Below are 288,348 nucleotides of genomic sequence, written 5' to 3'. Positions count from 1 at the left end.
ATACAAATAAAAATATAAACACTAGCAAGTTTTACACTTCTATGAAAAATATTAAAATTGTGATTTTAGTCGCACTGAGAAAAGAAAATAAATCATTTTGAAAAAAGGAGTTAACATTTCAGATTTTTTAGCCAAAGTTTAATTTTAGTCCAAAATCTTTAAAACTGTTTTTACGCCAAATCTGAAAACATTATGTTGTTGTTGTAGTTGTGGGGTTTAACGCCATATTTCAGCACACGATAGGCCATGCATGGCGGCCAGTATTAATGGTGGAGGAAGAACCCAGGAAAACCCCGGGAAGAACCACCGACCCACGAGAAGAGCTACTGGCAAGCTTTCTCACATACCCACATTGGCTGAATCCTAGACGCGAACCCACGCAGACAGAGGTGAGATGGCAGTGATCCGTAACGGAGAGCGCTTTAGACCACTCGGCCACTCGGAGCCCCCTGAAAACATTAAACAAACAAGTAAAACGTCGGTTCCAAACTTATGTGACAGGTCCTAGGACTAGGGTTTAGTGTCAAAATATGGTGTCTAATACAGGATCTGTATGTAAATAAACACAGATAAACGAATGATATAAAATAGAAAAAAAAAGCAGTGCACACAAATGAATGCCAACTATCAAAATGCTTACGAGGAAGCAACAGCCAGGAATGTAAAAATATTCAGGACACCATCCAACAGACTTAGACATGTTAATATGTAACCATCCTGAAACAGTCTTTATTTCGTTGCCATCATGTTCATTTTCTACAGCTCCTCAGAGTGTCATGTCTAATGTTAAATTTCCATAGGCCCCGATAATGATATTTAATGTCAAATTATGACAGTGACGTCCGTGATGTAAATTACTTTTAGACTACATACGAATATTTCCGTAAAACTAAATTAGTCTCCATGATGATCCAATATACTGCTGGTATTATTAGTGAAGGGTCTCCCGGCAGATGCTGTTAATATACGTTTATTAAGGGTATATGGAAATTTGATACGCGTACTTTTATTACTGGGGATCATCAGGCAGATGCTGTGCATATGTATTTATCAAATGAGAGTGGTGGTCGGCGGGTATCAACTTGATAAGATCATTTTTGTTGGACTGTCTTTCTTACATTTGCAGATGGTGTCTGTGATTTTGGTTTTAGTTTGTGTATATTTTGTTAATGATATCAGTAACATCTATTAAATTTATAATATAGTCATTTGGGTTTATGACATTTATATTTCAATTCTATAATTCAGTGGCTGGCTAGCACTATAGTTAAGTACGTGTCCACCACGCTGTAGGAATCTCATGAACGAAGTCAGATCGCTAAGGTCAAGGCATTAACTAGTTAGGTCCAATACGCCACCCTATAATTTGATTGGATGTCAAGTCAACATAATGTAAAAGTTTGAGTGCATTTGCCCTGTTGCGCTATCATACACGCCCTGCTTATTGATTAGTTCAGTAGTTTCAGAAGGTCAGAATATGATTGAGTTATTCTGAAATAATACGATTTAAATATCCGGAATCTTTTTGTTAACCAGATAATGTTGATTTGATGCGTATATAGAGACTATATGGTGAGAATACGCAGCACGTATTCTATTTTGCAGTCGATGCCAATTTTTTTTAGAGTCGTAGGATTAAAAGAGTGGAAAATCTTTCATCTAAATAGTCAGTAACTGTTAGGTTAATTGAATTGATTGAAGTACTTGACTACTGAAATCAATCTGTCGGATTATGTGAAACATTCAAGGACTTCAGTGATATTCAACGTTCACAGGTGTGATTAAATATAGTCAGAATTTCGACTTTTTTACGGAGGTGATTTTAACTTTCTTGCTGGTTAAAAGTTACGTAAGGTTTATGACATGCAGTTAAAGGTGTGAAGCCAACAGCCGATGGCCGGCTTTGTGTTTATTCAGTAATTAGACGGCTGAGTCGGCTAGGCGCTTCAATGAGATTTAAGTTCTGTGTGTCGCTAAGAAGTCCAGATTTCTGCAGTTACTGCTACATGTGAAAGAATTTGGGTCCAAACCACGAACATTAAACGAGGCGTACCAGCCAATCGGAATATGAGAAATGTGAAACCCTACCAGTAGGAGGAGCTAATGTCTCATACAGACACAAAGACTATGAAACAGCTAGCCATACTTGTGTGAAATTAATCAGATGTTCGCTGACGTTTGAAAGGAGCGGAATATACAATAAATAGCAAAAACATTCTAGGGGAAAAGACTAATGTGAGCGAGAGACTCGTAAAAGGGTGAAAGAAGAATTGAAGTGGGAAAGAAATAAAAAGCTACTACAGGAAGGATATATCTCAGCCGAATATTTGTTTCGATTTGTGTAGATAGGAATTTAATACATTGTGTATTATAAAGCGTCACTATTTTATTAGGGCACGGAACATAACATATCCTAGAATTCTAAGAGAATATTACATTATAGTGTATAGTTGAATCTATTAGAAATTGAATCGGGATGTATATTTGCATTTTTTATAATGTAGACTACAATTATGCGAAGTAGACAGTGGATTTGTATGCATTTGTATTTACGTATTTTTGTGTATCATTCTAATATTCGCAGGACACATGCAATGTGAACGATTACCGTAGCAACGGAAGATTGCTGTGTCAGAATGTAACATTTAGACGGTGTGCGTGTATTAGGAAACTTTGTAAGTAATATTATTTTTATGTAGAGCAAGGCGTGTATGGAATGAGAGACGTTAGTGTTTGATAGGGCCTGGTAAAGTGTTCATCATTTGTCTGATGAGAAATCCGCGAGAGAGTGGCAGATTGCGAGGATATGCATAAGAAAAACGGGATTTTTAAGTTCCTTACATTTTCTCCAGAGAGCTCACAGGGTGCACGTATAGATGGCATTAAACTCTCAAGAGGGACAAGGTGAAAATACGAAAATAGTACAGAAGGAGTGCAGAATGGAGTAGCAGAAGGAGTAGTACAAGAATGGGTGCAGGAGGATGAGAATATTATCAAGAGCGGCACAGGAAGAAGATAGGACTGAAGGGAGAATAAGAGAAGAACGAATACAGATGAGCACAAGGGACTACTCACTGGAAAGAGACATTCTCATATTAGGATGTCAACATTCGTATGATGCAATAAAGAAGGCATTTGTTAACAGGCCAATTAATGTATTAATTTATGAGTGGAGTGTAATTGAAAGAGTTTTATCCAGGAATTGCTTGAATAATTTTATTCAGTATTGATATTGATTAAATTATTATATATTTTACCGTGACTTTTTCATGTATTTAGGCTGTCTGCATTGCTGACTTGGGACTTGTGAGTCATTCCAAATTTAAATGTCCACCTTTCTGCCGTATTAGTGCTAATACTGTAGAAGGGTTGCGACAACGGTAAGGAAAGGAATTGGATTTAGAGGCGTGAATCTTCAGCGATGCTAGCACGTTAGCACATAAACACATTATAACCTTCATTAGGAATACCTTTGGACAGTTTCCGGATTAGTGTCAAATCGATAGCGCAATTTAGGGTATTCTAGGAATTCATAAACTGTAAGTTATTTTTAATTCTTTCACTCTGTTTGATTTTAGATTTTATTTTGAACAAGTTTATATTTTAGAAAATTGAATCTTGTTGTGTTTACTTGTCTTGTTGTATTAGTTTAAATCCCTAGACGTAATAATTTATATAAGATACTCAGAGATATTTTTTTAGTTGCTTGATGAGTACTGGGGTAGATATTTTCCGGATATCTTCGATACAACAATTTTGATGCATTGTTTCATTATGAATATTTAAACTGTTTGCTATAAATTCTTTTTATTTACTACAAGTATTTATAATACCACTGTGCTGTTTATATAAGTATGCATTATGTATCATCGTCGCCAAATAAGCGCATCTTCTACCTGGTGATTTACTATCCGGTTTAGGATATTATTCCTACACCGGATATGATTGACGAACACCTAGTATGTTAAGAGTCGACCAAATTAGTTCCCAACACTTGCCCACTTTTCACTTTGTTTCTTGTGATGGCTTTCCAAGGTTAATCTAATATGTCTTAATTGTAATTTGAACTAAGGTTTATACTTTTAAAAATGTGTTTATTATGATTTCTTTTTAAAAGCTTTAAACGATGCATACGTTTTCGTTTGTGATTTAATGTCATCAGTTAATCGTAACGTATGAAGCTATTATGACGTAATGACAATGATGTCTTGCTTATCATGGAAAGGGCTGAGGATATTCCGACACACTCAAAAAGGATTCATACACTGGTCCCCTGTCCTAATTTGACACATATAGTTCGTAGCTATATAGGGATCGGGAACCATGCTTTATGTTCCCAGGGTTGATCTCGAAGTATCGAACGACGAGAATAATATAGTGGGCACTTTAGCGTCAGTGAAAATCTCATTCAAGAAGGTCTTGGGCACGTGTAGAGTCAGGACTTTTCAGACCACCATGGGCACGTTTAGCGTGAAGGGAAATTGAACATGGGGAATATTGGGCCTGTATAGCGTCAAGGGAAAGTGGGGGCTGTTGTATAGGGATAATAGGAATGGAACAGGTGAGGTGCCGTCACGGTACTGGACATAGGTAACAAAGTAGCAAGGGTTTGACCTGAATACGCGCTACTCTAGGGAGAGACAAATACAGTATATATATATATATATATATATATATATATATATATATATATATATATATATATATATATATATATATATAACGCATACAACACAGAAACACATACATAGATTGATGAACATCAGACTCATCAATGGCAAAGAGAATAAATAGTCTTTTCGAGGCATATGAGTTGCCCTGAAATGGGCCTTTGGGTTTCTTCTATTTTCTAATGACCTCTTTTTCTCCACCAGCATATCAATTTCTGCATCACATTTTTTCTCTTCTTCTCATTCTTCTCCTCCTCCTGTTTCTTCCACTTCTCATTCTCCTCTTCTTTTTCTATATTTTCGTTCCAGGCTCTCGATCTTTTTCTATCTTCTTCGTCCTCCTTCTTCTCCTTTTCTTGTTTCGTCAGCTCCCTTAGTCTTTCCCTCGACTTTCTCAAACTGTTTATTTCCATTTTTACACGATGTGGGCTATATGAATAGTACTCCCATCCAGTTTGACCAGCATATATTCTATCATCCCCAAATTGTCCACGACTTCCTGCAACGTCTTCATTTTATCCATTGTGTTAGAAGCCCTCTTCTTAGATTATTTAATGTTGAATGGCGCGAATGACAAACGCTCGACTTTATATTTGTAAGCACGGACGTGAATGAAAACATCCCTATCGCCACAGAAGGTTAAAAACCCACTATCTAGTATATAAAAAACAATATCTACTATAAAAAGCCAAATAATTACTATCCACACAAACGTACGCGCACGCATACAAGCACACACTCTACTATCCACACAGAAGGAAACGAAAAACACAATATCTACTATCCACACAAACGTACGCGCATGCATACAAACACACACTCTACTATCCACACAAAGGTACGCGCACGCATACAAATCCCAAATCTACCATCCACACAACGTACGCGAACGCACACACACACACACACACACACACACACACACACACACACACACAGACATCACATCATTAAAGGAGTGAGTTTTTATAATCACATTTACACAATTGGCAATTTGAATGTCTCTTTTCTGGAGATTTGGTTAGACCTGAGAAGGGCTGTTTTGTTTTTGAACTCATAATACACCCAGCTAATGCTTACATCTCCCAGGCCTGGCACCACAGACACATCTCCGGCTCCAGTTCTGTTCCGAATTTAAGGATGTGGCTAGTAACGCAGAGTGGGGTGGGGTGGTTGACTGGCTTCACTTTCCCAATCTTCACTTTCATTGATAGTGAAGACTTCCCTCTGTCGTCTCCTATCCCACACGCGTGGATGCTGTGGCCTCCTTATTTCCTCTTCCAAGTTTTCAGTCTGGCGAACCACTGGTCTTGGTACAGGTAGCAGAGGCTTTGTCTGTGGTGCTGGTCCTGGCTGTGGAGGCGTCCTCACCTTAGACTTGACCTCACACAGAGCTCTTAGTATGATGTGAGGCAATATCCCTATCTTCTTTTCCTCTCGTCTTTTCTTCCTCGTCCTCCTCCTCTATCCTGCCTTGTTCGGCTATGGCCTCCATAGCCAGCTCATCCAATAAACGTCTGGTATACTCCAGATGCATTTTGAGTTCAAGCAATTTAGCAATTCTGTTACTCATGTTGTCACGTTGACGATGGGTAGACAGACTAAGGCAAGCTTCCCTTTCTCTTTATATTTGTGAAGCACGGACGAGAAGGAAAACATCCCCTGACACTATAACTTACATTGTCCATATGATCACCCCCCGAAAAAAATGGAACGCACAGACCTAAAAGAAACACTCACTCACTTTTTCTTACTTACAATCACTAACTACAAACATAAACACATACAGATTATTTGACATGCTAAGGAAGCGAAGTGCTTATAGACACACTTCGATTTTTTGGACATAAAACAAAGAAACGAAGTGCTTATAGATACTTCTATTTTTTAACGTACAGGCAAACACAAATACACATATTTTTGGCTATTGAACTAGTATGTCTTTTCTACAGTATTGGGGTAGCCCTGAAAAGGGATGTTGTTTGTGGAGGGGAATTGTGGCAATCTTTTATCGTCTAAGATTACGTCCCCGTCTGGTGGAAGGTTTTCCCACAGGATATGGTCTGCTTCTTCGGAAAGAAAAGGAGAACTCTTTCGTATTCACATGGCAGTCGACAAATCCTCTATCTGGCTCATGCTGTTGTTGTTGCTGTTGCTGATGCTGTTCTCTCTGCTTCCGCTCTTTTTGCTCTTTCTTGATTTCCTCTCTGAAGAGCTCTTCTATCAGATCTTCGGTCATTTTCAACATTTTGACATTCTAAACTCTTCAGGCTTGGGTATCAGGCTTTGCCTAAAACGATGTAAATTCACGTAAGCTTCGTTCAGCTTGACTAGTCTTGAACACATCTTCATAAAATGATGAGTCAACAATGGATGGTCAGACTGGCTACTTCCTGTTCAAGCGCGGCCGCGATAGAAAACATCTATTTGATTTTTTTGTTGGGTCGGAACGCTATGATTGTTGATTTTAGGGTGAGGGATAAAGAGAAGTTAAAGAACATGCATAATGATAAAAATTGGAAACAAACGACATACACATTTTTACAAAACACATCATTTTTTATTCAAACAACCCACAATAAACAATTAACCATACAATATTTTTTCAAACAAAAAACATTTTTCAAATAATGTATTTTTGACAAGGTTGACAATGTTGTGAAGTGAAGTGGGACTTTCAGTGTTGGAAGTCATTGGGTCATTGATGTACACTACGTTTCCTAGCTAAACACAAAAGATAACCATAATGGTCTCAAAACCATCAATCTACTTTGTCATCGTTTCTAGAAGAGTGACGATCAAAATAAGTCCTTATATGTTCTAAATAATATCCATGAATGCGTTGATGAAGAAAATACACACAATATTTTCCACATACCATGGAATCTGTGCCTTGTAATTTCATATTATTCAATCGTGTCGTCTGGTTATTTCTTCTCATAAAGTCGATCATCCGTCTTTCAAAGTTGTCAATCCATACGAATTAAAATACTCCACACAACCATGACGAGGAAAGTAGACGGCTACCCAGATAGTTTCTGGGAGATTACTGTCGTCTGTTTTGATGACATAAGCTTGATGGTCTTGAGCCTTGCGATGAGGCAGTTCATCTTTAGCACACACCATATGATTCCAAGAAGTAGTGTATGAATTGTGGTTCAAAAGGTAATAAATTTCCCAGGTATCCATTTTTTCTTTTTTCTTCTTCTTGTTTTTTTTACAGGTAATGATAAGACATCATTTTAATCCTGACTTTTGCCTGAAAATCTGACAAGTAAACTTCTCTTAGCTCCGTCTTCTTACTCTATTCCAAGAGAGATTCGATGTGACGGATATCGAGAGCACTCAGTGAAAGGGAGAAATGATCACTCCAGTCTTTATACCACTGATGAAACACGGCTTCATCAGAGATGAGATCCCAAGCGTCGCCGAGATCCTCCTCCAATTTTTCTTCTTGACTCATCATCAGACATTTATCGTGTTGAATTTTACTGGGATGTTCGTTTCGACATACATGGCAACCTTTCTTGATCAATTGTTTCCGCCCGGTGTTTGACAAACAAGAGACTAAATGTTGTTCTTGTTCTGGCCATCTGGACATGATCACCACATCTGCTTCGTCTTTGTCTTGTGGTTCTCTTTCAACGGTATTTAAAGGGTGGAAATGTCCCTCGTCGCTACCTTGGTCTGGAGTGAAATCAAAAGCCCACAAAACACAGCCTCCTGCACAATCCTTGTACAAGAAGCCGTGACTGGTTTTGGTCCCTAACTGTCCGGTGGCTTCGTACAGTACGACCTCGAGTAATTCTTTTTGTCCATGTCAGGTTCGAAGGATCTGGTACACAGTGTCCTGCCATCGCGACTGACTTCAATCTTGAACACGTCGAAGTGCTTAAACTAGAAAGGATTTTCATCGTAGGCTCCTCTGAAGGCTGAATTCTCGACGATACCAATGATTAAACGCTTGGGTAACTGTCCTTGGAACAGATGATCTTCGATTATGGATCGCTGGTTAGCGGGAATGGTGAAGGTTTACTCTTCCACACGTCGTATCAGATACTTGGCGGGTGTTCTGCTGAAAGCGTGACTGATGTTGTTTCCCATAATAGGTAACACTTACACACGGAGTACGTAAAGTCGGGCTTCTTGGATGATGGTTTTGTAATTGGTAGCAACAGCTTCAGCCATCAATGGAAAGTAGCACTGCTTCTATTCAGTCTCAGGAGGATATCCACTTCGTTCAGCAAATACTTTTCTTGCAACTACATGTCCGAATGCAAACGATCCATCAGTTATAAAATACGGCAATTTTCTCTTTACGGTCTTTAAACCAAACATTGTGGCCATCTAGGAATGTGAACTTGCCTAGCGTGTCAGGTTTCCATATCACGCAAGCATCCAGATGAGTATTCTTGGCTTCTTTTCAGTACGTCAAGAGATTTTTCAGGTACGCTCGATAAGGATAAGTATCCATGCTGCTGATGACCAGTTTGTTATTCAAGTACAAGTCCACTTCGCTGAACAAGGAATGCATGAAATTGTTGACAGGAGCTACAGGCACATCGGCATCTAGATCGCTACCATCCGAATCGTTCACTTTGACTTTCAAATACAAGTAACTACTGTTCCGATCGATGTAATCTTCGGGCTGTCCTTTGATTTCCAAATCGATGGGAGGTATGCTCGATAAGGGTAAGTATCCATACTGCTACTGATCAATTTGTTATTCAAGTACAAATCCACTGAGCTGAACAAGGAATGTATGATACTGTTGACGGGAGTTACTTTGTCATCATGTTCTAGATTGTTAGTATCGATCACTTCGACTACTTTGACTTTCAAGTACAAGTAACTGCTATAATTCAGATCGATGTAATCTTCGGGTTGTCCTTCGATTTCAAACTCGATGGGGACTGATCCCGAGTCCTTGACAGAGGAAACGTGATAAAATGCGACCCTTTGGGATTCATGCATCGTCAGTATGGTGGGCAGCATGGCAAACAGATCCAATTCCGACTTGGAGCAGACGCAAGACTCTCGTTGCATCATTTTCTTTCTTTTTTCTCTGTGTTTTTATAATAATCAAAAACGTTTAAGTCTCGAACAGTTCTTCTTTTCTTAGTCTTTCTAGCTCTAGGGGTGTGAAGATCTCTGAAGAGGTGTTTTCGTCGTCTCTTTCTGCCTTGTCCTTGTTGTGACGTCAAGGAAGCAGGAATGCCCGACTCGGTACCGTTAAGGGTATTTATTGCAGTTTCTCGTCGGCCCGAAATCTCTTCGCTCGTTTGAAGCAAGACATTTTTGACTGCTCTCAAGAAAACTTCTTTGGGGTTTTGTTTGTCGATGATAACATTTTGGAAATATTCTTTGCCACGTGTCAATGCGGCATCTTTTAAGGCGTGCAATCATACCTGTCACCATCGGTTTCAACACGGGCGCCTCAGAACGAAAGGCCGATTTCAACATTTCTCCCAAACCATGTCCAGGCTGTCGAGCAACTCCTCGGTACTATGGACACATGACTTACGAGTCGTTAGAGAATCGGTTTCGAAAATGGAGTTTCACAGTGACTTTCCCTTTGGTGAATGTAATATTTTTCGCCAGATCTCCTTTTATAGCAATGTTGACGGTATAAAAATACGACTTACTGACTGGTAAATAGTGAGGATGTACAAGTTCCCAGTGAACGTGATAGAGGTTTCCACCTTCCTGGTCAGTGGTTGTGGCAGAATAAACTTTGAAAGGGTTGACACGCACGTTGTACTCCACCACATCGGAGTACACAAACATAAAATTGAGTCCTTCGTTCAGTTCTACAGGGGAACGAAAAAACTTGAAAAATTCCGTATTAATGGTGAAATATGGCTTGAAATTTGGAGCCATTTTTGTGTCCCCCACTAAAATTTCAAACAACTCAATTTCAAACTGATGGACAACGTATGGGTATCCTTAAATCCCATTATTAGGCGCCGAGTCACTTTATGGTACTCAAGGGTGACACTTTTTTGGCTTTCTCCAAGGCATAGCCAAACGTGTCCTGGAACCTGGAAGCAATTGTGTCAAATGTTGACCGCTAAAATAATAGCCTGCCGAAATTGTCAACGTGTAGATGATGAATGGTGGATTGTTTGCTGGATTTTTTATACCTGAAAACCCGATTTCATTCATTACTTGTTGCAATTGTTAGTTCAGGTATTAGAACTCAGATGTGTTTTGCTTTTCAGTGATGTTTTGGATTTGTGTAGGGTGAAACATTTCCACCAAAGCTACTTCCCAATGGGCTTCGTGATCTAATAGGATGGCCTGAAGTAATTTGCCGTGAAACAACAGCACAAATCGTCGTTGGGAAACACCTCCATGGAACTGTCACTGGGTAACGTTAAATAAAATTGGTTATTGTTGTTCATAATTCCCGAGTTCTGCTGCTGTCAGAGGGGTCACTCGAAGTCAAAGGAGTGTCTAAAAGAGGATTGTTGTTGGAGATGCGACTGTTTGGAGGATGACTGACGTTTGACGCAAGGCTCCTGTTGTTCACATTTGAGGAGTATTTCAGGGAAGGATTGGGGTGAAGGTAACCGATGCAACTGCTCACTAAAATGGTCCACAATTGCTTGTCTCCTTGTTGCAAACTCAAATTGGCAATGGCAGCACCGATGACACTAACCGATGCAACTGCTCACTAAAATGGTCCACAATTGGTTGTCTCCTTGTTACAAACTCAAACTGGCAATGGCAGCACCGATGACACTATACACTACAAAGATCTGACAGAAAAAGACGATTTGCTTTTAAGGCACATGTCTCCACACCACACCCACAATGGCTGTTTTTGTAGATCTTGCAGAGAAGAACTTGGTGAAGGAGTGGTCACTGCAGTGATAGTGGTAACTGCGGCAGTGTGGAAGGGCATGATGGTCATTTCTTTTTATAGTCGATAACTTGCGAAGCCTCTATCCAAGAATCAAAACTGGGAGGATATCCTTTCCAACGCACTTTGACTTCTTTGACACGTCGTTTTCCCACTTGACGGGTTCTGCGTTTGAGAATGCTTTCGATGTCGTACACTTCGTCTTCTCTTTTGGTTACGCGCTGTAACTCGGGTAAGTAAAACGTTCCTTTTAACACCTTCCCGTTCATGTTTTCAAATTTATAGACTGCAGTATGACCACTACGCACTCTTCCAATGACACGAAACAATTCGGTGGCCCAGCTAGGTATGTAACCTTTGTCGAAAGTACTTTTGGTTTTGCCAATGCTCACCGAAACTCCTATTGCCAACACTCAACCTTTCTTGGGGACATCCACCGTCGGGGACGTACCAAACAGGCGCTCATAAACAGCCACATAGTTGTCGGGAGTCAGTTCCTGTGGACATGTCCGATGCTTCGATGGTAAGATTGGTTGTGCGCTTGGACTAAGTACGGTAAGAATTCGATGTACTTGAGAGTGTGTTGGTGCGTAAAATATTTCCACATGCGTTCTTTCAAAGTGCGTTGAAAACGCTCTACGATGCTGGCTTTAGTTTCGGGGTTTTCGGTGGTGAAAAAATGAACGTTTCGTTTCTTCAATTCTTTTGGAAAGCTTGGTTCAGAAATTCGGTGCCTTTGTCGGTTTGCCATCGAAGAGGGTGATGCCTACATTGTTGCAACACCAGCTTTAGGGTTCACACTAACTGCTCCATTTGGAAGTCACTGACACGACCCAGAAAAATTTGGAAAAGACGTAGATGACACAAAACAAATATTTGTAGTCACGACTGAACCAAGACTTCAACTATTGTGTGAGGCGACAAATCACTTTTCTGCCTCTTACTTTCTTCTCCTTTCTCCACGAAATGATGCGATCGTTTCATCTTGACTGCAAAAAGTCAAATGACTACATTTTAAACGTCATGTTCCCCTATATCAGTCTCAGACCAGTGTCTTCCCTTTATAAAAGGTCAGTGTCTTCTCTTCCAGTATTCATTTCATTCTCAAACCGACCAGAACGATGGAAGAGCCCACACAGATCGAACTTCTGATCAGAGCTTTGCGAGATGTCATACGACGAAGGTTTTCTTCAGAGAAGCCGACGGATTACTCCCCCTCCTTTCGAGATAAAAGTCAAGATGCTTGCTATATCTGGAAGAAGAAATGGCACTGGGCTACAGAGTGTCCAGAACGTGAGAAAAGCAAGACATGTGTCAGAAGAGACAAAAGTCAAGATACCTGTTATCACTGTCATGAGAAAGCACATTGGTCTTCAGAATGCCATAAAAAAAAACAACTGGAGCAAGAGGAAGAGAGGGGTTCCGAACAGAAAGAAGAGATACCCTCCCAAAAGGAATAACCGAGACACATCCAGATAGAGAAAAAAGAGCAGAAAAGAAGACGAGGAGAAAGTGAGGAAGAAGAGGAGGAAAAACCTGTGGACGTGAAGGAATTAAAAAAAAAAACAAAAAAAAAAAAACAAAAACAGAGAGTGAACAATACATACAGAAGAAGTCTATTAACTTTTTTAAAGCATTGTGTTGTGAACTGGATTTTAAAAATTGTACCAGAATAGACCAGGCAGAAATGTAAGTGTCTCTTGGTTTTGGTTTTTATTATCATAATAAGAACCTACACTCCCGCACTCACTCACTCACACGCGTACATCATGGGCAACAAAGAGATTTTGATTTTTAATTGATTTTGGCAAAATGAATGCTGTCTCTTTTCGAGATAGGTGAGTGGCCCTGAAAAGGGCCGTTGGGGCGTTTGTTTGTTTATTTTTTATATTAAAAAATCAAAAACGGGAAGCAATCAGCTTTACCACGGCCAAGGCCTACTTTTGGATTTGGTCGTGTTGATGATGATTTAGTAGAAATCACTAGGGCTGTTATCTCAGGTGTAGTAATAGGGTTGGATTGTTTGGCTAAGGTAGGTCTTTTTTTCTCTCTTGGGTCGTAATAAAGAATTCTGATGCATTTGTTTCAGACTCATTAACTATGCCAAAATGTCCAAGAGTACCTTCACCGTTGACTTTCAATGTTCTCCTTCTCTCCTACTTGTTTCTTCTCTGCTGCTACTTCTTCTTCCTGTCGTTTCCTTCTTCTTGCCTCTTCTTGCTGTTGCTGTTGAAGGACAAAGCCTATTCTGCTTCTTTCTGCTGCTGGAAAAGAATCAAATTCTTCTTTCTGTCTCTATTTAAAATCCTCGACGTGTGGAAAAGAATGAGAAGGTATATATATATATATATATATATATATATATATATATATATATACACTGTATTTGTCTCTCCCTAGAGGAGCGCGTATTCAGGTCAAACCAATGCTACTTTGTTACCAATGTCCAGTACCATGACGGCACCTCACCTGTTCCATTCCTATTATCCCTATACAACAACCCCACTTCCCTTGGTGCTATACAAGCCCAATATTCCCCATGTTCGATTGCCCTTGACGCTAAACGTGCCCAAGGGTGGTCTGAAAAGTCTTGACGCTCAACGTGCCTACGACCTTTTTGACAGGGATTTCCACTGACGCTAAAGTGCCCAACTATACTACTAACGAGATAACTTTTTGCTTTTTGTCACGTAGAATTATCCAATGTGGTCCGCATGGTTCCTAAGTCGAAGTTATTCGTCTTGCATTGGAACGAGAAAAGAATAGTAATTTATATCACCTCTAATCGGAACACCGTTTTCTTTTCCACCGCATGCTAGAAGAAACATCGGATGTAGTAGTGATTATTGAATTGTCCCCAGATCCGTGTTTTTTTTTAAATGCCATGATAATTTCACAATGTCACAATGTTGCTTCATCCCTTTGCTGAAAACTGAAACCAAATGGTTTCTACCCTTTTTTTTATTACGAAGTGCAGGAATAAAATTCAAAATGAAACGTGCATGTATTTATATGATTGTTAAAACGTTTCTAAATGATAATTTCACAGCATAGCATGTTATAAGACCCTGTTTTTCTCACACCTTGCCGTATATTCGTCCGCCAAAAACTTTCAAATAGATGTGTAACCGAAGACCCAGGGTGCCAGGATAATGTATTGATACATCATTCGCAATGTTGCCTTTTACTCATTAAAGAGATCCAAAGGTCAGAGGTCATTCGGATTAAAACAGTCTCCATATAGAAATAATTTTGACGGCTAGATGTGAAAATAATGCAGATTTTAGTTCTGTTATATCAGTCTGCATATACTGTAAATTAACACCGAATAGATTCTTGCATTGTTTTCTTAGATAATTTTGTTGTGATAAATATAAATGAACACCTGCATAATAAAGACCTAATAATGTTTCCTACCTTAAATATTCTCAGCATGTTTTTTTTAATGTTTTCTAATTTCATGGTGTTTGTTTTTGTAATATCTTTATATGTTTTTTATCTTATAGGTGTTGTCTAATGTTGTAACGCGCTTAGAGCTTCTAAAGATTAGGCGCTGTACGAAGTCCTCATTATTATTATTATTATTATACTGTAGTTCTATCACATGAGTGTACGCAAAGGGACATCGGTCGTAGAAAGTGTTGAGCGATTGATTGATTAAATGATTGATTGATTGTGGTTTTATGGAGCACCATCGCTGTAAGGCCATTATGGTCATATGAAAGGTTATATGCTAGATTATTTACAGCTGATAAAAGGTTAATTATCGAGAAAAAAAAAAAATAAAATCAAACAATTAAAATAAAAACGATGAGACGGTGAGGATAGTATATTAAGATTCCCTACAAAATGGTAACAGGTCTATTTGGAAAATATTACTACGATGGTAAATGCTAAGGATTTGACCAAGAAGTTATGACTCGTCTAAGTATTTTTAATTCGTAACATCTCGGTCAGTCATACCGTCAATCTCAATGCAGAAACATCCTTGGTGGTCTCCACAGCATTGGGAATTTTGTTTAGCTGAGGTCTCACTGGACAGTTTCGTACTGTGACACCTCCCTAATTTTTAAGGTATAAGGCATGAACCTAATTATCATAAGCCTAGCATTTATAAATTCACACAGAAGCTAAATCTGTAATGTGGTTTAGATTAACTTTTAGTTAGTTTTGAAAATGGGTTGGCTTGTTTGGTGACTGCCTGTCACACTTAGACTAGCTGTGGAGATCAAATGCTTAACTTGGGCTGCAAATGAACACCCGACTTGGCACACCTATTTATGTATGCCTGCTGCCAGAGGTAAAATATTTAAAAATCGAGATGATTGAGGGGTAATGAAAAGTATGCTAATTTGTTATAGTACTAGTGAACTTTATTCATGCACAAGGCACATACTGATTCTTTTAGCTGCCTTGTCACATGAAAATATTCAAAATAGCTCCTTGCTGTAAAAAAATAATGAAAAAAAGAGGGGTTGGTGCCGGTATTGGTTGAATATAAAAGCCACCAGTTGTATAATGAATTAACCTGATTGCCGCAGTCAAAATCTGACATGCATGCTTTCTACAAAAATCATTAGTTTGTTTTTATTTGCATATTCAGTGTAAAGGTATTCTCATTTTTCTGCAATAGTTCATTGTCGGATAAATATTCACCAGATAAACTGTCTAGCGAGACCTTGATCATTGTGCTTCTTTAACTTACTGCTCCGACCTGCACGCGATACATAAATTTATACTGCAGAAATAGCCGATATTTTTCGGAATGCACCTCCTAGTCTCTTTATAGTCTGGTTATCAGACAGCCAAAGATAGGTTAAACCCATATATGTGGTTTTACGTGGAAGTACGACAGGGGATCAGTCTAATCTCTTTCGGTGGGTCGAGGTTCATTTCGAATGATAGCACTTCCTATGTTGGAAAGATTCCGGAATAAGACCTACTGTGTTGGATCATGTCCGAATTTTACCATGTACCCCATAGCTCTCGAGACTACTCGCACGTTTTCGTCCAATTGTTGAAAAAGATTATAAAGGTGTCATTATTGGGGACAGAGGCTTAAAAAATGATGAAGTTTTTGAAGAACTAATTTGTAGGTAATTAAAACCAACCCATGACACGCTTCATTTACAGTACCACGCACTGTCAATTTTGTATTCTTTTAAAAATCGATGAGGAGTTAGACGTTTCCAGGGTGATTGACCCAAATTAGTCTCGGTACCAAGCAATTTCTGGCCTTGGTAAATTTTTCAGGATGGCAAAAATCGTCACGAAGTGGTTGGAGATGGTTGGTGAATGTCAGAAAATAAAATTATTGCTCCTCTATCAACCCTGATATAGGGAGTAATTTTCTTTTATGGTGTAGATATTACTTTTTATGTCGGAGGTATTGTGGTATTTCCAATTTATCGGTATTTTTGTATGCATAGCGCTACCTATTGTGTACATATACACACTACATAACCACCCGTTACTAGTTCTGCATCACCAGTTGATTTCGTTAAAATCTCGGGATTGTTGACGAGTACGATATTTAAAAAACACGCCAATGAATATCACTGTTTCCAGATAGTGGCTGTACTCTAGTTCTAAAAAGGAATCTATATCTTCTTAAAAACGCTGTCAGTGTAACAAATTGATTAACCAGTTTGTCCAATGAAGTTGTGCAGGAGCATACCTATAAACTCTCACTCTGGGAGAAAAAAAATTATCTGACTTTTGGGGTCCTTCCACGCCTACCCCTTGATTTCATAATATCTCTAAATTTTTGCAGAGAATGTTATGTCTTGATTTTCATTTCTTCTAGATATAATTCTGCATGAATAGATAAATTGTATGCAATCCACAGAAGCCATGTTCTGTTTTATTTCCTGTGAATATTTTTATGACGAAATAATTACCACCAGAGATCTCAGAAACGCTTAATTACACGTATTTGGACACCAATTTTTTATCTGGGACGCAGAAAATCACTGAGGCAGGAGTCCTCTGTACGTATGTAATAGGTGTGCAGCAAAATTCAAAGACTTGCCAGTCCTGCTTCAGCCACCTGCTCTATGGGAAAATGTGTTGATCAGTTAGTTGTGCTGATATTTACAATGACAGAATTCAGTGACTGAAAGACCCCTTCATACATACATGTTTCCATTTTATAAGAGTACATAAAAAAGAACATGATGCAATAGCTGGGCAGCAAGTTCAAAGGCTTTGACTGATGGCCGGGTGGGAAAATGTAGATATTTAGAGTGATTGAATTCAGAGGCAGAAAGACCCAGAGATGTACATGTGGTCATATATAAAAGTACATCAAATAAACAACTTTAGCTTTCACTATTGTGTTCATTTCCGAATGTAGCGGAATAAGCAGTGCATGTGACCTCAGAATCAAGACATGTTGAGACTTGGACAAAATGCCATTCGTAAGTGGGTGACAAGTCGCCAAAAAATGTAAACTTTGCCTTCTTCTGTTAAGAAATCGAAAACGACTTCGCCCTGTGATTATTTAAGCGGTACATTGACTGACCATACCATATTTACTTTAATGCCCCTCACCTTAGCCCAGTTAGTTCTAGTGTTGTAGTGAAATGTATTCATCAAGACATCAGTAGCTAAGCCTAGTTTTGATATCAATTACGTTGACAAACAAACTCTTGCCCATTCACAAACATTATGTTTTGATAGCTGATTGACCATTAACCCTTTTCCGAGTAAGGTAGCAACCATCAATTTCCTGCATGCTATCCTTTGATGATAAAACATACAAACTTGCGTTTTAAGATCAGAATCGGTGATCGGGATATATATTAACTGCCTCTTATATACTATTTCGTCATAAACTGAGTTTGAAACTGTAAGTGGACCAGTAGGCCTAATGGGAAATAATGGCGGTCTTCGCTACGTCTGGGATGTACCAGTTTATTAGATTGTCTGTTTTTCTTAAATCATTGGGCAAATATATTCAGAAAAAATATACGAATCATTGAAACCAAAGCCTAGATATTATTTTATTAAAGATTTAACTTTAAAAGCAAATTATGTAGGTCAGAAACGTATGGGACAATGCTATGTTGTGGAATTTGCGAGATGAGCTTTAAGGTCTAATCTGTTTTCTGACTTGACATGTATTTGTGAAAATACAGGAAAAAACAGAAAATCAGATACTATTTATTTGCCTAAAATTACAACAATTACGTATACGAATAAATAAACCATAAATTTGTGATCCTGTCAATTGACTGTTGTGATGAAGCTATATTATAGTGAGTGATTACATTACAAAAACCTCTCCATCTAAAAACAGATGCAATCACATCTGTGTTGATTCTGTAGGAAAGAAGGGACTGCAACTTTTGCTGGTGGGACTCCTATTTTTACCAAAATTGGAGTCCTGGACTCCTAGTTTTAAAATCCTAGCGAGACCTCTGACATTACTACACAGAATCTTTTCTTCAGTGTATAGAATGTTGTGTTTAAACATTATTCAGATAAGTTTATGATCTTTTTTATCCTAACAACAATACTAAAATCAGAAACAAACTGCAACAAAAATAGACCACAGCAATAAAGTTGAGAAATTAATTTCAATCCCAAGAATGGTCACTGTGAATGCTGTAGCATATCCATTCTCATGAAAGAAACTAACGAGAGTAAATATCTGGCATTACTGTACTGTATAGACAAATGTTAATTACATCATTAAATTAAAAGAAGGAATAAAAGAAAAACATACCTTGCAGAATATGTGCCCTCAAAGTAATTCAGAATACCCATAAGCAAGTTATTTAGTAAACAATGTTAAATGCCTTACGAGTTGATATGGTGGGATATAAAATGTGGGAGAATAGTTACCTTATGTACAGTAGCTTGGGACTGTGTATTTATGCAGCATTAGTTTCAACAAAATAGGGCATCATTTATTTCCAAATCAATTGTTGGTATATACATTACACACTGTAGAACATGGTTTCTTTGACGCATATCGAAGGGCATGTCCTTTTCATGAGACAATTGCAATGATAAGTATTAACTATTAGTCACACAGGCTTTCTTCCTTGTTTACTTAAGACTAACCTTTATCTACTGTGTAGTTAGGCCACAGCTAAAAGAATATGAAAAGAGGGCATGTCCTGGGGGAAAATAATGCACATCACAGGGAGGACCAGCGCATCCTTTGAGAATTACATGCATATTGCACCTGAAAGATCGGTCAATATTTAGTGTAAACCGGCTTTAAAAAGGCAGGGAAAAACCCTAATTTTAGGTCCCGATCTCCCAATTTTCTTTATTTAATCTCCATACTTGGCTTTTGAAGTTGACAGGTATGCAAGAGTTTTATCACATGATTACAATTTTTGTCACGAACCAAGAGATTGAACCTATGGTCACTTTCACAGTTGACAGGTGTTTGTTGTACCTGTTTTATTTACTTTTCACTGGAACACTGGGAGTTTAAACAGTCTGAGCTGTATGTGTACTTTCATGCTTGGTGATCCATTCTTAGTTTTAATCCTGGGGCTACTCTCCCCATCACAGGTGCTTACAGATGTATTTCTTTAAATCTCTCTGACCAGTTTCTCTTGGATGACACAGGTAGCAGAATGAGTAACATAGAAGTAGCATCCATTCTTCAAGCTGATTAACACTTTGTGCAACATATACATGAAACTCCCACCATTAGGACAAGTATATGCAATCATAACAGTATTGTCTCGGAATTGCCATGATACTATAGTAACTTCTCTTGCATAACCTGGAATCTACACGGCATCTATTTATTGATTGTTTGCAGCAGTCATCTGATTTAAACTGGAAATTAAAATATTAATAATACTACTAATAATAATGACCTATTTAAAGAGGGTAACAGCTAAGAACTAATCTACCTTGAGGCCCTCATACAAAGGAATTTATTTATTTTAGCTGCATCTCTGAAGCTACTAGATATATTGGGTTTGGAAGAAGGAAATAGAGTGGGCATTTCTAATCTCAACTGGAATACTGTTCCAGAGCAGAGTTCCAGAGTATTGGAAACCTTTTTAAGACAACTCCTTATTTGGTTTGGGAATTTTATACTGTATGGTAGACATGGATCACAGGTGGGGAGTATTACCAGGTAGCCTATACTGGAATAGTGATTATAAATATTCAGGAGCACTATTATGGGATATCCTGTACGTTAATTTGGCTTTTCTCGAACAGATTCGGTCTGTAATAGGTAATATTTTTAACTTACCAGCTAAATTTTCCTTGCTTTCTTTCTGGATTGATATTAGCCCTAATGCTCTTTTTTGAAGATGTGCCAACTTTGCTATATTTTTATCATTTTACCCCATACTGTATTACAGTAGTCTAAATAGGGTTGTATGTAACTGTTATAAAATAGTTTTCTGTGCCTTTCAGGGAGAAAATGTCTTATCATACTGAGAAGCCATAAACTTGAATTGACTTTTTTTACTGATATGTTTGATATGTTCAGTCCATGATAGGTTATTATCTACCAGAACACCAAGTAGTCTATCGAGACAGACCATTTGCACATTTTTATCCTTCCATGTCAGACATAGTTCATCACTATCAAGATTTGTCCTTTTTAGCCATGTTGAGATAAGTAATATTTTAGTTTTACCAGTATTTACCACCATGCCATTACATGTGCTCCAGTTTTCCAGTTTGTTTAGGGCATTCTGTAAATAAATTTCAAGTTCATGATTTGTGTTTTGGCTGTCTGACAATGTTGTGTCATCTGCATAGAGATCTGTAGATGATATTGAGTCTCTTAGTAAAAGTGGTAGGTCATTAATAAATAAAATGAATAGTAATGGACCTAGAATTGAGCCTTGTGGTACTCCATATCTAATTGTTCCAGGTTCAGACAGAACGTTTTTTATGTAAACGTGTTCCCTCACTTAAGTATGAAGTAAACCATCTAATTGTTTGATCACATTGGTAGATTTTTAGTTTCTTCAAAAGGATTTCATGATCCACCATGTTAAAAGCTTTCCTGAAATCTACAAATACAGATCCTATTATTCTACCTTGGTCAAGTGCTTGAAGCCATTTTTCAGTTAGGGATATCAAGGCAGTCTCACATGAATGTTTATTTCTAAAGCCTGATTGATTAGGGTGTAACAGCAAGTGTTTGGTTAAATATGACATGAATGAGTCATGGACATTCAATCAGTTTTGACAAGTTTGGTAGTATTGAGATTGGTCGGCATCATCCTTAGAACCAGATTTGTGAATTGGAGTTACTTTTGGAGTTTTCCATATTTTGGGTACAGATGAGGTTGCAATACTTAAATTGATTATGAAATGTTATGTTATCTACAATAGCAGAGGCCGAAGGCTTAATGAGTCATGGACAGATCTGATCAAGTCCTGTACCTTTCTTGGTATCAAGTTCAGGGAGACATTTTTTAACAAAGTTTTTTGATACTGGTGGGATAGAGAAACATACCTCCTTAGAGATTTTGCTGCTGCAGAACATTTTCAGTTCATTAAAGTTGTTTTCTATCACTGGTTTCTATAATTTTGTGGTAATGATGGTGAAAAAATCATTGAAAACATTTGCAATGTCAGTATCATCAGTGACTATGGTGTTATTTACCAGAAGGGAGTGAATTTTATTTGTCTGATCTTTGTGTATTCTCCAGTGAGTTCATTGAAGACTTTCCAAATGGAGTTTGTGTTGCTCTTTATGTTTTCAAGCAATGATTGATAATAAGTTTTTTTAAAGCTTTTTTAATCATACTTGTTTTTTTTTCTCTCCATACTTTATATTGTGCATGTGGTTTTCCATAGCCTTGAATTGGTCTCATGTTTTCATAGCATCTAGGATTTCAGTAGTAAGCCAATTAGGTTGAATTTCAGTCTTTACTTGATGTACTTTCAGTGGTGCATGCTTAGAGACTACATCCATGAATAAGTCAGTCCATATGTTTCTTTCTCGTGTGCAAGAACATTTTCCATTTGTTTTAAAAAGTTATCATTCCAAATTGCTTTGGAGGAAGGTGGTCTATAAATGAAACCAATTAGGAATGGTTTTGCATTATTTTGAAAAATGTCCACCCAGATACTCTCAATTTCATGTGACTCCAAGTCAAGTCGTCTTTCTGCAATTACATCTTCTCTAATGTATACAAGACCCCGCCCCCCACTGTCTCTCTGTAGTTGTGTAATGGTTTATTGCAGCCTTGACAGTGAAATAGATCATCATTGTAGTTGGCCTTTAATTTGGTTTCAGTGAGTCTGAAGACATGTATATTATTTTCCTTGGAAGACATTGACTTATTCTGGTCTATTTTTCCCACTATTCCTTGTACATTTAAGTGACCTATGTTCAAACCTTTTGTATTTAGTTTCATATCAATTATATGTATGTCATCATGCACTGGGGCACTCAGTGAGATTGTGTCCATACTACTTTTATCATTCTGACATCCTATTTCTATATTTAAATGTTCATAAATATTAGCGTCTTCAGAGTCGCATACCCTGAAAATGCATTTTATTGTAGAGCAAGGAAGAACAAACCGACATAATATCTTTAAGGTCAGTGTTTTTTATTTACTTATTCGCCTGTCACAAACTTTAAGAATCGTGATCCATAGCCCTCAGGTATACGTCAGCGTGTTCATGCATTGATCATAAATGAGAAAGTATTTGTTGTTCCAAAATTTAATATTGATTTAGTATTATCAGTCTGTTCATTTCTAATTATTGAGTGGTCTGCACCTTGGTTGTCATCACAATACTTCCAGATGAAGTTATCGATCACTATTTACTTTCACAACAATGTTCTGCTACAGACTGCATCAAGAAAAGCAAAGACTCGGATTTTAAAATCATTATCATTGAACGGTGTAGTACAAACTTGTCCAGTATGTGGTGTTTTCATTGCAGGATCATAGTTTACACTATAATATTTGCAGTGCCTAGTTTTATAGGAGGAAGTCTTGTGTAAGTGTGTTCAAAGTGAACTACATCACATCTGTTGTTTGAAAACGTAGACTGGCTCATACAAATATGGTGAATGTGTTGCTAAGGAAACTCCCATTGATTCAAAATGCCAACAAGTTGACAGCATTTGGGACCCACTGGTGACAATCAGATTAGAACTTATAAATCAATGAATAAAATGAAAAGTGTATTTGCATTTTTTTAATATCCTTGGTACCTTCTGTTTTTAAAATCAGTAGGTGTACAAACAAATGGAATGGTATGAGAATACTGTTGATCATACATTGTAGTTCTTGTATAGTAAAATGCCCATGTCTTTTAATTGAATTTGTCATATATTTCTGGGATGGTTATATAAACCTAGAAATATTTCTGAATTGTCCTGGTACAATTTGACATGCATAGATTTAAAAAGATAGAAATATAGTGTCTTAAACCAGTTTAAAAGAACCGGTCTAGGAAATTTTGTCAGATATTTTTAAACTTGGAAATAGGGAAAAGATACATGTAGTAGAAGTCAAAAGGCATGTTAGATCACACCTCTGCATGACAAGTTAGAGAATTGGGCAAAATATGTGGGGATCATGTAAATTTGATAACTCTTTGACATTGAAGGGGAACAGATATAACGTTTGGAATGTTTCAAGTATTTTAAATGTGATTTAGATGCTAATTTTGTTGTAGTCTTCTGTAATGCTACCTTTCCTGACCAATGGTTTTTGTGGGCTTTAAAGGCATTTTTAGTAAGCATATTTGGTGGAAGAAGAACCACTGGCCCACTGGAAGCTACAGGCCAGCTTTCTCACGTATCCACATTGGTTAAGCCAAGAATCAAGTGCAGTTAGACAGAGGGGGTATTTTTGAGTGATCTATAAAGGCAAACTCCTTAGACCACTCAGCCACTTGGGGTCCCCCTATTAGATGTAGAAGAGATTTAATTATAGGCAATCTCTTAAATGTAAGTAATTACATAGGAAATAACTACTAGATGCTTGTTGGAAATTATTTGTATCAATTTTAAATAAAAAAAACATTGGCTCACAACTACGATAAGATACATGTAATACAGTTAAAAATGGATAATGTTTTATATTGCAAGCTTTAATACAGAAATATCTTTGGGGGAAAAAAATGAGATCCTTTTGCTTACTTGTTGATTTTAAAAGTCGTTAAATAGAGAGGGATTGTGGTATGCATTATTATAAAATTATATAATGCTCGCTGTTAAAACATTATATATTCAGATATTAAATCAGCTGTAAAGACTTTTCAGGTGAATATTTATAATAATAATAATATTAATAATAACAACTTATTCCTAGAGGGTGACACATACTCGAGGACTATTCTCCTTTGAGACCCTATTAAGAAAAAAGAACAATCAGCATCATATACATGATATTATTTATTTAATATTTATTTTAACATACTAAATTTTGTATGCTCTGTTACTAACAGATACATCTCAGTGATATCTCTTCATTAAACTACTGTGCCAGACTATGGGAAGCTTTTCTAAAATTGCTGTTTTTGGTGTAGGTGATTGAAGGTCTCATCTGATATTGATCTTGACTGGTAATGCATTGAATAAGGTCTGAATAAATCCAGATACATGTACTCTGTTGCAGTTCCATGTAGACATTTATATACAAGACCTGCCTAGTGAAAATCAATTCTTTAATACACTGTAAACCTTTTAGTTCTGTAAACAGTGCTAGTGATGAATAATCAATAGATGCATTTAAAATAATGTGTGCTGTTCTTTCCTGAGGTTTATAAATCCTGTCAAGTTGAAATTTTCATTTTGCCCATATATTTGAATAATAATCAATTGTTAGAAGAATACGGTTTTCCATAAGTCCATATTTCTTGACTGCTGAGTAATACAATTTGGGATGATGGTGCTGTATAAAGTTTGTCAATATGGTCATCCCATTGTAAATCATTATTGACAGACTATGTGCTTTTCATGTTTAACATTTTTTAACTAACTTTTTTTTTTATTTTATTATAAGAGATAATTTTGGGTTCTCTAATTTTTGTCATTCTTGTTATGTCCCAGAAGTCATTACCTTTGTTAATTACTATCTTATTTTGTTGTGCCCAACTTTGAACTTTATTGAGGTCTGAATCTAATCTTGGTAACTTCACTATCAGAACCAGAAGTAAACAATGATGCAAACAAATCTGTAATGTGAATTCATTATTTATTGGAAGATTGTTTACACAAAATAGCAGGGAGGGCCTAAAATAGAGCATTGATGGATCCATGTTTGATTAGTGCATTGTGCACTAATATTATTTCCATACCAATGGTTACTTGTTGAGACCTATGCTTTAAAGAATAATGTTCCAGCCTGTAATAGCTCAAGATTTTGCAGCAGAATTTCATGATCATCTAGAAAAAGAAAAAAAACTCTTTCTTGAAGTTAGGGAAAACAATCCTATTCAAAGAACCATTATCCAATATTTGTATCCAAGGAGCTTTTAATTTGTTGAGTTCAGTTTAGCGTGTGTGATAGTTCTAAATCCTGATTGTGCCTTATGAAATAGAAATTATGTTTTAAAAAAATTAATTGACCTGCATAGCTACTTTATTTTCAATTATTTTTCAGTAACATTGTTTGAATCGATATAGGTCTGTGGTTCCCTGGATCTTCCTTTTATTCTTTCTTAAAAATATATTAACCTTTTTGCAAATTGCAAGGTATCTGGAAAGTTACCACACTTATATTCAAGTTATAGTAAGCATTAATGACCTTTTTTAGTGGCACAGCAAGTTTAAGAATTGGTGGACCAGTAACATTGAGTCCAGAGGATTGATTAATACTCAGAAACCTCAGCTTCACTAATATTTGCTATTGAAAAATATTTATTGTCAGAAATTTTAGCTTCTGAAGGAATTATTAAACATTTCAACAATATCTTGTAGAGATGTTGCTATGTCATCATTTGCTAAAGTTGGGGTATGGGGAAATAACTGTTCTTGGATGGCTCTTAAGTCTTGGGGTAATAAGTTCTTCTTGGATGGATCTTAAGTCTTGGGGTAAAGAGTTGTTCTTGAATGGATCTTAAGTCTTAGGGTAAAGAGTTGTTCTTGGATGAATCTTAAGTCTTGGGGTAAAGAGTTGTTCTTGAATGGATCTTAAGTCTTGGGGTAAAGAGTTGTTCTTGAATGGATCTTAAGTCTTAGGGTAAACAGTTCTTGGATGGATCTCATATCTTAGGGTAAACAATTATTTTTCAATGGGCTCAGCTCTTTTAGCTACTTTCACAAGGCCTTGACAGTCTTATTTTCATCTATAACTTGTTTATAGTACTCTTCTTTTGCCGTATCTATTAGGTACATAGCTTAATTCCTCCATTTTCTATAGTTTTCAAGTCTATCTACAGACCTTCTATTGGTCACTCAGTGCAAGCACTGGCACATAAATTCACATGTTTTTGGGTTTATCAGTATAAATATGATAAATTACACTGGACAACAAATTTTTACAAAAGTCATGTTACTGAAATAAAATTAGTCAATTCTTATCAATTTTTATGTGCTGAACACGAATATGACAGTCAAATTGCAAAATTGGCTCTAGTTTTTTTGTAATCTGCAAGAAATTAATGTTTACATAACGAAATGCATTCCAATAGTAAAAGGTCAACTGTAATAGCCTACCTATAAAAAATCAAGTCATTGACTACATCTTAGATTTCTTCGCCTGTCTCTTGTACAGCTGTTCGGGAGCATCTCTGAGGAGTGTCCAGCAGTAGTCAGCCAGCATTGTAGTGGACCATTTTCCCTGGTATCTTTGTTCCATTGTTGCGATATCTTGATGAAAACGTTCGCCGTGTTCATCACTAACAATACCACAGTTGCTAGGAAAGAAATCCAAATGGGAATGAAGGAAGTGAATCTTTAGAGACATATTGCAGCCAAGTTTCTTATACTTCATCAACATGTCTTCTACTAGTTCCTTATAGTTTTCTGCCCTAACATTTCCGAGGAAGTTTGTAGAAACTAGGCGAAAAGCATTCCATGCTTGTTTCGCGTCACCTTCCAGCAAGTTGTTGAACCGGTCATCTTTGAAAAGCTCTCGAATCTGAGGACCCACAAAAACTCCCTCTTTAATCTTTGCTTCGCTGAGTCGAGGGAATTTTTCATGCAGGTATCGGAATGCTGGCAAAGTCCGGTCAATGGCTTTCACGAAGTTCTTCATCAAACCTAGTTTGATGTGAAGGGGTGGTAGCAAGATTTTCTGAGCCTCAACCAGAGCTGGGTGTTGGATATTCTTCTCTCCAATGGCTACATTCTGCCTGTGAGTCCATTCCTTCCTCATGTAGTGCATTTCCCTTGCTCGGCTATCCCACTCGCATAAGAAACATATGTATTTTGTATATCCTTGCTGCAGTCCCATTAAAAGGGCAACTACCTTCAAATCACCACAGAGGTGCCAGCTGTACTTGTTATACTCAATGGAATTCAGTAGCTGCCTTAAGTTATCGTATGTCTCTTTCATGTGGACAGCATACGCTACTGGAATAGATGGAAGAATGTTTCCATTGTGCAAAAGCACAGCCTTGAGACTCAGTTTCGAAGAGTCCACAAATAGTCTCCATTCTTGTGGGTCATGAGTGATTTTTAAAGCATTCATGAGGCCCTCAATATCGGAACAGAATATCAGATTACTTTCCTTTCTGAAGAAAGGCTCCAATTGCTGGTGGCGCTTTCGATATGCAGTAATTGTGACATCTTCTTCTAGAAGATTCCATTGTTGGAGTCTTGATCCTAGCAATTCTGCCTTGTTCTTTGATAAGTCCAAATCACGAATCAGGTCATTTAGTTCTTCCTGTGTTATTCTGTGTGGGGTTGATGATGCACCACAGTGAAAATCTGGATCACTGCATGCTGATGGACCAGGAGAAGAACAGGTCGACTCACCTTTGTCTTCGTCAGATGAATCAAGAGAATATTCTGCTGGAGGTTCTGGAATAGGAAGTCCCTCACCATGTGGAACTGGTCTCAATGCAGACGGAATGTTTGGGTAGACTATTCTCGACTTCTTTCGCTTCGTTATTCCGCCGGAAAGAGGAGGAACCAAGCAGAAGTAACAGTCATTTAGGTGGTTGCTTGGCTCTCTCCACACCATTGGGACTGCAAACGGCATTGATGACCTTTTGCAATTCAACCACTGTGAAAGCTGTGTTGTACATGTAGCACAGCATATATGCGGAGCCCAAGGCTTGTCTTGGTCACCAACCTTGCATCCGAAGTAAAGATGATATGCCTTCTTCACTTGAGAATTGATACTTTTCTTCTGGTTGGCAAATGTCACTTCCCCACAAATATAGCAAAAATTGTCCGCGGTATTAACACACTTTCGAGGCATTACTGTTCTTTATTGTACGTAAATGGATAAAATAATAAGTTTTATGTAACAGTAGCTTGAACTGTCTCGCACAACGTCTAAAATATTTTAAATGCTGAACCTATCTGATTGGGCTTTATATAGTACACTGCTTACGTCAGCTTCAGCAGCCGCCTGGCATTAGTATAATAGGCCTACACATGTATAGTACACTGCTGACGTCAACTTACTTCAGCAGCCGCATGGCATTAGTATTGCACTGCATCAGAAAATGATGCAATCAACTGTGGATGATGTGAGCATGATGGTATTATGCAATGTTACATCATTATTCCGGATGTTGCTGCAGTCCTACTGGAGAAATTTACACAGTGAAACATAGAAAATGAGGTATATGAATATCTTCAAAACGAGAGCCAATACAAATTTTTCACGGTTATATTCGTGTTCGGCACACCAAAATACTACAGATTAGGGCCTTTTCAAGTCAGTAATGATTTCACTGTTGACCAGTGTTATAGTTGCACTTTTATCTATTACTCTGGTTAGAGTGTTAATTATTTGGGTAACGCTGTAACTTTCAAAGTTTCTTATCCATTTTAATGGTGGAGTTTTTATCTTGTGAATATTAAGTCGCCTAATATAATAGTTTCTAAATCTTCCTTTAGTAGGGATTTCCAGATTTGCTCCTCAACATATCAATCTAAACAGCTGTAGGACTACCATATGTACTTGCTTATAAGTCGAGTCCAACTTCAAACTGCATAGACCTAGACCTGCTGTTGCAAACTGCACAGACCCAGATCTGCCTAGTTATAATGTCTTGTTTTATGGTATCTTGATGTTTTTATATGGGACTTGGTTCAGTTGAGTAAGTGTGCTGGGACATATATTTTTATAGCCAGTCTTTGAACTGGAATTTGTTTTGAAATAATTCGAATGTAAGCTTGGAGTGAGACAAGGTTATATATCCAGTCCTTTACTGTTTTTTATGTTTTTAAGTGGCTTCTTGCCAGTTGTGAATGAAAAAGTGAAACTGAAATATTTGTTGACAGTGAATTACAAAATATTTTACTTTATAATGATAATATATTTTTGCAGATACTGTTTTCAAATAAAAATGAAAGAAAATGGGGTCTTACTGTTAATATGGATAAAAACAAAAATTGATTTTTGAAATGGTGGTATATTTAAAAAGTATGAGAATATACATTTTTTAACTTGTTACAATTATTTGGGAGTAATATTTTCCATTAGATTGAACTGGTCAAAATTAATTGCAAGACTTTCTGTACAGTCGGATAAAGTTTAATCCCAGAAAAGAAATTAAGAAAAAAAACTTGCATCAACACCTAACAGTATCTATCTGACCTTGGTTCAACTGATAACAGTATCTGACTTTGCATCAACCATTAATAGTATAGGCCTGACTTTGCATGAACTGATAATAGTATAGGTCTGACTTTGCTTCAGCTGTTAACAGTATAGGTCTGACTTTGTATCGACTGATAACAGTATTGGTCTAACTTTGCATCCACTGATAACAGTATAGGTCTGACTTTGTATCGGCTTTTAACAGTATATGTCTGCTGTGCATCAACTGATAACAGTATTGGTCTGACTTTGCATCACCTGATAAGAGTATTAGTCTGATTTGCATCAACTGATAACAGCATAGGTCTGACTTTGTATCGACTGATAACAGTATTGGTCTGACTTTGCATTGACTAACAACAGTATAGGTCTGACTTTGTATCGACTGATGACAGTATAGGTCTGACTTTGCATCAGCTGATAACAGTATAGGTCTGACTTTGCTTCAGCTGTTAACAGTATAGGTCTGACTTTGTATAGACTAATAACAGTATAGGTCTGACATTGCATCAACTGTTAACAGTATAGGTCTGACTTTGTATCGACTGATAACAGTATTGGTCTGACTTTGTATCAACTGATAACAGTATAGGTCTGACTTTGCATGAACTGTTAACAGTATAGGTCTGACTTTGCATGAACTGATAACATTGTAGGTCTGACTTTGTATTGACTGATAACAGTATAGGTCTGACTTTGCTTCAACTGCTAACAGTATAGGTCTGACTTTGCATCGACTGATAACAGTATTGGTCTGACTCTGTATCGACTGCTAACAACATAGATCCAGATCTGACTTTGCATTTGCAAGTGCTAACAGTATATGTCTAGTTCTGATTTTGCATCAGCTGTCAATTTTTAACAGCTTCTGTCTAGTTCTCATTTTGCATCAACTGTCAATTTTTAGCAGCTTCTGTCAAAATCTGATTTTGCATCAGCTACTAAGAACATAGATCAAGCTCTGACTTTACATCAGCTGTGCCTAGCTTTGATCTAACTGTGAATGATCTGCTTAACAGTATTAATCTGGCTCTACATGGACTGCTAATAGCATAGATCTAACTACTGATGGCATATACCCAGATGTAACCTTGCAGCAACTATGGATTGCATACATTTAACCTTGCATCAGCTGCCTAATAAATGTGACTTTGCATCAGCTTTTATAAACATGAATCTAAACTAGCATCAACTATTGACAGAATAGATCCAGATCTGACTTTGCACCAATTGCTTACAACATAGATCTGACTTTGCACCAACTGCTGACGGCATTGACCCAAATCTGACTTTGCACCAGCTGCTGACAGCATAGATGCAAATCTGACTTTGCACCAACTGTTGACAGCATTGACCCATATCCAGGGATGGTCCTGGCTTTTAAAAAGCTGTCGCCAAAAAAATCGCTAACCTCAATATTTTGTCGCCAATTTTCAAAAAGTGTCGCCAGAACAAGTAGTATACATTTTTCCAAGTGTTAATTTAGTCTATTAATGTAACAGGCAATAAAAATTACAAAAGATGGGTTAGTTAATACTTTAATTACAACAAGCATTAACAAAATGTTACAACGTGTTACATGAAGATCCGTAGCGATTTTAGGGCTGCCCACTTGTTGAATGCAGTTTCAAAGTCTAATTTTTCACATCTGTACATGCTGATTCTCATTAAATTCTCGAGAGATGAGATGCAGAGTTTATTTCTGATGTCAGTTTTTATGAGGTTCATCTTACTGAATCCACGTTCACAGTCTACAGTGCTGACAGGTGACACCAGTAGTCTCTCAGCAGCCGCAGATGCGCAAGGGTATGTTGCCCTGGATCTCACTGCCAACTGAATCAAGTCCTTAACACCTCTATACACCTTACTATTCCTGAGAACTTGAACACTAGCATAAGCCACAAAGTCAGCCAACTCCTGACTAACCTCTGACTGATTACCAAACCCACAAGTAGACAAGTAATCTGAAACAATACCTGAAACCTCTGAAAGAATGGAACTGTTAGCCTATGAACCATACAAATAGGGATCAAACAACTTGGTTAGAGCACTCAAAACTATCGAATCACCATCCTCCGTGAACCTTGCTTTTAGATTGTCTATAACAATATCTATAAATTTGGCACAAGATGATGCAGCCTCCGACCTTTGCTTAGCACCGTCGCTAATTGTATGGCCTTTGTACTCAAAAGTATACAAACCTGATGAATCTAAACTTGGTTCTGCTGGAATCTCAGAAAGAAACCTAGAAATGTTACTACCAGACTCGAACCTCAGACTTTCAAGAAGCTCAACAGTGGAGTGGAGAAGGGGATTAACCTCGGTAAAGTCATTATCAGATCTCTGATAAGCTTGACACAGAACTGCCAAAGGCCTCAGAATGTCAGCCATATAGTGTGCTGTATAAACAAATTTGAAACAAGCAATGGGCTTATACAATACAAGAGCCTTTGCAGACTTGTCTTCCAAGAAGACACTAACTAGAGCTTGAAAATTATCAACAACTGCCTGTACACTACCTTCAAAACTCAGCCACCTTGTGTGGAATACCCGATGCAAGCGAGTGTGAGAAGACTCCAACACTGACTGAATTGCCACAAGCCTACACATATTACGGGGGGGAATATGCAAAATACTTGTACATATTATTCAGTATATCTTGAAACTTAACCATGTATCTAACCTCGTCAGCTGCAGCACCTGTACCCAGAGCTAACCTATCTGCAATGCAGTGAGTTGCAAGCAAACCTTTAGTAGCCTCCTTCAACCTGGTAACAACACCACTCTTGCAACCCAACATGACTGCAGCACCATCTGTTGATACACCAATCAGATTGTCCAGACTAAAACCAAATGACTTAATTAAACCTAACAACTCTGAATATATAGATTCTGCGTTTGTGGTTTGAAGCTGACGAATACCTAGAAATTGTGTCACTGGTTCAACACTGCCAACCAAACTAGTTAAGTACCTAACATAAACAATCAAATTCTGATGTACTGAAACATCTGTGCTCTCATCAAGCATGACACTGTAAACACGAGATTCCTTGACCTCGGTAACCATCTCATCAACTATTACATCGGCCAACGACTGCTGAAACTCACTGGTGCTTTTGTGACTGTCATGCGATGTGTGCTTATCTACTTTGAGGTCTGAGAGTTGGGTGGCGCCCTGAAATAGAAATAATCATTAATTTTGTATGCCATAAATATTTCATTTATAATTATACATGTTCTGATTGATATATATATGATTAACAAAAAATTGGCATTTATACAACAACCACGGTGTACTACAGTAACGTCACATTGAATATATTAAGGTTGTACATGTGTTTTTCCCTATGTTACTGTCATTTAAATCCATAGAATATTACTGTTAACAAGCTATAATATAATATTCTCAATACCTGTGTGATACACAACTGGTGCAGCTTTGGGACAATTGTATTAGCCAGGTTGTAGTAAGCCACAAAAAAAGTGTTCCGCATAGCACTAATAATAGCATTTTTGCTTTTACTAATGGCAGTGATCTTCGCTGCTTCCATGGTGTTGGCATCCCGCATCACCATTTGTGCACATGTATGACTGTTGTTACCTGAAAAAAAATGCATTATCAACTTTAGTTGACATTTTAATAATAATAAAACCCTATGATCGTACATTGCAATGTAAGATAAGTGACGTATAATGCGACCGTCGATTGCATGCATTCCATAATTAAATGACCCCCCCCTTTTATGGCTAGCTTCACAAAGCTTGTAGTGAATTGCTTCCTAAATCCCAAGAATTGATCACTGAATGCTCTATAAATTTTCTCGACAAGCAAAAATAGGATCTCCATTCCCATGAATGAAACTTACACGAATCAACACCTGGCAATATTGGACTATATATATAAGCATAAATTCACACCCAATTTAGGGATTCTTTCACTCCTGTATTTTGAGAAATAAATAATTATTTTTAATTATGCAAAACTTGTTTTTTTGCTATTTCTTGTTGCGGAGTTAAAGTCTCTGCAGCCGTAACACGGGATTGATGGCAAAAGGAAAAGATCAATGAGTAAAATGCACAAATATTACTTACCCCGCCTGGATTCATGTTTGGTGACACACTCCTTCAAAATATCACAGCCAGTTGTAAATGAATTGACGAACTTTGCCTTGATACATACATCACTTAAGACCTGTTTTAACTTTTCATCATATCTCAGCCACGGATGCTCAAGTTTCCAACTGTCTAGAAATTTTCGGGAATTTTTGCCCCATTCATCATAATGTGGTGTTGCACTTGAAGCACTACATGTAGATGATGTTGGATTGCAAGGTTTATCATCAGGTTCAGTGACTGTTGTCTGATGAATTTGCACTAAATCCAAACGCTGTTAATTTTTGTAACTTAGGATGAGATGATGAACATGCAATGTCTAACTTCCGTTTGCTCATGATAATGTTGCACTGGCAACAGATATATATTGTGATTGAGATTTTTTCCATTTGCTTTGTATTTATACACAGTAGTCGGTACTTCAAAGGTTATCAGTTTTCTATGAAGGTTCAGCAAAACTATTGTATTGGTATATGTAAAAAAAAAACAGAAGGATTAGCCATTCAGTTAATTGTATCTGTTTTTTTCGCGTCTTCAGAAGTTGGTCAGTTGTAGGTATAGTTCGGTAGCATGATTGACTGTATCACAGCATACAGTACTCAGCCCAGATGTCAGCATAAGCAGATTATGATGTAACAATGCACTGTAAAGATGGGGTTGTCAATACGAACAAAGGATCGTTTGTGTAACAGATTGATTCCAATGCATTGCTTAGTCAAGTTTGTGGCTTCCTTTCGTTCTCCCTTTTAATTTATCCAGTCCAAATTCATGATTGTATGTACAAATTAAATAACTAAAAAGTCTGTTGCCAAAAAAATCGCCAGGTGGGATAATTTTGTCACCAATAAGGAAAAAAAATCACAATTTGTGACACTGGCGAAACCCCAGGACAATCCCTGCATATCTGTCTTTGCATCAAGTGCATACAACATCGATATGATTTGCATCAGTCACTGACATCTGAGACACAGATCTGACTTTGCATAAGGTGCATACGACATCAATATGATTTGTATCAATCAGACAGCATTGACCCAGATCTGACTTTGCATCAGGTGCATACAACATCAATATCATTTGTATCAGTCACAGACAGCATTGACCCAGATCTGTCTTTACATCAAGTGCATTCAACATCGATATGATTTGCATCAGTCTCTGACAGCTTTGACCCAGATTAGACTTTGCCTCAGCTGCTTAGAACACATATATGATTTTGCATTGTCTGTTGACTACATAGACCCAAATCACACTTTGCATTTAGTGTTCCAACATGATGCTTCAAAGCTGAGTAGTATTACTCAACCAGACTCTTGCAGGACTCGATAAGAGCTTTGATGGTTTAGTAAAATGTTTAATTGAGTTTCTTTTTACTGAAAGAAGGTAGTCCAATGACATTTCTCCTTGTATCTGAATTTATCTATATATTCTGTAATCATTCACACCAAATTTATAATGTGAGTTAAAAAGGACATAATCAAACATCACTTTTTTAACAGATGCTGCAGCAGGAACATTGGCTATGTTTACTTGAGGTTGCTTGTTATCTTGTAACAAAAGCATATTATGTCACCTCATTGGCTAAATCAAATCACTTGTCCAGTTGTTGGGAGAGTCCCAATCTTGAATTACAAGAAAAACTGACTTTGTTACTAGACCACTATTTGGTTCAGATCTTACAGAAACACGGGCAATTCATTTTGAATCATATGTAGAAGAATACACACCTAGCTCTGCTGGCATATTTTTCAACCTCAGACCGGAGTGGGCATTGTTTTTAGTTTTGGTTGTGCTTTAACTTGACAAATAATGTATATTCATTCAACTACCATTTTCATTCCCTGGCCCAGTCTTGGATATTTTCAGTATTTAGTAAATCTGCACTTAGAAAAATTGATAATCTACATAAATTTCATGAAAAGTCTATAGAAGTCATAAGGCATGTTAGATCACAGCTCTGTATGACAAGTTAGAGAATTCATGTGACCAGGCAAAATATGTGGGGATCATGTAAATTTGATAACTCTTTGACATTGAAGGGGAAAAAATATAAATTTTGTAATGTTTGAAGTATTTTAAATGTGATTTAGATGCTAATTTTGTTGTAGTCTTCTGCAGTACTTGCTACCTTTCCTGACCGATGGTTTTTGTGGGCTTTATAGCCATTTTTGGTAAGCATATTGGTGGTGATGTCATAAACAGTGACCCACATCACATGTATATACATGCTATAGGAGTTAACTCCCTTTGTCCATGTTGAGCACTCTCCACTTTGCAGGTTCAGTGTCGTTTCCCCCTGTTCTCACCCAATGAAAAAACATGTAAGATCTGTTTTTCAGACTGATAACAAGATAACAATAATGATGTTCTTGGTAGATTTTAGTAGCTACAGGTGCATTTGGATTGAGACGCATGTAGAATTTAATTACAGTATTTTATATGAACTTGGACCCAGAGATAAATGTAGACTCATTAAGATGTGTGTGTCTATTACATCAGCAGTAGTAGTAATACTTTTTACTTGGCTTTAGCAGTATCACTTAACTTAAATTTCAATATTTTCTTTGCAGGACAAGGAATCATCATAAAATATCAAGTTAGCATACCAAAATGATGAAAACTTGTTAACCAGTGAAGACAAGGTTATGAAATGGCAAGCAAGGATGCAGCTGTCAGGCCAAAGACAGGCAGCCGAGAAAGGCCATATAGTGTGTCAAAAGATGAGGCTTATGCACGTCAGTTGAATAGAGAACTTAATGAGACCTCATTTGAGGAGGATGAAGAAATGGCACGACGTCTCCAAAAAGAACTGGAGGAAGAGCTGGCTCATGCTGATGAAGAACTTGCTCGAAAGCTTCATGAGGAGGAACACTCACCGGTTAGGTTCATAAAAGGGTGTTTTAGTAATATATGCCAATGACAGATAAATAATTTGTTTTTTTAGTCCATGTGGCTACCAGAAAGCAAGGTCAGGGCTGCCATAGATTGAATTCAGATAGCCTGTTCAGCTGATGTATGAATTTGTGATTTCTTCTCTGTCGATTTTGTTTAGAAAATGTAATTATCCAAATATTTTGCAAAAGAAAAATTATTAATGACTAAAAGTAACAAAAAACCTTAATGCCAAAAGATAACAGTTTATCTATAAATGTGTCATTTCAGGGTTACAAAATTTAATCTGGGCAGCTAGGTTTTTTTTTTTTTACAGATTGCTTTAGCTACAATCTGATTTAAGCTGGGCTGTTAGGTTCATTTCCTTACAGCCACCTGAACCTTCATTTGATTTTGACGTATGTCAGATACAGCATGCAATGAAATTGCCTTATTCTAACAAGCATGAATTTGTTTAGTTTTTGTGAAGGAAATACAGTTCACAAATTGATCATTCACTTACACTGGGCCATAAAAACTATCCTTTATTTTCCAGTCATTTGGAAAACTAAATTAGCAAAAGTAGTTTTATTGTAAAAATTTTATTTGCAAGTGGACTCAGTGTAATATCTTTCTTACAAAAGAACAAGAGTTAAAAAAATTCATGTCACAAAAGCTTGCCCCAGGGACATTACATACATTGTTATGCTCTCTTCTCTACCCTAAAACCAGGTAATTATTTCGTGTAACAATTTTTCCCTTTGGTCATTACATGGAAACTGTTAAGATCCCTACCCTATAACCATGCAATTATTTCATGTCACAAATCTTGTCCCTGGGTCATTAACTGTTAAGATCACTACCCTATAACCATGCAATTATTTCATGTCACAAAATCCTGTCCTTGGGTCATTAACTATTAAGATCCCTACCCTATTACTATGTAATTATTTCATGTCACAAAATCTTGTCCTTGGCTCATTAACTGTTAAGATCCCTACTCTATAACCATGCAATTATTTCATGTCACAAATCTTGTCCCTGGGTCATTAACTGTTAAGATCACTACCCTATAACCATGCAATTATTTCATGTCACAAATCTTGTCCCTGGGTCATTAACTGTTAAGATCACTACCCAATAACTATGTAATTATTTCATGTCACAAAATGTTGTCCTTGGGTCATTAACTGTTAAGATCCCTACCCTATAACCATGTAATTATTTCATGTCACAAAATCTTGTCCTTAAGTCATTAACGTTTTGTAACCATGTAATTATTTCATGTCACAAAATCTTGTCCTTAGGTCATTAATGTTTTAAGATATCTACCCTATAACCATGTAATTATTTCATGTCACAAAATCTTGTCCTTGGGTCATTAACTGTTAAGATCACTACCCTATAACCATGTAATTATTTCATGTCATAAAATCTTGTTCTTAGGTCATTAACGATATCTACCCTATAAACATGTAATTATTTCATGTCAAAAAATCTTGTCCTTGGGTCATTAACTGTTAAGATCCCTAAACTATAACCATATAATTACTTCATGTCACAAAATCTTGTCCTTGGGTCATTAACTATTAAGATCCCTACCCTATTACTATGTAATTATTTCATGTCACAAAATCTTGTCCTTGGGTCATTAACTGTTAAAATCCCTACCCTATAACAATGTAATTATTTCATGTCACAAAATCTTGTCCTTGGCTCATTAACTGTTAAGATTCCTATCATATAACCATGTAATTATTTCATGTCACAAAATCTTGTCCTTGGGTCATTAATTGTTAAGATCACTACCCTAAAGCTATGTAATTATTTCATGTCACAAAATCTTGTCATTTGGTCATTAACTGTTAAGATCCCTATCATATAACCATGTAATTATTACTTTATTATCCATTAAAGAAATTGTCCTTACATAAACTAATTTGATGGTAGCAGTAAATAACAAGGTAAAGTAATTACCTAAAACTATAATAGCACAAAGGTTATATTGTAATAATCTGCATAATTGAGTATAGTATTTGCACGCCCTCCCATTTGCTTGTACCTCTATACTGATTTTCAAAGCAAAGAAGCATCAAGGATATTAAAAAAATGCACAAAGCTTAGTCATTTCATTCATCAATTTATAATTTGTAACCTGATTGTCCGCAGGGGATATGTGACACTGTGAACTTGGTGATGTTAAACCTAAACAGAAGCTCGCAATGTAAACAAGCAGATGGACTGCTCACTGTTCTTTTCTGGTTTCTAGAATATTCCATTTCAGTAAAAAACAGTGTTGTTCGTGTCCAATATTGGTAACGTCTAGTTTTAATATGTCTAAAACAAATTGAAGAAATAAAAAGGAGGTTTAAAAAAAAAGTTTTTAATGAGGTGTAACTCCCAAATTTACAGAATTATTGAGATTATCTAAGTGAACTATATCACATCTGTTACTTGTAAACTTGGACTAGCCCCATTGCAGATATGGTGACCATAGTATTAAAGTAACTGCTGTTTGACTTGAAATGGCTATAAGTTGACTGTTTGGGGACCCCTGGCAATAATCAGGTCAGAAGTTATTAATCGTTGAATGAAATGTCTCAGTATTTTTACATTATTTATATGTTTGATGCCATTTGTTTTTTGTCAGTAGTAGGGAGGTACAAACAAACGGGAAAGTTTGTGAATACTATAATATCATAGGTATAAAACCTCCTTTGACTGATGGTTGCATTTATGTGATGAAATTTCATAAAATATTTTTTGTCTTGTTTGTTTGTTTGTTTAATCAATGGTCTCAAAACGCTTTAAATGTTGTTTATAATGTTTAACACTGTACTGGTTTTTTAGAAGTTTATAACCAATGATTGTTATTTCCAACTTTTTCAACATTTTTATGTACTGATCCATGTCAATTAGATTGGATATACATGTAGTAAACAATTTACTCTGGTATGATTCAAAAACATTCAAATTTTGATACATAAAAAAGTGATAAATCAGCAAGTTTTATCATCTGATCAAAGCGTCATCATACTTGTACATGTATCAACCAGTGAATTTAAAAAAATCACTTTTATGTGAAAATCTCTTTGTTGTAAATTAGTTCTGTCTTTATTTAGATGGAAGGAAATTATTAATAGGCATCTGTTTTCTGTTAATCTGAGAGATTTTGTTGGTATGTTTTTCAGTGACATGCAAATATGGACATAGTTTTTTTGTCAAAAGAGACATTTTTCAGCTGTTTAAACAACAGTCTGATTTAAAAATGAACATGAGAGAGATTTACAGAGATCTGTAGTCTGAATGAAGAAAGAAAAGAATGCTTACAATCTCACATCACATTCTTGGAGCTAATAAAATAAAAGCCGGGCTTCTAGATTTATTTCCAGGAAGGCCATTGGGCCACTGTTTGATTGTAGACTTTGTATGCATGGAACTCTGAGAAACCTTTCTTTCTATCCATATTTTGTTTACTAATTTTGAACATTTTTTTTCTTCTGGTAAAACATCTCATGTATGATACTTCTTATTTGTTTCCAGGCAACGGTCTATACACCAGGTGGAGAGAGTGGCACACCACTGGAAAACCTGTTCCACATGCTGATGACGCAGATGAGGGAAAACAATACTTTACAGGTCAGTTAAATTCCTAGTGATTTTAAATAATTGTGTAATTCAGACGTTTAGCTTATGGTAATTCAGCCAATGTCAGGAAAGCAAATGAAGACTTTTAAAGTCCTGATTTTTAAAAGTTCTTGAATCTATTAGGAGCAAATCTATTACGTTGCAATTCAGCCCTTCCAAGTTAAAAGATGTTTGCCACATTTTGGCTTGTTTTAGTAACAGAAATACAAAAATGTCATTTGTTGGCCAAGACCGAAGTCCAGAATATAATGATCTTCCCTAATGGATACAGGGATTTGCGCTAATGATCTTCTCTAATGGATACAGGGATTTGCACTAATGATCTTCCCTAATGGATACAGGGATTTGCGCTAATGATCTTCCCTAATGGATACAGGGATTTGCATTAATGATCTTCCCTAATGGATACAGGGATTTGCGCTAATGATCTTCCCTAATGGATACAGGGATTTGCGCTAATGATCTTCCCTAATGGATACAGGGATTTGCGTTAATGATCTTCCCTAATGGATACAGGGATTTGCATTAATGATCTTCCCTAATGGACACAGGGATTTGCATTAATGATCTTCCCTAATGGATACAGGGATTTGCGCTAATGATCTTCCCTAATGGATACAGGGATTTACATTAATGATCTTCCTTAATGGATACAGGGATTTGTGTTAATGATCTTCCCTAATGGATACAGGGATTTGTGCTAATGATCTTCCCAATGGATACAGGGATTTGCACTAATGATCATCCCTAATGGATACAGGGATTTGTATTAATGATCTTCCCTAATGGATACAGGGATTTATGCTGATGATCTTCCCTAATGGATACAGGGATTTGTGTTAATGATCTTCCCTAATGGATACAGGGATTTGCAATGCAAACCTCTCTGTTCATGCGTTTACCATAATGAAATGGCAAGTGGGCCTCAAGTGTTTGAAGTTGAAAAAGATAACCACTCTACCAGTACAGATTGCATGTGAATGTGCTGGTCTGAGGGTCGCCATCACTGTCAAAAAACAGACTTGAGCACATGGTTACTGATGTACCCACCATGCTGTAGTTTTTTTTAGCTGAATCTCTTATGACAGAAACCCCATCCATGTAAGAGAAAAAATTGACAGTCCCTGCCATTATGAGTGTGCCTACCTTGCCATCACCTTAGAAACCACAAACATTACAGATCTTCACAGCCTTGCTATCACCTTAGAAACCATAAACATTTCAGATCTTCACAGCTTTGCCATCACCTTAGAAACCACAAACATTACAGATCTTCACAGCCTTGCTATCACCTTAAAAACCATAAACATTACACATCTTCACAGCCTTGCCATTACCTTCAAAACCACAAACAGAACAAATCTTCACAACCTTGCCATCACCCAAGCTGCCACAAAAAGAACAGATCTTCACAGGTTTGCTATCACCCTACCTACCACAAATAGCTATCACCCTAGCTGTCACAAATAGAACAGATCTTCACAGCCATGCCCTCACTCTAGCTGCCACAAACAGAACAGATCTTCACATACCTGCCATCACCCTAGAAACCACAAACAGAACAGATCTTCATAGCCTTGCTATATCCCTTGCTTATGGTTGGCAACATGTTGCAATATCAACTGCCAGAAATCACAATCTGCAAAGATGCCAGCACAATGGACTAAAGGTGCTAACCTTCCTAGAAGTGAGGAGGGTTTTGCCTTAAAGGGAGTGATTATTACATATCATTCCCATATTGAATACATTTCATTTTTGATCAGAGACACTATGAAAAGAGCATATACATTCTCTCCAGCAACCCTTCTGTCATCAATTACATCTGAAAGCAAGGGGGAACCTGTGTTTAGACCTTTCCCTTTTGGGTTAGGGATTTCTCAGGTCTTGTCATCATCGACAAATCCATATCTATGTCTGCCACATACCAGGCAGGCCTAACATAGAGCTTCCAACCCTCAAGACATAGTCCCTGGTCATACCTTGAAACATTTGAGATCCCTACCCTGTAAACCTGTACAGGATTAAATAAAAAAATTCAAGGATGTGGAGTAAATAGAACCTTGATATTGTCAAAAAGAAGTCAGGTCAGATTTTTATTTCATAATATTTATCTTGATTCTTTTTTTGTTATTTGGTCATTCATAATATTAAATGTTAATGAATCAACATTGAAAATTCTTTCTTTATATCTTTATCATTTATCATCACCATTCTCTGATTGTTCAGTAAAAGGAACTGTCATTCACTTATTTGTTATTCATGGAAAAATTAATATATATTCTTCCTCCAAGATGAGTTCAACTGCAAGCTGCGCAGATTTAGATCTGCCATCACATAATGTGCTGTCAGATCTGGGTCTTTGCAGCTTGTTAGGAATAATCAGTAAAACAGATAAACATAGATCCTGATTTGTCAGCACATCATACAATGCCAGATCAGGCTCTATGATGTTTGCAGTTGGATTTGATTTTTATGCAAGTAAAGATGGTTGATGTTTGTAATGAATTTAATGGTGCATCAAGGGCACATTGTCCAGGGAGTGCCTTTTCTTTCACTTGAAGAAATTTGCATTTTCAGCTCACCCCCACACCCATCTGCAGTATTTGATATATCCTATCCATCTAGATCATGAAAAGCTTTTTAAATTTGAATCTGAATTGTTAAATAAGTTACTGTGAATGTTACGATAATTATGAAATGCATTTAATTTTAATTATGTATAGGGACAAAATTGTATACCTATGGTCTCAGTGTTTGTGTGTGTGTGTGCATACATGTGTGTATCAGAAACTATTTTAGATGCAATGACTTATCAGTTCTTCAGTTTTTCATCGGCTTGACTCAGTGTAATACATTGAATTTAGTGACATGATTATTTCTGTATGTAATTAGCATTAATGAACCTCCCTGATTGTCTGTCTGGATCATCTAAAAAGTTTTTCTAAATTAGTATTTTAATTATTGATAACTTTGTTGGGATGATGTTGATGATGATGAAATTTATTACTTAGACTGAACAAGAGGAGGCTGAGGAGGAAAGCCCTGAAACCCCAGCAGCTCCAGCTGATGCACTTCCAGAGGGGGCAACAGGGCTCAGACACCCACGGAAAGCAGCAGCTGCAGGCAGCAAGTCCCCAGAAAGGAAGAGGAGGGGTTTGAATGCAAGGTAGGTCATACCCTGAAGGCAAAGATATCTTTTCAACAGTTGTGTCAATAAGAACCAATAACTAGTACTTATTATTGGAAAATGTTGTTGAAATGTTAAGATGAATTGAAAATTGAGAATGTATTCTGCACTACAACACACACACACACACACACATGTGCACATGCGTACACAAGTGGTCGCTTGAGCCAGGTGGTTACAGAATGTGATCTGTGCAGGAGAGCCAGTTTTCAACAGGTTTATACCTCTAATTGATATATTTATAGTTTGTTCTTTATTCATGGTTCTTATTAAAATATTATGTACATTCATATTTATAAAAGCATTTTGTACAAAAAATACATAGACCCAAATCATTATCATTTTTATCATGCTGCCTGTTGGCATTATGGCAAATGAATTACAAAGTTAATTATAAGGTAAAACTTATTTATCCTGTCCATAAATTGAAATATGATAAATATTAATCAGAAATTTATTTCCAGCCAAAAGCCAAACATAACTGACAATGTAAATAATAATTGGATAACCTCAATAACCAAAATAATTAACATGTGCTGATAGATGATGAGATCTTTGATCATGGCATATTCACCGTATTTGTGGATTAGTATTAGTGGCATATTCACCATATTTGTGGATTAGTATTAGTGGCATATTCACCATATTTGTGGATTAGTATTAGTGGCATATTCACCGTATTTGTGAATTAGTATTGGTGGCATATTCACCGTATTTGTGGATTAGTATTAGTGGCATATTCACCGTATTTGTGAATTAGTATTAGTGGCATATTCACCATATTTGTGGATTAGTATTAGTGGCATATTCACCGTATTTGTGGATTAGTATTAGTGGCATATTCACCGTATTTGTGGATTAGTATTAGTGGCATATTCACCGTATTTGTGGATTAGTATTAGTGGCATATTCACCGTATTTGTGGATTAGTATTAGTGGCATATTCACCGTATTTGTGGATTAGTATTAGTGGCATATTCACCGTATTTGTGGATTAGTATTAGTGGCATATTCACCGTATTTGTGAATTAGTATTAGTGGCATATTCACCGTATTTGTGAATTAGTATTAGTGGCATATTCACCGTATTTGTGAATTAGTATTAGTGGCATATTCACCGTATTTGTGGATTAGTATTAGTGGCATATTCACCGTATTTGTGGATTAGTATTAGTGGCATATTCACCGTATTTATGGATTAGTATTAGTGGCATATTCACCGTATTTGTGAATTAGTATTAGTGGCATATTCACCGTATTTGTGAATTAGTATTAGTGGCATATTCACCGTATTTGTGAATTAGTATTAGTGGCATATTCACCGTATTTGTGAATTAGTATTAGTGGCATATTCACCGTATTTGTGGATTAGTATTAGTGGCATATTCACCGTATTTGCGGATTTTTTAAAAGTGTAGCATTAGTAAAGCAATAAAGAATACAGACCTTTATAAGAACTATAGAATTAAGTAATTATCAAAAAGCAAATGACTTCATAAGAGAGAAAGACAAGACCTTATACATCCCAGTCATTACATAATGTACATAGCTGCCAACCCTCACGAATTTGGTGTGAATTTCACGACTTTTTCAGCGATTCACGCCGTAAGCCAAAAATTCACGAATTTTCCAATCCTCAACTATTTTAAATCTTTAATAAAATAACTGATTTCCCGTTAAGCGCTAGTCGTGATATTCGCAGTTGCCGAAACGATTCGGTACTGCTGGTCACGATATTAGTAGATCTACAGCCGATTAGTACAGTTGGCCCAGTAGCAAGCATTTTAGCCTATTTTAGTCTATATGTATAAGAGTAGTTTTACAAATGCTTTTGAGAGAAACTGGGGCCTAACCGGAAATTTGCTCCGCACATGCGTCAAAACACTGATTTGAGTTATCATTCAGCATCGCATGTAAGATTTTGAAAATGTCTTCACCACCAAGGAAAAAGAAATGTATTACTCAAAAAGTGAAGTTTAATTTGGAATATATCAAACATTGGCCGTGCATTCTGCCATTAAACATTGATATTCATTCATGCTTTTTGCACTCAGTTTGCCATCGCAGAGACGATGTGAAGAAGAATGTCGGTTGCAAAAAACAGGTAGAAGTTGGGAAATTAAGAATTCGCAGATTTCAGCTCTGGAATATTTTAAACAATTGGCGGAAGACCTGCAGGCTACCAATGCTGAAGCATTATTTGTGAGTTTTCTTGTCGAACACAATCTACCTTTGTCAGCTGTAGACCATGCTAAACATTTGTTCTGACAAATGTTCCCGGACTTGAAAATCGCTTCCAGATTTTCCTGTGGAAGAACCAAAAATGCTGCAGCTCCTGTGCATTCCTCACAGCAACAGTGACAGCGAAAGAGTATTTTCTTTAGTGAGGAAAAATAAGACAGACTTTAGGGCTTCCTTAGCTGCATAAAATTTGTCAACAATTTTAGTCCCCAAGATCAACCAGCAGGCAAGAAGTCGGAACTGTTTAGAAAACAAATTTACGATCGAGCAGTTAAGGAAGTTCAGGTCTGCCACAGTATCATGTCTTGATAAATAAATATTTCTGCATGTATGTAGTGTTTTATTTTTATTTTGCAAACTTGATATAGTGTAGTATTGACGGTCAGAGTGGATGGAGTTATTGTCATGGTATTTTTCACTGATTCATGTTTAAGTTCACGACTTTTTATCCCTATTTTCACTAATTGTGAGCCTGGAAGGTTGGCAGCTATGAATGTAGCTCCAGATTAAGTCTGTACCCAGTGAAAGCAGGGTGAGAAAATCTCATTATGACATTATCAAGAACTCTTGTTAGCTTAGTGGTCTAAGGTGCTGACCTTTACAGATACATTACCATTTCATTGTGAAAGGCCAATGAGAGAAGAAATCAAGAAAATCATCCAAATGCTGGACAAGGGTAAAGCTGCAGGTCCAGTTAGAATACCTGCAGAACCACTAAAATCAGCCATCAACACATCTACAACATTGCTGTACCAACTGGTAGAAAGGATCTGGGAAACGAAGGAAATACCAGAGGAATAGAAAGAAAGCATTATTTTTAAAATACCAAAGAGAGGTGATCTTAGTGAATACAACAGTTACAGGGAGAGTTTTTGAAAGCTTTTGACTGCCTCGATCATGACTGCTTATGGCATATAGTAAAGAATTATGGGATACCAGGGAAAGTTATTGCATTAATCTGCAACACATACTAGGGGACCATGTGTGAAGTAATTCATAAAGGAGGACCACTGGATAGGTTTGACATCAGAACTGGAGTGAGACAGGGATGTTTGCAGTTACCATTTCTGTTTCTATTGGCAGTAGATTAGATTGTGAAAACCACCAGAGGACAGGAGAAATGGCATACAAGGGATGTTGTGGGAGCAACTGGATGACTTGGTCTTTGCTGTTCTCTCACATAGCCAAGATGAGATGCAAGAGAAGTCTACTATTTTAGAGGAAAGTGCAGAGGGAATATGTCTGCAGATTGATGTAGAGAGGGAATATGCCTGCAGATTGATGTAGAGAGGGAATATGCTTGTTTCAAGGTGAAACTTATAGAAGTTGGCAGATGAAAGAGTTAGTTTTAGAGTCATAAGTAAACTGTTATGTCGGTAGTGAAATTCTTGTATTGTCATTCTGTATAAAACAAACTAAAATCAGTGATTATTTCAAGTCAGTGATCATTTAATTTATGGATTACATTGAGTAGAATACAGTAATTTTTTGTGGAACATAAATTTGGGAGAAAACAGTAATATACATATTTTATGATTTTGCTGAATAGTGTACATAAACAATATTAATAATTTAAAAATAATAATAATAATAATAATAATAATAATAATAATAATAACAACAACAATATTGATATTTGGTGCATGGTATTTGTCCAAAACCAAATTTTAAAAGGTGAACCTGTGTACAGTGGTTGAGTTGATTTACCCATGTGTGGCTGCCATCTCTCTCTCAGATTGATTATCTGACAAGAAAACAATGTGTCAACCTAATCGCCTTTGAATGTTACTTCATTTTGTTTGAAAACTCCTTCAAATCCTAGAAGCAATTGTAATGATGTAAACATGTAGTGTTTCAATCTAAAAGAAAGTAAGATGGTGTGTTGTGGGCTCCGAATTTGTTAAGTTTGTGATTATCTATAGGTGGATTAATTTAACAAGGATACAAGTAAATGATGCACTGGTGAAAGTTAAGCAAACAAGCATGTGTGTCATTTGCTGAACAAGCATATCAAAATTTGTATAAACCATGAACAAAAAGAACGGTGTGTACAATTCAGAATGGGGCATAAAGTATGCAATAGATGGATTAAAGGGAGGTAAATGGAAGGTCATCTCCATTGTCATGATTGTGAAATGACATTTCATACATGGGGAATCTGTCATAAAGTTGCACATGAAAGGTGAAAAGTGTAAAATGTTGGTTTATAACTCTGAACTGGAGGTAAATATTGCCTCTTTGTTTATCAAGAAAAAGAATGAATTGTTCTAATATACTGGAGAAGGAACTTATTACTGAGAAGTGAGGTTGAATATGCCCCACCCACCCTTGAACTTACAAAGGCCTCATGAACACTATATTTCAAACGATGATGTCATAAATCTGTCACATGGTCAGGCAGCAGCGGGATGAGGTATTTTCACAAATAAGAAAGTGACAGTGTAAGAAAAAACAGTTTCCCCAAGATGTTTTGATAGTTGACCACGTCACAGATGTTGGAAGCATTCACAATGTGGACCTCAGTAAGGACTTGCTGCTTTCTGCAGGAATGTCTAGATAAAGTATGACTCTTACTTGGAACAAGAAAGGAAGAAAAGAAAAAACAGGAGAGAAATAAAAAAAGTGTTTCAGATGAAATTGATGAGATAAAAGAGAGACATGAATTGAACCAGACATTGAAGATCTGAACACTGTTGCCAATCAGTTGTGTGAAAAGGCAGCAGGGAAAAAAAGATCAGTATCTCAAGCAAACTCTTTTAAAGAGAACTTCTTGTGAAATGGCTAAGAAATGTTAGATGAGATTTTGAATAATAAACTGATAACTAAAGAAGCTTGTATGTTGGTATAGGACCACTAAGTTAATATAGAGACAAATTTATATAAATTTTTGAAAATGAAAATATGAATGAAAAGTTACTGATGTTGCCCATATTTAGATGAAAAGTGCATTTTTCTCTCATTTAGAACTGAAATATATGTACCGTTATGAAAACAAAATCTTGTACTTCAGTTCTGAAAAACTAAAATAATTCTGTGATGCATTTGAAGCTATGTCATGGTCCATACAGAACTAATGTAATTTCCAGAATCAAGACTTGTAACACAATTTAGTACTCAAAATGTTGCTGAATAAACTCCTTGAAAATTAGAAAAGATCCTTGAAAACTCATTGAATATTTGTACCCAGGGTCTGTATGAACCATGGTAAGGAAGAAGCCAATCATCGGGTGCTAAAGGTCAAATGTGAAGACCACTTTAATCAATAGAAGAAAAATAGTTCATCACAATAACTTTAGTTTTACATCACAAACTGTGACCATACATTGTTGATGGCTTGCACTCAGGGTAAGGAATAAGCCAGTTGATTTGTGGGTTAAAGGTTAAGGCCGCTGTGACTGAAAGAAGAAAGCTGGTTTCAGCACAGTAACATTGTTTCTACATCATAGGTGTAGGCCAAATTTAAGGATCTAAATGATTGATTTTAGGGTCACAAGATCAAGCTTACTGTGAGTGAAAGTAGGAAAATGGTCTCCACACAAACTTAAATTTACTCTTGTGGCTGGCTTGCATGTTGAGTATGCCTATTAATCTGGGGCTGAAACGGGTAAAGATCACAGTTACTGTAATTGAAAAATGAATAATGGTTTCTGAACAAAATTCAAATCGTGACCATTTACCGACACTTGACTTTGAATGGCTTAGACACTGGGTAAGAATGTAGCCAAGAATAATGAAGAAACCAATAGATTTGGGGCTCCAAAGGTCAAAGGTTATGGTGAGTCTATTAAGGTAATGGTTTCTGCACAGTAAGATGAACTGAAGACTGCATACCTCCAGCAGAAGTAAAGAGTGCTGAGATCCATTGGTCAGTAATCTCCAGTTTTTTTCATGTCCTATTAACATCTGTTAAACACAGTGTAGGTGTTTAACATTCCACTCATGGCAGTCTCATTTTATTAGTCGATCCCCAGAGAGGTCATTGCGAGGAAGAGGAAGGGGAAGAGCTGCTGCTGTAGGACGAGGGGAAACACCTATCACTGAGCAGGGTCCTGGAACTAATTCTCGACCTCGTTTGCCCAATATGCAGCAAGTTTCAGGAGGCAGAGGTCAAAGTTCAGAAGAGTCGGAGACTGTTTCAGAAAGACCAGTTTTTCGGCGGTTTAGAAGGCCCCTATTTGGAAGACCAGTGGGAGGTTTGTATCTTATTTAAAGTTCTCACTGCGATTGGATTGGATTCTTTTATTATTCCATGATAGTTTGTTTTTTTTGTGTCCAGAATTTGACCCAAATAAGCAATGGGAAAAAATCCAATTCATTTTAATATTGATACTGTAAATTCTTATATATTAACAAGGTTAGAATTTTAGCAAATTTTGCAAGGAAAGAAAACTTTACTGAGTTCTATTAATGTTAAATTATGTGTGATAAAAAGATAATTTATAGACTATGATAACAGTTGTTTTGAGTAATCTCAGCTTTATTTGCATTTAATTTGAAAACATTCTGCATTTTATTTGCATTCATTCTGCATTTTACTTGCATTCATTCATTCATTTTATTTACATTTTGTTTGCATTCCATTTTGCATGTTATTTTCATTCATTCTGCATTTTATTTGCATTCCATTCATGTTCACATTAGAGTTATCTAGTTTTTCATTTCTGGTTTTGGAAATGCATTCATATTTTTCATTTATCACTTCCACAGTTTGCTTCCTTTAGTTTTGTTCATTTGGAATTCATCTACCAAAATTTGCTTTCTTTTCTTGTCTTATTAAAAGTGTGCTTTAATAAAATGGAAAATATATACAATTCAAAGACTGCATTGAAAGTATGTTTAATAAATATACAGTAAACACTGCCTTTATAGTCACTTTTATTTCACGATCACCTGGTTTCAATGGCCATTCTCATTTCATGCTGTGAAGTAATGTATTAAATGGTCACTAGCTTTCTGTGGTCAATAGCCAGGTGTTTCCAAGCAAACAATGATTACTTACTGCTTAAAGCGGTCACTCAAGCATATTCACTGTGCAGATATGGAGTTTGTTTTTGCAGCAAGGCATTGTTTAGGTAAAGACATGTCGTGGGAATTGGTGTGTAATTAGGTTAAGACATGTCATGGGAATTGATGTATAATTTGGTATAAAGACATGTCATGGGAATTTATGTGCAATTCAGTAAAGACATGTCATGGGAATTGATGTGTAATTTGGTAAAGGCATATCATGGGAATTGATGTGTAATTTGGTAAAGATATGAGTATTGATGTGTAATTAGGTGAAGACATGTCTTGGAAATTGATGTGTAATTTAGTAAAGACATGTCATGGGAATTGATGTGTAATTTAGTAAAGACATATCATGGGAATTAATGTGTAATTAGATAAAGACATGTCAGGGTAACTGATGTGTAATTAGGTAAAGACATATGGGAATTGATGTGTAATTCGGCAAAGATATGTCATGAGTATTGATGTGTAATTAGATAAAGGCATGTCATTGGAACTAATGTGTAATTAGATAAAGACATGTCAGGGTAACTGATGTGTAATTAGGTAAAGACATATGGGAATTTATGTGTAATTAAGTAAAGACATATGGGAATTGATGTGTAATTAGGTAAAGACAAGTCATAAGAATTGATGTGGAATTAGGTAAATACAAGTCATGGGAATTGATGTGTAATAAGGTAAAGACATATAATGGGAATTGATGTGTAATTAGGTAAAGACATCATGGGAATTGCTGTGTAATTAGGTAAAGACATGTCATGGAAACTAATGTGTAATTAGATAAAGACATGTCAGGGTAACCGATGTGTAATTAGGTTAAGTCATGGGAATAATGTATAAGTATTATCTTGCTTCACTGTCAGACTAGTGCCTGGTGTCATTTGGGTAAGAATAAAGGTTATATGTCAGACTAGTACCATATTTCACTTGGGTCAGCATAATGGTAAGGTGTCAGACTAGTGCCTCTGGTCACTTGGGCCAGAATAAAGGTAGGGTGCGAGACTAGTGCCTGATGTCTCTTAGGTCAGAATAAAGGTAGAGTTACAGCCTAGTGCCAGATGTGAATTGGGTCACATGTATCATCATTCAGAACATCCTTGTCTCTTCCACAGTGAGTCAAATAGTGCCATATCTCGAAAAGCAGCTTGGAATTAATGATAGTGATCCTTCCCAATTGGTTTTTGGCATAGGAACATCTGGCTACATGTGCAAATTGGTATGTTTTTGGCATTGGAACATCTGGCTACATGTGCAGATTGGTATGTTTTTGGCATAGGAACATCTGGCTGCATGTGCAGATTGGTATGTTTCTGGCATAGGAACATCTGGCTACATTTGCAAATTGGTATGTTTTTGGCATTGGAATATCTGGCTACATATGCAGATTGGTATGTTTTTGGCATAGGAACATCTGGCTACATGTGCAGATTGGTATGTTTGTGGCATTGGAGCATCTGGCTACATGTGCAGATTGGTATGTTTTTAGCATAGGAACATCTGGCTACATGTGCAGATTGGTATGTTTTTGGCATAGAAACATCTGGCTACATTTGCAAATTGGTATGTTTTTGGCATTGGAATATCTGGCTACACATGCAGATTAGTATGTTTTTGGCATAGGAACATCTGGCTACATGTGCAGATTTGTATGTTTTTGGCATATAAACATCTGGCTACACATGCAGATTGGTGTTTTTGGCATAGGAACATCAGGCTACATATGCAGATTGTTATGTTTTTGGCATAGGAACATCTGGCTACATGTGGAGATGTTTTTGGCATTGGAATATCTGACTACATGTGCAGATTGGTATGTTTTTGGCATTGGAATATCTGACTACATGTGGAGATTGGTTTGGTTTTTTTTTGCATATAAACATCTGGATACATGTGCAGATTGGTATGTTTTTGGCATAGGAACATCTGGCTACACATGCAGATTGGTATGTTTGTGGTATTGGAGCATCTGGCTACATGTGTAAATTGGTATGTTTTTGGCATAGGAACATCTGGCTACACATGCAAATTGTTATGCTTTTGGCATTTGAACATCTGGCTACACATGCAAATTAGCGTGTTTTTGGCATTGGAACATCTGGCTACACATGCAGGTTGGTATGTTTGTGGCATTGGAACAGCTGGTTACATGTGCAAATTGGTATGTTTTTGGCATAGGAACATCTGGCTACATGTGCAAATTGGTATATTTGTGGCATTGGAACATCTGGCTACATGTACAGATTGGTTTGTTTTTGGCATATAAACATCTGGCTACATGTGCAGATTGGTTTGTTTTTGGCACAGAATATCTGGCTACACATGCAGATTGGTATGTTTGTGGCATTGGAACATCTGGCTACACATGCAGATTAGTATATTTTTGGCATAATAACATCTGGCTACAGTTGCAGATTGGTATGTTTTTGGCATTGGAACATCTGGTGACATGTGCAGATTGGTATGTTTTTTCTTTGGAACATTGGCTACACATGCAAATTGGTATGTTTTTGGCATTGTAACATCTGGCTACATGTGCAAATTGGCATATAAGCATCTGGCTACATGTGCGGATTGTTATGTTTTTGGGCATTGGAACATCTGGCTACATGTGCAAATCAATATGTTTTTGGCATAGTAACATCTGGCTACATGTGCAGATTGGTATGTTTTTGGCATATAAGCATCTGGCTACATGTGCAGATTGGTATGTTTTTTGCATTGCCACGTCTGGCTCAAGAACACATTCTTTTAAAAAAAATAGTAGTTGAAAATAACACACAAAATTTAAACAATAAATAAAATACTTGCACTTTTTAATGTTTTTAAAAAATGTTTTTTCCAGTAACATTGTAATGAAAGAATTTGAGAAATCATTCTATTTCTTACGTTGTTGTTTGTGATGACATGTCATCTAGTCAGGTTGAGACCAGTAAAGTCATTTTGTTCTGATAGCAAGCACAGGCTTGATGGCAGATCAAGATGGCTATTACAGCTAGCCCCAGGCTTATGTGATAGTTGTATTCCCAAACGTAGTCGTATAACTCGAAATAGCATAACTTGACATTTTAGGTTTCACTCTCTTTAACTTTCACTGAAACATATGTAGTTCATTTGACATCAGTACCAATCATTTTAGCCATACAAATCCTAAATTTTGTTAAGACAAATATTTCATTATTTTTTTAGTCTTCAATGAAAAATATTTAAATTAAAAAAGAAATATGAAATTGCATTAACATGATATTCATGTTAAGTCGAAATCGCATAAGTCGGTGGATACCTATATGTACATTTTGCTGTAATTAAAAGTACAGGCTTGAGGGGTAACTATGTCAAATCAGCATTTTTACAGGCTTGAGGGGTAATTATGTCAATTCAGCATTTTGTTAAAGCACATGATAGATATGACACAAACCATTCTAATTTAAACATAGTGTACACCTCAATGTATTTGTGAGTCGGTGATCCTCTGTTGGTAATTTAATATATCATGGTTGGTAAATTACTGTCTATAGAATGCTGGAGACCTTTAGAGTCTTTTCTCATCAGCTGGACAGAATTGTTCCATTTTTTTTTGTTTCCATGGGCTAGATAAATCTATCTTGCCCATGAGGTAGATAAGTTTACATCCTTCCTCTTGTCGTTATTCATCATCATTGCATATATTGTAATGTGCAGGGTGTACACAGACCTTTCGTATTCTGAAATATACTTTGCCAAAATTTGACTCATTTGTGGAGGATGAAAAAGAATTTTCCCATGTATAAATATCTTAGGAAAATGTAATCTTTGTAATGTAAGAGTTGTACGAGCAATCTTGATAAGTTTCATTCCTCGCATATCTTGTAACCTCATTACTCCTTAATCTTAACAAATCATATCCCTTCGGCCTGACAGATCTTAGTCCCTTGGAAATCCTCACCCCTGGCATATCATATCCCCATTGCAGGCCTCATCCCTGACATATCTGATTCTCTTGCCAAGCTTCATTCCTGACAGATCTTAATCCCTTGGCTAGAATCACTGATGGCATACCCTATCCACAAAGCAAGCCTTATCCCTTACAAATTCTATTCCCTCTGCAAGCTTTATCGCTGACAAATTCTATTACCTATGCAAGCCTCAACCCTGACAAATTCTATTCACTCTGCAAGCCTCATCCATGACAAATTCTATTCCCTCTGCAAGCCTCATCCATGACAAATTATATTCCCTCTGAAAACCTCATCCATGACAAATTATATTCCTTCTGCAAGCCTCATCCCTGACAAATTCTATTCCCTCTGCAAGCCGCATCCCTGACAAATTCTATTCCCTATGGAAGCCTCATCCATGACAAATTATATTCCCTATGGAAGCCTCATCCATGACAAATTATATTCCCTATGGAAGCCTCATTTCTGGCAGTCTTATTCCTCAGCAGACCTTATACCTGACAGATCTTATATTCTTTGACAAATCTTACCCCTTCAACATGTCTCATCCCTGACAGATCTTATCCTCTCAACAAGCCTCATCCCTGACAAATATTATCTGGTCTGGTTTGATTTCCCTATCCTGCATACACTTGTTGGGGGAATTTGTTAATCTGAATTCCATTCATCGATCTGTTGTTTAGTATGACACTATGATGAGAAACTTTCAGATTATTGTTTGACCTGTGCTTGATAAAACATAGTTACCAGTATGATGCTGTGATGAGAAATTTTCACGTTATTGTTTGACCTGTGCTTGATAAATATAGGTACCAGTATGACACTGTGATGAGAAACATTTGTACTGGGTTATTGTTTCAGCTGTGATTGGCAATTAATAGGTACCAGTCGTACACCATGATAAGAACAATTCTCACAGGTTATTATTTGACCTGTCTTTGGCAAGTCATTAGTACCAGTGTGACACCATAATGAGAACAGTTACACCAGCAATTGTTTGACTTTTGATTGGCAAGTCAAAGTTACCAGTGTGACACCATAATGAGAACAGTTACTCCAGCGATTGTTTGACTTTTGATTGGCAAGTCAAAGGTACCAGTGTGACACCATGATGAGAACATTTGTACCAGATTATTGTTTGACCTGTGATTGGCAGGACATAGGTACCAATGTGACACCATTTTAAGGAGATTTATATCAGGCTGTTGTTTTGATCGGTAAAAATAGGCACCTTTTTTGTCATCAATAATATTAAGGTCCTTGGTTGAAACTAGTACCGTAACATCTTTTACGTAAGTCGCTCAATACAGTTTAAACTTGGATGTAATACTGTGTGTCTGAAGTTTGTACTAAGCCATTTAGTTATTTCTTTCTTGTCTACTTCAGCAGAAGGTTATTATACCATTCACAGATCAGGCACAGTGTTCCATGGAATAGCGTTGCTCAAAAACTTATACAATATCATTCACAGTTCAGGCACAGTGTTCCATGGAATAGCATTGCTCAAAAACTTATACAATAACATTCACAGTTCAGGCACAGTGTTCCATGGAATAGCATTGCTCAAAAACTTATACAATACCATTCACAGTTCAGACACAGTGTTCCATGGAGCAGCTTTCCTCAAAAACTTATTTGGTTATCCAGTAGTCAGATAGGCGTTTTTAATTGCAAAATGCCCAGCAGCCTGATGCAAGCAATTTTTTTCTTCAGACTGAAACCACTAACTTGTAAAGGATTCTGCTTTTTGTTAAAGTAGTTGCTGGACTAACATCCTGCAGGTTTGCAAGTTGATTTTGAATATTATGGTTGGCATGTCTAATATTTTGTCTTGGCAAGTACACCTTGAATCAAGTTAAGGAAACTAAACTGCACACCTGCTTGATTTTGCCATTTTTTTTGTTGGTAGGAGGCCCAAGGTTGCGACTGCACGAACCCGATCTTCCTGATGGTGAGTTTGATCCAGACATGGTACAAGCAGAAAGAGCTGAGAGGGCAGAGGATTTTATCTCTATCATGGTAAAACAAATACTGTTGATTAGCTTTTATACCTAGAATGCCATGGAAAAATAATAATGTTACCTTTTAGTTCCAGGAGAGTTTTATAACAACTACTGTTTATTAACTTTTATGTCTGGAGTGCTATAACAAAAATACTATTGATTAACGTTTATGCCTAGAGAGCCATCACAGAAATACTGTTGATTAACTTTTATGCCTGGAGTGCCTTAACAAAAGTACTGTTAATTAACTTTTATGCCTGGAGTGCCATAACAAAAGTACTGTTGATAAACTTTTATGCCTGCAGTGTCATCACAAAAATACTGTTGATTAAATTTTGTCTCAAATGCCATAACAAAAATCTGTCAGTTGACTTTCATACCTGGAATGGCGTAACAAAAAGCTGCTGATTGACTTTCATACCTGGAATGGCATAACAAAAATCTGTTGATTGACTTTCATATCTGGAATGGCATAAGAAAGATCTGTTGATTGACTTTCATACCTGGAATGGCATAACAAAAATCTGTCGATTGACTTTCATACCTGGAATGGCATAACAAAAATCTGTTGATTAAGTTTTATACCCTGAGTGCCAGTATTTGTGAATTTTGATATTTTGGGATTTTAAAAAATTCATTCTTGAGATTCCAATATACTGACATTTTGGTTTTGAGAAGTTTTACTATGTAGTTTTACTGTTCAGCATATTTTACTATTTAGTGCATAGTTTTACAGTACAAAGTCTTGTTTTACTACAACATATGTTTTAATTTTTAGCTTATTTTTTTCTGTTCATCATGCTTTATTTTTAATCATTGTTTTACTGCACAAATTCTTATTTTACATCATGTTTGACTGTTCAGCATCATGGTTTACTTTACAATATATTGTTTTACTGTGCAGCATCAATCTTTACTGTACAGGATGGATGTTAAACTTACTGCCTGCCAGACTCATTAGTCCAGCCAGCTGACCAGGTCTCTTGTGTGTCAAATTTGTATGCTTATCATATTCATGATATGTATGGCCAAAGTGAGGTACATCTATATCAAATCTGGCAAATGAGTTTGACGCCACTGCTGTACATTATATTGTTTACTGTGCTACATCATGCTTGACTGTACATTATATTGTTTTACTGTGCTACATCATGCTTGGCTGTACATCATATTGTTTTACTGTGCTAAATCATGCTTGACAGTATAACATATTGTTTTACTGTGCTAAATCATGCATGACTGTACAACATATTGTTTTACTGTGCATCATCACACCTTACTGTACATTATATTGTTTTACTGTGCTAAGTCATGTTTTACTGTATAACATTGTTTTACTGTGCTAAATCATGCTTGGCTGTACAGTATATTGTTTTACTGTGCTAAATCATGCTTGATTGTACAACATATTGTTTTGCTGTGCTAAATCATGCTTGATTGTACAACATATTGTTTTGCTGCGCTAAATCACGCTTGACTGTATAACATATTGTTTTACTGTGCTAAATCATGTTTGACTGTACAGCATATTGTTTTACTGTGCTAAATCATGCTTGACTGTACAACATATTGTTTTGCTGCGCTAAATCATGCTTGACTGTATAACATATTGTTTAACTGTGCTAAATCATGCTTGACTGTACAACATTGTTTTACTGTTCTGAATCATGCTTGACTGTACAACATACTGTTTTGCTGCACAGTATCATGCTTTACTGTAGAGGATGTTGTTTTACATGTTGTTTTACTATGCTACATGATGTTTACTGTAAAACAGTGTTTTACTTGGTAATATCACGCCTTACTGTACATTATATTGTTTTACTGTGCTACATCATGCTTTAATGTTCAATATCTTACTTTACTGTACAGTTTAATGTAGTACCAGTGTGTAAAATTATGGTCATGAATCCCCCATGGGATCAGGTGGTCTGATCTTATGGGACAATAGAGATTGCAGGTTAATGTTAATGTTAATTCATTCCATTTTGTTGGGAAGATATAAAATGTGAAATGCAGTGTTTTTTATTATGAGTTTAGACTCGAATAAACAGTAACAAAAGAAAGAGTGAAAATAACAAGCTTTGAAATTTTTAACAAATAATTTATTTCCTGGGAAAAACAATGTAAAACCCCCAAAACGAACTTACGATTTTAAGAATCAAATCCAAAAATAATCCAAGAAAATTCCATGAATTGAATTTTAAAAGTCCTATTAATGAAATGTTCAAATGAATTCAAGTTTGAATCCTGATGAAAATCCAAGATGGAAGGTAATGATGTATGCTGTATCCTGTACAGTGCTGTTCCTTGCAGAAACACAAGAAATAACACTTCGGTGTTGGAAATCCGAATAAAATGTTTAAGAATTGTCTTTGTCCAAGAATTTTGTATGAGCACTCAAATATTTTCAGAGAAATGAATTAATCTTTTGGAATCCAAAATAATCTGACGAAGTACAGAAAACGACTTGACATCAAGTGTTTTTAAGCCCAGAGTGAGATATTTCTCTAAAACAGTATACAGTAATTTGAAACACAGAATGTTTACTTATATGAGGGTCATGTGATCATGTTTACATCACATACTCCTAACATGACCCTGACAAAAACCATTTTACTCTAAGAATAAAATTTTAAAAAGTTGTTTACTTTACTAAAACTATTTACAAGTCTAGGGTCACGTATCCAATGCAGCCTCGATCTCACTCTTATTTTTCCCACAATAAAAATAAATTAAAATAAGAACTTGTTTACGTGGCTATTACTAATTTTGAATTAAGGACAGTAACTAGGTCAGCCTTAGGTGTTTACAATTAGAGTCGGGTCAAACAGATTTTCTGAAATAATTTCCAAATCACGTAAACCAGATTATTATATTATAATAGCATGTAATAAAATTAAAACAAACAAAACAATTAAATTAAAATAAATAAGAATTAAATCAAGTATACGTAACAAATGTCTATGTAATAGTAAAGTCAGTACTAGTATTCTTTGTCTTTAAAGATTGTAGTGGTGAGTACAGCCCTAATAAATGTGTGTCTTGCTTCGCGTCATTTGCATGTACATATTTATTTCAGAGAGACCCCTTTTTGTTGATGATGATGCTAATGAACAGAGATCCCAGGATGTTGGTCCCAGAAGATATTGATTTTAGTGATTATGAGGTATTTTGTAATAACTGTAAATGGCAAACCTTGATATTGACATGTTATTTATTTTTTTACAGCAGTTGAGTAATGAGTTGTTATAGTTTAAATTCAGTATGGTCAGTAGTTTGAATATCAATACAGTGTGCTCTGTGCAATGGAGGAAACTGGAATACAAGGAGCAAACTATGGTGCTTTATTTTTATAACCCCTTACCAGACCTGTCAACCCTTATGATTTTGCCTTAAGTCTAACGAAAATGACCCTTAAAATATGTACTTACGGAATAAAAGCAAAAACTACAGACAAATTATTGTTGCCAAAATATCAGGATAATCATTTCATCCACCTTTGATTTGTATCCAGGTTTCATATTAGAATTAGTCAGGGAAACAGACTAACTTTACAGCAGTACCTCTGACGCTTTAAACTGCATATATTTTTTCATGCGAATAGTCTGTTTAATTGAACTGTTGATTATATAACTTTTTTAAATGGTGCTCAGTAAGTGATATATGTTGCAGACGAAACAGAATTTGAGCCTCTTAAAACTCAGCACAGAATAATAAAAGCATATTCATACTTTTGTGAATAAAAGAAGGAAGGGACACAATTGTGTCAATCTGAGTATCTTTCATGGTGGGAGACATGATTGCTATCGTCATGTGAAATGGAGAACAAAATCCAAGAATTGCATCAAATTGAGAGATAGCAACAAGCCATTGAGCTGCATAGGAATTGGAACTGAAGTTTGTGTTACTGTACTAATGGTAAATAAGATCTAAGTTAACTTTACAAACGTTTCAGTTGAACATAATGTTTGCCGTCTCTGCATGTTTCGAACACCAAACTGTTAAATACATTTTCCAGCTTTACAGTAGCAGTTTATGATATTTTGTTCCATCCTACTGAAAACTGGTCAATCTTACGGAGAAAAAAAAATCAACTGCCATACTGAGATGGTCTCGACAGGGTTGGCAGTTCTGCATTATCTTTTTACATGGTAAACTGCAGTCAAACCTGGGACCAGATAGTACAAAGTGAGTGTGTTATTGCTTGGCAAAACTTGAGTTGCATCACTTCACAAGTTAAAACCCCAAGTTTTTCTGCAGTATTAAGTTAAAGTGTATCAAAAAGTTTTATAGGTACATTTTGTATCTATTTGATATAATAATATCTGTAGAGTGAAAATCCACCCCTTTTGGTACAGTACGATAACTATTCACATTGTTGGTACACTTTGTCTATAGTGTGTGCAGTTTAATATTTTTGATATTATAACATGTGAACATATCACTTTATGTGATTCTGATTGGTCCAAAATAAGCCCATGAAATTATTGTGGAGCATTCTCTTTATTGATTGGCTGCGATTGTGGGGAAAACTTTTTTAACCTTGCCTTCTGGAACTTTTGTTCTCTATGAACATTTTGGTGGCCATTTTTCGATTCGAGTCACAAAAGGAATTGGGGGGTGGTGGAATGGTATTGCCTGTCTTAATATTGCCAATTTACCACCACAGAAGTTTGTTATGTCATGTATATCATAACATGAAAAATTTTTAAAACCTCAAACAAGAACAACAACAAGAAGAAGAAGTAAAACTAAGGGTATTGTTCAGTTGATAGTGGGTGTGTGGGTTTGGGGTGGAGGGGGGCAGTAAACATGTAGCATGGAATCCACCCTATATACAAGCATGTTTTAAGTGTTAACTTACAGAAGTAAACAATTCACCTCTGTTCACAGAAGAATGTGGATATAAACTGGTCTCCAAACTGACAGAAGTTTATCCAACCACTGTCATTTCTTTTGCAGTTAATATTGACTGTAGCATTAGTCACTACAACCTCCCAACTTTCCACAAGATACTTTTTGTTTCTTAGCCAATCATAAATCCAGTATGCTTTAATCTCTTACAATCCTCAAACATATATGGGGAGATAAATCTAACTCAAAATGTAGTTGTAAATTATGTAGCTGAATTTTACATAAACAATAAATTTGAGGTTGTCATTTAAGAAGAATTCAAAATATTTGTAAACAGAAAATCCTCATCATTGACCTTATTTTATCCTAAGCTTACAAGTTGATAGCAAGGTCACATCATCCCAGTGTTGTGTTCTTAAACCTAGGCCCATGTCTGCCTTTTGCATTATGCACTGTCAGCATTTATGTGAAGTTAGGTTTATAGGGGCTATAATGAAAACATGTTACTTAATCTTGAGGCTTATGTTTTATAATTTTAAGGGATATTAGTCCCTCACTATAATACTGTTCTTTACAGTCATGAAAGTTTACACTGATATAGGTGAAGTCACTTTATACTGGGTACATTATTTAGAAAAATATATATCAGCTACTTTGATGGATTCCATGAGGTTCCTTTTAAACATGGATGGTACCCAGGGAAAGCAGTTATAAAAAAAATATATGCTAGGTTATACTGATTTCACATAGTTCATATTAAAATGATAAGAAAATTCTAAATCATGCCTTTTGGTGAGTACCCTACATTAAAAGTGCCTTCCTTGGATCCTAGATATATTTTACTGGAACAGCCCTGATCATGTCAGTGTTATAGAGCCACGTTTGTAACATAGGACCATTGACATTGGTGATGCTGCCTTGTACTGTGTACATTATATGACAAAATATTGTTTTTAACCAATACAATTAGATCCATGATAGTATCAATGAGTTGCCAGTATACTTTGGAATCACATCATCTTCGTGGTCTTCACACAGATCACATATGAATTTTCAAAACTGTACTCTTGATATCGTGTACTTAAACCATGAGAACATGTGATTATCATAAATATGCTATTAGAGAGAGGGAAGCAATGTTATTAAAGTGAATTTACTAATTGAACTTTAAGATTTTGCATCGTGTACCTTTTGTCTTGCCACATTATTCGTTTATATATAAGGAATATATTGATTATACATTGTGTACCATTTGTCTTGCCTCATTGTCCAATTATGCATAATCCAATTATGTTTGATGAAAGAATTGATTATTTACCTTACTGATAAGATATTATGCATGTCACAGCAGTAATATGGTTAGAATATGTTTTCTGCTGGACTCCCTTAAGATATCATTAAGCCACATAATTGTGTGACATGTTATGTTATAGCCTTGATGGCTTGCCATAGGTGAATGTTGTATCCAAGCAAATAAAGCATCATTTTTATTTCCAGTCACTTTGGGAATTGGCAGAGAGACTTGGGGAGGTTAAAGGTCGTGGGCTGAAAGAAGAAGACATAGCCCAGCTTCCAGCACGTACACACCGATCTGCAGGTGGCAAGCAGGATGGTAAATCTGAGAAGCAATGCAGTATCTGTCTGACAGAATTCAAGTCAGGAGAGAAGATTTTATTACTGCCATGCCATCATGAGTATCATGCTGACTGTATACCAGAATGGTTGAAGGTATGGTATGCTAAATTTTATGCTGTAATTTATGCAGTAAAAGTAATCATTCTAATGTTGACTGTATACCAGAATGACTGAAGGTATGGTATGTTAAATTTTATGTTGTAATTTATGCAGTAAAAATAATGATTCTAATGCTGACTGTATACCAGAATGGTTGAAGGTATGGTATGCTAAATTTTATGCAAAAATTTATGCAGTAAAAGTAATCATTCTAATGCTGATTGTATACCAGAATGGTTGAAGGTATGGTATGCAAAAATTTATGCAGTAAAATTAATCATTCTAATGCTGACTGTATACCAGAATGGTTGAAGGTATGGTATGCTAAATTTTATGCCAACATTTATGCAGTAAAAATAATCATTCTAATGCTGACTGTATACCAGAATGGTTGAAGGTATGGTATGCTAAATTTTATGACAACATTTATGCAGTAAAAATAATCATTCTAATGCTGACTGTATACCAGAATGGTTGAAGGTATGGTATGCTAAATTTTATGACAACATTTATGCAGTAAAAAAAAATAATTCTAATGCTGACTGTATACCAGAATATTTTGTATTTTGCCTGCATGGTATTTAGTTTGTTTTGTAAGTGCTGTCATTTCTTATCATCATGGGAAATCCTTCTTTTTCAGAGAAATGCCACCTGCCCAATCTGCCGTCATGAAGTGAAGCCCAAGAACAGTTCTGGTTGACAGACTGTGATATATGCCAACCTCAACAAGAACATTCTTATAAATTTGTAACAGATCGACATATTGAATTATCTACAAAGTACATGCACACCATATATAAAATGTTAACTAAGCTTTTGCTTTGTTTACCAGATATTTATTATCAGTATTTATTTATTGCCTGAATTAGGTATAGAAAGTTTTTTCTTTCTTTTTCAGTTAGAATGATACTGTACAGGATAGCTTGGAATGATTAAACCTAGCTGAGGATATGACCTTGCGTATCAGACAGCAATTTACTTTTCCATAGGGATTTGCACTTTCAGACAGCAGTTCACTTTTTCATAGGGATTTGCTGTATGCTGTATATACTCTCAGACAGCAATTCACTTTTTCATAGGGATTTGCTGTATGCTGTATATACTCTCAGACAGCAATTTACTTTTCCCTAGGGATTTGCTGTGTACTGTATATACACTCAGACAGCAATTCACTTTTTCATAGGGATTTGCTGTATGCTGTATATACTCTCAGACAGCAATTCACTTTTTCATAGGGATTTGCTGTGTACTGTATATACACTCAGACAGCAATTCACTTTTTCATAGGGATTTGCTGTATGCTGTATATACTCTCAGACAGCAATTCACTTTTTCATAGGGATTTGCTGTATGCTGTATATACTCTCAGACAGCAATTCACTTTTTCATAGGGATTTGCTGTATGCTGTATATACTCTCAGACAGCAATTTACTTTTCCCTAGGGATTTGCTGTGTACTGTATATACACTCAGACAGCAATTCACTTTTTCATAGGGATTTGCTGTATGCTGTATATACTCTCAGACAGCAATTCACTTTTTCATAGGGATTTGCTGTATGCTGTATATACTCTCAGACAGCAATTTACTTTTCCCTAGGGATTTGCTGTGTACTGTATATACACTCTGACAGCAATTCACTTTTTCATAGGGATTTGCTGTGTGCTGTATATACTCTCAGACAGCAATTCACTTTTTCATAGGGATTTGCTGTATGCTGTATATACTCTCAGACAGCAATTCACTTTTCCCTAGGGATTTGCTGTGTACTGTATATACTCTCAGACAGCAATTCACTTTTTCATAGGGATTTGCTGTATGCTGTATATACTCTCAGACAGCCAATTCACTTTTCCCTAGGGATTTGCTGTGTACTGTATATACTCTCAGACAGCAGTTCACTTTTTCATAGGGATTTGCTGTGTACTGTATATACTCTCAGACAGCAGTTCACTTTTTCATAGGGATTTGATGTGTGCTGTATATACTCTCAGACAGCAGTTCACTTTTCATAGGGATTTGCTGTATGCTGTATATACTCTCAGACAGCAATTCACTTTTTCATAGGGATTTGCTGTATGCTGTATGTACTCTCAGACAGCAATTTACTTTTCCCTAGGGATTTGCTGTGTACTGTATATACACTCAGACAGCAATTCACTTTTTCATAGGGATTTGCTGTGTGCTGTATTTACTCTCAGAAGCAATTCACTTTTTCATAGGGATTTGCTGTATGCTGTATATACTCTCAGACAGCAATTCACTTTTTCATAGGGATTTGCTGTGTACTGTATTTACTCTCAGACTGCAATTTACTTTTACCTAGGGATTTGCTGTGTACTGTATATACTCTCAGACAGCAATTCACTTTTTCATAGGGATTTGCTGTATGCTGTATATACTCTCAGACAGCAATTCACTTTTCCCTAGGGATTTGCTGTGTACTGTATATACTCTCAGACAGCAATTCACTTTTTCATAGGGATTTGATGTGTGCTGTATATACTCTCAGACAGCAATTCACTTTTCCCTAGGGATTTACTGTGTACTGTATATACTCTCAGACAGCAATTCACTTTTCCCTAGGGATTTACTGTGTACTGTATATACTCTCAGACAGCAATTCACTTTTTCATAGGGATTTGATGTGTGCTGTATATACTCTCAGACAGCAATTCACTTTTCCCTAGGGATTTGCTGTGTACTGTATATACTCTCAGACAGCAATTCACTTTTCCCTAAGGATTTTCTGCATACTGTATATAATCACTGTTAAGTCAGATCCAACTGCAAGCTCCATAGATCCAGCTCTGACATCAAATAATGCACCAGAAAATCTAGGTCAGTGCAGTTTGCAAATACTGATTAATAGACTAAACAACATAGACTTTGATCTAGTGGACCAGGTGCATTTTGTGATGGCAGATCAGGGTTAATGTTGTTTGCTGTTGGAACCAATGTATAAGTGGGTATGTATGGTAATGTATTCTATGTAAATGTCATGAAATTTCAAAATGTGACATTTTTTATGTTAAACATATAACACCTTTGTTTTTGCATTCAGTATTAATTGTATTTCCTTCATATCAGTATTCTTCTATTATAATCTTCAGTGTCTTAGGCATTGTGCATTATGCCATTCTGATAATTTTAAGGAAATGTTAACTGGTAGGTAACTGCACTTATATTCCTTATGACCAATGAAACAGGAATTTAAAATTAGGTTAATGGCATTTGAGTATTGCTCACCTCTTTGGTACATTTCATCCTGATTTTATTTTCTTCTCCACCTTGTTGAATCTCTGATCGACTTCAGAAAGAATAGGATGGATTGAATCAGTCATTACTTAGCCAGGTCAGATTTTTAAACAGTTGTCACAACCAGATGGTTATTGTCCCAGTTTAATTTATGTACCTAAAGTAGGTGGCTGGTTTTAAACAGCTAAATTCTAACTTAAGAGTGATGTATTGACTGATATCAAATTTAACAGCAATTTATTGAAAGGCATCACACGGTACCGTATTCCACACTGCAGAAGGTATTATATGGCATTGTATACCACACGACAGAAGTTATTATATGGTATTGTATACCATACTGTAGAAGGTATTGCATGGTATTGTATACCACACTGCTTATGGTATCATATGGTATTGCATTCCACACTGCAGCTTAATATTTTGCAGCATTACCTACCAAGAAGAGTTAAGTTTGTCATGCCCATTTTGCTATGTGGCAAACAAAATTTAAAACTTTTATGAAATATAATGGAAATTATGAAAATTACATTAAAAACTAATCAACATGTGCTATTACCTGTCTTGTATAATATCATGTATAATGAACATTGACATGATGGTCTATTGCTAGATCAAGCTCAGTGTTGTAAACAAGGTTATTGCCTGGTTAATTAGACTTATGCACCTAAATAAGTCTGTATTTATCACATATTTAACTTCATGTTATACTGTGGTGGATGCATTCATTTCATTTTTAAACAGCAATGTTATTTGGAGTGTTGGTAAAAATGGGATTTTTTTGATGCATTCATTTCATTTATAAATGGTAAAGTTATTTGGAGTGTTGGTAAAAATGGGATTTTTTTTGATGCATTCATTTCATTTATAAATGGTAAAGTTATTTGGAGTGCTGGTAAAAATGGGATTTTTTTTGATGCATTCATTTCATTTATAAATGGTAAAGTTATCAGGAGGGCTTCATATCAACATTTAATCAAGAATCATAACATAATCATTGTCTTTGTATTTTTGTATGTCATTCTCAGATTTTTGTGTTGGTTTTGTGTGAGAGACTTAGGTTTATACATGCTGTATAGTGCCATTTAGGATTGGACATGGTGACAAGTTTAATGTGTTGTCAAACTATTAATAATATTCCCAGATACTGAGGTCTTTGCCCAATCACAGTTGCAGTGGGCAGGCCATGTAGCTTGCATGCCAGATCATCAGCTTCCAAAAAAACTCTTTTATGGTGAGCTTGTTTAAGGTAAATGCAACAAAGGAGGCCAGAGAAAATGATACAAGGACACCCTGAAGATGTCATTGAAGAACTTTGACATTAGCTATGACTTAAGGGAGCAGACTGTGCAAGCCAGGGACATGTGGCACTCTTCCATCGCTAAATTCACTGCAGCTTGCACGTCCATCAGGACAGCCACAGCAGAACAACAGAGGCAGGCCAGGAAATCCTGAGCCAGTAATCCCACGATCAGCATATCTACCATCCCATTTCCACAGTGCCATAGAACATCCAGGGCGCACATCAGCTTTATCGGCCATCTACGCACCCATTGACCATTTGTTCCCATTAAAACACTGGATGACGATGACTGAAGTGGTTCTCATCGACTTGATGAACAAACATCAATATTCCTATATTTTGCATTTACAGTTATGGGTTTGGAGAAAAATGATTGGTATACTTCTGTACTTTTGAATGTGTAGAGGACATCCAGAAATAAAGTAAAAAATAAATCATCACAAAATGTTACCCCTTCACTGCAATGCACCTCAGTGTAACACATGTACTGATATAGCACTGGTGTGACCATGTATCTCATTGTACTAGTTGAATTATTTTTTTGTTTTGTTCACACGTTTTGATTTCCCTATGAATAGCCTCATCCCCTTGGTAGCCTCAGCAAGCTGAAGATTTTCTCATGCAGACCAAATCTAGGCCAATTTAAGCATGTCAAAAAAAAGACTATACAGTCATGTGCTAGTTGTGAGAACAGTTAATTGTTTAGTGACATGTTTATTGACATCGGGATGTAGATTAAACAAGGACTAACTTTTTTGTTATTTTATTATATGGTGTGACTGATACATGATTTTTCTTACAGTGTGACCTATACTTGAATTCATAGATTTTTTTATACATGTACAGTACTTAACGCATTATGGATTGTACAACACAGATGTAAGTTGTCAATATACAGGTGTATTTCAGACAAATTTTGTCTTAATTTAACCAAAATTTACAGTATATATTTTCTCTCTGTGTGAATCCTACTTATTGATGATTGGTCACTTTGTGTAAATTTCACCTGCATGCTAAGTTTGATGCCCACCCCAATTATCTTGACATTCATTTATGTCGACAATATTACCTTGGTCCAGATGATGCAGATATAAATGGGTAGTACTACAGTTGATAAATATGCAGGAGATTCCATGCCGACACGTTGAGAATTAGTCTGCATTTTCGATATCATGGATTTTTTCATTAAGTTTTGTGTTGTGATAGTATATAGATTAATTTTGTTGGATTTGATTTGATTTGCCATTCTTGGGATCATCTTCTTATTTGTCTGTGTGAACCTCATAATATTGTGTAAAGAATGACTGGACTTAGTGTTTTTGTGGGAAGCAGCTGATGACTTTAAAGCCTGGATAGATTCTTCCATAATCAGGATAGAAACTTGTTGGCTGTGCAGAAAAGAATTTTGATATTTCCAACACGGGGCTTTCAACTGTTAATTGCTAATCATTGAAACGCAATGAAGCTTTATCAAGATGAAGGTCAGGTTCCAATATATCCATTATTTCAATGTTTGCTTTGAAAGTTTTTCTTTCTCGGTTGTCATCCCGAATACAGTCTATTAGGTCAGTAAACTTGTCACAATGTTAGGTCTGGAAATTGTTATTTTTTGGTCTGGAATCTTTTTAAAATTTGTGGCAGGAATCCTGCATATGTTAATGTAACCAAATCAGTAATAAAACCTAAGAAGGATATTAACTTGGTTTGATTTTTTTAATGCATCCAAGAATCTAATGTCGGCATTTTATTTTTTGAAGTCCAGATAGTTGCAGCTGGCATCCCCAACTTGCATTGGACAGCCCAGTCTTCACTGCTTTCTTCAGTTTCTGTTGAAAAACTTTGCGCAAGGGTTATCTATTCCGTTCTGTGAAGGAGTTTTGCAACCCCGTTGTGCCATTACATTAACCACTGACAAAATCAACCAAAATTCATCAATAACAGCAGACAGTCCCCTCTAGGCAAAACATGTTTATAAATAAAAAGTTAATTTGATCTACTTTCTGTTGTGTATTTTTCACAGCAGTAACATTTAACAGTTTTGGTTAAAAACAGGATTTTATACTTGGCTGTTTATATTGTATTGATGATAGATCTAGTTATGTTATAGTATTTTGAAGTAATATATTTTTAAGGGATGTTGTATTCTTGTAATTCCACCGCAAGATAGCTAAATTGTCAGAATTTATAGTGTTAATGATTTTGAATTGGACAGCTTATTGCATTTCTTCTGGCGTAACTTTTTCATTTCATTTTAGGGGCTGCTGTTCAACAGAATTGTGATCAGAAAGAACAATTTTGTCTTAGTTCTAGTATTTAGTTATGTGAACATTTTTACTGACACTTCATGAAATATTCACAAATTTTAGTTCAGTTTAAGTATGATACTTATTGAAATGACATAGATCAGGATTGTTTGCCATGTTCATTTCATTGTTGAGTATTTTAGTGTGATAAAACTTTCAGCTATAAACTGTGATAAAACTTTGGTCCAATAATTTCATTCTCAGTTGTATAATAATTTGAATTTAAAATACAGTAGTTTGTTTTGCATGTCTTTTAGTCTTATTGTTAGACATGTTGGCATTTGTTTCTGGCTGAGAAATATTTTATGCTGTTTATGTGATGATCATGTCAGTGTCAAATCATTAATATGCACTGTGATATGATGATCATGTCAGTGTCAAATCATTAATATGCACTGTGATATGATGATCATGTCAGTGTCAAATCATTAATATGCACTGTGATATGATGATCATGTCAGTGTCAAATCATTAATATCCACTGTGATATGATGATCATGTCAGTGTCAAATCATTAATATCCACTGTGTCTGGAAGAAGTCCAGTCCAGTTACTGGTATGTATATCTGTTTTCTTGACTGGCATTATAATGTTGTTTATGGAGGGTGTCTTTTGTATACACACTAGCCCCAGACAGGTAGTGTAACATTGTGTTTTGAGGTGTAGTTTGTATACACCCCCCCCCAAACAGATATGTTGTAAATTCACTATATTTTTTGTGCCTTACAAATTTAAATGGGTTTCTTGGTTGCTAGAAACCCTGTATTTAAAGGTCTAATTAATGTTGATCTTTTAATGAAAAAGAAAAAGGATCAGTACCTGGTCCTAGAATTAAAGAACAGACAAAAATGTCAGAACCATGAAAACTGGTACAGACAGAAAGATAAATACCATATATACTGCAGCACAAGCAAGATCCAACAGCAGGCTGAAAAGATCCAGATCTTTTGCCACATAACGTGCCATCAGGTCTGGTTCTGTGATGTTTGTTAGGGGTAATTAGTAGTTCAAATAGTAAATAACAAGTACTGTCCTAGCAGTTACCTCCCCTGATTAACAGGCATTCTAATATCCTCCTGGCACATTTCTGATATAATTGTCCAGTGCGTAATGGTAACCAGCCTTCAACAGTCAGCAGGTGTTTCTTGACCAACAGTGGATCATATTAAGTGTGATTTTCTAAGTATGCAAATTAATTTTTGTTTGATGAGCAGGGAATTATTTAGATGAAGCCATATCACGTGAACTAACATTTAAACATGTCATATCTCACTTGTACTCCAGTCACACTTTCATTCTAACTTAAAGGTGTCAATTTGTCAGGCTTGAAATCAAGACAGTTTTTGTCCTTACAGGATAGGGTCAAAGCAGTTTGTTTGCTGAATAGTGGAAAAAGTTGTCTTGAAGTCGCAGCAAAATTCAGAGTTGGGCAAACTCAAATCCAGGGGCTTATTAAGCGTAGGCAGGATATTATGGCCAATTTTGAGATTAAAGTTAATCTTTTAGAAGAGATACAAATTACATCCATTTTCGTAAAATTCAGTATTTAAAACTTGTCTGTAAAGGCAGGCAATGTTTTGGTTCATAGGTTAAAAAATATATATGACTTCTTTTGATCTACTATTCATCCCAGGCCTCTTAACTGTCTTTTGATCTCGTGGTAATCCAGATATTATTTATGAAGCATGAACTTCTGTTTCCAAGTCTAACTTTTACAGACATAAGAGTTTTATAGTCATATGTAAGCTGTCAATACTGAAATGAGTGTTTTGTCTTGGTACACAAAATTAAGATCAATGGTTATTCCATTTATTGGTGGATTAAAATGAGCAGGTTTCAGTAATCTTGTGTGGAACATAAATATGGAAGTGAACAAGATGTACACATTTTATGATTTTCTTGAATAGTGCATATAAAATAATCTTGATAAAATAATAATAATGATATTTGGTAAACATTAAGAGGTTAGTGGTAGGACTGGTTGGCCTGGTTTCAGGATAATGTGACTTGGTGGGACATGATGCTACATGTCTGCAGCATGATACCTCTGTGCTAGACATGACTGTAAACTGCCACACTCCAGACATTTTAGTGATACGGGTAAAATTAAGCTACATTAAAAATAAAAATGCACACATATTTAGTACATGGAATTTGTTCAAAGACCAATTTGAAAAGTTGAACCCATGTAAAGAGTCTACCTATGTGCAAAGATCAGTTTTGCCATTCCCATGGGTGGGCACTGTTGACGGGTTTGAATGTATATGGCATAAATCGATAATAATAATAATAATAATGAGGACTTTGTATAGCATCTAATCTTTAGAAGCTCTAAGCACTTTACAACATTAGAAAACACCTAAAACATAAAATAACATTTAAAATGATATGATTACCAAAAAAAAATAAAACAGAAAACATAAAACATGCTGAAAATATTTATGGTAGGAAACATTATTAGGTCTTTTAGTTTGTTCTTGCAGTCGAAATAAGTGAGTTTCAAGAGCACTCTTGAATGGAATCACTTTGTCTTTGTGTCCAACTTCAGTGAGCAATTCATTCCATGTTGCTGGGCCCAGGTATACTAAAGAATGTTGTCATAGTGGGAATAATGAGTATACGATTGTCAGAAGAGTGGCGTAAGTATTTTGCTGGTGTATACACATGGGTAAGGTCAGATAGATATGTTGGACTGGAGTCCATCAGTGAAACAGTACAGAGAACAAATTTTGTGTTTGATTCTGGATTGAATGGATAGCCAGTGTAGGGTAAAGAGCAGGGGTAGGTGTGCACTGATCGTGGTACTCTAAGGATGATCTTCAGCTGTGTTTTGAACATTTTGAAGTTTCTGGAGTAGATATTGAGATGAACCAAACAGAACTGAGTTACAACAGTCTAGTCTTAAAGTACTAATGAACACACAAGTGTTTTAGTGGCATCAACTGAAAGATATTTGCAAATGGAGCTGATGCGTCTCAGCTCAAGGTATGCAGCCTTGCATATGTTCATGATATGTTGGTGCAGTGTGAGAGTACTGTCAAGAGTAACACCTAGGGTTCGTACTGATTGTGTGAATTTAATGTTGGTGTTGCTGATATTTATTGTTTGAGGTAAAGGATGTGAATGAGAATAGACTGAATTGCATTAATTATTATTTTCATTAGTACAGAACCAGTAAATACCATATCAGATCTGTGTTGACCTGTTGTGAGGACTTCGTAATTGATGTCAAATGGCATTAAGGAAAGTAACAAATATTTATATTTGGTGGGAATGATGACACTATTAACAAGATGTTTTTCTGTGTATCACATTCTCATATAATATTTACTTAATGTTCATAAAAACACTTGTTTGGAGATAATATCATTGTTGGATTTTAAATCAATCAGATTGCAATTATTTCTTTCATTTGTAAAGAACCTGTATGTACCATATCAGATCTGTGTTGACATGCTGTGAGGACTTTGTAATTGTTGTGAGGACTTTGTAATTGATGTCAAATTAAGATTGTGCTGAAAACATGTCATTATTGTTTTGTTTCTATGGTATATTTCAGTAATATTTTTTTGCCAACTTACTTAAATTGACTCTTGCACATTTGTATTATCAAGACCTCATATTTCTTTAAATTTCTGCTGTCTACTTTGTGAAGTAATCATAAATGCAAATATCTTTGGACAGGCTTCTTTTTAAATTTTCAAGTTACATGAGGTCTGTATGTATGGCACTGAGTTTAAATTTAAGTTCTCTAAATTGTGTCAGTTAATACAGGAAGATTGTCATTTTAAAATTTAAATTCATTAATGTAGTCAATAACATTATTTAGTGGAACCTGGTTGGGAAATATGTGTACGTCTTCATCTGTTTTTAGCACTTAATAGTGAGGCCTCGGGTGATCGAGTGTTCTAAAACATTCACCTTTCTTGATCATTGCCATCTCACCTCTGTCCACATGGGTTCAAGTCTTGTGCTCAGCCAGTGTGGGTATGTGAGAAAGTTGCCGGTTGTTTCTACCATTGTTTGACCAGTTTCTTCCTCGTCCAATTATACTGGCCACCATATGCAGCCTATCTTAAGCCAAGAAATGGCATTAAACCTAACACAACAACAACATCTAATAGCAAAGAGATTCACACAGAAGCCTCACCCCAAAACAACTTTTTTTGTGGGGAGGGAGAGCCACAGTAGTTCAGTTGGTAGCACATTGGACTTGTTATGCAAGGGTTGCAGGTTTGATACAATTTATGACTAGTCCAGATTGACTGCACATGCCCTTGAAAAATGCATGTAGTTCAAATTACTTGGCATGAGATAACCAATGTGTTAAAAAAAAAAAAACTCGCCGTAACCTAGTCATTTCAATAAGTTGGCCACATGTTTAGGTCCTCTTTATACTCCCCACCTCCAGCATTATCCAGAATTGATGGTGGTTGTTGTTATAGTGTTTAACGCCATTTTTCAGCACACGATAGGCTATACATGGCAGCCAGTATTAATGGTGGGGGAAGAACCCAGGAAAACCCCAGAAAGAACCACCGACCCACGATTAGTTACCACCAAAATTGATGGTTGTACCTAGTTGTTTCACTGTATTTAGATTGTCTGTATAACAGTTTAAAAAATTCTTGAGCATGCCCTGGTAGAAGCTAGGCATTGCAGTAACTTTAGTGCCCATTTTTTGCAAGTCCACATCCATCCGTCCTTATATCTGCACACACCCTAAATTGACAAACATTTAAAATGTTGTAGATTAGGCTTCATGTTCAATTTTCTTTACTTTTTTAGATAGTGGTAGGCTTGAATAAATGGATCTCTCTTGTAAGGAATATTCAGCTCATTGTTTGTGTGTGTATGTGCATATATATATATATATATATATATATATATATATATATATATATATATATATAAAGGAAAAAGAAAGTCTAGTGGTTTAATAGTCTGAGAAGAAATAGTCTAGTCACCAAATGCTTGTATCAATAACAAGTTTTATTCAGTGATGATGTTGCTTTTTGAGTAATAAACTATCTCACAATGAGGTCACTGTGATATGCTTTTCATGCCCCTGTGGCTCTAATTTTTCAGTTTTGCAGAAACTGTTGCCAATGTAAAATAAAAAATATAAAAAATGGAAATAATATTTTCTGGCAGAAGAAATTTTATTGTTCTTGTGAACTTAGGGATGCATCTTGGATATGCAGTTCCTTAAAACTACTGTTGCAAAAGTGGTTTACTTGTACTCAGAATAAGATGGAAGATGGCATCATTTGTAAATTTAAATAAATTCTACAAGAGATTTTCTTGTTATGCATGGAACCTCATGCTTGATCTGTGTGAAAATATCAACACACCTGTCCATGACATAATTATTGGTTGTGAAGTTCTTACTCCTGTACATTCCTCAGACCTCAGATTGCCCATGCGACACATGAAGAAATAGTCCAAACTTGCTCTTTTTTATTTTCTGAGGTAACAGCAAAAAAAGAGCTGAAAATGTTGAGTATGAACAACAGAAAGAGTGTCAAAGGAGGAGTGATGGGAATAGTGAATGTAGTGAAAATCATCCAACCAGCACCAAAGAGTAAAATATTCCGTTACTGAGATGGGGGAAAAAATCCTGTCACTGGCTCAAAATAAGCGAGAATGGGAGTTTTTAATATACGGGTGTTTGACATTTTTCTACATGTCATGTAGAATTACCATTCAACAAACGGGCCAGTAGAGTGAAGGAATGTTAGTGTTACAGGTATCAGTTGATAAACTCTTAATCTCTAGCAGCATTTTCTTAATGCACATTTTGCACTTGTTTGGCCCCCATTTTGTAGAGGTATGGTGGCATTCAGTATAAATTTATAAACCTAGATGCAACCCTGCATACCATACCATTAAGAGGGATGGGGCAGGGATCTTCATCTTGAAGTAGAGAATAGATAGTAAGATGGCTACACAGTTAGAATAAAGGGGCAAATGAATGTTTTTTTATGTGAACGAGATGTCATATTTTGTTACCTTTTTTCTTCGATGTATTTTTTGAAAACACTGCTCAATGACACTAATGAAATACATGTACAAATGCAAATTTATGTTGTTTCTTCTATTCCCCACATCAATCTCAAGTCAATTAAAATAATTAGGTCAGCTCATTGACAGAAGAGTGCCATAAATGGTACATTATACACCTGCCATTTGGTAAATAGTACTGCTTTACTTCAGTAAAAAAAACCACTTTAATTAGTTGGATCCTTGACCCAGTCAATTTAAATTAGTAGGCATCCTCACTGTCTTAAATACAAGCCATCAACAAATTCTGGCTAAGGTAAAAGATATGGAACTTAAGTTATATGCTGAAACCAAAAATCAACAGCTTCCTTTCTTGTCTCATATTCAAGCCATCCATCAAATTTGGTCTTGATTTGTCACATAGGACTCTAGTTATTTTGTGACCTTTATTTTTCATCTTTAAAACCCCCAAATCAGCCGATGCCTCATCGCTAAAGCAAGCAATCCACAAGGTTCAAGTCAATGCACATGATACAGAACTGTTACCTAGACCTACCCAATAATGAAGAGTGTATTGTATAAAATCTATTCCATCCATATAGTTGGGTCAAGTAGATGACAAAGAACTCATCATGTGTAAACCATGTTTCCCCTTAACAGCCAGTGACCTTGACCTTTCACCACTAAGTATGTGTCTTTCTTATCTTGAACTCAAGCCATTTACAAAATTTGGTTATGGTATGTTGACCACAAGGGAAATGGTGCGAAAAGTGTACCTTCCAGCAGTCACTATCAATTTAATAATTTGAGACCAAAATAGTTTCTTCCTTCCTTGCCAATTCAAGCTACTTACAATAATTTTATAATGGCAGAGAACTCAAGTTGTGTAGAAATGAAAAATGGAACAGATGGGCACCATGATGTAGTAGTAGTAGTAGTACAATTATCAAGTGTCATGACTAAAAAACAGCACCCAATAAAGGAACTTTTAGCACAAAATGTTGATGACATTACTGAAGCATGAAATATAGGTCACAGATCTTTTTGAAACACGGATGCAGAAATGTAGAACTTATCAAGTTGCATTCTTGCCAGGTTTCATGAATCTAGGCATCATAGCAGGCATACAACATACCAGAAAGTTGCATTTACTTGCCAGGTTTCATGAATCTAGGCACCATAGCAGGCATACAACATACCAGAAAGTTGCATTTACTTGCCAGGTTTCATGAATCTAGGCAGGATAGCAGGAATACAACATACCAGAAAGTTGCATTTTCTTGCCAGGTCTGAAAGTTGCATTTACTTGCCAGGTTTCATGAATCTAGGCAGGATAGCAGGCATACAACATACCAGAAAGTTGCATTTACTTGCCAGGTTTCATGAATCTAGGCAGGATAGCAGGCATACAACATACCAGAAAGTTGCATTTACTTGCCAAGTTTCATGAATCTAGGGGCAGGTTAGCAGGAATACAACATACCAGAAAGTTGCATTTACTTGCCAGGTTTCATGAATCTAGGGGCAGGATAGCAGGCATACAGCATACCAGAAAGTTGCATTTACATGTCAGGTTTCATGAATCCAGGCAGGTTAGCAGGCATACAACATACCAGAAAGTTGCATTTACTTGCCAGGTTTCATGAATCTAGGCACCATAGCAGGCATACAACATACCAGAAAGTTGCATTTACTTGCCAGGTTTCATGAATCTAGGGGCAGGTTAGCAGGAATACAACATACCAGAAAGTTGCATTTTACATGCCAGGTTTCATGAATCCAGGCCGGATAGCAGGCATAGAACATACCAGAAAGTTGCATTTACTTGCCAGGTTTCATGAATCTAGGGGCAGGATGGCAGGCATACAACATACTAGAAAGTTGCATGATCATGAGCTTGATGTAAAAACAACTAAAGGCAGCAAAAAAGGAAATACAGGTCATGACGAGTCACTTGTTCTTGAAAAAAATGGTGTAGTAGTAATAGTAATGCGTATTATCATCAATTTAACAATCCCAGCCATGGAATGAACATCTAATACAAAATTTAACCCAAGTAAATGAAGCATCAAAATGGGACATACTAAAAAGTGATTGAAATTAACATTGGTCATCAATATATATCCCAAAATTTCACGATTCTGGATATGGTTGTATACACATAGTATGCCAAAAATCTAAATCGTGACCTAGATGCAAAACCTTAAAATAAGCCAGTAAAATGTGAAATAAAGGTCACAATGACCTTTTCTGGGTACTGGTATAGTACTAAGAATAATGTTTACATATTCTAATTTAATGATTAAAGCATGTTAACAGTGAAACTTAAACCCAAGTCCAAAACATGTCACAGTAACCTACTTTTAAGATGGATGTGTAGCACTCATCCAGATGCATCCTCTCACCAAGTTTCACAATTTCAGATACAGCAGTAGTATAGTCGATCATAAAGTTGTCGGTAGCTAAATACAAAAATGTAACATACCGAGTAAAATGTATGCCAATGAACCTTTTGCTGAATGGTGTGAAACTAACATATGCATAAAATCATCTAGAATAATGATTCTGGCATGAACTGTGCTCAAGACTGAACCCAAGCGTCAAAATATAGCAGCAGAGGAGCCGAACAGATCATTTTATAGAAGGTCCACTTTTTGAAAATAAGGCTTCCTACGAAAAATTAAAAGAATTCTGACCAGTTAGATAAATTATACCGCTTTTCCTCTAATTAAGTCGCTTTATTTTTATTAAACTTTAATGTGTTTTGTTTACATGTTTGGACATTTATTTGAGATCGCACCTCCTCTGTTGCTATAATTATGACCCAAATACTTTATCAAGACCTACACGATATCTTGTTCTGAGATCGTGTAAATTTATTGTTATAAATCCGTGTTGGGTAGTTTGTGCTTTTGAAAAGAAATTTTTAAATCTAATTATGTCCATATCTCCTGAACACCAAGTCTGATGAATATTTCTCAGAGTATGTGTATCATCTCCGTTAAATACAACTAAAATGTTACAGTTATCTCTGATCACTTTAGGTATTCGTATATCGTGTGATATAAATTACATGTTTTTTTACGTCTACCCCGAGAAAATATTCTAGCTGGATTTGACTGCCTGTCCGGCATTACATCATTGTATACAACTAAATTATTAATAAGTCCATCTAAATCATCAACAATCGGCGCTTCATCAATATCGGTTATAAAATCAATGATATCGTCGCCATCTTCATTTAACAATTTTGCATTTTCATTAAAATCTTTAAGTACATCATAGTATATCTGATCATCAACTGATGGTGCAACTAAATACAGTTTGTTCCATTTCAGCCATCTCATTATTAAATTAAGCAGTAATTGTGTCTTTCCACTTCTAGACGGGCCTATTATAATCATTCTAACAGAATTCGGTAGTGCTGGATGATGTTTTGCTGGCTTTTGTTTTCGTGTCGCTGAGAAATCAATTACATCCATAATATTATAAATATGTATAAATTTATATTGTTTACGTTGCAGAGTTAAAACTCCAACTACTGATTCATCTGCTGTTACAAAAACAAAAAAAGAAAAAAAAAAAGAATGGCATATGGTGGAAGATGCAATTTGTAACAGATTTTTTTTCTCTTCGTTTTTACCCAGAATTCAAATAAAGACGGTGTTGATATTGTTACATTAATGTAAAAATTTCCAGGAACTCCTCGGGCTAAATACCCTGGAGAAAAACATCTTCCGGGATATAATTATTGCGGTCCTGGTACCCAACTTGATATCTGACTTGGTAATCAGGATCAACCAAACCCTGGTGAATGATAAAGTTGCAAATGATATTGATAAAGCATGTCACGCTCGTGATATAGCTTTTAAAAGCAAAAACCTGCAAGATAGACGTATTGCAGATGTAAAGTTGATTCATTCATTAAATTCTATAACAAAAATAAAAATAGAGAATCTTTAGCTAATTGGTTAGTAAGATCTGCGATGAAAGGTAAACTAGCATTAGGGGCTGGTAATTAATTAATCAATTATTAAATAATGGAATCAATTTATTATAGTTCAAGGGGATACTGGAGAGGTAGAGCAGCGATTAGTAAACTCGCCGAAGCAGACTGAGTCAAACGTTCTGAGGCTGAAAATTGGTTAGCACGACAGGCAAAATGGCAAATTTAGCTACCACCGCCCAAACAAATTCAGCATGCACATTTTTATGTCAGCACTCCTAATGAAGTTCACCAGGCGGATATTTTATTTTTGCCACATGCTATTAGGAGACGTCAAATAACGCACAAATATGCGTTAACTCTCGTTGACGTTGCAAGTAGGTATAAAGAAGCAGAGCCACTATCAGCTAAAACAACTGGTGAAGTTGTATCTGCTTTTGAGCGAAGTTATCAACGAAGACCCTTACGATGGCAGTAGTGAAGGGGGGTAGTTTACGGACAATGGGAATTAGCATTAAAAACACCCTTGGGTCAGATTACGGACAATGGAAATTTAACATGGCGAAAAATCGTGGGTCAGATTACGGACAAGGGGAATTAACATGGCAAAAAATCGTGGGTCACTTTACGGACAAGGGGAATTTAACATGGCGATAAATCGTGGGTCACTCTACGGACAAGGGGAATTTAACATGGGATTTTTAAAAAAAATTTTTTTTTAAAAAAAGGGGTAGGCAATGGAAAGGCTATCTCTTTTCGAGAAATATGGCTGGCCCTGAAAAGGGCCTTTGGCTTTCTTCTTTTATTTCCTCCATCTTCTCATCCAGCCCCTAATCTTTCCCCAAATTCCTTTTTTCTTCTTCTTTTCATTTTCCGGTATCCAGTCCGGGTGACCCATGGCTCGGAACTTCTGTTGGATTTTTATCCAGTTATTGTTCAGTCTCTCATATTCTTCTTTTTTCTTTCTATTCTCTTGTTCTTTTCTATCTTTTGCCCACCTGTCCTTAATTTTCTGCACTTCTTCCTCTATTATCTTTTTCATCTTTTCTTCCGCTTTCTTTAGTTGTTCAATGCCCCTTTTCACGAACTTCCACTCTGACCATTTCTCTAGTTCTTCTAAATAGCATCTCACTGCTTTTACTTTGTCCATAGACTCTTTTATAGTCCCCACTCTTACATACTCTGGTTTAATCAATCCTCTCAATCTCTTAACTTCTTCCTCTATCATCTCCTCTATCATCTTCCTCGCTAATTGTAGTTCATTGACATAGTCAAGACTTTTTCTCAACCTCCATTCTCTTTCTATCCTTTCAATAGTGTACTCTCCATCCATCATCCAAAAATAAACATTTCTTAAGTCATTGAACAACGCCGACACTTCCATCTTGTATCTGTTATTCCGTAGAATGGTTTGAACGAAGAATACTGTGGGTTCTTATACGAAAAGCGCAGACGTGAAGGAAAACATCCCCCTAAAACATAAAATGGATCTTACCTAGATCATGACCCAACAACGCGCGTACGTAAAGGAAAACATCCCCACTTTTCTCATTTCATATAATCAAACCCTAACTATACTCTTCAGATACGCTAAGAAACCCATAATCTACTATTCACACAAACATACCTTAGCTCTTACAAACACAAACACACAAACACACAAACACATACCCTCACACTATCTTAAAAAAGAGTTAGTGTTTATATACACACTACTCTACCTACACACACTGGCAAATTGATCGTTATTTCTTTTCTAGAGTATTGGGTAGCCCTGAAAAGGGCTGTTTTTTGAACTCCTGATGCACCTATCTAATGGTTGCACCGTCCTGGCCTGGCGCCACACACGCATCTTCTTCCCCAGTCTTCTTTCACCTTTCTTCTGGGGAGCGCAGAGGGAGGATGATTCGCTTCAACACCCCAATCCTCTGTCTCGGGAATATTGAACGACATCCTCTCTTCTCTTTTCTTTTCCTCTTCTTCCCTCTCTCTTCTCTCCTCCTCTTCCTTCTTTACTCTTGCTTCTTCTACTATAGCCTCCGCTGATAGTTCGTTTACTATGCGCCTGGCATATTCCAGGTGCATCTGGAGTTCTAACAGTTTCACTATTCTGCTATTCATTCTTCTGGCTGTGTTGATCAATCAACAAGGGTAGCTGGACTGCCGAACGAGTTTCAATTTATAGTGAAAGCGCGGACGTGATGGAAAACATCCCCCTAATAACATAAAATTGATCTTACCTAGATCATGACCAAAAAACAACAACAACGCGCGGACCTAAAAGAAACACTCACTCACTTTTTTATGCTACCCATCACTATTGTAAAATTTTTTATAAATCACTTTAATGGACTATCCACATAAGCAAAGCAATCCAATCTAACCCCAAATATACACCTCAAACACCAAAAAAGACATAATTTTAATCTATTATCCTCACCAACTTACGTTAGCTCTTACAAACACAAACACACAAACACATACCCTCACTTTTTTAATAATAGCAAGAGTTAGTGTTTATTTTCACACTACTCTACTTACACACATTGGCAAATTAATAGTTATTTCTTTTCTAGAGTATTGGGTAGCCCTGAAAAGGGCTGTTTTTTTTGTTTGCTATGGCATTCTTTTTTAGTTTCTAAGAATGCGATGTCCTCTGAGGATAGACTTTCTGGCGATAGGTCTGCTTCTTCGGAAAGAGAAGAAGAACTCTTTGGTGTCGATACGGCAATCGACAAAGCCTCTGTCAGCTTCAGGTTGCTGCTGCTCTTGTTGTTGTTGCTGTTGTTGCTGCTGTTGCTGCTGTCTCTGAAGTCTGTACTTCTCTGTCCATTCTTCTTTTTCCCTGTTCACTTCTTCTCTGAAGAGCTCTTCTATCAGGTCTTCAGTGATTTTTAACATTTTCACATTCTCTATTTCTTCTGGTTTCGGTATCAGACTGTGTCTGACCCTATGCAGATTCACGTAGGCTTCGTTGAGCTTAGCTAGTTTGGAGCACATCTTCTTAGGAGGATGAGTCGACAATGGATGGCTAGACTGGGAACAACCCGGTTCTTAAAGTTAAAGCGCGGACGTGAAGGAAAACATCCCCCACACAGTTTTCGAGCCGCAACGTTCAGTGATTGTCATGAGAGGGATAGTAAGAAATGAAAGAGCATCAATTCAACATTCTTATAGCTAAACAAAAGACAAAAGCATTTTTTCAAAACACAACATTTTTTATTCAAAAATCACTTAACACTAAACAACAACTCTAACATTTTTAACAATAATCCAACACTATAACATCAAACCATTTTTTTTCTAATCACTAACTTTTTTTCTCAATCAACAATCTACTTTAAACAGGGCTGACAACGTTGTGAATGAAATTGTGATTTCCACTGTTGGAAATCATTAGGCCATTGATGGACACTACGTTTCCTAGCTTGAGACAAAAGATAAGCATAATGGTCACAAAACCATCGATCTACTTTCACATCATTTCTAGCAGAAGAACGAGGATCGAAATGAGTCACTAAATGTTCTAAGGAATAGCCCAGGCTGCGATGATGCAGAAAATACACACAGTACTGTCCACACACCAAGGAATCTGTGCCTTGTAATTTCACGTTATTGAATCGGGTGGTTTGAGCATTTCTTCTCATAAAGTCGATGATATCGTCTTCCAAAGGGGGCAATCCGTACGAATCGAAATATTCCACACATCCTTCTTGAGGAAAGTAGACGGCTACCCAGTGGGTTCCTGGGAGATGACTTTCGTCCGTGTTGATCACGTAAGCTTGATGGTCTTTAGGTTTGCGATGAGGGAGTTCATCTTTAGCACAGACGACAGGATTCCAAGAAGCCGTATACGAACTGTGGTTCAAAAGGTAATAAAGTTCCCAGGTATCCATTGATTTGTGTTTTTTTCTTCTTCACAGGTAATAATAAGTCGTCAATTCGATCCTGACTTTTTGCTTGAAAATGTCTGACGAATAAACGGTTATTCGTTCTGTTTCCTCACTCTGATTCAGGAGAGCTTCGATACGATGAATCTCTTGAGTGGTTAATGGTGGACAAGAATGTTCACGCAAGTCTTTATACCACTGGTGCAACACGTCTTTGTTTGAGATGAGACTCCAAGCTTCGTCCAGATACTCGTCCAATTTTTCTTCTTGACTCAACATCAGGCATTTATCGTGTTGAATTTGACTGGGATGATCGTTTTGACATCCATAACAATTTTTCTTGATCAATTCCGTCATTTTGTCGACCAAGTGTTTGGCAAAACAGGAGACTAAATGGGCTTCTTGTTCTGGCCATCTCGACTTCATCATGACAATTTCTTCGTCTTTGTCTTGGGATTCTCCTTCCACGGTCTCCTCACATTTCATGTCCAAAGTTTCTTCACTAGGTAAAGAGGGATAACAGTCTTCCATGGCTTCTAGTAATCTAGAATGACTTCTCTCAAACTGTTGATTTCTATCGTATTGTCAAATTCTGCATACAGGATCACGTTCAACGTTGGATCAGCAGGGTCTCGATTTGCAAACTGAATTTCCACACGAATCTGGCCAGATTTTATAGGGTGGAAATGTCCCTCGTCGCTGCCTTGGTCTGGAGTGAAATCAAAGGCCCACAAAGCATAGCCTCCTGCATAATCTTCGTACATAATACCGTGACTGGTATTGGTTCCTAACTGTCCGGTGGCTTCGTACAGGGACAAGTACGATCTCAAGTAATTGTTCTGGGCAAAGTTAGGCTCAAAGGGTCGTGTACACAAGGTCTTGCCGTCACGACTGACTTCGATTTTGGACACGCTAGAGTGTCGAAACTCAAAAGGATTTTCGTTATGAAGTCCATTGAAAGCTGAATTCCTGACGATACCAACGATCAAACGCTTGGGTAACTGTCCTTGGAACAGATGATCTTCGATCATGGATCGCTGTCCAACAGGAATGGTGAACGTTTTCACTTCCACTCTTCGTATGGGATACTTGGCGGTCGTTCTGCTCAACGTCTGACTGATGTCGTTTCCCACTTTAGGTAACACTTCCACACGGCGTACGTAAAGTCTGGCTTCTTGGATAACAGTTTTGTATTCGTTGGCATGGGCCATCAAATGGAAAGCGGCAGTGCTACGATTCAGTCTCAGGCGAATATCAACTCCGTTCAGTAAATACTTTTCTTGTAACCACATGTCCAAATGCAAACGATCCATCAGTTCTAAACTACGTCCTTGCATAATTTTAGTTCTACGTGTGTTAAACCCCACATTGTGAGGATTGTCATCTTCTGTCAGGGCTGTGTCGCTAAACGTGCCTGCACCTGCCGTGTCAGGTTTCCATACCACGCAAGCATCCAGATGAGTATTCTTGGCTTCTTTTCCGTACGTCAAGAGATTTTCCAAGTAGGCACGATATGGGTAAGTATCCATGCTGCTGCTGACCAGTTTGTTATTCAAGTACAAGTCCACTTCGCTGAACAAGGAATGCATGAAATTGTTGACGGGCGCTACCCTATCATTGGCTCCAGGATTGGTGTTGTCAGTTTTGATCACTTTGACTTTCAAATACAGGTAACTGCTATTCAGATCGATGTAATCTTCGGGTTGTCCTTTGATTTCGAACTCGATGGGAGCGGAATCCGTCAAAGAGGAGACGGGATGAAATTCCACCCACTGGGATTCTTGCATCGTCATCATGGTGGGGGGCATGGCAAACATATCCAGTTCCGTCTTGGAACAAGCACATGACTCTCGGTGCATCATTTTTTCTGTGTCTCAATAATCGAAAACGTCTAAGTCTCGAACGGTTCTTCTTTTCTTGGCTTTTCTGGCTTGAAGTCTGGTGAAAGGGTGTTTTCTTCGTCGTCTCTTTCTGCCTTGTCCTTGCTGAATGCCTGACTCGGTAGCGTGCAGGGCATTTATAGGTGTGTCTCGTCGGCCTAAAATGTCTTTACCCGTTTGCAGCAGGACATTTTTGCCTGCCCTCATGAAGGCTTCTTTAGGGTTTTGTTTGTCGATGATGACATTTTGGAGAAATTCTTTGCCTTGCGTCAGTGCCGCATCTTTCAAGGCGTGCAATCCGCGTGTCACCATCGGTTTCAACACCGGGGCCACCGAACGAAAGGCCGATTTTAACATATCTCCTAAACCGTGTCCTCGCTGTCGTGCAACCCCTTGGTACACTGGATACATGACTTGCTTACGAATCGTGAGAGAACCGTTTTCGAAAATGGAGTTTCACCGTGACTTTTCCTTTGGTGAATGGAATATTTTGTCCCAAATCTCCTTTTATAGTAATGTTGACCGTGTCCAAATACGACTTGCTGACCGGCAAATAATGAGGATGGACAAATTCGCGGTGAACGTGGTAAGTGTTTCCACCTTCCTCGTCAGCGTTTGCGGCAGAATCCACTTTGAAAGGAATGACACGCAGTAACGGTACGGAGGTGTGTCCCACCACGTTATACTCCACCACATCGGAGTACACGAACATCAAATTCAGTCCTTGGTTCAGTTCTACTGGGGTACGAAATAACTTGCTAAAAGACTCGTTGTCGTAAACGATGGGTAATTCGTTGTTCTTGAGTATGCTCATTCTCAGGTTCATGTCTCCGCCCAACATGTCAAACAATTCAGGACAAAATAAAATGGACATGATTTTACTCCGCTCAAATTTCATCAAGAAGCGACGAGCTACTTTGTGGTACTCCATGGTGACACTTATTTTGGCATGCTCCAAAGCTTTCCCAAACACGCCATTAAACTTGGCAGCTATCATGTTGACCAAATGTTGACCACTGAAATAATAACCTGGGGAAATGAAAAAGTGGTAGGTCCACTTTTGAGTTTTCTCATTATAGGTTTTATTGTCATATATGACTTTCTTATTCAACTCCTGTTGCAATGACTCGTCATGAACTTCCACATGAAAAAAATTTTGATTGGGAAGGACATTGAGGACTTGGGTCGGGTGAATGATTTCCACTAAAGCCACTTCCCAATGGGCTTCGTGATCTAAGGGGATGGCCTGAGGTAATTTGGCCGTGTAACAGCACAACGTGTTGTGGGGAAACACCTCCATGGAACTGTCACTGGGTAAGGTTAAGTAAAATTGGTTTTGGTGACTCATAATTCCAGAGTTCTGTGGCTGTCCGAGGGAATATTAGTGGATGTCAGAGGTGTGTCTCCGCCCAAAATGGGGTTCTGGTTGTGGTTGTTGGAGTGGTGACTGGCACTGGCACTGGACACAACGTTCCCGTTCGAGGAGAATTTCAGGGAGGGATTGGGAAGCAGGTAACCGATGCAACTGCTCAATAAAATGGTCCACAATTGTTTGTCTCCTTGTTGCAAACTCAAATTGGCGATGGCTGCCCCGATGACACAATACACCACGAAGATTTGGCAGAAAAAGACGATTTGCGTTTTAGGCACACGTTCTCCACACCACACCCACAAGGGTTGTTTTTGTAAATCTTGCACAGAAGAACTAGGGGAAGAAGGACTGGTCGACGTAGCTGCGTCTGCTGCTGTGTGAAAGGGCATGATGGTCACTTCTTCTTTTTATAGTCGATGACTTGCGAAGCGTCGATCCAAGAATCGAAACTGGGTGGATATCCTTTCCAACGTACTTTGACTTCTTTGACACGTCGTTTGCCCACTTTACGGGTTCTGCGTTCGAGAATGCTTTCGATGTCGTACACGTCGTCTTCTTTTTTGGTGACACGTTGTAACTCGGGCAAATAAAACGTTCCTTTGAGTACTTCTCCGTTCATGTCTTCCAATTTATAGACGGCAGGATGACGGCCATGTACTCGTTCAGTGACGCGAAACAGTTCGGTCGTCCAGTTAGGTAAGTAACCTTTGTCGAAAGTGCGTTTGGTTTTGCCAATGCGCACCCAATCTCCCACGGTCAACTCTCCACTTTTCTTGGGGACAGCCCTCGTCGGGGACGTACCGAACAGGCGCTCGAACACCAGCACTTCGTTGTCGGGAGTCACGTCTTGCGGGGCACGTCCGATGCTTCGATGGTAAGATTGGTTGTACGCTTGCACCAGGTGTGGTAAGATGTCGATGTACTTCAGAGTGTGGTGATGCGTAAAATATTTCCACATGCGTTCTTTCAAAGTGCGTTGAAAACGTTCCACGATGCTGGCTTTGGTTTCGGGATTCTCGGTGGTAAAAAAATGAATGTCACGTTTCTTTAATTCTTTTTGGAAAGCTTGGTTCAGAAATTCGGTGCCTTTGTCCGTTTGCCATCGAAGAGGGTGACGACCGCTTTGTTTCAGCACTCGTTGCAGGGCTCGCACTAACTCACTGCTGGATTTGGAAGTCAAGGGTACGACCCAGGCAAATTTGGAAAAGACGTCGATGACACAAAACAAATATTTGTAACCACGATTGTAGCTGGCCAAGTGAGAGACATCGGCTAAATCGGCTTGCCATTGATGATCGATGCCTTCCACTCGGGTGCGACTTCTGGCAAACTTGCGTCGAATGGGTTTGTGTAAAGTGTAGGTAGCTTGTTCTTGTAACCATCGTTGTACTTGAGGTAAACGGAGACTTTTCAGCCGCGTTTTGGCAGCACGATACAATTTTTGAACTCCTGCGTAACCTGCAGGATGCGAGGGATCGTAGTAAATGCTGGCTAAGACTTTTTCCATTTTTTATTTTGTGTGTTAATAAGTCACCCACTCTTCGGTGATGCTACTTTGGGTGGGACGAAAGGGTGGTTTGGAAACGGATTTACGTGTCCGATGGGCTACGGGAGTAGAAGTCGAAGGTGGAGGTGGAGGTGGCAATGGAATGACTTTGGTTTTCTTTTCTTTTTTCACTTCTGGTTTCCCTTCTTTCTTTTTCACTTCTGTCGAAGAAGGCGTGGACATCATCTTTTTAACCCAAGCTTTCATTTCTTCTCGTTGGGGTGTGGGGGACGGGGTCAACAAGGATCCTGCAATCTTACTCGAAATGGGAGCTGCTGACGGTGTTTGAAACACTTCGCGCATCTCTTCTTCCTCAGGTCTTTGTGGGGTAGCATCTCTGGTAACCCTTGGGGATGGTAGTGGTGGTGGTGGTGGTGGTAATGATGGTGCTGGACTTTTCATCAAGGTCTTAAAATCTTTTAGAGTGGGTAAAGCTGTTTCGTCTAAAGCTTTCTGGTGAAAGAGTTGCAGTCGTTGCAAGAGTTGACCATACTTTTGCGATTTTTCTGTTTCGGACAAATCTTGGCGATCCATCAAGGATTGCAATTCGTGTTGTAACTGGGACATCTCGCTCAAATTGGGATTGGGAGGTAAATGCGGGGTGCGTTGTTCTTGCCACCGATGGTATTCCATCCATCGTTTGTAAGGCACTAAAGCTAGTTTTCGTCCTTCCATGGGGTTGTCAGGGATGAATTCTGAGATCTTGGGACTTCCGAAGGCCTTTTTATCTTGCTCCCATCAGTCCTCCCAACATGGTTCCCAAGACTCCTTTTAGTATGGGGCCTAACAAGAGAGGTAAAATGCCTCCACGTTGGACCAACATCTTCTTTTTTTGACGAATGGGAATTTTCTTTTGAACCATTTTCCGAAGAACGTGACGATGTTTGCCTAAGCATTGTTTCTGGTGTTTGGACAAAGGGATCGTGCCTTTCAAAACGTTCAAACAACATTCGCACACGGTATCGATGACCTCTTTGGAAGCCGTTTGAATGAGTTTTTTTCGTAGGGGTGGAGAAGCTTTGGACAGGACAGATAACAGGTCCCCATGTTTGGCTAAACGTGGTGGCAGTCCTTTCCTTTTTTTTCCTTGGGGTTTTCTGGAGGGTGACATTTTTGCTTGTGGGTTCCGGGACATTCACCGAACAGACACTAACGTCGATGACTTAACGCACACCCTTTTATCTTTTTTTCTGGGACTATCGCTTTGTCATAAAGGTGACAATGTTTTTCCGAAAATCGCCAAGGAATCCTCCCCTTTGTTGACGCCTCTTTTTCTTGGAACGACTGTGTCTTTTTTTAGGGTAACGTCGATGCTTGGCTAAGCGCTTTGTCGGATGACGCGTCTGCCTTTGTCTCTTTCTTTTGTGGCTTCTTGGAGGTGACATCTTTTACAAGTTCACTGATACCCCGGACTTGGTCACAGGTCTTTTTATACTGGAACTCGTCGCCACTGATTGTCTTTACGTTTTATCAGTTTGAGGACAGGCATGACACGTCGTGCAGGGGTACGTAACGGACTAAATCGAGCCAGTTCTTGCTTGGACAAATCCAGTAAACTTTGTAACATGCCTGATCTTTCATGGACTTTGATTTTGGGAGAAGGTACTTTGTGAGCAGCAGCCACTGCCGCTAAATTGGAGGGTCCTGCCACTGGGGAAGTTCTTTTGGGGGTCATCAACGGAGAAGTTCTTGGTGTAATCAACGTCTCCAAGTACTCTTCAGTTCCTGGTGACATCAACGGAGAAGTGGACAAACGTGAGGCTGCCGGAGACGTTGTGGCAGGTCGTGGCTTGCGAGTGTAAGGTTGCGTCCTGGCCGAAGTGCCTCTCTTGCGACTAGTTTTCTTCTGTGGACTTTTCTTTTTCTGTGGACTTTTCTTTTTCTGTGGACTTTTTCTCTGTTTCTTTTTCTGGGGGCTTCTTTTCTTTTTCCGGGGTGATGGTGGTGGTGTCTGGTAAGAGGAGGGTCCTGCCACTGGAGAAGTTATTCTTCTTGGGGACTTGGTCTTTTTCTTTTTCTTCTTGGGGCTTCGTTGAACTTTTGTCTTGGGGATAACTTTGGGGGCATTAGGATCCCATCTTAAGAGTGAGCGAATGATGACCCCTCCTAGAGTACCGCTCCCTCCAGGTTTCAAAATGATTTGTTTTTTGGTTTGAGTGTCGATGCGGGGATCGGCCAGTTGGACCAAAGCGACTTTGTTTCGATCGAAAAAGCGTTGGGTTTGATGAGGAATCTGAATGATTCCTTGGAGTAATTGACGTGCCGTCACCGTGAACCATCGTAAGACTTCTTTGAGACTAGCTTCTAAGACACGGGCTCGTGTTTGTGGATCTTTTTCTCGACTGATGCCATACAAGGCACGAATCAATTTGACGGGAAGATGCGACTGAAGGGACGTCATGTTCACACTGTGTGAGACAGACGAAAAAGGGTCTGAGGTTTTTATAGATTTTTTTCATGGGGAGTGAAATGAAGTCGAGGACGGAGACGTGTACAGGACAGGCCCTCCGTCTTGGCACCAGTGGTGAAACAAGTGGGTACGAAATCGCAAATCCTCGGGGGTCGTAGGTTTCAAATCGACGAGTAAATAGGCGTGTGGCGTTTGAGTGGCATCGTCGTACGCCTGAGTCAGCCAAGGCGTTCCTAACTGTTTGGCTAAGACTTGTACTTGCGATTTATCTCGAGGGCTTTTAAACAAGACCACGTAATGCGCATTGAGACTGATGGTGCGATGGGCTTTACTTTGTTGAAACAAATTTTGGGTGATGTAAATGACACTGGCATTACGGTGATGCCCTTTGCGCGTGAACCACAATTTAATTTCTTCTTCGTCTTCACCTAACATGTCGTCGAAAATGACCAAATGGGCTTGACGGGAGTCAGAGACGATGCCGTCGTCTTCTTTAGGAATGCCTTCCACAAACACGATGGAATCGCCTTGACTTTCTCGCAAGAGGCTGTACGCCGATTGCCACTCTTTGTAACACCACACGATCCGTTGAGGGGGTCGATCGATCAAATGATGTTTATGTTCGATCAAACGTTTGACGAATTCGGTTTTGCCTGAACCGCTAGGTCCAGCAATGAGCATGTTAAAGGGATGACGAAGATACAAAGCCTCCCAACTGGCACGATCTAAGTGTTCGTCGATGACTTTGACAGTAGAGGAAGAGGGAGCAGAGACAGCAGAGGTAGCCATAGTGTGAGAAATGTCACTTGTGACACAAAAACAAACAAGACAAGAGTTTATATACTTTTTCAGAACACGTTTATTGAATGTTTCAAATATGAACACGAAAGACAAAAATACATACAACCCAAATAGTGATGTACAGGAATATAAAACACAGCAAAGCGATCAAAGTGGAATATAAACAAGTGTCTGTACAACATGTTTTGGGTAACCAAGATGTCCTAGGGACAGTGTGTAATGTTCTTACAGTCTCTACATGAGGTATTGTCACACAAGTGTCCTCCCGGAATGACCTTTCAGGCATGTCCATGACAGTCCTGTCCTGAAGCGAGTGGTTGTTCTCGGTGACAGGTTCTTCTGGCACCGTCACTAACACGGGTTGAAAAGTAACTTTTTTCCTTGAACAACTCTTGTGCATACTGGGCCACTTCTTGGGTCCAAGCCTCAAAACCCCCCTTTTTCCAATCACGAACATCTGTCCAATGAGGGTGTAAGTCACAAGCTACACACACATCGTCATACACGTCTTGGGTTGCTAAAAGTTGACGAATCTTTTTTTCCTGTTGAGGTCGAGAAGTATCCAGATGAAAACGCAAGGCTTTGAGCAAAAGGAGTTTTTCGTGACCATTTAAGGCCATGGAGGTGGTAAGTACTGATCGTAAAGAGTCCACAAAGAATCGGCTGGTAAACGAAATCCCAGAAAACAAGTCACTAAGACACACACCACTTGTCGTCCAAAATTGAATGGATACAGTTCTTGTAATAATTGATGGTAATGATCCACGGTTTGAATATGGTCATTGAGTTCCTTCCACGGAATCTGTTGGATGACATGTGACATAAGTCGTGGCATGGCAGCCTGTTTTTATAGTCTCTTTGTTTCGGAAACAATAGACGTACTTTCTAGCCAGAGATCTTCGTTCTCCAGTAGGGAATCTAAATCTTGCATACTGTAACCGAAACTTCAGAGTTCGTTTAGAAGTTTCCTCTTCCTCTAAGTAGATTCCACGTAAAATATGTTGATAATCCTTTAACTTGTCTTCCTCAATGTATTGCTGTAGGTGAATCTCGAAGTAACCAAAATCATGAACGTTTCGATCATTCACTAACTCAAAGTGTTGAACAAGGTCTGACCATTGAAAGAATTTCTGACGAATCAGTTCTCTTATACCATTCAGGTACCAGTGGTTAAAGATCTGGTGACGTAACGGATGCAATTGTTCTTTACGTTTGACTTGTATTTTGACCAGCTCTCGGTAAATGCGTTCTCTCAACTCCACAGGCAAAGCACGAATGTTCTCTTGTAAAGTATTCATGAATAGGTCAGTCCGTACAATTCACAAAAGTAATCCACATAGTGAGTAATTTCTGACCACTGCCATTCAGGGTAACGTCCAAGAATGTCACTGAACTCTTTTGATGTAAACGGTCTAAAGCGATACAATAGGAGGAATGCACCCTTGACCCAAAGAAATCTAACACACTGGTTGACTTTTTTCACTTTCCTCTTATGAATTTCTCGACACAAAAGTTCTACAGTGACCCATTGAGATTTCACTCTGGCAAACCCCTGCCAAACTTCCTTGTAAATCTTCTCTTGTAGTTCTTTAGGTAATGATTCAATATCGTTTTTGAAATGAAGTTTAAATACTGGTCTCGGTGATGTCCAACATTTGACTCCTAACCAATCTGGTTTCTTCTTCGTCAACGACATGGTAAGTTACTTCAATGTCTCGGTCCCACTAAGGGTAAGTAATGACAATTCGGTGACCATCGAGCGTGTTCTACGTAGGCCGAATCTTGCGGTTCCCAATGGTGAAGTGACACACCGCAACTGAAGCACTTGACTTTATCTCCTTCGCCCAAGTAGAAAAATCCGGCTCTGGCTAATTCTTCGGGGGTCGGTCCTCCCAGATACTTTGGCCATTTTCCTTTGAACGATTGAAGACGATTTTCAAAGTCGCAGTATTCCGACAAACGCACAGGGAACGAATATTCGTCTTTCACAGGTTCGTTTCGATGAGGGTTGAGTGACATGGGCAGGAGTTTGCTCAGGGCTGGATGACATCCGTAAGGGGGTAGACGTGAAGGTGAACATTCCCCTTTAAAACGAAACCCAGTAAAATGTCCAAGAGGACGAGCGGCATCACTTTCGCACCCCACAGGTTTGACACGCACAGCATCACTTTCCATGATAGGGGTAGGGGCACTAAAGTTCCCATGATGCTTTACGGCATCGCTCAGGTCACAAGGTACAGCATCGGTCCCATCGCAAGGTTCACAATCGCACTCGTCTGCAAACTCCGTTACGCAATTACAATGGTAACCACATGGACAATCGCAGTTTCCTTCCGGACATTTTCCGTCGCAATGCCTGGGTCTTATCCATCCAGTATTAGTCACACTAGAGGAAGATACAACTTTTTTACAATCCCCAAACTGAAACGATGTCTTTTTCAAAGTATTCATCTTGTTCGCTCGGTCTTGGTAGTCACAATGAACTTTCGATCTTGACCATAGCCCCCTTTTTATACTAGTCGCAATGCAGTCTCCAGCTTGTACATCTTTCCTTTTTTACGTTTTTTATGTCTTGTTTCGGAAGGTACCGTCTCTAAGGTACCGTCAACATTGTACCGTAGTGTGATGGGTGGAAAGGCCATAGAAAGGTAAGGGCAGTGCGGAGACCATCGAGTATGTTCCAGAATAGCTGAATCTTTATAGATACATAGATCCATTCGTAACTTCAGTCCGCAAGCAAAACACTGTACCTCGTATCCCAATCCTGACTCAGGTCCCAAGTAGACAAATCCTGTTCTAGCTAAAACATGCGAAGAAGGTAATCCTTCCCTATCCGTAGGCCATTTCTGAAACGTGTCCAATCGACGGGCACAATCACAATAGTCAGGTAAAAAGACTGGAAAATGGTAGGGTTTGAACTTGGAGTTCTTATCGGGTTTCTCACTCGATTCTTGCTGTGGCGAAGTCATCTTTCTGGTGAGGTAACTATCCTCTTACAACCAATGTTTAATACCAACGTGTCCATACGGTAAGGTGAAATGATTGGGAAGTCGAACTCGCTTCTGGTACACGATTTGATAAACTTTTTCCAAAGGTCGACTGACGATGTGGTGAGTGGGTAAACGTACAATCTTGTTCGGTTGATAGGTGGTCACTTGAAAGTTTCCATCCTCTCCCGATTGCAAGGCTTCTTTCAATACCCCAAAGTTGACCACACGACTGGTACGATAATTCAGAGTCAGTCCTTTCACTTTGCACGTCGTGTGCACTTCTCCTTGTTTGTCCCGGTATTCGTAGTCGTAATTTTTGGGACCGCCACTGACAAAACTTAGAATCTTGTCGTCGGGATGCTCGTCTGTCCAGGCTCCTAAACGGTCTCCTTCGATGTTAGGGTGATGTTGAATCGGGTGATGGACGTAAATGCAACTGTCCGTGTCAAAGTACAGGACGCGTTCTTCTAACAGTTCTAAAGCTTCGTACAATTTTAAGCGAGCATGGGCTGTCACGTAAGCCGCAATGATGACATTTCCAAAAGGGTCGTCTTGTACAAAGTCCAGATCTTCTTCGTAATTGACCAAGATCAAATTCTCTCGAACGACGTCCACGTGTTTCATGTATTTGGTTTTGTCGTGAATCATCTGGAAGTAGCGGGAAGGTTCTGTCAAATATTCCGTCTTGGGTAAACACGGTCGTTGTGCCATTTTACCCCACAAGCAATTTAACATCACTTTGGCAAACGATCGCCTGCCTTCGTTTTTCTCGATGTGGTCTAAAGTGATGCCTTCTTGTTCGTAATATTTCTCTTTGAATTTTATTTGGTCTTCGGGAGTGTGACACCAGGAAGGATAGCCGCTGGCTTCTTGTTTCAGTTTTAAAAAGGCATCCACGTAGTCGGCGAAAATGCCTTTCTGAGTAGGGTCACCCTTGTGGTATTGTTGTGTCTTGGGAAAGTGGCAAATCTCGTACACTTCTAACAGTTCGTATCCCATGTCCAGAGCTTTGAACAATTCTACGCTGACCCAGGTTCCCGTCAAGGCCCGTTCTTCCTGGCTGTGATGACAAGGCTGGTCTTGGTTGCACGTTTCGGCACAAGTACGGCACAAGGGAAACATCAGTTTGCCTTGACAATGGTGAGGTAAGACGGGATGGTATAGGTTCGTGGGAGGCAAAACTTTACACTTGATCAAGCCTTCGTATTGTCGAATGTTTTTCAGGTCGATGTGTTCCGTCAACAATTGCGGGTGCCCTACGGGAAAGCGACAATATTTGCACACGTAGGGATACAACGAACACACGTCCAAGTATTTGATTTCTTCTCCTTTCTTTTCGTCGGCTTGGTACAGCAAACAGGTGGCATTGGTCCTTCCTCCGTACAAACTATCCCTCGGGTTCAGCGGGTCCATGAACTTGTAACTTTCCACGAGGCGTTTAAACTCGGGATCGGTTTTCATACGGTGATCGTACTCGTGTTCCCACATTTCCACCACTTGGTATCCTTGCTGTTCTAACTTTAGGCGTCGCTGACAAGTGTCCTGGTACAAGTCTTCCATGGTTCGTTGCAAAAACTGATTTTTAGTGCCACGGTCAGGGTAACAGACGGGACATCCGTGAAATAAGCAACCGTTAAACTCGTACACGATCTTGGGGTTTTCTAAGTCCCAGCCATCGACCGAATACGTTCCGATGGTCTTTTCGCCTCCTCCGTTGCGGGCATGCTGAATCCATTTGTCTTCCTTGTCGCACAAGTAATGTAACCAACGTAGGGCTTTGACCGAGTATTGACGCTTGACATAGTGGGTCGATTGGGGACTGATGACAGCCACGGTGTTTTCAGGCATGAATCGTTGGCGGTACACTAAGGAACACGCTTTGGCAATGGTGCAAGCTTCTTTCAAAGGATCGACCCCTCCGTGTTCCATGAACAGTTCTCGAAATTTTCCACAGCAACGCCGTAAAATGTCCACGTCGGAACGACAATACTTTAGCATTTCTTCCTGAAAGTCGAAAGGGTCCGAGGCGTGAGCCTGGTACCAAGCGTAGAAAGCTTCTCGTTGTTCGGTACGCATGTTGTCGGGGTCGTAATAGTGAGCCTCAGGTAAATGGGGTAGAACGGCGTGCTGATTGGCTTCCGTATTGAAAAAGTGTGGAAAGTACCCTTTAGCCATTTCTGTCATTCCAAACGTTTTAGGCATTCGACTCAAAGGCATGGCCAAATAGCTCATCGAATCTTTAAACTGTACTTGTCCCACTTGCATGAAAATGATTTTGGCTCCGTTCAAAGTCACTTTAGGACGATCGGTGCCTTGTTCCGTATAGTACCTCAAAAGAAACTGTCCATCGTATCCGGAGAAATTGTGAGCCATCACCGTGGCATGACGATGACAATCTCCGTAACGTTCGATGTCCTCTTGGCTCCACGTCTTGTCGACGGGGTCTAAGACCCATTGGGCAAAATCGGCTAACGTGTTTGGTCCCCGAAAGATTTTTTCACGCCCTCCGGGTATCTTGCTGCAGTGAGGGCAATGACTGAAGATAGGTTCTTGAATGCACTTCTCGCACGCTCGATGAGCCACGCAGAAATTAGGAATGTGAATGCCGGTCTCTTGCATGCATTCGAAATCGAAAAAGATGAAATTGCCTTTCTTCTTGTGACCGTCCTCTTTCTCTGGTGGGGGTTGGTATTTTTGCACGTAACATTGGTGTTCCAAGTCCACGATGTGGTGACAAATGTGACATTTTTTCTTTCCTGAACATACGTGTGCCTTGGTATTATTGGTACGTATGACTTGTTCACACGTAGAGCACAATCTCAGCAGTTGACAAGCGCATTTCTTCTGTGAACCTTGCGTCTTCAAATGTTGTTGGTAACAGGTAGGGCTGACAAACGTGCGCAGACAAGTTGAACAAGGCACTGGTTCTTCGCTCAGACAGGGCGAAGAGGCCAAACATCCTGTGCATTTCGATCCGCAATGCTTGCGTTGCTCTCGATTGTTATAACCATGGTCACATTTCTCACAGTAATAACTGTATCCCAGGAATCCAGTGATAGTGGTAATCGTATCGAAATGGTCATCGTGATAATAGACATGAATGTATTTTCCATCCTTAAAGTCTTGCCCTCGAAACAATAGAGGTCCGCGCACTTCTTGAGGGTGCACTTTCAAGGTGTATCGTGGAGCTAGGACATCTTGCAATTTTTGCATCTCAGGAATGCCACAGGGTGTGTCTTTGGACAGTCCGGCTTGTTGTAACAGGAGTTCTGCTTCATTTCGTTGTTTGGCTCGGTCGGAACGTTGAATAGTGTCCCAGGTTCTTTTCCATTCTACCGTGTCGTTCTTGTTGGCATAGGTTCGTCCCACCACGATGGCACGGGCTAAGCACATCTGGTCATGAGGGTTGTCAATTCGGACGAGACTCTTTTTGGTGTTGCGAAGGTCGTCCACCAATAACATCTTTTTGTGTCCTGTCCCTTGAGGAGGAGAGACGTGGGTCATGTCCAGTGTGGCTTTACCATCGGTGATGTCAAACTGATCATTAGATTGTTGTACGTGTTGAATCTTGTCCATGACTTTGGAAGCAGTCAATTCTGCAGGGGTGCTAAACTCGATCCAAACAGGGGATTTCAAACCGTCGTGTTGTATGGAAAGTCTCAAGCGATCGTCTTCTTTGGGTTGACATTGTCGCTTGAGTGAGGTGAGCAAAGAATCCCACACCTCGGTGATGAACACTTCTGCTTTCTCTAACGGTACTTCAGCCTTGAAATCTTTAAACTTCACCGTGTATTTGTAAGCCGTGGTTCTAAATTTTCTAGAGGAGCGCTTTTCCGTCTCTCGAATGGAATAGTACTTTTCAGGGTTGACTAAGGGTGGTGAACTTGGTTTAGAGGTTTCAAATTCTGGTTCACTCATGTCCTCTTCAAAATCACTGGCATGAATTTGTGCCAAGATCTCAGCCCTGGTACGAGGCGATAGATCACGTTTCTGCCTCTTACTTTCTTCTTTCTTCTCGAATGAATGGGATCGTTTCATCTTGAAAGCAAAAAGTCAAATGACTCAAGTTCAAACACCATAAACTACTTTATAGTCATAGCAGACCAGCGTATATAAAAGGGTGTGTGTCTTGTCCTTTCACTATTCATTTCACTCTCGAGCCGAGCACAACAATGGAAGAGACTGACCAGATGGAACGTTTCGTCAGAGCTTTGCGAGGGGTCATTAGAAAATTCTCTTCAGACCAGCCTACGGACTACTCTCCTTCCTTTAGAGATAAAAGTCAAGATACTTGCTATATCTGTCAGAAGAAAGGGCATTGGTCTTCAGAGTGTCCAGACCGTCAAAAAAGAAAAAAAGGGGTTAGAAGAGACAAAAGTCAAGATACCTGTTATCATTGTCAAGAAAAAGGACATTGGTCTCCAGATTGCCCAAAAAAGAAACAAGAGGAGTCAGAAGAAAAGAGGAATTCTTCAGAAGAAGAGAGGGATTCTTCAGAGGAAGAGAGGAATTCTTATGAGGAAGAGAGGGATTCTTCTGAGGAAGAAAGAAGACAGGTGAAGAAAAAGAAACAGGAGAAAAAAAGAAGAAGGGAAGAAAGCGAGGAGGAAGAAGAGGAAAAGAGTGTGAAGGTGAAGAAATTCAAAAAACAGAGAGACTAAACAAGGAGAAAAGAAGAAATTAATGAACTTTTCATTAAAGTGTTGTGTTATAAATTGTGAATTGGATTGTAAAAAATGGAGAAAAGAATAAATGAATGATATAAGGTAAGTGTCTTTGAGTTGTGATTTTAAAATAAGAAGCTACACTCACGCACTCATACACAGACACGTATTAAAAGGGTAACATGGGTGAGGTTTTTTTTTTTTTTTTTGAGTTATTGGCAAATTGAAATTGTATTTCTTTTCGAGAAATGTGGGTGGCCCTGAAAAGGGCCTTTTTTTCTTCATGGTGTAGGGGTGAGTTTAAGCAATCAATTTTAACTGCCTTAAGCCTTTGCCACGGCCAAGGCCTACTTCTGGACTGCGTAATGTTGATGATGATTGGGTTGAAATCACTAAGGGTGGTACGGTAGGCTTAGTCACAGGGTTGACATGTTTGGCTCGGGAAGGTCGTATTCTCTTCGGTCGTGATAAAGAAGTCTGATACATTTGTTTCAGACTTCTTAACTCCGCTAAAATGTCTAACAGTATCGTGACCGTTTGATTTTCACCCTCTTGTTTCTTTGCTGCTACTCCTTCTTGCTGTTGTTGCTGTTGTTTTTTTCTTACCTCTTCTTCTTGTTGCTGTTGCTGTAGGAGAAAAGTCTGTTCCGCTTCCTTTTGTCGTTGTATAAATTTCTCCAATTCTTCTTTCTGTCTCTGTCTAAAATTCTCCACTTGCGGTAATGAAGAAAGTAACGAAGGTTCCGGAACAAATTCTTGCGAGGAGAGAAAATCCACAAAATCCCAATTCACCTCTTCTGAAAGTAAGTCCGGGTTCCCTTGGGCAGTCTCCCCTGCTGGTGCACCCCACTGGATCGTTTTCTGAGTTTCCGTCATGTTGAATCACTGTCGCATAGATTGACTGCACACAAGCGCTAGCGAATCTATATTGACTACGTGACGTCACAGACTACTCTCTTCGGATTGGATGCGAGCTGACTGAATTCTGTAACGCGTGTTCGGATTGGTAAATGAACTCAATCCGTTTCAATCCTTCCTCCGCCTATAAATAAGCGCCGTTCAATGCATTGATTCACCTGTTCTCGTCGCTTCAAGATGTGGACTACAGTTGAGTCATCCACCCTTGTGTCTTCCATGATGTTTCGGACAGACTTGCTCATGTATGTCCGATCGAAGTGGACCGTTGTCCACAGGACAAACACAAGCCTGTGGATACGTAGGATCTACGTCGAAAGACAAGGATGCCTGAAAAGAGTGCTGATGTACGGACCAACAGTAAGACGCAGCCTAAGGACAAGAAGAAGACCAATGCGGTGCCATTTATGTTAATGAATACATTAACATAAAACCCAAAGGCCCTTTTCAGGGCCAGCCATATTTCTCGAAAAGAGATAGTCTTTGAATTGCCTACCCCTTTTTTAAAAAAAATTTTTTTAAAAAAATCCCATGTTAAATTCCCCTTGTCCGTAGAGTGACCCACGATTTATCGCCATGTTAAATTCCCCTTGTCCGTAAAGTGACCCACGATTTTTTGCCATGTTAATTCCCCTTGTCCGTAATCTGACCCACGATTTTTCGCCATGTTAAATTTCCATTGTCCGTAATCTGACCCAAGGGTGTTTTTAATGCTAATTCCCATTGTCCGTAAACTACCCCCCTTCACTACTGATGGCCACAACTATTACAAGTTGATACTGGCAAGGAATTTCTTGGTGCAGTATCATCTCTGATGAAAAAAATATAATGTCGAAATCAGACGAGGATATGCTGCAATTCATCGTGATCAGGCAATTGTTGAAAGATTTAATCGAACACTTGCTGAGCGGTTATTTGGATATCAGTATCCGAAGGAAATAATTCAGGATACGAGATCTCGCGAATGGGTTACAAGTGTGACAGCCGCGTTAAATAATGAAATTACTCGTGCAACTTCCATGAAACCTATTAATGCAATTACAAAAATACACATACAAATAAAACGAAAAGTTTTTTCAAAACAACCGGTGCTGGGTAATGTTACAGTAAGATATTTATATGAGCCCGGTGAACTTAAAGGCTGTAAAATAAGAGCGACTGCTCCTATTTGGAGTGTGACGACACATAAAAAATATCTAGCGTGGTAAGATCCACGGGTAGACTTGCAGTATACCGATTATATTCCACTGCTTCTCAGCGTGGATTTGTACGCGAGCAATTACAAGTAATTCCTGAAGACACACAATTACTACCGAATTCACTTAACTAGCGCCTGTACGTCGATTACATTCAAGACAGGTCAGCGTCACATTTTCGCATGTATGATCAAACTTACTATTAATTCTGTCTACAGTAAATTGTCTTGGATCATGGATCATTACTTGTGTATCGCCACAACATTAAAATATTACAGCTCACACAATGATTATTCTGTTGTTTTTTTTTCAGCATCATTATAAACTCAGCATCAATGTCAAAGTCATTTTTTGGGTCACATTGTTTATAACCGGCTAATTTTTTTCTTATTATATCATTGCCAATAACATCGCCAGTGGTTTCTGTAACTTCTATAATAAACCTCTTCAACTTAGATATTTTTCTAACTCTAGACACTGCGATATAAACTAAATTTGACCATTCGATACGATCATCGACAATCCAAACTCGCGTATCAGAAATAGTTAATCCCTGAGATGAATTAATCGTCATCGCGTATACTAGCGTCCACGGAGATTTGTTTTTTTTAGTGCATCTTAAACAACATTGATAGGAACCAAAATAATATCATTTAACACGAGATTCTGTTTTTCTGACGATCCTGGTATATCAACGTCGATATTCTGCCGTCGCGTATCTGCTGGTCGATAACACAGTGACACTGATAATTCTGGAAACTTTTCTTTATGTAAAAATAATTGTTGCTGAAGTGTATCACGAACTATGTTTCTACTTGCAACTATTAAATCATTTGGTCTACACAAATTCCAAAAATTGTTAAATGGGGTTTCTGAAATTACTTCACGCTATATTTCACATTGATCTTTATTCGGTTGTAGTCTGATTAACTTTTTAACTTCTCTTAATTCTTGATCAAGTGCTCTATAATCATCCGTTATTTCTTTATAATAATCAACAAAATTCCTTAGCCATTCGTGTGGAGACAATCCAACAAAAGGCGGTGGTTGACCATGATCGCCGCACATTATTACAGCAGTATTTTTTGTTAATAGCCAATCAAGAAATGTTTTTAATGATTCTAATGACACTGTACATATTTCATCCCAAACGATAATCTTTGAAATGTATTTCTCGCCAATTCGATCAGGAGTCCATTTATCTCCCTTCCATCGAAAAAGACCCGAATAAGTACATGATTTAGTCCTTCTTTCTCTCATTTCTCTTGCTAGCCTGTGTGTAGATGTTAAAACGATCATATCTGCAGAAATAGTTCAATCACACGAGTTGTTTTACCGGACCCATCCTGGTCCATTAAGATAAACCGTCTTATGTCTAGTCACGGGATCATATACTAATGGTGTACATGATAACTTTAATGTCTAATATTTTTTGCAATAAATAATCTGATTTCAACGTCAGCGGATTCAGAATAATCGAGTATATTCTCCTATTTTATTCTCAGCGATTATAAAATCTAACTCAGCATCATCTAAAATCAATCTTGTACAATGTCGTTCATGATCATATGATCCTCCTTGGGTGAATTTACCGATTATTTTACTGCCGAGATCCTTTGCAATTTTATTTTTATAATCGGTGGTATCAGGATTTTCATCATCAGAATATTTCTTTTGTTGTGGCAACCAAACTTCTTTTTGCGGACGATATGATATAATTGCTTCACTTATTGTCAGAAATATCAGTATTTTTTCATCGAGCATATATCGTAATAATACTGTTGGTGCCCACATTTTTTCTGAAAAATGTTTGCCAAACCAAGCATAACACATTGGATGAAGACCTTTAGCAAACTCGAATGACCTCGATACAAACGAATCCAGTGAGGTGAAAGTCTGGTAATGGTCCATTTATTGATACTCTGGTCGTTTCGTGTGTGGGATGACCAACTCTTTTAAAATTTACATAACATTCTCCCACGCCAAGAAAACTTCCCGGATAACATGCAACCATATCAATCGAAATAACATCTCTGTGATCGTATTTAGTATTCCACAATCCACCGTGTCCGTATTCGACACAACTAGATAATAATAATAATAATAATAATAATAATGAGGACTATTACAAAAACAAACAATATGAAATTAGAAAAACATTTTAAAAAAGTAAAAAAAAATGCTGAGAATATTTCAGGTAGGAAACATTATTAGGTCTTTACGTTTGTTCTTGCAGTCGAAATAAGTGAGTTTTGAGAGCCTTCTTGAATGTGATCACTGTGTCTTTGTGTCTGTGTTCATCTGGGCAATTCGTTCCACGTTGCTGGGCCCTGGTATGCAAAAGAACGCTGTCCATATGACTTTGTTTTCATAGTGGGAATAATGAGTATACGATTCTGTTTGATTCTGGATCGAATGGATAGCCATTGTAGGGTACAGAGCAGCGGGGAGGTGTGCTCTGATCGTGGTACTGTAAATATGATCCGAGCAGCTGTGTTTTGAACTTTTTGAAGTTTCTGGAGTAGATATTGAGATGAACCAGACAGAACTGAGTTACAATAGTCCAGTCTTGAAAGTACTAATGAACACACAAGTGTTTTAGTGGCATCAACTGAAAGATATTTGCGAATTGAGCTGATGCGTCTCAGCTCAAGATATGCAGCCTTGCATATGTTCATGACATGTTGGTGCAATGTGAGAGTACTGTCCAGAGTAACACCTAGGTTTCGTACTGATTGTGTGAATTTAATGTTTGCGTTGTTGATATTCATTGTTTGAGGTAAAGGATGTGAATGAGAAAGTCTTTGTGTTGTGATCAGAATGGCCTCAATTTTATCATCATTCATCTGCAGCTTGTTACATGGCATCCATGATTTCACATCAGAAATGCACCTCTCTACACCTTGGATGGTAGCATCAACTTCAGTTGGGTGGCTATATTTGTATATTTGCGTGTCATCAGCGTACAATTGGTGAGACACTGGATGATGATCTATGACACTTGAGAGCGACTGAGTGTACATAATGAAGAGAACAGGTCCAAGAACAGACCCCTTTGGAACACCACAACATAGATCAAATGGGATGGAGTGTGTTCCATTTGCAGATAGAATTTGTGTCCTGTTGACCAAGTAGGACTTGAACCACAGTAAGGCTGTATCATGAATGCCAAATACATGCTGGAGACGGTGAAGTAATATATCATGGTTTATTGTGGCAAATGCTGCAGACAAATCAAGGAGGGTGAGAGAGAATGTCATTAACTACTTTTAGAAGAGTAGTTTCCGTACTGTGGCAAGGGCGATATGCAGATTGTACATTGCTAAAAAGACTATTTGAATTTAGATGAGATACAAGCTGGGATAGAACAACCTTTTCTAAGATTTTTTAAATGAATGGGATATTAGAAACTGGGCGGTAGTTCTTTAAATCGTTTTGGTCTAGTGTTGGTTTCTTCAGCAGAGTCTTTACAATGGCAGTTTTGAAAAATGATGGAAATTCCCCAGATGAGAGAGAGGTATTAATAACATCAGTTAGTGATGGCAATACTGGATCTAAGCACTCAAGCAGCAGTGATGTTGGAATTGGGTCAAGTTCACATGACTTTGGTGCACTCTTCATCACGATTGTACGTACGAAATCCATAGAGACAGGTTCAAATGCTGCTAATGGTTGCCGCTCAAATTCTGTATCCAAACTGTATGGTGACGACAAGTCAATTGAAATTGTGGTGTCAAGCTTATCTCTAATGGTTTGTACTTTGTCACGGAAGAAATCTGCAAACATGTCCGGAAGGTTGACTGGAGAGAAGTTAGTTGGAAGTGGTGTAGATTTGTTCCTTGACATTAGCTTGTTAGTAATCTCGAAGAGCTCTTTGTAGCTGGAACTTTAAATGATCTTAGTAGTGTAGTGAGCTGATTTCGCTGCATGAACTGTATTTGTGACATTCTTCTTAGCGACTTCATAGATTTGCTTAGGAATAGTGAGTCTGGTGGAAAGACAGAGCCTCTCAGCTCTCTTTTAGCAGTGCTATACCATGCAGAACACTTTTGAATTGATACTCTGCACTTGGGAGCTGGGGCGTGTTTGTCAAGCAATGAACGCAGACAGTTATCGAGTTGTTCTGCGGTAGGAGGTAAGCAAATTGTTAGGTTAGCTTGGATGTCGTGCATTAATTTGGTTCTATTTATCATACGGAGGTTTCTCTTAGTAGCAGATAAAGGTGGAGGAAAGGGACTGATACGTCAAGATGGCATATAATGCAGAGGTGATCTGATGCAAGGTCATGGGATACCAGGGAGGACCGTAGAATGTTATCATCAGGTCTATGAAGAATCCAGTCTAAAATGTGACCATGTTTATGGTGGGTTGGTTAACTGACTGTTTGAGGTTGAAAACATTAATGGAATCTATGAGTTCTGATGTATTTGAGTTTCCGGGACAGTCAAAGTGAAAGTTGAAATCTCCAAGAATAATCAGGTTGCCATCTATCGAATTTCCATAGTCCAGGAGATTCGGAAACTGCTCCAAAAAGAGAGAGTCAGCCAGCTTGTTTTTTCTACTAGGAGGAGGGCGGTATATGCAGAAAAATGGACTGATCTTTGCTCCAGTGTGAGTGTGGTTTGGACTAGTTCAAACGATGTGTGGTCGAAATTAAATGTTGTGGTATAGTTAAGATGTTTTATCATGGAGTTCTTTGTGATGACAGCAATTCCACCTCCGCGAGAATTACGGGGAAACGACTTGATGGAGTAACCAATGGGTGTCAGATCCGCACACTTGGGCTCATCGCCTGATGTTTTTAGCCATGTTTCTGTCACGAAAAATATGTCAACATTTTGGTCGTTGATAAAATTAACTATTTCTGTGCGCTTTTCCGGTGGTCCTACTGACTGGGCATTGAAAAATACAATGCGCAGAGGTATTTCTTGGATAGTTGACACAAAGGTTGACGAATTAATTGGGATTTGAATTAGTTTATCTAAATTAACGGTCGAAAATTTTTTAATGGTTGTGCCGAACAAAGGGAGATAACTGGAATTCTTCTCCCTGTTCTACGCCGGCCTGCTTTGAAACAACGTTTCTTTTCTCGCTTCTGTTTACATTTTGGTAATGATGAATGTAGTCCCAGTTCATTTAGTCTAGAGCACAATGTAGTGTGGAGAGCCAAGAAGTGAACATTTAAAGCAATTAATATCATTAATAAAATCAAACCGAGTTGGTTTCCACGAATTTTTCTCTCTAGCAAAATGATCCGTAACTGACGGAACAGTAAAACAGTTGCTCAGCAAGTCGTCAGTATCATCAGTATATCGCCGTGCAAGATTTTTTATTTTTGTGTGAAGAAAATCTGTTCGATAAATAACGTCATTAGGTCGTACAAACTGATCAAACTTACTTTTTTCTTCGATACAAATATTTCCATCTGATCTAATCAATTCATCGTCGTTTTCAGAACTCTGAAATAACCATAATCACACAGGATCGTCTTTACTTATTTCGTTAATAAAATCAAAAATATCTCGATTTCGTGGAAATGTTATTACTGTATTAGTCCACCCATGCGCATTGTGATCAATACTTTCAATCGAAGCTCCTTTTGATTTATATTTTGATTCGTGCAAAATCTCTCCGGTTATCGTTTTTATGGTTATTGGGAATTTTAGTTTTCTCCTAATTCAGCGACATCTTTGATAGACGCCCCGGTGTCTTTAACTATTTCTCCCCACTCGTGTATTATTCCACGTCTTTTGTCCGTTAGACCATTTCCACCAGTCGAAACAGTAAAATGTTCTGTTACTCGTTCGGCTACACAATTCGGGGGGGGGGGGGGGGGGGGCGAGTGGCCGAGTGGTCTAAAGCGCTCTCCGTTACGGATCACTGCCATCTCACCTCTGTCTGCGTAGGTTCGAGTCTCGGATTCGGCCAATGTGGGTATGTGAGAAAGCTTGCCAGTAGCTTCTCGAGGATCGGTGGTTCTTTCTGGGGTTTTCCCTGGTTCTTCCTCCACCATTAATACTGGCCGCCATGTATAGCCTATCGTGTGCTGAAAAATGGTGTTAAACCCTACAACAACAACAACAACAACACAATTCAGACTTGAAAATTTCATTGGTTTCAGATTATCAACGCTGGGCTTTTCATTTATCGGATAATTTCCATAAATAACTGCTGTTACAGGATACGCTCTTTCATAATACGGTTTGTCAATACCAGTCAACATTCCTGGTTTGGAATTTTTACGCAGTGTGGCAATTTTTTCGTTATGAAGGACAGGATCATATTTGTCACGGATAATCCAATTATCTGTTTCTGCTAATACAACAAATTTTTACTTTAAAAAGATATTTTCGATTGTTGAGATATTTAATGATAGTTGCCGCTCGTTTTGTCGTTCATCGTAGCATCGACACCATCGGTGAATTTGAACGTTGACCAGATATGAGATACGCCATTTTTGCTAAATTCCTTCTTGGCGTCGTGAATTTTATTAATCAAACTTTTATTCTTCGGATCAACCAGAGTTTTATTTTGGTAAGCCAGGGGATATTCTATCAAGATTAAATTTATCTTTAGAAGGCTTGATCTTGGATAATCTCTCAAATTCGTTCATATTATAATCAATACAAACATTTAAATTGAAAATATTATATATATATATATAATGACTCAAGCAAAGGATAAATGCCGGTGACTGATGATAGGTTCTTTGACTCCTTGTAACAAAGCCTGCGGAAACGAATTCTGCGGACATCATTTGCAAAGTGTTCGTAATGGAAGTTTAGGACCTAAACCATGTTTGAAATGTGGTGTTGGAGTTTGAGAAAAACACAGTTGTGTGCACAATGTGGTGGTAAAGAATATAGAGAACTAAAAATATATTATGATAAAAAGATAATGACGCCAATAAGGTTAGAAGAGTACCTGATAAGATATATTTACTAAACTATTTTATTTAATTTCTTTTGTTGTTGTTATTGTTCAGTAATTATAAATTGTCAATTTATTCCCTATTACTCTAAGGGTATAACAGGAGTACTCCTTGGCAGAGTAATTCAACGGTTATCTTCCTTTCTTAAGGTCAATGACATGAAGGAAGGTAAATAACTCTGTTGTTATATAATTCTGCGTAGCGTTATTAATTTTGTTCTGAAATGATTAATTATCTGTATCAGTGAAGTAACATAATTGTATAATAGTTCAAATTAGTAAAGGATATTTCTGGTGCTTAACTTAAAAGCGAAATCAGGGTAAAACACGTTGCATGTACAGAAAGAACACGCTGTACAGTACAACAGATCTGTTGCGTAGAAATAAACATGATTTTATCAAGACAGAATATATATTTCAAATCTAACTTTGTCAAGAAATATACACAGCCAGTTTCTAAACAGAAATAAATCCACACTCTGCTGTGTGTAGCAACTTAGCATATGTAACTTTATAATAATTTCTGAAACGTATATCCGTAGCTCATTGCTAAAGCATATAATTTTGATAATCGAGGTCTGGCGATCGATTCCCATGACTCACAACTGTCGATGGTTGCGCATATTTCGCGATTTTTATATAAATCGGGGCTCCACCCCAAAGCTCGAAACTCAATAGAAAAGAGAAGGAAAAAGAAACACATCCTCACCACATCGGGCAACGTGGCGAGTGCCGTTTGTGCACTCTTCCCGGGGTTTGATATTGGGGAGTGTGTGTGTGTGTGCAGAAATCTGTTGAGAGTAGAGAATGGCTCCCTTACATGTTTGTGCCGTCACTAGAATTAAGTATATACAATGCGGTAAATTCGCTTCTATATGCATTTGTGCCGTCCTTAGATAGCTTACTGGACAAATCTCAGTTTGGTTATTCTCCTTATCAAAAGTCACTTTGACTATTCTCATCTGACAAACCTGACTTATTCTCATCTGACAAATTTAACTAAACAAACGTTAATTTGACAAACTGGAAAAAACGCCCTCCGAATATCCTACGGTGTCATTTGCCATCATAAGAGGTTCATATGGGGGGGGGAGTTTCGTCCTCAGAAACGGTCAATGACCAAATATTTTTATTTTATTTTAAATATACAAGATGTATATAATAAAATGAATTTTGAAACTATTAATATTGTTATTTCTGCAATAAAAAATTAAAAAAGATGGTATAAATATCCAACTTGATCCTAAAAAGATCATTTCTGATTTTGAATCATTACAAAATCGTAAATTTCAGGGTGGATATATTCTATCATCTGAGTACAGATTAATGAAAAATATACATGAAATGATGTTACATTCTTCATCAACAGTGAAAGATACAGAAGTAGAAAATTGTGTACCTCTTTTTGTCGCGATTGATAATATTAGATCAAAATTATCTGACGAATACGAGACAAAATGATTATAAACACACGCATGAGACAACTGAAAAAAATTATATCAGATATTGAAAATGAAAACACTCTCGTTCATGAAAATGATTCAAGTAACAACGTCACTAGTGAGAGTGATCAATGCGAAACAGAAAAAAATATACTAACTAGAAATCATGATGATCTTTTTTGTTTGTTAATAAAACATCAGAATGATGAAATGATTATTCTATCTTTGGTAGTGAAAATATGTAACCTAATGTAGATAAACTTTTACACGTTCCATGTCTAGCACCACAGACACATCGATAACTCCAATCCCAATTAAACACTTTCATGGTTGGAAATGCAGAATGAGGATGATTTGTTTCACTATCCCAATCCTCCGTTTGAGGGATATTGAATACTTGCTGCTGTCTTACGTGTTTCATGATTTTCTATATTGATATGTAAGATGTGTGTAATATGATGAGTTATTTTGTTAACAAAGGTTCAGAATGACAAAATGATCATTCTATCTTTATAGTGAAAAATCTTGATAGTGAAAATATACTAACTAGACAATATTTTTAATTTTTAAAATTCAGAACCGAACAGCATTTTTTTAAAACGTTGATCGAGTTTAATGCAGGAATGTGCATAATTCAGAATCTGATCTCTATTACACGTGATCATATAAATATGTTCTCGCCGCAGTTGATCTAGTTGTTCCTGCGTCAATAAAAAGTCTTCGTTACCGTATTCGTCAATAACTACGTCAATACTAAATTGTTCTGTGTTTACTGGAGACTGTATCATTATTGTTTTGATGGCTTTTTGAAATGCCTCTCTGTCGTGTATGTGTTATGTGATGTGATGTGATTTGGATTTTTAACGTAGCTTTAACAATTTTTCACATATCGCTACGATGTCTGCAATGTGGCAGTTTATAGTGATGTCTAGCACTGGGGCATCATGCCGCAGACAAGTAGCATGATGTCCCACCCAGTCACATTATCCTGACACCAGGCCGACCAGTCCTAAGACTAACCTCTTAATGCTGACCGCAAAGCGAGGAAGCTGTTAGTACATTTTTGTAAGTCTTTGGTATGGCTTGACCGGGGATCGAACTCACGACCTCCCGCATCCGAGGCCTGTCGCGTTTGAAAACCCACACATGTTGGTACATTAATTATTACCTCTTGATTAATTGTAAAATATGTTATTTGTTCTGAAATATTTTATGTTTTATGATTTTTATTTTTTCTGAAATATTCCGATTTTTTTTCTCATGATAATTAGTCAAAATTCATCAGTTTTTTTAATTACTTATTTTAGTCGTTTTTTTTTATCAAGAAAAATCGCAAAATTTCCAAAATCATGAGGGTCAAACCCCCAGCGTTTCTCTAATTGATTTTGGGTATTTTTGTGACTTTTGTCTTAATTTTGCTGAAAAATTGCTAAAATTAAATCATGTTGTATTATATTTCAACCAAAAATTCTAAAATTAATTAGAGAAAAAGGTGCTGGGGTTATTGCCCTCAAAATTTAAGAAATCTGACAGATTTTATATGATAAAATTAACAAAATTAGCCGCCTCAAAATGATTAAATTAACAATTTTTCACTAAAATAACAAACATTCTTTCTAAATCAATATTCTGAAATATTTAATTTTCTCTGAAATGTTTTATTTTCTCTGAATTTTTGTCATCAAAATAAAATAAATCTGATTTCACTCTGAGGTTGAACTTTGTTAAGATCAAAGATCTATGATCCTAATAAAGTTAGGAATCTACGATCTTACATACAGATTTAAATTCAGAAATTCTCCGCGTAGGTCAATCAAGTTGCCGGACTGGTCAGTTAGTCCGATATTTTTCTTGATAATAGCGGATTATGACATCGAAGATAAACAGGATTTATCGCTTCTTGCACAATTAAATATCCAGGAGGAACTTGCGGAGTGAATGTGTATAAAATATATCCTTTGCTGAGCCTGATTTGATTTTTCAAGATCTATTTGAAAGCTGCCATCAATTACGTCACAAACAAGACTGACTGTGATTGTTGAAGTTATATCAACGGTTCCCGGTGAAATATGACGACCTTCACCGTATGGATTATTATTGTGTTTGAAAGATATGATGGTGGGACTATTTTTCTCCATGACTCGAGTATTTTGGGAAAGTTTTCGTTGATACGATCGTTAAGTGATTGTTTTTTTTTTTATAGCTCGTCGGTTTCAAATCCTGGTATCACAAATGTTTGTAATTCAGCTTCAGTTAATCTATAATAATCGAGAAATATTTCCTTAAATGTTACTTGTTCTCTATCTCCATGTGTAATAGTCGATTTATTTATAATCTCAAGACTTTTTTGATTAATATAATCAAGGTCTGATATGACATGATTTAAATGTATTGTTTCAATGATTTTCTTTTTTAGATTGTCATTAGGATGCTTCAGAATATAATCTCTAAATAAATTTACTAATGATGTATATGTAATTTTATATTCATTTTTAATTTTATCTGATAATGAAATGAATATTTCTTCATTAACGCCATACTATCCTTGTACTTCTTTGAGCATGGAACGATAGTGAAAAGACTGGCGACCAATGTCTTGTTGTAATGGAGATATGTCTTCATGGCATTCTGGAATCGTTATAAATATTTTCTCATTTGTGAGGAATTCGTTCAGATTTGGTTCTGGCGGTTTTTGATATCCTGGTGGAACATCGGGCAAACCTAAAACATTTCTGATTGATGACTGATAAATTCTACAGCGTAATCTGGAGAATTTATTTCAATCGTGGAAGATAACGTTGGTTCGTGAACTGAAATAGTTATTTTCGTTTCTCTTCCGGTTACTGATTTAATTCTACGTGCAAATTCATCATTGATCTGTTCGATTTGATAACTTCAGGTTGGTATTCCAACAACCACCCAGTCAGATGTTCCATCTGGTTTATTTTTATTTGCAAATACAGGCGAATTATTCGCCTGTAATCCACCAAATGAGTTTTATCTGATATTTAGCCAACTATAATATACTCTTAATTGTGCTAGTGCGATTTCTCTCACTGAGATTGCAGTTGGAAAATTAACACTAAATTCTAGATTACTTGAATTTACTGAAATCATTGTTTTTATTGGAGCTGTAATTGTCACAGTTTGTTGTAGTAGCTCTTGCGATGTCGTTATTATTTAAATCCTGATTTTCTAAATCAATTACTGTCATTGCTTCATTGTAGATTTTAATCATCTCATTGAACTCAAAATCTGATTTATTTTTTTTTTATCATTAAGGCTCGTTGATAATAACGAGGATAATTTGGAGTATGCTGATGTCGCTGTATGCAATTTTATTATATAATCATGCAATTTTTCATTGGTGCAAGTACATATGTTTTTTGCAATGATATTGAGAACACCGGCAATTGTTGTTGTAGTTGAAATACAGATTGTTACAACTACTGGTGCCATCATTGTTATTACTGATAATAACACACCGGTTCCAGCAACTACAGCAGACATTGAGTAAACAGTTACATCAGCAATAACAACAGGTCTGCGATATTTATTTTGAAAGTGTATTGTTCGAAAGTATCTTTTAATTTTGTTTGCAATTCATGTGCTTGTTTGTACCTAAATTTTTGAACTTCGATTGAAGTGCCCATTACATTTTATACAGTAGCTAATTGAGATGTTTCAGCCACAAATTCCAGACATCACCAGTAAGATGTTGCGGTTAATTTATTTTCAGCTGCTTCCAGAATAAATATCTCTTTGTTTCCTTGATTCAATTCGATAGACACAACTCCAGAAAACTTATCGGTTGAATGCCGCCAGGGATTCAATATTTCTTCCATCAATCATGTATATGGCACTATCAAACAACGCCACAATACCATTGTTGACAAAACCAGTTCTAACATCAGATGCGTATCGTCTGTTTTTATAATTTCACCTTCTGCTTCAATAAATGCTTCAGCGGGTAAGAAATATCTACTTGTGTCCTGAACTTGTAATTCGATTCTTCCATGTTGATTGGTTGTCGTGCGTCGTAGGGATAAAATTGATAATCGTGTATTGATTCATCTTTGAGAACCGGTGCGTGTATATCGAACGCCGGATTGGATACATGTTTGAACACCATTATTATAATTGCCATGATCTAAATCATGACCGTCTAACACGAAGACCACTTCGAGAAATTCCACTTCCTGAAATAAAACTTGTATTTGTCGGTATAATTTCATTAGCTTTTTGGAAACAACTTCATTAGCAGCAAATTCCGCTACTTTTTGATTTGTGGCTTGATTTATTATTTTACTGACATTTGCAGGCATAACTTCAGTACTGGCCAATTTCACTGATTGCTGCGGTTTTCGTCTAATTAACCGTGCTAGTCTATCCTTGATTGTTGAGAACGCTTTACCAGCAAGATTATCAATAGTGCCGATGCCTTTATCACAAACAGCCTCAATAGCCTTCATCCCTAATTGTTTTACAATTGGTATTGCTTTTGGAGCCATCCTTCTGAGAGAAAAAAAACCACAACAGTATCACCAAGTCCATCTCCGTAAATTGCTTTGTAAGTTGGCGGTCGTGAATTTACTACCCTGACAATTACAGGCCCACGTTGAGCAGTGTGTATATTCATGTTTTATATACTTATTAATTGTTTAGTCGCTGTGATAATCATCAGCAATTTCATCGATGAGAGAACGATAAATGTTGCGATCCATAATACCGCCAGTAAATAATCTTCGACAAATATCAGATATATCATTAATAATTTCCAGCGTTTTTCTCCTATGAGAACGTCTAATCTATCTACGTCGGTAAGAACACCGTTAGGACAGGCAATAAGACCATTTCCTTGAGAAGTTGAATAAAAAAACCACTTCCAGTAGCGCCTGAAGATGTGTCATCGCCAGGTTTTTTCTGACTTAATGAAGGATGATAAAAACTTTTTCGTTTTGCTGATATTTTATGTCTAGCTTTAGCGTTTTCCAAATTTTTTCTACCTTTTTTAATATAATCAACTATATCTTTTTTTAAATCAGGAGATTCCGACTGTAAGAACCTGGAATGAAACCGTAACGTATGGAATATAAATCCTCATACCATTTTTCGTAATTATTAAGATAATCAAGAGAATACTCACTTTTTACATATTCTGGTATACAACCAACATATGCAGCTGTTTCTACTAATTTTTCACCAGAGTTCATTTAATTATTTTTTTTGATAGCTTCAGGTCTGAATTTACTTTTAATATTAGTTTGTTCTTCTTCTTCCTGCTGTGGAAACTCTTGCTGGAGAGCAACTGAAGGAGAAGATATTGTGGGCTGAGGAAGTCGTCGACGAGGAGATATTTGTTTTTCCTGTTGTTGTTCTATTTGCTGCTGCGGTGGAGGAAGTTGATAAGAAGGCTCTAGCAGAGAAGGTTGTCCTGATTGTCTATCAATCTTTTTATTTCTTCAACAAATTTTACATATCTTGTATCATCAGATCTGGCCTGATTTTCTTTATAATATACACGATATATCCATTTGGCCAATTTATCATGGCTCAGTTTTATATTCAGATATTAAAAAGCCAGATTTATTAAAAAGAGCACTATATACCAAACGAGGTAAATCTTCCTAGTCAGTATTTAAAATTCCTTTAACACCTTCCTTAAATTTTCTGATTAATTCAGTATTTTCTTTCCTTATTTTAGGCTTAGGCTCAAGGCGGCCAGTATTAATGGTGGAGGAAGAACCCGGGAAAACCCCAGAAAGAACCACCGACCCACAAGAAGCTACTGGCAAGCTTTCTCACATACCCACATTATCCGAATCCGAGACTTGAACCCACACAGACAGAGGTGAGATGGCAATGATCCGTAATGGAGAGTGCTTTAGACTGTAATAATGCACACTAGCTGCTGAGATAGACACTAGCTGCTGAGATCGACATGTAATAATGCACACTAGCTGCTGAGACAGACATGTAATAACACACACTAGCTGCTGAGATAGACATGTAATAATGCATGCTAGCTGCTGATAGACATGTAATAATGCACACTAGCTGCTGAGACAGACATGTAATAACGCACACTAGCTGCTGAGATAGACATGTAATAATGCATGCTAGCTGCTGATAGACATGTAATAATGCACACTAGCTGCTGAGATAGACATGTAATAATGCACACTAGCTGCAGAGATAGACACTAGCTGCTGAGATCGACATGTAATAATACACACTAGCTGCTGAGATAGACATGTAATAATGCACACTAGCTGCTGAGATAGACATTTAATATTGCACACTAGCTGCTGAGATAGATGTGTAATAATACACACTCACTGCTATGATAGACATGTAATAGTCCCAGCTGCCAACCCTCACGAATTTGGTGTGAATTTCACGACTTTTTCAGCGATTCACGGATTCACGCTGCAAGCCAAAAATTCACAAATTCTCCAATCCTCAATTATTTTAAATCTTTAATAAAATAACCGATTTCCCGTTAAGCGCTAGTCGTGATATTCACAGTTGTCGAAACGATCCGGTACTACTGGTCACGATATTAGTAGATCTACAGCCGATTAGTACAGTTGGCCCGGTAGCAAGCATTTTAGCCTATTTTAATCTATATGTATAATAGTTTTACAAATGCTTTTGAGAGAAACTGGGGCCTGACCGGAAATTTACTCCGTGCATGCATCAAACACTGATTTGAGTTACCATTCAGCATCGCATGTAAGATTTTGAAAATGTCTTCACCACCAAAGAAAATGAAATGTATTACTCAAAAAGTGAAGTTTAATTTGGAATATATCAAAAATCGGCCGTATTCATTCATGCTTTGTGCACTCAGTGTGCCATCGCTGAGACGATGTGAGGAAGAATGTCGGTTGCAAAAAACATGTAGAAGCTGGGAAAATTAAGAATTTGCAGATTTCAGCTCTGGAATAATATAAACCATTGGTGGAAGACCTGCAGGCTGCCAACGCTGAAGCATTATTTTGTGAGTTTTCTTGTCGAACACAATCTACCTTTATCAGCTGGAGACCATGCTAAACATTTGTTCTGACAAATGTTCCCGGACTTGAAAATCGCTTCCAAATTTTCCTGTGGAAGAACCAAAAATGCTGCAGCTCCTGTGCATTCATCACAGCAACAGTGACAGCGAAAGAGTATTTTCTTTAGTTAGGAAAAATAAGACAGACTTTAGAGCCTCCTTAGCTGCAGAAAATTTGTCAGCAATTTTAGTCCCCAAGATCAACCAGCAGGCAAAAAGTCGGAACTGTTTAGAAAACAAATTTACGATCAAGCAGTTGAAGTTCAAGTATCATGTACTGATAAATAAATATTTCTGCATATATGTAGTGTTTTATTTTTATTTTGCGAACTTGATATAGTGTAGTATTGACGGTCGGAGTGGATGGAGTGGTCAGAGTGGATGGAGTTATTGTCATGGTATTTTTCACGGATTCATGTCCGAATTCATGACTTTTTATCCCTATTTTCACTAATTGTGAGCCTGGAAGGTTGGCAGCTATGAATAATGCTGAGATAGACGTGTAATAATGAGTATAAGCTGGTGAGATAGACGTGTAAGAAAACCATTGTGACCTGTTGAGATAAAAAAAATCAACAATATATTTTACAAATATTATTTAATATTCACCATAAAAATTTCATGTCCCATGTTTAACAACATTCATGCCAACTAGAAACACTAATACATCTGATAATGACACCTGATCTGTACATGTATACATCCAAAAAGGGCTAACTGGTTCCTGTACATGTATGCATCCAACTGGACTAATTGGATACACTAAAAATTTTGAAAAACCCATTGCCATTCCATTTGCCAACTTGACAAAGCAAAGACTAACAATTGTTCTATCAAGTCCCTGCATATACAGCAAATTCCACGTCGTATAGTAAAAGAAATGCTACAATCTCACAACTGTAGTGAAAACTGAACGATGGATGCAGTAATATCATTACATTTGTGTTGCTGCATGAATAAATACACTCCATATATAATGGTCCGACCCATCCAAATGGATGAAACTACAAGTACTGATAACTAAATTCACAGATTTTATTGTTGAATTTTGAACCTTCTAAGTTAGCAGTCTAAAATGTGTTTATATTTAATTATCATGCAGTGAAATTATGTTGTTATTTATTTACCTGAAGTCACTGAAACCTTTTTTCAAGAAAATCAAAGTAAATGTTTGGGTTTAGTTATTAGGGCTGATCCATTTAAACATACATGGTACCCAGGGAAGGCAGTTTAAAAAAAATAGATGCCATGTTAGTTCGATTTCACAGAGTTCAAATTAAAATGAAAAGAAAATTCTTAATTGCTTTGACTGGTGAGTACCCCATATTAAAAGTGCCTTCCCTGGGTCCCAAGTATGTTTTAATGGAACAGCCTTTTCAATGTAGATAATATTTATTAATGCACTGTTTCTACAGGCATAATATCAAAATCCGACCACACTACAAAACAGATTCTTAAAATTTGTTTTAATACAAAGATCAACAAAAATGTAAAGTTTACAAAATGAAAAGGAATAGACTATTTGTGGTTAATTACAAATCTGAATATGGTATTTACAACTACAAGTAGAAATAAGTTCCAAACACCAAACTATTATTTACTAAGATGACAATATTATTTGACTGGATATTAAAAACAACTTGTTCAACTCGTATAAGAGGCCATTTTTCATCCAATATATACATTTTAGTGGTAAAACCCATGACCAGTAGGCTAGAATAGGTAAAACCTATGACCAGTAGGCTTGAATAGGTAAAACAATGTCTCTGAAAACAAGCTGTTCTCAAAAACAAATTGGCAAAAAAAATTATTTTAAACCCCAAAATACATGTTAATTCAGAAATTTGGTAAATATATAACTTGTGAAATATATCGAAAATCAGATGAATCTAGTTCTGTTTTAATTGATTCATAGCAAAAAAATCCTTGCCCGAGTGTCAGTAATATAAAAGTAGGTAAGCACTCTCAACTACAAAGGATTGAAATGTTTTATACATCTCCTAAAAAAAATCAAAAAAGTCTTTATATGAAGTTTACTATAATTTAGGTCCAGCCATTACTTCAACAAGCATTTAAAGAAGCTATGAAGATAAATTTTCAAAAATTTATTAAAATTCTAACTCCAAAGGGATAAAAAAATAATCTATAAATGAGCAAGAAAAAAAAAAATACAAAAGTGATTGACATATGACTCTAAGGGCATTCTATGAGAAAGTAAGCTCATTCACATGTACAATTAATCAAGTGTTTCAAAGTGAGAAACTGATTTACTAATTCTTGAAAACTTAATTCCAAAATGTACCTTTTTTTTTTTAAAGCTTCCATCAGAGCTCCTGATAAGCAATATATTTGGATTTTGCAAAATTATTAAAAATGTTAAGAGAAATTGTAAATGTCATAAAAGTTTGATTTGAATGATTTAGTCCAAAATTTTGTCAGTACATTCTCCGGGTGTAAGCAATGTTTTGTTACGTGCATTTGACCAATATAAATTATCTGACTGCAACAAAAATTTAGGATGTTCCGTACATAATTGAAATAAAGTTGCTGAATCTGGGTATGAACACACCCTTGTTCAGCGTTATAAAATATACTGCAGTTTGATTTGATCATGAAGCAACCTTAGCCACTAAACTTAGATTCATTCATCATAAATTTGTGCATTATGGTGTTCACTACATACACTAATGAAAACAAAAAACAAAAACCCTTTTCATCATAGCTTTGCTTTTGCGGTGATTAATGCCGTTTTTCAGCACAAGAAAGGATGTACATGGCAGCCAGTTTATTTGGTGGAGGAACAACCCCAGCAAAACCACAAGAAGAAACATGGGAAGCTACTGGCAAGCTTTCTCACATACCCACATTGGCTGATCCTTGACTAAAACTTGGGTGATCAATGTGCGAGTGATCTGTAAAGATAAATGTCTTAGACCACTAACATTACAAACCGGGGAGTCAATTACCTATTTAATTTAATGTTATCTAGAGCCCTATTTTTAAATTACAGTACAACTTTGATAACTCCAATTAGTGTTAATACCCGATCTCAATAAATAACTAAGCAAACCTAGTCTTGCAAAAGTAATCCTCATGCCTATATCCTAATTCCAACAATGAAATACTTTTTCATCAACAGCCAATAAACATCTAGTCTGTACTTTACATCATTATATATATATATATCTCACATTATGACAATTTAACATCATGAACATTACATACATATTAATAATTTTATGGTGACCCTCACAGGTTCAAAAATTGTTCTATCAATTTGATTCCTTCAATGGACATACTCTGAACAGAACTGTGCTGAATTCAAAATGTTGAGTACTCTTAGCAAATTCTGTACATTTTTAAAGGAGGCATTGAAACAAATTTATCACGTGTTATTTAATTTAATAAACCCTCACCATAATTTTTCTACATTCAACAAGTAGACCTCATAACAGGACATATTACATCATGTACAGGTGCATTAACCAAGGTATCCAAAAGTTTTCATTACACTATTCTATGGTAACATCAAATCAAATATTCAGCATCCTTTTGCAATAAATACAATTTTGCATTAATGTCTCATAACTGTGTCACAAATTTAATTTCAAATGATCATATATATATAAAAACTATAGCAACCAGAATTAATTTTCATAATTACTTAAGTCTAAATTCAAGAAGTGGAGAAGGCAGTGATCACATAGCTCTCTGAGACTGCCAGACACACAATCATTAACATAATTTTCAAACCATTTTAAGAACACCTTCATATAGCACCCACTGAAAATATAAAATATGAAGGGATAAATATTAAATCATTATTACAATTGATTCCTATTTAGCAGGTTATGTTTCACTTAATAATACATTCTCCAATTAATATGAAACCGTATGTACCAAAATATAAGATATTATAACGCACACTTCAAAATTCTTTTTGGTGTTTTATATATTTTCCCTTGGTTTTAACTGAATTCAGATTAACATAATTGAAAAGAAAGGGGAGCATATAGCATTTATTGTACTTCCCAGAATCAGTATTGCGAACAGTTTTGTACATGGTGTCTAATACTGAATCAAGTTCATATCCTTAACGTATGGCCACTTACTTGGGCACTGCACTTACAGGTGAATAAACATACCATTAATTGCACACAGTGAAGATCTAGGTCCAATGACACAAAAAACATTTTCAGTATTTTGCAAAACAAGATCTAGATCAAAGCAATTTGTGGACTTGGATCAGGACTGGTGGTTAAGTGGTTAAAGCATCCACTCTGGATGCGAAAGGTCATGGGTTCGAACCCAGGCCAAGTCAAACATACATTTTATCATTAAAAAATGATGAAATGGGATCAACTTTACTCATTATGCTTCATCAATCTAACTATATTACATTTCTCTCCACACAAAGCCTTTAGAATAAAAATCCCCCAAACTTACAAAATACTATCAAAATGTTTTTCTCTTGGAACATTACAAATATGACAGTCATGTGCATTTTATGCATGCATGTCCTGTATTTCTTGTTTACAACAATTTTATAAAATTGAATCAAACTCATCTGCAAACCATCAGTAACAGAACATGTCAGTATTAACAATTCAGTCACTGTCCTCTCTTCCATGAATAATATCCAGTGGCAAGACCATCCCGTAATAACTTTTAGGATTATCTCTAAAGAATTGTGTGTGTGTGGGGGGGGGCATACACTATAGACAGGTAATTAAGCTACGAGTAGACATAAAACAGTCCCTTCTACCCTCCAATGAGCCATAGTATATGATCAAAACAACTGTGTAAATATCCCTGTAGATCAACAATGCCCCAGAGATAACCAAATTTAAGATCAACAAGATTTATACACTGAAACTGCTGATTTTGCATAATCAATTTTTAAAAAAGGACAGGAATTCTGCAGAATGCTAGAGCTTGCCTGTTCTACTGTGATATAATCCACCAACTGTGCAGTCACCAGAGCAACAAATATAGATCACTAAAATCAACTACTGCACATGGTGAGAATTATCCTTAAAAATAAATGCAGCCATCAAGTTTTATGACTGTTCATGAAACAGTGACAGAGAAACTTGGCTAAATGCAAAACATTACACACTGAGGCCTAAAAATTAGGTCATTGAGGCCTAAAAATTAGGTCCTGTGGCCGTTTGCTTCTGGGTTCTCCTCCACTACATCAAATTTCATAACTGTACATGCAATAATGCAATAGTGTCAGAGAAACTAATATAATCTAATATAACAATACTGTGTGAGAAAAAAAATGAAATTAGACTAACTCAGCATTAAGAATTCTGCAATGTGTTATCTATAAATCATCCTGAAACATTTTCTCTTCTGCTTACGAGTGCAAAACATGAAATCCTAGAACAGCAAGTACACACATCAGGCAAAGTTTCAGATGAATAGAGCAAACAATGCAGAAAATACACTTTAGAATCTTAATTTGTTTTCACATCAGTTGCCAGTGAAAAGTGATAACCACTTCGTCATTCACAAGGGAAACAATTATAATCTGTCACCTATTGCACAACACAGATGAAATCATTAAGAAGTGTTGTCTATTTTACCATACAGGAGAAACAATTAAAACCTGTTGTCCTTTTCACTATTCAGGTTAAACAATTACGACTTATTTCACTACATGGCTGAAAACCTCTGGCAGTAAAAAGGGTACTGACTATAAGTGAACGTTATTGAGCAAAATCGTCATGGATTCAAAGACATTTGTTAAACAGGCATGCTCATTCAATTACTACACAGAAAAGATAAAGGAAATACCAAGTGTACATTATACAAAATATCAAAGATATTAAGTGTATATTAAATTTTAAAAAACCAAACTAACTTGTATACATGAATTTTCTCCAATTTATTCCACTATTATTATGCCCATGAGCCCATGTATACTATTCCAATTTATTCCACTATTAATATGCCCATAAGTCCACGTATACTATTCCAATTTATTCCACTATTAATATGCCCATGAGTCCATGTATACTATTCCAATTTATTCCACTATTAATATGCCCATGTATACTATTCCAATTTATTCCACTATCAGTATGCCCATGAGCGCATGTACACTATTAGAATTTTACAATTCTTTAAATGGCTATAACTGACATTCTTAATATTTACACCCAACTTATTTGTAAAATGGCAATACCAAACTATTATACAAATGTTCCATCAATCAATTTACAAAATACTCGTACATTTACTCTGTTTAAGACAGCCATTCAATACACAATATCTACAATACACTATCTACAAATGCCAAGAACAGTTTATATTAATACAAGAAAATGTATTTGTGGTGGTGTTGAAACAAATGCTTAAAAAAAATTTCCTTTTCATGGAAAAGCTCTTAGTTTGGTGTAGCTCTGTAACGTCCTCTCCTAATACAATAAAATTACTTAAAGAGTCATTTATTCATCGAAAGAGAATAATTTCACACATGAATAACAAATGTTTATGGGCTGAATTCAGTCTAAAATGTCAAGAATAATTCATTTCTCACAAACATTTGCCTCCAAAAATATGTAAAGCAGATTTCAAAACACCTGCTTAACATTATTTGAAGTCTTAATTCATTTTTAAATACCTCAGCTCTAAATGAAGAATCCTAATTTCAAATACACAACTCCCATACTTAGACTCTCTCACACTCTCTCTCTCTATCCTTTCCTAATTTTTCTCAAATGTTTCAAACATGAATCATGCCTAGAATCTTTTCTGTAATGTCCCCAAAATTCTAAGCAGCAGGTTTATTCTCTAATTCATTCTTCCAATGCCTTTCTCTTGTATACATTCCTCCATGTAAGTCATTTTGCTCACATCACAAACTATATTTCTTTTGGAGAACTGCCCTCCTGCAAGGTATGCTGGTTAATTGGACTTTTCTTTCCAGAATTTTCTCTCACAACCAAGGATCAATCAGTTTCATTCCTGTTTTGGGTCCTCCTCCTCATGTCGAGCCTTGTAGTCTGCCAGAGTTTTCTGAATTGTCTCCATGGAGTATTTACACCTGGGGGAGCCACACGCACAGGTAAACTGTTTCCATTTGATGATCCAAAACTTCTCCCCATAGTCAAACCTGGAAACAAATTGAAATAAGGTGCTTCATTTGAGTTCATGGATGTCGTGAAAGATCTGCTGTACAAAGCAACTTCTTGTTAAAACAAAGGTTCCATGGAGGATCTAACCTAGAACCTAAGGAACTCCACCTCTCAAGTGGCCATGCAAAACATTTAACATTAATCTTACATGAAGAATCATGTTGGTGCTACCACTGCCTTCTGCATGTGATACATTTGTCTCATGCAACATTTGCAGATGTAACTAAAAAAGGTAGGAAAAACTATAAATTGCTAGTTAGATGCTTGCTGCATACTTCATAAGGATTCAGTCCTCTGGGCATTTTTTTAAAACAAATGTCATTTAAGATTATATTTTGTGAACAAGTGAATTCTTTTTAATGAACATTACCTTGTTGCAGTGACATCATCTTTTCCATTTACTTTAGTTTTGTTAATTCTGAATCAAAGGACATAACACCACAAAAAGTTGCAGGAGAATTAAGATAATCTGACTTCGATCAAATCATCTACTTGATGATTAAGCATATGGCACTAAACAAGACAAAACTATACATTCCTAAATACAACTGGGAACCCCAATAAATACTGGGCAACTGAAGAAAGCTTGCTTCAGTATGTGAGAGCAAATGAAGAAAGCTTGATTCAGTATGTGAGGGCAACGGATGAAAGCTTGATTTAGTATGTGAGGGCAAATGAAGAAAGCTTGATTTAGTATGTGAGGGCAACTGAAGAAAGCTTGATTTAGTATGTGAGGGCAACTTACAAAAAATTGTTTCAATGTGCAAAGGGAAAATTAAAAAAGAAAAACGTTTTTCAATATGTGAGCACAACTTAAGAAAGCTTGGTTCAGTATGCAAGGATGACTAAGGGCTGTTCCATTTAAATATTCATGGTACCCTGAGAAGGCAGACTTAAAAAAAAATATATGCCCGGGTACTTGGATTCCTCAGAGTTCAGATTAAAATGATAAGAAAATTCTAAATTGCATCTATGGGTGAGTACCCCTACTTTAAAAGTGCCTTCCCTGGGTCCCATGTATGTTTTAATGGAACAGCCCTAAAGAAAACCTGGTTAAATGTGCAGGGCACACCAAAATAGCTTTGTTCAGTATGCAAGGGCAAATGAAGTTTGTTTCAATATACAAGGGCAACTGACAAAAGCTTGGTTCAATAAGCAAGTGTGACTCAAGAAAACTTGGTGTAATGTGCAAGGGCAAATGAAAAAAGGATGGTAGAATAGGGAGTCAACTAAAAAAAATCTTGGTTCAATATACTTGGGCAACTGAAGCTTAATTCAATATGCAAGGGTAACTAAAGGAAGCTTGGTTCAATATGCAAGGGTAACTAAAGGAAGCTTGGTTCAGTATGCAAGGGTAACTAACGGAAGCTTGGTTCAATATGCAAGGGTAACTGAAACTTTGTTCAATATACAAGGGTAACTAAAGGAAGCCTGGTTCAATATGCAAGGGTAACAAAAGGAAGCTTGGTTCAATATGCATGGGTTACAAAAGGAAGCTTGGTTCAATATGCAAGGGTAAAGAAGGATAGCTTGCTTCAATGCGCATGGGTGAATAGAGTAAATCTGGTTCAATATCCAAGGGTGACTAAAGCAAAATTTGATATGCAAGGGCCAAATTCCACATCAGAAAGTCCCCTCAACATAAATCCTTATACCAAATTCCTTTAGAATACATAAAGTTTCTCCAGGGCAAAATCCACAGTTGTCCCTGGGCAAGTAGCTTTGAGAATCTGGTAGCCCAGCAGATTATTCTGGCTGCTAGGTAAATTTGCTACAGTTGTCCCCAATACTGCTGTCATTTAAATTATTCAACAACTTTCATCACATACATATGGATACAGTTAGTGCTAAATGCATGCATACTTGTAACTTGCTATCAGTCCTGTTAATTGAAAGTGTCGCAATAGTTTATAACCTTGTTTAATATGAGATCAGTAAATGCATGGAAAATCAAACAATTTCCTTTTCTGATGAAGTCTTGCTGCCCATCAGCTTTCTAACGGTTGACCTCTGACCTGAAACTTATCCATATTTAATTTTTATATAAGTTCATTACAATCCACATTATTGTTAATTTAAACTATTAAGCACATGTCTAAACTTTCTGGCAAATTTCCACTTTTACAGCTTAGCCATTACCCCACAAGTCAATAAAGCATTCAATAATATTCAAGACTGGTTTGATTAGTTAAACTTCCTATAGTTAGCCAGAAGAAACAACTGTCACATGCTCCAATCTGTAATAAAAGATCATTGGCATTCAGTGTGGCAGGCCAAAGATGAAATATTCTACTACATCTTCTGCAAGTCTTGTTTCACATCGAGGGGTCACTGCGGCATCATGACAACGTTCACCCAGCACTCACCTATTGAATTATATGGAGATAATTGTGGCAGCCTATTGCAGGAATTGGACAATTTTATAATCAAATTTATGTTGTTGGAAGATATATAAAATTCCATTACAAGATTTTAACATAACCATTTTTTAACAATACTATTAGGCTGTCCAACTTGGAATTAACATTGGTATAAATGGTTGCCTGGCAATAATTTTGGTTATCTCCTAATCCTAGTAATGGATTTTTTTATATAAAAACACTGACATTCAAAAGCTGAATGGCAACATAATTCTATGTTGTTTTTGATAACACTATCCACCTATTCACCCACTGGGAGTGGAGTTGATCCCATGTGATTCAGTTTTTATGCCTCTCCATGACAGTTGTAGGGAATGGTATAGTCCTACCTGTAAGACCTGACGCTGATATTTATGTTTTGGGCATCAGGGTCTTACAGCCTAACTAACAGCGATGTGTAGTGTGTTTTGACGTCGACTAACACCATTACGAAAGTAAAATTTTCAGGAACTGACAACTAAAATAACGCTTTTCTACAAAGTAAAGTTATAATGTTTAAGTCAGACTTGACTTACTCTGATGCTTTTTCTCTAATAAATTCAAATTGTCACAAAAGAAATGGACCCGTTTTCAAGTTTCTTTGGCCTACATTTCAGTTGGCTGGAAAGCGATGAAAACTGAGAATGTCGATCGGGTTAAAATGAAATTATTTTTTAACGAAAAGAATAAAATATACATTATGTCTATTGGAACTGTAAGCAACGGTTCATTTCGTTCAAGAAACATATCCCCATGAACCTACTTAAACTTGCTTCGGCATACCTCAATTACCATCGCATTGCAACAAATTCAAATGTATGTCAACGAACGTGAAAATGCATCCATTTGCTAGTGTCATATTTTCATTCCACCAGGATAAAGACAGCAAAGTAAGTATATTAATTACACATAAATTAGTGGAAAAATGTTGAATAGGCTGCCAAGTGTGTGAGATGTTCCTGAAACATTGATTACTCATTGACATTGGAACACACTATACAAGGCCGTTATTTGGATAGTAAGACATAGCACCTAAACAAAATCAAAATGTGCTATGTCTTACATGTAGGACTAGGGAATGGTGTTACTCTTCTCAGTCTGTCCATCAAAATGTGTTCAAACATTTTGCTGAGGACAGTTTCTGGCAAGGTAGTTGACAGCTGTGTTCCACAATTCCAAGCCCTGGCCAAGTCATACCAAAGACTTATAAAAATGGTACTAGCAGCTGCCTCACTTGGCACTCAGCATTAGGACTGATCATCCTGGTGTCAGGATAATGCGACTGGGTGGGTCATGATGCTACATGCCTACAGCATCATGCCCCAGTGCTAGACATCACTATAAACTGCCACAGTGTAGACATCGTTGCAATATGACTGGAAAATTGTTAAAGCTACATTAAAAATCCAAATCACACACACATTGCCAGTTTTCTGTAAAATTTTAGTTCATTTCTAGTGGTAATACCTCCCAAATCACCTTCTTCTCCAGGTTATTTATATGGAATATCTCATTTTTATTTAAGGTAAATTTCACTTTTTAGATAACTTGTAAAGGTATAAATTTTGTTAAGATAGTATATCCTCCCGAACAGGATATGTGTACCACTATGTTATGAAGAAAAAAAAAAAGAGGGTCTAATTTAATGTACCTTTACGGAAGTTACTAAATAAACGATGGACATGCACATTTTTTCCCCCACTGAAATTCAATGGAAGTAATAATTTAAAGGTGGAAATGAACAGAACCTTCCTGGAAAAACACCAAAAAAACAAATGACAAAAGATAAATATTTTAAAAATCTTATCAAGGGAAACCCCCATCAAACTGCTAACCCTAATTCCTCCTGAGCCTTGATATCACGTGAGGAGAAGAAGCTTATTCTCGGGAAGCGCAAGTCCTGGTGGTCAATAAACACTTTGACTGGGACAAGATTAGGTTCACATAGGTGGTTGATAAAGCGGCTCACATTTCCGTACCTTCTGGCATCTATACAGTACGTTTCTCCATCCTGAAAGGAGGATACAATTCATCAATTATTGTACATCTTTTGCCTGCTTTTTTAAAACAACATAATACAAAGAAGGCCAGTGCAGAAATACTGGTTGAATTTTTCAATAACTAATTATCATTATCATCCTTAACATCTCAAGTTTAGAAAATGTAAATTTTCTTGTGGCAATATTTTAGTGGAGCAACATTTAAATGTAAACTGTGTTTAACAAGAAACACAACTGGGGACACAATCCATGTTAAGCACTAATGTTAACTCGTGTGCCTCAATAGTGTATATTTCATCAGTCTCATTAATAGTTTGGTTTAGTTTTTGCTTGCCAAAGCATTTTTAACAGCTTAATGGCTATATCATACTGAAGAAAATAGGAGCTAAGTGCCTTTCCTAAAGACACGCTGAGGTAGCAAACCTGGGCTAACCTGTGTGACCCTTGGATTATAAGCTGGACACTCTTCCAACTGAGCTATCATGGCTACCTCAGTATAATTTATCAAGTCCACCTGAGTATGATGGTGTGAACGCCGAATGAGAATTCTTTCAAGTGCAATACAATCTTGGGTGTGGACTCGACTATTTTTGACACTTACCCTATTGTCTAAATCGATGAGATAGGAATCATCCTCCCTTCTGTCAGCTTCTGACACACTTACCCTGTTGTCTAAATCGAAGAGATAGGAATCATCCTCCCTTCTGACAAACTTACCCTGTTGTCTAAACCGAAGAGATATGAATCATCCTCCCTTCTGTCTGCTTCTGACACACTTACCCTGTTGTCTAAATCGAAGAGATAGGAATCATCCTCCCTTCTGACACACTTACCCTGTTGTCTAAATCGAAGAGATATGAATCATCCTCCCTTCTGTCAGCTTCTGAATCAGATATGTATTCTCCAATATACCTGAAACATAAAACAGTCTGAAGAAATTAGTCTTCAGGTGGGTGAATATCAAAGTCTTGTAAAATATACATCTACATAATAAAGCTGTATCAATGTCGGGGAGGGGAGGGATTAATGTATCAATGTTGGGGGAGGGGAGGGATTATTGTATCAATGTTAGGGGAGGGGAGGGATTATTGTATCAATGTGGGGGGAGGGGAGGGATTAATGTCTATTCTGAATGAGTAGATCAAAGTTGAAGAGCATATTTATACCAAAATCCAGGCACCAAGCACATGTATGAAAATTAAAATATACAGAAAATAGGTGCACATGGGCCCAGTACTGTATCTAAACGTGTCCTAATTACGTGATTAGCACAATTATTTATCAATGTCCATACGACTGTTATTTTGGAATATACTTGCAAACTCGCATCTGAAATATCTCCAATACTTCATGTAATGGTCTTTATTTTGCAATATACTGCAAACTCAAATCTTAAATATCTCCAATACCTAACATAATGGTCTTTATTTCTGAATAGGTTGCAAACATGTATCTTAAATATCTCCAATACCCAATGTTATGGTCTTTATTTTGCAATATACTGCAAAATGTGGTCTTAAATATCTCTACATATGCAGTTATGGTCTTTTTTTAAATAAATATATCACTTCTCCTGCACCCCATCCCATGCCATGCTGAAGATGAAATGATATTTCAAATAAAAAATGTAAGAACAATGAAAAAAAGTACAAATGAGCAATAACTTTTATAAAAATTAAGGAAGCACAATTTTTTTAAAGTCTGTATATGAAGAACATGACATGAACAACATTTACATGCAATCCATAACAAATGCAGGACAGGTTACATCCACAAAGATGCATTCAGCCCAGACAAAATGGACAATTTCTATTAACAAGAGTTCCACCAAGGAACTGATGGAAAAGAATTTCCATGAATCCATGATTAGACCATTTCTTAGTTTTAACTGTGGAATGTTGAAACTATCTCTTGATATTTTTCAGTAATAATAAAAAAAATCAGTTTAACTTATAGCAACCATACTGGATCTAATTGGCACCATTTTCATTTAGCCTCAACTGGAGAAATCATTAGAAATTTTATGATGAAAACACCATGTCAATGTGACAATCCATTCAGAAAGAATAGTAATCACAAGATGTTTTAGAAATGGCCTATTCTGAGGTAAGCTGCTACATGATGCTGGAGAGGTCATACCATGTGAGAAGATCTTTAACTTTTTGTAGGAATCCATTTCATAGAACAAATTTTAAACACATTTTTAAGTGTATTATGTTTAACTGTTATTGTATATACATCTCACTAATTATTTACATTTGATATTTTCTCTAGATGTTTAAATTTATTTCAAAGGGGTTTACCTTCCAAAATATGTGATGTTAATTTTTACATTTTTAAATTTTACTGGTACTATGTAGCCACTTTTGTGCCGAGCGCCTAGTGAGGCAGCTGTCAGTATACCATTTTTATAAGTCTTTGGTATGACTTGGTCAAGGCATGAACCTGTGACCTCCCGCATCCGAGTGGATGCTCTAACCACTAGGCCACCACAGCGATCTCCAATCAATACAAAATCAGTTTAAAATGTGTACATTTGTGTGCATTTCTTCTACCACTCTTTACTCAATATCTATTCTGAAATCAAAGTCATTATATAAGTAACAGACAATGTACCCTGTCAATGGCGGTCAAAAAAATAGTAACTGAATTAAAATGCAGGAAACAAAAATGTTTTAGGATCTAATTCTGCAAATAAAGCAGACCTGCCAACCCTGACGAGTCAGTCTCAGTAAGGCAGGTGAATTTTTTTGGTAAGACTGACCAGTTTTCAGTAAGGTGTAACAAAATATCAATAACTGCTATTGTAAAGTTGGAAAACGTAATTTAAAGTTTGATGAAGTGGCGATAAACATTATGTTCAACTGAAAAGTTTGTAAAGTATGCATAGACTTATCTACAACTAGCAGTTGCACAAACTTTAGTTCCAAACCCTATACAACTCAGTGGCTTGCTGATATCTCTCAACTTGACGTAATTCTTGGAAATTCTTTTTCCATTTCACACGACGACAGCAATCATCTCTCGCCATGAGACACTTAAATTGGCATGTGATGTCCAATAAATGTACTTGTATCATTTCCAGTTTTTATTCACAAGAATCTGAATTCTCCTTTTTATTCTTCTGTGTTTATCATTAACACTTTTCTAGAGGCTTATTTTCTCGGTCGTCTTAAACATGCATCACTTTCTGGATGCATTTTTAAAAAAATTCTATGATCAACAGTTTGATCATGCAGATGCTTGGCATGAACAAATAGGCGCAGTTTAAAGCATCAAGGATTCTGCTGTAAAGTTAGCTGGGTTCCCTAATTTCATTAAGTCTAATAAAAAACCCAGATCCAAATCAAACACAGATGAACATATTATCCAGATTTTTCAGCAACACTGTAGTTTTTGCTTGCATGCTGTAAGTCCGTATTTTAAGGGTAATTTTCATTAAGACTTGCAGCAAAATCGTAAGGGTTGGCAGTTCTGATAAAGAGTTGGACTATGAAAGACCAAGACTTACTCGCAGATGAAAGTTCCATGTGGAATATTGACCAAAGTCTTGACTCCCCAGCCTCGTCCTGCAGTTCTGAACACCTGCAGTCTGGACCTGGAATATAGATGTTTTCTACAATTGTTACTTCTCAGGCTTTACAGTTATCAAAAATATAATCTCTGTGAACAACAAATGTATGGCAGTCCAGGAAGGTGACCATTTTTAACACATTTTTCTCTAGCACTTGGAATACATATATAGTACTTACAATTTATTCTATGTATGCCCAATTACACAGATTTAAGCACTTTGATCCAAGTGAGAAGCATGCTAACTGATTGCATTATAGTACTTACAATTTATTATATGTATGCACAATTACACAGATTTAAACACTTTGATCCAAGTGAGAAACAAGCTAACTGAATGCATTTACATCAATGTATTTCATTTTAAAGTTAAGGTAATCAGCTTAAATTCAATTCAGCAACCTTTAGAATTAGCAATAATTGGGAAATCACAGATTGTTACGTTTAGTGCAACTAAATTTCTTCATTTATTAGTAAACCATCCTTATGAAGATACCCCTTTATTGTTGCTAGTGAAAGAGTCTCAACTAACAAGTAACTTGAAATTGTGCAGGGAAGTTCTTTTTTAAAAAAAAGAAAATTAGGAGAGATGTTGAACAGACTGTTACATAAATACTTACAGGACCCCATTCTGTACAACACGATTGTTACAAGTAGTCCAGCATTTACAGGCTCTGTTACACTCAAATATGAATGGGGGTTCCAGCATATTAAACTCTGGTATTAGATGGGCATCCTATTTAAGAAAGAAAACATCAATCAAACATATAATACAACATACAACATTACAGATCAAGTAAAGGTTATGCTTTGCCAACATCACGGTACACTTAACTCATCTAACTTGTATCAATTTCAACTACAGTGAGACTGGCTTATAATCTCAATATACCACCATGTTTGTTTATACCCCCTACCGATTTAAAAAATGAAAAGCTCAAACAAGATAAAAGATGCATAGAACTTTGTTCATTCACTGATTTATAATTTCAAACCTGATTATAACCATGGGGGCCCTAACACCGTTATCATCTGCAAGTTTCATATCAAATGAAGTTTTCAGTGTAAAAGATGACCTTGCTCGCCAGTCATTTCCAGTTTCTGGACAAGCTCATTTTCAGTGAAGGGGTAGATGCACAACTACGTATGCATGCAGAAGGAAAATACCACATCATCTGCTTCCAGCATTTACAATCTCTAATCAATCAAAGGAAAAGAATGACAACTACAAATTTACCTTTTATGTCAATTTAACAAGCAGTGTAATTTCTACAAAAAGGGATGCAATGTTGTGTTTATTATGCTGCAGGGGCCCCAAGTGGCCTAGTGGTCTAAAGCACTCTCCGCTAAGGATCACTGCCATCTCACCTCTGTCTGTGTGGGTTCGAGTCTTGGAATTGGCCAATGTGGGTATGTGAGAAAGCTTGTTGGCAGCGTCTCGAGGGTCGGTGGTTCTTTCCGGGGATTTCCTGGGTTCTTCCTCCACCATTAATACTGGCTGCCATGTATAGCCTATCGTGTGCTGAAAAATGTTGTTAAACCCTACAACAACAACAATAATGCAGCAAGTTATGGAGGTATGTTTTAACATGAGTGTATTATAATAGTAGTGTATGCACTAGCACATGTACGCTCACATTCTGACAAGGCTATGTGTGTGTGTTTGTGATTTGGATTTTCAGTATAGCTTTAACACTTTCAGTCATATAGCTACAATGTTAGCAGTGTGGCAGTTTATAGTACGTTGAACACTGAGGCATCATGCCACCGACATGTAGAATGACACCATGCCAACCGGTCATAACACTAACCTATTAATGCTGAGGTATGCCTCAGTTGTTGTAATCATGAATGTTGTACATGCATACACAAGGCATATTCCAACAAGGCTGCATGCACACGCACAACCACACACACTGCATTAATGTTTCCACATTGTTCTATGGTACCTGCTGTAAATATACTACATGTTCTAACAAGGCTGCATTACAACAGTGAATCTTTTACACATAAATACATACTTACATAATAAGGTAACAATGGTGCATATTCAAATAAAATACTTTATTACAGAAAATGCATGGACATAAAACCAGTTATTGCATCTCAACAGTCTGAACAGTCAAGAATTTAAATCAAGTGATGTGATTAGCAACAAGTAAAAAATTTAAGATTCATAAATGCATTACGAGAAGCTGTGGCATACTGAGGTTTTATACCGAGACCATATCATTATTGACTGTGTGTGTGTGATTTGGATTTTTAACGTAGCTTTAAAAAAATTTCAGTCATGTCGTTATGATCTCTGCAGTGTGGCAGTTTATAGTGATGTCTAGCATTGGGCCATCATGCCGCAGACATGTAACATGATGTCCCACCCAGTCACATTATCCTGATGCCAGGCCGATCAATCCTAACACTAACCACTTAATGCTGAGCACCAAGCAAGGCAGCTGTTAGTACCATTTTTAGAAGTCTTTGGTATGACTCTGCCAGGGATCGAACCCACAACCTCCCGCATTCGAGGCAGACGGTCTAACCACTAGGCCACCAGAGCAGTCTATTAATGACTGAGATTTTATACTGAGACCATACCATTAATGACAGGTTTTTATATCAAGATACCATACTATTATTATAGGGCAGATTTTATATCTCGAGACCATACTATCACTACGGGACAGAGGTTTTATACCGAGGCAATACTATCACTACTGGACAGAGGTTTTATATGGAGACCATACTGTTACTATTGGACAGAGGTTTTATATGGAGACCATACTGTTACTATTGGACAGAGGTTTTATATGGAAATCATACTATTACTGAATGGTTTTCTATTTAGAAACAAGACTATTACTATCTGACAGAGGTTTTTTATTGAAAGACAATACTATTACTATCTGACCGAGGTTTTTTTTATATATTGTGACACCGCTATTACTATCTGGCTGAGTTTTTTTTTATATTGAGACACCATACTATTACTATCTGACCGAGGTTTTTTTTATATATTGTGACACCACTATTACTATCTGGCTGAGGTTTTTTTATATTGAGACCATACTATTACTATATACAAGTTTTCTACATCTCTTTTTTGTGAGACAGATAAATTAAAAAATGTGGACACAAATAACTCTAAATGTTTTGATCCACACAAGCATACAACTGAATAATGGAAGTCAAAAGTCAGCACAGATATACAAGAGTTATTGCCCTTACCTTATCATACCAGCATCTGACACTGCTCCTACCACAAGCACAAAACATGGAAGAACAATCATCTTTACAGTGGCAGCTCTGAAACAAAAACAAAAACTCTATGTACCAAAACTTGCTTCATGAAGGGTAAAATAAAAAGGAAAGCTTTTTAAAAAATCATCCTGAACAAAAATATTTTTACAATTATGATGACCTCTCCTTATAGTCAAGCCTGCCTTTAATTTAACCAGAAAAGACGTACATAAAGAGAAAGGACAGCAAAAATAAAAAGACTTAAATACTGACATCCAGCTGAGGGGGGAAATAATGGTACTCTGGAAAATAACCATATTTTTCTAATTCTATGAAACCTTCCAATTTCAAACAAGTATTCTGACATGAATTCATTTCATTAGTAAAGGCAACTAACTATGTCATGTATGCCAATGCAAATCAATTATCATGTTGCCCCCTCCTCAATCAGTGTAAATTTATAGTATTGATCTGCATAGAAAGATAAACTTCTGCAATTCTGTTCCCTGCTTTTACAGTAGTTTGCAAACACAGTTCCATTTTATAAATACCTGTAAACTGCCTAGGACCCTATTTATATTCAGCTGTGAAGTCTCCACGTTGTCTGTGACATACTGGAAATCTTGTGGCACCATTTCTTCATCTACTGCATTCACACATGGTATGGGAATGTTTTCTCGACCTTTGGATATATCCCTGTCAAGGATCGATAGCTCCACATTAAAATTGCTGCTGCTTTCATAAGGCAAGAAAATACAACTCATAAATAAAAATACCATGTAAGGTATATTATATGCCTGCCCCATGTTTCGGTCCTCTATGTAGGAGCTAGTTGGGGATGGCTGAATCTTGACATTATTGACAGAGGGGTCTCAATGACCTTGACCTTTGGTTAAGGTATGCAGTTCTGAACTGACCCTGCTCAACAGAAATCGTTATTTTCTTACAAGACCTACCTTAAACCAATAGGTTTCTTTACCACCTTAAGTGCAAGCCATCCACAATGCTTGGTCAATCAATTTAATTTGAAACAGAAATTATTCTGTAAAACCCCTTTTCCTTTGAGCCACAATGCATTTTGTCTTCTGTTGCCAAAATCAATAGTCACCTCCTGTACAAGCCCATCACAAACTTTGGTCAAGGTACATGTGGTTTAAAATTAAAGCTGCAATGCAAAATCCATTTTTGTCAAAAGAATTGAAGGCATCCATAAAGTATTGTCCAGGTCTGTGCTGCAGAACTAATGTTATTGTGAAGAAACCATTTTTCTTTCAGTCAGATGGATGAACAGATGTCATAACATAATGCATATCGCCTAATGGTGGAACCCAAAAATAATCCCATGAAGTGATGAAGTGAAAAAAAATCCTGTGGAATGCAGCATCTGACCTGCGAGTCATCCTATAATTCAACCAAATCTTATCAGCTGAGCAAAAACTTTGATATGTTCACAAAAATACGTTTTCATTCTGCAACTGAAAAGAACAAGTTTGATAGGGCACCTGGTTACATTAAGGCTGCAAGTTGAGATATTTTTATTTATACGCCATATTAAACAAGTTCTTTTACCATAACTTGAAACAAATTACACATTTTGTAATTGTAATCTCTTGTATACTTCCCAAATATTTCCAGCTGTGTTACTGATACTCTTAACAATATGGCATTTGATATGGAAAACGATGATCTGTATCAAATGCCTTTTCAGTTATGTAATTATTTATGTAATAAAGAACTGTAATATGGACAGTGATGACACCACTGCATATGCAGGAAGACAATAATAAATTGCTAAATCAGCAAAAAACCTGAATTTTATTTTAGGAATGAGCACATGATTGCAAGTCCTATTATAGGCAAAAGGTTTCAATGTCAGAAGTTTTCGTTCAAATTGAATCAAACGTAGTTACTGATCGATTGATTGTGCATTTTACGGCTATATAGCACCATAAAAAATCTAAAAGAGGAAAAAGAATAGAAAGGTTTACCACAAAAGATGCATAGAAGTACGAAAACATAATGATAATATGGTGGAAATGTATGAGGGTTCCCGATCAATAGGAATGTAAACTATAAAAAGATAATAACAAATTAATAACAAATATTAAAAAGTTGGTGATTAACTGTACAAATTTCATTCAAAATACTCAAAATATATAGAATTGCAAAGCAGATAAATTTTGGAATAAATGTTAGCTTCCTTTAACTCATTCGGCCCCAGAGGATTTGTCGTTTTTGCCTGAAATGTGCATAGGAAAGACATTTGGGGGGCTATTTCTGAATACATCATAATACATCGGCTTTCAACAGATTTTCCATGAGACTAATGCCAAGTTGTATTAGAATCATCATTTTCCATTGGTTATTTTACTTGCGCATGAGCAGAAGGGTAAAAGTTGGAGTTCTTTTTTTTTTTTGCTTAATGGACCTATCATTTTCGTATGGAGACCGCAATTTATTCCAAATGCCCACCTTATCCTAGTTTTTGCAAAGGTTCACCTGTCTGTGTGCAGTTAAGACTGGTATGCCTTAGATCTGGGGCCAAACGGTCTAAAATCCAGACACAAGATTGCATTCCAATCTCGAGCGAACTTTGGGTGGGAAAAAAAACGAGTCCAAAAAATGAGTTTTTTTCCTCTGTATTTTATAGTGCAACTAGAACTTCCAGATTATTTGATATCATTTTAGAGCTATATCTGTCTGCTTTATTTTAATACCACCCACGCTGGTGTATCTTAAATGACCTTGATCCTGCAGAGCTTGGAAGTAGAGTACAGCCTCATCACGTCTACAAACGGGATCGGGGCCGAACTGGTTAAGAAGGTTTAAAATATACGTTTACTTATCAAAAAAGTTCTTTCATGTGTTGAAGATTGTAGTTACGATCACATGTAGGTTGAAGATCAAAACAATCTATCATAAAGTGTTTCACAGTGAAGGGTCACTTGCCAGAAATGCACTTTGGCAGGTCTTTGACATTTAATATGTAAGTATGGCCTATTCTAATTGTTGCAATGACTACCTTGTCCCTGCAGATGAATGTCTAGGAGGGAGGCCAATCATATGTTTTGTTTTTTTATCACATGGAACTTGTTATTTACAGCATTATTCCATGATGCCTGTCACTTAATGATTAAAAACTTTTGGATACTAGGTTTAAAATCAGTGTATGGTATATTAAAATTAGATGGTTGCAGAGATAGGGTCATTTTAGCAGCACAGTCTGTTTTTCTTTACCTTTAATATTGACATAACTGGGTAACCAACAGATGTAGTTACGTCTGACAAATGTCATAATTACGATTTTTAAAAATGTCTTCAAATGGAAATAGAAATGATTAAAGCACAGTAAAGTTTAGAAACCGTCAAAAGCCTGCCAAAACATTTTATCTGTAGTCTAAATCAAAGTGCGCATTCAATGTAAGGGCTGTTCCAGTAAAATACACTTGGGATGCAAGGAAGGCACTTTTAATTACCCATAATAGATGCAATTTAGAATTTTGTATCATTTTAATATGAATACTTTAAGTAATCACAATACCCTGGCATATATTTTTTCTAAAAATATTCCTTCTACGGCTACCATGCATGTTTAAATAGAACAGCCCTAATCACTTTTTGCTCATCAATAATTACTGTTATAGTTTTTCTTGTATCTTACAAAATGACATTACATTTAAATGTGAACAATAAGGAATCCTGCACATTAACTAGGGCGTCAACCTTCATATAGCTATTAGCAACCAGTGCTTATATAGCTATGAGCAATCAGAGTTCAGGATTTGTATATCTATGAACATTAGAGTTCAAGATCTGTATATCCATGAACAATTGAGTGTTCAACATTTGTATAGCTATAAACAGTGTTCAAGACATATCTATGAACCAGTGTCCACATTTTTTATGAATATGATTAGTGTTCACTATTTGCATTGACACAATTTGTTTATCTATGAACAGTGTTCAACAATTTTAAGTCTATGAACAAAGATTGTTCAACTGTATAGTTTGAGCATTGTTCAACAGTTCTTTATCTATGAACAGAGTGTTCCACTGTATAGATATAAGCATTGTTCAACATTTATAAATCTATGAATAAAGAGTGTTCAATTTGATAGCTATAATCATAGGTCAACAGTTGTTTATCTATGACAGTGTTCAACTGTATAGCTATGAGCATTGTTCAACATTTCTTTATCTACGTACATACATACATGCATGCATACATACATGCTGAACACTATAGCTATGAGCATTGTTCAACATTTCTTTATCTATGACTGTTCAACTGTATAGCTATGAGCATTGTTCAGCATGTTTATCTATGACTTCAACTGTATAGCTATGAGCATTGTTCAGCATGTTTATCTATGACTGTTCAACTGTATAGCTATGAGCATTGTTCAGCATGTTTATCTATGACAGTGTTCAACTGTATAGCTACGTGCACTGTTCAACATTTCTTTATCTATGACAGTGTTCAACTGTATAACTATGAGCACTGTTCAACATTTCTTTATGAACAAAGAGTGGTCAACATCAGTACAGATATGAACATGTAACATTTGTATAAAAGTGTTCAGCATGTGTGCATGCATGCATGTATGTATCTATGTATGTATGTACGTACATATGTTTGTATGTATGTATCTATGTATGTATGTACGTACGTATGTATATATTATGAAAAAACACATTTGTACAGTTATGACTAATCAATGTTCAACAGTTAGCAATTAATAATAAATGAATAATAAATTTTTCTCAATTTGAAATACAAATTGATGGTCTAACTGCTCAAATCCTAATTACGTAATTTTTTTCACATCCAGCAGGGTAAATACCTGGTAATACTGAGATTTTACATTATTTTACAGTACATCCTCACTAAAACATACCCTAGCATAGGACAGTCCATAAAATAACACTGGCATAGGCATGCACCCCATTTTTGGGATATGTGTCATTTTGATACAGAACAGAATTTGACAAATTCTCATTTTAGTGTCCTGCAGGACAAGTGTCTTGGAACATTCACTTGTCCTACATTGTACACGATACAGAATCTGCTTAAAATGCACTTGTCCAATATGACAAGCACCCTGAAAAAGAGACTTGCTGTTCCATAGCCATCACATATGAATGGGTGTTGTTGTTGTAGGGTTTAACGCCATTTTTCAGCACACGATAGGCTATACATGGCGGCCAGTATTAATGGTGGAGGAAGAACCCGGGAAATCCCCGGAAAGAACCACTGACCCTCGAGAAGCTACTGGCAAGCTTTCTCACATATCCACATTACACATTAGCCGAATCCAAGACTCGAACCCATGCAGACAGAGGTGAGATGGCAGTGATCCGTAACGGAGAGCGCTTTAGACCACTCGGCCACTCGGGGCCCCTATGAATGTGTGTACTAGTTGAATTTTCATGCCCAGTGAAAGGCAAACCAACTTACAACACAATACACTTTTATAACTCCTTTAAGTAGTGTTACTCACGAAAAGCTACTGGCAAGCTTTCTCACATACCCACATTGGCTGAATATCCTTTAGTAGTGTTATACTGAGGGAACATTGTTGAAACTATCAGCAGATTTTGTGTCCTTCAACCAATGCTGAAGTTTTCAGTGTATTGTGTCCTTCTGGTAGTTTTATATAGAGGGATGATTGTGGAAGCTTTCAATATATTGCGTCTTTTAAGTGATGTAATACTGAGGGACCATTGTATATACAATCAGTGCATTCTGTGTTCTTTAATAGTGTCATATTGAGAGACCACTGCAGAAGCTATCACTGTATTCTGCGACCTTTAATCAGTGTTGTACGGTGGGACCATTGTATAAGCTATCATTGTATTCAGGGTCTTTAAAAAGCATTATACAGCGGGACCACTGCAGAAGCTATCTGTGTATTCTGCATCCTTACCTATGTAATAATTTCTCAGGGCGGCCCAACCTCTTTGCAGCAAACCCTTTCAGCTGTTTATTGACCCGCAGGGCCAGCCAAACGGGACTGTTCTGGTCTATACAACACTGTAATAAAAATAGTGTACATTAGAGATTACTGTTTGCCAAATACAAACCATGGATGAACATATAAAACTTTGTTTCAGTTTGAGATTTTGACATTAGGCAATTGGAAACAATTTTAAATATGATAGTTTTTGCTTCACTGAGTATAGACTCTACCTCAACCCTTAACAATTCAATGCTTTTCAAGCCACATCTCTTTGTCCATTCTTCAAGGCCTCCTAGTTTCTGGTCTTGATTTTTATAATTATAAGGTCGAGTCTTTTCTACTTGCATGCAATGGACTACCCTTACAATGTTCTGACCAATGACACTGATTCAGTTTTGTTGTTGTTGCTGTAGGGTTTAACGCCATTTCTTCAGCACATGATAGGCTATACATGACGGTAAGTATTAATGGTGGAGGAAGAACCCAGGAAAACCCCCGGAAAGAACCACCGACCCACAAGAAGCTACTGGCAAGCTTTCTCACATACCCACATTGGCTCAATCCGAGACTCAAACCCACGCAGACAGAGGTGAGATGGCAGTGATCTGCAACGGAGAGTGCTTTAGACCACTTGGCCAGTTGGGGCCCCGATTAAGTTTTGTCAATGATTTGCTGCTTTTTTGGGGCAAAATGCTGAAATGAATAGACGGACTTGACACAATGCAAACTGATCAATAGTCTTATACATTGGTCATCAGGGGGACGTTTTACAATCTATCATTAAATTTTATTTTCTAATTACAGAAATTATCAAGATGAATATTTGAGATTTTTAAAACCATTATGTCATTCCATTCTCCTGTCACTTCAGTCTCAATTCCAGTTCAATTCTAGATTTCCCTAATGATATTTTTAAAATGTTTGTATTTATGAGTAAAATCTAGTACATACACAAAAATGTTTTCCTTAACATAAAACTGAAATGCTTATGAAAGTGAGGAAAAAAACTTCACTGGCATATTTCTCAAAGGTTAAAATCTGGCTTCACTCACCCCTATTGGAGCCTCATCTTTGTTGTTCTTTGCCTCAACATCAGCCCCACGAGCCAAGTAGAGTCTGCAATTCAATTGCGGAAAAAATAATCAACTTTGCCAACAAATCTTATGTTCATTTTTGGTAAAATTTTAAATTTAAAATGCACTAATTACAACTGTAGCCATGAACATTCAGATTGATATGCTCTCTCTTATAATACTAGTTATAACCAAGATATATCTGCACATTTTTACGACAAAGTAAGCATAATATTTACTGGTGGATTCTGCTGCTAAAGATACGTTTTGACGGCAAGTATTTTCTAAGGCTTACCTCCATTTACAGAGCAAACTGCAACAACCCTGGCTTAAATGACCACCATCTGCATTATGAACCTTGTGTCTTTATAATGAAGTATAGACTATTTTGTCCATATTACTTGATTAAGCAAAGAACTTGTTTTCCAACCTATGGGATCCACCACGCTTTCAAGGGACTGTGCTTATTATTTGTCAATTACTAGTTATACTACCTGCTTCTTGCAGTACTTCAATTTCAAATATTTGTATTGAATTTCCTTTAAATACATTTAATTTCTAACAGCTTTTTTCCTCCTCCATTCTAAATAATGAAATTTTCCCAAGTTTCTTTTCAAGATAAGAATGTCGACATATAAGAACTGAAATAACTTTCTGCCTACACATACCTTCAACATGGGTTTGTGTGTTGACTTGTACCCTGTAAGACTGGAGTAGTTTGATATGAACTCAAAGAAATAATATGATGCAGAGATGCCAACCATGATCATGAATTTCTGTAATCACAGGCTCAAAAATCCATCAGATTTTGTCCTTTGATATCAAAATAATTTAGTCAGCTGCAGAAAATAAGGATTTTAGTAACCCAAAGATCTGACAGGATGTACTTACACAACACATTCATAGTGGTCTTGCCTTGCCGCTATGTGCCTGCAATGTAAGTAATACTAAAAATTACCTATTGGCTATAAATATGTCAACATACACAATTCTTTAACAAATCAGATATCAATACATTTGCAGTGCTCAATAAAATCCAGTGATTTTTCATATCCTCTACAAAATAACAGATAGAACTATACAATCGATGAATACGATGAAATTCCCTCTGACAAAAATGAACAAAAATCATTTAGGAAAATAAATTCTGCATTTCATCTAATGAAGAAGGACAAAGACATGTACTGGATCTCTCAATACAAAACATAAATGTTAATATATTTAATAACTTGTAAAACACTGATGGAAAAAGTACACAACCGGTGTAATTTTGGTACCAATTACAACCAAAGTCGGCTTTTAAGGACTGGTGTCCTTTGTACAGATCTAATTATGTAGCATATTAACAAATAAATCCAGAAAGGCTGTCCATGTGTTCTTTATAAGGAGGTGTTTCTTATTCAGTTTTCACTGTATGGATAAACTGGTTCACTGAATGGATAAATTAGTTTAATACACGAACAAACAAAACCAAAATACATGGGTAGGCTATCAATCACATCTTTCATTAAAGGTGGGTAATTTTTTTCAAACAATATAAATCCTGCTGCTGCATTCAATGACAAGGTTAATGTTTGGCACAATCAAGCTAAGAATTACAAGTAGTTTTGTTACCCATTCAGATATCAAATCAGCACCCAACTATACTTACAAAGGTCTATCTCCATGCATATTAGGGGTATCCAAATCACAGCCAGTGTTGAGAATGATCTCCGCTATATCTACACTGCCAGAGAAAGCTGCCCAATGAAGACTGGTATTTTCCTCCTAAAATATACATATTTATCAAGTAGATATGAATTATTATTCTTTAACCAGTACTGTCATGCCCCCTCCAATAATATCCAGGGATAGCACATGCTGTTCTGTTTGGTATTTATTTTGTAACTTGCAAGAGTAACTTCTACGTGTCTTTAATATGAAGTATTCAGAGAAGAGTCGGTACTGGGTTGACATGCGAGTCAGTCTGCTTCTGGTGGTGCCTATATTCACAACCGAATTTTATCCTTTGTCGGTGTTGCATGCTTTTTTAGAGAGTACAGGGGTGGGGTGGGGGTGGGGGTGATGCATACAGGCAAGGCAACAAGTACCATCAACGTGATGACCCAATTTGTATTAACAGAGAGGAAAATTTTTATTATTTTCTCTATCATTCTCTTTACACACACACAGAGAAACACACATATCTATAAAAAACAAAAGAATCCATTTTTCCAGTCACGAATTTACATATAAAAATACAAACATTTGCTGTACCATAGAAATTGATACAAAATTATAAATTAATCAAATTACCTTATTTTCAACTGTGCATCAAAGTATAACTTTAATTAAAGGCAAAATATTTGTCCACTATCTTGAAAAAATGAAAGTCACTGAACTTTAAATTTCTAAATCTAATTCATCTCCTTACAGACAAAATTCTACTGAGATAAACTAGTATAAATATTCAACTTCCTGGCCTGCATCATGTGCACATACAACGTCAAGCTGGAAGTGATAGTGTGCATCCTTTTTGAATTTTTTTGGGACATCTTATTTTAAAAAAGAGCAATCTTCCCAAAATAATCATATTCAAATTTCATGAATATTAAGACACAACAGTCTGAATGTATCATCAAGTAACGCTGAGAAATTCCTCTGTATTAAATCAGCAGATGCAACGTGTATATGAGCATTCATACCAACGAATATATATAAGCACCCATACAAAATGTGTGTGTGTGTGTGTATATATATATATATATATATATATATATATATATATATATATATATATATATATTCACAAACAAAAATCTCCTACACTTACATTATCCCGCAGGTTGGGATCAGCACCATTTTGTAAAAGAAACCTGACCACATGCACGTTTTGATGTTCAGCTGCCCAAATCAGAGGGGTCCATCCACCATCATCCTGTTGGATGAAAAATTACTGATTGATTGCTTTTTAACAGCATAACAACACATGAAGATCTAAGACAACTTATCTCCAGAACAAAAATATTTAATATTTTTTAAGAAGCTCTGAATGAAATACCATCTCAATTTCCTCTCCCACCCCAATAATAAAGATGCCCATCCACAAAATTCAACTTAATAAGGAATTTCATATCTAAGACACTTACAAATCAATATAAGAACTTTAGCCTGTGTTCCATCAGATGCATAAATTCAATATATGTGCATACAAGTATTCAAATTGCAGCATTTAAACCCAATGTGTAAGGATATTAAGATGAGACAAATTATTGGTGATAGTCCCTGTGTTCAGGGCCTCATTATCTCTTACTTTTCAAAATGTCATCAACAGTATGTATGTATATATATATATATGTGTGTGTGTATTCAAAGAAAAGTCAAAACTGCAGTGAATTTACTATTATTTCTTGGATACTGCTATATGTGAAGTGTTGAATTTTGAATTACAGAAAATTTTAAAGTAGAATGTATTGAGCAATTAAAGTCTTATCGCATTTAACCAGAAAGTCTTTGTCAATTACTAGAAGGGTCACTTCGACATTTCTTCGTTCAACTCCCCCCATGTCAGTGTAAACTTCAAAAAGGAACAGCATTCTGACCCAGTGAAATTGCCCGGGGTATCTTAACACAGTCCTTAGAAAGTACATTTGAGCTACAACCCTAACCGCTTGGTAGGAACCTATGTCCACTTATATTTTCAAAGGGAAATTGTCAAGCACTGTTGTAAACAGATTCTGAGCTGTCTAAATCTGATGAAAGGAATTATTTCTTTGGGAAAGATCAGGGACCACCACTTACGATTGGGTAGAATAAATTAGGGCGTACACTTTAGAGCAATCTGACTTTAAAGTGACAACCCTAGTTGAAATTCTTTAGTCTGAAAATTTCCTAGAAAAGGAAACTTAGTTGACTCTGGTGAAAGCATAAAAGTGGGAAGGGATCAGGTGGTCGTCGTGTAAAAAGAAAGGCATGTTTAGTGCTAGGACGCACAAGTCCTGAAAGAAATAGTGACAAGGTACGCAATTTTAGTTTCACGTAATATTCTATTATTTGATTGTTTGTTTTATGCAAATGTGTTTGCCATGACTAGGTTCCATATTATGTATCGTTTATTCAATTCATGGAAATGTGTTGATGCTAGAGATGTTATGCAATTTATTTTATTCAATTTCATGGAAAGTGTTGTTGCTAGAGTTATTATGCAATTGATTTTATTCAATTTCATGGAAAGTGTTGTTGCTAGAATTGTTATGCAATTTACCTTTTAATTATACAGTTATTAGTTCATTGGTGGAATTGATTGCATGCGATCCAAATGTTCATATGTGTAGGATTTCATATGGTTATATGCAAAAACTTCCTTTGTTGTTAGGACGCTACAGATCATTGTGAGTTAATGATAATTACCTAATTATATCTGATTTTGAAATGCTTGGATAATCTTGTAGTTAAGGAATGCCAAAAGTTACATTTCTTTTGAATTTCATGCTTTAATAATCAACCATGAAGTAGCATATGTAAAATAATACGGTAATAATTTGTAGACATTCACATGGTAATTTAAGACCTGCCACTGGAAAGCGAGGTCAATGTCCTACTGTACTAAGTCAGAATTTACACGGTATGTGGATAGCAACATGCTCTGAATAACTTTAAGTGAATTGTATGTACCTCTAAATAGTGGGTATACAGAATTATGGAGTAAATTTGTCCTTTAAGGAACTGCTTTCTGAGAGGAAGACGAGACAGTCCGAAGACAGGAGTACGGGGAAAAGAAAGAAAGAAGGACGAGGTCAGAATAAAAGGACAAGGAAGTCCATGAAGGGACAGAACCTAGAGTTAGGAAGGATGAACTAGGAGACGTTGATATACGGTCAAAGTGAATGAAGGTGATGCAATTGATCATGGACATTGTGCTCTTTTCACCTCTCGTTATCATGATGTAATAAATCCAAACTGGACACACCAGTTAAATTCTACTTAGATAATCTAACTTGAATTGGAATTGCCAATATTAATTCATTCTGATTAAATTTGTTATTTTCTTGTCAAAAGGGGGCTCGTATTGTTTATTTCTTCCCAGTATTCTCGCTCAGTTCTCTGTTGAAATTCCATTCTTCTTTCACTTCCACCGGGCTATAATATCGAGGGAGGCCATCCTCTGGATAATGCCAGCCAAACCCAATTAACCACCCCTCTTACTAAGAGGGTAATGTTACACTATACAAACCACTAATCTGATAGAACAAACCCCTTTCCAAATCTATGAATTTATATATCAAATGATTTATAAAAATAAAAAAAAAATGAATATGGATACCCCCCAAATATTCCAAGAAATAAAATCTTCCAAATTATCCTCATTATTGTAAAAAGATAAATTAATATACCTTAATATCAATATCTATTCGTTGTGTATCCAGGAGAATTCTGATGACTTCTAAATGCCCCTCCTTTGCTGCATAGTGAAGAGCTGTCATTCCATCATCAGCCTGGAACAAACATAATAAAATCAAAAGGAATGACACTCTATTGGGTGAAATTTGTTTTCCCAGCAATTCAAGAAGATAAGGGCATTGCTTCCTTTCAGTTGTCTCATGTTGAGACCATCTCTGATATTCTTCAACATTAAAATTTACAAAATTATTCAGCAATAACAATTTGCTCAAATTAACAGTGGTACACTTGCTAGCTGTCAGCTTGACACAATTTTCATTTAGAACAAAGTAGGCATCAGTGGAAGTCATTTGTGAAAACATTGTCTCCATTCAATTTGTTTGTGACAGTCACACTGGCAGTCATACTGGATACATGACTTGCACCAATTTCATTTAGGACCAATAAGGTGTTATAAGAAGTTTATTGGTTAAAACCCCCATGCTGAAATAGACATTCATTAGGAGGAGTATAGAAAATATTTTCAAGATTTCCATTCAGGTGAAGTGGTAATAACATGATTTTCAAGATGGCTGCATTGGTGGCCAAATTGAATATCAGATCAGCACCATTTTCATTTCAGACAAAACAGACTTCATATCAAGTCTTTTGGTGACCCCCCTGCAAGTCAATATGATTTTCTACTCAAGTAGAGTAAGATTTTTAAGATGACTGCCATGGTGGAGCATTGGATATCAGGTGGCACCATTTTTATTAAGAATTGACTAGACATCATAAGAGGTCTTTCAGTGAAAAACCCATGTTCATGTGACTATCCATTCAGGAGTAGCAATAACAAGATTTTCAAGATGGTTGACACGGGTGGCCATATTGGAAGTCTGATCAAGATCCATGTAGATGTCACAAGAAGTTTTTGGGGGCAAAAACCCTCTATCAATATGACTATCCATTCAAGATAGTAGTAGTAAAAAGATTTCCATGATGGCAATCATGGTAGCCATGTTGCATTTCAGACTGACATTTTCATTTAGGAACAACAATAAACCAATCAGAAGTATTCTGGTCAAAAAAAGTCAGGCTGATAAGACTTTAAACGTAGAAGTAGAAGAAATAATGATTTTCAAGATGACTGCCTCAATGGCCATAATGGATGTCAACCAACAGAGAGCACATGAAATGTTTTTGTGAAAACATCAAGTAGATATGACTATCGATTCAGAAAAAGTAGCAATAACAATTTTTTTTAAGACTGACAGCCAACATGGAGGTCAGATTTACACCATTTTCATTTAGGGCCAACTATACATCAAAAAAGGAGTTTACAGGGTTAGAAGTGAAATAAAATTAAAATAAATAATTAAAAAACAAATACAGGTGCTAAGAATTACTCATCCTTTCTTGACCGCTAGGGTAGCCTAATAAAAAACCATGTGTAAAAAAGGAATTTTTTTGGTGGGGTTTGGGTTAACCTATGTTTCCTTCACTCTGGTGGTGGGTGGATGAAAGGTTTCTAAATTAAGAAATTTTAGGTTTTATGAGGGTTTTCAGGTCTCCTTCTGAGCAGCAATAAAATTTTTTTGGAGGGTCATAATTTCTTAGTACTTTTGTATCCTCCTCATGGATGCTCTTCAGGTATGTACATTTTCCTTTCAAATGTGTGCATGTGTGTGCACGTGCAATTACCATACATGGACACACATGAGCATACATATATACAGTAGCTGGTTTGTCGGATTTTTTAACAGACACACACAGGCATCTGACCTAGGCTGGTACTGAACCTGGAATCCTTGGACTCATTCCAGTACTTTGATAACTGAACTGAATTACTTAACTCTTACAGATACACACATATAACCATGCACACACACACAGCTACAATCTACAAACTATTCAGATAACACACATATAACCATGCACACACACACAGCTACAATCTACAAACTATTCAGATACACACATATAACCATGCACACACACAGAGCTACAATCTACAAACTATTCAGATACACACATATAACCATGCACAAACACAAAGCTACAATCTACAAACTATTCAGATACACACATATAACCATGCACACACACACAGCTACAATCTACAAACTATTCAGATACACACATATAACCATGCACACACACACAGCTACAATCTACAAACTATTCAGATACACACATATAACCATGCACATACACACAGCTACAATCTACAAACTATTCAGATACACACATATAAGCATGCACATACACACAGCAACAATCTACAAACTATTCAGATACACACATATAAGCATGCACATACACACAGCTACAACCTACAAACTATTCAGATACACACATATAACCATGCACACACACACAGCTACAATCTACAAACTATTCAGATACAGTAGTCCCCCTCTTATAAGGCCACCCCTAATGCAGCAGGGAAGTGGCCTTATAATGCGGGTGGCCTTTCTAGAGGGGGATGACAAATGCGAATAGTAAATACATATAAAAAAAGTCACAAGTACATTTAATTTTAAATATTTAATATTTTAATTAAAATATCACATGCATGATGTGAAATAAATGTAAAACAAACTTTGTCATCAATTGCAAAAGAATGATATGAATAACCATTGATACAGTTTTAAAACTGTCTTTATAATTATGTTACAGTTCACATCACGTCACTTTGTTGGTAACAGTCTAAAAAACAAACCGGTCTCATCACATTAAAACTATCCTTGCTGTCATATCCCCTGCATATATCGTTTAGTCTTTTGTTCCAATCTTCGACAGCTTCATTATTAACATCAGCTGATTCGCCGCTAATGACAGAACACTTGATATTGTGTCGCACTTGAAATCTGTGCAACCATCCGTTACTTGCGATAAAGTCATCATATCCCAGTTCAACTGACAATTTTTGCTTTTTCTTGTCTTTCAAATCAGGACACAAACGTCTCCTGGCTCAAACAATCTTCCTTTCTCCGTCCATTTCACCTTTCCACTTCTGCTGAATTGTTTCATTATCTTTCATGATATTGTTTATCCGAGTCTTCCCGACGTTAGTTTTCTGCAAGGATCCTCGACGAGCCACCCCCCCCAGTTGAATTACTTTCACGTTCTCCTCTAAACTGAGAATTTTTATTTTCCTTGATGACATGTTGATCTTTTTGCATTAAGTTATTCATGTTGCCAACTACAATACTGATAAAACAATTTTTTGTATGCATCTAAACAAATTGCCGTGTGTTTTTAAAGGAAGTGATCTTGTCACGTGATTCGTTAGTCGCAGTCTGGTACCCTATTGTTTTTATACATTTCTTGAAACTAGGTGAGAGAAGCCAAAACGGCTTCGTTATGTACCATTAACATCACGCAGATTTGACCTCGTGGCCGCTAGGATTCGTAATTTTGACAATTATTGTCAGTAGTAATAGCCACTGATTACCAAAGTGAACAAGCTCAACATCTTACTAAGGGAAGCCATAAAGGCTATTAAACCATTTTCCTACTGACTTGGGTATTGTACATCGATACTGCCACTTCTCAGCTAATAGTACTACTGTTCGATAATTGTATTCTTAACAATTATCAGAGTGACTAAACCGGACATCTTATGATAACACAGCAGTAACGCTAATTGGATTACATGTACGTACCCTTTTGTATGGATTAAAATTTGAGTCTCAGTTTTTATGGAATAAATTTGGCTTCTCGTGAGGCGTAAATGATATAATATCAACCTTAGTGGTAAATGTACTTTACTCAACACTTCTTTCAGTAACGAAAACCTGACATCGGGAAACAGAAATCGGATTACTTAACACACGTTATGAATACAATACTGGTTCTGGATACATATTCAAATAAAATGCGGCCGCTTGTGAGGGGTAAATTGTATGATTTTGCACTAATATGCTGGCCGCTGGTCGCGTTAGGCAGGTGGCCTTTCGCGAGGGGTACTTTTGAACACAAACTCGTCGGTGCCAACGGATTCTGGCCATAAGGAGCGGGTGGCCGCTGGTCAGGGGGGCCGTTCAAGAGGGGGACTACTGTACACACATATATCCATGCACGCACGCACACACACACACACGCACGCACACACAGCTACAATCTATAAACTATTCAGATTATATTTCTGGCTTAATATAAAATTGAAACAATTTCAAGAAACTAAAATTATCTGTTAAATTCATTAATCCTACTTCTCTGGAAAATCAATTGTTTCTTGATAATTTTTTTATTTAAAGGACTAATCTTACTGCCTATGAAGAAATATAAGATTGCTATTTTTGTAATTTGCAAGTGTTCTACAGAATGCAGTCTTACTTTTGAATGGTATTATGATTCTATTTGCAGACACTGAAAGAAAAATTAGATTCAACATTCTTCCATTCATAATCAACTTACACTTTTTATATGCAGCTAGAATGGTGATAAAAAATATATAAACTTTTACTAAATCAATTTTTTCTTCTCCAAATTGTGTTTGCTGTGCTATGACATGTTCAACTTATGGAACACAAATGCCTCATCACAGTGCCTGAAAAACTAACCCAAACACAAAACTGAATGGACCAAAAGAGGGATGGAAAAGTAAGGTTTACACTATACAACATACTACATTTGTCACAAACAAGGCTACTTAACTTGCTTTTCTGTTAGCAAAAGCATAATGACAATAAAAAGTACCAGCAAGATATTTCCTTCATCTTTCATATGTGACTACACAGCATCCACTGAGGGCCAATTTTATTTGGCAAATAGAAAACATTTACAAACGATAAGAGAACTAGTAATGCGTCCATGGAACATGTATGCATCACCACAGTGCATGAAATTACCTAAATGCAATCCTTAACCAAACTGAACCACAGAGGAATAACAGCACTGTCAGCGTGGACCTTAAAAATAAACTTGGCCTTTATATCTTTTTCAAAAGGTGTGAAACATCATTTACAAGTGCAAATTTACCTTGGCATCCACAACGGCCCCAGCTTTTATCAGATACTTCACTATGTCTGGATGGTTTGACTCAGAAGCAAACATAAGAGGTGTCCTCAAGTTCCTTTCTTGCACATGAATTGATGCCCCAGCCTGGAAATAAAGTGGCCTCATTAACCAATAGTCTCTCACTTGCCAATATTGCTGTCACCAAAGAGCATCTGGCCAATACTACCGTGTTAACATGTACAAATTACCTACTGACACCTGGTCAATGTTACTGAGTAAAATGTACAAATTACCTACCGACATCTGGCCAATCTTACTGTATAACGTGTAAAATTTACACAACATCTGGTCAATATAACTGTAACATGTATAAATTACACAAGAACATCTGTCCAATATTACTGTATACCATGCTCAAATACCCTACTAGTATCTGGACAATTTCAACATAGAATATGTATAAATTACCCAAGAACATCTGGACAATGTTAATGTCTAACATACAAATTACATAAGAACATCTGGCCCATGTTACTGTGTAACATGTACAAATTGTCTAATAATCAAGTGATCTGGCCAACTGATGATTTGTTGCCCTGGCAAAATTTTCTAAACAGCATGTATTAATTCCAACTATCTTTCACCCAATTTTTGTGAAATTTTCACCATGAAAAATACTATAATTTAAAAATCTCTGATTTTTAAGAGAATGCTAATTATAGGTTCATTCTATGAACTTCAGTAAGTTGTTACAATATATAATTGCTCAATAGTTGAATCAAACAGCAAATTGTCTATGCCCAGATCTACAATTACCTAACTTGCCAGCAGATCTGAGTCTATGCAGGGTTCTTAGGAGTAATCAGTAGTTAAAAAGGGACCTAGATACAAGTGAGTATACAAGTATATAAATAAGTTTCAGCTTCAGAAAACTGAACAGATTTCAAGAGTTTTTAAAAGAATTTTAAATTTTTTCATTGATTTGTACATGGAGAAATTGTAACATCTCTTCTTCAAAGTAAGAAAATGAAAAACTTAGAAAAAGAGATAAATATTCTATTGAAATCAAATCCATTATTGATGACATCATTATATGTACTAAAAATAACATTTTTGCAGGTCAACATCATTATACACCACCATTATGAAAAGCTACATAAAACTTCACACTAAGTCAAAAGTTTGCATTTCCATTACATCTTAATATTTTTCCTAGCAATTAAATGAAGAATAAACTGTTGATAATGCAAAGTATTCCGACTCAACTAAACTGGATAAATTTCATGCTCTCCGCAGCCTTCTAAAAGAAATCAATTACATAAATTTATTAACCGCTTCTTTTTTAAAACGTTCGAACTTGCTTAATACCAAATACTCTAGTTCCATTCAATCAGTCTATTGCAAACTCATTTTAAGTACAGTCAATGAACATACACATAGTTATTGGTCGAGTTTCAATAACTGTTTCACTCACCTGTGCAAGAACATGGACTACAGCCAAACTTCCAGAACTAGATGCAGCATGAAGTGCCGTCTCATCGTTTTCCTCTTCATTCTTTAGATCTGGCTCATGACCATCCTCTTTAAACATACAGAATAGCAGTAAGAAATCCACCTCACGTGGACTTTAAGGTTTCTTGTGTTCACACACTAATCAAAAGGTATTCATTTCCTTAGTTCTGAATGAGAATTGCTATTTCTTATTGTGTAGCAATTTTTATTGATTTTATGGCTGTTACAAACCACGAATTTAAAAAGCCTAACTAAGATGAAGAAGAAAATAGGACCAAAGTTTAATCAAAATTTTAGTACAGATACAAAGATCTTGTAGTTTTGTTTCTCAAAACCACAGGTGATACTAACAAAAACAAAAGACCCAACTGGGCCTGATATTACTCACCTGAATTATACAACTTAATACTTGACCATTTACATAGTATTTTAAGAACCTCTCTAACCTATCTCCCAAAATTAATGTCATGTCAATTTTACTTATTTTACTACAGTCTGATACAAATTCTTTCTGAAGACAAAGCCATAATGTATCTGCACAGTCACATGCTCATAGTCAAATTCATCCAGGATCTTTAAAAGTGAAGTTTACAGATGAAGCTTTTTGACAAACAGGCTTTCAATATGCTTAATACCAAATTAAGGTCAGACAGCTTTCACATAAATTGAATTTCTTTTAAGGATGTAGGTTCCTATACTCTGTAATCAATTTTTGGAAGCACTTGAGGCAAAAAAGAATATTGGGGTAATTTTTTACTAAACAAATGAAATGTCACAAAATAAGGCAAAATACATGTAATAACACAAAAACTGCAAAATGTTTCCATCACTTTAACATGGCAATACGATTATGCCAAACTCTATTTCACCAAACAACTTTATAAACTTCCTTATGGTTTCAAAAAGTGTTCTTATTTGTATGAAATCAATGTTGGAAAAAACCAACTGAAAACAAATGTGTGTGTGTGTGTATAGATATATAATTATGTAAAGAAATTATTTGCAACCATGCACTTTGTTTATGCAAGTCAACAGTTGTATAGTTTCTCTAACAATGTTTTCATTTAAATCCCGGGGCCCCGAGTGGCCGAGTGGTCTAAAGCGTTCGCCGTTACGGATCACTGCCATCTCACCTCTGTCTGCGCCGGTTCGAGTCTCAGATTCAGCCAGTGTAGATATGTGAGAAAGCATGCCAGTAGCTTCTCGTGGGTCGGTGGTTCTTTCCGGTGTTTTCCCGGGTTCTTCCTCCACCATTAATACTGGCCGCCATGTATGGCCTATCATGTGCTGAAAAATGGCGTTAAACCCCACAACAACAACAAAAAAATTTAAATCCCTATCATGTATTATATTGAAATTAGTGCATTTTGTATCTAAAAAAAAATTGTATTATCTTGCTTGCATGCACATTTTTTGGGCAAGGGGATGAACTCAGTGACTCAATTTAATAGTCAATAGAATGGGTTACATCCCTTGTTTTTCTATAGTGAGAAGACGGGTGTTTTACAGGGAAACTTGAGTTCCTCAGTGGGACTGATGGTGGTTAAAGACTCCATGGTAACCTCAATTTTGAATGAACCAATCATATTTTAGAACCCTATATCCCTATAAACATGTTATACATTTACTATGAAAGGAAAAATTGCAAAGAAATATTTTTATTACTTTTTTGTATTAAATAAAATGGAATGAAAAAAAACATTTTATTCAGATCAGAAATACGGGACAAATGGGACACCTGGTAGCTATGCCAGACCTCTGAACTAAGAGTGTTCACACTCAAAAGGATGTCGAATCTGGGACTGTTAATATCTCCACAGATTCTGAATTGAGTGTCTGCATTTATACTAGACTCTCTGATGAGCATTTCTTATTGATTTGGTTTGAGAACTTACCCAGCATGTAAACCACCTTGTCCAGGTCCCCATCTCTAGCAGGCAAGTACAGTGACTTGGGTAGTGTTCTGTACTTTTTTGGCCTGTGAATACAAAACATTTAAATCATAACGAAATACAGGTCCAGATTTTATTATACAGCAATTACATTTTTATTTTAAATTTAGCGAAATAACTTAAGCGTTTCTTAATCCTAACCAGTTTCTATACAACTTTCTCTTCTGGCACTATAAAATAGTTCCACCTTTCTTCTATCCGAAAACCAACATCATTTTATAATTGAACACATTAACAAACAAATTCCCCACAGGTGTCACACTTAGGGGCCCAAGTAGCTGAGTGGTTTTAGACACTCGTCTTTACAAATCACTGACATCTCACTTCAGTCCACATGGGTTTGGGTCTCTGCTGGGCCAACAAAGGTAGGTGAAAAAGCTGGTGAATAGCTTCCCATGGTTTGGTGGTTCTTCCCAGGTTCTTCTTCCACCAACATACTGCCAGCTGACCATGCTGAAAATGGGCATTCGACCCATAAACCAGAGGTGACAAACTAGTTTCTCCACATTCAAGAGTGCACTTGGTTATTGACAGTAAACAGCCGTTGACCGATTTGTCTGCCCCAATTGCATGATTTACTGAGTAGGTGAAATCAGTACAGGTCTGGGGGCCAATTTATTGGACTAGATTATATTATTTCCAGTATTAATGGCCTTTAAAGGTCAAAAGGCTAGATGAGCCAAATATTTATAAAAGCGCCATATTTTATCAACAAAAAAAAACCTATCATTGTACCGGAAAGTAGAGATGCCACAGGTATTGTGGGATCCAATCCTCCAATCCAAAAGAGATTAGCCAATCTAAAAAACATGAACCGTGTTCTTTCTAAGATTATTATGTTTCATAATACAGAAAATTAATTAACTAATCCTTTTTGATATTTGAATATAAATCTGTATCTCGGCTCAGCTGGCCAATAGATGACAAAACAGCCCTGTATATCTGAGGATGACAGACGACGGTCTTCATCAAAGTGGATAAGTAAAATTTTTGAAAACATTTAAAATTTTTAACTCATTTGGCCCTGATCCTGTTTGTAGGCGTGATTCGGTTTCTGCATTAATTGGCCGATTTTGCCTGTAGTCGTGAATTGTTTACTGCATTCAATGGCCGATCCCATCTCCAGGCATGATGAATGTGTGTTAGATACATCTCTGATTGGCTAGAAATGGGTTTATTCCAAGAACTAAACAACTATTAAACCAATCAGGAATGATTTTACTTTCATTTGTGGAAATCTGAATTGTTCAGAAGCCAAGAGCTTCTGTTTGAGAGCGGTTTAACTACGTGTTCTGTTTATGAAAAATCGTAAATGATGGCGGATGTAAGTGTGATTTTGGATGAGAGCAAAAATGAGGAGTTTCTCGGGTTTGATCTTGAAAATATTGAGCAAGCTGAGAAAAGATATGTTCGGCAGTTGGATATTTTGTGAGATTTAGATTCTGACACAGAAGTTTCTGAGACTGAATTGTCTGAAGATGAGGATGCTGACAGCGATGATGATAGAGTTCTTGCGAATAAACGTTGCACATAATTTTGTAAATACTATATAAATAAGTTGTGAAAAAATACATCACTGTGTAGACAAATTCATTTGGAATAAATGGTGAAAATTTCATGGATTTTAATTGGATATAAGAAGAAAAATTAAGGTAAGAGTGAATGCATGTGCACGATGTTTTCTAAATTTTTCAAACAGATAAAAATTCTGGGGCACAAGCAGCTAGACAGTTTTGTGCTTCTGACGCATAGCAGCAGAGATAAAGATAACAGTGCTGGGGCCGAATAAGTTAAAAAATCTTTAGAATACATTTTTCTTTTTAATCAACAATTTGGGCATGCAGTGATTGATTTGTTGTATTGACACCAGAGAGAAATCTGTATGAATGTACAATTTGGATATGTACGATGACCATACATGTTATCAAAACATCAAAATAAATTGCGATGTAAGGTTTTTTAATTTAAAACATCAAAATAAATTGCGATGTTAAGGTTTTGTAATTTAAAACATCAAAATAAATTGTGATGTAAGGTTTTGTAATTTAAAACATCAAAATAAATTGCGATGTAAGGTTTTGTAATTTAAAACATCAAAATAAATTGTGATGTAAGGTTTTGTAATTTAAAACATCAAAATGAATAATGGTATCTGTAACATCCCGAGTTTTACTTCAGCACAAGGTCAGCTTTGACTTGGTGTCAACTTAGGACTTAAACCACAAGACAGGAGAGCTATTTAAGTTTCAACAATTAAATAAATGCTAGTAATGATAAATATTAACTGTGCAATGAGCATGAATGAATCTAGAATAAAGTTGTAATGTTCCAGTAAAAACTCCAAAAGAGATCCAAATGAATCGTTCATGCCTAAAATTCTTTGTTTACATAAAAATGTAGATGATATGTGTGGCTCAGTGTGAAGTTAAGAAAGTACATAATAAAATAATCACTGAAAATGATTAATGTATTTCTCAGGAAAGAGTACAACCAGAAACAAACTGAATTATAAAACACATAAAAAATGATACCACTCTAACGTGTTTCCCAATGTGATTTGTTTTAGTCCTGCACCAATACAATGAAACAGAACTTCAGAATTGTTTTGCTTCTTTCTAGCTAAAGGTAACATCAATGTAATATGCAGACAATGAATTATTACAATGAATACTCTCTTCCATACATGTTTAGTTATTTACAGTAGTAACAGTACTGACATTTTAATATATTTCTCAATTTGAATTTCTGTATGCAGTAATATATAACAGCAGAATAATTTCTTGTTATGTCACTCAAGTCAATATATGTCACTGACGTCAATATAAATGTATGCAACCAGTTAAATAATGCTACTGTAGCATAGCTGCCAACCCTCCAGGCTTGCAATTAGTGAAAATAGGAATAAAAATTAGTGAATTTTTACATGAATTCGTGAAGCAATCTTCGAGTCCTGGAATATTTGTCAGAACAAAAGTTTAGCATGGTCTCCAGCTGATAAAGGTAGATTATGTTCAACAAGAAAATTCACAAACAATGCTTCAGCACTGGTAGCATGCAGGTCTTCTGTCAATGGCTTAAAATATTCCAGAGCTGAAATCTGCTGCGAGATCTTAATTTCCCCAACCTCTATGTGCTTTTTGGTAGCAATGTGCTTCCTCACATCGTCTCTGCCACCATGCCCAATGCTAAAATTTGTGACACACTGCATGAAAAAAGCATGATGTATTTGATGGCTGAATGCAGGGCGAATTTTTTGTATATTCCAAACTAAGCTTCACTGTTTTTGCAATACATATCTTTTTCCTTGTTGGTTAAGTCATTTTTAAGATGCAATGCTGAACACAGGTGCTCAACGAGAACACGATGTTGAGAAAAAAACATTAATCTGAAGGAAAAAATCATAGTGACAAAAATACCTTAGATTATTGGGTTATTTTCCCTTCAAAATCATGCTAGCGTCGAGCACGTGTGATGAAAAACGGTAATTAGAATCAATGTTGTGAGGCACATGTGCAGAACAAAATTCTGGTTAGGCCCCTGTTTCTCTCAAAAGCATTTGCAAAACAACTCTTATATATATAGATTAAAATTTGCTAAAATGCTTGCTTCCGGGCCAACTATACCAATCAGTTCTAGTTCCACTAATATCACGACCAGCAGTACTGGACCATTTTGGCAACTGCCGATATCATGACTAGCGCTTAATGGGAAATCTCTTATTAAAGATTTAAAATAATTGAAAACGGGGGAATTTGTGACTTTTTTTTACATGCGGCATGAATCTGAATCACTGATAAAGTCATGAAATTCATGCCAAAATCGTGAGGGTTGGCAGCTATGCTGAAGTATAGCAATATTAATTCTATGGAAGCATCAATCTTCAACACCTAAGAATATATTCTAGGTTTATTTCATATCATTTGAAATATTTTGTAGTCTTTAATGCTTTATTTTGTTATGCTATATTGCGATCTCTATTGTAAGCATACCACGATCGTATCAGCTACCTTACTTCACATATACACTGCTATACTGCTTCTCCTTCTTTACATATACAGTGCCCGCTGGTCAGAATGCATCTGTCTGAACACGGTACACGACTTGAATGAATACCCTCGAGAACCATTGATTTTATGCAGAGATCAATGGAAAAGCCTTGGTTGTAAGCGCTTGAGGGAAACAATACTTAACAACAATTTAGTAATGCTCAAAAGTATAATGATGGGCAAATTGCAATTTGCACTTACACAAGAAATAAACTCTTCATCTCAGAAAATGAATATACTACACTAAATAGTGTAAGAGGACTCAAAAGAGGCCAAAACACAACCAAAAAGACCAATCTGGAACAACACCGACAACGGAGACAAACCCATACATGTAGTGCCAATCAAAATCACCCAAAATAACAATCAATCATCTAAAGTCACTAAATATGATATTAAAATACTTGTACATTTATTTTTGTGCCTAGCAACCCTACAAGTCTTTCATATTTTCAAGTCTGTATTAAAATCTATCCCATATTGTTGACCATTAATACAAACATATGAAACACTGAAAGTTAATATTTAATGCGAATACTTGTGAAAATTATTTTTAAATGAGCCAGACACTATTTATATTTTATGACACCAGAATTTATCACAGTATCCATACCTTTCCTGGGACAGATTGGTGAGAACTTTCTCAAGGGAGTATCTATCAGGACCAAGAGGAATCCCAGCTGAAATACAAAATCAAATTTAAATATTAGTTTTGCATTCAAAAGACCCATCCAGCAAGATAAATAGCAACATAACAGACCATACAGAGTCTCATACTTTGAACTTGGTAAAAGCACAATTACTATGACTCATTTATTTTTGTGGGTATGATGTATTAGAAGCAGTCATTTAGTTTTCACAGAAGGACCATTGCTCATTTGGACTTTTTATTTGTGGTTTGTAGCCAAAATTATTGCTCACTGGGGACCTTCTATTTGGGCATTGCTCACTGGGGCCTTGTATTTGTGGTTTGTTGCATGGATTGTTGCTCATCGGGGCATTGTCTCTGGTTTGTAGAAGGAGCATTGCTCATTGGAGACTTGTATTTGTGGTTTGTTTCGTGGATCCTTGTTCACTGGGAACTTGCATTTGTGGTTTGTTGCATGGATCATTGCTCACTGATGGCTTGTATTTGTGGTTTGTTGCAGGATCTTTGCTAATTGGGGTCTTGTATTTGTGGTTTGTTGCATGTATCTTTGCTCATTGGGGCCTTGAATTTATGGTTTGTTGCACTGATCAGTGCTCACTGGGGACTTGTATTTGTCGTTTGTTGCATGGCTGATTGGGCCTTGTATCAGGTTTGTAGCAGGATCATTGCTCATTGGGGCCTTGTATCAGGTTTGTAGCAGGATCATTGATCATTGCAACCTCATATTTGTGGTTTGTAGCAACCATGAAATCCATGAGAAAACAAATCCTGTAAATTCACAATACATGATATTCTAAAGCAACAACAAAAATTGGTTTTTCTTGTTTGGAACTTGAAAAGTACAAAAATATGACAACAGAAATAACAGTATTAAATGATGGTTGTCTATTTTTTGTGCAAATTGCTCAAGGTCACATTCTGGCTGAAACACTGTCAATTTCAATATTTCTGAATCTATACATCTCGTCTGCAATCGCCAAATGGGTAATATGTGCAGTGAAAGAAGCAAACTTTCAAAATCATAATGCATCTTCCTACTGGAAATATGTGTACCTGTACAGTCATCAACAATTAAGCCCTAATAAATGATGCATGTATTCCTTCAGAATATACCTTTAACATTTTAAAATGTAACCATAAACACTGATTTTCTTGCGAGTTATCTGAATATTTACTTCTTCATTTCTACTGACATTTTTCACCGAACTGGAGTCACATCGACCAGTTTCTTATATCATGCATTGTCAAATATATATATTCTGCAAGCAAAAGAGTCTCAGAAAATGACTGAAACATAAACCCTAACCTTAGTATTGATGCAAAATGGATGGGCTTCCAGGCTGATAACTACATACAAACATCATCAATCTACAAGCCTAAATTGCTTTTGCAATCAGGCAAACATTTTATGATAAAAAGTAATTCCAAACTGGAAGTTTTGCCAACACCAAACAATGAGAAAATGTTTCCATATATGCAATATTCATCAAGATCGTTATTCCCTGTCATTATTATTCAACTGCAATTCATTCTCAACTTTATTTCTTTGTTCTTTCTTCATTCACCTGTTCATCTACTTTTATAAATAAAAAAATTTCATGGTAATCAACTTAAATTCCAGATAATTTCCTATGTACGTGCTTTGTGTTCAAAGATCTATTGGCCCAAATTTTCTTTACCTGTTGACAATATTTTCTTGCTGCTCTCTAGTGTGTGTTTTATGATAGTATCCTCTTCCCCCTCGCCTTTAGACTTGCGAGGATTTCCAAAAGCTCCCATCTTGGCTTTGTTTCTGAAAAATATCACCATAATGTACAAGAGTAGGAAAAAGTAAGTCTTAGTGTTTTACAACTACGAAGTTAACAAATAACATGAAACTGAAACAGAGGCAGATAAACAAGAAATCTGCAGCCTTTAAACAAATCTTCAATTTCGATGAGAATGGTACCTGGATTTACATTTCAAATGATTTGTAAGCATGACAGTGTGGGTATTTTTTATAATACCTGTTACTCTGAATCTGACCCAGTCAATCTGGTCAACAGCAATGTCTGATTAAAGTGTTTTAAAATTGTTGCATCTCCTAAATGCTTCAGAAAAAAGAGAAAGAGTCCTTGTGTTTTGTTTTTTTTTTAACTCTCCACTACCTGTCCCTTCACCACTTTTTACTGTATAAATTCTGGTGGCACGTTACTGGTCCCTCCCCACCATTTCTTACAGATGACAAGTGTTGCCAAGTAGATATGTGAGTGCAAGACAAAAGACTTTGTTTACACTTACGCAGCTCGCTTTGTGGCGACGTCTTGTGACAAGGAGGCTGTGGAATTGCTGCGTGAGTCATTGAGCTGCAGCATGACCTCATATTGAGAAGATCCTTCCCCACAGTGGGGACAGAAGTACTTCCCACTCTTAAACACCTGACAGAGTTTGTGGAAATTGTGAACAATTGGACTGCCCTCCTTCCGACACTGGTAGAACTTTCCCTGTGGATCAAGAAAAACATTTCATCTCTGCCACTAGACAAGTATATCACATGCGACTGTGTCAGTGTAAGATGCTCCAGCAAAACAAAATCCTCACACAGTAAAATGATACCAGAAATTCTCACATATGTAATGCATAGTATGAAAAACATTACACCCCTATCGTATACTCTGCACAAGTTCAGATGACTAAATGACTCACAATTTTGAGCATGAAATTCTTTGGGCCAAAAATTAAATGAGTTTTATTTAATTTGAAGATTTATTATGTTAGTATTATATCTTTCGTAAGAAACAAAATTATGTGAATGAGAAAGATGACTAACATGTCTAAAAGATGGTACGACCGAGTTGTCATGTTTTGTAGGTAGCCTTTCATCTTCATATCTGTAGCAAGAAATAAGTCAACAGATGTGGAAAATTGTTTAAGTAACCAAATGATATGAAGCCAAAAGCATCAACATCTAACAACAAACTCACTATTTATAGAAAGTGTGTGTGTGTGTGTGTGTGTGAGATTTAGATTTTTAATGTAGCTTTAACAATTTTGCAGTTATACTACTACAATGTCTGCAGTGTGACAGTTTATAGTGATGTCTAGCACTGGGTCATCATGCTGCAGCCATGCAGCATGATGTCCCACCTAGTCACATTATCCTGACACCAGGCCGACCAGTCCTAACACTAATCTCTTAATGCTGAGCGCCAAGCAAGGCAGCTGTTAGTACCATTTTTGTAAGTCTTTGGCATGACTCGGCTGGGGATCGAACCCATGACCTTCCGCTTCCAAGGTATAGAAAATGAAGATAAGGTTTTTAAAATGGTGTTTTAATACATGGAGGGAATAGTAATATATGTAATAGTTTTAAATGTTCTAACCAGAAGGTAATTTACCTGTGTACAAAAGTGACCACAGCCTGGACAACACTGATGTAATCGGAGACGTTTGCGATGGACCTCACACACCGCCATAAAAGGGATCTTCACAGCTGGACGGACAAGCTGGGGGTTTGTCACTTTGTTACAACATCCCATCACCTGAAATAGAGTTTGGTCTCAAGTTTGAAATCAAAGATACTAGCTTGTATGATGAAGACACTGACAGTTCAGTCTGAAGCTTGAAGCCAATAACAGTAGCTTATATGATGTAATAAAATGTGACAGTTCAGTATGAGGCATGAAGCCGACAACAGCAACCTATATTACATAAGGAATTGTAACAGTTCAGTCTGAAGCTTGAAGACAATAACAGCACCTTATATGACAAAAAGAAATAGTGACAGTTTGTTCTTGCATTTGAAAATGAAGATTACAGCAGCTTGTAGGATACTAAGAAAATGTGACAGCTTGGTCTCATGTCTGAAGCCAATGACTACAGCAGGTTACTGGACAAAAATAAATTGTGACAGCATGGTCTCAAGTTTGAAGTGAATGACTACAGCAGGTTATAAGACAAAAATAAATTGTGACTGAATTATACAAATGACTTCACAACATACAAGCTTCGTAAATTTACAATGCCACAAAAATAAGACATCTTTGTGATGCTAACTGCCACTGTAGATATAAGTAAATTCATCAGTTTTCCTAATGCATGAATTTTCCATTCTTATTCTTATCTACAAGAATGAACACTGCTAAAAGCTCAAGTATTTAACTGTAAATAAGAACACAAGTCTCTGTAAGTTACTGAAACTAGTGGCCCAAAAACAGAATTCAAAATACAATCAATTCTTCCTTTTAATCATGGATTGTTGAAACCAACTCTGATGTTTTACCAATTACAAGATTTTCAAATTAGGATGTACATACTGGATGTAATATTGCCACGCTTTTCATTCATTGCCAATAGGACATCATGAGAAGTCTTCTGGTGCAAACACTATGTTGAAATGAATTCTGTTTTGCACAAGTAATTAAAAGATCTTACAGATGGCTATCATACTGGATATCAGATCTGCATCATTCATTTAGGATTGACTCTACATCATAAGAAGCACATTGGTGAAAGCACATTATCAATATTAACCAGACATTTATAAGTAGCCATAACAAGATCCTCAAGATGGCCAATGTAGCAACCAAACTGGATCTTAGACTGGAACGACTTTCAATTATGACCTACTAGACAAGATTAGACATTGTTCAGTGAAAACCACATGCTGATATGACCATTTACTCAGAAGTAGTGATTACAAGATTTTGAAGGTGGCCATAACAGGTGTCTGAGCTGCACCATTTTCATTTAGGACATCACAAGTCGTTTAGTAATAAGCACATGTTGATATGACCATGATTTTGAAGATTGCCACTGTAGTGACCATATTGGATGTGGAAGCAGCACCCTTTTTGTTTAGGATCAAATAGACATCTTGAGAAAACTCCACGGCAATATTACTTGTCATTCAGGAACCAGAAGTAGAAGATTTTCATATTGATCCAAAATTGTCAAAAATAGTCAATATGGTGGCCAAACGGATGTCTGATCAGCACCATTTTTTTCCATTTAGGACCAAACTAGACATCATAAGAAGTGCTTTAATCCATTTTATCCTGTTTACCACTTTCAACTGCAGTGCCTGATTCATGAGAAGCAATTCTAAATACACTGTGGTAAAACGGAGCATCATACAGCAGCAGCAGCAGAAATTGTGATGACCATTCATGAATGTTTGCTAAAAATGTTCTAACAATGTTGTTTCTCTTTTTTAAAGTATATAAAAATTATGTATCTCTGAAAAGGTAATAAAGTTTGCAACAGTGATATATGTTTTGTCATCCTTTACCAATGTACATGCTCACAACTGAAAGAATTTGTTTTATTTTTAAAAACTTAACATGATGTTCAGTGAAACTTTTGTTCATGAAGATGAATGAAATGCTCCTAACAGTATGTGAATAAAATAAAGATAATTCTATCTCTTCTCTCTCCAGGTTGAGCAGCCAGTGAACATTCATGACAGGTTTTTCTGTCAAACATTTGTTCAATTGTATGTTGCACTGTTCCTCTGGTAGGCTCTGGAACAAGTGCTGCAGCCTTTCCAGCTCTAGTGTCACCAACCAGAGATGCAACTAAGTCATCCAGATAGCTCTGAAATGTTGGCCACATACTTTTGACTCTCTCTGGGTTTGTGTCCAGTGCAATCACATACACATTGTATGCTGAAGTTTCCATTATGTAAAAATAAAATTGATGCCACCAATTTTTTGACCAGTGATGACCTAATGGTCACAGAGATCTACCCCCTTCATGTTTTGCTGGTAATCTGACAGCGTTTTGGGAACTTCAACTTGCTGCTGAACAGCCACACCACAACGTCTGTTTACAAAGCCACGTGATGATCGGTCATGAAAATTTGACAAGACACAGACAGTTTTTGTATCTTGCCAAACACAAAATGTTAAGTTCATCCTTCTGTGTGACTTTGTATTCATGTTTCTTCAGTTTTAGCTGTTTTGGCAGCAACTCTTTTGGCAATCCCTTCCTCTTGTTACAGACCATTCCATATGACATTACCCCTCTAGTATGTAAGTCTCTCAATAAATCTATGCTTGTAAAAAAGTTGTCAAAATAGACTGTCAGATTTTTTCTGAACATGTGTGAGTGGAGATCCATTACCACTTTCTAAGCCAGCCCCTTTTCTTGCCCATCTTCTCTGCCGGTGTATACCTGGAATCGGTGCATGTATCCAGTTGAGCTGTCAGCCATATTCCATAGTTTCACCCCCACCCCAATTTGTTGGCTTTGCTGGGTGATACTGTCTAAAAGAGAGCCTTCCTTTGAATTTTATCATGGTTTCATCAATCATTGCATTTCTTTGGGTATGAAATTTGATGCAAATCTCTGGTCTAAATAATCCTGGTACGATTTTATTTTCTTTAATTTATCTGGTCTTCCCTCTGGCTGAGGCTCTGTAGCTTGTTCTTCATTGTCATGGAGATGCAAGTACCTCCAAATCAGATCAAATCTGTCACGAGACATGATTTTATTGAAGGATGTGACAAATATATATACTTATTTTGTTGCCAAAACATAAGCCTAAAAATGCCTTCATTGTGGGAATATCGACTGGCATCCATCTTGGTGACTTTAGTCAAATCAGATTAAATCATCCCAAAGTAATTCAAAGTAATGTTGTGCATCGGCTTCTTCTGGGTGTTGAACAGTTGCCCCTTCTATCAATTTAAATTGTGGCTGCAACCGATATAATGGGATACTGTGACCACATGCGTATTCAGGATAGAATGAGGTTTTACGACTGTAGTCATATTCAGGATAAAATTGGGTTAAGTCAAATCACTGACAACTAAAAGGAAGTGAGTTTTTGCTAATCTTTTCAAGGATGGGAACAGCATATGAACAGATGAAAAGTGTATATCTGTAATTCACATACTGGAAATACAACCAAGATGTAAACAAAAAAATGGCACCACCCTACTGCTGACAGACATTTGAAAGATGAAAGACTATATGTGCATGTATTGTGTGTGTGAGATTTGGATTTTTAAAGTAGTTTTAACAATTTTTCAATTATATTGCTATGATGTCTGCAGTGTGGCAGATTATAGTGATGTCTAGCACTGGGGCATCATGCTGCAGACATCTAGCATGATGTCCCATCCAGTCACATTATCCTGAAACCAGGTTGACCAGTCCTAACACTAACCTCTTAATGCTGAGCGCCAAGCGAGGCAGCTGTTAACCCTTTACCTCATGCAACCGCCTTTTGACACCTCTACTCCGTTTGCATGGAAGTACCTTTTGACGCCTCTTGGCCATTCACATGGAAGCGCCTTTTGACACCTGCTGTAAACATTGGCCATTTTTAGCGGGTTTTCGCAGTGCCACCTTTGGGGGAAAACCCCCATTAGATACCTCATTCATTGCTATAAATGACCTTTATGTCGGATCACGTGGTTGCTGTTTATGCTCTGGTTGAAATCTGCTATTTAAAGTAACTGGGTCGTATTCTCCACTCTCCAAACTGGAGGTCACGGATTTTGTTCAGTACTCTTCATGATTAAAATCACAACTTCAAAAGCTTCAATAACTTAGGTAAAGGCTCTGATATTGAATTAGGCAGCAAATAGTTTTTATAAATTATCAAATTCTGATAACTTAGTGATGCAGACGCAGACAAATAACTTGTAAATTCTGAGTATGAGAAATGGCAGCTATGGTTGGTCACGCAAATTCACTGACTTGACAGTGAACAAGTTCTCTCAAGATTTTAAAGCATATAAAAATTCTTCCGTGAAAAATAATTACACAGCTATAATGATCGGACTTTACTCTTAAATTTTTCCATACATAATAGATGTGTACCAACATTGAAAATGGTTAAAATTGCTGTTAAATGTAACATACACTACACTGCTTAACAGTTTGCAGGCAGGCCTATGTGTATGGAGTCGAATAGGTAATAGGTGTTCTATTTATAGCACACTGTACTGACACACAGACTCTATGAGGTAAAGGGTTAAGTACCATTTTTATAATTCTTTGGTATGTCTTGTCTGGTGATCAAACCCACAAACTCCAGCATCCAAGGCAGACGCTCTAACCACTAGGTCACTGGAGCAGTATGTATAGTATCATATGCTATATATCATAGTGATACTCAGCACAAGTGTATTGTTTCATACGTAAATATTTATGGGTATTTAATTTTGTAAATTTTTATAAACAAATACTGAAAAAGAGACAACAAAAATGCAGAACTATGCTGACAAAAAAGTGTGCTTGCTTGAATGTTCAAAACACTACCACCAGGATCTGCATAAACCATACACTTGCCAAAATCAATTCTTTACATTGTGCACAGCACCACATGGTGCCAAGGCAGTGAATACCAAGTCAAGTGACTATTACAGAAGCACATCTAAAATATTTCATCATCAGTACATTCCAATGATAATGACTTAAACACAGCAGCTTGAGAGTGGTAAAATTAAATTTATGCGGCTGTCATTTTTCCTTATATGAACCAAACATATATTGAATAGTTTCATGGTCAATGCACTGAGCAGACTGTGTCAATCTCCAATACGCACAAAGTTATCTAAATTCAAAAATACTTCAACTCGAAGACAACGGAATCACATTTTCTTCATGCCCACATCGTGTAAGGAGAAACTCCAACAGTTAAACTTGGTACTAAACAAGCAATACATTGAAGAAGTGAAATCATACTCAGACAACTGACCTGTAAGATATATAAAACAGGCTGTACAGACCATGAGAAAAGGAAAACATCACTCTAGAAGATCAATATTTTATCAGTGGACCTTCAAACATAAGCACTCAAATCCATTCATGCTAAATGGATAATCATGGCTTGTGAGAAAATGTCGAAGAGATCAGACCTAATTGTCTCGTATTTTAAGAAAGCTAGATTTAGGTAATTCTGTACTTTGGGCATTTTATACGTGACAAATGTTTCTTTATACCAGGAGACTTAACTGACCCGATGTTTATTCAATAGTTTGTCCAAAAATCATTTTAGTGTGAGCTTTAGCATTGTGATGCAATTAGTGTATATACAAAGTGTTTGATTGTTACCTGCGCTTCAAGCAACAGAACTTTACAGTCTTGTTGTTTAAATGAATTAAAAACATGTGGATAAAGAGAAAGGAACTTTCATCAGGATTTAAATATTTGGGTCATTCTATGCCAAATCACCCTGAGGTTTTCAGTACAATACTCTGTAGGGTATAGTTCTTTTAAAATTGTATTTATGTTGTGATGGATGACCAGGTAAGCCAAAAGTAACTCAAATTTTTTTATTGAAATTTTGCATGCAGCCATCATTAACAAATTTGTACATCTTGAAAAATGTCAAGGAAATCCGAGATGGTCACCCTGGAATTTTAGATTTTACGTGATTTGGTATGGAATGATTGTTACGATCAGAATTACATCATTCTGATCGATCATGACTACATAAATCTTAAATCACTGAGCAATGCAGAGAACAAAATAAAGATGAAAATGTAATTATTAAATCTATTTTTTGTACATTTCATTATTTGCACTTTCATTTTCTATAATAGTATTTAAATAATTAACACTCTTTCTCTAACCTTACTAATCTTACTAATCTTACATCAGAGATTTCGACAGTAAGTAGAAATGACAATTACCGAATATTGTATATATACATGTGCATTGGAATAATGTAAAATAATTTGTAATCTTTATTGAATTCTTTTTTTTTAAAGGGTTAAAACAAAACAACTACATGTAAAAATACAAGATAATACTTCCCACAATGTAATCAAGCTGAATAACAAGATGCCAAATATCATTATGAACACAGGGTTAGGTGGGGGTTCTACACCAAAATAAAATTTATGAAAACTTGTACTCCAGGTTAAGAAGTGAAACCACAGCACTAATGCGGTACACGAAGAATTCATGACTGGAATAAGAACCATACTCTTTTATGAAATTTCTAAAAATGAAATTTGTATAAAAGCCCTAATATGTAAGGAAGAGGTAAATGATAATGAATAGACAAGAACCATACTGGGAAGCAAAAGTGTCTCCTAGTACCATGTGTACTTGCTTTTAAATTGAGTCAAACTGAAAACAATAAAGATCAGAGTATATGTTGTTTGTTCTACTGATTGCTCCTAACAAACTGCACTGACCCAGATTTGCCAGCACATTATGAGATGGCAAATCTGGGTTTATACAGTTTGCCATCAGAATTGTCTTATATGCAAGTATATATGGTATATTTAATCACATTTAATGAAGATGTACCTTCCCATCCACAGAGTCCAGGGCCTGACAATAGGTAACAGCTGAGGCCAGCTTCTGAAATGAGGCTCCATTGATCTTACAACAACACAGCGGAATTACATCTCGGTCTGGCGTGGCTGTACCATCTGGGCTGACCTAGAGCATTCAATAATAACAAAAACATGTATTTATGCAGCCTATTCTCATCGACGTGACAGAAATCTCGCAGATGTGAAATCATTACTTGTCGTAGGTCAGATGCCATGGGATGGTTTGATGATGTGATAATATTCACAGGTGCAGTCTGATTACAGCCACAAGACTTCCATACTGACAATGCAATTGCTTCGACATGGCATTTTTAGACAAGCCCATATAGAATTATATCTGAGAGTGCCTTAAAAAAGCTTGTCATTGCTGTCACTTCCATATTTTCAATGAAGTTATATATGAAAAACACTTTGTCATCTGTAAAAACAAATTGGTGTGAAATTATATGTATGCATTGCTAGAAAGGAATTCTTTAAATTACAAAATCTGTCATTCACTTGCAAAGGACAAATCATGTATCCTCTCACTATGATTGCTTTGTCCTATCCCAGTATAGTATTATTCTTTTATTATTTTCTTCATCTACTGAAAGACACAAGATACTGATAGAGGTAAAATAAAATAACCTAGTTCATTTCAAGTTATCAGATGCTTTTCAAAGGATGGATTTACAAGTTCAGGGGACCCCACTTTAAATAAATATGAGCTATCCCATGCATAAAGTTTCTATGCCAGACCAGACATACCTCATAAAATGATTGCAAAATATATAATCGATAATTTTTCAAATTCACTCTGCTTCCATTATTTTGACCCACCAATCATCAGGGTTCTCTGGGATACCAAAATCCACACAACTCTTTATAAAATTTGGATGAAAGATAATGAAAATGTCAGTGTTAACTCTATGTACAGTTTCCCCCGCTGTAAACTTTGTATTTTGTTTGAGATTTTTCTGCAAAGTGAGAATCAATCATAGAGTGTCTGGCTTATGACAAAAGCCAGGTGACTGTAATGGTTCATAGGCCAGACCTCAGTACACCGCTCCCTCGATATCTCGCGATCCCACTTATAATGCGGTGTCCGTCTTGGCTCCCGATTTTTTTCCAGAGAAAATGTATTTAAAATATCTTTAAAATATGCTGAACATGAAAAAATTACAATAAGAACTGATAAATTAAACCTTGATACATTGCTCGTTTTATCATCGAAAATGGTGATTAATGCCCGTCAAAATATAATCCATATTTTGAAATTTTCAAGTTCTAAAGAAGAATTGATTTCAGAGGTCTCGAAAACGCTTAATTACGCATATTTGGACGCCAATTTTTGATCTGGGACGCAGAAAGTTACTGAGGCGGGAGTCCTCCGTACGCATGTAATAGGTGCGTGGGAAAATTCAAAGATTTGCCGGTCCTGTTTCAGCCACCTGCTTTGTGGGAAAATGTGTTGATCAGTTAACTGTGCTGATATATGATATACTGTTGCCATTTGATAAGAGTACATTAAAAAAAAGAAAAAAGAACATGATGCAACAGCTAGGTGGCTAGTTCAAAGGCTGTGTGAAAGTCACGTTCTAATCCTTTAATTACATTTCAGTGTAAACATTATAATCACAACATATCCTGTTCATTGAAAACATGAAAAGAGTCAATCGACCGTCACATCGAAACCCGTGAGTACTTCTGTGAGAACCTAATTACATGTACATGCCGGCTTTGTTCTGATCAACAACTTGGGGAAGTGTTTGTTGCATTAAATAAAAAATCGATTACAAGAGACCTCGGGTGCTGGATTAAGGGTCTTGGAGCTGCCTTTGACGTAAAACAAAACAGTAACAGAGACAACGTTGATGATAGTGACTTCGAATGTTTCAGTGAAACTGATGTCATTAATGCCGAGGCTGTTTGGGAGAAATTCGTACAGACTCATGGTCCTGAGATGGGCGTTTCTCTTGATGATATGGAGGAGTGGATTTGTGCTGACAATGATTGCCCCACAGCCGAATACATGTCAGATGAAACTATAACTATTTCTATAGTGAACAAATTTGCAGCAGAAGACGATTCTAACTGGAGTAACACAAGTGTTGAAAGTGGTGCAGACGCAGATGTTGCACCCCCCACCCCTCTGTACAGGAAACAATCCAATATTTTGATACTGCCATAAGGTGGCTGGAGACCCAAAATGTTGACTACATAAAGCTCGTGCAGTTGAGAAATCTGAGGGATTTTGCTCGGCGGCAGAGAAACCAAGGAGTAGCACACACACACACACACACAATAACTGATTTTTTCAAAAAGTGAATTGATATTTGTCAAGCATGGCACAACGGCAAGTATTAACTTGTTCTAATTTACGTTGTTTTAAATTTGTAGACCAATTAAATATGTTAGTACTCATTAACCCTTGTTTTGTTTTGTTTTCCAATTTACTTCTATCACATTCATCAAATCTATTTATCTATCTATCGTTCGATCGACACTGTTTCTCGAAAAGAGTCAATCTTTTGTATATAAAAAAACGTCTAATTTGGATCAAACAATAAAACTAGAATGTATCCAATTCAACATAAAAATTAGTGACGTAGTACACAATGTGTGAAGTGGTACACATGTTAAGCGAACGGAAACCACGTGGAATAATGTTTTCGATGATCGCCTCAATATACTGTAATTTATCCTGAAATTAATGTTGTCCTATGAGGAAATAATAAAGTACACCGTTATGAAGAGATATTTATTAACAGTTAATCTCAGAACGATTATAAAGTGAGTATTCAACAGTATAATCTGCCTACCCCCCCCCTTTATTTCTCTGTTACGTCGTCAATCACTTTATTGGTTTTAGGCTTATTTTATAGGTCCCTCGATAACTCGTGCCTCACTTATAGTGCGGTCGATGTTTCTGGACCCTGATGTGCGCAAGTTATCGAGGGAGTGGTGTATATGAGAGCAGAACACCTATTGCAGTGCTTTATTAAAACTCCTACCAATTGGTTCATAACATGAACGTATCTTTGAAGTTTCACTTTGATACATATTATTCACTTAAAATCATTTTGTTACATATGCCACATTTTGAAAAATAGTGCCGAGATATTGGCAACTGTCCTTTTTCTTCCTTATAATATAAATGACTTTGTCAGAGAAATAAGAACACCCATGGAATAATCAAATCAGCTGCTTTTCATTGTCATGTGCAGATGTACTTTCATTTCCAAAGGATTATCAAATGTGAGCTTTTCCAATGACTTTTTCAAGTTATGTCTATTACTTTCTTGGGTGCAAAGTGCAAACCTGTAATAAAGCCCGATTCCCATGAGTCAGGTCAAGAAAAAGTTGGTAATGTATCCAATTCTGATAAAGAAACTAAATGTATATGAAAGAGATTTGTGGAATAAATTATGGAACTGGATATACCCATGGGCTGAACAATTTATTTAAAATTAGCTCATTAAGCCTTACAGGTTTTTTTCTTAACGGACCCATCGTTTTCGTATTGAGACCAATCTTTACTCCAAATGCCCACCTTATCCTACTTTTTGCAAAGGTTCACCTGTCTTGTGTGCAGTTCAGACCTGTCTGCCTTAGACCTGAGGCCAAAAAGTCTAAAATTCAGACACAAAATTGGATTCCGACCACTGACGAATTTTGGGTGAGAAAAAAAAAAACTGGTCCAAAAAAATTAGGTTTTACCCTCTGTATTTTGTAGCGCAACTAGAATGTCTAGATTATTTGGTATCAGTGAAGAACTATATCTGTCTGCTTTTTTGTAATACCACCCCACTTTGGTGTATCTTAAATGACCTTGATGCTGCAGAGCTCAGAAGTAGGGTACAGCATCATCACAGCTACAGGCAGGATTGGGACTGAACGAGTTAATGACTTAACAAAAATGTTAATATATCATCTAAATTTGTTTCTTTTGTAATGTGGTGCAGTATTATTCTGCAAAACATCCCAGTGTTTCAATTAAAGATAAAAAATTATTTAGGCGTATTCAATAAATATTGAAAAGAAACTTAAATCTCTTCTTTTCTACCTTCTTGACTTGTACAAAATTAAAGTATAGCAATGTAAAGTCATTGAGAACTGCACAATCACAATTATCACATTTCTTAATTGCCTTAGGGTTTTCATTCTTGCATAATACTACTAAACCTTTCACAATGAATAAGCAAGAACAATCTGATGAGATTTGTAATGGTGGCACAACAATACATGCATGATGCCCCAAAAGATTATAAGGGAAATGAAAGATTTCATTAATGGGACTCCAATTTTGTGGGCTGAGACTGAGACCTGTGCCATTTAAAAAAAACAAGTCTGGACATCTTTTAAAATCCTAATGAGAAAGCTGATCACATTTTATATCAAACTGACTTTTTACATCACCAGGCTGATATTATCTTTATACTTCAGATGGCTCAATTATAATTGTATGGTACAAGGAGCTGCAGAATTCAAGAAAGCTCTAGCTCAAAAACTGTACCATGTGCATGATATTCACCAACCATGACAATACATAAATAGCTGTAAAAAAGTTGTACCATATAATCGATACTCTTCATCTCTGACAAAAGTGACTTTAAGATTTTTACCATATATCTCGTGGGTAGGCAAATTATGTCCCAAGGTCCTGATCCTGTGCAGAATCTGGTTTCATCTGTGAATTTGCATAATTGGGTGTGGCACCCTGAAGGACGCTGCCCATGCCTGATGTGCATGATATTCTTTAAAGAGTTGTTCCATATACTTGATATTCTACATCCCTGACAACACTGGCTTTAAAGAGTTGTTCCATATACCTAATATTTTCTATCCCTGACAACACTGGCTTTAAAGAGTTGTTCCATATTCCTGATATTTTCTATCCCTGACAACACTGGCTTTAAAGAGTTGTTCCATATACCTGATGTTTTCCATCCCTGACAACACTGGCTTTAAAGAGTTGTTCCAAATACCTGATATTTTCCATCCCTGACAACACTGGCTTTAAAGAGTTGTTCCATATACCTGATATTTTAAATCCCTGACAAAACTGGCTTTAAAGAGTTGTTCCATATACCTGATATTTTCCATTCCTGACAACACTGGGTTTAAAGAGTTGTTCCAAATACCTGATATTTTCCATCCCTGACAACACTGGCTTTAAAGAGTTGTTCCATATACCTGATATTTTCCATCCCTGACAACATTGGCTTTAAAGAGTTGTTCCATATACCTGATATTTTCCATCCCTGACAACACTGGGTTTAAACAGTTGTTCCATATACCTGATATTTTCCATCCCTGACAACACTGGCTTTAAAGAGTTGTTCCATATACCTAATATTTTCTATCCCTGACAACAATGGCTTTAAAGAGTTGTTCCATATACCTTATATTTTCCATCCCTGACAACACTGGCTTTAAAGAGTTGTTCCATATACTTGATATTCTACATTCCTAACAACACTGGCTTTAAAGAGTTGTTCCATATACCTGATATTTTCCATCCCTGACAACACTGGCTTTAAAGAGTTGTTCCATATACTTGATATTCTACATCCCTGACAACACTGGCTTTAAAGAGTTGTTCCTTATACCTAATATTTTCTATCCCTGACAACAATGGTTTTAAAGAGTTGTTCCATATACCTGATATTTTCCATCCCTGACAACACTGGCTTTAAAGAGTTGTTCCATATACTTGATATTCTTCATCCCTGACAACACTGGCTTTAAAGAGTTGTTCCAAATACCTGACATTTTCCATCACTGACAACACTGGCTTTAAAGAGTTGTTCCAAATACCTGATATTCTACATCCCTGACAACACTGGCTTTAAAGAGTTGTTCCAAATACCTGATATTTTCCATCCCTGACAACACTGACTTTAAAGAGTTGTTCTAAATACCTGATATTTTCCATCCTGACAACACTGGCTTTAAAGAGTTGTTCCAAATACCTGATATTTTCCATCCCTGACAACACTGGGTTTAAAGGGTTGTTCCATATACCTGATATTTTCCATCCCTGACAACAATGACTTTAAAGAGTTGTTCCAAATACCTGATATTCTACATCCCTGACAACACTGGCTTTAAAGAGTTGTTCCATATATCTGATATATTCCATCCCTGACAACACTGGCTTTAAAGAGTTGTTCCATATACCCAATATTTTCCATCCCTGACAACACTGGCTTTAAAGAGTTGTTCCATATACTTGATATTCTACATCCCTGACAACACTGGCTTTAATGAGTTGTTCCATATACCTAATATTTTCTATCCCTGACACCACTGGCTTTAAAGAGTTGTTCCATATACCTGATATTTTCCATCCCTGACAACACTGGCTTTAAAGAGTTGTTCCATATACTTGATATTCTACATCCCTGACAACACTGGCTTTAAAGAGTTGTTCCATATACCTGATATTTTCCATCCCTGACAACACTGGCTTTAAAGAGTTGTTCCATATACCTAATATTTTCTATCCCTGACAACACTGGCTTTAAAGAGTTGTTCCATATACCTGATATTTTCCATCCCTGACAACACTGGCTTTAAAGAGTTGTTCCATATACTTGATATTCTTCATCCCTGACAACACTGGCTTTAAAGAGTTGTTCCATATACTTGATATTCTACATCCCTGACAACACTGGCTTTAAACAGTTGTTCCATATACCTGATATTTTCCATCCCTGACAACACTGGCTTTAAAGAGTTGTTCCAAATACCTGATATTCTACATACCTGACAACACTGGCTTTAAAGAGTTGTTCCATATACCTGATATTTTCTATTTCTGACAACACTGGCTTTAAAGAGTTGTTCCATATACCTGATATTTTCTATCCCTGACAACACTGACTTTAACGAGTTGTTCCAAATACCTGATATTCTACATCCCTGACAACACTGGCTTTAAAGAGTTGTTCCATATACCTGATATTTTCTATCCCTGACAACACTGGCTTTAAAGAGTTGTTCCATATACCTGATATTTTCCATCCCTGACAACACTGGCTTTAAAGAGTTGTTCCACATACCTGATATTTTCCATCACTGACAACACTGGCTTTAAAGAGTTGTTCCACATACCTGATATTCTACATCCCTGACAACACTGGCTTTAAAGAGTTGTTCCAAATACCTGATATTCTACATCCCTGACAACACTGGCTTTAAAGAGTTGTTCCATACACCTGATATTCTACATCCCTGACAACACTGGCTTTAAAGAGTTGTTCCAAATACCTGATATTTTCCATCACTGACAACACTGGCTTTAAAGAGTTGTTCCACATACCTGATATTCTACATCCCTGACAACACTGGCTTTAAAGAGTTGTTCCAAATACCTGATATTCTACATCCCTGACAACACTGGCTTTAAAGAGTTGTTCCATACACCTGATATTCTACATCACTGACAACACTGGCTTTAAAGAGTTGTTCCACATACCTGATATTCTACATCCCTGACAACACTGGCTTTAAAGAGTTGTTCCAAATACCTGATATTCTACATCCCTGACAACACTGGCTTTAAAGAGTTGTTCCATACACCTGATATTCTACATCCCTGACAACACTGGCTTTAAAGAGTTGTTCCAAATACCTGATATTCTACATCCCAATAATGCACAAGAGCTCTGACTTGATACAGCACTTGTTAGAGATTTTGTACATGCAAAGAAATGAAGGCTGAGTGAAATAATGATGGAAAGCTGTGGAGAGATGACAGCAATTTAAAAATTAATAAGCAGATGTGTATCTAACTAGTTAAATACATTACAAAAAATGTACATGTATAGGAAGGTAGATGATTAACTAATGCAATTTAAATTAAATAACTCAGTCAAAACGAAGCTCAAACGCCAATTTTTTCAACTCAACAAATCTATCCAACTGATCCAACTAATTTGAACAGAACCGTTTCATGAAAATAACTGGTAAATAAAGACAACTGTATAGAAGACGCATTTTGCTTACCGCCATTCCTTCTTGTTCCTGAGAATCAGCACTGGACTGGCTGCCATCTGGCGTCCGTGGAGGTGTGACTGGATAACACAGCCCATTGGGCAAGCTCATCACTTTCCCCTCCCCTTCTGCCCGCCCTTCTGAAGAGTGTATGTTAGCTATCACAGGACTAGAGATTGTGGAAAGGGGAGTGGCTGAAGAAAGAGACTGAGTCAATAGTCTGTTTAACACAGGAGCTTGACTAGCTATTCCAGCTTCTGAAACTGAGCTGTGAGGCTTAACATTGCTCACATTTGCACTTTTAGGATCCATACTTGCAGTTGTGTGATTAGCTATCAAGGAGTATGTCTGAGGTGTGACTAATGGAGAGCTGCCTTGTACAGGAGTTAAGATTAATGGCTGACCAGCTTTTGTAGTCAAGATGGCTGCTCTTGGTAGAGATGGATTTGACACAAAGGAGGAAGATGGGGCTGTATGGGCAATTGCAAATGTCATTGTACCCGATGTGACGGGAGAACTGATCAACACCATAGGCACTGGCTTAATGGTTCCATTTGGAACACTAGACCCATTTTCAGAATTTGGAGGACTCGCCAAGAGAGTAATTGGTCCCTGAACACTTGTAAATGTTGGCAATAAAGAGCGCAGTGCCCCCTTTTGAACACCAGTTGTGTTAGGATTTAAGAGATGGATGATCTGGGGCTGCCCAGTGGGAGATTTCACTGCTGCATGTTGGGAAAATGGGTGTGACTGTTTAAGTGGTGGCTTGACCAAGGTATAATGAGTGGGCGTTGTCTGGACAGAGGGCTTCACAGAAGTTGCTGTGTAGGAATGGTGCGTTGAAAGTGATGCATGGGCAGAAAAAAGCTGACTGGATTGGAGAGGTACTTGCTGTAACATCTGCGGGATAGGTTGGTGGATTGTGTGTGAACCTGGCAATGCTACAGCATCTGTTTTTATTTTCTTCGCTGTTGGTATATCCTGCTGTGTATCTTCCATACCTTAAAAAAAAAAAAATGAATTAAAGAATAATCTTGTAAGCTTTTCAGACTCTTGAATTATCATTTGTGCATACATACCAAAAAGGTGGCTCATTTCTCAACCTACATGGTCATCAGAGTAGTTATAAAAACAAGGCAATACCACCAATTTACAAACAATACAAGGACTGACACGCCAAAATCATAATAAACTCAATGATGTCAATGTGTGACCTTGACCCCAAGGTCCAAACTTACTAGTGCGTATAAGACTAAATGAATTGTCCTAATTTCATAATGATTCATTCAAAGTGTGATGAAAATCCATCAAGTGGTTTAGTTAGGTTAGGTAAATGAAAAAAAATAAACTTTAACCAAAACCTTCATCCAAAATTTCCATGATTGTGACCTTGACCTCAACATAAAAGGGACAAGTAAACAGGCAAAATGAATTGTCTTAGGTTCATAATAATTCATGGCAAGTACAGGATGATGAGAAGCCAAGGGGTTTCAGAAATCTATGCAATTGAACAGCTATAACAAAAATCTTTACAAACCGTTGACAATAAGGATATTGATGCCATTTTAAAAAAGTGCCTGCTTTGTCTCGTTTCACACCAAAGTGGGCCCGAAGGACATTAAATAGTTACTGTTTCATTCATGTGAAAAAATAAAAACAAATGTTAAGTAAAAGCTTTCCATTTACAAAAGAGCTATAAAAAATTAGAATAACAAGTGCAGTAATTAAACTGCAACAAAGTACAAATTTAAATTTTAGGTGGAAATAGTATCTTGATGCCAAATTAGTTTTCTGTCTAATGTGTATTCATTCAGATAATCACTTGTGTATTTAATTAGATTTGTAAAAATGATCTACTGAAAATGTGACTCTTCTGATATTGCATGTCAACAACAGTCCCAAAATGGCTCTTTTGAACCCTTTAGCTATGAATGTTGCATCTAAGCATCACCCGTTAATAGCTCCTGAACCCCACTGATGCATATATGCAGTGTCGATAAGCCTAGTTTACTACCCCAGTGTCGCTTATGTGCGTATAGTTCAGCAGTACTCGAAACTCCAGTGTCGCATCTATGAAGACGTGACCGCTATGTTAACCCTTTACCTCATACAACTGTCTTTGGACACCTCTACAAAAGTCGCATCGAAGCGACTTTTGATGCCTCTACAATAGTCCCATGGAAGCGCCTTTTGAAGTCGGCTGGAAACATCAGCTATTTTAAGCTGGTTTTCGTAGCACCACCTTCGTGGAAAACCCCTTATTAGATACTACATTCATTTCTGCGAATGACAATTACGTCAGATCACGTGGTCACTGTTTATGCACTGGTCGATATCTGCTATTTAAAGTAACTGGGTCATAATCTCCACTCTCCAAAATGGCGGTCACAGATTTCATTCAGTACTTACGAAGTTTTCACAATTAGAATCACAACTATGAAAGATTCAATAACCTAGGTAAAGGCTCTGATATTGATGTAGGCAGCAATTAGTTTTTATAAATTATCAAATTCAGATGACTTAGTGATGTAGTCACGGACAAAAAACTTGCAAATTTAGAGTATGAAAAATGGCAGCTACGGTTGGTCACACGGCCTCACTGACATGAGGGTGAACGAGTTCTCTCCAGATTTTAAAGCACATAACAAATTCTTCCATGAGAAATAATTACACAGCTATAACAATCGGATTTTACTCTTAAATTGTTCCACATGTAATAGATGTGTACCAAAAATGTAAAATGGTTAAAATTGCTGTTAAAAGTAACATACACTACATTGCTTAATAATTCACAGGCAGGCTATGCGTATGCGGTCGACTAGGTAACGTGTTCTATTTATAGTGAGCTGCACTTTGTCACTATGCTCTATGAGGTAAAGGGTTAACTAAATGTTGTTTGGTTGAAAGTACAGAAGTTTACATATCTTGATTATCATAACCAATGACAGGACTGCTTTTTCAACATTTTGATACAAGCTTGAAAGCTGAAAGGTTAAGTTTAGACACAATGTAAGGACCTGTCTGCACTTTACGAAACACGTGAAATTGAGATAAACAAAGATGGATTCCAATTCAGTTATAAGCGACTTTGAAGAGTTCAGTGCAAGAGATATCAAAGAGTTTAATGGATCATTCTTAAAAAATGGATCAGATATTGATGTTAGTCCCATTTCAACACCAGATGCATGTGATTTTTAATTGGATGACGAGGTGGACATAGTCCCACTTGCACAATGGCGTGATGACCTCGCCGTGTTGGAGATCAATGATTTTGATTCTCATGTTGGTTAATAATCAAGCTTGGACCACTAAGCAATGAGAAAGTTTTTCTTCTCAAGTTTTTTCCTGAATGTCTGGTGGAAAAGCTTATGAAAAAAACAAACGATTATGCCATACACCTGAAATGGTATGAAATCAGAATCTAGATCATATTTTGTATTTTTTATGCTTTTTAAAAATGTGGTACACATGGCTGATAATTTGTATGTTGTGACTAGATAACTCTTACCCCTGTCTAGTTCCAGTAGAGTTATCTCTCTTAAATGCCATGGAGTACCTGGTTTTGTCCTTGTCAAATTGACAATCCAACATTGTTCTCTATGACAGTGTGTGACATGCATGCTGAGGTAGGATAGAAAGTATATTTATTTCACAAAACATTAGCATTGAGGTATATGGAAAAACGATTGGTACCGTGATACCATCAACCAGCCTCGGTAGTCTCAGTAACTGATATGATAGCAATCTGCAGTAGTGAAACTGCACAACAGCTGTAGTAGCTAAAGGGTTAACTCATTGTTCCCTGTAGATTAATTTCATTTTCACTTGAAATGCAAGTGATTAATGCATTTTTATGCTTACTTCTGAATGGATCCAAAAGACATCTGTGGGATTTTTGTTGAGCCAGTTGCTTAAGTGTATGAAAGAAGTTTGGATTGGCTTTCTGTACTCACATGTGCAGGAGGGTGAAAATTTGACCCCTTTTTTTCTTCAATTGGACCCACAATTATCACATCCAGAATCTCTATTTTTAATCTCACACTTAACTTACTTTTTTTTTTGCAAAGGTTCATTTGTCTCTGCAGTTCAGACCTGTCTGCTTGAAAACCAAGGCCAAAAAGTTAAAAAATTTCTGTCTTATTAGCTGTAGTCTTGAATGCAAGCAGAAAAGTCAGCAATATTTGGTACAGAACCACAGCTTTCTCCTTTTCTGTGTGATTATGATTTTTAATGTAGCTTTAAAAATTGTCAGTCATATCGCTACGTTGTCTGCAGTGTGGCAAATTATAGTGATGCCTAGCAATGGGGCATCAAGCCACAGACATGTAGCATGATGTCCCACAAAGTCACATTATCCTGACACCAGGCCGACCAGTCCTAACACTAACCTCTTAAAGCTGAGTGCCAAGCGAGGAAGCTATTAGTACCATTTTTGTAAGTCTTTGGTATGACTCAGCCTGGGATCGAACCCATGACCTCCCGCTTCCAAGGTGGACACTCCAACCACCAGGCCCACTGGATCTCCTTTTCTGCAATACCAGTCAATTTGGTGTATCATAAATGATGATGACATTACAGAACTAGAAAGTAAGGTATAACCTCATGATGTGTGATCATGGCTCGCTGAGTTAAAAATGATTCTTTAACCATTCAAAATACGACACTCCAATCAAGAATTAGAATTAATGTTTCTGGGAATCATCTATACGTTGGAGACAATATTATAAACTAACTCACTGTGGTGATAAAGATGGTTGCCATACATCTAGAATATGCGTAGGTCAGTTTCTTTTCTGGGGCGTTGCCACCAAATATAATGGCCATCACGTACAGCCGATCTATCATGGGCCGAAAAATAGCACTGAAGCACACAAAACCAAAACGGGCCAAGACTACCTACCTATGACTTCTGACTGCTAAATCCAATAATGGAATTCTGAAAACACACTACGAGATGCTTTCACTTATCTGAATGCAAGTACATGAATTCATTATGATTGTGGTAACAAATTGAGGATATTCCCATACGTGACAACAATTGAATCAGATACATGTACTGTGTATTGCTTTGTATGGTTAAAAATAAACAGTACTGCAGAACACCATAATCTTCCAACACTTCTTTCAAGATGGGTTCTTGATAATTAAATTTTATAGCTCCACAATTCAAGGTGGCAATTATGATTTACAAAACTGCTAACCAATTCAACATTAATGTGACCATGATCTATGGCTTGACAATCACCTTCTGAAATGCACCCATATAATCTACGGCAGATTACCAATAAATGAGGAAGCTATATTTACAAGTAAACAATTCCATGCATGGAGTCAAGAATCCTAAAAACTGCTCTCCCAGTGTTAGATTTCTGTATTTGGGGCAATAATAGCACCAAATACACACTGAATTCCATGATGAGTTGACCCTAATATTTACATGTATTCCTGTAAATGTAGCTTGTACATGTAACATTAAAACTAAAAACAGAGTAAACAATCAAGGGGAATAAGAAGTGTAAAAAACAAATATGTCAAAATAAATAAAACCTTGTTAACTTGTTCTAAGCAGATGAAATCCATTCATTTAAAACTTCCTAGTTTTCCTTTTTTTGAATGTGCATACATTAGTTTATCAAAGGTTAAAACTCTGTGTGTGTGTGTGCAGAGTAAGGACATCTTACTTTAAGATCAAACTTTTTGTATACACTTAAACACACACATCTTAATTACGTATTCTGACAGACACTAAATGAAAAAGGGTTTTTGCATATAGCCATACTTTTGACATGGTAGGGGCCATCGGGGCAACCTTTTTCTATTATTGAATGAACACTCCTCAGCACAACATTGTGCTAGCTATGAAGTAATTTGTGCAAGGATGATTGTTTATCTCTGGCCTACTTACCTTTAAATCACCTCTATGAAAATCAACAGTATAAACTGCCAATAAGTTTCCATTAGCGTTAAGCATATCTGGTAACTGTTTACCAGTATCTCGAGGTGTCAACTAATCAATCTCTCTCTCATTCCGGAAAATTCTGTTTATGAGGGGTTTTGGTAGTTAGAAACTGTGTTTTAATAAGCAAGTATTAAGTAACTATACTATGACACTGCCAAGTGATGTTTGTGAATTCCATCTTCTCACTAGGCAATATGTTCTGACCCCCCACCCCAACATAACTGTCTAAATACCTAATGCAGTGTGAAATGCAAGAAGAACATCCTACTATTGATGAACCTAAAAAGATAAAGATTCGAGTTCCTGCTAGGGACTGATGATTTGCTAACTGAAAAGACTTTCTAGGAAATCAGGACAGTTTCCTCCATTTAAACCATGTAAGATATTCTTCAGCAATACAAAGTCTTTCATTATAAGTCTTTTAGTGAAAACCCATGCTGATGTGGCCACCATGGCGGCTATATCGAGATACATTTTTACCATGGTGACCATACTGAATAACAGATTTCCATTTAGGGCCAAACATACATCATAATAAGTCTTCTGGTGAAAGCACTGTGTCGATATGACAAGCAGTCTAGGAGAAGAACAATAACAAGTTTTTAAAGATAGTCAATATGGTATAAATACTGGAGGTCAGATCATCACCACCTTCATTTTGGGGCAACTGGATTATGGTGTGACATCTTTTGACTATTCATCCAGGAGCAGTAACAAGACTGGAAGTCAGAGTCTCTTTATTTTCATTTAGGACCAACTAGATGTCATTAAGAAGTCTTTTAGGAAAACCCAAGTTGATACAACAGTAACTTGATTTTGAACAAGATTTTCATGATGGCTGCTCTATTGACCATATTGGATGTGCAAGGAGCGCGATTTTAGGACCAAGTAAACAAAGGTTTCTGGTGGAAAGTCTAATGACATTTTGTTCAGGTGGAGTAGCAACAAGATTTTTACAATGGCTGCTGTGTGGCCATACTGGACATAATATCAGTATCATTTTCGAAAGATGTCTTTTATTTAAAAAAACCACGCCAAAATAACCATCCGTTCAGATGCGATAGTGACAATATTTTCAAGATGGCAACCGTGGTGGCCATATTGGACATCAGATCAGCATTATTTTCATTTAGGACCAGATATCATAAGAAGTGTTTTGGTGAAAATCCCATGTTAAAATGACTTTCTGTCAGTGAGGGTCCGTAACGATTTTCACGATGGCTGGCAGTTATATTGAACGTCAGATCAGCAGCTTTTTCATTTAGTACCATTTCATTTAGTACAAATCAGAATTCAAAAGTAGTATTTTAGAAGAAAGACACATTGATAGGGTGCAATTTTTTTATATAGAATAATATGTCTGTAATATAAATTTCACAATATAATCCGTCATAGTCTGTGTAACAAATACCCATTAAGACTGATGTATGGGCTAACCTGCCGATAAACTTGGTAGCTGGCAACAAATGACATCTCCTGCTTGGGACATGAATTGAATTTTAATTAGGGTTCACTTAATGGTTTGAGCTAGAGAAGAGTGTAATCTTAAAGTAAGGACATGTCGCAGTAAATTACGAGAATTGACAAACCAGAGAATATTTTAGGAGGTTGGGGTCCAATTGAAACAGGTGTTGGAATTTTTTGACTTTGTTAGGACTGATAAAGAATTTTTGCGGGTAAAGGAGTAATAATGATTGGCTAAGCTAAATGAGGAGGTGTGTTCCCAGACGAAATTCAAGGGTTTTAAATTAGCTCCACTCATAGAACTAGTCAATCCAAACTCTTCTGCTGAAAGGGAAGTTTTGACTGGGAAATAAGAGATATCTCATTAGACTGTAGGCACCTGTAAGAAAGTGAGTGATACAAAAAAAAAAGGGAGAGATCCGACTTCGTGTTTGTGTGTGCGAGTTAGATTTTTAATGCAGCTTTAACAGTTTTTCAGTCATATCGCTACGATGTCTGCAGTGTGGCAGTTTATAGTGATGTCTAGCAATGGGGCATCATGCCGCAGACAAGTAACATGATGTCCCACACAGTCACATTATCCTGACACCAGGCTGACCAGTCCTAACACTAACCTCTTAATGCTGATCGCCCAGTGAGGCAGCTGTTAGCACCATTTTTGTAAGTCTTTGGTATGACTTGGCCGAGGTTCAAACCCACAACCTCCCACTTATGAGGCAGATGCTCTAACCACTAGGCGGTCAACCCGACTTCGTAAGGAGGTGTGAATCTTGGATAAAGCATGAGGTTATTCTTGGTTCATATGATAGTTCCCTTTAATTATTGTAATTATTGTTGAATTTATTCCTTTTAATTCATACTTCAATTTACCCGGAGTTCAGAAAGAATAAGTGCATGTTTATGATTCACGTTTCTGAGATGTCATACCATATTCTGTTGATATGAATGAGTTCAGATTTAGAGGCTTGGTATGTAAAAGAAATCATGTATTAAAAGATTTCATGTATTTCTTCTGGTGCAAACTGTGCATATGTAAATTATATGTCTTAAATGATTTGTATTATGTATGCTGAGGATCAATTTTCCTATGTCTGGAAATGTATGTCAAGGAACCGCTGATCAGTAAAGTCATTAGGGTAAGGAGTGAAGTCTGCCAATTCATTTGTGTAATTGTGAATTCTCTTGATGATTTGCTGCATGTGTGCCAACTGATAGGTTAACTAGTAAATTTATGGCCACAGCAGGACAATCAGAGAGGACTAATTATGTCATGGTACTCAGTTAAGAAGCAGAAGCTGCTAACAGGACAGAGATGTATGATAATAGGTTGTTTGTGTATTAGGCAAACAATATTAGCTAGTTCTGTTGAATTCTGAAAGACAATATCTGATGCAAAGGGAGTGAGAATATTGTTTGATGCTTGGAGAAGAACCCTGACATGTATTTAAAGGAAAAACAAATTAGTTCCACACCTGACAACATGAGGAAAGAGAGCAGTCCAAACTAAGATTTGATGACCTGAAGAGGCTAGAAGAGAGATAACATGGAAAAGTGGTAGGTAAATGTTGACCGATCACCAATAATGATTTGGAAAGGACTGGAATCACCATGTGATGCTGCCATGCCAGCAATCTGAGTCTGATCTGTTACTTTATCATATGTTGAAATTTGGTTTTTTTAAGCAGAATTCTATAACTATTTCAGAGAAAGCGAATCATTCACATGTCATTTTGATTATGTGATTGATTAAATTGTTGTATTTTACATGATGGGGGTTTGTGCTATTCTTTTCTATATCTCTGGTATTACATCCCTTAATTTCATATTTCATGTTATTAACTCATTCGGCCCCGATCCCGTCTGTAGGCATGATCCGGTTTCTGCATTCAATGGCCGATCCCGTCTCCAGGTGTGATGAATGTGTGTTAGATACAATGTCTCTGATTGGTTAGAAATGGTTTATTCCAAGAACTAAACAACTATTAAACCAATCAGAAATGATTTTACTTTCATTTGTGGAAATTTGAATTGTTCTGAAGCAAAAGGCTAAAGTTTGAGAGCGGTTTAACTACATGTGTTCTGTTCATGAAAAATCGTAAATGATGGCAGACGGATGAATGATTTTTAATGAGAGCAAAAATGTGGAGTTTCTCGGGTTTGATCTCGAAAATATTGAGCAAGCTGAGGAAAGATATGTTGAGCAGTTGAATATTTTGTGAGATTTAGATTTTGACGTAGAAGTTTCTGAGATTGAATCGTCCGAAAATGATGATGCTGACAGCGATGATGACAGAGTTCTTGCGGATAAACGTTGCGCATAAGTTTGTAAATACTGGATAAATAAGTTGTGGAAAACTTCGACAAATAGGGAAAAAATTGCATCAATGTGTTGACAAATTCATTTGAAATAAATGGTGAAAAATTTGTGGATTTTGTTTGGATATAAGAAGAGAAATTAAGGTAAGAGTGAATGCATGTGCACGATGTTTTCAAACAGGTAAAAACTATGGGGCACAAGCAGCTAGACACGGCTTTGTGCTTCTGAGGCATATCAGCAGAGATACTGAAAACAGTGCTGGGGCCGAATGAGTTAATTACACGATCTGGGCAGTAACACTAATGTCAATCATCTCCTAGACAACAGTAAGCAAAACGTTAAGGAGTGGGGAAGGTATCTCACATAGTACACTACACCTATGTTGATATGACCATCATTTCAGGAGATAAAGAGATAACAAGATTTTCAAGATACTGGATGCACCATTTTCACTATGACCAACTAGACCATCAGATGGATGTATATATTTCATGGACAAACTCCAAGTTCAGGAGTAACAATAACAAACCTGTGCAAATAGATGACAGAAAACATATTATCCTACAAATTCCCATAGCGTATGACCAATAAAGCTAACACATCACAAAAAAGGAACAAAAGGAAAGAAAAGAAAAAGAAAATGAAAACAAACATGACAAGATCCTTGATTTTTCCTCAATCTGGAAATGTGACTCAAACTTTCACACAAAGGCACAGCTAAACATGAGAACTTGCTTATTAGCATATAAACATCAGACCAATAGAAACAGTACCATGAAGTTATAGTTGAATCGGGCAAATTATGATGAAGATATGTGAATTTCCAAACATCTGACACATATCTTGTACACTGTTTAAAATTATAAAACACATTTTCTAACACACTGCATATTAACATAAAAACAAGACCTATGGTAACATACCAAAGTTTCAGCTGAATGCATCAATAAATGTTCAATCGAGATTCACTATCACACCTTCGACTTCAGTTCCACAACATACAGAATTCTACTACAGAATGGCCTTAGACTTCCCTTTCTTCTACACCTACTCCCATAAAAAACAACTATCACCCCAACTATTCTGAAATGCATCTCATCTCTGCCATCAGAACCTGTTTATCTGTGCCAATTAATTCATTTAAACTACTCGTTTAAAAATAGAAGACAAGGTTAACTTGAGTGTCCTTTTCTTAAGTAGTCACCATTATTATGTTAAATTCTTGTGTACATTGATAAGGGGATCACAGAGAGGGTTTAAGTCATTCATTAAGGCATACCTCAGCAAATCCCACCCCCCATTTCTTTTTTAGTTCCAGTTGGCCTATCTGATACTACTCCAATGGTACAGAATCACTGCCAGTGTCTTGAACCAAATGAATACTGCATTCTTACAACAAATGCTGACAACTCAAGTTTTATGTTTTACAACCTTACCAGGCAGCAGACTTCAAAACTGACTAAGACTTGTCCACAGTAGATGGTGGGTCTATCCTCAGTGAATGGTTGGCCTAAACCAAACCTGGCCAGATAGATCTGACCTTCCCTAAAGAATTAACTTCATCTTACTACTACTGAACAAATTCTCAGGGTTAAATTTTGGTCAGTTATGGTACAAGTAGTTAATCCCTTAACACGTCAAGCATCTTAATTTATTTTGTTTTTGTTTGTATAATGCTCTTTCAACCCTTTACCTTGCATAAGCACTTCTGGATCACACTTCAGTGGCAGCTCTTGTTGACACCTCTGTCTCATTTGTAAAAAAGCACTTGGACAACTGTACCATTTGCATATAAGCCTGTTTCAACACATGCAGTGAACATCAGCCAATTATAGCTAGTTTTTGTAGCGCATCCTTTAGAAAAACTTAGAAACTAATGGTACTGTGGCAAATAACTATTGTTACATAACACGATTGTCATTTAAGACATAGTCATATGTAGTGAAAAGTAACTGGGTCAGATTCTCCCTTATCCAAAGTGGTGGCTGCAGATCTTGTTCAGCACTTTTTTTTAGCTTGGATGATGCGAGTTATGCTATGAAGGCTTCAAGAGTCAAATATTGCCTCCGATATTTATGTAGGCTACACTGATTTTAATAATTAAAAAAATCTAGATAATTCAGTTAGTGATACAGATGCAGTCTACAAACCTGTAGATTTTGAGGTTGAGAAAGGTCAACTACCTCTTCGCTCAACTGGCAGTGAATTCTCTCAAGATTTTAAAGCAAATGAAAACAATTAAAAACTGAAAAATAATTATACAGCCAAAGATCAGATTTTACTCTTAAACCTACATGTTATCTATAGATTACAGACATGTACAAAAAATGTAAAATAGTTAAAATGAACTAGCAGAAAAATCAATCACACAATAGTGTGTTCTCCAACTCTCCTTGAAAAAAACTGATGAAGTCTCATAATCAAAGGTAAACATGATCACAAGAACTTTCACATTACCAAGCTAGCAATACTGAATGCCTTTAAATTTATTAACCATCATAATCTGCACACAATAATTTTAATATTTTCAAATTATATTGAATAACTTTTAGTGCTTTTTGGTTGAACCTGTTGGATTTATGTATACATGCTCCCCTATAATTAAGCATTTGGGGATTTGCTCAAGGTTTTTGAGGGGCATGGGGAGGGGATAGGAGATACTGATAGTAGGGCCTAACCAGAAATCGCCTCGGACATTCGCCTTGGCCGAATATCATGTTTTTCGGTACTATTGGAAGTATTCACCTCGGCAAATAATACGCGCACAAATGGTTACAAGTAAAATAATTCAATAAATATCGAACTTTTAAAATAAATTATAATTACACAAACAGTTAACATTCCAATGGACTTCATGAATCATGATTGATGATAATTTATTTAACTCAATTTTCTTTAGTAATTTCACTAGCATTCCCCAGGTAGCGTAACTTTTCTGCAACCGGTAAATATTTGAGTGTAGAGACGCCATTTGTAAAAAATTCTTAACAAAATTTAATTATTACGTATTCAAAATAAAATTAATAAATAATATATATATATATTAAAATACTCATCGAAAAATGTCTACTCCGAAATTAAGTAGCAAGATTTGGAACTTTTTCACTATAAATGCTGTGGACGAATCGAAGGCAAATTGTGATGTATGCAATGAAAGGCTAACACGAGGCGGCAAAAATGCTCGTTCGTATGGAACTTCAGCTCTAATAAATCACCTTCAATCCTTCCATCACTCTGAGTATGACGAATACACCAGATTCACAGAGAGCCACAAAAGATGAAGATTTAAAGAGGAAACACTCAAAGCAAGGTAACCTCGATTACTTTATAGAGAAAATGACACCATTCAGACAAAATGATCCATGCAAGCATGCAATAACTAAATCAATAGGAGAAATGATAGCAGTTGATATGCAACCGTTTTGTTTTGTTGAAGATACTGGCTTCACTCGACTCATGAAGGTGCTGGAACCACTATATAAGCTCCCTTCAGCCATGCACTTTTCTCGAACTATAATACCCGACATGTACTTGTCAGTGAAAGCCATCATTCAAGAAAGGGCTGACAAAGCACTATATGTAAGCTTCACAAGCGATGCATGGACTAGTGATAATAATTTACATGCATTTTTAAGTCTAACTGCTCACTGGATAGACAGCAACTGGGAGAGACAATACGCATTTTTGCAGCTTCATTTGTTAGAAGGGTCGCATGCAGGAGAAATGCTTGCTGCTGAACTTTTGTCCATTATGGCAGAGTGGAAGGTAGTGGGTGACAGGAGGGGAATTTTGGTAAGAGACAGTGGCTCAAATATGGTAAAAGCAGCACATGTGGCTAAGATATCTGACTTAGGATGTTACATTCATACTCTGCAATTTCGTAGTTGGTGAAATTTCTCAACATGCAAAGGGCAGTTAAAGACACAATCACACTTGCATGTGGAATTGTCGGTCATTTTAGACACTCTAGTAGAGCAACAGACCATTTGAAAAGAATTCAGTAATCATTAAATTCCAATAGGACCGATGACGTACTTGACGTTACAGATCAACTTCTTCCTGCTCATCGACTCATACAGGACGTATTTACCAGGTGGAATAGTACCTACTATATGCTAGAGAGGTTGCTGGAACAAAAGCGCGCGATTGGTGTATACAGCCAGGAAGCAGACATCAAATCTTTAACCGCCAATCAGTGGAGCCTTGTGGAGAAGGTTTTAAACACTCTCAAACCATTTGAAGAGCAGACTAAGCAAGCCAGTTTGGCATCCTCGCATGCCGGAATGATTATTCCGGGTGTTCGCCTACTGGAATGATATCTACAAAGAACAAAAAATCCTGGCGATGATACTGGGATTCAAACTATGCGTACGGAGATACAATGATCTGCATGCTCGATTCCAGCACCTTATTACCAGTAAAACTTGTGCTGTTGCCACAGTGCTGGATGCAACTTACAAACTGAGATTTTTTGACAATGATGAGAAAGCAAAAGCCAGGCAGATTCTGCTTGAAGTAGCTCTAAAAGAGATTTGCACACACCGATCTTCAACTGCAACAGTGACTTCAGCAACACAATGTACTTCAGAGCAGTCGGATTCTGCGGTAGTTGCTGCTGAATCGGATATGAAACATGGCGCGTCTTCTGTTCTCGATGATTATTGGGAAGATTTTGATGACCAGCAGCAAGAGCACACTGCAGGTTTTGATTCAACAACGGATGAAGCTGTCTGCCTCAAGGAGCTGGATGCTTATTTGTCTGAACCAGTTCAGCCACGCATTACTCCTCTGTTCGATTCCATAGAATACTGAAGTTAAATCAATACAAATATCCTATTTTGGCAGATTGTGCAAAGTCATTTCTTGCAACACCTGCTTCCAGTGTTGAAAGCGAACGTTCATTCAGCAGTGCAAGTGACATTTGCGAGGATAAATGTTCAAGCTTGGCGCATTACAAACTGGAACAGCTGTTGTTCTTGAAGAATAACTTAAGCGTGGTTAATTTTGATTACTAACTTAACAAAATTGAGGCGACTAAATTACCAATTTTTTAAAAAATTTATTGCATTTACTAAAATATTACGTTATATTACGATTTTATTGTCATTTTTGAGTAGCTATAAGACTTTAATTATTATGTTACTTAGTATACTTACCGTCTCAGTAATAGTCGGTATTTCGTTTGACAGTCTTTGCAAAAGTAGTACAGTGTATTTGTAGTATAAGTAATGCTACTGTGTTAGTTATTGCACATTTACTGATTTTACTCCTAAATATTCTAGACTATAGAGTCTGAAACTATGTAGTACTTAGTACTTCATTTTTAATTCTTTATTTCCGAATTTTGATTGCATCTATATAATTTTTTCATTACTTCGTATAGTCATTCAAATAAATAAACATAACGTACTATTGTTGTGCAATGTGTTACTTACGTTTATAATGAGTCATGTTGTCGATCGAACTTTACTGTAGGTCGGTCTTGATGGATTTCTAAAATTCTAAATGGATTTGCCTCGTATATAATGCAATCCCCAGACTTTCCCTATGGTTTCAGACTAAAATTTTTCGTCTTATAGGCGATATATACGGTACACGAAAAGTTTAAACTTCGCATACGATAATGAAACAAACGGTACTCTCCGGAGTCGCACCTACTACTCGGTTCGCGCCTGGATCTGGCAAATAGTACATCCAAATACTCGGATTTTGTACTCGGTGAAAATTATCTACTCGGTTAGGCCCTAACTGATAATATGTGATGTGAAAATGTCTCATGGGATTACTCAAGGTGTGACACTTTAAAGCAGTACATGACATACTCATTCATCCATCCTTTCTTCCATCCATCCCATGCATACATAGAATGAGTGACACCATCATGGCTGGAGGAAAAAGGTCTCTTGGTTGCTCTACTTTTAACTGGTTTTTATCTACGTTTTTATTTGAAACTATGCTTATGTTGAATTGTTGTTTTAAATTATGCTGATGTTATATAAATCTTTTCGTATCTTATTCATGCATGGATATTTTTTTAAAACTTCATTATACATGTTGCTATTCTATAAAACATAAAAATCTTCAAATTATTTTAAACATGTATATGCAAAGACGATTAGCAAATCATTAATTGTGAATGATGAGAAGAGTTTTTTCTCTTTCTGATGTAAGAAAGCTTGAAACTGTTGCGTTCTAAGAAATTGTACATTTAAAACAAGAAGGTTTACTAGCTAGCTGTCCACTTACTTTTGTCTCTTTTGTTGTTTTCTGGTCTGCTATTTGAATCATCTGACTTGAAATTAGAATTCTGAAAAAGAAAATGTACTTTCATGATCACCATACCATTTTTAACCCTTTACCTCATAGAGCATAGTTACAAAGCGCAGCGTGCTATAAATAGAACACCTGTTACCTATACAACCCCATACACATAGGCCAGCCTGTGAACTGTTAAGCAATGTAGAGTACGTTACGTTTAACAGCAATTTTAACCATTTTACATTTTTGGTACACATCTATTATATGTGGAAAAATTTAAGAGTAAAGTCCGATTGTTAGAGCTGTGTCATTATTTTTCACGGAAGAATTTTTTATGTGCTTTAAAATCTTGAGAACTTGTTCACCGTCATGTCATTGAGGCCATGTGACCAACCATACCTGCCATTTCCTGTACTTGAAATTTACAAGTTTTTCATCTGTCTCCATCACTAAGTCATCTGAATTTGGTAATTTATAAAAACTAATTGCTGCCGACATCAATATCAGAGACTTTACCTAAGTTATTGAATCTTTCATGGTTGTGATTCTAATCATGAAAACTTCATACGTACTGAATGAAATCCGCAACTGCCATTTTTGAAAGTGGAGATTACAACCCAGTTACTTTAAATAGCAGATATCGACCAGTGCATAAACAGTGATCACGTGATCTGACGTAATTGTCATTCGCAGTATGTAGTATCTAATGGGGGTTTTCCCCGAAGGTGGCACTACGAAAACCAGCTCAAAATGGCTGATGTTTACAGCAGGCGTCAAAAGGCGCTTCCATGCAAATGGAGTAGAGGTGTCCAAAGACGCTTGCATGAGATAAAGGGTTAATGGAGATTTACTGGGGTAAGAACTTTGTCCAATAAACTAACTTCTAATGTGATCACAATTTTCTGAAGGTAATAAAAACAAGAATATGGAACATTGGAATAGATCAATGCTCATTCTGTCGTATCATATGATGACAGTGCCAACTGCTAGTAAATACATTACAGTATAGTAAAAGTGAATTAAAGTGGAGGATGGACAGATATATAGGATGACTAGTAGACAAGTCAACACAATGTACCCTTCCTCATGCAATGTCAATTGTACAAAAATGAAAGCAAATGAAGAACACATCATCCTAAAGGTAACAAGAAAAGTTGTTGTAGGGCATAGCTGCCAACCTTCCAGGCTCACAATTAGTGAAAATGGGCATAAAAAGTCGTGAATTTGGACAAGAATTCGTGAAAAATACCATGACAATAACTCCATCCACTCTGACCGTCAATGCTACACTATATCAAGTTTGCAATATAAAACTAAAACACTAAATATATGCAGAAATATTTATTTATCAAGACATGATACTGTGGCAGACTTGAACTTCCTCAACTGCTTGATTGTAAATTTGTTTTCTAAACAGTTCAGACTTTTTGCCGGCTGGTTGATCTTGGTGACTAAAATTACTGACAAATTTTCTGCAGCTGAAGTGGCCCTAAAGTCTTAATTTTCCTCACAAGAGAAAACACACTTTCGCTTGCACTGTTGCTGTGAGGAATGCACAGGAGCTGCAGCACTTTTGGTCCTTCCACAGGAAAATTTGGAAGCGATTTTCGAGTCTGGCAACATTTGTCAGAACAAATGTTTAGCATGGTCTCCAGCTGATAAAGGTAGATTGTGTTTGACAAGAAAACTCACAAATAATGCTTCAGCGTTAGTAGCCTGCATTTTTTCCGCCAATTGTTTAAAATATTCCGGAGCTGAAATCTGCGAATTCTTAATTTTCCCAACTTCTATGTGTTTTTTGCAATCGACATGCTTCCTCACATCGTCTCTGCGATGGCGCACTGAGTGCAAAAAGCATGATGAATATCAATGTTTAATGTCAGAATGCACGGCCAATTTTTGATATATTCCAAATTAAACTTCACTTTTTGAGCAATAGAGTTCTTTTTTCTTAGTGGTGAAGACACTTTCAAAATCGTACATGCGATGCTGAACCGTAACTCAAATCAATGTTGGTGACGCATGAGCAGAGCAAAATTCCGGTTAGGCCCCAGTTTCTCTCAAAAGCATTTGTAAAACTACTCTTATACATACAGATTAAAATTGGCTAAAATGCTTGCTACCGAGCCAACTGTACTAATCGGCTGTAGATCTACTAATATCGCGACCAGCAGTACCGGACTGTTTCGGCAACTGCGAATATCACGACTAGCGCTTAACGGGAAATCAGTTATTTTATTAAAGATTTAAAATAATTGAGGATTGGAGAATTTGTGAATTTTTGGCTTGCAGCGTGAATCCGTGAATCGCTGAAAAAGTCGTGAAATTCACGCCAAATTCGTGAGGGTTGGCAGCTATGTTGTAGGGTTTAACGCCATTTTTCAGCACACGATAGGCTATACATGGCGGCCAGTATTAATGGTGGTTGAAGAACCCAGGAAAACCCCCAGAAAGAACCACTGAATCACAAGAAGCTACTGGCAAGCTTTCTCACATACCTACATTGGTCAAATCTGAGACTTGAACCCATGCAGACAGAGGTGAGATGGCAGTGATCCATAACGAAGAGTGTGTTAGACCACTCAGCCACTCGGGGCCCCTAACAAGAAAAGTAATCTTAATACTGAAGCAACAGAACCTAAAATTTAAGCAGGGAAAAGTTGGTATCCAAGAGCCCCTACAAGATAAAAAGAATGGGGTCATTCAAAAGAGACAAGGGTCAATTAATCAAATGTTGGTATATTCTTGCACATTCCAGAAATAACTAGCACAAGTCTCTCCCCTGAACCATTTGAGAAATATTCATGAAATTTGGAATATATCTGAATTATGACAACACATGAATCGTGTTGCAAATAAGATCTGGATTTGTTTGAGTAGTAATTTTATACTCATCATGGTAGACAACTGTCTTCATTCTTCAACTGTTTCATTAAACATTTTAAGCTTTTCTATCAGGACAATGTGTGCCTTGTAAAAAAATGGACTCTGTCTCATTATCTTCATAGTAAACTTCATCTGAAAGGAAGTGATTATCTTCCAAACCATTGAAGATACCTTTGTGATACTTGTACCTATCTGCATTATGACAATTTATGTCACGCATAAGAACGGATTTTACCATATTACTAATTCTTTAGCACTCTCTGACAGAAATCTAATTCATTTTAAGATTATGATCATTTATAAACAAAACTCAAATCATTACAGAGAAACTATTTGTGCAAGGCCAAATGAAAGTGGCACAAATTTTTTAATATTGATCTTTAGGTTACACAAGTTCTGATGCTATTTTAATGAATTCTACCAATTTCGAAGTTTCATGATGTTTTTGAACAATGTTATTTTACAAAGTAGTGGCAGCATGTCTTTTTTTCTTGCATCATTTAAGTCCACTTTTTCCTTTCATTTCTTATAGTAAAGCTGGGCCTGCATTTCAGAGTTTTGTCTAAATTAGAAAAATCACATGAAAAGGTTCACTGAATGTCTTCACTAGAATTCAAATGCCCCAGATGTGGAACACCTAGCTCTATGATGAGATTTGCGTCTTCCACACATCAAGACTGCAGCAAAACCTGAGTTAAAGTACTCTATTTCAGATCTAACTTGCTTACAATGACTACTGCACTATCTCTACTGAATATTCTTACTATGGACCTGCAGTACATGTTGAGTATGCTTACTATGCACCTGCACTATCCCTATTGAATATGTTTACTATGCATCTGCACTATCCCTAAATATACTTACTATGCATCTGCAGTACATGTTGAGTATGCTTACTATGCACCTGCACTATCCCTATTGAATATGCTTACTATGCACCTGCACTATCCCTATTGAATATGCTTACTATGCACCTGCACTATCCCTATTGAATATGCTTACTATGCACCTGCACTATCCCTATTGAATATGCTTACTATGAACCTGCACTATCCCTATTGAATATGCTTACTATGAACCTGCAGTATCCCTATTGAATATGTTTACTATGCATCTGCAGTATCCCTATTGAATATGCTTACTATGCATCTGCACTATTCCTAAATATGCTTCCTATGCATCTCTGCAGTATCTCTATTGAATATGCTTACTATGCACCTGCAGCATCCCAAATGAATATGCTTACAGTGTACATGCACTGTACTCTATTACAAATTTCTATCAAAAGAAGTAATGGGGATAGAATGAAGAGGGTTAAAAAGCAATTAAATCCTACATGTGTAAGAGAAAGTAGTCATGGTCATGTGACAACTCAACTCCTAAGTCATTTTAACTGAACAAACACTTTAAAATAGTATTATGCAATTAACGTTATTAGCCCACGTCATATAGGATTTAATTCAGCAACACTTTACCTTCTCAGTTGGAATATGGTTCCATTTATATCTCACTACAGTCAACCATTTCACTAATTTTACATTCAACTGTGTAATACTGCATAATTGCACAGGTACTCTTTTGAAAAGGAAATAATGATGCAAAATACACAGATCCTGTCATGCACAGATACACAGATACAAGTAAACATGAAAATACTGGACAGTAGTCACATAATCAGGAAAACTAGCATTAATATAAAAAAAAACATACTGGACAGTTTGCTAGTTTTCCTGATAATGTGACTACTGTCCAGTATTTTTTTTATATTAATGCTAGTTTTCCTAATAATGTGACTACTGTCCAGTATTTTTTTAATTAAAGCTAATTTTCCTAATAATGTGACTACTATCCAGTATTTTTTATCAAGGCTAGTTTTCCTAATAATGTGACTACTGTCCAGTATTTTTTTAATTAAAGCTAGTTTTCCTAATAATGTGACTAATGTCCAGTATTTTTTTTTTTAAGCTAGTTTCCCTAATAATGTGACTACTATCCAGTAGTTTGGATTACAGACAGTTTTCATAATAATGCATAAAAAGTACAATAAATCAAATCCACTATGGTGTCTGGAAAATTATTTTTTTAAAATCCATCCCAAATATAAATTTAATCCTAATTAATGCAGCATACTATCAAAGATGGATAAAAAATATTCCAAACGATTTTACAGTAAGTAGTTCTTGTTTTTGATTAAAGTTGAATATCTGCCATATGATGCATTTATTCCAGCAGGAGTTATGTCCCTTAGTTCACAATGTTATACTGTCAAGAACTACACACTATTGCATACCATGTAAGAGAACAGAATATTTCATTGTAATTAGTTCTGAGGACCAAAACTAAACAAGTCGCTGCTTCAAGGACATCCAGTCTGTGGTCTTCGAATTTCTGCTTTGAAATCTGGTCTTAAAGGAGACCAGAAACCAATGGAAATATAGAATAATAATAAAAGTACTATAGCAGAAAACCTTATTCTGAAGTATCATCTGCGACCATAATGCCAATATTTAAATATTGACCTATCTTCTAGGAGCTGAATTTCTGTGACCTCGTATGCAAAATTTCCGCACCTATTCGGTTACTTTCGGGATGTGACGTCATAGTAGCGACTCCAGCAGCCCAAGTGGAAGTTGCCAGAGTAAAAGACAATACCGTTTTGCATTGCTTACGGGTGTAATAGAACATTAAGAAAAGCCTGTGGACATAAATTATTTTTTCTTTTCCGAAAGATAAAGGCATAATGAAAGAATGTGTACATTATTACAAACGAGTCGATTTCAAAGCAGCACCATACAGCACTATGTGCTCGTTGCATTTCTCAAAGAAATGTTACGAGAGGGATCATGAAAAAATGGCAGCTCAAAGATACGCAAATGCTAGGCCTAGACTAAAAGTTGGCGCTGTTCCAGACATACCTTTGGACATTTTAAATCCTGGGAAAAGTGTTAAACGTGTGAGTTACGAAAATAGACAGAAGGACGAGTAAGTGACCACAAAATGCAACAATCAATCCACATATCTTTTATCTAAAACAGCAGTGCTAAAAACAAATCTGATAGCCCGACACCCTGGGCCCCTTCTGGTTTTAGTTCCGGCCCATCCTGTATTCAAAGTGAGGTGCCCGTCAGGCTTGTCGAAACAAAAATTGTTTGCCTGAGGAAACTTTGATCGCGCTGGTGAAATGAGTAAATGTATTTTCAAGAAGTTGACATACATGCCTTAACACGGCACAATCTAAATCAAATCACCACTGTCCTAGGTGAAATTTAGATTTGATTTTAATCAAATGGAAGCTTTGCTAACTATAAGATTCTAAACCTGTCGTATTTCGAGAAAGCACAATTTTCAGTAATCTTATAAAAATTAAAAATTTTTTTAAAAAATGCATTGCATACATGTAGTATGCATAAACGGTAATCTGTAATAATTGGAACTGATATAAAACTATTCCTTTGCAGTTTAAAAAGCAGCGATTAAAAAAAATAAAGACGTCAAAGTTTCACATTAACTGTCTGACAATAGAACGGGGGGGGGCTATTGCCCCCCCCTTGCCCCAATGTGCGACTGCCCATTTGACGTGCCTTTTCTCCCTGTGATACGCCTTATTATTTCCCATGACAAGCCCCTTTTGCATATTCTGGTCAGTTCTGGCTAAATTGCAAAATAGCTAAAGTTTTGATTTAAGTACGCAAACAATAAAGCCGGTGTGACTAATGAACATAATCCTTATCCTTGCATTGATCTTGGGACTGCCCATCGGACATACTTCAAAGAAACCATGTTCGACAGTGTGTGTATGTGTAAGCATCAGCAATTGATTACCAAATAAACGATGCCTATTTTGTTGTTACTTACGATGCCATGGACTTCATTTTAACAGTTCAAATCTGCAGTCACAAGTTACCGTACATGTGGCAACTGTTTTTCTCAAGTTTTAAGCCCCACCTTATTTCCTTAGGTTTAAGTCTTAATGCATGTAACAGTGTTTGCTGAATAAAATATTTATTCAGAATTAGTTCTTTAGGGCCACATATACTGCATGGTATATTTTGTTTTATTCCTTATTTAATCATGGTAATTAAACTTTTCATATACGGTAGAGGAATGTCAGGTGTTAACTGGTCTAGTTTCTTTGGCTGAAATGGAGATGCGATTTTGTTTGCAGAGAAAATTTCAAAGTGATCATTGATTTAAGCTAATTGGTGACAATTTTATTCTTTAAATATTTTTTTATATACTATAGTACTGTTGTAGTTGTTTAAAAACATCTGAAATTTACTTGAACAATGTTTAATCTTCACGTTCTATTTAATGAAGAAGAAAAAAAGAAGAAAAAAACTGTTGTATGATATTAATTATTTCGTCCAGTGACGGGTTTAGACGTGTGTGCGTGTGATTTGAATTTTTAACGTAGCTTTAACAATTTTCAGTCATATCGCTACGATGTCTGCATTGTGGCAGTTTAGGCTGTGAATTGCATACTTTATATTTATAAATGGTTTGGGGTTGGGTTTTTTCCTTATGACAAATGAAAATTGACAGACATAATGTAATAATCGGGACTTCGCTGCGCAAAATTGAGAGATATTACGAGATCGGGAGGTAGATGAGGAAATACCCCCCAAATCGGGAGGTTCTTCTCCCGGCTTGAGAGTTGACAGGTATGAACTGTCCGGGCTTGTGGAATTTCATTCAGGACTTTTAGTTTATTTAAGTCACCAGCCCGGGGCCTGTACTTAACAAATTTCTTTTAGCACTTACCAGTACAGTACATAAACTATTATATCAGACTGCAGATTCAACTTTTGAATGTGCAACCCAAATGTGGTCTCCTGTCTGCCTCGCTTGCCAATGACTGGCTAGTATAGCATCACGGTACCACATGATCTGTCGTCTCATCAAAACTCGGAAAAACTCGGCAATTTACGGAATCGTGGTATCTTCCACGCAATATAATCACTACCCGCTTACAATATTTAATTTATAAACATTGCAGTCGAATTAAAATCTGTAGAGAATTACATACATAAAAGGAAAATTTTGATTTCTAGTCTCCTTTAAGCTTTCAACATGTATATAGTGAACTCAGTTTTCCAAGAGGATCGGTTCTGTCCCTATGCTGAACAAATCTTTCAGAATGCTCCAGCTTTTGATTTGTCTGAGAAAAGGTGAATCATGCCCAATGAGGTTGCTGGTCTAATATCATGTAGATGCTCACATATACATGTCTGACAAACAATATAATAGTACTTAGCTTTTAGCGCTTGGCAAGTTAGTGGGTTGACACAATTATTTATATTGAGAACGTGGGTCCAGCATATCTTGCCCCAAATCCCATAACAGTATCATAAGGCTGCCATATTTTTTAATTTTTTTTATCAAATGTTTTATTTAAGCAAACTATAAGTTTCATCTATATCATCTCAGTGCTTAAAGAATGTTTTTCATACACAGACGCATGACAAGTGATTGGAAAAAAATGCAAGCCCGGACATTAAATTCCATTAGCTCCAAGCTTAAGTGTGAGTAAAATGACCCAATTTTTTAAAAACTAGTATTCCGACACAATGTGGAAATAGCTGTAATTAAATTAAGAAAAGAAAGAACAATCATCAAAATGACTTTGCATGTTTACTTGCCTCACAAAATATTTCATACAAAATGTTTTCCTCAATGTGCTGACATCAACCATTGTCAAATTAATCCAATCCTCAAAATATATTTCATAGTGGCCCAGGGCAGGTCAAATCATTAAATGCATTTTAATTGGAAAAATAGAGCAGGTGTAAGCATGATGTGACATCTGCAGTTTTATACATGAAAAGGCTCCAACATAATAACTAAAGTCATCCTGAGACGACTTTATGGCATGGACCTCTATAACCCGAAATCGACTAATTCTTGCTTACCGTCAATAATCCATAGGGTTATAGTATCATCTCTCCAACTTAACAATTTAATCTGATTTTTCACTGAGTTTTGCTGACCACTGACGAATGATACTTGAACTCGATAAAAAGCATCACTGGCGCCTACTCAGGAAAACCGGTTGCTATTGAGTTCAACATCATGGCTAATGCACAAAATTCAGACGGTTTCTGAAAGCTATCAAGTATGTACTACGCCCATCATTTAGTTTATTTCTTCTTTTTTGTCAGTGTTCATAATTTTATTATTTCTTAATAAAACAAACTATTTAAAGTTGAAAGAGAAGTATAAAAAAAATTTCATTACTAAACTGCCGATGCACAATAAACATGATTATGTTATTTTATTATATATAACAATACCATGATCACACATACTAAAGGGATTTTGTTACTTTAAATGCATATTTGAACTGCTCAACGTACTTGGGACATAATGAGAAGATCATCTTTAAAAACAAATTTAAATTCACATTTAAATCCTGGACTAAACTGAATAACATTTCACATGGTCCGAATCAGCTTGGAAGTTTGGAGAATCAGCCAGATATATAGGCCAAATCAGTCAGCGATTTGTACCGAATCAGCCTGGTCCGAGTTTGAGAGTAATTAACACATTAATGAATATTGTTAGTATAATAGATTTATCAATCACGAAGGTTAACAGTAACATTTGTTTAAAAAAACTGTATCGTGGTGTTCCAGTGTGATGCTATAAGAAATCTAACGAGTTTATATGAACACAAAGACTTTCAATTATAAGTGATTTATTTTTCTAGTATCGACATTACACAAACAAGATGAATGCAGAATGGGAAGGAGGGGTTTATTATACAACAAGTGGAAAACAGTCTTGAACGTAAGTGTATAAGAAAAATGCATATTCATCCGATGCAGTTACATACAAAATTAAACGTGCATAATAAATTGATGTTGAAAACATTGAATGAAAAAGGGTAAACATTTCTTTTAATGTTATTTCATTTGGTAGATAATTTCTTACTTTTCAAAGATAGAGAAAAAAAAAGGAGTAAAATAATTGAAGATTGTTCCAGAACTGCTATTATTCACACAGTTTAGAGCTGCGCGTTGAACCATCTTGTTTCTACTTGACACTTCGCTGCACAAATTGAATACAACTCTTATACGTTAATTGTCTGAAATGACATCACATCCTGTTTGTATGGAAGGGAGCTAATAAATTCAGGGAAGGTTCTTTCCATTTGATCACAGAATACAGGACAATGTTTTGTTATGAAATGTTTGTGCAAATACAATAGATGCAATGAAAAAAAATAGTCGGGATAGGTTATGTACACAAACTACTAAATATCCTTCTATTTACAATAAAATTGTGCAGGTCAGGGTTTTTGTCTCCTTTAAAAGTTAGGACCCTGGCTGTCCAAGTGGTCTAAAGCGCTTGTTTCAAATCACTACCATCTAACATCTGGGTTCAAGTCTGTCTCAGTCAATGTGGATATGTGAGTATGCTTGCCACTAGCTTCTAAGTTCTATTGGGTACGCAGTTCTTACTGAAGTGTTCCCAGGTTCTTGTTCCGCTAGTTAACACTGGCTGCCATGTATAACACAACATGTGCTGAAAATGACATTAAATCCAAAACAATACCACCAATTACAACACTTCAATAAAATCAGTTACTGCCAACTAGTTGAACAAGGAATATAATGTAATAATCTCAGTTCCTATAGGGTGAAGAAAAGAAAAAAAAATTGTATTGGAGGCTTTTGTAAGTGGCTGAGACCCAGAAATGCATTGCAAAGCAAGTGTGAGCAAGGGAAAACTCATTATTAATTATATACATGTAAGCAATAATTACAGGTAACCAATGAAATTAGGAGAACTGAAATAGTACTTCCTGTTCCCAGTTCCTATGTCATGTGAGTGGCTTTGTACAAAGATTGTAGCTTTGGATACAATTCATCCAATGATCTTCATAATATGGAGTTATTTAAAGCAGGGGATGAGTATTAATAATTGACCAATTAAGAGTTTTAAGAAGTTCAAGATAGAAATGCAGCATTTTATCTGCTGGCTCTAATATCTTTTCGGCATATAAAATGGTACAATTTCTTTGGACAGGCCAGATGGGCAACTCATGTATAATACGAGATGGGCCCTATCTTGACATAGACAACAGATGCTTCCCAATAAGGTCACTAGCAAATGATATTCTGCCCATTTTACTTGGATGATGGAAACCCTGGCAGTTTCTCCTATACACAATCACCAAAATTTACCATTTTTAACAAGGCACACTGAAGCAAAGTCAACTTATAAATCACAAATATAGATACTAACAGAAAATTTGATTTACAAGATGTTTATGTATGTAATTTTCCTAAAAGTACATTGATATTCAATCAATTTATTTCAACTTCCAAACACCATATAAAATTAATGGGATATCTACCCACTGACAACAAATAAAGCGGCTGATGATATCATTCAGGAACTATCTATTAGTCATACAGATCTTCTAAGCTCTGCAACTACAGATCTGTGGACATACAGATCTTCTAAGCACTGCAACTACAGATCTGTGGACATACAGATCTTCTAAGCTCTGCAACTACAGATCTGTGGAAACATATCATAAGAGGTATATTCCTATACACCGTTCACATATACCCCCAACCACTTTAAAATAAAAAACATCCCCACTAATGAAACTGCCAGTAGGAAAATTCACTCTGAAAATCTTGGAGAATTCACTGACTCGGGCTGCCAATTAGCAAATTGACCTCATCTGCATGTAAATTCTTTGACACTTTTATGTTCAAGTACTAGCAAAACAAGATGGATATTTATTCAGCAACTCCGTGTAATTAATTGCACATTTTCAAATCTGGAGTAAGTTTTTGGTCAGAATCTGGATTTCACATGTTTAATTCTACTGTTGATTACTACAGGTTGGGGTTCTTGGTATCTGACCCTATCAGTCAATTTATGTAGCTCAAAAGGAAGACTAACAGACAGAATAATTTGTATGGGCCCACTGCTTGCAGAGCATTGGATTCCTGATACATGTATCTGTCAACATTTCAGACAGAGCGAGGGAGATGTTACAACAGCTTGCACACACACGCACAATCACAACCTTACTAGTGTCTCCCCATAGGGGTGCAAGATTGACAGTTAAAAATCCGCTTCATGTCAGATGTGATGCTGCCACAATTTTATCTAAAGAGGGAAGCTCTCGCTCATCACTAAAATATGGGGGGAGTAGTCAAAACAGGAGGTAAAAATGGCCATAGTTCAATAATAACCTAACACTTTAATATCAGTCTCTCTAATCCTCTATGCTCCTTGTATGATTTCTTAGATTCAAAATCTTTTTACAAAAATATGTTGCATCTAGATGCATAAGCATTCATCTGTTGATTGCTTAAACTTAATCTGTTCCACGTGTATGAATATTGCTTTGTGCCGAGAACCAACACCTCCTTTAATCTGCTGTCTGCAGGGACATATAGACAGCTAGCATAGCCAGCCTGAACAATTTGGGAAAGTGTTCTTTATGGTTATTAAATACAATTCTCCAAAGCTCACAAACATTAAAATTTGGATACTTCTGCTCCAAATAAAACTATTCACCAATATAAGCTCTGCCAAATTTTACCTTCTTGAATTAGTGCTTTACTGAACTACTACTATGCCCAATTTTTCATTAGTTCCATAATGATGTATATAGGGTTTTTAAGTCCATTAATGCCAAAGTCATCAAAGAAATAACTTCGCTTCTTAATTGTTTTATTATTATTCAGTCCTGCATGGCTAAATTTTTGTAGCAAGGAAATGAAAATTACACCCTACCTTTCAATTGCCTGCATTTAATTTGGCTTGGTATTCTGCACTGTCTACATATAATTTCAAAATGCCGCTGAAAAGGGGTTGACTGGAATGCCATCTGTTCTTGTCCATCCAGAATGTACAATGGATTTGTATTTACCATTTTTTACCTAAAAATCACTACTGGTATCTCCATAAACACTTTCCCAGCTACAATATTCTGAAAAACTTCCTATCTTGAAAATTCCTCATCATTTTCAAAATCATCATCCAGTATATGCTGAATGAAATCATCACCTGAAGACACATCATGCTGTGAATCAGCCATTTGAGGTTTTCTATGTAGCCCTTTTTTTAGACATGCATTTGTAAACCTTGATGCAAGATTCAAACTATGACAAAATGTTTGTTCCAAGGCCTAATGTGAAGATCAAATTTAGTTTAATAAAAGGTCACGTCAAACTAAAGAACCCAGATATGTAAAAAGTCGCCTACCTATAAAAGAATACCTCTACTGATATGACTTTGTTGCAACAAGCACTACACTGGCGAAGGGTTAAATAAAATGTATATGAAGCTCCGAGTATATTTTCGTATGTGTGGCTTTAAATTTGCTTGTGCTCAAGCACATGACTGGTCTCCAAGGATGCAAATTTGAACAAATTATGTGTGACTTTTTCAGTGCAAATACAAGCAAAGGGACAAATTGCATACATTCAGTAAACAAATGATTCACCAATGTACCTGATATGCAAAGATGAAAAAACACTATACACCCCTGAAAATCTTGTTCGTGTTTACAATCCATCATCAAACAAAACAGAATTCAATCAGCATAGCGCCTTAAGGAAGACCAACTTATAATCAAGCACATTCAGTACCATTTAATGAAATAGGATTCATGACCATATCTGCCTTACGAGGGGACGTGTATCATAATGAAGCTCCTTACAAGGGGACGTGTGTAATATATACTGAAGCACCTTACGAGGGAACACGTGTTATAATGAAGCGCCTTATGAGGGGATGTGTGTAATATATAATGAAGCACCTTACGATGGGACATGTGTTATAATGAAGCGCCTTACGAGGGGACAAAAGGCAACATGTGTTATATTGAAGCGCCTTACGAGGGGTCGTGTGTAATATATAATGAAGCACCTTACGATGGGACATATGTTATAATGAAGCGCCTTACGAGGGGACATGTGTTATAATGAAGCGCCTTACGAGGGGACGTGTGTAATATATAATGAAGCACCTTACGATGGGACATGTGTTATAATGAAGCACCTTACGATGGGACGTGTTATAATGAAGCACGTTACGAGGGGACGTGTGTAACATATAATGAAGCACATTACAATGGGACATGTGTTATAATGAAGCGCCTTACAAGGGGACATGTATTATAATAAAGCACCTTACGAGGGGACATGTGTAATATATAATGAAGCACCTTACGATGGGACATGTGTTATAATGAAGCACCTTACGAGGGGACATGTGTTATAATGAAGCGCCTTACGAGGGGACGTGTGTAATATATAATGAAGCGCCTTACGAGGAGACGTGTTATAATGAAGCTCCTTATGAGGGGATATGTGTTATAATGAAGCTCCTTACGAGGGGACGTGTGTAATATATAATGAAGCACCTTACGATGGGACATGTTATAATGAAGCTCCTTACGAGGGGACGTGTTAAAATGAAGCTCCTTACGAGGGGACATGTGTAACATATAATGAAGCGCCTTACAAGGGGACATGTGTTCTAATGAAGCACTTTACGATGGGACATATGTTATAATGAAGCGCCTTACGAGGGGACATGTGTTATAATGAAGCGCCTTACGAGGGGACGTGTGTAATATATAATGAAGCACCTTACGATGGGACATGTTATAATGAAGCTCCTTATGAGGGGACACGTGTTATAATGAAGCTCCTTACGAGGGGACGTGTTAAAATGAAGCTCCTTACGAGGGGACATGTGTAACATATAATGAAGCGCCTTACGAGGGGACATGTGTTCTAATGAAGCACCTTACGATGGGACATATGTTATAATGAAGCGCCTTACGAGGGGACATGTGTTATAATGGAGCGCCTTACGAGGGGACGTGTGTAATATATAATGAAGCACCTTACGATCGGACATGTGTTATAATGAAGCACCTTACAAGGGGACGTGTTATAATGAAGCACCTTACGAGGGGACGTGTGTAACATATAATGAAGCACCTTACAATGGGACATGTGTTATATTGAAGCGCCTTACGAGGGGACATATGTTATAATAAAGCGCCTTACGAGGGGACATGTGTAATATATAATGAAGCACCTTACGATGGGACGTGTTATAATGAAGCACCTTACGAGGGGACATGTGTTATAATGAAGCGCCTTACGAGGGGACATGTGTAATATATAATGAAGCGCCTTACGAGGGGACATGTGTTATAATGAAGCTCCTTATGACGGACGTGTTATAATGAAGCTCCTTACGAGGGGACGTGTGTAATATATAATGAAGCACCTTACGATGGGACATGTTATAATGAAGCGCCTTACGAGGGGACATGTGTTAAAATGAAGCTCCTTACGAGGGGACATGTGTAATATGTAATGAAGCACCTTACGAAGGGACATTTGTTATAATGAAGTTCTTTACGAGGGGACATGTGTTATAATGAAGCGCCTTACGAGGGGATGTGTTATAATGAAGCTCCTTCTGAGGGGATGTGTGTAATATATAATGAAGCGCCTTAAGAGGGGACGTGTTAAAATGAAGCGCCTTACGAGGGGACATGATGTTATAATGAATCGCCTTACGAGGGGACATGTGTTAAAATGAAGCGCCTTAAGAGGGGACGTCTTAAAATGAAGCGCCTTACGAGGGGACATGTGTTATAATGAAGCGCCTTACAAGGGGACATGTTTTAATGAAGCGCCTTACGAGGGGAATTGTGTTATAATGAAGTGCAATACGAGGTAGTACTTTCATCTTTTCAAAGCAACCATTCCCGAAGAAAAGAAAAAGAATTTTTTTTTACCTTAAATGACGAATTATCCTCACTATTCTTTGTAATGTATGGATGTAATGTTCCCTTCTGAGGTACGACAGCTTTTATTTTACCTGTCCTTGTGCTGTTCATAAAATTGGTCTTTGACAGTTTAAGGAGCAAATTTTGGCAAAAAAATTTCTTGGAATTCTTAGTCAGCATATCCACTGCGCTGACCAAATTATTAGGATCCTCTTCCTTGTCCTGTTTATCACACTCTGAGTTTTCTAAACACAGATTACCATTGATGTTCTTGTCACATTTTAGGCTTTCTGAATAGTTCAAGTCTGGACCCTGATCAAATTTCTTAACCAAAGAATTGCTGGATGTCATTGAGTCCTCCTTCTCTTTCTTCCGTTTTCTTTCTTGACTTATTTTCATAATTTCCTCAGGAAGTCTATAACTTCCCATTTTAACCCTATTTTTGTTATGACTTGGCAATTTTTCAGGATAAAGGAGGTATGGGGAATTTAACTGAGACTTGTTTGGAGGCTTAGCTCTTGATTTCTCATTCAACAAAGAATTATCGCCATCTTCCAATGCTGAGTTCACACTACATATAGGCAGTAAATTTGTACCAATTGTTCTTTTATTTGGTATTGGGGCTAGATTCACCACACCAGCATTTTCAAGTTCTTTCAAACTGAATGTAACATTGGTAAGATATTTTATAATTGACGCCTGCCTTGACACAGATATGGGAACTCCGGACTTTCTGGCTTTAGCTTTCTTTGAAACAAGTCTGTTTGAATTCTTATCGCCATTTTCACCTGAAAGATTACTGGCATTTTTTGGTGAATTCTCCTTTATACAGGCTGTTGAGACTACACTAATTTCTGAATTTAATGTAACAACATCAGACTGAACAGAAGGTTGTGCTTTAGTTATTTTCATATTTTCTGAATGGAGATCTCCATTTTGAACATTTTCTGTAATGACACGGTCTGTTTCTGCTGACTGAACTAATGAAACATGTTGACCAGAGTCATAAGGAATATTACACCTTGGTGGAGCACTTTCATCTTCTGATAAAACATTATGATCCACACAGTCCAAATCTGAAGTATGCTCATTCTTTGCTACTTGAAAATCTTCTGAAATTAACTTTTCAGAATTTTTACAGTGTAAAGACTTCATTTCTGCTTGGATAGATCCAATACCATCATCAGACTGTTTACTTTTGTCCAGGTTAACATTAATCATAGCATTAGATTGTTCCACTTCATTATCTTCTAGATGTACTGGATCTTTCTCAGACAGTTCCTCTTGGTATTCAGACCAACTCATTTCCATCTTGTAATAACTGTTCTCAGTTCTTGTAATATAAAAAATCTTCTTTAAATCTGTCACTTTCACCTTTTGTCCATACACTATTTTCAGTCTGCATTTGGTCCCAGAGACTGAGCAGAATGGACCTAACTTGAGTGTCACGATCTCTTGGATTTAACAGGAAATTAAATATACCACTGACTTATATACAGTAGCTCCCTAATTTTCAAGTTCATCTGATGTCCTGACTTACTTCTGCTCATATGCTGACAGGCAGATCTCCAAACATCAATTCTATAAAGAACACAACAAGTATAGCCTGCAGGTCAGGATTAAGGTTCTTTCCTGTCCACATCACACTGCAATGGCTGATTTTTATTCAGTTTGGGGCTATCTTACATCATCCCCATTGTTTAAAAAAAAAATTAGCAGGTAGCAGAAGGAGATTTATGGCATTCAACAAACAATGGCTCAGTTCCAGCTTAAAAAAATTGCCCAATATGAAAGTAATGTTTAATAATCATTAATTGGCAGGGCTGTCTTTGGCTAAGTTCACTTTTATGTAAGAATGAATACCTAATTATGTTCCATGATGACCTTACCTCCAGATAGACTTAGTAAAGCTCTAGTTCTAAGTTAAGCCAATATGGCAGCTACCTTAAATGTGTTAGATTTAAGGTTTATGCACACATTTATCATATATTTGGAACACATGACTTCAAATAAGCAGAAACTATAAACTTATCTTTCAAAAAATTTAAATAGCTCGATTACATTATGTTAATATCTATGTTTGTTATAGCCACAGCTGATTAAATAATTGGATCTATTTTAATTAACAATGTATTTTATGTACCCCTAATCAGTTAGAATTTATTACAATTGCTCAAATGCATGTGTGCAATGACCAACAAGGGTGAATAAACCTTAATTAACAGTCCACAAACTTTTTCATTTTAGCTACATTTCTGAAGTGTACAGTACAAGTCTTAGGTCGACTAAATTCTATATAATAATAATAATAATGACCTTATTTAAAGAGGGTAACACAACTAGCTAAGAACTAATCTACCTTGAGGCCCTCATACAAAGTTTATTTATTTTAGCTGCATCTCCAAAGCCATTGGATATATTGGGTTTGGATGAAGGAAATAGTGGGCATTTGTAATCTCAACTGGAATACTATTCCAGAGCAGAGTTCCAGAGTATTGGAAACTTTTTTTTAAATAACTCCTTATTTGGTTTGGGAATTTTATACTGTTTGGTAGATATGGATAGCAGGTGGGGATTATTACCATATAGCCTATACTGGAATAGTGATTGTAAATATTCAGGAGCACTATTATGGGATATCCTGTACATTCATTTGGCTTTTCTCAAACAGATTCGGTCTTTAATAGGTAATATTTTTAACTTACCAGCTAAATTTTCCTTGCTTTCTTTCTGGATTGATATTTGCCCTAATGCTCTATATGTATTCGTCTCTTCAAAGAACTTGCTGTTGTTGTTGTGGGGTTTAACGCCATTTTTCAGCACACGATAGGCTATACATGGCGGCCAGTATTAATGGTGGAGGAAGAACCCGGGAAAACCCCGGAAAGAACCACCGACCCTCGAGAAGCTACTGGCAAGCTTTCTCACATACCCACATTGGCTGAATCTTAGACTCGAACCGCCGCAGACAGAGGTGAGATGGCAGTGATCCGTAACGAAGAGCGCTTTAGACCACTCGGCCACTCGGGGCCCCATATATTATTCAAAGAACTGTGCCTCATCTCCATAAAGAATGATACCATAATAACTGCAGTGATGTATCTAGGTCTTCACTGTAGAGGGACACAGTGTCCCCCTACCAAACAATTTGGGGGACTTTATGGGGACAGGCATTATTTTTAAGAAAAATTAAAATGAAATCCTTCCTGATTCTGTACAAAAATCTAATGAAAGCCATGTAAATTTTGATTTTCCAAGCTGTAAAAAATGGTCTTGATCTGGTGGTGGTTGTTGTTGTTGTTGTAGGGTTTAATGCCATTTTTCAGCACACAATAGGCTATACATGGTGGCCAGTATTAACGGTGGTGGAAAAACCCGGGAAAATGGTCTTGATCTGGCTGAAGTACACATTTTCTTCTCACTTGGATCTGGATTTTGATTCACAATTCCTTTTTGCTTGGACCTACATCTGGTGGTGGGGCTTCATTTTTTTCTCCAGAAAAAGTGACATTTTTTAAACGTTTGCCATTTTTTTCCCATGGTCCTTGGAGTCTGGTTTGGATTCACTACCAGTACCAGAAATTGGTAACCTAATTAATTCAGTCCTTACATTCTGCTAATTTACATTGACTCACAGGACTGACTGGGTAGACAGCGCTACATTATTCCAATTAGAAATCAGTGGGAAAGTTTGTTTTCAGTCCGTTGCAAGGCAGCAGATGCATTTGATTGTTGACAACTCAACTTGGGTATGTTTTATCAGAAATTTAAGAATCTTGAGAATTTAAAATTCTTTTAAACATTTCTTATCAAAACAGGAAATGACAAAATTGGGTCAAGTGTGCTGTCCTGGACGCATTGAATCTTTATTGATGGGGACATTGGCGCTAAAACTAAAGCACTGCCACACCATAGAGACATCACTGTAACTGTGATTACTTGTTAAACTAAGCACTCCATATTGCGACTAAAATGACTGCATTTATGACTAAAATTAAAATATATCAAGTTAAAATTTTATCTGGATGCCGTTTCTGGCAACCTTTAGACTCATAATGCTTCTACCAATATAGATGCACACTTTGTAATTACAAGTATATACCATGTTTAAATGCTTAAATTATCTGCAAGACACAATTTAATTTAGTGGATAATTAATTTTCATTCACGATTACAAGTTCTTCTATCAAGTGGCCCTATTTTACATGCAACCTAAAAGTGACCAGTCTAAAACATTATTTGTAAAACAAACCTTAGCTAATGGTACAGATTTAGAGAAATGTGGAAATGGAGACCAACACAGGAAAGTAAAATTATTGTCAGCTGACTAAACTTAGAGGTGACAAAGACTTTATTGAAATAGACTTTCAGCATAAATACGACTAAGGCTTTATTGAAATAGACTATCAACATAAATATCAGTAAGTGTTTATTTATAGAGACTATCAAGACAGATAAGACTAAGGCCTTATTGATACAGACTATCAACAAAGATACAGTACGACCAGGGCTTTATTAATATAGTCTATCAAGACAGATAAGACCAAGGCCTTATTGATATAGACTATCAACACAGATACAGTATGACCAGGGCTTTATTAATACAGTCTATCAAGACAGATAAGACCAAGGTCTTATTGATATAGACTATCAACATAGATACAGTATGACCAGGGTTTTATTAATATAGTCTATCAAGGCAGATAAGACCAAGGCCTTATTGATATAGACTATCAACACAGATACAGTATGACCAGAGCTTTAATAATATAGTCTATCAAGACAGATAAGACCAAGGCCTTATTGATATAGACTATCAACACAGATACAGTATGACCAGGGCTTTATTAATATAGTCTATCAAGGCAGAAAAGACCAAGGTCTTATTGATATAGACTATCAACATAGATACAGTATGACCAAGGCCTTATTGATATAGACTATCAACACAGATACAGTATGACCAGAGCTTTAATAATATAGTCTATCAAGACAGATAAGACCAAGGCCTTATTGATATAGACTATCAACACAGATACAGTATGACCAGGGCTTTATTAATATAGTCTATCAAGGCAGATAAGACCAAGGTCTTATTGATATAGACTATCAACATAGATACAGTATGACCAAGGCTTTATTAATATAGACTATCAAGGCAGATAAGACTAAGGCCTTATTGATATAGACTATCAACATAGATATGATTAAGGCTCTATTGATAGAGAATACCATGATAGATATGACTAAGGCTTTAGTGATATAGACTATCAACATTAATATTAAAAAATCTTTATTAATATAGACTATCAGCTCAGATATGATTAAAGCTTTATTATTAAATCTGCTGAAAATATTACAGTATTTAAGAACAGATATCATGAGCATGTATGTGTTTCTAATAGATAATGGAATTTAGTATTTTAATACTAAACATGTTAAAATAAACAGTAATTATTGCTATCTTCATATAATGTGCATTGTCATATTCTCCTTAAGTGGGCCTCAAGGGAGAATAGTCCCTGACTAATGAGTCACCCTCTATAAATAAAGCATTATTATTATTATTATAAACCCATCCCATGCCCCAAAACAGAGTTTACAAATCCAGAAATGAGTCAGATGGACAACTGTGAAGTCCAAGGACTTGATATGACGAGTGGACCAAGGCTACTAAAGTCAGCTGCACCTGCTATAGTAGCAGATAGTATACATTTTATCTGCAATCATATCATTAGGTCTAATAAATTCTAGAGATGGAAAACTTTTGAGGTAACTCCAATACATAAAGGAGAAAGAAAGGATGTTGTAAATAACTACAGTTTCATCTCTATCTTTCCTTCTCTTTCCAACTTGCTAAAAAAAAGTACATAATGATTCTTTTATCAACTATTTGAATACCTGTAATCTTACTGAAGATAATCAGTCCAACTTTGGAGGGTCACTTGTGTGAAACTATACCAATATCTATGACTGCTTTAAATAAAGAAACAGTTGGCACCAAAAATGCATTTTACAATCTTAAAAAACGGCTCCTGGTGCAACTTATGATCATAATATATAACAAAATAATAATCTGAAAAACTAACAAAACTTAACAAAAGGTTTCAACTTGAATAATTTCACAATATTTATTGTCACATGAATTTGTTCTCCAATACTATTGGTGCTTCATGTGCATGTCAGTATTCACATTGTAATTAAATCACAAAAATTTCTCAATTTTTGCAGCAAATAGATTATACTTCTCTCTTTTCATAACAAATCTGTAAAATAAACACCCAAGTACATCAACTACATACAGATAACCCCATACATTCACTGGTCTTTTTCCTCAATGGACACAGCCTGTTGATATTCCAGGCGAGCTCTTTGTGCGGCTTTGGCAAAGATTTGTTTAGCCTTCCTTTTTGACTGACTTCTTTGGCTCAATGTGCAATCATTTCTTTTCCTTCTCAATGAGAGCCTTTTTCCTTTCAAGCTGGTGCTTGTATTGGCAACATGCAGTGCACATATTCTGACAGAGAACTACATCTGTTCTCTCACGCAAGAAATCTCTCTTCTTATTTCACTTTTTCCAGATGCCTTCTAAGCTTCAATTTTTCCGCATGCAGCTTCTTTTCTAAGTGCCGTTTCTCACTCTTCTAACCATAATTAACATAAAGCATAAGTCACAAAATGCTAGTCCTCTAGCGCTCAATTTTCTTATAAACTGACCAACTAAATTTCTGTCGACTTTTCTCTCCAGCCATTCCCATTTCCATACGTTTTTTAAACCTTTAAACTTCTCATGTCATGGTCTCTCTCAGCAACTCAGGATGCCATGTTTTGCAAGCATGCTTCTTCTTTCCATTGCCATCAGTTTCCATTAAATTAAGATTCATTGGATGAATTTAAACTTTTGTCCAATCTGAATATTCTTTACGAGAGTCGTGTGCAAAGTAATATATGGAACAAAAACATTACAAGGGTCATTGCGGAATGGGACCGAAAAGACTGTTTTTTAAAAACCGGATCAGTGATGATTAAAAAAACCCAGACTAAATCGGATTCAAGTCAGGAGAAAAGTGGAATTCCGCTTTAAAACGGATAAAAATCATGTCTGGGTATTTCAAGCTAGTCCTTTCCTAATTTCATGCGCCATTTTTTCTTGGACTTAATCGATTGTCTATTTGTGAACAAAGTAAAATATTTAAAACAATAAAATTTCATGTCTGGAATAAGTTCATCACAAACATGACCTATAAAAGTTTACTGTTAACACAATAACCCCTCAAGCTTTTCATCATTTTCGTCTGAAAATCAAGTAGGAAACACATTTTGAAAGCTATTTCTGAATAGACTCGAAAACACCAAACCTCTGGTCATCTTTCAATAACATACTGCCTAGTGGTGTTAGAAACATCGTTTTTCATTGGCTATTTGACTTGTGCATGAGCAGAAGGGTAAAAGTTGGCCTTTTTTTTTTTTTTTTTTTTTGCTAAATGGAGCCATTGTTTTTGTATGGAGACCACTCTTTATTCCAAATGCCCATCTTATCCTACTTTTTCAAAGGTTCATCTGTCTGTTTGCAGTTCATACCAGTTTGCCTTTGATCTGAGACCAGAAAGTCTAAAATACAGACACAAAATCGGATTCCAACTACGGGCAAATTCTGGGTAGAAAAAAGTCAGGTCCAAAAAATTAGTTTTTTTTTATATCTGTATTTTGTAGTGCAACTAGATATTCCATATTATTTGGTATCATTGTAGAGCTACATCTGTCTACATTTCTATAATACCACCCACTTCAGTGTATCATGCATGACCATGACACTACAGAGCTCGGCAGTAGGCTACTACCTCCTGCCCTGTTAAGTCGTTGCTAGGGGTTAATGTGTTAAGACTAAACAAAAAAAATTCAAGTAAATTGGTAAAAACTGTTGTTCCAAAATGATATTGAATTCATTGAAAATAATTATCACAGTGTCGATACAGTGATATTTTTGGGGGTTTTTTTTCCTGTGACATATCTTAATTAGCATCTGGATGTGTTTCTTTCAATCAACAATTTTTGGACATTATTATTTCAGCCATGATAATGAGTTCTTGCAACAGGATCATGAGCATTTGAAACCAAAATCCAGGTTATGGGACTTGTATGATACAAGTGGAAAGGAAATTAAATCATTTCTAGCCCTGACTATAGCTATGGGACTGATCATGATGCAAGATATCCAGGTGTGCAATTTTGTTTGACATGCGTATCTTTATATGTGTAAAAACAAACTTATTTTTAGGTAATACCAAGAGAAACAGTAACATATCTTTCTCTGTGTTAACAACTTCTTTTATCATTTAATCAAAGTATGTAATGTGTATAATGATTCCTTTCTAGGAGCAGACATCAAGTGATGTCAACACCTTCTGTCATGTCAAGGAATAGATTTCTCATCATCACGATCTTTTTTAATCATTGCAACAATGCAGATTATCTTGCCAGAGGCAATGTAAACAAATTTAATGTATAAAACTTCTCAAAGCATGTGGAGTCCAACTTATATTTAAAAAAATTGGGAAATATTAATTAACTCTGATACATGTATTTGGATTAAATTTAAAAATATGGTGATTTAGATGAAATATAAAGTCTATAAACAGTTAATTTGCACAACATTGTCCCAAGTGGAACATGACACAAAATGGGGAAAAATATGTTAATTTTTATTCATACACCACTCCCTCAATAACTCGCACCCTGATAACTCACGAACCCGCTTATAACACAGTATCAGGTGTGGAACCCATTTTTTAAACCCAAAAATACCCCAAAAGTGTATCCCTATTTGTTGAACTTGAAGAAAATCACGATCAAAATTGGTAACAGAAGCTTTGATGTATCGCTCGTTTTATCGTTGAAAACAGTAGATAGGACGGGGAAATTGTAATCAACACTATGAAATATCAAATTTAAAAATAACTCATACAATTTTTTACATTTTCTTTCCAAACGACATTCCTAGTACACCTCAATTAACGATATGTAAGGAAATTTTCGATCAATGAAAATATCACTTACGCTGAGCAGTATATTACTTTAATAAATAAATACAAATTTAAAAAATTTATCAATTGAAATTTGTGTTCTAGTTCCATCTTTTAGTTCCTTTTAAGTGTAATCGTCATAAGTGCAATGTGTCCTCTTGTAATTAAACAAAAAATGTGTCAATCTACCATAACAGCTATGTCTGTGAGCGTTTCTCTGAGAACCTAATGAAGTGCCAACCGTGTTTTGATAACTGACTTGCAGAAGTATTTGTTGTATTGTTGCACTGAATTAAAAGCTGGCCTCCTTTATATTATCACGTTAATTATGTCTTTTGAATAAAAAGAAAAGGAGGTGAAATAAAAGAAAAGTTAAAAGGCACAAAAAATCGGACTAACTTTAAATCTAGCATCCTCAGTCGTATGTCGGGTGAACTCACTTCATTTGAAAAAAAAAAGGAATCTTGTTTGGTGGTGTATCAACAGTTAGTCTAGTTCCCAAATTGTGGACTACCAATTTGGGAAGATACTATTAAATACCACTACAGGAACCAGACTCATCAAGAAAACAAAAAGCAGTGACATAATACAGATTTTTCCCGTTCACGTGATGGTTGTTCAAACCAGTTGGAACGATCTTTCATATGTTGGGTATTTTGAGGGGAAAAAAATGTTATTTAAACAGAATAATGAACAACTTCGTTAGAAAAAAAGAGCATTATTAAAAATTATTATTGACGTCATTGTAAAATGAGAATTCAGTCATTAAACTACCCAGTTCCCTAACGCCACCCCTCCCCCCCCATGGTTACAGTTTTCTCGATGTCAAAGCGATTTTTAAAAAAATTTGGAGGTCTCTCAGTAACTCACGCCTCGCTTACAGTGTGGTCTATGTTTGCAGACCCCGTTGTGCGCGAGTTATCAAGGGAGAGGTGTACTTGTAAAAGAAATATTATGTTGTATTTATTATTCATAAGTTGAAAAATACTATCTGTTTATTTTAGGTTCCCTGGTTAAAATCCAGTCAGAAATCTTGGCCATGTCTTCAGTAACATGATCAGTAGATTTGGTAGTGTTTTGTACCAAATAGGTACCCGTCTTTGGATGAGGGGATGATACCATGGAGAGGGAAAAGGTCATTCTGGGTTTATAATCCAGATAAAACCATAAAGTACTGTATTAAGTCCTACATGGTCTGTGACTCATGTAAAGGTTACTATTCTTAAGTTTCAACTGTGTTGGTAAAAGTGAAATACCTGTAAGTGAATGTGGGAAAATAGATGACCTGACTATGGACTTGATGCCTAACTTTTTTGGACAGGGTCACACTTTGTTCATGGAGTCTCTATTCATCTCCCAGACTGTTCCTAGACCTATGAGACTTTGGATCAAGTGCCATTGGGACTGATCATAACACTAGAAGAGAGATTCCACAAACTCAAGTCAAAAAACTGACTGTTCAACAAAAGACTTGCACAATGCACACTGGTCCTTTAATAGCAAGTCAATCTCCTTGCTACAATAGGTCAGTATAGAATGTCAAAACGTGCAGAAGCTACCCGCGGTCTGGCCTTGACTTTGAATGTCCAGATATTGTCAGTCTATATGATAAGTATATGGGGGTGGGGTGGGGTGGGGTTGATTGATCTGATCAAATGGTATCATTATCAATGTTTAATTCGTGAACAATCAAGTAGTGGAAAACTTTAAATATCCTCTCCAGATGTAGTAAAAATGCATCAGCATGTCCTTAGGTGAAAATAATACCACCAATTGTTGAAACTGATGGCTTTGTTGCAGAAATCAAAGGAATAAGAACTTGACCATCTGGAGAAGTCCTAATGAGTCTGGAGGGTCAACATTTTGTATGCAAAATAATAAATGAACAATCTGATTATATCCTGAAGATGTGTGTAGTCTGTGATTAAGCAGAAAAGCAAATACTTACCTCAAAAGGGATAGAGAAAAGAAGCGCCGGGAGAACATCCACAGTGAAATGCAGACAAGAAGGAGTACATACTAGCATACAAGACAATGAGACTCTCGTGAAATAATGCATAGCTGCCAACCTTCCAAGCTCATAATTAGTGAAAATAGGGATAAAAAGTCGTGAATTTGGACATGAATTAGTGAAAAATACCATGACAATAACTTCATCCACTCTGACCGTCAGTACTAAACTATATCAAGATCACAATATAAAACTAAAACACTACATATATGCAGAAATATTTATTTATCAAGACATGATGCTGTGGCAGACGAACTTCCTCAACTGCTTGATCGTAAATTTGTTTTCTAAACAGTTCAGACTTCTTGCCGGCTGGTTGATCTTGGTGACAAAAATTGCTGACAAATGTTCTGCAGCTAAGAAGGCCCTTAAATCTGTCTTATTTTTCCTCAATAAAGAAAATGCTCTTTCGCTGTCACTGTTGCTGTGAGGAAAGCACAGGAGCTGCAGCACGTTTGGTTCTTCCACAGGAAAATTTGGAAGCGATTTTCGAGTCCAGGAACATTTGTCGGAACAAATGTTTAGCATGGTCTCCAGCTGATAAAGGTAGATTGTGTTTGACAAGAAAACTCACAAATAATGCTTCAGCATTGGTAGCTTGCAGGTCTCCCGCTTATGGCTTAAAATATTCCAGAGCTGAAATCTGCAAATTCTTAATTTTCCCAACTTCTGCATGTTTTTTGCAACCGATGTGCTTCCTCACATCGTCTCTGTGATGGCACACTGAGTGCAAACAGCATGATGGATATGAATGTTTAATGGCAGAATGCACGGCCAATTTTTTTATATATTCCAAATTAAACTTCACTTCTTGAGCAATACATTTCTTTTTCCTTGGTGGTGAAGACATTTTCAAGATTTTACATGCGATGCTTAACAGTAATCAAATCAGTGTTGGTGATGCATGCGCAGAGAAAAATTCCGGTTAGGCCCCCGTTTCTCTCAAAAGCATTTGTAAAACTACTCTTACACATATAGATTAAAATAAGCTAAAATGCTTGATACTGGGCCAACTGTACTAATCGGCTGTAGATCTACTAATATCGCGACCAGCAGTACTGGACTGTTTCGGCAACTGCAAATATCACGACTAGCATTTAACAAGAAATCGGTTATTTTATTAAAGATTTAAAATAATTGAGAATTGGAGAATTCGTGAATTTTTGGCTTGTGGCATGGTTGTGAATCGCTGAAAAAGTCGTGAAATTCACACCAAATTCGTGAGGGTTGGCAGCTATGAATAATGATAAGACACTTTGATCTTAGATATGGAAGAAACCCAAGTACAAAGAAATAAAAAGTAAAGTATATAAAATGATATGAAATATATCAATTGACCCTAAACCAAACAGGTGAAAATGTTGGCACTTTTACCACTACCTGTATCAGGTCTTCGACTTCCCAAGATATAACATGAACTGCTTTTTGAAACATAACAATTATAGTGTTCCAATTTTAAAGTAGTTTAATGCTGTAAATTTTATTGGTTATAGCTTATTTGAATTGTTTCTATACCAACAGCAAACATTTTGTACAGTAAAGTTACTGTTTCAACCGTGTTATTACAGTTGTCCCCCTCAAAAACGGCTCCCCTGACCAGCCATGACCAACTTTTTTATGGCCAGGAATCTCTTGGCATAAACAGGTTTGTGTCCATATGTACCCCTAAACCCTTTACCTCATACAACCGTCTTTGGACGCCTCTAATAAAGTCGCATCGAAGCGACTTTTGACGCTTCTACAAAAGTCCCATAGAAGCGCCTTTTGACGTCTGCTGTAAACATCAGCAATTTTAAGCCGGCTTTTGTAGCGCCACCTTTGGGGAAAACCCCTTATTAGATACTACATTCATTTCTGTGAATGACAATTACGTCAGATCACGTGGTCACTGTTTATGTACTGGTCGATATCTGCTATTTAAAGTAAATGGGTCGTAATCTCCACTCTCCAAAATGGCGGTCGTGGATTTCATTCAGTACTTACGAAGTTTTCATGATTAGAATCACAACTATGAAAGATTCAATAACCTAGGTAAAGGCTCTGATATTGATATAGGCTGCAATTAGTTTTTATAAATTATCCAATTTAGATGACTTAGTGATGTAGACACAGATGAAAAACTTGTAAATTTCGAGTATGAGAAATGGCAGCTCTACAGTTGGTCACACGGCCTCACTGACATGACGGTGAACGAATTCTCTCCAGATTTTAAAGCACATAACAAATTCTTCCGTGATAAATAATTACACAGCTATAACAATCGGACTTTACTCTTAAATTGTTCCACATGTAATAGATGTGTACCAAAAATGTAAAATGGTTAAAATTGCTGTTAAACGTAACATACACTACATTGCTTAATAGTTCACAGGCAAGCTATGCGAATGCGGTCGACTAGGTAACCTGTGTTCTATGTACAGCGAGCTGCACTTTGTCACTATGCTCTATGAGGTAAAGGGTTAAGAAAGGCCAACCCTCTAACACAACCAGTATATTAGTGCAAAAATGTAAAATTTACCTCTCACAAGTGGTCACATTTTATTTTAATGTGTCTAGAACCAATATTTAATTCATACAGTATGGTAAGTAATCAATTATCTTTACTGATGTATCTTTCCCGATGTCAGGTTTCTGTTATTGAAAAAGTGTTGGCCGAAGTACATGTACCGCTAAGGGTATTTTATATCATTAACACCGACGTTTATAGAAAATGGGGTCAAAAATATGGTGACAAGTTTTGGGCTTCACATAGCGGTTGGGGTTTTATCTTTGACGATTATGACAAGACATAAATGTCAAGATCATATTATGGTCAGCAATGGCTAAATATAGATTTTGTGGATTAACAGCAAAGACATTAACCTTAACTCATTCGGCCCCGATCCCGTCTGTAGGAGTGATCCGGTTTCTGCATTCATTGGCCGATCCCATCTCCAGGAGTGATGAATGTGTGTTAGATAACAACATCTCTAATTGGTTAGAAATGGTTTATTCCAAGAACTAAACAACTATTCAACCAATCAGAAATGATTTTACTTTCATTTGTGGAAATTTGAATTGTTCAGAAGCCAAGGGCAAAAGTTTATGAGCGGTTTAACTACACGTGTTCTGTTCATGAAAAATCATAAATGATGGCGGACGGAAGAGTGATTTTTGATGAGAGCAAAAATGTGGAGTTTCTCAGGTTTGATCTTGAAAATATTGAGCAAGCTGAGGAAAGATATGTTCAGCAGTTGGATATTTTGTGAGATTTAGATTTGGACGTTTCTGAGACTGAATCATCCGAGGATGATGTTGCTGACAGCGATGATGATGGAGTTCTTGCGGATAAACATTGCACATACTTTTGTAAATACTGTATAAATAAGTTGTGAAAGACTTCAACAAATAGGGAAAAAATTACATCAACGTGTCGACAAATTCATTTGAAATAAATGGTGAAAATTTCGTGGATTTTGTTTTGGATATAAGAGAAATTAAGGTAAGAGTGAATGCATGTGCACGATGTTTTCAAACAGGTAAAAACTCTGGGGCACAAGCAGCTAGACACAGCTTTGTGCTTCTGAGGCATAGCAGTAGAAAACAGTGCTGGGGCCGAATGAGTTAAACAAAACAGGGTACCAGACAAAGACCAAACAATCAGTAAAGTTTTGTTTGCATAATTAAGCTGCAGTACTTAACAATTAGCAACACAGGAATAAATCATTACAAAACCTTTACATGTAATCACATAAACAGAGATATAATACTTTAGGAGAAAAAATTAAAGTTATTCGACTTGACAACAATGAGGAGAGTTAATTAGTTATTACTGAAAATTTGTATTGGGAATATGTTGTAGCTGTGTGGGGTGCGTGACAGCTACATTGGGGAATTTGCTGGTAGAGCAAACAATCAAACATCTAGGTTACATAATTATTTAATTCAAATTCAAAGGCTCCCTCTAACCATTTCTGCCTCTGTATATATATATATATATATATATATATATATATATATATATATATATATATATATAATATATATCAGCCTAGCTGACTTCACAGGAGACATCCTGATAGCATATTTCTATAACTGGCCTGATTGTTTCTGGCACACAGATCTATGTTTCCTACATTAAACTAACCATTCGATATCTCAGTAATGAGGCGTCTAGAAGCTGATTTGAAAACATAAATGATTACAATATATCTGATCAGACTTGCATTCACTTTCAAACTTTCCTCAAAATATAAATGTTAAATAAATGTAGTTAAAGTGTAAGGGATGGCAAAGATTGTCAGAGTTCAAGTATAAAATATATATTTCTTTAAAATCTATGTGCAAGATACTCTTGCTAATAAAAGAAACTTAATCGACTATCTTGTCTCTAATATCATCTGCATTTTCAAAATCTAAAACTAGCTGTAAGTCCTGTAAATAATCATTTAATTAATCTGCATAAACACAGATGCCTGTTGTTCTCACTTCTATAGACCATAGAGCTAGACCTGTTAAACCAAATGATTAATGTCCATAAGGCCATGGGGTGAGTGTGCTGTAAAGATTCTGCTTGTATTGTTTTGAAAGATGTGGATTCTATTCAACATGACTATGTACAAGACTAGAAAATTGGAAAACAGTTAAATCATATAAAAAGTCCCTACTACAAATACTCAAATATATAACATCATAATATTCTGTGGCAGTGGGAAAATGGAGTAAATGGAGAGAATTATTTTAAATGCCAAGCAATGTATGTACCAAGATTTAAATGACCGTTTTTGAAAGGTTTTGCTATGCTGATGTCAACAATACCCAACACACATTTTACACTTAAGAATAAGAGCTATTAATGTTAACTTGATTTGAAATGAATCAGTTCTTAAGACAAGAAGAACCTATTAATAATTAGTGTTACTTCTAAATTAAGACGTTAAATGCTTTGAAGTTATCTGTAGTTTTCTTACTATATACACATAATGGAGATAGGATATGTGGCATCAGCTCTTACAAGAACTACCAGAAAGACCAAGGCATCTGAAGAGACAGCAACAGATTTGACCAAGATAATGTCAGAAAAATATTTTCGTACTTGTCAGCAAAACAGTTGGGTGCAAAAGATATATCTTACCATGCCTTAAAACATGGATGTTGCCTGGTCCACTGAATTATTATTATTATTATCAGTATCTGTACGATAACATTACTAGGCTATGGCAGAAACAGCATATACTAGGTTCTCAATAGATTTCAAAACTGAAGAGTCAGTTGACCCTTGACTCCAAAATCTCAAGAGTCAATTCTTTTGAACAGCCATGAGCCAATAGCTGCAATTCTTTGTTATTGCTGGAAACAAATGATACTTAAGATGTGCCTCGTGCTGAATAATGAGAAATACTAATACAGTATTTTGTAAGAAACAAACAATCCGAGTTTTATGAAAGTGTTTCTCTTTCTAACTACATGTTACTGTGTGTATATTTTGCATATGAAACAGACAGGATTATCCTATACTTTATTATCGTTTCAACTTCTCAACATATTCTAATATGATCTGATCAAATAATTTTGTATGCAAACATATACCCATATAACTATGAGGGTTATATTATTCAGATATCAAGGATGTACATCAATGAATTGTCAGTTCACTTTTCCACTTGTTCTGAACTTTTCTAACAAATTTCAAAGACTGACTCTCCTCCTTTTCCTCAAAGCTGACACGATTTTTCTGTTTCTTTGGAGACTGAGGGTCAGTACATTCATCACCAGCAGGTTGTTTCCAAGACTGAGACGGAAAGGAAAATATACTTCTTTGCGCTGTTGTGATTTTAAAGTTTGGATGTATGCACTGAGTGTTATGTCTGTTCAATTTTTTCTGAATAATCCATTAATTAAAATGCTCAAGGTTTTAAACGTTTTGCAGACTGAAACAAATTAGCTGCCAATAAAACACAGACCCATGCTAAAAATTTACTTCGAGAGAAGCCATATATTCCCATTTTGTCTAACTGATTATAATTTGAAGCGCAATCAAACAAATGCAAATATTTTATCAGAAATGAATCCAGTTAAGTCACAAATGATTCAGAATTTTTAAACATTCCACCAAATGAAGCAAATTAATTAACAATAAAACAATTGAAGTTGTTTCACACCTTGACAACTAGCTTCGTGAGCCGCCATATGCTCCATTTTGGACCAGCTGATCATAATTTGATGTCCAAACATACCAGTTCTGATACGTAATCAAAAGGCAATCCATTCATGTCATAACTGTTTCCTCTTCCTCTATTATAATCTTCAAACGTAATCTCAAAACAATTAAACCGAATTCAGTTGCACCTAAGCATTAGCTCTGACTGGTTCATATATATCTTCCATTGGTGCGATATTATTGGCCATCAAGGTGTAAACTGTTCTTGCCTCTTACAGTAAATTTGTTATGGACAGCACACTCTTAGTAAGAAACTAAGCCAGAGGCGAATCAAGGGTAATTAAGACTGATGCTCCAGCCCCGATCTATGTGCATCAAAGAAATGTCAGAATTTCTGCCCGTCAAAAATGGGTCATATTTAAATTCCATTCATCAAAACCCTGATATACGATGGTAAAGGAATCAATAGCAAAACAATCTTTAATGTTTTGGAATTATGCACATATATTTGCTGATTTTAAATATTTTACTGACTTTTATTAATAATCTGATGTACATCACTTGAAAATTTAGCACTCACAAAATATACAACAACTTCAAATCACACCGTCCATTTTCCATAATCAACTTGCATTTTGCAAATATGTGAGCATTAAATTCAAGTCTTTTATCTTAAATAAATACAATATTCCTGATCTCTCTATTATATTCCGATCACAGTCATGCCAAATCAAACTGATGAAGTCATATAAATAACATCACTACAGACACATGTTTGCGCATTATGACAACAGATTTGGGTCTATGCTGACTAAAGTTGGCCACATGAAAAATATAGTAAATGAAAAGTGTGTCAAACAGTTAAAATAACTGATCTAGGCTCCATGGGTTAGTATGAATTTTGCATCACCCATGATCCTACTAAGCAGAATGAATTGTTCCCATAGTCAGAGATGTACCATTACATAGAATGCTGACATGGCAAAGAGTTGCAAAGAAATGCTTTGATGTATGTATGTATGTATGTATAAACACACACACACACACACATATATATATATATCACATTCACCCTTCCACAGCATTTGTTTTAGCCAAGGTAGAAATGGTGCTAATAATCAATACATGAAAAGGGATTTACATGATTAATTTTAGAATCAAATATACACTGCATTCCAAAATCCCAAAAATGTTCGTAGTCCCAATCTGTCTTGAAAATTCCCAATTCAGGCAAAACAAGGGAAATAATTAAATGACATACATATAATTCTTGAAATAACTAAAGTTTTATTTTAAAAATCAAAACAGACAAAAATCACCTGTTAACAAAATATATTCTATAGGATCAGCAGTAACACTGGACAACAAATTTTTACAAAAGTCATGTTACTGAAATAAAATTAGTCAATTCTTATCAATTTTTATGTGCTGAACACGAATATGACAGTCAAATTGCAAAATTGGCTCTAGTTTTTTTGTAATCTGCAAGAAATTAATGTTTACATAACGAAATGCATTCCAATAGTAAAAAGTCAACTGTAATAGCCTACCTATAAAAAATCAAGTCATTGACTACATCTTAGATTTCTTCGCCTGTCTCTTGTACAGCTGTTCGGGAGCATCTCTGAGGAGTGTCCAGCAGTAGTCAGCCAGCATTGTAGTGGACCATTTTCCCTGGTATCTTTGTTCCATTGTTGCGATATCTTGATGAAAACGTTCGCCGTGTTCATCACTAACAATACCACAGTTGCTAGGAAAGAAATCCAAATGGGAATGAAGGAAGTGAATCTTTAGAGACATATTGCAGCCAAGTTTCTTATACTTCATCAACATGTCTTCTACTAGTTCCTTATAGTTTTCTGCCCTAACATTTCCGAGGAAGTTTGTAGAAACTAGGCGAAAAGCATTCCATGCTTGTTTCGCGTCACCTTCCAGCAAGTTGTTGAACCGGTCATCTTTGAAAAGCTCTCGAATCTGAGGACCCACAAAAACTCCCTCTTTAATCTTTGCTTCGCTGAGTTGAGGGAATTTTTCATGCAGGTATCGGAATGCTGGCAAAGTCCGGTCAATGGCTTTCACGAAGTTCTTCATCAAACCTAGTTTGATGTGAAGGGGTGGTAGCAAGATTTTCTGAGCCTCAACCAGAGCTGGGTGTTGGATATTCTTCTCTCCAATGGCTACATTCTGCCTGTGAGTCCATTCCTTCCTCATGTAGTGCATTTCCCTTGCTCGGCTATCCCACTCGCATAAGAAACACATGTATTTTGTATATCCTTGCTGCAGTCCCATTAAAAGGGCAACTACCTTCAAATCACCACAGAGGTGCCAGCTGTACTTGTTATACTCAATGGAATTCAGTAGCTGCCTTAAGTTATCGTATGTCTCTTTCATGTGGACAGCATACGCTACTGGAATAGATGGAAGAATGTTTCCATTGTGCAAAAGCACAGCCTTGAGACTCAGTTTCGAAGAGTCCACAAATAGTCTCCATTCTTGTGGGTCATGAGTGATTTTTAAAGCATTCATGAGGCCCTCAATATCGGAACAGAATATCAGATTACTTTCCTTTCTGAAGAAAGGCTCCAATTGCTGGTGGCGCTTTTGATATGCAGTAATTGTGACATCTTCTTCTAGAAGATTCCATTGTTGGAGTCTTGATCCTAGCAATTCTGCCTTGTTCTTTGATAAGTCCAAATTCACGAATCAGGTCATTTAGTTCTTCCTGTGTTATTCTGTGTGGGGTTGATGATGCACCACAGTGAAAATCTGGATCACTGCATGCTGATGGACCAGGAGAAGAACAGGTCGACTCACCTTTGTCTTCGTCAGATGAATCAAGAGAATATTCTGCTGGAGGTTCTGGAATAGGAAGTCCCTCACCATGTGGAACTGGTCTCAATGCAGACGGAATGTTTGGGTAGACTATTCTCGACTTCTTTCGCTTCGTTATTCCGCCGGAAAGAGGAGGAACCAAGCAGAAGTAACAGTCATTTAGGTGGTTGCTTGGCTCTCTCCACACCATTGGGACTGCAAACGGCATTGATGACCTTTTGCAATTCAACCACTGTGAAAGCTGTGTTGTACATGTAGCACAGCATATATGCGGAGCCCAAGGCTTGTCTTGGTCACCAACCTTGCATCCGAAGTAAAGATGATATGCCTTCTTCACTTGAGAATTGATACTTTTCTTCTGGTTGGCAAATGTCACTTCCCCACAAATATAGCAAAAATTGTCCGCGGTATTAACACACTTTCGAGGCATTACTGTTCTTTATTGTACGTAAATGGATAAAATAATAAGTTTTATGTAACAGTAGCTTGAACTGTCTCGCACAACGTCTAAAATATTTTAAATGCTGAACCTATCTGATTGGGCTTTATATAGTACACTGCTTACGTCAGCTTCAGCAGCCGCCTGGCATTAGTATAATAGGCCTACACATGTATAGTACACTGCTGACGTCAACTTACTTCAGCAGCCGCATGGCATTAGTATTGCATTGCATCAGAAAATGATGCAATCAACTGTGGATGATGTGAGCATGATGGTATTATGCAATGTTACATCATTATTCCGGATGTTGCTGCAGTCCTACTGGAGAAATTTACACAGTGAAACATAGAAAATGAGGTATATGAATATCTTCAAAACGAGAGCCAATACAAATTTTTCACGGTTATATTCGTGTTCGGCACACCAAAATACTACAGATTAGGGCCTTTTCAAGTCAGTAATGATTTCACTGTTGACCAGTGTAATCTTTATTTTATTTGCCATCAAAAATTTGCTAGTCTGATTTCATTGAATTCAAGTATCCCCATGTCCCATGTTAAAAGTCCAAGTAAAAACACTAACGACATAGTTATATTATCAAAGCACATGCATGCAATGAAATCCATTCACCTGATTTTCATAACTTCTATTTCAAATGTGATACCAGTCCAACATTGTGTCAACACCAAGTAAACTGAATAGCCCATTTCATACCAAATTTAAAGGAGACCAGAAACCAATGGAAATATAGAATAATAATAAAAATACTATAGCAGAAAACCTTATTCTGAAGTATCATCTGCGACCATAATGCCAATATTTAAATATTGGCCTATCTTCTAGGAGCTCAATTTCCGTGACCTCGTATGCAAAATTTCCGCGCCTATTCGGTTACTTTCGGGATGTGATGTCATAGTAGCAACTCCAGCAGCCCAAGTGGGAGTTGCCAGAGTAAAAGACAATACCGTTTTGCATTGCTTACTGGTGTAATAGAACATTAAGAAAAGCCTGTTGACATAAAAAAAATTCTTTTCCGAAAGATAAAAGCATAGTGAAAGAATGGGTACATTATTACAAACGAGTCGATTTCAAAGCAGCACCATACAGCACTATGTGCTCGTTAGATTTCTCAAAGGAATGTTATGAGAGGGATGATGAAAAAAAATAGCAGCTCAAAGATACGCAAATGCTAGGCCTAGACTAAAAGTCGGCACTGTTCCAGACATGCAATTAGATATTTTAAATCCTGGGAAAAGTGTTAAATGTGTGAGTTACGAAAACAGGCAGAAGGACGAGTAAGTGACCACAAAATGCAACAATCAATCCACAGATCTTTTATCTAAAAACAGCAGTGCTAAAAACAAATCTGACAGCCCGACACCCTGGGCCCCTCTAGTTTAAGTTCCGGCCCATCCTGTATTCAAAGTGAGGTGCCCGTCAGGCTTGTCGAAACAAAAACTGTTTGCCTGAGGAAACTCTGATTGCGCTGGTGAAATGAGTAAATGTATTTTCAAGATGTTGACATACATGCCTTAACACGGCACAATCTAAATCAAATCACCACTGCCCTAGGTGAAATTTAGATTTGATTTTAATCAAATAGAAACTTTGCTAAAAATAAGGTTCTAAACCGGTCGTTTTTCGAGAAAACACAATTTTCAGTAATCTTATAAAAATTAAAAATTTTTTTTTAAAAATGCAGTGTATACATGTAGTATGCATAACTAGTCTGTAATAATTGGAACTGATATAAAACTATTCCTTGGGCAGTTTAAAAAGCAGCGATTAAAAAAAAGAGGTTAAAGTTTCACATTAACTGTCTGACAACAGAACGGGGGGGGGGGGGGGGGGGGCTATTGACCCCCCCCCCCCCCGCCTTGCCCCAATGTGCGACCACCCATTGACGTGCCTTTTCTCCCTGTGATACGCCTTATTATTCCCCCATGACAAGCCCCTTTTGCATAATCTGGTCAGTCCTGGCTAAATTGCAAAATAGCTTAAGTTACGATTTAAGTACGCAAACGATAAAGCCGGTGTGACTAATGACCATAATCCTTATCTTTGCATTGATCTTGTGAAAAGGACTGCCCTTCGGACATACTTCAAAGAAACCATGTTCGACAGTGTGTGTGTATGCGTAAGCACCAGCAAATAAACGATGCCTATTTTGTTGTCACTTACGATGCCATGGACTTAATTTTAACAGTTCAAATCTGCAGTCACAGGTTACCATACTTGTGGCAACTGTTTTTCTCACATTTTATGTCCCACCTTATTTCCTTAGGTTTAAGTTTTAATGTATGTAACACTGTTTGCTGAATAAAATATTTATTCAGAATTAGTTCTTTAGGGCCACATATACTGCATGGTATATTTCGTTTTATTCCTTGTAATTTAATCATGATAATTAAACTTTTCATATATGGTAGAGGAATGTCAGGTGTTAACTGGCCGAGTTTCTTTGGCGGAAATGGAGATGCGATTTTGTTTGCAGAGAAAATTTCAAAGTGATCATTCATTTAAGCTAATTGGTGACAATTTTATTCTTTTAATTTTTTTTAATACTATAGTACTGTTGTAGTTGTTTAAAAAATCTGAAATTTACTTGAATAATGTTTAATCTTCATGTTCTATTTACTGAAGAAAAAAAACAAAAAAAAACTGTTGTATGATAATAATTATTTCGTCCAGTGCCGGTTTAGACGTGTGTGTGTGTGATTTGAATTTTTAACGTAGCTTTAACAATTTTTCAGTCATATCGCTACGATGTCTGCAGTGTGGTAGTTTAGACTGTGGATTGCATACGTTATATTTAAAAATGGTTTGGGGTTGGGTTTTTTCCTTCTGACAAATGAAAATTGACAGACATAATGTAATAATCGGGACTTCACTGCGCAAAATTGAGAGATATTAAGAGATCGGGAGGTAGATGAGGAAATACCCCCAAAATTGGGAGGTTTTTCTCCCGGCTTGAGAGTTGACAGGTATGAACTGTACGGGCTTGTTGAATTTCATTCAGGACTTTAGTTTAATTAAGTTACCAGCCCAGGGCCTGTGCCTAACAAATTTCTTTTAGCACTTACCAGTACAGTATATAAACTATTATATCAGATTGCAGATTCAACTTTTGAATGTGCAACCCAAATGGTCTCCTGTCTGCCTCGCTCGCCAATGTTTATGTTTGTATTCGAGGACTGGCTAGTATAGCGTCACGGTACCACGTGATCTGTCTTCTCATCAAAACTTGGAAAAACGATGCAATTTACGGAATCGTGGTATCTTCCACGCAACATAATCACTACCCGCTTACGATATTTAATTTATAAGCATTGCAGTCGAATTAAAATCTGAAGAGAATTACATACATAAAAGGAAAATTTTGATTTCTAGTTTCCTTTAACCAAGTTGCTCCATAATTATCCGAATAACCTCCAGAGTTACTTTATACTCCAGCCAATCAAACGCTGGTGGGCACATGTACATAATAAAATGGCATCCATTGTTGTTTAGAAATATTTCAGAAATAAAATTAATTAAATGATTGAAATTTATATGTAAATTATCCACAGACTTTCAAAAACAGATCTGAAAATCTCATATGAAACGCATTTTATTATAGTGACGTTTCGGATGCACAGAAATACTTTGAACAACTTGCTCTTTGATTGTCAGGATTTAATTTGTTTACTTTGACACCGTTTCCTTACTTACATGTACATGTCCAGATGAATACAGCTCAAAACTACTCTGTCATATGGGTTTGAAATCCGCCCTGGTTTCCGGAAAATAAGACAGGATGGTTCCAATATTAAATTTCGTCAATATCTGCGGCAGCATCGCTGTTGAATATGCATTTTTCAACTCGAAAAATGATGTTGAAGTAGTTACAGAACTTGATGCTGAAGTGTCCACTATATTTGCATACCACATATTGAGTGGCTATTACGGTCAGCTGACCACCTGCCATGTGACTAAAATTCCCAGCAATTACGAAGTTCACCGAAGTCTGCATGAAATGGGCTATGCCTGTGCTTTAATATTCTGAATTTATCAGTTATTGATTCTTTACATCATCCCCCTGAACTTGACTTGGCCCCCATTGTACCCAAGGACATGTAAAACATGCATGTACACTTCCTGATGGCCTTCTAAGGAAACCATGACTTGAGTGGTTTCTCATGATATTTACTTCTTACAATCATTTAAACTCATTTAACAAAGATTTTGGGGCAAAAATGTAAGAAGAAAATGGGAAATTTCTCATCCCCTAAAATGTAGAAGCCAACTCAACAAGTACTGGTCATGTCTACTTAACACATCCATTACCTTATAAATCTCTAGATGGACTTGTCTTCCTGTTCGACAATGTTCTTGTGTGTTGATGCTGATGGATGTGGTGAATTAAAATTATTCCAATATCCCACTTCCTCATTATAATGCTGACCACGGAAGTCTTAAAAAAAAACACCTTACAATAAGATCATCCTATACTGAATTAACACATATCATTTTAATAACATTTGTTTAGATGGCATGCAAGATCATACCAGCCTTATAAGGGGCCAACCATTTAATGGGGGAGGGGTGAATGGGGCTTTAAAATAACATATTCTGGCTATCAAACAGACTGAATAAAAAATGTTCTGTCTTGGATTTATAGCAAAATCTGCCCTATTATACCCACTACGAAGAAAACTTCAGGCCCCCCACATAATTGTATGGTGGTCCATAACAGCAACCATGTTATAATGAAATAAAAATGCAAGAAACAAGAAACTTACCTGAAGTGACGGGAAATTCTCATGATTCTTCTTTAGGTATGAATCTAATGTCCCCTTCTGAGGTATGACTGAGTTTTTTGGACCTGTCCTTTTGCTAATTATGGAATTGGTCTTCGACTTTTTAGCCAGCACATTTGGGGAAAATGAATTCTTTGAATTTTTAGTCAACATATCCAATGCACTGACCAACCTATTTGGATCATCTACTTTATCATGTTTATCACATTTTGAGCTTTCCATACAGTTAGCAAATCCAGACTCCAGATCCATTTTCTCTGCCAAAGAGTTCCTGGAATTGTTGATTCTGGAATCAGAGTCAGATTTCACAGAGTCAGAGTCCTCCTTCTCCTTCTTCCGCTCTTTTTCTCGCTTTATCTTCTTAATTTCGCTTGGAAGTCTGTAACTTCCCATTTTAACCCTTTTTCTTTTACGGGAATGTCTCCTCATTAATTTTTCAGGAGAAAGTGGAGACTTTAATGGGGATTTTTTGGGTGACACAGGTTTTAACTTCTTATCTAAAGGAGACTTGTCACCTCCACTAGATTTTGACATTACCATGTTTATGTTTACACTACCTATTGACAGTCTATTCTTTATAATTGTTTTCTTGCCTGGTTTTGGTGCCAGGTCAACCACACCAGCTTTTTCAAGGTCTTTCAAATTGAATGTAACATTAGTAAAATCCTTTACAATTGATGCTCCCCTTGACCATGACATGGGGACTCCTGACTTCCTGGCTTTAGCTTTTTTTGGAACAAGTCTGTTCAAAGTATCTGAGATTTTCTCATTAATCACACCTGATGGACAACTTACATTTTTATCCAAATTTTCCTTTATGCAGGCAGGTGAGGCACTCCAAAGTTTTGATTCTGATGAAATAAGGTCTGACTGAAGAGAAGATTTAGCATTAGCTAATTGTACATCCTCTAACTGAAATGTTTTATCAGATATTTCCTTTGAACAGGATGGTGTGGCAACCATTGTTTTAGAATCTGATGAAGTAAGGTCGGATTGAGCAAAAGAATGATCATTGGTCACTTCCACATTCTCTGAATGGAGAGAATTCTCATTAGCAGGTTGTTGAGAGTTATCTGTCTTGCAGACTTCTTCAATGTCTGAGGTAGAAACAGTGATGGCATCTTTGTCAATGTTAAACATTTCATTCTGGAGGTCTCCTGCCGTGACAAAGCTATTAGGCTTGTGCTCAGATTCTACACTGAAAGATTCAGACTCAATATTGATAAAAGGTATTTGTGAAACAGATTCTGATGTATCTGTGGATTCAATATCACCTTTATGTGAACATTCCACTTTATTATGGTCTGTGTATTCAGATACCACTGCTGCCTTTTGAATGTTTACTGGAGTGTCACTATCAACCTTTGTTGATACAATTTTAACTAATGAATTTTCATTAATAGCATTTTCTTGACTAATATCAAAAGGAATATTATAGCTAGGTGATCTACCTACATCTTTTGATAAAACATAATCCCCCAAGTCCATATCTTCGGCCTGTTCTTTCTTTGCTTCCTGAAAATCTTCTGAGACAGAATTTTTGGAACATTCACTTTGTAAAGTCTGCACTTCTAGCTGGAGAGAACTATTAATATTCTCAGACTCTGTCCGTTCACTATTGTCTATATCAATATTCATCACAGATTTTGACTGGTCCACTTGACAGTCTTCTAGATTAAAATTGGGAATACAGTTAGACTGATCTACTGGGTCTGTCTTAGACAGCTCTTCTTGGTATTCAGACCAACTCATTTCCATACTGTCAGAACTGTTCTCAGTTTTAGAGTGAGAATCTTCCTTACACCTGCCACTTTCATCTGGAGTTACTACACTAATTCCAGTGAATATGGTAGGCTGAATACATTCTTTTTTATCCGTGTTGAAAACACAATCTGTGTAAGGTTTACAAGGATCTTGTTTTTCAGACTCTATAAATTGCTCTTCTTTTGATAAAACATCTCTACCTTGATATTCTGTCTGAAGCCCACCAGTCTCACCCTGGCTATTTTTGATCTCAGATATCTCAGAACAATTTTGACTCACTTCCTGCATAGCCTGTCCCAAACAGTCAACAGTTGCAGATGACTCATGACTCAATGATGTTGTCTTATCTGCATTTCCTAGACATCTGTTCCCTTTAACCACAATATCATCACAAATATTTATTCTGGGTTTGTTAAATGAATCCTCTGGCACTGTCCCAGCACCATTATGACTCGTCTCCTGCATGATCTCTTCCATACAGTCAACGCCTGTAGAGGACTCATAACTCACTGATGTCATCTTGTCTGCACTTTCTATAAATTGATTTCCTTCAACCACAAATTCATTATGTGTATTTATACTGGTTTCGTTAAATGAATCCTTGGATACGGTCCCAACACTGGTGTGACTCACTTCCTGCATAGCCTGTTCCAGACAGTCAACAGTTGCAGAAGACTCATGGCTCAATGATGTCTCCATTCCTGTACTTTTTACACAACCATTTCCTTCAACCACAAATTCATTATGTGTATTTATGCTGGTTTCGTTAAATGAATCCTCAGATTCTGTCCCAGCCCTGGTGTGATTCACTTCCTGCATAGCCTGTTCCAGACAGTCAACAGTTGCAGAAGCAGAAGACTCGTGGCTCAATGATGTCTCCATTCCTGTACTTTTTACACAACCATTTCCTTCAACCACAAATTCATTATGTGTCTTTATGCTGGTTTTGTTAAATGAATCCTTGGATACTGTCCCAGCACTGGTGTGACTCACTTCCTGCACAGTCTGTTCCAGAGAGTCAACAGTTGCAGAAGACTCGTGGCTCAATGACGTCCCCATTCCTGCACTTTTTACACACCCATTTCCTTCAACCACAAATTCATTTTGTGTATTTATACTGGTTTCATTAAACGAATCCTCGGATACTGTCCCAGCACTGGTGTGACTCATCACCTGCACAGCCTGCTCCAGACAGTCAACAGTTGTAGAGTACTTATGGCTCACTAATGTCTTCTTCTCTGCACTTTCTATAGATCCATTTCCTTCAATCATAACTTCCTCCAATGTATTTATACTTGTTTCATTAAATGAATCCTCTGGTGCTGTCCCAACACCATTCTGACTCACTTCCTGCATGTCATGTTCCTGGTAGTCAACAGGTGCAGTGGATGTGTGATTCATTGATGTCATCTTGTCTTCACTTACTATACATCTGTTTTCTTCAACCAAAAATTCATCAGATGTATTTATGCTGGTTTTGCTACATGAATCCTCAGGTAGTGTCCCTGCACTGCTGTGACTTACCATCCGTGCAGCCTGTTCCAGACAGTCAACAGCTGCAAAAGACTCCTGACTTGTTGTCTTGTCTATACTTTCTATGTATCCATTTCCTTCAATCATAAATTCATCAAACGTATTTATATTGGTTTCATTAGATGAATCTTCAGGTACTGTCCCAGCACCATTCTGACTCGCCTCCTGCATAGCCTGTTCGGGACTATCAATAGCTGCAGTGGATTCGCGACTTGATGTCTTCTCGTCCACACTTTCGATACATCGATTTCCTTCAATCACAGATTCATCAAACCTATTTATAGTGATTTCACTAGATGAATTTTCAGGTACTGTCCCAGCACCATTCTGACTCACCTCCTGCACAGCCTGTTCCAGACAGCCAACAGCTGCAGAGGACTCAGAACTCAATGTCTTCTTTTCTGCACTTTCTATACATCCATTTTCTTCAACAGATTTATCAAATGTATCTATATTGGTAATGTTAGATGAATCCTTCATATCCACCACATATCCCGTATCATCAGAACCAGATAAATCCTCTAATTTAGAAGTTTCACTATTGCTAAATGCTTCTTTGATCAAAGTCTCCTTTATTTCAGCATGTATCATTTCCATATCATCTGAACCTTCTACTGAATCAGCATCAACAGCCTCAGATGTGGATCCTAAACAAATATCTTCTTCCTTAGATCCTGTAGTATCTACTTCGTCATTTCCACATACCTTCAGTTCTTCATTTTTCTGTCTGATCCTTTGATCTGAACTGCTAAAATATTCAATGGTATTTTTACTTTCAAGGCATTCTATTTTCTGCAAAATGTCAGATAGTGTTTGCCTAACATTTGATTCCACTTTAATGGTAGAGTCTGGTAAACTATTTTCTACTGTTGACACGTTTGTTGAAGTTTGATCAGAATTTGCATAGGAAAAGCTATTTGCATCATTGTTATCATCAACTGAAGAACCTGAAAGTAGGATAATACAACTTTAAAAATATTTAACTCCATTATTCTCTAACAAGGGGCCCAAATGGGCCTGAAATTTCTTAAATGGCATACAATGGTGCAAAAGGTCCATATATTAATCATTATATTTTTCAGCCATTAAGTTGAATCCGTGGTACCCAATACAATGTTCAAAGGTAGCAAGGGGGGTCAGGGGAACCAATACTGATGCTGTACTACTTACCAATAGCTATTGCTTATCTGAAACTTTTCAGGGTTCAAAGTACCCTGACTGTATGACAAAAATTTGTCCTCCCATTAGTGTGAACCAGAAGATTTCTGAAAACTGGATTCTTGGAAATTCTGTACTTGTGATGCTCATGCATAGACCAATCATTCTTTCCTCCATTTAATTTAGGAAGACATCAGTCTTAAGTGAGAGGAGGGACCCCCCCCCCCCCACACACACACACAAAATTTAAAATCAGTAATACTATACCTGTTGTTACTGTATAGCTAAATTTGTCAGTCTGACAGAGAATGGTCATTGCACAACTGGCAAATAAAAAATAAATTTAAAAAATGTAAGGAATACCTACCCTCAATGAAGAGTAGATTACTGCTGAATGCAAAATGGCTGGACCACTTTCTAAACAATGATAAATAGGCCCAGCAAGATGCTCCACATTGGTGGCCTAACAAGTGATGGTAAACATGGAAGAAAGTATGGAGTACCAACATATGGCTTTCATTACCATGGCATCCTCCAAAGATGAATGAGTTAGATAGGCTCATGATGTAGCAATGGCTTCAACCTCAACCTCATGGGCTTTAATTTCTTGCCAGTTCCAGCGCAGTAAGGGACTGGTAAGATCTCTTGATATTGCATTCCACATAGAAATAGTGGAAACTAAAATATCATTTTAACCTTAATTGGGAGGAAAGATGCTTCCTACCCTTCCTTCTTCCTTTGGAAGCTACCAAATATAAACATAAAGCTGTGACTGGACATAATGATCATCCCCAGCGTTGATACGGCTGAAGCAACCAAAACGAGGGGGGGGGGGGGGCCAAAACAGGTTGACAAAGTAGAGACCACAGACCATAATTTCCGGTCAACCAGATAATGCCCTGCTCTATGGTTAGGGCATGAAGCTCACTCCTTCATCTTGTTGGGTAAGGTTCACGAAGGAATCTTCACTCAAAAGTTCATTATGTGTATTTAATAGTTGGCATGTATGTATTTGTGATCAAAATCTAAGATAAGTGTGCAATCAAATTATGTTATCTGATGAATACGCAAGCAGGTAAGCTAAACGTGTGAACATCTGAACATACAGACGAACCATGGGTCTACAGATTTTGTTTTCTTGCAATGAGAGGCTAATTTTTTGCAGGCTATGCCCTGGGTGATTGTTTCCAAATTTAGTATGATGGACTTTCTAGGGAATACCAGAGATGGATTCAACATTTAGCAGTTATTTGCCCCTCACCCCACCCCACCCCCCAAAAATGAAAACGTCATATTCCTGGAAAGTTAACCAGTGCATGATCAGCTTTTGAGGGTCTCTTATTTCTGTCTTAAAATAATGCTGATCTAAAATGGCTGCCCTTCTGGCCATCACAAAAACCTAACAGACTTTCTTATAAAAATGAAGTTTTTACTCAATCACTTATGGAAAATTTGTAGCCAATAACGAATGAAAATGGTGCTTATCTTACCTCCAATTTGGCACTATAGTGGATCTGTCGAACATTTAGATAGTAGACTTTGTATTTTGTTAAAAAAAATATGAGCAATAAAAATTCCACAAACAAGCTTTAGAGCACCAAACCCATTGTGGGAGAGTGGCATCCATCACTGAGATCAATTTGCACAGAAAAGATGGTTTCATTCAAGCCATGTCTAAGCTGGCCTTACCATGTACAGTTTTTTTTCCATTTATTTTAAAATAAATATTGGAGTTATTAATTGCAAATATTCTGTGACATTTCAAAGACTACAAATGTCTAACCCATAATCTACATGAACAGGCATATGCTCTACCATACAAATATGGAGACTTATTTCTGCTTCATGTTTAACAAAAGATTTCTAATTTGTTGTTTTATATGCAATGTTATGTAACATTAAATATGCAAAATAATAAAAAAGACAACATTGTGATGGTAGAAACAACAGCCCCCACATGCTATCTATCCCATATAACCTTCTCTATTATGTCTAAATATCTGATATTTGCCTGGTGATTTACTAAGATCTTGTTTTGTAGAGTTTAGCATTAAGGCTTCCTTTGTGCATGCCCAATGCGCACTCTGATTATACAAAATAACTAATGGAGATGCGAGTCATGGTGGCTCAGTGGTTAGTATGCCAGATGTTTGACAAAAATTGTGCAAGTTCAAATACAATGAATTAGCATGGGTTGGTTACCATAACATTATGTAACCTACATATACTACCATGCCAGAAAACACCAAACCAATCTTGTCCAATCTGTTAAATGTTAGGAGTTTTGTTCTCCAAGAAAAAGAAAAGAATCCAGTACTTCTTAAAGAAAAAAAAACATCTCAGACACAGAGAACACACTATTTGCATGAAATCTTTTTTATACAACAATGAATTTCACCATAATGGAAACAAAAAAGGTCAACATTAGAGATTTTCCAATGCAACAATAAACAACTATTATATTTTTGACAGTTACCAAAAAAATAATCCCATTCAGAAATAGTTTTTCAACCTTTTTTTTTTACACACTGCTTGACATCAGCCATAGCCAAAATGCAGAACAGCACATCACTAAGGGACGTGTAAGTAAATGATGTTGTTTTCATAAAACTCTCTCTTGTAAATGCTTTATGTAAAAAAAATTATTCATTCATCATGTACTATTCTCAATATGCCCATCTTCCTTCTTGTTCAAGCAAACTTGGACAGTACTCTAGATTTGCTAGCCAAAGTTTGCAGGGTCAAAGACTGACCAGATCAGTCAAGGTCATACGCTGTGGTATGTCTCCGCACAAGGTACGCGACCTTGGAAGTAATTAGCCTTTCATATGTAGCCATGCCATTTAACACCAACCAAAACAAACTGCATAAAGCTGATAGTATTAACAGTGTCACAGTCCTCATAAACTATGTTGCCTCAAATGAACAGTTAATTATAAAATTAAACTTGTTCCAACTTTTTAATTACCTTGAACTATGGCCTGAGATGTCTCTATTTCCATGTCTTCCATCTCAATGGAATCACTTGTACAGACTTGTGGAAGACACATATCATTCTCACAGATGGAACTGGTGCCTTCAGATGGTACAGGATCAAGGCTGGCTTCCCCATTCATAGAGAGAACTGTAGGTACATCTTGTCTCGGCGATATTTTTGGGTCTGACATTACCTCTGACCACAACTCCTCCATTTTAGTGCCACAACTCCTGACAAATTCAGACAATAGTAAACACTGCCAAGACCATCAGACTGGATACTGGTTCAATGGACAAAACCCATGCAGTCTGAATGGATGTATGGAGCCAATAACATCTAATCCTGCATCCTGAAAAAAATTGCAAATTTTCTAATTAAACAAGAAAAACTACGAAACTTACTTATTTTCAGCAGCAATGTTTAAGTCTATACTAATGGAAAGAAAGTGACCTACCTCGCCCAGGTAGCATTTAAAAAGATACTTGTACCAAGTGAAACCATGTTTCCATGAGATACAATATTGTGAAATGCAGCAAGATATTTATTTTATCTTTCCTTCTTCAATATTAAGACATAAATAGTTAATCTGAATGATTTGACCATTTCCTAATGCAGTGTTTGAGGTGCAACTAAGAGAAATCTAATCAACAAACATGAACTGTTTAAACAAACCCATGATGTACTGCTGAAACTAGTTGTTGATATATCAAAAAAGGGCAGTTCAATATAATTGGTGCATTGCTGAATCTATTTTACTAAGCAGGTTTATGTGCCATTGTTATTAACATATCTCATGTAAACATTTCTCAAAATTTCTTTCACGTTGAATTTACCTCTTTTACAATATATTTTAATAAAAGTTCTTTCTAAAGATATAGGCATAATCAATACACAGTCTCTTTGCTCATAATCCAAGTCATCCAAACCTTGATGATAACTAAAACATCAAAAATATTGATCAAAATCAGACCCACATATACAATTTCCAGTGTAGCAACAAGTCCAGGCAGAGCCAATTAGTGTCAGCCCAATGCTTAAACGAACACCCATTCAGGAGTAGTGACAAGATTTCAAGATATCCATGCAGTGGTATAGGAGGTATAGAATTAAAAAGACTTTCAAGCTGACTGCCATGGTGGTCATACATGGCATCAGACTGGTTCCAGCTAAGCATAAACTGAGGAGCGCTATGCCATGCCATGCCCAACCTTTGTAGCGCTCCTGTCAAATTTATGATGCCTTTGAACACCAGTATCAAATTTAAAAGCACCCTGATCATTCACTTCTGAAATTTAATTCTGTTCTGACACCATGCTCTTGGCCAGTTTTGCCAAAGCCATACCATTGGTTAACTACGTTTTTTATCGTTAAGGCTCATTATTGATGTGCATGCAATCACCACAGAATGCCTACTTCAAAGAGTTTACTTGCAATGACGGGATCTAAGCAAAAGAGGAAAGTGACCGAATTGCATTTTATTTTCAATTTATTCTTAAGGTAAAATTTGATACCTCTATCTTTGCACCGTCATCAAGAATTGTCTTGATACACTAAAACTGTTTGCTAAGTGTTGCTTTAAAGCATATGAAAACAGAAAAATGCAGCTTTTATTGTCCATGTACTCTTACTTGTGTATAAAGAAACAATTGACGAGCAGTAGCTCTTGATTTATTCTTTTATACCAATCAATGATTAATTGTACAATTGACTCTTATTCAGAACACAAGATATATGTTGACGGACTATTTCTTTCTCAACGTCAGTACAACAACGAAATAGAATATGAATGTTGATTTGCCTTTATAATGAAATTAACATATCTGACAAATACGAGAATGAAGTTTCAAAAAAAAAGGAGCAATTTTTTCTTCTTTTAGAGACACATTCTTTAAATTATACAGAGCGAGAAAGAAATTATGCTTTAAGTTTCATGGTTTTAATTTTAATGGCATTAATTTTCTTATCCTCATAAATTGTGTGGACCATAAGGTCATTTATTATTATTGTTGTTTTTTTATTATTATTTTCATTGCAAATTTTAAACTTCAAATGTTATAAATATTATTGATTATGAAGAGTAAAATGACTATTTGTATTTGCTTTAGATTCTCTCCAAATAAATCTACCAAGGAAACTAGGACAGGAAATGGCAAAAGACCCAAAACTTTTAATAAAGAATAACAAAAGCTTTTAGTTACATATTGTTTGAAATAGTGTATAGTTCGAGAAATAAATGATGAGTCGAAGTTACTTATTTTTCTCTTCTTTATTGGTTATTATATGGCATCAATTTATGCCCTTATCTTGAAACACTGTCCGACCTCGCTCAAAGTGACCTGGTCTCACATGTGTCATTTGAAATTCTAGCAGGAGCACCGGTACTCTAACTGATCCTTTATCGCATGAGTGCTAGCCACAACAGACAATGGCTATTCATGCTTCCACATGCCTAATTCATTTTTAATGAATAATCAATTAAGTTTTTTTACGTCACATATCACTGTGAAACAAAGATGTGATGTATTGGCAGCAAAATTCCAATTAATAATGTAATTTTGGCTAATAGCTCTCATATTAACCTGGATATATCAAATTTAACATACTCAGAGTTTTATGTTTTCATAATGGTGGAACATTTTTTAAGTATATTCCACTTTCTGCCAAACAATACGATTCTACAAAGAAAGCAAATGCATACAGTAACTACATACAACACTTTTTATACATTGGATAAAATTAAGTAATATTTATGTCCCTTGCCTATAACACAACACAAATGGACAAGGAGACAAATTAAAGTATCTGCTCCGGTTGTATATGGTCTCATTTAGTTGTGCTTCCTTACACATCATACAAAATGCAACTTAATGATGTAATCTTTCATGGGCAGAGATACAAGTCACTTCCTGTGTAATTCATGAAAGACACATGGGTCTTGGGTAATGCAGAAATAACTATGTCCTAGAACACAAAAAAAGATGTTAAATGCTGCTTCACCATACATCATCAAATGAGATAAAATAACAGTCATCTCAATATACTTCTATATTTATGCAACATCTAAAATTGATCATGGGTGAAAAATACTGCTAATCTTTTCAATTTCATTGTTTATGTAATCTTCCATCTAGGCACACCTCACTATCAAACTCTGGCTAATTGATCAACTCCCAATGTCAAGGTCTATCTTTCTTTCTAATAAAAACAAAAACAAAACATTATCATACCCAATCTACTAATTAAACAAGAGTCCCTAGAAGAGACTGATGCTTTACTGTGCGAAAAGAATTTCCATGAAGTCAAAATATTATTATTTTTTCATTTTAATTGTTGAGTATTGAAATACCTATGATATTTTTCTGCAGCAATCAAATTTTCAAAATTTAGCTATTGTGGTGCATTTACTGAATGTCAACTGGCATAATTTTCATTTAGGACAAAGCTGACTTCACAAATCTTTACTGAAAACTACCATGTTACTATGGTCATTCATTCAGGGCAAGTAATGCGATTTTTAAGACCTATGGCATACTGGATATACAACTTGACCATTTTCATTTAGGATCAAGTAGGAATCATAATAAGTTAATTCCATGTCGATATATCCATCCGTTTCAAAGGAGTACAGATAACCATAGTTTCAGGATAACTAGCAAGATGGCTGCTCTTGTAGTCATATTGTATATCATTCTGGCACTATTTTCATTTATGACCCATTAGACATCCAGTAAATGATACCAGAGCATCACAACTCTCTGAACATAAAACTCATATTCATCTCAGGTTTTCACCAACAGACTTCTACTGATGAATAGATGGTCTTAAGTGAAATGGTGATGATCTGAAGGCCGATGTGGCAGCTAGATCAAAACCGTCTTGAAAATCTTGTTATCACTACTATTCCTGCATGGTATGTCGTATCAACATTACTTCTGAAAATAACTGTTCCAAGATGTATGGTGTCCCAAGATTTACAGTCATTATGACTGACGTCATTTGAAACTGTGATCATGAAGGCAATTACCAGTCTAAGCCTTGCATCTCCAAGGCATTGCATGGAATGCTTGATATGGCAATATAACCTGATAAGATAGGATTACTTTATTATTCCAAAAACAAATTGCACGGCAACATACATGAAATTTGTACATGCCACAAACTTTATTGTATAAGATCAACATAGTGAATGATGCATCTAAAAAATTATAATGTAACCAGCTAGCAAAAAGAGGAAATTTTCAAAAAAATTTAAAAGCGCTTATGAAATTACAGCATTTAAAGTTCTTAAAAATGATTTACAGACACAGTATATACATATATTCAAGTCCAACTGCAAATATCATAGAATTAGATTTAATATAATGTAGAAATGCCAAAACAATTCCAAACAGGGGAGGTCCCCTACACCTACATATCCCTAGAGGTGGGGAATCAACTACGCAGAATAGTAATATTAGAAGGGGTAGAAACACCAAATTTAAAACAAGTACTGGATGATTTTGTATGACATCTTTGATAATACTGTATAAGGTATTGCATACCTACTTGTTGCACAACTTTTTTACTTATCACTTTTCTTCAAAAAGGCCTTTTCAAACTGAAAATCATTTATTGGACCAAACATTTACACACATCTGTATAGTTGCCAGTTATTTTTATGGTTTTCTTTTTGCAATTAGTGATTTTAGTCCACAGGCCTTTGAAACTGTCATAATATCAGAAGAAAAAAGTCTGTGGTTATTCTATTGCTCAAAGTACTGGTAGAGTGAATTTTGCCTTGTGTACTGATTCCCCTGTCATGAACAACTTCATTTATAAAGACAGAACCACTGCAATTATGGCCAGTCTGAATATATTCCGGTTTTCAGGATACATATGTGAAGCAAAATTTTCCACAATTCATGCATGTTGTTCCTCTGACATTTGTCTGGTATCAGATTTTTATGCAAGGCATAAACCCTAGTAAATGACATTATGCCGGTTATTTCTCTATCACCCCTTATTGTGTTATCATCAGCCTGAAGCATCTATGTTATTTCTTTATCGCTAGTTTCATCCTTAATAGATTATCATTTCATCTTGCGGACTTTCCTATTGAGATTAGTTTTTTCTTTCAATGTTACATGCTACTGTTGCACTTTAGATATTTCCCTGTTGGCTGATTGATGGATCAATTTACCATACACCTCCACGTAACAATTCAATCTGAATACCTCCATAGTTTCTGCAGTATCTCAAACAATATTCTCCAATGAGAAGTATTAATTGAGAAAAGGCAAAAATGACTGATGAATCAAATTAAAATATCTGAAAAATGTAAAAACTGAGCACCAAAAATCACAGGAATCATGGGTAACTAGTATGGTCTTTCTGCCGTTGAGTTTTAACATTTGTGTGACTTAGTAATTTTTGCAAGAAACCAGTGATCTAGCAGTCTCTCTGATAATATGCCAGAAGATTATCTCCTTTTTATAGCATTATTAGTGCATTGTGTACTATTATTTTCATGTTCTCCTCAAGAATGATGCATATCACTCAGATTTGGCAGGAGGAATACAGTGTCCCCTACCCCTGGAATCTTACTTGCAACATTAGATTCCCTAAATTGCTTGAATTGTTTCACGAGTTGTTCACGAATCTGGCTGGATTCTTCTAATGACATTAGCAATTAAAATCCTATCAAAAGTCTCAATCAACTCACTTGGGATGCTTCTTTAACTATTCACAAGCTTGGAAGTTACATCTGAATTTAACAAAAGCTGGGGTTTTTTTAAAACTGGATTTTAGCAATCTGAGACCCATTCAAAATACAGTCTAAATGCCATTTAGCATTAATGAAGGGGGAAAAAAATGGGAAGGTGGGTTGAATCCAAATTGAATTTTCACACATTTCTAAGTGTCACCACACGGTGTTCATGATAACCCTCATGTGGGCAATGAAAGTACTAAATGGGTATTTAGAATATACAATTGTAGATTCAGGCTAATTTCTAAAACAAAACTCCCATTCAAAAATAAGCCATATTTGTGACAACAGCACATAATTTCAACATGCAGTAGTCATTTCTTTCTTTAAGATGGCAGTGATCGGTAAAGGCAAGTGCTTTAGAGCACTCAAACTCCATGTGCCTAAGAATTATAAAAAATTAAATAGACATGGTGTCCATTTGAAATCATTCAGTTACACACCAAAGGTCACATGATAATAAATAATAAAATATAGTATCAATTGTATTACTACTACTACTAACAAAACTTTACTTTTCATGAGCGTATTCCAATAATTTTACAAATTAGACCCTCACAAATATTCACAAGTAAGGTTTGGTTTCTTTTTTTATGGGTTTAATTCCATTTTTAGCATGTGATGCATGGCAGCCTGTGTATGTGATGGCAAAAGAACCCAGGAAAAACTACCGACCCACAAGAACCTACTGGCAAGCTTTTTTAAATACAAGCTTTAGCCAAGACAAGACTTGAACCCATGTAGACAGAGACGTAATGTCAGTTACTGGTAAAGGTGAGCGCTTTATCTACTTGGCCAACCATGCACGGTGCAGTTATTAACAAGGCATGCCTGCACAGCATTGGCAGACTCACCAGGCACACAAACACACACACATTTTTTGGCAAAAAATTAATCAATCATCAAAAGTAACTTCTTCATTTTGAAAACAGGCGAACATAATTATGATATCAACTCTCAACAGAAATGTGTTCACTGTAAAACAAGATTTGCAAAATATATATGATCCCAGAGAAAAACCAAAAAATTATCAAAAATGTGAACAAGTGTGCAAAAATTAATTTGCCCTGTGCAAAAATTAATTCACCAATACAGAAATGTAACATAACTATATTTACAATGCAGAGCTCAAAATAAGCAGCACATGTGGATTTCATGCAATTTGGTCAAAAATGCATTTTAAAAAAAGGCAAATTAATTTTAAATTATTTCAGTCTAAATTTGCAAGAGTACTTTTCCTGCCATAAATACAGTTCATACAGTATAATGGATTATTTGATCATTATAAACTATGCTATCAGTTCACATGGCTTATATAGTTCATAAGAATCATTTTTCAATGAAAACTGATCTTTCTCCATAATACTTTTGTTCACATTGCTGCATTATAAAAAAGGTAGGTATGAAGATAACAAAAAAACCATTTAAAACTATTAATGTGCAGTTACAGCATAGGGACACTACATCATCTGGTCACTAACTGTGTTATTTTATCCATCAAATCATATACACTTTATTTATTGTTTAGTTTTGAATAAAAGTAAAAAAAACAAAATTTAGAGTCGCTGTTATGATTTTATCCGGGATGGGGTGGGTGGGGGGTGTAGCTTCCTCCATGTCAAAAATTAGCAGAACAAAATGGAGGGGAGGAGGAAACGGCTAGTTCAATATCTACCAAATCTCTTTCTTCCTGTTCCATTTAGTCCGAGCCCTATTGAAATTAAGATACCTCTAGTTGTATAAGCATTAATCTATTGATTGTTTCTAAGCTTAATCTGTACCTCACCTGTGTAAGAATATTGTTCTGTGCTGAGAATCTCTTTACACAGTCTGCTGACTGAAGGGACATAACCATAGTTAGCTTAGCCAGCTGAAATCTATTCTTTATGGTTGTGTACAGTTTTTCACAACACTAAGGTATTGTCTTTTGGATACTTCTGCTCCAGAGTAAGGTTTTTCACCAATACAAGCTCTGCAAAAGTTTTCCTTTCGAGAATCTTTACTTACTGCTTTGCCAAACTGACTTTCCATAATATAAAGTATTAGGAATTTTAGTCAATTAATGCAATAGTCTGTCTGTTCAACAGGTATTTTGATCAAATATATTTACTTCTTAATTTTTAGATTTTAATTGATAAAATATATCTAACCATTATAGGGCTATATGTTTCTTTCAGCACAAAATCCTGCAGGTTTCAAAAGTGTAAAAAAAAGAATGAAATTGCACTCTATTTTTAAATTGTCTGCATTTTAATTTAACACGTTAGTCTCTTATACATTTAATTTTGAAATACCACTAAAAAAGGGGTGGGTGACTGGCATGCCAACTGCTTTTTGTTTATCAAGCACATGTCAGACTCTTATTGAAATCCATTTTCAGGTTCAAATTCACTAACTGGAATAACTATAACTTAAACGAAAATAAATTGCCTTCATCATTATCATCAGAAAGTATTTGTTGAGATAAATCATCTACACCACGCTGGAAATCAGCCATTTTTGATTTTCTAAGTAGCTTGCATTATAAATATGCATTTGTAAAACTTCCTTTATGCAAGGTTCAAACTATGACATCATGCTCATTTCCCAGCCCAATATGCCAATCAAACTTACATAACAATATTTTGTGTTAAACCAAAGATCCCAGATGTATAAACAGTTATGAAATAGACATGTTGCAACACGCTCAAGTACCTCTGCCAGCAAGATTTATGTCAAGACAAGCTGGGACACAGCATTTGTTTTTCGAATTGCAAGTTGTGGGACACTTTCAAAATCATTCAAAAACTACATGCTCAAAAAAATGCACAAAAACTAAACTAAAATTGAATTAAAGAAATGCACAAAACTAAAACGGAATTAAAGAAAACTTTTTAAAATGATACGAGTGTTGTTTATTACATTTTCCTTCCTAGCGGCAATTTTTTTTTAAGAACACGAGTTCAGGTAAGAATGGTTTGCGCGTACGAGAACTAGTTCAACCAGTTATTCTAATTTATGCATCAGCGAAATGTATTTTTGATGAAATGCTAAGCTCATTTGCCATTATCTCTCATTACACAATTTATGACTATTGATGAGTACAGCATAAACTATGCATTGTAAATAATTTTAACTGATAAGAGTACCTAAATTACAGTACTGCAATTACGATTAGATCACATAAACCTTAAGCTCTTACGTAAAATGTTATATGAGAGTGTGTGATTTTTTACATAGATTTAACAATTTTTCAGTCATATCGCTACGATGCCTGAAGTATGACAGTTTACAGCAATGTCTAGCACCTAGGGCATCACTGCCGCAGACATGTAGCATGATGTCCCAACCAGTCACATTATCCTGACACCAGGCTGACCAGTCCTAACACTAACCTCTTAATGCTGTCTGAGACAGAGAATGTATGTACGAATACATGGAGATATTTACTGATGAAAGCTACTGAACAAGATAGTGATGGTACAAAGTGATTAACATACTAGTCAGAAGGGAGAACTGAAAATCATTTTATCTACACAGCAATGATGTCCGACATTATCCAAGAACAGTGTGACCCCACTATAAAACATATTTCCGGTCTATAGAACCTAACCATGTTACAAACTGAACCAAGTTATAAGCAACCAAGTCAGCTATCTGAAAAAAATGATGCATGTTCCCAAAAAGTGACAACATAGGAGTGGGGGGACAGATACAATGATAAATCAGTGCAGCTTACAAGGGAAATACACATGTAGTAAAAAACAGAGATCACATATAATAAGTTTACTTCATTCCGAGAACCACGCATTGGTACATATACATGAATACTGTTTATATATCATGAAGAGTATCAACACTGTGTAGTCACCTGCTGATCTGGTCACATGTAATGATTCTACAATACATATTCCATAGAAAATATGCACAGACTTAAAATACTGAATAATTTTATCACCAATCATTATGTGTATGAATTCAGTGGGGAAAAAAGAGAAAATTTTGCATCTTAAGATGAAGCACAATTAAGGTTCAGTCCATCCCAAGGTAAATAAACAGTGTCTGTATAACCCACGAGAAGCTACTGGCAAGCTTTCTCACATACTCACATTAGCCGAATCCAAGACTCGAACCCACACAGACAGTGGTGAGAAGGCAGTGATCCTTAACGGAAAGCGCTTTAGACCATCTAGACATTCCCATCCCAAGTAAATAAATGGTTGTGTAAGCAGATTAAAGAACAAACATATTTAGGCTGCTGAACAATCAGTGTATACAAAATACTTTGAGGACAAAGAAAGAAGACTTAATGGCTTTATTGTCAATGGATCAGTAATAATAAAATTAATACTTATGAGCTGATATCTTTTGACAATAAACTCGAGATATAAGTTTTCAAAAGACCTAGCCATTGGTTCAGATATATATACTTGTATTTCTGATGTTTCTTTTAGCACAAAACTTCAACAAATTGATGAAATTTTTTAATTCTTCAGGAGCTACACCATGTTCATTTTATATTCAAATTCATGTGATCTCTTCCCCAAGATGATAAACCTTTTTACATGTCTTTTTCATACTTTAAACAAGTTTTTTCATGCTCGAGAAAAATACATGTGAAATTTCAGGAGACACCATGATCATCTCATATTCAAATTCATATGTGATCTCTTCCCCAAAAATAAACACATCACAAATCATTCTTCGTACTTTTAGTAAGAAACAGTTACTTTTTCATGTACAAGAAAAATACATGTATATAAAATTTCAGAAGCCATGCCATGACCATGTTATAAAAGAACATGCTATAGCGGGGCCACAATGTAAATAAACTTTAATGGTACTACTGTATTTAATCCAAGTCCCTTAAGCAGTCCAAATTCTCAGTTACCCACTCAACCTCGTCAAGCTCAAACCCATCAAAATCGTTCTCTTCAATGTTGCTGCCCTTTTCATCACATTCAGTTATTTCTTGTGACACTGTCCTCGCATCCATTCAAGTTATTGTTAATAATACTGATTTCTGTATCAGATCTGGCTTGTCCTAAAATGATTTGACTGCTTTCACAATGCAATCCACAATGATTATTTGTTTGCACTCTTAATACAAGATGTGTTATCATTTATTTGAAAAGGACCCCTGCTACTTTACAAATAAAATTTGTATAGCTTTGGACTTTATTAACAATGACATCTGGAGCTTGGAGGTGCATCCATCCAGAAAACTGCAGGCACTTTGTTACCCCTTCTCAAACCCTTTCTACAGCATCAGTATTATGTGCCCAGAATGAATTCATCACCAAGGAGATCATTCCTTTCCCGTGTATTTGAGATAAATCTCATTAATTCACTGCAGCATCACCTCATCAACCCATCCCTTCTCCTGCTTTTGGCATCCAAATTTTTTTAGCTCACTCATGCCACGAAAAATTATTATCTGAGGCAACACATCTGCTGCAGAAACTGGAAGAAGTAAAGTTAAATGCTTTCTATCTGCACAAGTTGTATGAATTTACATACTTTTAACCCCCTTCCTATGGACAATTCATCTATGAATGAGATCAAAGTACAGTTTCTTTCATCCATGTTAATTATCATATTGTCTTCTATATCATTTTCTTTTCTGACCTTCAGGAATTTGTGGAATAATTTGATTTTCTATTCCAAATCTTCTGGGAGATGATAGCCATTGTTGTCTGTGAATGAAGCACTAGACTGTCTCACTTTAAAAAAGACTGTCGCCACGTTTCTACTGGCTTGAAACTCAATGTCTGGATCAATTCCTTGACATAAGTGCACAGTGTCCATGCTGACAGGGATCCGCAAATTGAGGTGGATTAGAACCCACTGCAATTTTTCCATCTGACCTGTCGCCCCAATATAGTGGTCTCCCACTCCATGCTAAATGTCCATCTATTCATTCAGCTGCTGAGAAAAATCTAATTTTGGCCAATTTTGATGGTTGATTTTGTGATTTTGAAATGTCTTGCTGGTACTCCCACTCCATGTAATTTAGAGAAATTGTTAACTTCCTCTTTTACATTTTTGTTAAATGCTTGTAATTCCCTTGCCCGACATCTTCATTCTCGAGGCATCATCTCTCCCCTGGGTGGAGTCTCCAGCTTCACCTTTTTTTCCCCAACTGGTTCATGTATCATTAGATCACACTCCTCTTCTCTAGCACCTTTTAGATAAGCTTTAGGCAACAGATTTTCTTTCTATTAAAGAGACAAGGCCTCTTCGCTACTATCACACTAGAAACTACCTGATCATGGCTGATGTGGTTTGTTTTATTTCTTTCTATCCCCCTTATTATGTTACACAATAACAAAGAGTGTGAGTAGTCACTTTTACTGTAACGTGTGAGAAGTTTTCAAACTGTTACAAAGTCTGCTACTGGAGTCTGCTTACTTTGTAATAAAGTTTTTCTTTTATATCCTACAGGTAAGTTCAACCAATGAAAAGATTGTCATGCGTGAATGGCAGGTATCCTCATGCAATGGGTTGATATTTCTCCCTCTGAAATGTTTGTTATCTTGCTTGTTCCATCCATTTACAGATTTCGTGGATGTATTTTTGCTTTTAACATGTTACTCATGGAGAACAAAATTATGAACCAATAATAACCATGCAAGACTAGTTTATTTCATTTTATTATCAAATAAGCATTATCTATTTTACTATAATATGCCGTGTTGGGGTGGGGGTACAAATTGAACAATATATCTCATTTCCTATGTCTTGAGACATATGATCTAGCTGAATAAAAATGTCACCGTAGTTCTGCGACAGGAACAATTTTATTATTTTATTGTGTCCCAATATGTACGGTAAATAAGGTATTCAATGATAAAATCAACTTTTTTTAAAAATTCAAAGAGTTTTTTAAGACAACCTTAAAAAGTTTGTTTTTTAGTTGTACAAGCAACAAGTCAGTGTTTCCTTTTATGCACATTTGTGCCTCAGGGATGCAAGCTGGAGAAATTTGACGCACACATTTTGTTACTGTGCGTTTTTTTGACACAAAGGATTTTCATAATATGATCATGATTTATTTAATAGCCAATGCATTGGACAATGGATGACACTGTATATACTTCGCGCATAGTTAGAATTGTCCATGGTTCCCCGCTTTGTTTGCTCCCTGCCTTGCGCTCCTCTATTCGTATAGCAAAGTGCAACACAGGGAACATAAAAAACATTGAACCAGACTAGCACTGGCAATGTTATGACGGAGTAGCTTCCCCTAATCTCGCGAGCTTCTCACGATTTCCATCGAGTTCAGCAAGCTGTTCTAGATATTTAACATCAAGGCTCGTTGCACTAGAAAGTGATCGCCAGATTAAAACGTCATGCACTAAAAAGCATTAGCGAAGAAAGTGAAAGAAGCAGAACACAAAGGAGTAACTGTGGATCTAACTTTAATGAAAAATGGGGACAATTATTCCCTTGACTGGAATATTCATTATGATTATGACGGTGTGACTTGTGGTCGCGTGATTGCAAAAGTGAATAATCCTTTCGTGACAGGATTTTAGAATTTTTAAAAATAGGCCCTCGTTCGCCATAAGATATCTGGAGAACACATTATAACCTAAGACATTATTTCACAACATAGAAATCAGTAAACTTGCAGAGACAAATGCGCTATTTGGATTACAAAGTTAGCAGATCATTGCTGATTTTGTTGGTTTTTAACTTTTACTGCAATAAAAGAAAGATCTTAAAGTTCAAGTGTAACTTATTAGAAAGAAGATGAATCAGTATCCTCCTTGATATTTGGATAAATGTGTTCTAGGATGAAGTACAATGAAACCTATGATAGTACACATTTGATGAAAGGCAGTAAATTAACTCCCATTTGGTTAAAAAGATTTATTTGGCTTTTTGTATTGGCTTATATGTAATGTGTTGGGCTATAATATTGTTGAGGAGACTGTTAAAAGTATGACTTTAAAAGAAAAATGAACTAATAAAATTATTCTTTGAATGGACAATGCATTTGTTTGTTAATCGTGCATGTTGGTGTATTTTTATGTTTAGAGAAAGAGAGAGAGAGAGAGAGAGAGAAAGAGAGAGATAGAGAATGTTGTGCAAGTTGCAATATCCTATTTCAAGATGAAAAAGTACGAGTCATATGAAAATTTGTCAGTACATTTTTGACCCCCACATTTTTTATTTGACCCCCAGTTTTGACACCTAGGGGTTTTTTGTACCCTCAATTTTACACCCCTGGGGGATACACTGAACATGTTCAAGTTTCTGATATTCAATGTGCCCTAGAAATTACAGCAATATATCACGGATAAAACACTCAAAACAAAGGAATATTGACAACACCGTCACCAAGTCATTTCATAAACATTCTGTGTCGTAAAGTTTTGTGCTATTAACAAATACCCAATTTATTAAATTCTTATACTAAGCTCTACAATGCATGCTAGAGTGCATTAACCATATTGCCTATAATTACACCATCAGAGATCTCACTGTATAAACGTAAACTATCACAAATTATTTACTTAACTTGCTTGGTCTAAAATAACTGTGTGCTGCCATAGACAATTTTAAAATCACATCTTAAAAACCACAATATACAAGCTACGATTAAATTAATTACCAGTAACATTTGAAATGTACCAATGTAAGGTCATGTTCTGCTGACCTTTTTGTATGCCCAATAAAATTACAGCTTTCATATTGCTAACAGTGAAAAACAGTTAAACATGGTATCTAACAATAACACTTGTTAACACAAAATGCAACAAACTATCTATGAGGCTACTAAAATAGGTCAGATATGAAACTTCAAAGATCAGCAAAACAAAACCAACTGCCAATTATATATAATGCTCAAAAGTGCCAGCTCACCTCATGTATGTAAAGTACAATTTTTACAGAAAGCAATTTAAATATATTTATACTATAAACGCATAGGAAATACCAGGTTAAACACATATTTCTGGTTGCTCTACTTGGCTTTACCCTCTCCTAAAATACTCAATTCTTTTATCATAAAATTATGCACAAAAAAATTAATCTGACAAAATCATGTAAATAAACTGGAATGTTTTATCATTAATAACATTTATAACATGTGTCAGGATTGTATGATTTTGTTCACAATTAATAGAAAAATTATAAATAACAGACTGCATATCACACATCAAGAAAATAATCATGACTTTAGAATGTTTAAAATGGCTCAATACTAATTCAGGATGCATTTGATTGTTTTCTTTGAGTGTTTGTACTGTCATAAAGCATCATCTTTTCAAAGGTGTATTAAACATGTGAAACAGTTTATGTTCATCAAATGCATTATAAATAAAACAAGGAATGTGCTTATGATAGAAGAAATATGCACAAAAAAAGCTGGATTATATTGCTATAGATTATATGTATTATAATTATTAATGCATTATTAGTGTTTTATTGCATAAAATACAAAAATAGGCTGCTTATTTAGAGCTCTGGATTCCAGACAAGGTGTCTACCTGCTGACGAAACGAAACGATTGTTGCAAAATAAAAATAAAGCCAACTAATGTATTTGTATGGACTACTTTTGAGGTGAATGAAAATTATTGACTTATTAGGTAAATTTGCTACTCAAACGAAAATTCATGGACCCAGATGTATGGCCTACTTTCTGTTCTGCGAACAAGGTCTGAACCTTGCAGGTTGCGTTACCAAAGGTCGAATTTTGCAGACCGAACAGCTGCAACTTTCATCGCGAATGCCAATATTTGCTAACGTGTGGCCATGATTACAAAAAAAATACGATTAATAAACATGAAATGTTCAAACAAATAACAAAAAGAATGTTCATACTGTATGTACGTCATAAATTAAACGAGCTGCTGTTTTTTTTTCTTCCGGAAGAATGAGTCCATTCCCCTTCCGTCTCGCCAGAGACAGACACGATCCTCGTTGCTTGCCCAAACCCAAACAATACAGAAATTCTACTAAAACATTAGTTGGCATCTAAATAAGCTATACCCTTCTTGAGAATACACTCTTTAGACATGTCTCCCATATCACATATACTGTGATTTGTGGTCACAAACCCCCAAATCTCACGTCTTTGCCATTTGTTTTACTTACTGAGGGCTATGCCATCGACGCCGCCATTAAAGACCTCGTGGAAATGCGCATGCGTAGCGAATTATATACATGAATGTACAATTCCCGCGGTTACTGGCGAAGCATTTTACAAGCGTCAATGGGCTATCAACGAAGTAGGTGACATGCAGTATAAATATGATGCACTGGGAATCTAGCCACCAAGTTGTGGGTGTTATGAAAACCATTATATTGTCACACGTGGCAACCAAAATCAGTTTGTTGGTCAAATAATAAAATACATTGTCAATGCTCATCTACTACAAAAACATACGGGTGGGTTTCATGAATCTTGTAATTTTTGGAGAATGTGACGTCACACCAATTAGTTCCTGGACTTCATGTAGACCCGAAACTCGTTGAACAAGGAATAAATTTATAAAATATTTTTTTTTAAATAATGAAGTAGAAGCGCCGTATTTAAATGAACAAAAAGAAAAAAAAAGAAATTAGCAAAGATTTAAAACGAGTAATATGGACCTGAATTATATATAAAAAAGCAACTATCAATGGCAATCAGGAATTTGTAAGATAAAACGTAATACATGACCCAGTTTCACTAAAGACTTTTTTGCAAATAATTAGCATATATTTAAAACAAATATCACTTATTGCTTAATCTGTGGTGATTTATTATTTGTAGCAACCATTTAACAAACCACAAAGATTAGGATTAACTATAGGAATCCAAGAAAATATTTGTCAACAAAATTGAGTTGGCTGGTGTGTCAAAGCAGAGCAGTTTTTATGTGTTATATGAGAGAGAAAAATTATCAGACAAAACGTTGATTTTGATATTTCTTGCGGTTTCCATCTCACATACCAAAATTACTATAATGACTCCTAATTTTATGATGAAATCTTGGATGTTCTGTTGTGTTTTATGTTGTGATGAGTTATGGTCTGCGAACACACACACACACACACCTATATATATATATATATATATATATATATATATATATATATATATATATATATATATATCTGAAATGATGCCACATGGCACACGTTCAATCTCTATTACAGCATCAGCAACTAAATACCTTGGAGGGGGACAGATTTCTAATTTTGAAAATTACAAATTGTGCTGATTTAGAATGAATATTCAAGACATTTTCCAAGTAATTGATATCTTACAGAAAAAAAAGAGTCTCTTTATGGCTATTGTTAAAGTTAGTATAATCTCTGAGTCAAATAAAAAAGATTCTGGCATTCTGAAAATGGCAAATATAAATAAATTAAATACTGCATAATGTCTTAAATAATTACACTATAATAATGGAAATGAATTTAAGTTTGAAACTCTAATATTAAAAATGATCAAACTGGCCCCATTTTTCATTATATTTTTTTCTGACAAAAACTAAGTTTTGTCCCAGGAATCTAACTCAGATATATACAGCAAATAGTGTTTACATTAAGATATACAATTACAATAACTCCACTCTTCTTAGGTCTATTGTGGGATTTACACAAATTTCTAAACCAAAGTCACACCAACAAATCAACCTGATGTATAAATCTTGCACATATTTTGCAAGCCTCACCTTTCCTTACTTTTCAAAATTGCACCATATGTTAGAAAAATCCCCAATTTTTTATTGTGGGGGAATTTCCTGTAATCAAAATTATTCAAGCATAGATGTTATTGTAATATGATGCTAAAACGTTTAATCAGAAGATTGACAGACCATTTTATATAAAATTAGAAGGTTGATGAACTATTTTATATCAAATTACAAGAGAACTCTAAACAGACCAAGCGCTATCACACACTTTCTTGTAGAAAATGAAATTTGTTTCATGCTTTCAACTTACCCAAAAAGACTCACCACAAGTAATTAAAATGCCAAAAGAAATTCCAGATTTTAAATCTAACTCATCGATGTAATGATCTGAGGTGGGTTTTTTTTCATGCCTATGACAAGTGTTATAAAGGTATAGGTCAGGAAATATTCATAAGTTTGAATTAACTTTATTGATCACCCACAAAAACTAACTGACATGACTGTATTGATCACCAGTAAAAGGTATTGACATCAGTGTTTGATAACCAATCAGAAAGATGGAAGCTAATTTAGGCTAGATTGTTTTGTGCCCAAATATGTACATTTATTAACTGTCACAAGTAACAGTGAAATATTTGTTAATCTTTGGAAAGGTCTAAATGATACCTGGGACTTTTGAAGAAATATTTTTTTTACAGCTTCTGCTCCATTGATTGGTGGATATTGTTTGATAATTTATTTGTGCATTCTGTTTTATACTGAACCAGAGACATGATTGATGTCAAATTTCTCATTGCTGTTCCATACAGCTGAAGGCTTTTGAACTTTACCCTAAAAAGGTGAATATTCTATATCTTTATATGACAGCAGAAACAAGCGTACAGTGTCTGCATGTGTCAAAGAGCACATTGTGTACATAACACTACATGTTATACATACTCTGCTGAGCATTAGTGGAAGTCACATGACCTTCAGCTGAAAATCTGATTGGGTTAATCATGATAAACTGGAATGCACTGCCAAGATAGCACAGTAAGTGGGTAGTGGTCTAGAGAGCTAGTTCATACAGGAAATGCATCTTGTATATTCAGTAACATTGTATATGGTGACAGATGAATAAAATAAAAGTATAATTTTAAGATACACCACACCAGTATGTACATGAACTAGTGTACATTTTCCTTGTAGTACCCATTTAATTTTGGAATTCAGAGCAATGAAACAAATTTGGAAGTTGCTTTTTTTTTAGTTTTTGCTATTGTTCAAGACAAATTTAGAACAGAATGATAAAACCTTGATATCATCAAAGTTTAACCTTTTGCTACAAAGAGTTTCAAGAGGTTTTTAATTTGAAAAATCTATTTGGATAGAAACCAAATCACATAGGCAAGGTTATTTTGTTATGTGAATCCCTATATTGACCAGAAATGAAATGAAGCAGGGGAAAGCCATGCATGACTTAATTATATTGAGCATAAAAATAAAATTACTAATATCCATGATTTATGAGTTTTTATAAAATTAAAATAATACATTTGCAGAAATCATTCTGTTTGCTTCATCCACTATCACAACAAGAGGATCTTAAGCAAATTAATGTCATTACATTAAAACCAGTCTTAAAATGAGAAACTACCTGTCTTGACAGACCATTATTTTTCAAAGGTACAGTTATTCAAGACAGGTGATCATTAAAGACAAGTGGTCTTTCAAGACAGGTTCTGATGTGTTACTTTTATAAATGCTAGCTATTACATTTGATGTTTATTTGGAAGGATTTATCTTCCTGAAAATATTTTTTGGCAACCATTTTAAAATCTTTGTCTTTTATCTTGAACAATTATATGCTTATGTTTTTGGGGAAAGGTTAGCCTTACTAAAGTGTCTTTAATTTTTTCATACATACATACATACATACTCTACCTACACACCTACCACCTTACCTACATACATCATACATACATACATACCCTACCTACCAACCTACACACACACACATACCTACCTACCTAGCTACATGCATACATACATACATACAAACATACATACATACATAGGGGCCCCGAGTGGCCAAGTGGTCTAAAGCACTCTCCATTACAGATCACTGCCGTCTCACCTCTGTCTGTGTGGGTTCGAGTCTTGGATTCGGCCAATGTTGGTATGTGAGAAAGCTTGCCGGTAGCTTCTCGAGGGTTGGTGGTTCTTTCTGGGGTTTTCCCAGGTTCTTCCTCCACCATTAATACTGGCCGCCGTGTATAGCCTCTCATGTGCTGAAAAATTTCGTTAAACCCCACAACAGCATACATACATACATACGTACATACATACATACACATACCTACCTACCTACATATATATCTACATACATACATACATATGCCAGATTTTTTAAGTTTCTTTTGTAAATGGTGTCGTAACAGATGCATAACTTTATGTTTGGCATCCACTAGCATAGACACCCATGTGTTTACCTGTGGATCTGTACATCGATCGAGCAAGATAGAAATAGACAGGGCATTGCCAACGTCTAACTAAAGTGCCCTCTCTGCCCATATCCCCACACTGCCCTCCAAGAATTATCCCATCAGCCTCTCTCCAAACCACTAGAACACCATCTTCTATTTGTTCCATTTTTGGGGGTTTATTTAGGAACCATTTATTTTTTCTATTTATTTAATGTAGGACAAACTTTTGAAAGTGCTTTTGTCTGTTTCAACTTCCAAAAGATTAAATGCTAAATTTCACTATTGACATAAATTGTATAGAATTGTCTTAGCTTGCCTGACTTTACGAGGTATATCAGAATTTATAACTCACAGGATTTCTGTATGTAGTTAGAATTGTCCATGCCTACCTGACTTTACAAGATGTAAGTAATTATAATTTATAACTCACAGGATTTCTATATATAGTTAGAATTGTCTGTGCTTGCCTGACTTTACAAGATGTAAGTAATTATAAAATATAACTCACAGGATTTCTATATGTAGTTAGAATTTCTATATGTAGTTAGAATTTTCTATGCTTGCCCGACTTTACAAGATGTAATTATAATTTATGACTTACAGAATTTTGACCGGTATATAGAATTGTCTTTGCTTGACAGACTTTACAACGTGTATCAGAATTTATAGCTCACAGAATTTCTTTTTGTATAAAACTACATTACTAGGTTTAAGGTTTGATGTTGACAGTGTAATCAGCCTATATGAGTTAGTGTAGCATATGTAATTTTTCATGCACTTTTAAGTTTTAGTATACCATCAGTCCTTAAAAACAGTCAGTTTTTTTCCTCTCCAGATTGCTTTATACAGAGAATGTTATGCTCTTATTAAGATTTTGTAAATATCTTTACTAAATAATAAACCAAAAAATATTATCAGTCTTATTTACCTGAAATTATTTGTATTTTTCACATATAAAACTATTGTCATGTTGGCTTGGGCAATGTGAGGTATAATTTTTTTTTAATGATGATGAGATATTAAAATAAATTAATTAAGCATACAGTATTTCTATAAGGTCTGATAGCAACTAATAAGTGTTTATAGCAGAAAAATATTACTATATACTTGCAGATCATCAAATGTGAAAGAAGAACGATGTTGGTATTGATGGAAGGGGGTAGGGTGATAAATGACTTTTAACTTCAGCTTTGATTACATATATTTATAATAAGGAAATACATACCTGAGATAAAACAGATTAAAATGAAGACATATGTACTGATGTACCTATGAACCACTTTGAAGATCTCCATTTAGACCTTAATCAATTGGAAGGGGTTTCCCATTAAAACCAGAGTAATATCTGCAATATGAGGCAATATTTATGTTTAGTTTCTGAGAGTGTACAGTCTAAGAGAAAATGCTTGTAATTTTTGGTTTACTGCATGAACAACTCTTGGTAGATGTCATATGATTTTCGCAGTGATGATCATGTGAATTAAAGTCTTTTGTGCATAGTTTGTGTCATTTGTTTGCTTGATGGTACTAAATTGGGACTATTTTATACTTCTTATTTAAAAGAGTGTGAAGAAAGATTGTTTTGAATTTTCAGAGAAGATTCCATTCTGCAACAGACTTTGGTAACAGTGAACTTTGGTACAGATTTGTCCTGGCAAAGGGCGTTTGTTCCATCATGAAGTTATGTATCATTTAACCGCTGCACAAAGCCCACATGTATCCTGGAACCATGCAATGAAACATTAAAAAAGTTATAATTTTGTGTTTGTAGTGCCTTGTTGAAAGCCTTTCCCATTTCATCTCCTCTAGAATTCTAGCTTATGATATAGATTTTGTTGCTCCACAAACTATTTTACCTGCTTCTGATATTGGTTTGGGCAACTTGAGGTATAATAACGTAGTCATATTGACTTAGGCAGGTGTAGGTATTATAGCCCAGCATGGACTCTTTTTCAGATCTTTCTGCTTTCTTCTTTCTTTTCGGTGAAGAACTAGAGTAGATCACAAATTTTTAATATGTATGAGAATTTTCTGGAAAATTTAACAAAGATTTTGCAAAAATAATAAATTTTGTCACAAATGAGGATGAAATTTAACCTATACCCAGTTTCTCCTGCTAAACGAGATGGCCTGTGATAATTTTTTGTGGAAAATGTGGAATGCATTTATCAGTGAATAAAGCTTTCAAATAAAACTGGCTAAAATTTGGTTCAAGCAGGAGATGGGAAAATTGCAGTCTATCATCCAACATGTGTTTATCATGAGAACTACAAGCTATTTAGTCTATCATCAGACATGAGTTTATTATGTGAGAACTACAAGTTATTCAGTCTATCATCAGACATGGGTTTATCAAGGGAGAACTACTTAATCTATCATCAGACATGGGTTTATTATGGGAAAACTACAAGCTATTTAGTCTATCATCAGACATGGGTTGATCATGGGAGAACTACAAGTTATTCAGTCGACCTTCCATTGATGAAACTTTCTGTTGTGAAAACCCATATGAAAATCATTTGGCTAGCACAAGAAATGGGTGACAGTTTTCTAACTATATTCAGACAACATCAACTTGATCACTTGTTACAGATCTGGTCAAGTAAACTAAGTGTTTCTTCAAAATGTCTTTATTATATTCAGTATAGTTGTAGATATTGAGAAATTTTTAACGTTAGATCTACCTTTCATTTTCAGAAAATCATTTGCATCTTTTTGATGTCATAAACATGATTTAATGATTGAACAAGGAAGAGACACTAAAACTGAAAGAGATTAATGAGTTTTCAAATTATTTTTTTTTAATAAAATATGAAGAGTGTAGAAGATGAGTATCATTTTGTGTGTATATGTACTTCTTGTACCAATTTAAGATGGAAATATCATCACAATATGTCTTATAACAACCCTTCAGTTGATAAAGTTAATGTCAGCTTAGAAAATAGCATTATTTCAAATGTTTTTGAATTTCTGTATTTTGCTTTTAAATTAAGCTGTTAAAAACTATCAATATCAACACCTAAAGGAATGTGTTTTACAATACTGTTCATGGCACATGGTGTATTATCTTCTGTTTATTATGTTATATATTATGGGCTGGAGGCCTAAATTACTGAATAAACTCTCTGTTTTGTTCTGATCTATCAGTGAAAAGTATACAGTCACTTTTAAAGGGATTACAAGTCAACTGTAAGCAACTATTCACTTTTAGATGTGCCACTTATTAGAGACATATTGATGAAATTTTTAACGCAATGAAACATTTGAATCATACATGAGATGAAATTTTTAACGCAATGAAACATTTGAATTATACATGATGTATACATTACTTATAAGAGCTGACTCAGCATGTTAGCTTCTCTAGCTTAGAAGTGATATATGTCATATTAAGTTACTCACTGATTTGACTTATAAGCAATATAAGAAAATGTAAGTTGTTCACTTACTACACTCAGTTGATGTAAGGGAAATGTAAGTCATTTAGAGTAGATGTAAGGGTAATATATGTCATTCACTTACTATCCTTACAGCTGAGGTAAGGACCATGTGAGTTTTTCTTTTGTACATTTTGCTACACTTATATTTGATGTAAGGGAAATGTGAGTCATACAGTTGCTACACTTATATTTTATGTAAGGGAAATGTAAGTCATACAGTTGCTACACTTACAGTTGATGTAAGAGAAATGTGAGTCATGCAGTTGCTACACTTACAGCTGATGTAAGGGAAATGTAAGGCATACATTTGCTACACTTATATTTTATGTAAGGGAAATGTAAGTCATACAGTTGCTACACTTACAGTTGATGTAAGAGAAATGTGAGTCATGCAGTTGCTACACTTACAGTTGATGTAAGGGAAATGTGAGTCATACAGTTGCTACACTTACAGTCGATGTAAGGGAAAAGTAAGTCATACAGTTGCTACACTTACAGCTGATGTAAGGGAAATGTGAGTCATACAGTTGCTACACTTACAGTTGATGTAAGGGAAAAGTAAGTCATACAGTTGCTACACTTACAGTTGATGTAAGAGAAATGTGAGTCATGCAGTTGCTACACTTACAGTTGATGTAAGGGAAATGTGAGTCATACAGTTGCTACACTTACAGTCGATGTAAGGGAAAAGTAAGTCATACAGTTGCTACACTTACAGCTGATGTAAGGGAAATGTGAGTCATACAGTTGCTACACTTACAGTTGATGTAAGGGAAAAGTAAGTCATACAGTTGCTACACTTACAGTTGATGTAAGGGAAATGTGAGTCATACAGTTGCTACACTTACAGTTGATGTAAGGGAAATGTGAGTCATACAGTTGCAACACTTACAGTTGATGTAAGGGAAATGTAAGTCATACAGTTGCTACACTTGTACATGATATAAGTGAATTTCTGCTAAATTTCATGACTCTGAGTTTTAAAAATCCACCCCCCACCCACCGGCTTGACAGGAAATAGTTTTCCCAAATATAAATTATCAATTTCATAGCATGTATATGTGTACATAGCTAGCACGTATACATGCTAATAGCTAGTACATTTACATGTAAATGGTTCTCAGGAAGTTCCATGCTTAGAAAAACCTCACACACTTCCATTTAATTAAAAAAGGCATCTACTTGTGAAATAATTTGAACACAGTAAGACTTCCGCTGTGAAACACCAAGTTTGAAATAGTTTGTTCAGTATCAAATTGTAATCTGAAATAATCAAAAAAGGCAGTAACTGCAAACAAAATCAATTCCACATAATCAGTTTTTCTTTAAAATATAACTCATGGTAGAATCTGCCATGTATATTGTACTGAATTTTAAAGCTGGTTTTGACTCACATGGTATGGCCATTGGAAGTGTCATTTTCTTTCAAAATCGTATAACTATTCTAACTCGTCTTGTAAATAAAAAAATAAAAAAATAATTTTTGGCATGTGAAGCCTTATGATATTTGTGTATATCGCATCATGTCAGAAAGTACAAAAAGTGAACAATACTAAATTACCAAGTCAACATAACCTAGTTCCATCTGCACCCACCATGATTTCAAGTTCAGAAACATGAGATAAAGTATGGCACAATCTAAATTAGGGAAGCATTCATATCAAAGATACACTAGGCTGCAGACTTTTAAAGCCATTAAAATATCTTTTTGACATCAATTAAGTTTTCAGTATGAAGCAAATTATTTTTTATGATTTCATTAAAATATACTTTATTTAACATTTAGTGCCATATAATATTGTTTTAAATAAATTACAGAAACTAATTTATTGCTGAATGCTGAAAACAACACTGTTTCAAGGTGTTCACAATGTGTGGGTGAATGCTTCCATGTGTCCCCATTTTACAGTTTATGCACATACGTTGTTTTATTCTATCTTTGATTTATAAGGACCATAAAAAATTTTTTTTTAAAAATAATTTTATCTTTAAGCATTTTAAATAAAAGATGATGAAATTCTCATTATTTATATTCTCATTGAAATTTATAAATCTAGTTATGAATTTAAAATAACAAATTCTATATAGCTTCCTTTATTTCACTTATTATATTTGCAAGAGATTTGATGTTTACTTTTTGGCAATAAACTGTTAAACAGAAAATGATAATGTCCTTGAACTTGCACTTTACTTGCATGAGACCATGTTTATACTGCCTATAAATCCCCCTGTCAATTGTAAATGAAATGTATGTGAAGCATTGATTATAACTTTTTTCCACTTTTATTTTGCTTATAATTGCATGAACTGACATTTCATTTTCGTTATATGTAAATTATAAGTAACTTTTAAGTGAGCTATAAGGCCCCCCCCCCCCCAAATTAAGGATAAATCACTGGTAAATCAAAAGTTATTTTCATAAGGGAATGCTGAATGCAACTGATTGTCCAATGCGACAGGTTTTCTGATGTTTATATTTTTTTCTTCAGATATTCATATTTTGTGTATACATCATCTGTACATTTGTCCCAGGCTTATGTTGAGGTGTTTTCTAAATATGTCACTGAACAATAGATTTTTAAAGTTTTGGGGTAAAAAATTTAAAATCATATTAAAGACATAACTGTAATTGGTCTTATTTTTTCAAAAGAATTATTTTAATAAAATTTAACTTGTTAAATTGATTAAATCTGAATCATATTAGTCAGGCCTGCCTTGACAGAAGCCTGAAAGATTGATCACTTTAGTGTTCTTGTGTGTCTGTCTGTCTATCTGTCAACACCCTGTTTCCATCTTTTTTGTCAGGTCTGCCTTGACAGAAGCCTGAAATAATGATCACTTTAGTGTTCTTGTGTGTCTGTCCATGCATCTGTCAACACCCTGTCTCCATCATATTTGTCAGGTCTGCCTTGGCAGAAGCCTGAAATATTGATCACTTGAGCGTTCATGTGTGTCTATCTGTACATATCTCCACACCTTGTCTCCATCATATTTGTCAGACCTGCCTTGGCAAAAGCTTGACAAAATGATCGCTTTAATGTTATTGTGTGTGTCTGTACATCTGTCTGTCTGTACATCTTTCAACACCCTATCTCCATTAATTCTCAAGCCTGCATGGACAGAAGCTTGATATTAATCACTTTAATGTTCTTGAGCATGTCCATCTGTAGATTTATTTAAACTCAGAGGTCAAGCTTAACATCACCATCTGAAAAGGTCAGTTTTAAAGTAATTTGAACTTATTATGAACCATACAATTTTAGGAGTTAATGAACAGTTATGGATTGTCAAAACAGTGAAGTTAATGTGCAGTTTTTGACTGACAAAACAGTGGAATTAATGAACATATATGGGCTGACAAAACACTGCAGTAAATAAAATGTTATTGACTGACAAAAGAGTAGAGTTAATGTACAGTTATTGACTGACAAAAGAGTAGAGTTAATGTACAGTTATGGACTGACGAAAGAGTAGAGTTAATGTACAGTTGTGGACTAACAAAAGAGTAGAGTTAATGTACAGTTATGAACTGACAAAAGAGTAGAGTTAATGTACAGTTATGGACTGACAAAAGAGTAGAGTTAATGTACAGTTATGGACTGACAAAAGAGTAGAGTTAATGTACAGTTATGGACTAACAAAAGAGTAGAGTTAATGTACAGTTATGGACTGACAAAACAGTAGAGTTAATGTACAATTATGGACTGACAAAAGAGTAGAGTTAATGTACAGTTATGGACTGACAAAACAGTAGAGCTAATGTACAATTATGGCCTGACAAATTTAAGTAGTTTATCAGTTCTTACATCTTAGAGTAATGCATTATGGGTAAGTTTTGGGAATAAAGTAATTTTTCTCCAGACAACAGTTCTTCACACTGTTCACTGACCCAAAGAGTTTAGTACTGAGTGATAGGCAAATGCCACTGTAAGGTATGTTTAAATATGATTGTGTTATAAATGTGACATGTAATTATATGGAAGCACATACTAATATCATTATATCATTTGTCCTGTTTTCTTGTTGAACACAGTCTGATAGAATTTGTTGATTATAATATTTCTTGCATCATCAATTTTTTTAAAGAAATAATCCAAACAATGTGTTTAATGAAATACAAAGTCAAAAAGAGAAGTAATCCCAGTCATAAAATGTTTAATGAAAGACAGTCAAATATAGGGTAATTCTAACCATAACGTTTTTCATTAAATACCTATTCGAAACATGAAAACAAACACATTAATAAGCAACATCCAAAATAGTGTTTAGGTATTCAATAACAAAAAGTTAACACACACACACACATAAACTACTTACACTGTCTTACACCACAAAAAATTCACTTTAATATAAACTACATATATACTGAAACACTACAATAAATTGTACCTTAATATAAAATGCTTTTACACTGTAACACACTACACCGAATTCACTTTCAAATAAACTATTTATACACTGAAACACTACAATAAATGCACTTTAAACGAACACTGACACACTACACTAAATTCACTTTAATATAAACTTCTTGTACATTGTTACACACTACAGTACATGTACTTTTTATGGGTACCAAACTTGTGTGGATTTTAATGACTCCCACAAACCGCTAATTGAATGGCCCAATTTGAATAAAATAATTACCATATGTACTTGCTTATAAGTCAAGTCAAACTGCAGACTGAACAGACTCCTATCCACCATTGCATAATGTGCAGATCTGGGTTTATGTAGTTTGTTTGGAAGAATCAGTGAAACAAATAACATAACCAATGATTTGCTGGCACATACTATGATGGCAGATTAGGGTATACATTAAATATGGTATTGTCAGTTTACCATGGTAGCCAACTTGGACTGGCCTAATGGTAGGATTTGAGCCCATACCCATCAGGTTGCAAATCTGGCATGCTAACCACTGTGCTGAATGTTCATACAAATTGCTGCATACATGTTTTATGATCTGTATTACATGCATATTTATTTACAAAATCATTGCTATCAAAGATTTTAACCTAAAAAATAAATATGATATCAGTAGTTATTGGTTCAGCTCAGGTCAGCTACTGTACCCTTGTTGCAGAGTAAGTATTTTATTATAATTGCTTTAGTGCCAATATCCTTTATATGTTGATATGCTGTAAAACAACAAGCCAAACACCATATTTAATACTTTAACAAAATTACATGTCTGGAAGAATAACCTACAAAATGTAACAAATACTTCCTCCACAATTTTTAGTGAAACATTTTGCTTATTTTGTCCCTTAATGAAGATTATTCCATATAAATGATTCGAGTTCATGTGGGAACATGCTGTGTTTTAAGTTTATTGTACCAAAACAAGTATTCTTGCAGAATATGGAGTATTGGATTGGTTCATCACAGCCACACATGTAGGTTATTGAGTGCAGAAGTTATTGCAGTAACATGCTTTGCCCAAAGGTGTACCACAGCAGCTGAGTCAGGTTCATCAGATGGTAGGATTCGATAATACACCATAACTGTCATGAGACTAATGGTAACCACTAAAGTATTGTAGCTTCTGCCCCCATTGATCACCCCTTATGATAAACAGGAAGGTCTATTGGGCTTAATGTACATGTTCACATCTGTAGCTTCATTATTGTGGCTTGTATATCAAACGTTGTGACCAAAATGATAGAATTTTCTCTATTTTCAGCATAATATCTGCATTTAGTAATATTACATATTGAATAATGCTGGAATTTTCCCATTTTTCTGTGTAATATCTGTGTGTAATAATATTATATACAAAATAATGTTGTTCTATTTCTTTTAATTTTCATGCATACTGATAGACTTCTTTGCATTAAACTTGAATGCTTGACTTTAGGTAAATATAATATATTTTTAAAAATTATGTCACTGCCACCTTATTATGAAGCAGGTTTTCTAAAATCATTTTGCTTTGTCCCATTCAAGTATGTAAAATGTAAGACTATTCAGAGTGATAAAATTGCTTCAGAGTTAAAAAATAAAATAAAAAATGAATGGAATTGAAATCTGAATACTAGTGAAATTTTATGATCCACTTATCCTCAAATACTGACACATTATTTTAGAAGGTCAGGTAAATTTCCATCTTCCATTATGTCCATGCATATTGTTACATGGCTTCCTCCTTTTGTCTTGGGTTGTAACAGTAAAAAGTCTACAACCAGACTGATTACACTGTGTTTGGATTGTAACAGTAAAAAGTCTACAACCAGACTAATTACACTGTGATGCACTACCTACTCAAAACCAACTGATGTATGAATATGTGTATCTTTATGTACATTGCTGGATAAAGCACTGCAATATCAGGTGACCAGGGAGGACAATTTTGATTGGTTGATCTGAGATAATGGGACATTTATTGAAGCACCCTAGGAAGTACTACCTGTATAAAATGCCACAAGCCTATGAAGCACACTTGTTTCAGTATAACTGTTCTTCACTAAGGGACCATGGTGAATGATTTTTGCAAAGGCTGTAATTCCCTTAAATTTATAAAAAGGTCATAATCCCCTAATTGAATGACACCTTATTTTGATAAAGAGTTTAATGAGAAGTAAGATAATGAACTACTATGAGCAGGAAGCTATCTATTGTTAAGAAATGGACATTGATCCATCAGTGGGTACACAGATTGCTTCCAGCTAAATCCCTTTGAACTTAGACTGAATATACAATCAATATGTACAATATCATTATGTTAAATGCTCTCTCTCTCTCTCTCTCTCTCTCTCTCTCTCTCCAGCTTGCAAGTAAACAAGGGCAGACTTGTAAAGGATGTTAATGACTCTTCATGCATACATGACTCCTTTAAGTATTTACCTGTATAATGTTCACTCTGGAATGTATACCAATATCAGCTTTTTCAGTATTTCACAGCAGTCTTATTTGGGTTACTACTAGTAATATTGGGACATTGTGTAGTATTTCAGGGGACATACTTGTTCATGGTTTGCTTTAATTATTTTGTGGATGGTACTTCATTTACAAATTCATTAGTTTTCTACTATTGTTTTTGAAATGATGCAGAATTTTGAATACAGTTTACATACTGTTGTTCAGCAATGCTTATTTGCTCAGTATCCTCAGAGTGGTGGAAACTTAAGTCTGCAAAAAATTATTCATAAAATTTTAATATATAATTTTTTTTAATTGTCTGAATTCAGTATATTATGCTGTAAACTATATCCTTGACTTTTATGTTAGTCTTTTGTTTATTTTTGGACACCAAAAGAACACATATTCATCAGAAGAACACGTCTCTCCAGCAGGTTTACAATAATGTATGTTAATGTTACAAGGACTATTCCTTAAGTCCTAATGTATTGGTGTCATATCCTGATAAAGTCTTGACCTAGATTGTTGTATCTCTCATGATGTGGGCTCCAAGACACAATCCAGGTTTCTTGTTTGACCTACCTCTTAAGTCTGATTAAAATCAGATCTCCACTGTCCTACATGAAGATCTGACAGCAACCACTTAGGAGTCATGTTCTGGGCACCTTTAAATTAGTAGAACTGCAGCTTTCAGATATTTGAATGTGGATCAAATTGTTTAGCTATTTAAGGTAGTAACATAGGTCACTAGAACATGTCCCCTAAGTGGGCACTGTCTGATTTTTGCATTGGACATTGGAGATCTGATTTTAATCAGATTACCTGCATGACTATTTATATTATCATACTGGCTCCAAGACAAACAGTCCAGACTGCGTCTGACTCCAAGATACACAGTCCAGACTGCATTTGACTCCAAGACACACAGTCCAGACTGCATTTGATTCCAAGACACACAGTCCAGACTGCATTTGACTCCAAGATACACAGTCCAGACTTCCTTTGACTCCAGGACACACAGTTCAGACTACTTCTGACTCGAAAACACACAATCCAAGCTGCATTTGACTCTAATACACAAAGTACATACTGCTTTTGATTCCAAGACAGACAGTCCAAACTGCTCTTTTTTTTACCTTTCATAATCTCTATCAACATATTGACTCTAAGACACAGTCCAGACTACTCTTTTGACTCCAGGACAGACAGTCCAGACTGCTCTTTTGACTCCAAGACACACAGACCAGATATCTTTTTTTACCTATAGGGAATTACTATCAAATGTGAAACAAAACTTAAACTCAATGGAACTACAGCTCAGATATAATACTTACAAGTCAGAATGACCAGTATGGATGTACTATTATGAATTTGAATCAGAGATGGAAGGATGGGGTGGGGTGCCTCCAAAGGCAAAAATCCCCCCAAACAAAACCCATACAAACACACAAATGTAGAGACAGTTTTTGTCAGTTGAAATTTGACCACAGTTTTATTCCTGTGCATGTTTATTGTGTACTTTGAGTAAATAAAACAGACATTTGCTTAGGTACCCTTTCAAGGAAAATCAGGGCCCTTTTGAAATTTGTGCAGCCCCCTACCAACACTTGACCTGATCTGGCCTTAAGAATTAACAGTATGTAAAACTTACCAGAATTACCTGACCGCTCTGGTGGCCTAGTGGTTAGAGCCTCCGCCTCAGATGCGGGAGGCCGTGGGTTTGAACCCCAGCTGAGTCATACCAAAGACTTATAAAAATGATAGTAGCAGTTGCCTCACTTTGTGCTCCACACTAAGAGGTTAGTGTTAGGACTGGTCGGCCTGGTGTCAGGATAATGTGACTGGGTGGGACATCATGCTACATGTCTGCAGCATGATGTCCCAGTGCTAGACATCACTATAAACTGCCACATTGCAGACATCATAGCAATATGACTGAAACATTGTTAAAGTTAACGTTAATAATCCTAATCATACGCATACACCAGAATTACCTGTATGTAAGATTTATATCTCAGAATTACCTGTATGTAACAAAGCATCAACAACTTCATGTATTAAAAAAGAAAACTAACATTTTAATGATGACTGATTACCAGTGTGCCGACTTGTAATTATTGTCCTTTATTATTGCATTATTTGTGGGAGTTTAACACAGAAACTTTTAGAAACTTTAAAGGAAGCTTTAGAAGACTATAAATATTCATATGAAGATCTGGCAGCAAGATCAAATTTACCCTCCATAAAAATAAGAAGGCTATGGTGGAAAATTCCAATTTATTTTCAGGATATCATATGCATTATGCATGATCCTTATTCCTATAGATATAGAAATATAGTAGAACTCCTGTAGATATAGAAATATGGTAGAACTCTTACAGATATAGAAATATGTTAGAACTCCAATACATATCAGTCAGTATCAATATAGAAATATAGAAGAACTCCTGTAGATATAGAAATACAGTAAAACTCCTATAGATATCAATATCAGTATAACTCCTACAGATATAGAAATACAGTAGAACGCTTATAGATGTATAAATATAGTAGAACTCCTGTAGATATAGAAATACAGCAAAACTCCTATAGATATCAATATCAGTATAACTCCTAAAGATATAGAAATACAATATAACTCTTATAGATATAGAAATACAGTAGAACTCTATATATATATATATATATATATATATATATATATATATATATATATATATATATATATAGAAATACAGTAGAACTCCTATAGATATCAATATCAGTATAATTCCTATAGATATAGAAATACAATATAACTATATATTTAGAAATACAGTTGAACTCCTATAGATATAGAAATATAGTAGAACTCTCGTATATATATCAAAATCAGTAGAACTCCTATAGATATAGAAATACAACAGAACTCAGAGATATAGAAATACAGTAGAACTCCTATAGATATCAAAATCAGTAGAACTCCTATAGATAATAAATACAATAGAACTCCTTTACATATAGAAATACAATATAACTCCTATAAATATAAAAATACAGTAGAACTCCTTTAGATATCAAAATCAGTCTAGATATATAGATGTGATGTGATTTAGATTTTTAATGTAGCTTGAACAATTTGTCAGTCATATCGCTACGATGTCTGCAATGCGGCAGTTTATAGTGATGTCTAGCACTAGGGCATCATGCTGCAGATATGTAGCATGATGTCCCACCCAGTCGCATTATCCAGATACCAGGCCGACCAGTCCTAATACTAACCGCTTAATGCCGAGTACCATTTTTTTAAGTTTTTGGTATGACTCATGGGATCAAACCCACGACCTCCCATATCCGAGGCGGACGCTCAAACCACTAGACCACCGGAGCGGTCTATAGGTATAGAAATACAGTAGGACTCCTATATATATATATATAGAAATACAGTAGAACTCATATATATATATATATATATATATATATATATAGTAGAACTCCTATAGATATCAATATCAGTAGAACTCATATATATAGAAATACAGTAGAACTCCTAGGCCACCGGAGTGGTCTATAGGTATAGAAATACAGTAGAACTCCTGTAGATACAGAAATACAGTAACACTACCCAGGATGAGAACATCAAGGAGTGGTATTCATTTGTTTGGATATATTTTAAAGTTAATTAATACTTGGAAGGGTCCATCAAGTAGTAACTGTGCATATTTTGCATGTATATTCTTCTTTAATTGCAGTATGATTCCTGAATCACGTAAATTTTATTATACTATGTGCATGCTATATGTATTCCGTAAGCAGTTGCATTAATTAGCTTCCATGGTAAAAACGATGATACTATATTATCTGATGTAATTTATACTTTCTGCTTGGTATATATATATATATATATATATATATATATATATATATATATATATATATATATATATATATATTCTGGAAACTTTCACGGCACAGTCACGCTGGAAAATGCAAAAAAAAAAAAAAAAATCCATCATATTCCTTTGCTTTTATTTTAAGTTTGGTACTCCTCTGAAGAAAATTTCTTTGTTTTTATTGAAGATTGTAATCTGTTTTCTTTCATGTAGGGTACATGCGTTACTGAAGTCACCGCTAAAGGCTAGCTTTGCGGAACCAAACAAATGCCCATTTCTTATTGTGGCGGCATCAAATGTATTGCATGATTGAGACTGATTTTTTGTCTCCATTTGCCGAGTACGTTTTCATAACAATCGGTGCTTCACAGGTAATTTGTTTCCTTTGAAATTTCAGCAAACTATTTTATCTGGGTCCCATATATTTTCAAAACAATTTTTTATATCTTATTATTTACATTGGTGGTAGCAGCGTGATGCTGTCTGCCACACATGCGAGGAGACGCTGGTGTTCTGGTCTGATGACAGGAATTGTTACAGAAAATGTGAATGTTCTGAAGGATTTAATTCCATGAGTGAAAAGAAGAGGAAGTTTACTTACTATCCACATACAGATGTCAGTCTTTGTAAATACATTAATTACTAGCGAGCGGCCGAAAATCCGACGAACGATAGATTATGAGACAATGCCTCATCCGGTTGATCTCCGTTACCAGAAATGTCAACAACAAAAAAGCGGATATCTCACAACCTACAGTACTCGTGTTAGATGTCAGGATAAGCGGATTATGATATAACAATGCACTGTTTAGATGGTTTGTCAAAATGGACAAATACTTTGTTTATGTAAAATTTGATAAATTTCAGTACATTTTATATCCAGTTTGCGGCTTCCTTTCATGGAGCCTCGGAATTTCTCCAATCCAAACCAATGGTTGTATATATACAAGTGTAACCAGCCAGCAATGTCGCCAATAAAAAAATAATCGCCAGATGATGTATTTTGCCGCCAATAAGGAAAAAAAATCAACTTTGCGACATTGGCGAAGCCTTACGCAATCCCAGAATAAACGTTTTATGCGTTTTGTTCGTATTTTTAAGAAGAAGAAAAAACTACTTTTTCGTGTACGAGAAAAATACAAATACACTTTCAGGAGCCACGCCACGATCGTCTTGTATTATTCATACGCGATCTCTTCCCAAAATGATAACAAGTTTTTAACGTTTTTTTTCCTCTCGTACTTTTAAGATGTATATGAAATTTCGGGAGCCACACCACGACCATGTTGTATCAAAATTCGTGCTATATCGGAGCGTGCTCTATTGGGGTCACTATATATATATATATATATATATATATATATATATATATATATATATATATATATATATATATATATATTCAAGTCACCTGTACCTGGGACAAGTGAGTTGCAAATGTGATTTGTCCCTGTCCTTATATTTTACTCAATACTGTTCTTCTCCACTATACTACTTTGGTAGTTAAATAGAAAACCACTAATACCTGATCAGTTGACACTGATCAGTTCAGAATCATAAAGTTTGATTCAAGTAAAGGAGCACTGAACATTATTCTAATACAGGATCCCTTACGTCAGTGTACACTGCTCCAATGGCCTAGTGGTTAGAGCATCCGCCTCATGTGGGAGGTCGTGCGTTCGATCCCCTGGCCGAGTCATACCAAAGACTTACAAAATGGTACTAACAGCTGCCTCACTTGGTGCTCAGCATTAAGAGGTTAGTGTTAGGACTGGTCGGCCTGGTGTCAGGATAATGTGACAGGGTGGGACATCATGCTACATGTATGTGGCATGATACCCCAGTGCTAGACATCACTAAAAACTGCCACACTGTTGACATCGTAGTGATATGACTGAAAAATTGTTAAAGCTACGTTAAAAATCCAAATCACACACACATCAATGTACAAGTAACCCTCAGTCTCTTCTTAATAGCATTCACTTGTAAAGTGACACCTTTTAGTAATCTGGGTGTAACTTGAATATGGAGAAATTTTACTTCTTAATGAGCTATCTGAGTTAGACCAGTTAAACACAAATGATATCACAACTGTGTGATATTTTGTCTGATCAGATATAATCCTACACTGCAAGAAATCGACGTTGATAGCTATCGTTGGGGGTGGGGATGGAGGGGTTGGATGGTATGTGTTTGGTGGTAGGGGTGGGAGTGGGAGCAGCACAGTTTCCACCAACTTCCATATCAAGTAATCCACTCTGGTCTTGCCTCCACTCCCTTTCTAGGGAACTAATCAAGAACACATATCAAAGTAAACAAATAAACCATCCCCACACCTATAATGATATTGATGACAGTTTAGAGGCTGATATTGCTTATATATTAAAACCCTAAAAAATCTGTCATTCTTGTCTGCACACCTCAGTTTACATTTTATATACTTACTAGTATTTCTTACAGCTGTTGAGCTACCTTTGGCTGAAGGGTTCTTTTTGGTGATATGTAATTTGGATTAAAATCTTATGTTTGGTGACTTGTAAATACACCAGGAATAGCATTACCCCCTGTATTGTGGCCATTGTGAATTTCAGGATGATATGGCTATTATCAGATAGCATTGTGTGCCTGAACTGAACAGGTGTTTAAAGATTTGCATGTAGTAAAACTGCACATTTTAATTAACAGGTGACATCATACCCACAAACTGTCCATCAGTATCAACACAGATTTGAAGGGAACTGATTTATTGGACTAATATCAAAGGAAAGATTACTAACTAGCCAAAATAATTGGAAGGCTTTTACATAATACCCTATTTAGATTTTGACCAATCAGCTGATGTCTCAACAATATACTACTACTACTACTACTACTACTAATAATAATAATAGATACAAAGACTTTATTGAGAGAATTTAACTCAATCAGTTACAAAACTAATCTGTCTTGAGGCATTCTAGCTGTTGTGTACAATAATATACAGCATATAACATGATGTGAAGAATTTGGCTTGACACTAAATAATTAAGTGATTTTCAAAATCAAAGTATTGATCCTGGATCATATGAACAGGCATCTATCAACACATCAACATACATGAAGTGTAAAATATCATCCTGCATGGAATAATTCATCTGTGAAAATGATGCAAAATTACATAAAAGCAGGCAATGTTTATATTACTAAAACTGTTCAATTGTCTTAAGAGTTCATCCATTAGAGACATTGATTGTGAAAAAGGAAATGGTAGGAGCCTGCCTTATGTCACTGATAATGTTGTCCCATACCAGTGGACCAGTATATGGAACACTTTTTAAAAAACAACAATTCTTTCTTTGGTCTTGGTATAATGAACTTATTTTTTACTTCTAACAGACCTTAAATTTGGAGGAGTATCAGCATGGTGAAATATATTGCTTAGATGTTTATACAGGAATGGCTTTCTGGATACTTTCTTCATCAATTTGGCCTTTCTAAGAAATATTCTTTCATTTATTGTTAAAATCATTGTATTATTCATTGCATCCAGGAAACTGTCAATACATTGATCTAGAGTTATAAGGCATGCCCTCTTTTGGAGTCTTAAAAGATTTTGTTATGTTTGAATTAGAGTTATTACTCCAAATTATATTTAATAGTCCAGATATGGCTGAATATAACTTTTATTAAAGATGACCCTATACTGAAGAGGAATGGATGTTTTGATTTTCTTCAGGAGCCAGAGATAAGAATTAACCTTTTTGAAAACATGTTTAATGTGAATAGACCAAGTAAGATTGTTATTTACAAATACACATATAATTTTATCATGAGAGGTCATATTAAGGCTCACATTATCAAATAGACCTGGAGTTTGTCGCTATCCAGTCTCACTTGTTTTTGTTGTGTTGTATCTTGTATGGCTGGGGTTTTTCTCTGTATTTATGATCATATTGTTTTCCTTGCACCATACTTTAAGTCTGTTGAGAGCATATTGTAAGTTATTTTCAAGTACCATTTTGGTTTTACCCATCTCAGACAGTGTAGTATCATCTGCATAGAGGTCAGTGGAAGAAATTGAAGTTCCTATCTTAAGAGGAAAGTCTTTGATAAATAGAATGAATAATATGACTCTAATAAATAAATTGTAAAGGTGTGATATTTGATGGAAATGAATAAAGATACTTAAATTATTTCTTTCAAAATGTAACTTTGCATGATATATATATATATATATATATATATGACCATCTTCATTTTGGTTTGACTATATAAAACTGTTGTAACATGAAGCATCTAAACAGCTAAAAAGTCACAGAATTTTTATGTTTTCTGGCTCTTAACTTCTTGCGGGTCTGAGTAAAAACAACAGTGATGAGTCGTTGAAAGGGAACATTTCTCCACATGAAATTGATGCCTTGATTACTACAAAGCATTACCTCAAATGCAAATAATCATTAAGAAATGAAGGGCCTGATATGATTAACTGCAGTCTCTTGAGTTAATATAAACCATGTCTTTTGATTATATTTTTTATCAAAGGAATCATATATTTAAAAGCATTTTAAACAAGATCTCTTCACTCCGAACTTAGTATTTTCATTTGTGTATGCATTTTAGTATCAAGCTTATCCTGAGTGCTAGAATAAAAGAAAGGCAAAGCATACCAGTATAAAAGAAAGACAAAGCATACCAGTATAAAAAAGACAAAGTATACTAGTATAAAAGAAAGACAAAGCATACCAGTATAAAAAAGACAAAGCATACCAGTATAAAAGAAAGACAAAGCATATCAGTATAAAAAAGACAAAGTCTGAAGTGTACCAGTATAAAAAGACAAAGCATACCAGTATAAAAAAAGACAAAGCATACCAGTATAAAAGAAAGACAAACCATACCAGTATAAAAAAGACAAAGCATACCAGTATAAAAGAAAGACAAAGCATACCAGTATAAAAGAAAGACAAAGCATACCAGTATAAAAGAAAGACAAAGCATACCAGTATAAAAGAAAGACAAAGCATACCAGTATAAAAAAGACAAAGCATACCAGTATAAAAGAAAGACAAAGCTTACCAGTATAAAATAAAGAGAAAGCATACCAGTATAAAAGAAAGACAAAGCATACCAGTATAAAAAAGACAAAGTCTGAAGCATACCAGTATAAAAAAGACAAAGCATACCAGTATAAAAAAAGACATAGCATACCAGTATAAAAGAAAGAAAGCATACCAGTGTAAATAAGACAAAGTCACCTTCCTTTGCAGCATACTCTGAGAATGAGACTGACATAGAGACAAAAATAGGCAAGAATAATGGATAATTGACACATGCTAAAAATGTTAATGGTAGAAAATGGATAAGATGCAGTTCTGTATTTACTCAGCCCAGGGACAAAGGGTAGTAAAGTTTTACTTAACTCAGCCGTGGGTTTGAACTCTGGCCGAATCATGCCAAAGACATAAAAATGGTAGTAGCAGCCGCCTTACTTGGCACTCAACATTAAGAAGTTAGTGTTAGGACAGGTCAGCATGGTGTCAGGATAATTTGACTGGGTGGGACATGATGCTACAAGTCTATGACATGATGCCACAGTGCTAGACATCACTATAAACTGTCACTGCAGATATTGTAGCGATATGACTAAAATTACACCCAATTTCCAGGAACGAGGCCCAAGCATTTCTCTGTCAACATGAACGCTCAGCATTAAGAGGTTAGCATTAGGACTGGTCGGCCTGGTGTCAGGATAATGTGACTGGGCAGGACATGATGCTACATGTCTGTGGCATGATGCCCTGGTGCTAGGCATCACTATAAATTGTCACACTGCAGACATCATAGTGATATGATTGAAATTGTTTTAAAGATACATTCAAAATCAAAATAAAATATTCACACATCTGTATCAGGCAACTTTTTAATGCCTGTGTGTAGATTTAACAGAGATAGGTTATATCTATAATTCAACATCACAGGTTATGTACATGTTGTAATGTCACATGCAATTTATTGTCGATACATTTACTATGTCTCATGATGATTTGATGTGTGCAGTGTGATTTATCAATACTTAATGTTGCACCAGTTTTAGAATATGGTATGTTTTAATGTTTTTGAATACATGTTTAGCATGTTATCCAGTCCTGACATTTGGTTGAAATTGAATAAATGAATGAATATATTTGATTGCCTTGATGCAACTTTTCATAATATTCATATTAAAGCTTGGTGGAGTTGATGTTATGAAACAGCTACTATACATAAATTTAACTTTACAGCTTGTTGCTATGCATTCTTTGCATGAAATTAGTGTTATCTTCAGGTAATGTAGATCCTTTCTTTTTATCTCTCAAATTATCCAATGAGTCAGAAAATAGATAACTATATTGATAACAAGGAAAAGAGAGGAAGTGCACTAGAACCAATTCATTGAGTCAGGTTACTGAATAGTACTGGCTAAGTGTGCCACTAGGTCAGCTGTTGGAATGACACAGATTGATTAGTTAATGCATACATTGGAAATTCACTTTATACTACCTGGAACTATATATATATATATAGCCAGTGTAACCTCTGTTCTCTGAGAACAGTATAACTGCTTACATGCTCTTGTTGTATACAGTACAGTGATATTAAATATATACCCAGTTCAAAACCTTTGTTCCCATGCTGGAGAGGAATGGTAGCAGAAACCATTAAACATTTATTTTTATGAGTGTGTTTGGACTTGAAAGAAAAAGAAAGATAATGTAATTATGGGAAAATACGTGCATGTGTTCAAAAGAGTTTACAAATTAAGAAAGCTGTTTTTTTAATTAAAAAACAACACCAGTTTATGACATTTAGTTGCACAACCCATGGTCCTTCCAAAGTCACTACCAGCCACATGAATATATACAGTTATTCCACATAGAAATACAGTCCTTCCAAAGTCACTACCAGCCACATGAACATATACAGTTATTCCACATAGAAATACAGTCCTTCCAAAGTCATTACCCAGCCACATGAACATATACAGTTATTCCACATAGAAATACAGTCCTGTCTTAAGAAACATTCAAAGAATGAGATGCTTTTATAACTTTTCTATAAGTCCATTATAATTATGAATGATAATCACCCAGGTTGACTGGTATTGGCTGTTTTGGTGCGACCTTGTGAAAAGCACTTAGGTGCCATTAAATCCCACAAAAACAAAACAGATTACCTACTCTGTATAATCCATAATATACCTATGCCATATTCTCCTAGTTCTAAGTTTGATGGGGGATGGGTGTTAGTGTACTGGTAAAGCTGAAATTTGTTTTCAGTTTTCTGAATAGAAAGATTTTGGTTTACTGGGGCAAATGTGATGATCTTAAAGAAGGACCCCCACCACACACCCCTATAAGGTCTTTCACTCTCTCTCTCTCTCTCTCTCTCTCTCTCTCTCTCTCTCTCTATATATATATATATATATATATATATATATATATATATATATATATATATATATATATATATATAATGGATACAATTTGTTCTCTTCCTGAGAAGACAGTTTTTTGTCTTGCCTGTATATTATAAATTTCACTGCTGTATTCATTAGTGTACGCACATCCTTATGTAATAAATATTTTACCAAATTTTGCTGATTGTTTTCTCTGTTTATTGGACAAGTTTGAGGTTAGAGTTTGTATATAAAGTTATATTTCTAGCTTCTAGGAAAGAAATATGTGTTTTGGTTCACTTCTTCACTCTCAGATAATATTAGGAAAACATTATGTAATTTATTTTTTTACCCACTCTTAAATGATTTTTTGTGTGTGCACAATCTATGGGAAAATGTGGGTTTTGGTTATTTCATTTGTTGGGAACTCCAGTTTCACTTAGGTTTGTTGAGTAGCATGTGACTGACCTAATTGAATAGTTTTGATGCAGTTTAATTTTTGGTATATCATAGGAAAAAAGTCATCTCAAGTGTGCATTTAAGGTGTGATGCATATACACAGAAGGTTACATTTTGTGTTTAAGATTTGTTTTATATTTAAAGAAGGTTAAATTTTGAATTTAAGATTTGATATATGTAGAAAGAAAGTTAAATATTTAATTTTAGATTTAATTTTTGTTGAAAGAAGTTTAAATTTTGTGTTTAAGATCTGCTATATGGGGAAAGAAAGTTTAAATTTTGTTTTTAAGGCATGAGAGATGCCAGGACTGCGTTGTAATTTAACCCCATTGTTGTTATAGTATCAGGTCGAGGCTTTTTGAAGTCCACTTTCTTGTTACCTTAAGGTCAGTTTTGAATGCGTTCAGTGGATAAAACCGATATTTTGGCTATGATGCAACTAAACATGGAATGAAAAAGGAGAACTTTATTTTGTTTTTGTATATCAGATCAATGGACTATGTACATATAATAAATATTAGAGGTGGCATATGTGTGGTAAAACTGTACATATACAGTATTAGAGTAAACAATATGACATGTATAACATTAATGGTTATGAGATATTTTCTAATTTAAATGCAAATTAAACAAATGGTGTCATCTTCTTAATAAAGCCAGATGAATCACTGTGAATCGGATGAATAAATATAGCATTAAAGATGTTCATTTAATATATTGTGGGGACAAATTGATTTCCTGACTTATCTCTTGCATATAAACATAAGGCAAAATTCATCTGCAGGCTGTTATCTATCTTACATAGCATATATCGGTATTCTTCTGTCAACTCGATATGAATTCCTAAAACAACAATGATATGAAGTTCTTGCATTCTGTATAGCATGTAGCATTCTATATAGCATGTAGCATCCTGTATGACATGTAGCATTCTGTATAGCATGTATGATTCTGTATAGCATGTAGCATTCTGTATGACATGTAGCATTCTGTATAGCATGTATCATTCTATATGACATATAGCATTCAGTATAGAATGTAGCATTCTCTATAGCCTGTAGCATTCTCTATAGCATGTCACATTCTATATGACATGTAGCATTCTGTATGACATGTAGCATTCTGTATGACATGTATCATTCTGTATAGCATGTAGCATTCTGTATGACATGTAGCATTCTGTATAGCATGTAGCATTCTGTATAGCATGTAGCATTCTGTATGACATGTAGCATTCTGTATAGCATATAGCATTCTGTATGACATGTAGCTTTCTGTATGACATGTAGCATTCTGTATAGCATGTAACATTTGATATATCATGTAGCATTCTGTATAGCATGTAGAATTCTGTATAGCATGTAGCATTCTGTATGACATGTTGCATTCTGTATAGCATGTAGCATTCTGTATGACATGTAGCAATATATATATCATGTAGCATTTGATATATCATGTAGCATTTGATATATCATGTAGCATTCTGTATGACATGTAGCATTCTGTATAGTATGTAGCATTCTGTATGACATGTAGCATTTTGTATAGCATGTAGCATTCTGTAGCCTGTAGCATTCTGTATGACATGTAGCATTCTGTATAGCATGTAGCTTTCTGTATGACATGTAGCATTCTGTATAGCATGTAGCATTTGATATATCATGTAGCATTCTGTATAACATGTAGCATTCTGTATAGCATGTAGCGTTCTGTATGACATGTAGCAATATATATAGCATGTAGCATTTGATATGTAGCATTTGATATATCATGTAGTATTCTGTATAGCATGTAGAATCCTGTATAGCATGTGGCATTTTATATAGCATGTAGTATTCTGTATAGCATGTGGCATTCTGTATAGCATGTATCATAAGCATTCAATGTCATAATTATGTATAACATGCACCTCTCCCTCAGTAACTTGCACACAACGGGGTCCACAAACATATACTGAACTATAAGACAGCATTAGTTGTCTGATCCAGATTTAGCACTGGACCCCTAAAGACACTGTTTGTTGTCTTATCCAGATTTAGCACCAGACCCCTAAAGACAGCATTACATGTCTTATCTGGATTGATTACCAGAGCCATAATGACAGCATTGTCTTATCCAGATTTAGCATCAGACCCCTAAAAACACTGTTTGTTGTCTTATCCAGATCAAGCACCAGACCCCTAAAGACAGCATTACTTGTCTTATCTGGATTGATTACCAGAGCCCTAATGACAGCATTGTCTTATCCAGATTTAGCATGAGAC

The 288,348-nt window shown here is 36.2% G+C and overlaps 2 protein-coding genes across 3 annotated transcripts; one reads left to right on the top strand and one right to left on the bottom strand.

Moving 5' to 3' along the window:
- The first annotated feature begins 16,445 nt into the window (after positions 1-16,445).
- LOC149779898 (uncharacterized) lies at positions 16,446-65,054 on the top strand. 2 transcript variants are annotated; one of them, XM_089936585.1, is made up of 9 exons: positions 16,446-16,627; positions 36,911-37,218; positions 40,755-40,850; positions 43,871-44,025; positions 50,248-50,480; positions 57,145-57,254; positions 60,321-60,407; positions 63,593-63,823; positions 64,470-65,054. In XM_089936585.1, exons 2-9 carry the CDS (start codon positions 36,991-36,993, stop codon positions 64,527-64,529), a joined length of 1,200 nt encoding a protein of 399 aa, XP_089792711.1. In that variant the 5' UTR covers positions 16,446-16,627; positions 36,911-36,990; the 3' UTR covers positions 64,530-65,054. The 2 variants fall into 2 exon arrangements, with proteins under 2 accessions (XP_089792711.1, XP_089792710.1); XM_089936584.1 differs by having other exon boundaries at positions 16,446-16,631.
- Positions 65,055-122,965: 57,911 nt separating this feature from the next.
- LOC149779897 (uncharacterized) lies at positions 122,966-260,091 on the bottom strand. Its single transcript, XM_089936583.1, has 26 exons — positions 260,045-260,091; positions 244,205-244,562; positions 236,764-241,025; positions 195,854-195,914; positions 179,880-180,868; positions 171,859-171,993; positions 164,985-165,128; positions 163,888-164,090; positions 163,287-163,399; positions 161,572-161,638; positions 156,856-156,938; positions 154,923-155,029; positions 153,470-153,592; positions 148,495-148,596; positions 145,935-146,039; positions 144,774-144,889; positions 144,014-144,052; positions 143,102-143,165; positions 142,017-142,123; positions 136,641-136,785; positions 136,078-136,155; positions 133,473-133,588; positions 132,791-132,877; positions 130,113-130,191; positions 129,115-129,290; positions 122,966-124,858 (listed from the first exon to the last, which is right to left on the bottom strand). Exons 2-26 carry the CDS (start codon positions 244,425-244,427, stop codon positions 124,705-124,707), a joined length of 7,878 nt encoding a protein of 2,625 aa, XP_089792709.1. The 5' UTR covers positions 244,428-244,562; positions 260,045-260,091; the 3' UTR covers positions 122,966-124,704.
- Between the last annotated feature and the right edge of the window lie 28,257 nt (positions 260,092-288,348).

Source organism: Sinohyriopsis cumingii, chromosome 16, assembly GCF_028554795.1.
Source record: "Sinohyriopsis cumingii isolate HCF-2022 chromosome 16, ASM2855479v2, whole genome shotgun sequence".
Classification (NCBI taxonomy): Eukaryota; Metazoa; Mollusca; class Bivalvia; order Unionida; family Unionidae; genus Sinohyriopsis; species Sinohyriopsis cumingii.
This window is presented reverse-complemented; position numbering and strand designations above follow the sequence as displayed.

Excerpts from the sequence above, each read along its gene's own strand:
- LOC149779898 (XM_089936585.1), top strand. The coding sequence starts at position 36,991 with ATGGCAAGCAAGGATGCAGCTGTCAGGCCAAAGACAGGCAGCCGAGAA. Across the intron at positions 60,408-63,592 it reads TTGATTTTAGTGATTATGAG|TCACTTTGGGAATTGGCAGA; the intron begins GTATTTTGTAAT and ends TTTTATTTCCAG. Across the intron at positions 63,824-64,469 it reads GTATACCAGAATGGTTGAAG|AGAAATGCCACCTGCCCAAT; the intron begins GTATGGTATGCT and ends CTTCTTTTTCAG.
- LOC149779897 (XM_089936583.1), bottom strand. The coding sequence starts at position 244,427 with ATGGAGGAGTTGTGGTCAGAGGTAATGTCAGACCCAAAAATATCGCCG. Across the intron at positions 241,026-244,204 it reads ATCTCAGGCCATAGTTCAAG|GTTCTTCAGTTGATGATAAC; the intron begins GTAATTAAAAAG and ends TCCTACTTTCAG. Across the intron at positions 156,939-161,571 it reads ACCAATCTGTCCCAGGAAAG|GCCAAAAAAGTACAGAACAC; the intron begins GTATGGATACTG and ends TTGTATTCACAG.